This window comes from Bufo bufo, chromosome 5 (assembly GCF_905171765.1).
Source record: "Bufo bufo chromosome 5, aBufBuf1.1, whole genome shotgun sequence".
Classification (NCBI taxonomy): domain Eukaryota; kingdom Metazoa; phylum Chordata; class Amphibia; order Anura; family Bufonidae; genus Bufo; species Bufo bufo.
In genome coordinates this window covers 433807835-434096192 of record NC_053393.1, presented here as the reverse complement: position 1 = coordinate 434096192, position 288358 = coordinate 433807835, and the positions used below count along the sequence as shown (strand labels likewise).

The 288358-nt window shown below is 41.6% G+C and overlaps 1 protein-coding gene across 5 annotated transcripts; it reads right to left on the bottom strand.

Annotated features, from left to right (window-relative positions):
• Positions 1-56819: 56819 nt before the first annotated feature.
• NFATC1 (nuclear factor of activated T cells 1) lies at positions 56820-259010 on the bottom strand. 5 transcript variants are annotated; one of them, XM_040433494.1, is made up of 11 exons: positions 258632-259010; positions 232814-233891; positions 215585-215744; positions 201571-201773; positions 197126-197298; positions 195652-195792; positions 150495-150550; positions 149360-149492; positions 108348-108733; positions 108041-108236; positions 56820-57116 (listed from the first exon to the last, which is right to left on the bottom strand). In XM_040433494.1, the coding sequence occupies exons 1-11, from the start codon at positions 258759-258761 to the stop codon at positions 57067-57069; spliced, it is 2706 nt and encodes a 901-aa protein (XP_040289428.1). In that variant the 5' UTR covers positions 258762-259010; the 3' UTR covers positions 56820-57066. The 5 variants fall into 5 exon arrangements, with proteins under 5 accessions (XP_040289428.1, XP_040289427.1, XP_040289432.1 ...); XM_040433493.1 differs by having other exon boundaries at positions 108041-108733; XM_040433498.1 differs by lacking the exon at positions 108041-108236.
• Between the last annotated feature and the right edge of the window lie 29348 nt (positions 259011-288358).

The window sequence follows — 288358 nt, the reverse complement described above, 5'->3', positions numbered from 1 at the left end:
CAGCAGTACAATACAACATACAAAGTCAGTACCTCCTAAAAAAGAAAACAAATCTGCTGTGACTATAACTTATAAGCAAAGAAACTTTAAATCCAAAGTTCTATATATTTTCATCACATTCTGTGAGTTGATCTCATTCAGTTAAGATGTGTTAATCCTCCACTATGTTTTACTGATGGTTGTATATGTGGCTCAAACAATCTTTCGTTGCTCTATACCTAGAGAAAGAACATAATTTGATTCCATATTTGCATGATTCACCTAATTTCTTATCACTTTGTTTTAATGTGAGGTGGTTCTCCAGGGGTTAAATTTCTGGATAAATTTGGAAGAAACCAAAGTAAAGAAACATTCATCAGAGATGGTTACTATCAGCAGTGGGACGAAAACCATTGTCATTTGCCTGGGATGCTAACATTGCAAAAGTCAAGTCTGAATTAAGTTCCAAAAGGAAATTATGCTGTTAAGACAGTAGATGTGGAACCACTGTGCCAATCCAACAAGTTTGAATTCAGGGTAGACCTAATGGTGTTACTGCTGGCTGCTGGTATTAATCCTTTCACCCCTATACAGGGATCTTGATTTCATTGCAGAGACCTACCAGACTGCTACCTCCTGGAACAGTCCTAGTGTGGTTGGCAGCTGACCCACAGTGGTCAGAGACACTGGTGCACTGGAAACAAAACCTAGGTCAGGGCAGGCAGCACAGGGTGAGAATGGTAAATCAGGCACAGGTCAAGTCAAGCTGCTGAGAATCGGAATTAGTAAACAGGCAGAAGTTGGTACACAGGCAGACAACAAAACAATACACCTTTTCAGGGAACCAGCAAAGTTAAGAACCTTATTGCACAGGCACCTTTCCAATGTGGAAGGTGTCTAAAATATCCACAAGTTGCCAGCCAACTTGTGGATATGGCTAACAAACAGGCAGTGGGTCTGGCCTGCCCGGAAGATAGCAGCAGGCGGCGGGTCTGTGGAAGGAGTGCGGGACCACAGCGGCACGGAGCCATCACTGTAACAGATGGGCAGAGGGGTTGCCATAATAACTGACACATGAAGGCTAACAGAAGCAGATTTAAATGTAACCTGCTAAATTTTAATTGCTGATGGGACTGCATGAAATTCTGTAGAGGCCAGGCATGTTTTGTTGTTCACCATCCAGACACTGGTGGCACCTTCATTACACACCCCTGTCTCTGCCTGAATTGTATCCTGCCATTGACAGTCAGCCACCATTGCCTTTGTTCAAAGTAGTGTCGTGAACAAGTAACCTGGATTGCTATGGATAGCGATATGTGCAGGACATCACATCCTGCAGACACATGTGCTGCCTCTTATGGCAGAACTTCCAACTGCCATTTTTCAGTAGGATAATGTGAGCTCACTCACAGCAACGGTTTCCCAGGAATGTGTCCACCAGATTGCAGCACTTCCTTGGGCTGCCCAGTCATCAGATTTATCGCCAACTTAGCATTTATAAGACCAGTTGGAACGCCAGCTTCGGAAACCTATGAGCGCACTGGATCTACAGGCCCAGCTGCAATATCTGTGGTTAATTATGCTGCAGAACCTGTATACCTCCATACCCAACCATATCTCATCTTGTATCCAGACTACAGGTCTCCTAAAAGGGTACTAGAGCCTCCTTTCAATTGTATAGTTTTCCCCCAAAAAACGTATCCTTTTGATCTAATATTGTAATCACAAATATCATCACTACATTCACAAGTTTCTTTCGATACCATCAACTCATTCCTGGCGTGTGTTTTTTTTTTGTCAATGAATATACAGGGTGGGCCATTTATATGGATACACCTTAATAAAATGGGAATGGTTGGTGATATTAACTTCCTGTTTGTGGCACATTAGTATATGTGAGGGGGAAAACTTTTCAAGATGGGTGGTGACCATGGCGGCCATTTTGAAGTCGGCCATTTTTAATCCAACTTTTGTTTTTTCAATAGGAAGAGGGTCATGTGACACATCAAACTTATTGGGAATTTCACAAGAAAAAACAATGGTGTGCTTGGTTTTATTCTTTCATGAGTTATTTACAAGTTTCTGACCACTTATAAAATGTGTTCAATGTGCTGCTCATTGTGTTGGATTGTCAATGCAACCCTCTTCTCCCACTCTTCACACACTGATAGCAACACCGCAGGAGAAATGCTAGCACAGGCTTCCAGTATCCGTAGTTTCAGGTGCTGCACATCTCGTATCTTCACAGCATAGACAATTGCCTTCAGATGACCCCAAAGATAAAAGTCTAAGGGGGTCAGATCGGGAGACCTTGGGGGCCATTCAACTGGCCCACGACGACCAATCCACTTTCCAGGAAACTGTTCATCTAGGAATGCTCGGACCTGACACCCATAATGTGGTGGTGCACCATCTTGCTGGAAAAACTCAGGGAACGTGCCAGCTAGATGAACAGTTTCCTGGAAAGTGGATTGGTCATCGTGGGCCACACCATTTTTTTCTTGTGAAATTCTCAATAAGTTTGATGTGTCACATGACCCTCTTCCTATTGAAAAAACAAAAGTTGGATTCAAAATGTCCGCCATGGTCACCACCCATCTTGAAAAGTTTTCCCCCTCACATATACTAATATGCCACAAACAGGAAGTTAATATCACCAACCATTCCCATTTTATTAAGGTGTATCCATATAAATGACCCACCCTGTATATACGTCTTTTAAGAAACCTCTAAGAGACAGATGTTTTACAGGAGCTGGGCAGAGCAAATGTTAAAAATATCATTATAATTTAGAAAACCTGATATATCTCAGGTTAGGTTTATATTTTGCTGACGTTATGCAATTCTAAACCTTCCTCCTATAATCCAAATAAATGAATCTACCACACTATGCAATCTCAGTCATCACAATTTGTTTTTCCTATGAGATAATCCTAATTACTATGCAAATTATGAGCGTGTGTGTATAGACTATATGTGGTTCTTCAGCTCACTTTTCAACCCCTTTGCTTATTCCATATGCTGAAGTGATTTTGTGGAGTGCACTGTGAACACCTGTGACCGATTTGGAGGAGATCAACTTAATATCAGGATATCTTGAATATTCATTAAGAAAATATCATCATTCTTTGCTGTTTTGTGGTCTCCATAAACATGTTATACCATATATTCATGCAGTTATTGAAGGTGAGGAAGTTTGCTGCTTATGAAGTTATCAGATGTAAAATGTTTTTTTAGGCCCGTCTGCAAAACTACGTAGAATACATGAGCGTGGAAGTTAAATAATATGCATTTCACACTCTGGTCTTAAATCAAAGATGGTTAGAATGAAAGTTATGGAGATGCACACCTCTTGATAAGCGTGGCACATCTTGGTCTGACCTAGAGACAGAAATTGAAATCCATGCCTGCACCCTAACTGACTGAAACAGTTGTGATGTAGCAGCAGAGTATTAGACAGTAACACAGGTGTGATGTGCGCTTTGAGTCCTACAGGAGAAAAGAGCTTTACAAATGTTTTGTTGTTGTTGTTGTTGTTGTCACTGTCACGTGCCGGAGGCCCAAGGCAGACCTCCAGGACGTCATGCAAACAGGCAAGGACCCACAGAGAACTTTATTGCAAGTGTAATAAAAGCACATGACAGTAAGCAGGTTAGGCAATAGTGGTAGCTCTACCACAGAACCAAGTGCACCGGCAGACCAGAGGCAAAACCCAGAGAGCGGAGAGCCAGTGAGCCCCATTCTTCACAGAGCCCCTGGTCAGTGGCGTACACACAATCCATGGGGCCCCAGTGCAAAACTGATCCATGGGGCCCCCTCCCCGTCGCCGCCCCCCCAACCTCCCTCCACCCCCAAACCGCCTAAATTTGTACTTCCACCAGGTCTAGAGAGCGACAGGCTGAAGACTAATGCAAGAACAAGAAGGTATACCCCAATGTGCGCAGTCTGTTCATCCCTTTATAAGCAGATGTAGCAGAGCAGAGTGGCATCAACCATAACTACCGTATGTACTTTTACCCAGAACTGCAGGTGTCAGCATCAGGTACCAGCAATGCATTTCCCACGTAAAACCAGCTACATTATGTAGCAGAGCTGGTTTTGTCATGCATTTCTTTTGCCTTCATAAGGTAAAATTCATCATTGGCCTATCAATGGCTTTATAACTAAGGCTACTTTCACACCTGCGTTAGGTGCGGATCCGTCTGGTATCTGTACAGACGGATCCGCACATATAATGCAAACGCTTGTATCCGTTCAGAACGGATCCGTTTGCATTATTCTTTAAAAAAAAAGTCTTCGTCACAACAGATCCGTCTTGATTTACATTGAAAGTAACGGCTGGGCCAAACTGAACGGAGCCAAACTGATGCATTCTGAACGGATCCTTATCCATTCAGAATGCATTGGGGCTGAACTGATCCGTTTTGAACCGTTTATGAGATCCCTGAAACGGATCTCACAAACGGAATTCAAAACGCCAGTGTGAAAGTAGCCTTAAGCTATTTTCACACTGGCGTTTCTGGGTCTGCTTGTGAGATCCGTTTGAGGGATCTCACAAACGGTTCAAAACGGATCAGTTCAGCCCCAATGCATTCTGAATGGATAAGGATCCGTTCAGAATGCATCAGTTAGGCTCCGTTCCGCCTCCATTCCACTCTGGAGATGGACACCGAAACACTGCCTGCAGCGTTTTAGTGTCCGCCTGGTGATGCTTAGCCAAACTGATCCGTTCTGACTTACAATGTAAGTCAATGGGGATGGATCCATTTTCACTGACACAATATGGTGCAATTGAAAACGGATCAGTCCCCCATTGACTTTCAATGTAAGTCAGGACGGATCCGTTTTGACTTAGACTTTTTTTAAAAAGAATAATGCAAACTGATCCGTTCTGAACGGGTACAAGCGTTTGCATTATAGGTGCGGATCCGTCTGTGCAGATACGGATCCGCACCTAACGCAGGTGTGAAAGTAGCCTAACTCTGCTATATTTCTGTAGCCTGCAACCTCTGACTGCCCAGTTGGGCTGAAACTACTACACCCAACATGTTCTGGCAGTAATAGTAAATGGATATTGGTGCAATTCTGAGCTACTAGTCTATATAATACATATGTAGGCTACACCCAGTAAGGCACTGGACAGAGATAGACTGACATCCTGGGTGAGCAGCAAGGTGCTACACCCAGCAAGACACAAGACAGACTGACCTCAAACCCCACAGGTCACAGGTAGATATAGCTGCAATAATGAGGGCACATGATAAGCCAGGAACGGACCAGGGGAAGTTAACCCCATCAGAACCAAACAGGGAGGGGAGCCTGCATGAACAGGAAGTGAACACACAGGCTGCAGTACTGGACATTGCCCCTGGCAACCAGCATACACAGAGTCCACCGCAGCCAGTACGCCAGAGCACAAACAACCCTTGACACAACAGAAATGCATACATACTAAGGCCATGTTCACACACAAGGCCGCAGCCAGCACGCATCGCAGAACCAGCATGCATGGGGATACCCACAGCCAGTACACAAAGCCATGCAGCCGGCCTGCACGGCACCAGAGACATGACCCACAGAGATGCAGACACGGGAATCCACAAACACAGGCCACAGTTCACACACTACACCGCAGCCAGCATGCAGTCCCAAGCAACCAGCATATACAGGTGTAAGCCTGCAGCCAGTACGCGAGGGACCTGCAGCCAGCTTGCACGGCAACAGTGATAAGAACTGCACAGGGAAGCAGACACAGGGAGAGCAAACATTCACAGGCAGCAGTTTCACAAAACAACGCAGCCAGAATGCAGCCCCAAGCAACCAGCACACACAGGACACAGCCTGCAGCCAGTACGCGAGAGGGCATGCAGCTCGTTTACACGGCCAAAACTGTCACAGTGAACTGCACCGTGACAGTCACAGCTGCTTTCCTGACTTGTGATGAAGTCATCAATTATTTCAGAAATTTTCTCTCATAGTCTATAGTTACCATTTTAATAACAATTTTCTTCCACTGCCGTACATGTGCAGAAATGACATTGTGTATAAACACATACCATGTTGAGAGTGTTATGGTGTGTTAACACATTGAGGATGAGCAGTAGGCAAAGCCATAATAGATTTTTAGGATGAGCCATGTCCATAAATCCATGACCAGCAAAATCTCTCTTTTACTGGCAGACACAGCCACCAGAACACTCACCCTCCCTGTCACTCTATGCTATGCTCATCTGCAGGCTGTCCTTGCCTGATTCCTGCTGCTCGCACCCTGGGGCCATTGGCTCTCCCTTGCTTTTAGAGGACCAGTGCATGCATGGGTTAATCTGTCCCCATCTAATTGCAGCATTCCCTGGAGTATATAGGGCACCTTCCCTATTGCAAGATGTCTGAGCTATAAGTTCCTTGTCAAGTCCTGCAACCTCTTACTGTTTACCTGTTGACCCTGTGCCTGATCTCTGTATTGTCCTGCGATGCCTGCCCTGAGCTATTGTCTGAATACTCTACTACACAAACTCTGCCTGTCCTGACCTTGACTTGTCCACTGACTACACTCTTAACTATCCCATAGATCAGCTATTATTGAACGGAGAGTATACCAAGATGTAGCAGCCTGGTGGTTCTCCTGCAGCAGGATTCAGATTCCTGTAGAGGGTTGAAAGAGTGAAGACCAGGGAGGTCACTTAGATAACACTTTTAGGAGTAGCCTTAAAGGGGTTATCCCATGATTAATGTAAAAAATTTAAATTAGACATCATATAGTACAACACAATCTCTTTCTAACAAAGCTAGAATCAGCCCTATACCTCACATGGACCCAGAGATCTCCCCATTCAATGCTCTACTAGATTTATATCAAGCTGGCAGCTCAAGGCGAGTGTCTTTTCTGCTGCAGCTAAGGGGACGTGGCCATGCTTTCCCTATCACAACTCAGGAGGCAGCTGAAGGATGAATCTGAGTGTTTGAGGCCATCTCAGTGAGCAGGACAAAGAAATAAGAACAAAAAACAAACAGCAGGTGGCACTATACAGACAACCCCTTTAAAGGGGTTGTCCAGGTTCAGAGCTGAACCCGGACATATCCCCATTTTCACCCAGGCAGCCCACCTGCTCCGATGCTCTCCTTTGCCCTGTGCTGAATCGTGCAGGGCAAAGGCATTTTCTGGAGTTCCGGTGATGAACCGGGCCCTCCATAGGGCTGCCAGGCAGAGGCTTCCGCCCAGCAGTGAGCCCGGTGACGTCACCGGCACTGAAGGGCGGTATTTAGCGCTTCCCTAGCCTGTAAAATGGCAAGGGCAGCACTAAAGCCCGCCCATCAGAGCCGGTGACACCACCGAACACACTGTTGGACGGAAGCCTCTGCCCGGCAGTGTGTTATTGTAAATAAAAGAGCCCTTGTTCCAATGCTAACAATGCTAACATTATGGGGGGCTGCCTGGGTGAAATTATGGGTATGTCCGGGTTCAGCTCTGAACCTGGACAACCCCTTTAAGTCATATCCGCTCAGTGCATCGTGGGTCCATACTTGCTACATTACAGAATCCAATGAATCAGTGAAGTTGTTTAGTGTCTCTAAACATCTAGTTTTGGAAAATGCTGTCTCGTTTCATGTCTTCTGTTAGGACTTCCATATGTCATTGCTTTTCAAAAATGATCTCTTTAATCCACTAAAGCAATAATCTTGCATTGTTTATTTTTCCATAATTAAAATTCATTATGAAATGAAATTAAAACTACAAAGAATATCTTTTTATGTGTTGTAAGAGTTTATAGCAGTTAACCTCATTTGCCATCTTCCACGTGGTGATTTTGCTGTTTAAATGCAAAGTGTACCCTATGCAAAAATATCTATCCGTTTAATCAGATTTGGACAGTGATTCCATATTATTTTATCTATAGATTAGATGAAGACATTGCCCACTAACCTGTCAGACCGATATTTTAGTGAACTTTTCCACTAGAATTTCCATAAAATTTGACTTATAAGAACCATGTTTTATTTCCTCATCATATGACATGTTACATGTGACTTTCAGGCATGGCTACTTTTCTTTTACCTGCCTATAAAGAGGGATTTTAAAAACACGGTTTTAAACATGGGTTTTTAGTATTAATTATTTTATTTATTTTATATTATTTTACTCAGCGTGATCAACCCTACCACGCAATATACCTCATTTTATAGAGTTGATCATGCTGACGAAGGCTCTTTAAACAGTTTTTTTAAACCCTTGACAACATGTGCCATACATGTACGGTGGAAGTCGTCTCTTTAAAAATGGAGCCTGTTCCAAAGTGGATCGGGGGCCATAGCCATGCTAATATCTGTGATTGGAGACCTGAAGATTGCATACTCAATTCCCCTAGGGGAACTTAAAAAAATTGGGGGGTATATTTTGAACTGGCATATGGTATAAGATGGTATTTTTTGTACTGACACACATTGTAAGGAAGTATTTTTTGTACTGGCTCACATTATAAGGGGGTATTTTTTGTGCTTTATTTTTTGGGCTGGCGCACATTATAAGTGGGTATTTTTGTACTGACACATTAGGGGGCATTTTTCTACTGACAATCGGGAACATGATTACCAGTATGAGCACAATGGGGTCATTATTACCATTGCGGTCATTGTTAGCACTAAATGCACTCTGGCAGATAATTATTTCTATTGGGGGGACTTTGGGGAACACTATTACTGTGAGGGGCACTCTGGCACAGTATCAGCTGGGCACATTTATTTGGGGGGGTCATTATGTTTGCACTGTTGGTGTCAGGGACATTTTGCTGGGCGCATGTATTTTTTAGGGCACAGTGTGATAATAAATATTGAAGGGGGCACTATTTTTGAAGTACTAGCATTATCATGGGGACTGTTTCTGCAGTATAGTATTGGGAAGCACATTGGGCACAGGATGGGGTGTTCAGAAGGTGGGAAGGAGGATAGAAAAGTAGGAAACAAAAATGTCTGTTTGTCAAACTATGCAGAGACAAGAGATGGCTGAAATAATTCCTCATGGCGGTCTGGTCCGAATGGAGAAGATGAGGAAAGAGAACATCTATATCACATCATTATGTCAGTGTAATACAATAGATTTCAGAGCTCTAAGGGTTACACAGCATTATAAATCAGTATAATGCTGTGCGATCCTGTCAGAGGAGGGGAGGTAAAAACAGGAACTCTCATTGACACGCACTGCAAGTTTATCACATTCAGCTCGCTCGTGTGTTTCGGGCCTAACAGTAGGACTGGAGGGAAGAGATTAGCTTGAGAATTTGGCATGGGGAGTGGCGTTTCATTTTTTGCCTCAGGCAGCAAAAAGGCTAGGTGCACCCACCCCCCTTGCCACAGAACACCGAGGGAAGTGGAGTCCCAGATTAACTCTTGCACCAGGGCCCATGAGTCTTTAGCTACACCCCTGCTTGTAGGTGTGCCATTGTATGCCGTGTGTGCTATTTGTCATATTGTGCATACCAGCCGTGGATACTTGTGGTGTGAACAGGTCTGGTGTTTGTATCTCCTTTCTGTTCAGCAAGTGCTCTGTGTGCCTTTTAGAGGTTAATGTCTCTTTCTGTTCGTGTGCACCTGTATGACTAATGTGCTTGTTTCAATCTACTCTATTAGTTCCTGAGTTCCGTGGCAGTGTTGGATTTGTGCCTTTCTCATCCTCTGTACCATGTTTTGTCTTGATCCATTTGCAATCTGTCTGCGTCCTTGTCATAGTAATTGTCCTAGTCTCTATGAAGCTTCTGTCTGTCTGAGTGTCCTAGTTAATTTCGGCCATGTCTGCTATGTCTGAACAGTGTCCAGTTCCTGAAGTATGTCTTGCCAAGTCTGTTATGTCTGAACTATGTTCCAGCTCCTGTAGTCCATGTCTCCAAGTACATTAAGTCTGGTGTGTGTCTGGTTTCCTGATCTGCTCATCTGCCAGTGCTTTGTGTCATGTCTGTTGCCTGCGTTTGTGTTTGCCTTGGAATTGCCTGTGCTCTGGTTCTGTATCATGCCATGTCTGTGTTCCTGGTGCTTTGCACTAGTGGTCCTGTCCCGAGTAGGTCAGCTGCCAAGTACACCAGGATCATCCTAGGAGGTAGCGGTCTGGTCCCTAACCAGCAGGAAAATCCACATCCAGGGAGGATCCAGAATATAGCTCTTACGGTTTGGCCCAACGTCAAACTAGGCACAGTGGTTATGCAACCATTGTCTGTAGGCATGATTCATATCATATATATTCAAATCATTCCCTTTCCGGATATTAAATATAAACAAAGAAATAAAGATCATATGCACAATATCCAAAATGCACCAAATATATATACACTGCTCAAAAAAATAAAGGGAACACTTAAACAACACAATGTAACTCCAAGTCAATCACACTTCTGTGAAATCAAACTGTCCACTTAGGAAGCAACATTGAGTGACAATTTCACATGCTGTTGTGCAAATGGGATAGACAACAGGTGGAAATTATAGGCAATTAGCAAGACACCCCCAATAAAGGAGTGGTTCTGCAGGTGGTGACCACAGACAACTTCTCAGTTCCTATGCTTCCTGGCTGATGTTTTGGTCACTTTTGAATGCTGGCGGTGCTTTCACTCTAGTGGTAGCATGAGACGGAGTCTACAACCCACACAAGTGGCTCAGGTAGTGCAGCTTATCCAGGATGGCACATCAATGCGAGCTGTGGCAAGAAGGTTTGCTGTGTCTGTCAGCGTAGTGTCCAGAGCATGGAGGCGCTACCAGGAGACAGGCCATTACATCAGGAGACGTGGAGGAGGCCGTAGGAGGGCAACAACCCAGCAGCAGGACCGCTACCTCCGCCTTTGTGCAAGGAGGAACAGGAGGAGCACTGCCAGAGCCCTGCAAAATGACCTCCAGCAGGCCACAAATGTGCATGTGTCTGCTCAAACGGTCAGAAACAGACTCCATGAGGGTGATATGAGGGCCCGACGTCCACAGGTGGGTGTTGTGCTTACAGCCCAACACTGTGCAGGACGTTTGGCATTTGCCAGAGAACACCAAGATTGGCAAATTCGCCACTGGCGCCCTGTGCTCTTCACAGATGAAAGCAGGTTCACACTGAGCACATGTGACAGACGTGACAGAGTCTTGAGACGCCGTGGAGAACGTTCTGCTGCCTGCAACATCCTCCAGCATGACCGGTTTGGCATTGGGTCAGTAATGGTGTGGGGTGGCATTTCTTTGGAGGGCCGCACAGCCCTCCATGTGCTCGCCAGAGGTAGCCTGACTGCCATTAGGTACCGAGATGAGATCCTCAGACCCCTTGTGAGACCATATGCTGGTGCGGTTGGCCCTGGGTTCCTCCTAATGCAAGACAATGCTAGACCTCATGTGGCTGGAGTGTGTCAGCAGTTCCTGCAAGACGAAGGTATTGATGCTATGGACTGGCCCGCCCGTTCCCCAGACCTGAATCCAATTGAGCACATCTGGGACATCATGTCTCGTTCTATCCACCAACGTCACGTTGCACCACAGACTGTCCAGGAGTTGGCAGATGCTTTAGTCCAGGTCTGGGAGGAGATCTCTCAGGAGACCGTCCGCCACCTCATCAGGAGCATGCACAGGCGTTGTAGGGAGGTCATACAGGCACGTGGAGGCCACACACACTACTGAGCCTCATTTTGACTTGTTTTAAGGACATTACATCAAAGTTGGATCAGCCTGTAGTGTGTTTTTCCACTTTAATTTTGAGGGTGACTCCAAATCCAGACCTCCATGGGTTGAAAAATTTGATTTCCATTTTTTTATTTTTGTGTGATTTTGTTGTCAGCACATTCAACTATGTAAAGAACAAAGTATTTCAGAAGAATATTTAATTAATTCAGATCTAGGATGTGTTATTTTTGTGTTCCCTTTATTTTTTTGAGCAGTGTATATATACTACTCACAAAAAGTTATGGATATTTGGCTTTGGGTCAAATTTATGGAAAACATAAAAAGTACACGCCACAGTGATATTATATCATGAAAGTAGGGCATTTAAGTAGAAGCATGCAATGGTGATTTCCTCATCTCAAACAATTTAATTAAACAAAACCCAACAACAGTGGTGGGTATACCCCCACAAAAAATTTCTGTGTCTCAAAAACTTGTCATGTGACCTTGAGCATCAATTACAGTTGACAGCGATGTCTCATGCTGTTCACAAGTCGACTTATTGTCTGCTGAGGCATAGCATCCCACTGTTCTTGAAGGGCAGCCCTCAGGTCATTGAAGTTCTGGGGTCCAGAGTTACGAGCCTGTAAATGGCGACTCAGTTGATCCCATATGTTTTCAATGGAATTCAGTTCTGGAGAAAGAGCAGGCCACTCCATTTGAGGTACCCCAGTCTCCAGCAGCTGTTCCCTAATGATGCGACCTCGACGAGCTGGTGTATTGTCATCCATGAAGATAAAATTAGGCCTGTGTTATTCATGCAAAGGCACAATGACTGGACTAATGATGTTATTCAAGTATTATGGGCTTGTCACTGTACCATTCACCAAAGTGTAGGGCAGTTCTGCATTGACTAGACACACCTGCCCACACTGTAACAACACCACCACCAAAGGCTCGTCTGGTGACAACAGTGGCTAATGCATAGCACTCTCCTTGATGTCTCCAACATCGTTGGTGGCCAAAATTTTTGCTCAGCGTGAATCGACTTTCATCAGTGAACAGCACTGAGGCCCACTGGTCTCTCATTCCTTGGCCATGCCGCGATGACGCCTGTGCCTGGTGGTGTGGTCAGGTACCTTTGCAGGTCATCTAGCAGGTCATCTAGCTGATGTAAATGGTTTTGAATGGTTTGACATGACACTTGGGTGCCTCTCACCTCTCTTAAATGGAGTTTTGTGGCATTCATCATCCGTTTTCGCTGGGCATTGTTCAGAATGAAGTGGTCATTAGTGTGGGATGTGGCCAAAGGACGTCCACTTCTATGCCTTTCTGTGACTCTTCCAGTTCCTTTGTATCTCTGTTGCAACCTGCTGATGACACTCTGTGAATCTCTAAGCTCAGTGGCCACTTCCGTCTCAGAACATCCTGCTTGAAGCCTCACAATGGCGAGGTACTTTTGATCAATTGTTAGGTGTCGTCTTGGTCTCATGATGTCAAAAAGTGAATAGCATGATGAGGAGGACTGTTTAACTCCTTAGGGACCGGGCTCATTTTCACCTTAAGGACCAGGCCATTTTTTGCAAATCTGACCAGTGTCACTATATGTGGTGATAACTTTAAAATGCTTTGACTTATCCAGGCCATTCTGAGATAGTTTTTTCGTCACATATTGTACTTCATGATACTGGTAAAATGAAGTAAAAAAATAATCATTTTTATTTATAAAAAAAATACCAAATTTACAAAAAAAATTGAAGAATTTGCAAATTTTTAAGTTTCAATTTCTCAACTTCTATAATACATAGTAATACCTACAAAAATAGTTATTACTTTACATTCCCCATATGTCTACTTCATGTTTGGATCATTTTTGGAATGACATTTTATTTTTTGGGGATGTTACAAGGCTTAGAAGTTTAGAAGCAAATCTTGAAATTTTTCAGACATTTTCAAAAACCCACTTTTTAAGGACCAGTTCAGGTCTGAAGTCATTTTGTGAGGCTTACATAAAAGAAACCACCCAAAAATGACCCCATTCTATAAACTACACCCCTCAAGGTATTCAAAACCGATTTTACAAACTTTGTTAACCCTTTAGGTGTTCCACAAGAATTAATGGAAAATAGAGATACAATTTAAAAATGTCAGTTTTTTGGCAGATTTTCCATTTTAATTATTTTTTTCCAGTTACAAAGCAAGGGTTAACAGCCAAACAAAACTCAATATTTATGGCCCTGGTTCTGTAGTTTACAGAAACACCCCATATGGGTCGTAAACTGCAGTACGGGCACACGGCAGGGCACAGAAGCAAAGGTAGGCCATACGGTTTTTGGAAGGCAGATTTTGCTGAACTGGTTTTTTGACACCATGTCCCATTTCAAGCCCCCCTGGTGCACCCCTAGAGTAGAAACTCCCAAAAAAGTGACCCCATTTTAGAAACTACACCAATCAAGGTATTCAAAACAGATTTTTACAAACTTTGTTAACCCTTTAGGTGTTCTACAAGAATTTATGGAAAATAGAGATAACATTTAAAAATTTAACTTTTTGGGCAGATTTTCCATTTTAATAATTTTTTTCCAGTTACAAAGCAAGGGTTAACAGCCAAACAAAACTCAATATTTATGGCTCTGATTCTGTAGTTTACAGAAACACCCCATATATGGGCGTAAACTGCTGTACGGGCACATGGCAGGGCACAGAAGGAGAGGAATGCCATACGTTTTTTGGATGGCAGATTTTGCTGGATTGGTTTTTTGACACCATGTCCCATTTGAAGCCCCCCTGATGCACCCCTAGAGTAGAAACTCCCAAAAAGTGACCCCATTTTAGAAACTATGGGATAGGGTGGCAGTATTGTTGGTACTAGTTTAGGGTACATATGATTTCTGGTTGCTCTATATTACACTTTTTGTGAGGCAAGGTAACAAGAAATAGCTGTTTTGGCACCGTTTTTATTTTTTGTTATTTACAACATTCATCTGACAGGTTAGATCATGTGGTATTTTTATAGAGCAGACGTGGCGATACCTAATATGTATACTATTTTTTTTTATCTATGTAAGTTTTACACAATGATTTCATTTTTGAAACAAAAAAATCATGTTTTAGTGTCTCCATAGTCTGAGAGCCATAGTTTTTTCAGTTTTTGGGTGATTATCTTGGGTATGATATGATTTTTGCGGGATGAGATGATGGTTTAATTGACACTATTTTGGGGTGCATATGACTTTTTGATCGCTTGCTGTTACACTTTTTGTGATGTAAGGTGACAAAAAATGGCTTTTTTTACACCGTTTTTATAAAAAATAAATTACGGTGTTCATCTGAGGGGTTAGGTAATGTAATATTTTTATAGAGCAGGTTATTATGGACGCGGTGATACCTAATATGTATACTTTTTTTTATTTATGTAGGTTTTACACAATAATATAATTTTTTAACAAAAAGAAAATAATGTTTTAGTGTCTCTATATTCTGAGAGCCATAGTTTTTTCATTATTTGGGCTATTATCTTAGGTAGGGTCTCATTTTGTGCGGGATGAGATGACGGTTTAATTGGCACTATTTTTGGGTGCATATGACTTTTTGTGATGTAAGGTGACAAAAAATTGCTTTTTTTTTACACCATTTTTATTTTTTTACAGTATTCACCTGAGGGGTTAGGTCATGTGATATTATTATAGAGCAGGTTATTACGGACGCGTCGATACCTAATATGTATACTTTTTTTTATTTATGTAAGTTTTACACAATGATTTCATTTTTGAAACCAAAAAATCATGTTTTAGTGTCTCCATAGTCTGAGAGCCATAGTTTTTTCAGTTTTTGGCCGATTATCTTGGGTAGAGTATAATTTTTGCGGGATGAGATGACGGTTTGATTGGCACTATTTTGGGGTGCATATGACTTTTTGATCACTTGCTATTACACTTTTTGTGATGTAAGGTGACAAAAAATGGCTTTTTTTACACTGTTTTTATTTTTATTTTTTTACGGTGTTCACCTGAGGGGTTAGGTCATGTGATATTTTTATATAGCAGGTTATTACAGATGCGGCGATGCCTAATATGTATACTTTTTTAAATTTACTTAAGTTTTACACAATAACAGCTTTTTTAAAACAAAAAAATGATGTTTTAGTGTCTCCATATTCTGAGCCATAGTTTTTTTTTTGGGGGAGATTGTATTGATGAGGTGACGGTTAGATTGGTACTATTTTGGTGGGCATACACCTTTTTGATCGCTTGCTGTTGTACTTTTAGTGATGTTTATAGAGCCGGTTGATACGGACGCGGCAATACCTAATATGTCAACTTTTTTTTTTCCCAATTTTTTCCCAATTTTTATTTTACTTTATTTGGGGGAAATGAGGTTTTTTTTTTTATTTTACTTGAAACTTTTAATTTTTGGGGGGGGAAAACTTAATTTTTTCAACTTTTTTTGTCACTTTATTTTTTTACCCACTTTGGGACTTCAACTTTTGGGGGTCTAATCCCCTTTACAATGCATTCCAATACTTTTGTGTGTATTACTCATACAGCTTCCTGCCTGTGAGATCCAGGGGGCTGGATCTCACAGGCTCATCACCGGAAGGCAGCCCCGATGACTAAGGAAGGCATCCCGCTGCCTTCCATGCCATCGGGTCCCCATTACAGTCGCACGGGGACCCGATGGCACCTCCGATCACTGCCGCAACCACCCTTAAACGCCGCAAACTGCAGGTCTGAATGGACCCCCCCGCGCTTTGTCCCAGGGTGCCTGCTCAATGATTTGAGCAGGCACCTTGTTCCGATCACCGCCAGCCGTGCGGCGGTGATCGGAACTACACATGATGTACCGGTACGTCATGTGTCCTTAAGTACCAGAACATCATGACGTACCGATACGTCATATGTCCCCAACAGGTTAAATACCAATTGTAATTGAACCAGGAAATTTATTGGGCGATTCATGGATCAAACACCTGTTGTCAATTTTGCCATTAAGCTCCTTGTTAGAGAACAGCACGTTGTGCAAAAAGTACTGAGACATTGAGCAGTTGGACATGTGCATTCAAACGTTTAGAGAAGGACACATTAAGTACATCTGTAAAGGTTAGAGTGCATTTTAGGTTCATTCCAAAATTTCACCCACAAGCCAAATATCCCTAACTTTTTGTGAGTATATATATATATACATATATATATATATATATATACACACTCACCTAAAGAATTATTAGGAACACCATACTAATACGGTGTTGGACCCCCTTTTGCCTTCAGAACTGCTTTAATTCTACGTGGCATTGATTCAACAAGGTGCTGATAGCATTCTTTAGAAATGTTGGCCCATATTGATAGGATAGCATCTTGCAGTTGATGGAGATTTGAGGGATGCACATCCAGGGCACGAAGCTCCCGTTCCACCACATCCCAAAGATGCTCTATTGGGTTGAGATATGGTGACTGTGGGGGCCATTTTAGTACAGTGAACTCATTGTCATGTTCAAGAAACCAATTTGAAATGATTCGAGCTTTGTGACATGGTGCATTATCCTGCTGGAAGTAGCCATCAGAGGATGGGTACATGGTGGTCATGAAGGGATGGACATGGTCAGAAAAAATGCTCAGGTAGCCCGTGGCATTTAAACGATGCCCAATTGGCACTAAGGGGCCTAAAGTGTGCCCAGAAACCATCCCCCACACCATTACACCACCACCACCAGCCTGCACAGTGGTAACAAGGCATGATGGATACATGTTCTCATTCTGTTTACGCCAAATTCGGACTCTACCATTTGAATGTCTCAACAGAAATCGAGACTCATCAGACCAGGCAACATTTTTTCGGTCTTCAACAGTCCAATTTTGGTGAGCTCGTGCAAATTGTAGCCCTATTTTTCCAATTTGTAGTGGAGATGAGTGGTACCCGGTGGGGTCTTCTGCTGTTGTAGCCCATCCGCCTCAAGGTTGTGCGTGGTGTCGCTTCACAAATGCTTTGCTGCATACCTCGGTTGTAATGAGTGGTATTTCAGTCAACGTTGCTCTTCTATCAGCTTGAATCAGTCGGCCCATTCTCCTCTGACCTCTAGCATCAACAAGGCATTTTCGCCCACAGGACTGCCGCATACTGGATGTTTTTTCCTTTTCACACCATTCTTTGTAAACCCTAGAAATGGTTGTGTGTGAAAATCCCAGTAACTGAGCAGATTGTGAAATACTCAGACTGGCCCGTCTGGCACCAACAACCATGCCACGCTCAAAATTGCTTAAATCACCTTTCTTTCCCATTCTGACATTCAGTTTGGGGTTCAGGAGATTGTCTTGACCAGGAGCACACTCCTAAATGCATTGAAGCAACTGCCATGTGATTGGTTGACTAGATAATTGCATTAATGAGAAATAGAACAGGTGTTCCTAATAATTCTTTAGGTGAGTGTATATATATATATACTACAGTATATTGCAAATATAATATAAATGATATTCAATATAAATTAAATATATAGAAAATATATAAATTATATTAATTATAACTTATCCCATACAGTGAAAGATATAATGTAAAATAAAATCTAAATAGGCAATTTGCTGTTTTTTCATCACTTCTCCTGCCACGAAAAATATAAAATAAATAAAAATAGATTAAAAAAAGTCATAATACTCCAAAATGTAAATAAAAACTGCATATTGCACCACTAAAAATAAGCCCTCTGACAGCTCTGTGGATAGAAATGTAAAAAAATAAAATGTCCAAAGTTTTTATTTTACTTCAGTATTAGAAGACAAGAAAAACTATATAAACTAGGTCATTTTACTAACCCAGAGAATGAAGGGAACGGGTGAGTTTTACTGCTTATGGAATGCTGTAAAAATGAAACTCATAAAACTATGGCGCAATTGCGTATTTTTCTGATTCCACCCATATGGAATTTCTTTCCTGCTTCCCCCTTCATTGTATGCAATATTATAAAGTAAAACTTGTCCTTCCAAAAACAATACCTCATATGACTATGTTATCTAAAAAATAAAAATGGCTCCAGGAAGACAAGGAGTGAAAAACGGGAAAGCAAAAAGCGGAAAATAGCCATATCCTCAAAAGGGTTAATAAGATAGATCTATTTTCAAAAAACAATATTTACTTTCTAGTACTTATTTAGCATCACATTTAGGGCCAATGCACATGACCGTAGCCTGTTTTGTGGTCCGCAAATTGCAGATCCACAAAACATGGATACTGTATGTTCTGCATTTTGCAGAACGGAATGTCCAGGCTCTAATAGAACAGTCCTATCCTTGTCTGTAATGCGAACAAGAATCGGACATGTGATATATTTTTGCGGATGCCACGGAAAGGACATTCGGATGCAGACAGCACATGATGTGCTGTCTGCATCTTTTGCAGCCCCATCAAGCTGCATGGGTCTGCATCCGACCTGCTAAAAATGCAGATCAAATGCGTACAAAAAATACATTAGAAACATTCCTGTACTATTGTTTTCAATGAGTTCTCCTAAGTTCGAGAAACCGGAGATATCTTGTGTACTAAGCACCACTTGGACATTTTAGAAGAAAGGACTAAGGTCCCCAGTGACTTTGGTTGCTGCTAGTCTCAGTCACCAGGAACAAATGAATCAGTGTTGACAGAAGAAACATATAAATGAAGTTAAATGTATAGTAAGAGAACTCCAAAATCTCCCTGCATGACTCAGTATCTATTGCCTAAACCTTGCCAGCGTATGAATAATACTCTTTTCTGTAAGGAATAAATGTGATTCTCATCATAATGACCAACTGTAAAACCATGATCAAAGTAAATATACAGTCAGGTCCATAAATATTGGGACATCAACACAATTCTAACCGTTTTGGCTCTATACACCACCGCAATGGATTTGAAATGAAACGGACAAGATGTGCTTTAACTGCAGACTGTCAGCTTTAATTTGAGGGTATTTACATCCAAATCATGTGAATGGTGTAGGAATTACAACAGTTTGCATATGTGCCTCCCACTTGTTAAGGGACCAAAAGTATTGGGACAGAATAATAATGATAAATCAAACTTTAACTTTTTAATACTTGGTTGCAAATCCTTTGCAGTCAATTACAGCCTGAAGTCTGGAACGCATAGACATCACCAGACGCTGGGTTTCATCCCTGGTGATTCTCTGCCAGGCCTCTGCTGCAACTGTCTTCAGTTCCTGCTTGATCAAGAACACTCTCCAGGAGGTAGGTGTATGTGTGTCAAAGTCAACAATCAAGAGAAGACTTCACCAGAGTGAATACAGAGTGTTCACCACAAGATGTAAACCATTGGTGAGCCTCAAAAACAGAAGGGCCAGATTAGAGTTTGCCAAACGACATCTAAAAAAGCCTTCACAGTTCTGGAACAACATCCTATGGACAGATGAGACCAAGATCAACTTGTACCAGAGTGATGGGAAGAGAAGAGTATGGAGAAGGAAAGGAACTGCTCATGATCCTAAGCATACCACCTCATCAGTGAAGCATGGTGGTGGTAGTGTCATGGCGTGGGCATGTTTGGCTGCCAATGAAACTGGTTCTCTTGTATTTATTGATGATGTGACTGCTGACAAAAGCAGCAGGATGAATTCTGAAGTGTTTCGGGCAATATTATCTGCTCATATTCAGCCAAATGATTCAGAACTCATTGGACGGCGCTTCACAGTGCAGATGGACAATGAGCCAAAGCATACTGCAAAAGCAACCAAAGAGTTCTTTAAGGAAAAGAAGTGGAATGTTATGCAATGGCCATGCATTTCACTTGCTGAAGACAAAACTAAAGGAAAAATGCCCCAAGAACAAGCAGGAACTGAAGACAGTTGCAGTAGAGGCCTGGCAGAGCATCACCAGGGATGAAACCCAGCGTCTGGTGAGGTCTATGCGTTCCAGACTTCAGGCTGTAATTGACTGCAAAGGATTTGCAACCAAGTATTAAAAAGTGAAAGTTTGATTTATCATTATTATTCTGTCCCAATACTTTTGGTCCCTTAACAAGTGGGAGGCACATATGCAAACTTTTGTAATTCCTACACCGTTCACCTGATTTGGATGTAAATACCCTCAAATTAAAGCTGACAGTCTGCAGTTAAAGCACATCTTGGTCGTTTAATTTCAAATCCATTGTGGTGGTGTATAGAGCCAAAAAATTTAGAATTGTGTCGATTTGTCCCAATATTTATGGACCTGACTGTATATTTAAATATACGGCAATATAATACATATAGAAAATGTAATAAATAACAAAAGTTCCCCAATATATACCAGCATTATGATTAATTTACATGACAATAGTTCACAGCAAGTAAAGTGAACTTGAAATAACAATATATTGATAAAAGAAGCGGCATTATTGTGAAACAATGAACACAATGTCATAATTTGTAACATGAAGGTAAAAAGGGTAATTTACTGTACAGGAGCATTAAAGAGGTTGTGCCAAGTTTACACGTTATTCACTATCCACAGTCTGACCCCCACCAATCACGAGAATGGGAGTCCTTTCACCCCGATCTGATGGAGCAGCAGGTCAGACATGTGCCCTGCAGCTACATTCATTCTCCATGGGACCACCAGAAATAGCTGAGCTCTGTACTTAGCTATCTCTGGCAGTCCCATAGCGAAAGAATGGAGCAGAAGGCCACATGCTCTTCCCGCCGCTCCATCAGATCAGTGGACCGAGAGCCCCATTCTTAGGATCAGTGGGGGTTCCAGTGGTCACATCCCCCGTGATCATTTAATTATCCCCTATCCTGTGTATAAGGGATAACTTCTAAAGTTAGCACAACCCCTTTATATAAATCACTATAGTGAATGGGTGACCCAAGTTGTAGGTGAGTCCACTGACGAAGGCGGGGCAACACAAGTAGGCAGGGCAAACACAAGCCACAAGTAGTCCAGAACAACAGAAGCAGGCGGGGTCAGCAATATCATAGTGCAGCGCAACATACTGCTCCAGCAAAAGCAAACACCACAGTTGAATATAGGAGGGCACCTGCAGCTGCTGTCAAAGTGCATAATTAATACTGAGTGCATCTGATCGTTATGTACCTGGTCAGTGGCCATGAAGAGGGCTCAGGAGGCCCCCTGGGCATCGGTCTACTTGAAAATTTCCCTGTTGGGTATGTGGCTAGTCTGTCATCGTTGGTGAAAGTGTCCAAGGTGCTCTGTACAATACCCTTACATCACAGCCAGTGAAAACTACTGCTGCATGTTATTGGACTGTACAGCAGAAGTAGGCCAACATCTGACATCACTCAGTGCTATGCAGCTATTGGCTGATTCTTCACCTCACAGACTTCTTGCTTTGCCTGTATGCATTTTGCACATAATACCTGTAATACTAAGAGCTATCTGCTCCATTTTAGCTGCTTCCTCCTGCTTTTGGAAACTTGTATTTCAGGAACCAGACTGAAAAAATGAACAGTCTTACGTGACCCTAGTACATTCATTTTGATAACTATGAAAATTTGCCCAAAGTTTTATTGTAATGGAAACAGTTTGGCTAATTTGTGTACATTAATTTTTAACTGCAATAAGCCTTTGTTTATAGCTCCTCATCTCCAGTTTTTAAATTGTTAGCCTTATTAAATCAAATGCCTAAGGATTAAATTAAAAATGTACAAAATTAAGATGTCAGTAAGATTTTAAAATGAGCCCAAACCACTACAGAAATGTTTTATCTTTACCCAGCTTTTTTATGTAGCTTTTGAAACCAAATCCAGGAGCGGATCATAATGGCAGGACATGTACAGTATAAAGGGATTTTGTCTACTCTTTTTGAATTCTAGTCTTGGCCTCAAAAACGGCAAAAAAAAACTGAATGTGGAAATTATGCGTTAGTAGGTATTTGGAATGATTTAGGTTGACCTGAAAATGATTTTTATAATAAGGAATTGATATTGGATGCGTTTAACAGTATTTTCACTTGTGCAGTAGAAGTAGAGGGAAGTAGAATCTTTCCTATTAAATTTTCCTCACTTTACCATCCAGCAACAAAACGGCACATATAAAAGCACTCTAAAGCCTCAGAACAGTCTTCAGCCTCACAAATGGTCTATATACCAATAGATCCTAATAGATTTAAGGACATGACAACTCCTTGTATGATGCCAGCGCAAGGCTGCATGCAGACAGCAGGCAGACAGCATGGCAGGCAGAATCACGCATTATCTTTTCTAAAAAGAGGCAGACTGGGAAACAAGAGGTCATAAATAGGTGGAAATTATTTTCTGCTGGAATTTCTCTTTCATTTTGGCTGGAGATAATTAAAAATCTGGGACAATATCTACAATATCTGAAAAAAAGCTAATGTACTCACCCCTTACTCTAGTACCATTCTCTGGGTAGTTACTTTGGTATTAATACCGGTATTTGCTTTCAAACAGCAGCAGTGATGCACCAGGATACTGGCAAGTGACCGCTGCAGCCAATCACTTGCTGTAGACTGCTAAGCGATGAGGCACCAAATCCCAGCATGTCACTACGCACATCATGGTAGTCGATGATGTGCCTACTGCAGTCAATCACTGTCCTCACCTGTAGACCACTGAGGACAGTGATTGACTGCAGTAGTCAGAAAAACAGTGGCTGGAGTACCAGAACAGGACTCTGTGAGGGCCATATCATTATTTCCAGGACTCCTTGTTCTTCTTTACGCTGAAGATAGTTCTTAATGAAATTTGTTGTATCTTTGTCCTGCTGCAGAATAAATTTAAATTTAAACTATTAACACTTCTATTTTTGAAAGCATTTACTTTTCCACAGCTGCATAAAACATTTGCACAGTAATGTATTTTAACTCCTAAACGCAAAATTATATAAGATGTGTTGCTGGACACTGGCACTTTATGGTTAGGGGCGTACATGTATAGTGAGGGCATAGCGTGGGCTCTGGAGCTGAGCCTGTACCACCACAGCTGGAGCCAGCTGTAATATACAGCCAAGCTCCCACTGCAATGGCCAAGATTGATGCTAACTCTGATCCCGGCTGTTTTACCCCTTAGATACTGTGGTGAATATCAACTGCAGCATCTAACTAATTTACAAATAGAGGAGATCCCTATGTACCGCACTAGGCCCCCCCACAATGTGAATCTCATGGATTGTCATGTACGGAAACCTATTAGGCCCTGCTAGAGACAGGGTAAACTAGTGAATTATCACTGTAATACTGACAGGTAAAAAACATTACAATGTAGACATATTGTGGTGTATTTTACAAGCAATTGGAAGATTGGAAGTTTAAGCTTTCTATGGGTCTTAAAAAGAAATAAAAAATAACTCCCTTTTCTCTTTATAAGTCCTTTTTTTATAGGGAAAAAATGAAAAAATAAAATATACTACACATAATTAGTATCAGTGCATACCTATAACATGTTCATTCTACCTATCCCAAACAATGAACACCATATTTAGAAAAAATCATATTGCAAAACAAAAAAAACAGAAAGTCCTATTTATCCCAAAATAGTACTAATAATGACTATAGTCCTCAACGGAAAGATAAAAAGGTTATGCACAGTGGGTGTGAAACAACTGTGTTAAGCAACAAATTTGTCTTTAATTTTGCATTATCCTGGCAGTCCCCTGGTATTCACCCTTTAACCCATATATAGGAATCTGGACTTCACTGCAGGGCAGCTACCAGGCTGCTACCTCTTGTAGCAGCTGAACCATGGGGGCCAGAGACACCGGTGCAGGGCACTGAGGAGTCAGGTGTAATCATGGTTAGGGACAGGTCTGAGGTCTGGGCAGATAACAGAGGGTCAAAAAAGGTAAACGGCAGAGGTCAGTACATTGTCAGACAATACACAGCACACCTAGCAGGAATTTAGATAGCTAAAACACCTATTGCTCAAGAACCCTCCCATAAGAGAAGGTGCTTTAAGTACCAAGGTTAGCCTGGCCATTGGCTGGTAAAGATAGATTTGAGCACTAGCTTGCCTTTTAGGAGCATGGGGGAGCATGCAACCATGCTCTACGAGCAGGGAGGGAGAGACCTAGTCAACAAGAAGGCCACAGTCTAAGGGATAAAGCAGAGTGGACCCAGCAGTTGGCCCAGCCAGAGGGTGGCACCGGGAGGTGGCTATGGCCCTCTGGGGAAGTTTAATAGCGCAGTGGCTACTCGCAGCCGCCACTATTGTAACATGCACAGTGAATCCCACAAAAAATAAAAGGGACAGAACTGTATTAGTCTAGCTATCTTGCCTCCCAAAAATGGATTAAAAAGGTTATAAAAAAGCCATAAATACCCCAAATTAGAACCTGTAAAAACAACAACTTGTCCCACAAAAAAGAGCCCTCGGACAGCTCCGGTCAACAAAATATTAACAAGTTAATGCTCTTAGAAAACCATTTCAGCAAAAATCAACTTTCCAAAAGCCAGCTGTGTGTAACAATTGTGTAGCACTTTACAGGGTGCTTTTTCCTCAGTTTAATCCTTGTCGGAAAAAAACTTTTAGTCAATATTACATATTATTGGAAATAATTTGAACATTTTATTTTCAAGGCCCAATTCCAAGAAATTGTATAAAACACATGAGAGTTAAAAATGTTTACTATAAACCTAGATGAATTTCTTCAGGGTTCTAGTTTCCAAAATGGGGTCTTTGGGGGTTGTTTCCTATGTTTTGGCACATCATGACCTTTGCAAACCTGAAATGGTGCCTGAAAAACATCCAAATTAGGAACACCCAAAAATGCCCAAGGTACTCTTTCATTTCAGAGGCCAGTACTTAACTCAAAAAGCACCCTGGGAACACATATGGAATATTTCTAAAAAGGTCTTAAATATTGAGTTTAGATTGTAAATTACCACCTATGCTAAAAAGGTTTTATTTTACCTCCATTTTGTGTTAATTCATGCAAGATACCTACAGAGTTAAAAAACGTATGTATGTTATTTTGGGGTGATTTCTAATATACAGGTCACTCAAAGATACTTCAGAACTGAATTGGTTTTAAACCCCAAAAAATTGAATTTTCTTGAAAATTTGAATACAGTGGGATGCGAAAGTTTGGGCAACCTTGTTAATCGTCATGATTTTCCTGTATAAATCGTTGGTTGTTACGATAAAAAATGACAGTTAAATATATCATATAGGAGACACACACAGTGATATTTGAGAAGTGAAATGAAGTTTATTGGATTTACAGAAAGTGTGCTATAATTGTTTAAACAAAATTAGGCAGGTGCATAAATTTGGGCACCACAAAAAAGAAATGAAATCAATATTTAGTAGATCCTCCTTTTGCAGAAATTACAGCCTCTAAACGCTTCCTGTAGGTTCCAATGAGAGTCTGGATTCTGGTTGAAGGTATTTTGGACCATTCCTCTTTACAAAACATCTTTAGTTCATTCAGGTTTGATGGCTTCCGAGCATGGACAGCTCTCTAAGTCACACCACAGATTTTTAATTGTATTCAGGTCTGGGGACTGAGATGGCCATTCCAGAACGTTGTACTTGTTCCTCTGCATAAATGCCTTAGTGGATTTTGAGCAGTGTTTAGGGTCGTAGCTTCAGCTTTGTCACTGATTCCTGGACATTGGTCGCCAGAATCTGCTGATACTGAGTGGAATCCATGCGTCCCTCAACTTTGACAAGATTCCCAGTCCCTGCACTGGCCACACAGCCCCACAGCATGATGGAACCACCACCATATTTTACTGTAGGTAGCAGGTGTTTTTCTTGGAATGCTGTGTTCTTTTTCCTCCATGCATAACTCCCCTTGATATGGCCAAATAACTAAATTTTAGTTTCATCAGTCCACAGCGCCTTATTCCAAAATGAAGCTGGCTTGTCCAAATGTGCTTTAGCCCACCTCAAGCGGCACTTTTTGTGCTGTGGGCGGAGAAAAGGCTTCCTCTGCATCACTCTCGCATACAGCATCTCCTTGTGTAAAGTGTGCCGAATGGTTGAACGATGCACAGTGACTCCATCTGCAGCAAGATGATGTTGTAGGTCTTTGGTGCTGGTCTGTGGGTTGTCTCTGACTGTTCTCACCATTCGTCGCTTCTGTCTATCCGAGATTTTTCTTGGTCTGCCACTTCGAGCCTTAACTTGAACTGAGCCTGTGGTCTTCCATTTCCTCAATATGTTCCTAACTGTGGAAACAGACAGCTGAAATCTCTGAGACAGCTTTCTGTATCCTTCCCCTAAACCATGATGGTGAACAATCTTTGTCTTCAGGTCATTTGAGAGTTGTTTTGAGACCCCCATGTTGCTACTCTTCAGAGAAAATTAAAAGAGGAGGGAAACTTACAATTGACCCCCTTTAAATACTCTTTCTCATAATTGGATTCACCTGTGTATGTAGGTCCGTGGTCACTGAGCTTACCAAGCCAATTTGAGTTCCAATAATTAGTTCTAAAGGTTTTGGAATCAATAAAATGACAACAGTGCCCAAATTTATGCACCTGCCTAATTTTGTTTAAACAATTATAGCACACTTTCTGTAAATCCAATAAACTTCATTTCACTTCTCAAATATCACTGTGTGTGTCTCCTATATGATATATTTAACTGACATTTTTTATCGTAACAACCAACGATTTTTACAGGAAAATCATGACGATTAACAAGGTTGCCCAAACTTTTGCATCCCACTGTACTTGCTACTAAATATATAAACCTTCTACTGTCCCCAAAAATGAATATGTTCCAAAAAGTGATTTTACCATGAAGTGGACATAAAATAAATATTAATTATTAACTATTTTGTGAGGCATGAATACTTGTCTTTAAAGCAGCAAAATTCAATTTTCTAGTTCTATAGTAAATTTTAGATTTTAGATATATCAGCCCAAATTTACCACTAACATAAATTAAAAGTGTCATGAAAAAAAATCGCAGAATTACTTGGATAAGTAAAAGAATTCCAAAGATATCACCACATAAAATGGCACAAACTACATTTGAAAAATGGGGATCAGTCCTTAAGGCTGGGTTCACACGAGCGTGTCCGGATTAGTTCCGGATGCGTCCCGGTGTGTTGCGGCAAACCCGCGCGAGTAGGAATGCAATTGCAGTCAGTTTTGACTGCGATTGCGTTCCGATGTTCAGTTTTTATCGCGCGTGTGCAATGTGTTTTGCAAGCGCGTGATAAAAAACCGACTGTGGTACCCAGACCCGAACTTCTTCACTGAAGTTCAGGTTTGGGTTCGGTGTTGTGTAGATGTTATTATTTTCCCTTATAACATGGTTATAAGGGAAAATAATAGCATTCTGAAAACAGAATGCTTAGTAGGTGATCAATTGAGGGTTAAAAAAAATAAAAAAAATTAACTCACCTTCTCCTCTTGTTCGCGTAGTTCTCCCCGTCTTTAGTTCTTTAAAAGATGAACTATGGGCTAAAGGACCTTTGGTGACGTCAGATCACATGCTCCAATCACATGGTCCATCACGACGGGTGATGTACCATGTGATTGGAGCATGTGATCTGACGTCACCAAAGGTCCTTTAGCCCATAGTTCATCTTTTAAAGAACTAAAGACCGGGAGAACTACGCGAACAAGAGGAGAAGGTGAGTTAATTTTTTTATTTTTTTTTTAACCCTCAATTGATCACCTACTATGCATTCTGTATTCAGAATGCTATTATTTTCCCTTATAACCATGTTATAAGGGAAAATAATACAGTTTATAGACTATCACCTAGCAACCATGCGTGAAAATCGCACCGCATCCGCTCTTGCTTGCGAATGCTTGCAATTTTCACGCAACCCCATTCACTTCTATGGGGCCTGCGTTGCGTGAAAAACGCAGAATATAGAGCATGCTGCGATTTTCACGCAACGCATAAGTGATGCGTGAAAATCATCGCTCATCTGAACAGCCCCATTGAAATGAATGGGTCCAGATTCAGTGCGGGTGCAATGCGTTCACCTACCGCATTGCACCCGCGCGGAAATCTCGCCCGTGTGAACGCAGCCTAAGGCAAAAACTGTTTTGGTCCTTAGGCCCCTTTCACACGAGCGAGCTTTCGACGCGGGTGCAATGCGTGACGTGAATGCATAGCACCCGCACTGAATACTGACCCATTCATTTCAATGGGTCTGTGTACATGAGTGTTTTTTTTTTCACGCATCAGTTCCGCGTTGCGTGAAAAACGCTGCATGTTCTATATTCTGCGTTTTTCACGCAGCCCTGGCCCCATAGAAATGAATGGGGCTTCAGTGAAAAACGCATTGCATCCGGAAGCAAGTGCGGATGCAATGCATTTTTTACTGATGGTTGCTAAGGCCCCTTTCACACGAGCGAGTATTCCGCGCGGATGCGATGCGGGAGGTGAACGCATTGCACCCGCACTGAATACTGACCCATTCATTTCTATGGGGCTGTGCACACGAGCGGTGATTTTCACGCATCACTTTTGCGTTGCGTGAAAATCGCAGCATGCTCCTCTTTGTGCGTTTTTCACGTAACGCAGGCCCCATAGAAATGAATGGGGTTGCGTGAAAATCGCAAGCATCCGCAAGCAAGTGCGGATGCGGTGCGATTTTCACGCACGGTTGCTAGGAGACGATCGGGATGGAGACCCGAACCTTATTATTTTCCCTTTTAACATGGTTATAAGGGAAAATAATAGCATTCTGAATACAGAATGCATAGTAAAACAGGGCTGGAGGGGTTAAAAAAAAAAAAAAAAGTAATTTAACTCACCTTTATCCACTTGCTCGCGTAGCCGGCATCTCCGTCTGACTCTTTTACTGTCTAGGACCTGTGGAGAGCATTAACTATAGTTTAAGGACCTGGGATGACGTCACTCCGGTCATCACATGGTACGTCACATGATCTTTTACCATGGTGATTCACCATGGTAAAAGATCATGTGACGTACCATGTGATGACCAGAGTGACGTCACCCCAGGTCCTTAAACTATAGTTAATGCTCTCCACAGGTCCTAGACAGTAAAAGAGTCAGACGGAGATGCCGGCTACGCGAGCAAGTGGATAAAGGTGAGTTAAATGACTTTTTATTTTTTTTTAACCCCTCCAGCCCTGTTTTACTATGCATTCTGTATTCAGAATGCTATTATTTTCCCTTATAACCATGTTATAAGGGAAAATAATACTATTTACAGAACACCGATCCCAAGCCCGAACTTCTGTGAAGAAGTTCGGGTTTGGGTACCAAACACGCGCGATTTTTCTCACGCGAGTGCAAAACGCATTACAAGGTTTTGCACTCGCGCGGAAAAATCGCGGGTGTTCCCGCAACGCACCCGGACATTTTTCCGCAACGCCCGTGTGAAAGAGGCCTAAGAAATGTTGTTTGTAAACCTTCAGTTTTTTATCACGCGCGTTAAAAACGCATCAAAACGCATTGCACCCGTTCGGAAAAAACTGAACAACTGAACGCTATCGCAGACAAAACTGACTAAACTTGCTTGCAAAATGGTGCGAGTTTCACTGAACGCACCCTGAACGCATCCGGAGCCAATCCATCACACATTATGTCAAAAGAAGGTCCATGTACTGCCAAATAAGGCTGAGTTCACACGGGCGAGATTTCCGTGCGGGTACAATGAGGGAGGTGAACACGTTGCACCCACACTGAATCAGGACACATTCATTTCTATGGGGCTGTGCACATGAGCGGTGATTTTCACACATCACATGTGCGTTGCGTGAAAATCGCAGCATGCTCCTCTTTGTGCGTTTTCCACGCAACGCAAGCCCCATAGAAGTGAATGGGGCTGCGTGAAAATCGCAAGCATCCACAAGCAAGTGCGGATGTGGTGCGATTTTCACGCACGGTTGCTAGGAGACGATCGGGATGGGGACCCGATCTTTATTATTTTCCCTTATAACATGGTTATAAGGGAAAATAAAAGCATTCTTAATACAGAATGCATAGTACAAACGGCTGGAGGGGTTAAAAAAATAAATAAATAATATAACTCATCTTAATCCACTTGCTCGCGCAGCCCGGCTTCTTATCTGTCTTCTTCTTTGCTGTGCACAGGAAAAGGACCTGTGGTGACATCACTGCGGTCATCACACGGTCCATCACATGATCCATCACCATGGTGATGGATCATGTGATGGACCATGTGATGAGCGCAATGACGTCATCAAAGGTCCTATTCCTCAAAGAAGAAGACAGAAGAGATGCCGGCTGCGCGAGCAAGTGGATTAAGGTGAGTTAAATTATTATTATTTTTTTTTAACCCCTCCAGCCCTATTGTACTATGCATTCTGTATTAAGAATGCTATTATTTTCCCTTATAACCATGGTATAAGGGAAAATAATAAAATCTACAATCTGTGAAGAAGTCCAGGTTTGGGTTTGGGTACCAAACATGCCGATTTTTCTCACACGCGTGTAAAACGCATTACAATGTTTTGCACTCGTGCGGAAAAATCGTGCATTTTCCCACAACACACCTTAAGGCCTTTTTCAGACGGGCATCCCGGATTTGTTCTGGTGGCGTAGCGTGTGCATCGCGGGAAACCCGCGCGAGTGTGCATGCAATTTCAGTCAGTTTTGACTGCGATTGCGTTGTTCAGTTTTTATCACATGGGTGCAATGCGTTGTGCACCCGCGTGATAAAAAACTGAATGTGGTACCCAGACCCGAACCCAGACTGAAGTTCGGGTTTGGGTTAGGTGTTCTGTAGATTTTATTATTTCCCCTTATAACATGGTTATAAGGGAAAATAATAGCATTCTGAATATAGAATGCTTAGTAAAATGTCAATTGAGGGGCTAAAAAAAAAAAAACAACTAACTCACCTTATCCACTTGATCTCGCAGCCAGCATCGTCCTCTTTCTTCTTCTTTCAGGACCTGCAAAAGGACCTTTGATGACGTAGTTCCTTCTATCTTCATTCAGCAGGACCTGCAAGCTGAGCGCGATTATGTCATCAAAGGTCCTTTTGCAAGTCCTGAAAGAAGAAGAAAGAAGATGATGTCGGCTTTGCAATTTTTTTTTTTTTTTAACCCCTCAATCGACATTTTAGTAAGCATTCTGTATTAATAATGCTATTATTTTCCCTTATAACCATGTTATAAGGGAAAATAATACAGTGAATTTACTTTAATGGGGTCCAGGGTTGCTCATCCCTATCATCTCCTAGCAACCCTGCATGAAAATCGCACCACATACGCACTTGCTTGCAGATGCGATTTTCACGCAGCCCCATTCATTTCTATGGGTCCTGTGTTGCGTGAAAAAAGCTGAATATAGAACATGCTGCGATTTTCACACAACGCACAAGTGATGCGTGAAAATCACCGCTCATCTGCACAGCCCTATTGAAGTGAATGGGTCCGGATTCAGTGTGGGTGCAATGCGTTCACCTCACGCATTGCACCCGCGCGGAAAACTCGCTCGTGTGAAAGGGACCTAACTGTTTAAGTTCCTCATTAGTATCTCATAAGTTAAATAATAAAATCTGTCAGAGAAACAATTAATCAACCGTTTCAAAACAAAGTAAAGTCCACTCCAAAGAAAGTAACAGCAAAGTTCAGCAAATGATTGTAAACTTCACGGAAGGAAAGATCTAAAGAACATACGATTTGATAATTGGACATTTTCTCTTGATATTACGATACCAGGAACTGTTTATTCAGTCGGAATGTATTCAGCCCCTAGTGACAGCTGACAATTTCATGTTCCTATACTATTATAATGCTTTTCTAGTACTCACATGTACCTGCTATGGTCCCCTTGGTCGTGTTAAGAAGCCAATAGACATCTTAAATGTTCTTAAATGGGTTATGCCATGGAAAGTATTCTTAAGCAATATATAGAAAAATAATTTATCTAGATCTCTCTCTCTCTCTCTAGACAGTGGAAAAGGAAATTGTGGGGGGAATACATACCATATCTTCTAAGCAGGGGAGGAAGTACTAATTGCTCTCTATCCTGGGAGGTGAAGGTACTTGATGTGCTGCTGCTCCCCCAAAGAAGAAAGTCCCCCAGATGTGAGTTAAAAAAGAGTTTTACGTTTTCAGGATAACCTCCTTAAGTCTTAAATTTTAAAAAGAATTGCCATCCACATTTATGAACCTCATGGAATCTATCCAGAATGAGACATTTCTGTTTCCAGTTATCTGCAGATACTCAAACACTGAGTTCATTCTCTGTGACTGGTCAGTATGATTACCTTTGAGTGATCTTTTTTGATGATTATATTATTAGGTATGTATTATGACGCATACCTTTAGATAAGTCATAGATGGACAAGACTCTTACTGAAAATGCTGAGTGATAAGACATCAGCCCACCCTCAAAACATCGGAACTTTCTCCAGCATGACAATCATCTTTCAGAAGAAGGTATTTCTTTGTTGTACAGCAAAAGGAAAGGATTGCTTACACCGCACATAAGATTTTCCAAAATAAAGAGCTCTCTGATGGTCTGTGTACTTTGGACAATTGTTTCAGCAAAAGAGTAGCCTGAATTACTTATTGGGTAGCTGTGTGGTAGTTCACTGTGACACTATTCTTTCATCTTTCTTCTTGATTTCCTCTTTCAGTTGTCTTCTTTTTTTATTAATAGAGGACATACTTGCCCCCATTCCCTCAAGTAAAGAAAGTGAGTTGTGGAAGACTAAATTAAAATTTTCGAAAATCTGTGGATTCAAGATTTACATGTTTTAATTTTTGCTTCACAGGCTTTTTTTGCCTTCCTCTGGACCAACTTGCAGGATCACAGGCCGAACTGGATGGACAAATGTCTTTTTTTCGGCCTTATGTACTATGTTACTATGTTACTATGTTACCAATATTGTGGGTATACACTCACCTAAAGAATTATTAGGAACACCTCATTAATGCAATTATCTAGTCAACCAATCACATGGCAGTTGCTTCAATGCATTTAGGGGGGTGCTCCTGGTCAACACAATCTCCTGAACTTCAAACTGAATGTCAGAATGGGAAAGAAAGGCGATTTAAGCAATTTTGAGCGTGGCATGGTTGTTGGTGCCAGACGGGCCGCTCTGAGTATTTCACAATCTGCTCAGTTACTGGGATTTTCACGCACAACCATTTCTAGGGTTTACAAAGAATGGTGTGAAAAGGGAAAAACATCCAGTATGCGGCAGTCCTGTGGGCAAAAATGCCATGTGGATGCTAGAGGTCAGAGGAGAATGGGCCGACTGAATCAAGCTGATAGAAGAGCAACGTTGACTGAAATAACCACTCGTTACAACCGAGGTATGCAGCAAAGCATTTGTGAAGCCACAACACGCACAACCTTGAGGCGGATGGGCTACAACAGCAGAAGACCCCACCAGGTACCACTCATCTCCACTACAAATGGGAAAAAGAGGCTACAATTTGCACGAGCTCACCAAAATTGGACTGTTGAAGACTGGAAAAATGTGGCCTGGTCTGATGAGTCTCGATTTCTGTTGAGACATTCAAATGGTAGAGTCCGAATTTGGCGTAAACAGAATGAGAACATGTATCCATCCTCTGATGGCTACTTCCAGCAGGATAATGCACCATGTCACAAAGCTCGAATCATTTCAAATTGGTTTCTTAAACATGACAATGAGTTCACTGTACTAAAATGGCCCCCACAGTCACCAGATCTCAACCCAATAGAGCATCTTTGGGATGTGGGGGAACGGGAGCTTCGTGCCCTGGATGTGCATCCCTCAAATCTCCATCAACTGCAAGATGCTATCCTATCAATATGGGCCAACATTTCTAAAGAATGCTATCAGCACCTTGTTGAATCAATGCCACGTAGAATTAAGGCAGTTCTGAAGGCAAAAGGGGGTCCAACACCGTATTAGTATGGTGTTCCTAATAATTCTTTAGGTGAGTGTATGAGCCTCCCAATTTTGCCGGTACAGTTGGAATATCGTATGCATACGAGAGTGTTTCTCGATGAAGGATTGGACATGTTGAATTTTTACATGTTCGATCCTTAATGCCCACAGGAAATGAAGCCTGGCAGCAGCTTCTTCCCTTCTCCTCATTGAAAATACATACAGGCTCAGCTGAGCAGAATGTGAATGGTGTGTGTGTGTATAGAGTCTAGAGGATAAACTGTCTGCTCAACAAATTTATGGCCATGTTTAGTGAGAATTCAATAAAAGACTTTACTATTTGAATTTTAGTGTTATTATTCTCTACTGCATTTCCCACCGTAGGGTTGTGTAACGTGATTTTTATTCCCCTTGCTCTTCTGTGTCAGCTGCTGATTCTTTGTCTGCTCCTTGTACCTTTGCTGTTGCAAGGCAACAAATATATTCTGGTGATCTGGGAATCTATTTGCATAATGGGGGGTTAATAAGGGTTCTCTGTCTCACCCAGGACACACTACTGAACAGTGTAATATGATCTGTGCTGCAAATCACAATCCCAAAGGATATGCACAAATGCTTTAATCACCTTTGCTTAAAAGCCCATGTTGACTGTGTTATGACTGAAAAGGTCTCCATCAAGCTGTCCTGCTACAGCAGTCTGGGTGTTCATTGTCTGACCTAGGGGAATCCTATTTATTTATACTTTTTTATAATCTAGAACAAAGCTTCTCAACCTTATTCTACTGGAGCTTTCCCAGCTAGAACACAATGGACCTTTCTATTGGTTGAAGTCCTCTTACAAATGTTCAAGAAGCTAATTCTATCTTAAATTTTGTCTCATGAAATAGAACATAAATTTTACTGCACCATGTTGTAATGTCCCATTTACTGTATATCCGAGTTACCAACACAGATATAGTAGTTAAAGTGGCTGTCTCACCTCAGACATTGGGGCACATTGCTAGGATATGTCCCCAGTGTCTGATAGGTGCGGGTCTCCGCTCTGGTACCAGCACATATCTTTAGGACGAAACCAGCAAAGTAAAGGAGGGTGCACTGCGCATGCTTGGCTGCACTTCATTACTTCCTATGGGATAGCCGAAAATAGCCAAATGCTGGCTCGTCTGCTTCGGACAGCCCCATATAAGTGAATGGATCGGTGGCCAAGCTTGCACAGTTCCCTTCCAAATTAATTTCAATGGGACTGCCAAAAATATCTGAGCACACCAGAATCAATTGAGGGTGGCCGTGGGGAACTGAGATATCTTTCAAATTTATTTTCTGATTCAGTATTTTTTTTAAAAAGAATGTTTATATTCACCAACAGCAAGCAGGGATCCTTATCCAGGGATCATGATGCATCTTTTCTTTTAGTGTAAGGTCTGGACTGCAAAAGCCATGTTGATGAGATGGATGTACAGTAGTATGTGGTTTAACATTGTCTTGCTGAAATGACTTCCCTGAAAGAGATGTAGCCTGGATGGGATCATATGTTGTTCTAAAATCTTTATATACTGTTCAGCATTAAACTTTTCCAGATGTATAAGCTGCCCACGCCATAGGCACTAATGCAACCCCATACAATCAGAGATGCAGACTTTTGAACTATGCACTGATAACAAGCTGGATGGTCTGTCTCCTCTTGAATCCACAGAATATGGTGTCTGTTGTTTCCAAAACGAATTTCAAATGTTGATTAATCTGACCATAGAAGAGCTTTTCATTTTGCCTCAGTTAATTTTAAACGAGTTTTGGCTCCCCAGAAGACAGTGGTGTTTCAGGATCGTGCTGACATTTCGCTTCTTGTTTGCATGATACAGCTTTAAGTTGCGTTTTTGGATTTCTGGAAGTGTTCCTGAACCCATGCACTGCACCGCTTAATGGCTAATAGGCCCTTATTTTGTTCCACTTTTACACTACACAAGGCTTTTCAACAAATAAGTGCAACGCTGAATGGTGAATATATTGTTATTTTGCCACTAATACATGGCAAACAGGGCTTTAGAATATGTAACTGCACTGCTGAACGGCAATTAGGTCATAATTCTTTTCCACTTTTCAACTACACAAAAGGCTTTTTAACATATAAGTGCAACGATGAACGGCGAATATATTTTTATTTTGCCACTAATACACAGCAAACAGAGCTTTAGAATATATAACTGCACCGCTGAATGGCAATTAGGCCCGAATTTTTTTCCACTTTTGCACAACACAAAAGGCTTTTCGACATATAAATGCAACGCTGAACGGCGAATATATTTATCTTTTGCCTCTAATACACGGCAAAAAGGGCTTTACAATAAATAACTGCATCGCTGAAAGGCGAATATTTTCTTTTTGGTGCCACTAATAAACTGCAAAAATGGGCTTTACAACATATAACTGCACTGCACAAGGGCAAATAAGATGTACTGTAGAAATATTTCCTTGGAATAAACCCTGTTAATGGCTGTATCAAACAGCACTTGCACTCCAATAACAAGTTTGCTGGAATGACAGAGCTGTATAATGGCAATTTGGATCCCCAATCAGTGCAGCAAGGTGTAATAGGATTGTTCCTATTACCCAGTCTGTAATGCCCCTTACTGAACCCTATTCTACATAAATGCTGTGGAATGATTCCTCCCTATCCTTTCCCTGCACTTATTAATCGTTTTTTCACCACAATCAAGTCTTTCCTATCACTGTCCCTAGCGCCTGCAGACGTCTCTTCCTGCACTAAGTACGCTGGTAAATGGCAGAATCTAAGATGGCTGATGCTATTCATAGGGCTGTGACATCATAGGGCTGTCTGGCTGCTGATTGGCTGCATGCATGGTATTATGGGTGATCCCGCCTTCCCAGAGTTCCTTTCTCCATGTCCTCACACGTGCAGCAGCCATTTTAGAAAAAATGCGATTCGTTACCACTAAGTGTGAGGAAATTCGGCTTCGATTCGCTCATCTCAAATTATTTTGCCCTAGCTTATACACATCTTATCCACTATCTCCCCACCTGGGTACTCCTTTAACTTTTTCAAAATCGTCTCTGCTGATATATTTAAACTATGAGAGCACTATGAAAGCCATATACAAACACACAAATGTATAGCCAGTATTGAGCCATTGTTTTCACATTAATGCTAATTTTTGTCTCCATTTTCCGAAGACCATTGATAGCCACTTCTTGTTTTGTCTGATGACTCACCCATAGTACTGCAGGGCTGTAATGTTTTGATATTTGGAGGCAATGACATCATGTCTTAGTGGAGTCTTGCTCTAGGATCAGGATGTGTCCAGTATCTGGCAGGAAATATTCCACAGTTTCTTTTATAAATGACCACATTAGTGATAAAATAAGAACAAATAGAAAGACAAATGCCAGTAAAGCATTCTGAATTGTCATAAGAGACTGAAGAATTGTCCTCTGAAGAATATTGAAGTTACAGTCTTGTTGGTAGGAAGGGATGATAAAGAGTGTTTCCTCCTAAAATGATACAGTTGTGCTCATAGGTTTACCCCAGGCAGAAATGGAAAAAATGTGCACCTTTTTCTCACAAAATATGTCATGTATTTTTAATACCATTGACAAAAAATAAAAACAGCGTACCAAGAAGGAGTTATAGGAATCGAATAAAACTTTATATGTGTGAATATAATAATGATATATAGGTGATAACAATATTAGAGGCTAGAGCAAAAGTAAACGTTTATTGGGAGAACTTGTACAATTGAAAGGAGAGGCATTGAGGCATGCAGATTCCATATGGTATCCTGCACCACATTTGTCCACAGATAGGCCTGTATATTCTGCACACTTATAGGTTGCTGAAGCTGGATTCCCTGTTGGTCCCATAAATGCTTGATCGGCAATAAATCTGGTGGCCAGGCTGGCCAAGAAAGTGTTAAATTCTGGTGGAGACATTCCTGAGAAACTTATGCTGTGTGTAGGCAAGCATTGCGCTGCTGAAAAATGCCAGTTGGAAGCCCTGCCATGACAACACATATGGCTGCAGGATGTCCTGCACATATTGCTGAGTGGTTAATGTCCCTTGCATCACTACTAGGGGTGACCAAATGTAGTATTCAATGTCTCTATAGATCATCACAACAGCAAAGGCAGGATTGAAGCTCTCATCATGCGGCCTCCATACTGAAACTCGACCTTCGTCAGATCCCAAACAGAAGCCAAATTTGTCTCTTAAGACGATATGTTTCTAGTCTGTAGCAGTCCAGGTTTCTTGTTCACAATAGCTCTGCAAAAGAAGGCAATGGTGACTTTTATTCTGCTAAGTGCTTGAAAGAAGTTCGGGCAGAGACAGGGGTGTGTAAAGAAGGTACCACCTGTGAGTGGATGGTGGACAATTAATATTTGGGAGCTGCTTATGCTTGTCAGTAGCTCTAACAATTCTCTCTACTGGTGGTCTATCTGGGCCTGTTTGCAGCGTGTACATGCCCTCAAGTAACCACTGCACTTAACACCTCCCAACAGCTAGATCAGAACGGCATAGATGGCAGGCAATTTCTCGAAACAAACATCCTGCTTCTCTCAGTCTAATGACATGTCCCCTCTAAAAGTCTGGCAACTGGGCAAATTGTCTGCGAATGCGTTATAGAGGCATGTACAGTACAGACCAAAAGTTTGGACACACCTTCTCATTCAAAGAGTTTTCTTTATTTTCATGACTATGAAAATTGTAGATTCACACTGAAGGCATCAAAACTATGAATTAACACATGTGGAATTATATACATAACAAACAAGTGTGAAACAACTGAAAATATGTCATATTCTAGGTTCTTCAAAGGAGCCACCTTTTGCTTTGATTACTGCTTTGCACACTCTTGGCATTCTCTTGATGAGCTTCAAGAGGTAGTCCCCTGAAATGGTTTTCACTTCACAGGTGTGCCCTGTCAGGTTTAATAAGTGGGATTTCTTGCCTTATAAATGGGGTTGGGACCATCAGTTGCGTTGAGGAGAAGTCAGGTGGATACACAGCTGATAGTCCTACTGAATAGACTGTTATAATTTGTATTATGGCAAGAAAAAAGCAGCTAAGTAAAGAAAAACGAGTGGCCATCATTACTTTAAGAAATGAAGGTCAGTCAGTCAGCTGAAAAATTGGGAAAACTTTGAAAGTAAGGGCTATTTGACCATGAAGGAGAGTGATGGGGTGCTGCGCCAGATGACCTGGCCTCCACAGTCACCGGACCTGAACCCAATCGAGATGGTTTGGGGTGAGCTGGACCACAGCGTGAAGGCAAAAGGGCCAACAAGTGCTAATCATCTCTGGGAACTCCTTCAAGACTGTTGGAAGACCATTTCAGGTGACTACCTCTTGAAGCTCATCAAGAGAATGCCAAGAGTGTGCAAAGCAGTAATCAAAGCAAAGGTGGCTACTTTGAAGAACCTAGAATATGACATATTTTCAGTTGTTTCACACTTGTTTGTTATGTATATAATTCCACATGTGTTAATTCATAGTTTTGATGCCTTCATAGTCATGAAAATAAAGAAAACTCTTTGAATGAGAAAGTGTGTCCAAACTTTTGGTCTGTACTGTATATCAGTCAGTGATCTCTCTCTAGAAGCAGCCTCTAAGAGCTTTTTTATAGGACAATGGGGGAGGCACTTTTAAAAACCTCATCTGGCAAGACCCATGTCTAAATAGACCACACCTGTAATCACTTACATATCTACCTGAGACATAACTGCATGCCAAGTTTTACAGCAATTCAACATTTCTATCTGGGTGCATTATTTTGTTTTGTCAATGAGTCCATTTTAAACTACAGAATATCACAAACACTAAACAAACCAAAGCAATAAAGGAAATAATAAAATGTTCATACATTCTTAATTCTTTAAGGTGTTAGCTAGTCTATACAAACTTTTACAAATGTGCTTGAAACCGTACTATAACTTACTAATAGGCTGTAAAAGGCTGTAATAAGAGCATGATCTGCTTTGCTGTCCCCTTCCTTGCAGCACCAGCCCCTTCAGCTGACAGCTGTATACATAATGATAATACCCCAACGTGGCTACTAATATTCACATACATAGAACTATCCATCAGCGGACTCCATTGAGTAATACTGCATGGCACTGCACACATGGCAGTTAGCAGTTACCAATATTGTGCACAGTGTTACTCAATAGAGGCCATTGATGGATGAATCTAGTCATGTACCCATCCATCAGTGCCCATTTGAGCCAACTGTCAACACAAGGAGCTAGCCTTGCACAGCAGAGTACAGCAATGCAGTTGCTCTTATTACAGCCTATTAGTAAGTTGATTATAGTGCTGTTTCCAGTACATTTGTACACAAAGTCGCTAACCTCTTCAATATCACGCATTGCTTCATTATGCATCAGTTTGCAGACTTTTGTGATAGTTGAGCACAAGACTATTTATTTTTGTGCATAACAAAGTACTACTTCCATTAACTATAGTAATGCCTGTGGCTTAACTAGTAATTTCTGCCTCCCATACACTAGGTCTTAGAATTTTATTACATTGGAGCTATATCTGATAGATAAGAAGAACAGAAAATCAAATGATGATGTGACTGTACCCTAGATAATTGAAATGTTCACCACAATTCAACATCAGAATACACTCCAGAACAGAGAATTAATGTAAGTTGACAGAGGAGGACATACATTTACCAGCAATATGTACATATTGTGGCTGAAAATGCTCATGTATTAAGAAGGTTCTTGGCTTAGAAAAAAAAACCTTTTAGAATCTGCAATTTCCTCAACTATTGACTGGAGAGGAGAGTTACTGTGAACTCATTAAACAGACAACCTATTATTTGAATAGACTGTGTAATGGTTAATTTCCCCTATGCAGGGAAAGAGAAAACTTACTGCCCAATTTACGAACAGATTACAGCTGTTTGCTCCCAGCAAGGAGCATCCTTTGATCAACTTATTGTCTAGGAAACCCCTTTTACAAGTAGGATGGTTCAAAGTGCCAAGCAATTTAAAAGGGGTTGTCTCGGATTAGAAATACATGGCTACTTTCTTCCAAAAACAGCACCACACCTGGTCATGGATTGTGTTTGAGTCAATGGGGTAGAGCTGCAATACCACACAAAACCGGTGGACAAGGGTAGTGCTGTTTTTGGAAGAAAGCAGACATGTTAAGTTATTTAGTTTATTTTTAAATTCTTCAATATTTGTAGACCTATGTGTACCCTTATCTATAAAGAGAGGTTTATTGATCCTAATTAAGGCAATGTTCTGTTTTCAGTGTGATTGTGGTGGTAAGAGCAGGGTTGTACCTGTACGAGAAATTACAATAGTTGGAAGACACATAATACGTTAAATTATAATTCTAGTATGAAAGAGAAAATGTGGCATGACGTATTAAATGTTGTGCTACTGGTCTAGAAATGCATAGCAGCCAACAAACGTGCGGGGAGGAGACTCGAGCATTGCGCTCTTGAGCACATGCGGTATTCGGCCGAATACTGCAATGTGACGAGCATCGAGATGCTTGAGCCGAACTGGTGTTCGGCCGAGCATGCTCGATCAACACTAGAGCTGAGCCCACAACATATATTACTTCTCTGGCTGAGGGAAGAGAAAAGGACAGAGGCAGGTTGAGGACAGGTAAGGGCACAGGGCCTGCTCCCAGGCCATGCCAACTAAGGGTTGTGTCTGACGAACCCACCAACTCTTCGCTGGGGGTGTCTGATGTCACTTGCGACGAAGTTGAAGATCGAGTCAACCATTCAAGAACCCCTGGGTTGCTGGTCAAGACGCGATCGCTAGCTGACACTGGGAGTTCAGGCTTCTCGAAGTGACCCCTGCTGCCATGCCCCCTTACTCTGCTGTGACCTGTGTCTGCGCCAGAAACATTTAGGCCTGTGCCCCTCCCCTGTGCAGGGTCTGTCACTTCTCTGTCTGACATACTGTTAGATCAATTAAGTAAATAGAAAGGAAATTAATACACGCCAAAAAGGTCTGTAATTTTGTCACTTCACCACACAACTGCTAATAAGCCCCTTTTTTCCCTCCACTAACACACGCCAAAAAGGGCTTTAGTTTTCTCACTTCACCACACAACAGCTAATAAGCCCCTTTTTTTTCCTACTAATACACGCCAAAAAAAGGCTTTAGAACATATAACTGCGGCCGTGAACAGAATATAAAGTTTTTTTTGCCACTAATACACGCCAAAAAGGGCTGTAATTTTCCCACTTCACCATACAACAGCTAATAAGCCCTTTTTCTTTTCCCCCACTAATGCACGCCAAAAAAGGCTTTAGAACATATAACTCCGTCTGTGAACAGGAAATAAAGTTTTTTTTGCCACTAATACACGACAAAAAGGGCTGTCATTTTCTCACTTCACCACACAACGGCTAATAAGCCCCTCCCCCCCACTTATACATGACAAATTAAGGCTTTAGAACATATAACTGCGGCCATGAACGGCAAATAATACTTTTTTTTTGGACACTAATACATGCCAAAAAAGGCTTTAATTTTCTCACTTCACTACACAGCGGCTAATAAGCCCTTTTTCTTTTCCCCCACTAATACACGCCAAAAAAAGGCTTTAGAACATATAACTGCGGCTGTAAACGTCAATTTTTTTTTTGCCACTAATACATGCCAAAAAAGGCTGTAATTTTCTCACTTCAACACACAGCGGCTAATGAGGCCCTCCCCCCCCCCCCCAAAAAAAAAAACATGACAAAAAAAGGCTTTATAACATATATATAACTGCACCACACAAGGGCTAATAAGACCCCAATAACAAGAAAGGTTTGCCGGACTTATAGAGGTATCATCTATTGCAAACCTGAAAGCAGCAGTAAGATGGTAATTTGGATCCCCAGTCAGTGCAGCAAGGTGTAATAGGATTGTTCCTATTACCCAGGCTGCAACCTGCCCTACTCCTACTGATCCCTGTTCTGCTTCAATACTGTGGAATAATTCCTCCCTATCCTTTCCCTGAACTTCTAATGCTCTTTCCCTGAACTTCTATTAAGCAAAATATATGTTTTCAAGTCTTTCCTAGCACTGTCCCTAGCGCCTGCTGACGTCTCTCCCTGCACTAAGACACACAAATGGAAAATGGCTGAATCCAAGATGGCTGAGGCTATTTATAGGGCTGTGACATCACAGGGGCTGGCTGGATGCTGATTGGCTGCATGCATGGCATTGTGGGTGATCCCTCATTCCCAGAGTTCCTTGCTCCATGTCCTAACAGGTGCAGCAGGCATTTTAGGAAAAAATGTGATTCGTTACCACAAAGCGTGAGGAAATTCGTATTCGGTGCGAATCAAATAATTCCTGAAATTCGGATCAAATTCCAATTCATCAGCTTCGATTCGCTCATCTCTAGTGCTGATAAATGTCGCTCAGCACACACAATAAAATACATGAAAAGTACAACTGTTTGTGTGTTACTAGTTTAGATTGTGTTTGCCTATAATTGTGACTTAGATACCAATTAGACCATATTTCATTAGTAATCAATACAGAAATCCAGGTAATTCCAGAGTTTGCTTGCTTTTTCTGGCAACCGTGCATATCTTTTCTTCTGTATGGAGACTGATATATGAACTCCAGTATGTGTCTTAAAGACATCATGCTGGTGTAATCTCTCTCTAGCTTGTGGCCAAAGAAAGGACATAGAAGATTACTAGCTTTCTATGCAGGTAAAGTGAGTGGCAGAAGTATCAGTCTGAATAACAACAGTTGTCTTTCACTTACTAAGAAGCAATGTCCCCTTCAGCAGAAGTCCACTTCTGCATGAGTACTGGTTGGCTGAATGAGATGCTTTAAATGCAGTTCAAGGGAGGCACTGCCTCTCATTGAAGAGTCTCAGCAGTTTATGCTCATTTATTTTCAGGCAATGCATTATGGGAAAAAAAACTATGTACATTAGCTCAACCACTGACCCATCTGTAGACAGCACGATTTCAGGGTTCTTGCTCCTCATCAGTGTAGAGTGGGGACTGGCTGGCTGAATGAGATACTTTATATTCAGCTAAAGGAGGGTACTGGAGGGTACTTAATTTTGCTAGAAGGAGAAACTCATGAATCGCTATAACAAATACAGTGGATACAAACCAGCTTTGTAGCATAATCCTACAAATTCTAATCCATTTTGTAATATGCATATGAAACATAGAAATAAATACAAAATATGAGATTACATTGATTATATATGTAGTGGCTCATATGGGATTTGTACAAGTGGTTATCCCAGCCTAGACTGTCAAAGACTCATTAGTCCAATTTCCTTTCAACCCACCCCCACTGCTTCAGCTAGGCCAAACATGCATGTATTCTCAGTAGGGAGATGGTAAGAATTATACTGCCAAATTGCCAAATACCCCTGGCGGCTATTCTCTATTAAGGAAAAAGGATTGGGCATGTTAAAATCCAACTACCCACAATTGTTCTTTCCCCTGACATCTGCCAGAGCTAGACTTAAATATCAGGCGGCAAAACTTTCAACAATAATTATACATCCACTTTGATACCCGCCTCATAAAATATAAGAAATCTATTTAATAATGCATGTAGTTTGTATTGTGAAATCTAGTGGCATAACAAGTACAATACTCCATGATTTTACTGACTGATAGACTGGTACAAAGGTACAGAGGACCATGATTGGGCTTGCAGATTATGAGGGAAGTGTCAAGGAACGTGGTGAGTAGGGATGAGCGGACCCGTGGATGTTCGGGACCCGAACTTGACTCGAACTCGAACCCAAAGCCCATTGAAGTCAATGGGGACCCGAACTTTGGTGCACTAAAACGGCTGTAAAATAGTCATAGTAAGGGCTAAAGGGGTGCAAAAGAAAGCAAAATGGGGGGTAAGAGCAGGACAATTGCCCTGCAAACAAACGTGGATAGGGAAATGACTCAAAATAACATAGAATATAATATTATTATTTTTTTATAATCTTAAACTAGGAGGCGGAGGTCAAAGTGGAGTAGGAGGTTGAGGAGGCAGTAGACGTAGTGATGTAGGTGGAAGAGGCGGTGGAGGAGGAGGAGATTTTGTTTTCCCTTTATTTATTTATAGATTTGGGAAGGCCACAAAACATTGGGAAATGGAAAAGAGAACGCAAAGAGAAAGTGCGCTGGAGTATAACAATGGCTGGGTGAGGCCAGTAAACTTGTCTATTCAGCCCAAGGTACAGACAAGTCCTGTGGGATCCATGCCTGGTTCATTTTAATCAATGTGAGCTTGTCCAGATTGGCTGTGGACAGGCGGCTGCGCTTGTCTGTGATCACCCCCCCTGCCGTGCTAAACACACGTTCGGACCATACACTGGCTGCAGGGCAGGCCAGCACCTCCAAGGCGTAAAGGGCAAGCTCAGGCCATGTGCCTAATTTGGAGACCCAGAAGTTGAATGGGGCAGACCCATCAGTCAGTACATGTAGGCGAGTGCACATGTACTGTTCCACCATGATGCTGAAATGCTGCCTCCTGCTTAGACGTTCCGTATCAGCTGGTGCTGCCGGTTGTTGTGGCATGCTGACAAAGCTTTTCCACATTTTGGCCATGCTAACCCTCCCTTCTGAGGTGTTGGCGGTGCCACAGCTGCGTTGGCGACTTCTTTCTCCTCCTCTGCCTTGTGCTTCCACTGAGCCCCCCCTGTCATGTGAGAATGCCATAAGCAGCACGTCTACCAGCGTGCGCTTGTACTCGCGCATCTTCCGATCATGCTCCAGTGACGGAATTAAGTACGGCACGTTGTCCTTGTAGCGGGGATCCACAGGGTGGCCACCCAGTAATCAGCACTGGTTAGAATGTGGGCAACTCGGCGGTCATTGCGCAGGCACTGCAGCATGTAGTCGCTCATGTGTGCCAGGCTGCCCAGAAGCAACGACAAGCTGTCCTCTGTGGGAGGTGTATCATCTGTGTCCTCCGTAATCCCCCCAGCCACGCTCCAGTGATGCCCATGAGCTGCTTTAAATGCCACCCTGCTGTGAACACGGTTCCTCCTCCTCATCCTCCAGAACTGTGTCCTGCTGGACAGTTGTGTATCCGGCCTCTGTTGGGGCAGGAAACCACCCTCCAAGCCACTTGTGAATGACTGGCCTGATAACTGTGGAAATGATCCCTCTTCCTCCTCCTCTTCCTCCTATGCCACATCCTCTTCCATCATTGCCCAAAGCGTTTTTTCAAGGAGACATAGAAGTGGGATAGTAACGCTGAGGAAGGCATCATCGGCATTGGCCATGTTGGTGGAGTACTCGAAACAGCGCAACACGGCACACACGTCCCTCATGGAGGCCCACTCATTGGTGGTGAAGTGGTGCTGTTCCGCAGTGCGACTGACCCGTGCGTGCTGCAGCTGAAACTCCAAAATCGCCTGCTGCTGCTCTCACAGTCTCTCCAGCATGTGCAAGGTGGAGTTCCACCTTCTGGGTACATCTCATGAGGTGGTGAACGGGAAGGCCGAAGTTACGCTGCAGCGCAGACAGGCGAGCAGCAGCAGGGTGAGAATGCTAAAAGCGCTCACGGACGGCCCGCAGTTTCTGCAGCAGCTCTGACATATCGGGGTAATTTTTCAGGAACCTCTTCACCACCAAATTCAGCACATGCGCCAGGCAAGGGATGTGCGTCAAACCGGCTAGGCCCAGAGCTGCTACGAGATTTTGCCCGTTATCGCACACCACCAGGCCGGGCTTGAGGCTCAGTGGCACCAACTACTCATCGGTCTGTTATTCCATGCCTGTCCACAGCTCCCTCGCGGTGTGGGGTTTTTCCCCCAAACAGATGAGTTTCAAAACAGCCTGCTGTCATTTCCCCCTGGCTGTGCTGGAGTTGGTGGCGCAGGTGTTACGCTGACTGGATGAGGAGGCGGTAGAGGAGAAAGCTGGAGGAGGAGGCAACAGGAGGCAACGAGAAATGTCCTGCAATCCTCGGTGGTGGAAGGACATGCGCCAAACTGCTATCCGCCTCAGGCCCAGCCGCCACTGCATTTACCCAGTGCTCAGTTAGGGAGATATAACATCCCTACCTGTGCTTACTGGTCCACGTATTGGTAGTTATGTGGACCTTGCCACAGATTGGCGTTGCGCAGTGCACACCTGATTTTGTCTGCCACTTGTTTGTGCAGGGCAGGGATGGCTCGCCTGGAAAATAAGTGGAGGCTGAGAACCACGTACTGTGGGACAGCCACCGCCATAAGCTTTTTAAAAGTCTCTGTCTCCAACAGATGGAATGACAGCATTTCAAAGGCAAGGCAATTTTGAAATGCTGGCATTCAGGACCAGGGATCACTGGTGGATAGGGGGGTACTTCCTCTTTCTCTCCAGTGTTTGGGGGATGGACAGCTGAACGCTTTCATGGGACAGTGTGGAGATGCTTAGTGATGGTGACGGTGGTGGAGATGGTGGCGCTGGTGCCACATTCTCTGTTTGCGGGGTGGCAGGTGCCACTGTCACTCCAGAGGGGGAGGAAGAGGCCGAGACTGCAGCAGAAGAGGGAGCAGGAGGAGCCTGAGATCTTTCGTGATTTTTGAGGTGTTTACTCCACTGCAGCTTGTGCTTTGCATTTAGATGCCCGGTCATGCAGGTGGTACTCAGGTTTAGAACATTTATGCCTCGCTTCAGGCTCCGATTGCACAGCGTGCAAACCACTTGTGTCGTCAGCACATTGTCTGAAGAACTGCCACGGCAGGGAACTCCTTGGAGCTGGCTTTGGTGTGCTCAGTCCCTGGGTGCGGTGGGCAGTAGCAGGCGTACTGGCTAGGGGACGGACACTTTGCTTTTGCACCCTGCTCCCTATTTTGCTGTGAGGCTGGCGCTGTGTGACCAACACCTCTTACTCCGAACTGCACACGTCACTCGCATGACCTTGATTCCATGTGGGGTCATCATCCTCCACATCATCTTCCACCCACACTTCACCCCTGTACTCCTTGCCAGTCTGCATACTGAAGAAAGCCGCAGCAGTTGGCACCTGTGTTTCATCATTAGCAGAGACATGTTGCGGTGGTCCTCCCATGTCCACATCCTGAAACATAAGTGGTTGGGGATCAGTGCACTCAATTTCTTCCACTTCTGGAGCAGGGCTAGGTGGATGGCCCTCGGAAACCCTGCCAGCAGAGTCATCAAAAAGCATAAGAGACTGCTGCATGAATGGGGCTCAGCTGCTTGGCTGATTTGCAAGGGGGTTAGATGAAAGACAGGTGCCCATGGGCTGCAGGTGCCAACTCTGCGCTTTCAGCAGGGGACCGGGAGGGAGACAATGTGAAGGAACTGGAGGCACTGTCAGCCACCCAATCTACTACCGCCTCTACTTGTTCTGGCCTCACCATTCGTATACCGGTATTCAGGCCTACAAAATAAGGCTACATGCACACGACCGTAAGTGTTTTGCGGTCCGCAAAAAAAAATGGATGACATCCGTATGCCATCCGTTTTTTTTTTTGTGGATCCATTTTAACAATGCCTAGAACGGGCAAGAATAGGACATGTTATATTTTTTTGCGAGGCTACGGAACGTACAAACCGATGCGGACAGCACACTGTGTGCTGTCCGCAATTTTTGCGGAGCCATTGAAATGAATAGGTCCACATCCTATCTGCAAAAAAAACGGAATGGACACGGAAACAAACAACATTCGTGTGCATGTAGCCTTACGCTGAACGTTCTGTTGCCTACGTGCACCTGAGGAAGGTGTTTTATTTGGGCGTGTAGCTGGCATAGATTGACCACGTCCACGTCCTCTCCCTGCAACAGGAGCTCCACCAACACCAGCAGCACCACGACCAGGGCCTCATCCATTATTTGACACTCTCCCCATTCTTTGAGGTTACCCACTGAACTAACAGACAGATTAACTATATAAATTTTCCTGTCACGTATGCAGTACAGGTGTACCTCACACAAAAAATGGGTATATGTCACCCACCGAACTAACAGACGAATTAACTACGGTATATTAATTTCCCTGTCACGGATGCAGTGCAGGTGTATCTCATACAAAAAATGGGTATATGTCACCCATTGAACTAACAGATAGATTAACTATATTAATTTCCCTGTCACGGATACAGTGCAGATGTACCTCACACCAAAATTGGGTATATGTCACCCACCTAACTAAGGCTAGTTTCACACTAGCGGCAGGGGACTCCGGCAGGCTGTTCCGGCGGGTGAACAGCCTGTCGGATCCGTCCTGCCGCTAGTTCACGTGTGCCCCTGGACTGCCGCTCCGTCACCATTGACTATAATGGTGGTGGGGGCGGAGTTCCGGCGGCGGCACGGCAGCGCAAGGCGAGAGGCAGCCGGACCGAAAGTACTGCAGACGAATTCACTATATTAATTTCCCTGTCATGTATGCAGTGCAGGTGTACCTCACACCAAAAATGGGTATATGTCACCCACCGAACTAACAGACAGATTAACTATCATATTTTTGTGTCAGGGGTACAAAGATGGTGTATTGCATCCACAAAAAAATTGCTATAGGTTACCTACAGAATTGGAGCCAATGGCAGGCAGGGACGGGGACGAGCCTCCCTAGCATCGTGGGTGATGCTAGGGAGGCTCGTCCACACCTGCCATTGGCTGCCCCCCCCCGACACTGGATGTTTTCATCCGCGCACGGGGGGAAGCTGCAGCAGCGTTGCAGGGACCAGGAGCGGAGCAGGGAGCCAGGTAAGTATATTCAATGTGAGGGGCCCAGCATATGGGGGAGATTTTTATACTCTCGGATAACCCCTTTAATGTTCCTTGTAAGCTATTCTGGAAAGATGGATTTCACGTCTGTCCATCCACCTATCTATCTGTATCATATACAATAATATAAATGATTTAGTAAAATGTAATCAGTAGGACAAAATCCCTATTTTATATTATTTTAAAAGGACTTAGTTGAAATAAAGAAAGATCCATCAGCCAAAATAAGCAAGCTTTTTGGAGAGCTAGAGGAACAGCCACATTATCAAAAAAAAGAAAGCTCCCTTTAGTTCTTCCTTTAGAATTCTGCTGCCTGCCATGTGTGTTTGGTATGTGTGTGGTCAGGCCTCACCCAGAATATTTGATTGAAACATAAGCAAGAACTGTGCAGTAGCCAGCAGGCTTTTTATCATTGAGCAGAGTCAGGGTTGAGAATTGATGGAATTGGTTTAAAAGTAGAAAACTTTCTTCTGAGAGAAGCTGTCGCCATAAAATGCAATGCAATCTGTGGGCACCATGTTATAGAGCAAGATGAGCTGAGCAGATCAATATATAGTTTTCTTCTAGTTCTGACTTCATTGTTTATCAGTGATTGATAGCATTCTCTTTGTTAGTGTGTATACAGAGATACCTGTCAGTCACTGATAGCTGTACACGGGGGAGATGTTATCAGTGATTGATAGCATTCTGTGTGTGTGTATACAGAGATAGCTGTCAGTCACTGATAGCTGTACACGGGGGGGGGGGGGGGGGGGTGTTATCAGTGATTGATAGCATTCTTTTTGTAAGTGTGTATACAGGTATAGCTGTCAGTCAGTGATAGTTGTACATGGGGGAGCTGTTATCAGTGACTGATGGAATTCTCTGTGTAAATGTCTATACAGAGATAGCGGTCAGCCACTGATATCTATACATGGGGTAGCTGTTGCCAGTGATTGATAGCATTCTTTGTGTAGGTGTGTACAGAGATAGCTGTCAGTCACTGATAGTTGTACATGGGGAGGTGTTACCAGTGATTGATAGTATTCTCTGTGTAAGTGTGTATACATAGATAGCTGTCAATCACTGATAGTTGTACACGGGGAGGTGTTATCAGTGATTGATAGCATTCTCTGCTTAAGTGTGTATACAGAGATAGCTGTCAGTCACTGATATCTGTAAATGGGGGAGGCGTTATCAGTGATTGATAACATTCTCTGTGTAAGTGTGCATACATAGATAGCTGTCAGCAACTGATAGCTTTAGACGGTGGGGGTGGGTGTTATCAGTAATTGATACCGCTAAGTGTAATATGTATACAGAGATAGCTGTCAGTCACTGATATCTGTACACAGTGGGTGGGGTTTTATTAGTGATTGATAGCATTCTCTGTGTAAGTGTGTATACATAAATAGCTGTGAGTCACTGATAGTTGTACATGGGGAAGTTGTTATTAGTGATTGATAGCACTCTGTGTGTAAGTGTGTATACAGAGATAGCTGTCAGTCACTGATAGCTGTACATGGGGAATATGTTATTAGTGATTGATAGTGTTCTCTGTGTAAGTGTGTATACAGAGATAGCTGTCAGTCACTGATAGTTGTAGTACACGGGGGAGGTGTTATCAGTGATAGCATTCTCTGTGTTTGTATACAGAGATAGCTGTCAGTCACTGATAACTGCACATGGCCTGATCTTACGTTCAGAAAGAGCAGATATATAAATGTATAAATTACAAGTTTTACTGAATCTTTTCCAACAAAACTACAGTATATATCAATCTTCTCAGCTTCTCCTGCTCTAGAACATGCTGCCTGCAGACTGCATTGCATTTCAAGGTGACAGGTTCTCTTTAACCAGAAATCAATCAGAATTAATTTGTTTGTGTCCCCCTTCCATATTACCACCATTTTGTCCTGCCAGAGAAGTCCAGAAGTAAGGCTTAATCTCAGCATAGAGATGGGAGTTGCAATGGGGAGACTTACACTATACTAAATTATACAGCAATTTTGTTACCCTTATATTCATGTACTATACTATGATCTCTAATTCTCTTTATCTGCATGGACTGGCCATGTGCTGTATATGCATTTGACAACAGTCTTTTGTAGCCTACATTTATTTGTGCCTGCATCTCTACTACTGTTTGAAATGTGTACAATTTCCATTAATGAGCTGAACGAATAATTGTACCATTATACAGGGTGGGCCATTTATATGGATACACCTTAATAAAATGGGAATGGTTGGTGATATTAACTTCCTGTTTGTGGCACATTAGTATATGTGAGGGGGGAAACTTTTCAAGATGGGTGGTGACCATGGCGGCCATTTTGAAGTCGGCCATTTTGAATCCAACTTTAGTTTTCTCAATAGGAAGAGGGTCATGTGACACATCAAACTTATTGGGAATTTCACAAGAAAAACAATGGTGTGCTTGGTTTTAATGTTATTTTTTCTTTCTTTCATGAGTTATTTTCAAGTTTCTGACCACTTATAAAATGTGTTCAATGTGCTGCCCATTGTGTTGGATTGTCAATGCAACCCTCTTCTCCCACTCTTCACACACTGATAGCAACACCGCAGGAGAAATGCAAGCACAGGCTTCCAGTATCCGTAGTTTCAGGTGCTGCACATCTCGTATCTTCACAGCATAGACAATTGCCTTCAGATGACCCCAAAGATAAAAGTCTAAGGGGGTCAGATCAGGAGATGTTGGGGGCCATTCAACTGGCCCACGATGACCAATCCACTTTCCAGGAAACTGTTCATCTAGGAATGCTCGGACCTGACACCCATAATGTGGTGGTGCACCATCTTGCTGGAAAAACTCAGAGAACGTGCCAGCTTCAGTGCATAAAGAGGGAAACACATCATCATGTAGCAATTTCGCATATCCAGTGGACTTGAGGTTTCCATTGATGAAGAATGACCCCACTATCTTTGTACCCCATATACCACACCATACCATAATTTTTTTTGTTCCAACAGTCTTGGAGGGATCTATCCAATGTGGGTTAGTGTCAGACCAATAGCGGTGGTTTTGTTTGTTAACTTCACCATTCACATAAAAGTTTGCCTCATCACTGAACAAAATCTTCTGCATAAACTGAGGGTCCTTTTCCAATTTTTGTTTTGCCCATTCTGCAAATTCAGTGCGCCGATCTGGGTCATCCTCGTTGAGATGCTGCAGTAGCTGGAGTTTGTAAGGGTGCCATTTGTGAGTAGCTAATATCCGCCAAAGGGATGTTCGACTAATGCCACTCTCCAGTGACATGCGGCGAGTGCTACGCTGTGGGCTCTTGCTGAATGAAGCTAGGACAGCCACTGATGTTTCTTCAGTAGAGACAGATTTCATGCGTCCACATTTTGGCAAATCCAACACTGAACCAGTTTCACGAAACTTAGCAAGCAGTTTGCTAACTGTAGCATGGGAGATGGGTGGTCTCGTAGGATGTCTTGCATTGAAATCTGCTGCAATGACCCGGTTACTGCGTTCACCAGACATCAACACAATTTCTATCCGCTCCTCACGTGTTAACCTCGGCGACATGTCAATGGCTGTAAACAAAGAGAAACTTGTAAATAACTCATGAAAGAATAAAGTTACGTTAAAACCAAGCACACCATTGTTTTTCTTGTGAAATTCCCAATAAGTTTGATGTGTCACATGACCCTCTTCCTATTGAAAAAACAAAAGTTGGATTCAAAATGGCCGACTTCAAAATAGCCGCCATGGTCACCACCCATCTTGAAAAGTTTCCCCCCTCACATATACTAATGTGCCACAAACAGGAAGTTAATATCACCAACCATTCCCATTTTATTAAGGTGTATCCATATAAATGGCCCACCCTGTATAACTAAGACGCATAGTCCTTGTTTACACAGTACACATCTCAAGCTGCATCGAAAATCAGATTAAACCATAGATTTCAAATTGGGCATGCTATAAAATGCTAGCTAGCTTGTACATTAATATCTAAATTTGCAATTGAATTAGACCCTGCATTATTCAGCAGAAAATACTACATAGGGATTTATGGGACATAGTCCTGCATCTAGCATCTGTTAGAACTTGTGTTGCCAATGCTCAAGAAATAAAATAAAAAACTCTCTAAAGAAAGGCTTACACGGTTTCAGTGATGCTGTTTTTTATGCAATTTCTTAACTCCAAGCTAGACAAGGGATCCTAAATGTAGAGAAGCCTGTTATTTATCAAAAAAAGACATATCAAAGTATGAGTTTAGTCTAAGTGATTAGTGAGAAACCGCAACAGTATGAGCTTGTAGTTATGCATGGGGAACACATGGTTGCCCAACTTTTACATGCAGTCTGCTCCGTGAATAGATTATGCAATTTGCCACTTATTTGCTGCCCAATGAAAATTCTTACTACCAAGTTTATTCTTTTTTCTATAAATGTTCAAAGAGAAAAATGACTTGATATTGAAAAATGATGCTCTATTTGTAGATTAGATGACTGCAATTTACAATTTGAAGTTCAAGATCTACAAATCTGTCTATGGTGCTCCTTGACCATATATGTCAGGGAAATCTAAACCTATATGACAAGGTGCCTGTAAACTTTAATAAACCAGTGTGTGTGGAAAGAGTATATGGAGGGAATTTATCATGAGGGTAATATGTGAAGTCAGTTTTGCTTGAGTCTGCGTCAACATTTTTGTTTTTACCTCAAATTTATCAAACGTAGCACATTGTTAAATTTAGTGCGTATTTAAATTGCACACTTTTGTCTAGACAGACAGACCTCTAGTTTTTCTGCACCACCGCTCAACTGGAGTGAATATGTGACTTTTTTTAAATAAATCTTGAGTGAGACACAATAACATAGCTAACCACACTCTCTTTCCCACCCACTTTTCAAGTAACCCCAAAATGTTGCAAAACCTTATTTTACGGGGCTTGACAAATTGCCCCCCATGTACTTTTTTAATGAGAGTCCATAACAGATGTATGCAATTGTATAGGTATGTCTCAGACATACAATTTGTGGACTGTTTCAAGTGACTGTACCAGTCATAACCACTGAGCGCAATGAGAGCTTAGCCTTACAGGTGGGATTTTAAAAATATCTATTTTTTATCATATTAATGGGTTGATTGATTACCTATAAAATTCTTCCTGCTTTGTACATGATACATGTGTGCAAAAGAAAGGACTAGAGAGGCCTGATGTGAATGCCGACCATCTCTGTATAGTTCTGTAGACTATATAAGCATATAGATGGGGTAAAGCACAGCAGAAAGGGAAAAAAACCAAGGCAATACTGGCTCCATAATATTGCTTTATTGATACTGTTCAGGGATAGCCAGCATACGTAGTCTCTGAGCACTGAACTGTCTACTTGGTCATCTATTATACATATATCATGCAAATCTTATAGTGCTATATAATGGGTAAACATCTTTTGATTACACATGAAAAGTTAAAACATAGTTATTACAATAATGAAAAGCCTGGTTTGTACAGAGATGCCATATTATCCATTCAATTGATCACAGTAATGTGCAAATATTAAATATGGCTTTTATAATTTCTTTCAAAAAGTAAGACATGATACACAGCATTATATTTATTCAAGCCAGATACCTTCAATCAGCTTGTAATTCAGGCATTTTTCCAGAAGAGGGCATTGATTACTAAGGCACAACATTAGTTACATTGTATTCTCAATTAGACCATGCTAGAGTTTGGTTACACGTCGTAAAAATGTATCACTAGTATTTAGCTGCTACTTGTACAATAGATAATAAACAGGATCATACTACATATCTTTACTATACTCCAAATTATATTAACACAAATGGACACAGTTCACATAGCACTGTATTGTCAGCCATTTTTGGTAACATTCCCGGTATACAGCTTTAGGCAATTTGTGGCTGTCCAGCTGTTTTTGAATTACAACTCCGAGCATGCGTTGCCACCTGGCATTCTGGGAAGTGTAGTTTAGCAACAGCTGCAGAGGCACATGTCAACCACTCCTACTGTAGAAGAATTACAGATATAAGGCTTTTGTGAAACCCAAACAAATATTTACAATCTTCTAGTCAACTATGTACAATTTACACTTAGTTTTGTTGCTTTTACTCTGCTGAAACTTCTTGTATTTTATCTAAAGTGCTTGCTTTCAGGATTGAGCAACATGATGCATACAATATACTGCACTTGGCGGTGATCATGATGATAACACCCAATACAATGCATGGTGTTATTATATGTCAGGCAACATCTTAGCTTAATGTAGCTGCCTTTGATAATTTGCTAGGCGAGAAAAGCGGAGCATTGCTTAATTTGTGTGTAACCCAATATGCCTTAAAATTGAGCTAGTTATGTCAATGGCAGGAACAGATGTTTTATACTACTAAGCATCATCTAGGGATTAAAACAAGTTTTAACATGCATGTATGTTTATTAGATTTTTATGTGCTTTTATCTTTTGTGTGCTCTGCTTCCAAATTAAGAACAAAACATTCTTTTATTTCAAATGAATTTCATGATACGGATTAAATAGAGTATAAAAAGTTTGATTGGTTGTTTTTGAGGTGCAGAGATTAAGGCGAGTTTGCTGGATCTTTTGTACATACATCCAATCTTTGCCTTTTTCTTCTTGACAATAAAGTCTGCATCCACCCAGATCAGCATGCTTGAACAATTGCATCAAAGTCCATTGCACCGAAAATACTTCTTTTGGTAGCAAACAGAAAGCTGTGATTCATTCTAATGCCACAAATTTAAACATTTAAGGCACTGCTGGCATCCAGTGGTGCCAAAAGAATCAGTCGTGGTTCCCTGCCTTCAGTTTTGTCAAGTATTTCAGTTAGATTCCATATAATACATAGAATGTTTTTTTCATTTTCATATTTTTTTTTCTTGAGATGATCATTCTGCTGAAGACTAAACACATCTGCCTTGGAGGACATAGAATCTCCATAATATGAAGAAAGGGCCTGGTGACGAGTCCAATCCAGTCTTCACTTTAGGGCAGATAGGGGACAGATGTCTTTCTGATAAGTCCAGGATTGTCAGAGCTATGTGTGAACATTGTTGCTGGACAAGTCATTCCTTATGATCTCATTTACTGCAAAAATAAAACAAGGAAAAAAGGTTAAATCTATCCGATACAATGACTGAATACGAAATGTACAGTTTTGTTGAATATACCTATGAATAATACCCAGATCTAGATATAGCTACAGGCGGAATAGGACCCTCACTAAACAAAGTCTAATGGGTAACTCATTAACTGTGCTGTAACCAAATACATCAGAATAACTACATTTACCCAAGGATACTATATTGTACATCTCTACAGCACCAATAAATCTACATAATGATCTGGATGTGACATCTGGACACAGCAATGCCTATGTAAACCTAAACCTAAACATAATAAAAATCTCTTATATATCATCATAGAAAATAACAGTAACACATAGTAATGTTATTATAAATCGGAGAAACAATATTTGGGCCGAAATACAATATTCTTGAGATAAAATGCTGTGCTATTAAACAGTAGACACAACGGGGGCCTTGGATTAAAGAGGGTCTTGTTCAGAAGAGAGAATAATAATTGTTAAAAGACATTAAAGTTGAGATTTTTAGACTTTTTTCTTAATTTTTTATTTTAAGCATGTCCTTTATGTTTACAGGCCAGAACACTGGTATGACAAATATAGAATAGATATGATATATTATAGGGTGGACATTTAGGAACTGGCATCACCAGTATGATTTTTTTTGTAGCCAGGTAATAAGAAGTAGATATCATAGATATAGACCATTGACCATTAATTGAAGCAACCCACAAGCATGCCAGGAGAAAGTCTGTAGGTGCAGTGACTATGGGGCATATGTCCAGTCCAGTGTGATGGCCATGGTAAACCATATCATTAATTAAGATCAGGAAGCTCCTATCTGGTGTCAATAGGACCTAGGGGCCTGTGATCTCAGTGATCCTCCATTACTATACACAGTAACACATCATGAATGTGAAACCATTTAACTGTGGAGACCAGGTTTTTCCAACTTGTACATTTTCATGTTTCAAACATCTACATAAAGCCATTTCCTTCATGTAGAGATCAATGTTTTTGTTTGCTGCGTTTTATGTATATGAGGTACGTTGATGTTTTTATATTTTTTAACATCATTTTAGCCACTTTCAATCATGACCCCCAGTATGTTTCCCTACTAGGAAACAGTAAAAGACTTCCAAACAATGTAGAAATGAGGCCTGGGATTTGAGCACAGCTGGGAGCAGCTTGACTTCCGAGTATAGACATCAGCTCTCAGCTGTTACGTCTCATCTCCTCTCTATTTTCCACTGTTCCACTTTAGCTATGTGTTATAATGTGGAGCATGACAATAAAGAACAAGCCATTTTTCTACAAAAACATAATCTTCAGATGGAGAGATAACACTCCGTTAGCTGGTGCTTTTTGTGTCGTTGTCATCTTGTCCTGTACACTGTCAGGCTATACAGTTCCCACACTCATCATTTCATGTCAATTTATCAGCCTGTGTTTTTTGGCAAATGGACAGGAAATGACTGAACCTGGCAAAGGCCATCAAAAGCAAGCTGTACAACATCCCTCCTGTTTCCATCCCTCCCCAGTCCACCCACTCAATACCACCTCTGCCACCACAAGCACCTGATTACCACAGAGATACTCTAAATGTCAGCAGATACAAGCACCCCGATCATTCTCCTTGGACACAAATAAATGTCTATCTTGACAAAGAATTAATAGGTTTCCTTTTACTTGAAACATATCCCAGCATAGTGCGTGTTAAAGGGCTTATCCTACAAATTCAAAACTGATTTTACTCCCATATCCGGAAGACTTGCTTGCCTTTCTGTGGGTGGGCTGCAGCACATCAAGTACCAGCATCCCCCAGAATGCAATGAAATTAGCTCTTGTTAACCCCTTCCTCCCCTGCTTATAACATAGTCCCTCACATATAGCCCCCATAATTTCCTTCTCCACTGTGTAGAGAGAAGGTAGCAGGGAATCTGCTGAGCATGGTAGCAGGATCAGATGAGCCAGAAGGATAAACAGAAGTAAAATGTATTGTTCATAAAATATTGACCACCGTTTTTATTGCATGTACGGTATATTGCAACAATACTTCATTTAAAATGCCTATTCATTCATAATACTTTTGTAGGATAACCCCTTTAAGCTGACTATACACACTACATCAGTGTCGACATTGGTCAGAGTGGGTGACCATCTAATGAATATGGGCGACGTTCCGACACTCCCTTGACGGCAGATGTTGGAGCGATAAGCATTGGCTGTTGGATTTCAACTGCTCAGTCCTTTTGCCCTTGGAGAGATAATTTGCTACCAGAGATGACGGGCAGCGACCTTCTCCCCTCTTTCTGTGCAGGACACATAAATGTTCTGCTGTGCATGCATCTGTATGGAGTGGTTTAGAGATAGCTGTTGGCAGAATAAACCTTTTGGTCAACAGCTATTGAATGTGCATTGCCAGCTTTAGGCTATGGCAGCATTAACTTCCATAGATGATGTGTGAGCATCCAATCGGGTTGGGTTCCAGAACTATGGAACCTTTTACACATATCTGTTCAGATATTCCTACAGGCTACGCTATATACTGAATATTTAAAAAAGGTGATCACGAATTCTTTCAGAGTCAAAACAATTGCAGTAATTATGCTCTTCTTCTTTTTTTCTACAACTGATATGTTGCCTATAAATCTATCATTTGTCTGTGAATCAAAGGTTGACTCTAATTAACGTTGCATCGTTCTATGTTTCTATTCCGTACATACATACTGACGCATCTGCTTGTTCTTTATGAAGTGTCAGCTCTCTAAAATAAACCTATGAACAAAGAAACATCTACTCAAATCAGAAAGAGGAAGAATTAACAGCCTGAGGAATCTCAGTATGGGTTTCCCCAACACAACCCACCAGAACACCTGAAAGCTGCCTCAAAGAGAATACCCTGGTGGGCGTCAGTGGAACAGCTAGCCATATGTTTGTGGCAAGTACAGCTGCATCAGACAAGATACACATTTTGTACTGTTCCCACAGCCTGCTCATCAACAGATATGGGCACATAACTGATGTTCAGCATTGGAGCTTCAGAACAGAAGAATCTATAAAAACATTTCAAATGCAATTGAAGGCATTTGCAACATGCTTGCAGTAAAAAAAAAAAAAAAGTCGTCTTTGAGACTCATGTAAGGCAGGTTTGTGAAGACTTTACTTTCCATGTCTTTCCATTTCTGCTGCAGATCTCTTCTTCATAATGCACTAAAAGGAAGTTATCATTGGCTGCCTTGTGACAGCTACAGTGGGGTTGCAGCACGGCCCCGGTCACTCTGTCCGCAAGCCTGAAAGCTCACATTACACTTGACTTTCCGTCCTCATCACTCTCACACAGTGCCATATTGAAGGGAATGTATCGTAAAGCATGAAAGTAAATGTAGCCAAAACACAGCATAGCGCCCCATTTTAATTCTAGGCTAGAAACTATCATTTACACATTGCAGTGCACATCCTTAGAGGTTTACAAGTGCATCACTGGAGGCACACTTTAATATTTTTGTGATTTTTATGAGCTTTTATTAATTGCGAGCTTTCAAAATTTGTAAATGATATACTTGTATAATATCCATTTCTCCGACAGCTTATATTGTGTTCTACCTACAGAGTTCTTTTCAGCCCACATTACCCTTACATATTTATTACACAATTTAAAACCCTGGCCCCTATGTTTCTCTGATGACATCAGGTTTTGGCATGTTCAGTATCTGACGGCTGTCTATTTTAGCAAGCCTGATACAAAGTCAGTGGTTTCATGATATAGACGTATAATCTAGCTGTATTTTCCTGCCCACAGCTCCTTAATTGAGTGCTATTACTAAGAAAGATTATATTTTAAGGTTTGTGCTGCCAATGAAATTCACTATGTAAGTGGTACAGTCAGAATATATTAAAGGGCTTTTTTTAACTTTAGCCCATTTATGCATAAATAATAAGAGGGTTTCCCATTACATGTTTTTTTAATACTGCCCTCCCCCCTTTCATTCCCACTGAACTGAGCACCACCGTATGTAAACATTTCCATGCCACTCATGTCCATACATGTCCCCCCCTATCTCACAGTCTGTACAATTTTGGGAATACCCATAAATTGTACAGCAAGTGTGTCCTACCCGGCTGTGTCCCAAACTGTCAGTATGACACCCTTTCAGTGCAAAGATAGTGAAAGAAAGAGGAGTTTCATGTATGGATCTGAGAGCAGCACCCACTGCAGTGTTACATACAGTGGCACTCAGGTCAATGGGCACCATACGAAGGGCATTTAAAAAAAAATACTGAATGGGAAAGATCTCTTATTCATCAATAAAATCAAGTTGTGCAATATTATAACAGCCAAAACATTAACATAATTAAGCTAAATTATCATCTGAGGGATATAGTCTCCCTTAAAGGGGTTGTCTGACTTCAATCTGATTTCAATACACCCTATTAAGAACGGTTGAGATATGGGAGGGAACTTTTGTTAAAGACCGTCTTCTGTTATCCAAACTAGAGAGCACCTATAAAGAACATATTTCTCTCTCTGAAGGGCCTTACACATACATATGTTATTTCAGGCATTTCAATGGCAACTTTGCACTGCCTTCATCCCTATGTGGTGGTGCTATAAAGGATATTAAACTCACAGGTAACAGTGTTGGAGGTCCCATAATTTGGGGACCTTTCTTATCTAGTTCTAAGCAGACGTCCCCTTTAACCAAGAAAGGAGAACAAAGGAAGCATTCCCGTAAGAAATAGTAGGGGATCTATTCTTATGTTCTCACTTCAGTTGAAGAATGGAGGAAAAAGTGGCTTTTTCAGACGCTAGCTATTCTATGACTATTTATAGAAGGTACCGTATATACTCGAGTATAAGCCGACCAGAATATAAGCCGAGGCCCCTAATTTTACCCCCCAAAAATGGGAAAAATTATTGACTCGAGTATAAGACTAGGGTGGGAAATGCAGCTATAATGCAGAGTGTATGTGTATATAATGCACACACTCTACATTATATACACACATCTGCAAGAGGGTGACTCAGATTGATGGGAGTCTGACTCTGACTCCCTGTATTTAATGCAGAGTGTGTGTGTATATAATGCACACACTCTGCATTAAATACAGGGAGCCATCCACAGATCTCCCCCCTAAACAGTGCCATCCACAGATCTCCCCCCTAAACAGTGCCATCCACAGATCCCCCCCCTAAACAGTGCCATCCACAGATCCCCCTACAGTGCCATCCACAGATCCCCCTCCCCGACGCTCACAGCAGTATATTTATAAACTAATCAGTAACTACCGGTACTTTAACTTTAATCATTGCTCATTGCTGAGCTCTTTACTCGGATTATTTGGATATCTTACTTTGTCTTAGCTCCGGTAATAGCAGGCAGTGCGGGGGGCGGCGCTCACTCACTGACGTCACGCGCCTGCTCCCACTAGGTGGTGCAGGCGCGTGACGTCAGTGAGTGAGCGCCGCCCCCCGCACTGCCTGCTATTACCGGAGCTAAGACAGACCTAGACTCGAGTATAAGACGAGGGGGCTTTTTGAGCACAAAAATATGTGCCAAAAAACTCGTCTTATACTCGAGTATATATGGTATGTAGTTGTACTTTTTTTTTTGCATATTCACAGTAATCTCTATGAAATGCTTGCATAAGTATGCATATAATAAGTACACAGACAACATTTTTATAATGGTTGCTACATGGACTAGTAAGTAAATACACTGTACTGCAGTGGTGGTGAACTGACCTGTATCTGCATCTAAATTACAAAGTGCCGTAACATTGTGTGCTTTGTTGTATAAGCACAGCATAAACCTGTTGTCTGGTTTAGAAAACCCAGTTGTGACTACCATATTAGATTCATAACCGTAACATATTAGTCTGGAGAGATGTTTCATTAAGCTTCTCTTGCAGACCCGTCACCTACATGGATCACACATCCCACTGATTCCAACTGGTGAATGTAGTAATTCTTAATCTGTTCCGCGGTTGTCCATCTGGGCCTATAGTGGGACAAACCTCTTTAAGTACACGGTGAGCTGATAATATTCACTATTCTATGGAAAATGAAACAAAAGGCCCTTCAATATGAACCTATAGATAATATATCATACATTTTTAACATTTGATGCTAGTATATATACGCTTGGTTCATATATGATGAATACAGCAAAAAAAGGCAATGATGTTACCTGGTAACCTATAGAATTTCAGTTTTCTTCTTTCTAGAGCTGGCTATAAAATGAAGGCTATGTCATACCTGGTTCAATGTACATTTTTTGATAACTCAGCCCTGTTAGTTGCAAAAGACATGTCAAAACAATTTTACCAGTTGAATTTTATTATTGTTGAACCGTTACTTTGTTTTTTTACAGGTAACCAGCATTCCCAATCAACAATATTTTTTGTACATTTTCATATGTATATTTTCCATTAGTAAAAACATGACCAGTTGAATGGCTGAGAACTTCAAGTAACCCGTGACATTCAACACATATTATACAGAATTGTAGGATGAAGTTGCTTTCTTGTTTCAAACTATCAAAAGAGATAGTAAAACAGGATGTGGCGAGCTGTTAGACCACACATAAATGTTCTCAGTTGAACATGTTTTTTTCTGCCCTCCCACGTCTTTCATTTCTTCAAGTCAGAAGATGGAAACTCAATGTTCAAGAACAGAAATCACAGCAACATTATGTGAAGCTTGGTCATACCCTGATTTCACTGACGGTGTTCGATTTCACTTTGAAAGTGGATATTAATAACAACAGATATACATGTGCACTTTTTATATTACTCATGAATGCTATTATTGCCACTGTCACTAACCAAAAATACTTTTATTGGGTTGTACAGTAAAAAGTGGTTTATTTTGAAAAGACTTTAGAGAGCATTGTCTTCTATAACTGGAAATGTGAACCTGAATTATTGTCATTGTAAATATACTGTGGTGGGAATTTATCAATGTAGGTGTATTTCAGGTTAGTTTTAGATTGGATTTGCCATGCACACCTTTTCCAAATTTATGAAAATTGGAAAACGGTAATAATAAATTTGGCATAAGCACAATGTCACACATGCTTCATAAATGGGTCACAAAAGTGATCTACTCTGAAAGGCGCAATTCTCAAAAAATCCCAAAGCCCTTACTTGCGAGGTTTTTAAAGCCAGAATTCGAGTGTACAGTGCTTGATAACTTCTCCTCTATGTGTTCTCTTGTGTTATCTTAGATTTATTGACCACTAATGGTTGCCACTGCACTGCCTATAAAGGGTGAGTTTACCCAGTGCAGTTTTTCATGTGTAAGGTAAAAAAAAGGGAATGGTCCAAAAAGAGGTTAACATTAGTAAAAATGTAAGTAAAAAACAAACAAAAAACTTACATGATATTTCTGGTGCCTTTAAGAATCACAGTCTACTGAAACTGCACTACTTGAACCTGGACTAAAGGTGACTATACAGCTATCCACCCCAACTCTTTCATATACATGCATACTTGGACTGGCCGAGTATGTATGTTTGCTGCCTAGTGAGAAGGGGATAAAACTGCAAAATACCCAAGGAAACAAAGCATCAAGAATGTAGAAATCCAGACATGGTGGGGACAGTTAGGTTGCCCCCTTACCCATTAGATTATTGGCACTGAAATTGCATCTGCAATCAGCAGTGTCAGTAGATGTAGGTGGATGAGCAGGCACTGGTGGATGAGCAGGAATATGGTGGTAAGGCCTCTCTGTTTCAGAAAGTATTTTTACTAAGAAGATTTATCAAGCAGTACTAAATATAAGCATTGGCCAGTAAATTAGAAAGACTATAACTGTGATTTTCAAATACACAGCGCCCTATTGCTGGGCATGTCTAGGGGTCCAAATAGTCAATTATGAATAAACAGAATGCACAGTCTATCAGGCAGTATACAAACTTTGGGCTATGAATGACTCTTGATTCTGACGCAATGCATACATAATATCTTTGGTCGGCAAGGCTGCTCTGTGGTCAGTTCTTTCACATAGTCCAGGTAGACCGTCCTGCACACAGAACACTGAAAGGAAGTGAGATATGATTCTAACGTGTTGATTTTCCATAAATAGAAAGTGTAGGTGAACATCTTGTTATGTCTTATTTTAGATTATACTGCCAACCACAATGATCTGGTAACATATTTTTGTAAACTATGGTTCACATACATCAAATTTTTTGTTCACTTTTGCTACTTCTACGACAGTTTGCATGTCTGTATAGAGAAAGGCATATTTATAATATCAACATACCATTCAGCCTATATTAATTATACAATAATATATCTGTAATATGTTTATTAAAATAAATCTGACAGTACTTGCACATGACAGAATATCAAATACAGGAGTGAGTATTAGGGCCCATTCAGACGGCTGTAGTGCTTTGCAGATGCGCAAAACACGGATGCCGGCCATGTTCGTTCCGCCATTTGTGAACCGCACATGGCCGCAACCATAATAGAAAATGCCTATTCTTGTCTGCGATTGCGGGCAAGAATAGGACATGTTCTATCTTTAGCTGCGGTATGGAATAACGGTGTGCTGTCCGCATCTTTTGAGGGCCCATAGATAGTTTTTTTTATGGATTAGATGCAGACCTAGTCACTTCTATGGGGCCCTTTTCTTCTGTTCTATGGCTCCGCTAAACCAATAAAACATGTCCTATACTTGTCTGTGAAAATCAGGACCTAGCCCTATTAAAGTCTACGGGTCAGCAAAAAGGTTTTTTGTGGACATGCTGAACTGTCCGCAAAAAAACTGATCCACATTTTTGCGGACAGCATACGGCAGTCTGAATGAGCCCTTACTGTGTTGATTTGCATTCTGGGAAGTGTAGTCCTTACACCAGTTCTTTACAATAACCTTAAAGGGATTCTGTCACCACATTTTACCCCCTACAGTAGAACATAGCTACTTGTAGGTCTCCCTGAGCTGTATTAAATGATGCCCTTATTAACTAATACTCTTGATTTATTTCTTTATAAAATCGATTTTAGTGATATGCTAATGACTTACATAAGGTGCACAAGGGGATGTCCTTTCCTAACTTGGTGCCCAGCCGCACCCCTCGGTCCGGTGCCCAGCGCCGCCCAGCGCCATGCTTGTGCATGCGCACTTCGCTCGACGATGACATTACCTGTAGTCCGCACGGGTGCAGACTACAGTGTGTAGTGCGCACGCGCCGGATTTCAAACAGGCTCAGGGATTACGTCAGCGTGCCAGCTCTAAAATATATTATATTAGAGGCGGCGCTGGACTCAGGAAGGCGGCGCTGGGCACCGGACCAAGGGGTGCGGCTGGGCACCAAGTTAGGAAAGGACATCCCCTTGGGCACCTTATGTAAGTCATTAGCATATCACTAAAATCGATTTTATAAAGAAATAAATCAAGACTATTAGTTAATAAGGGCATCATTTAATACAGCTCAGGGAGACCTACAAGTAGCTATGTTTTACTGTAGGGGGTAAAATGTGGTGACAGAATCCCTTTAATGGGATACTTCCATCAGAAAGGAGTATTTAAAAAAAAAAAACATTCATAGAATACACTTTTTATTTTTTAGAATGTATGGCTGTTTTTGTTTTTCATTTCGGGAGTACATACCAATGAAAATGAAATACAAATGATAAGGCCTCCTAAATAGATAGATAACCCATTGTCTGTTTACTGCTGCTGAGAGGTGAAGCTGTTATTTGCAAGGCAATCCTCACTATAATAGTAAGCGTAGAATTGACAGTATGACAGCTGTATTGTTCTGGTGATAGGCCAAGTTAAAGATGCCTACATTGATTCTTGTAATGTGTAATGCTCTTATTGAGTCACCCCCACACTTTGGCCCCAGTAATGGCCATAGTTGCTGTGCTAAAAGTCCACACAAAGAAGTGCCAGGAAAGGAAGGAGAATAAATGGTGTGACTTCAAAAATACTATTGAGAAAAGAACCCACCTGTTTTTATAAAAAATAATTACATAGAATAGTGGTGGGTTGTTAATATTTGCTAAAAAAAAATGTTTGATGGAAGTGTACTTTATGGTTGTCTGGGATAATGTTTTTCTACAGGGAGGAAAAGCTTTAATAAAAAATGAAAAAATAAATATCAGTTGAATCCCCACCAATCCAGCACTGCCACTCTGCTGGTCCCCGCCAGTTTCCTGTCATGAATATAGATAACTCTGAGACTAATTATTGGCTGCAGTAGTTACACGGCAGTAAACAGCAGTAAATTGGGAACACCAGAGCAGTGCTGCTGGAGCGGCAGGGGATTAAAGGGCATCTGTCAGCAGATTAGTACCTAGGGAACTGGCTGACCTGTTGTATGTGCACTTGGCAGCTGAAGGCATCTGTGTTGGTCCCATGTTCATATGTGCCCACATTGCTGAGAATGTGAATGATCCTGTAGGAGCAACAGGGGCATTGCTGTTACTCCTAGAGGCTCTGTTTTCTCTGTTACTGCCGCATCCTCTCCACTTTGACAAGACCTTGTGTGATAACACTGCCTGGTCCTGTAAATCAAAGTGCAGAGAAAGCAGAGCCTCTAGGAGTAACAGCAACGCCCCCATTGCTCCTAGAGGCTCATTTGCATATACACTCACCTAAAGAATTATTAGGAACACCTGTTCTATTTCTCATTAATGCAATTATCTAGTCAACCAATCACATGGCAGTTGCTTCAATGCATTTAGGGATGTGGTCCTGGTCAAGACAATCTCCTGAACTCCAAACTGAATGTCAGAATGGGAAAGAAAGGTGATTTAAGCAATTTTGAGCGTGGCATGGTTGTTGGTGCTAGACGGGCCGGTCTGAGTATTTCACAATCTGCTCAGTTACTGGGATTTTCACGCACAACCATTTCTAGGGTTTACAAAGAATGGTGTGAAAAGGGAAAAACATCCAGTATGCGGCAGTCCTGTGGGCAAAAATTCCTTGTGGATGCTAGAGGTCAGAGGAGAATGGGCCGATTGATTCAAGCTGATAGAAGAGCAACGTTGACTGAAATAACCACTCGTTACAACCGAGGTATGCAGCAAAGCATTTGTGAAGCCACAACACGCACAACCTTGAGGCGGATGGGCTACAACAGCAGAAGACCCCACCGGGTACCACTCATCTCCACTACAAATAGGAAAAAGAGGCTACAATTTGTACGAGCTCACCAAAATTGGACTGTTGAAGACTGGAAAAATGTTGCCTGGTCTGATGAGTCTCGATTTCTGTTGAGACATTCAAATGGTAGAGTCCGAATTTGGCGTAAACAGAATGAGAACATGTATCCATCCTCTGATGGCTACTTCCAGCAGGATAATGCACCATGTCTCAAAGCTCAAATCATTTCAAATTGGTTTCTTGAACATGACAATGAGTTCACTGTACTAAAGTGGCCCCCTAAGTCACCAGATCTCAACCTAATAGAGCATCTTTGGGATGTGGTGGAACAGGAGCTTAGTGCCCTGGATGTGCATCCCTCAAATCTCCATCAACTGCAAGATGCTATCCTATCAATATGGGCCAACATTTCTAAAGAATGCTATCAGCACCTTGTGGAATCAATGCCACGTAGAATTAAGGCAGTTCTGAAGGCAAAAGGGGGTTCAACACCGTATTAGTATTGTGTTCCTAATAATTCTTTAGGTGAGTGTATTAGAACATCATTTTTCTCAGTAACTGCTGCTCAGTTTTCGTGGTTCAAAAGGTTGATAAAAGGTGCAGTAAGTAATATTATATGACTGTATATATGGATCCCTCAACCACGTAACCAAATGTAAAGACACTTCTTGCTAAAATTAGAAAACATGACAGGTTAAGTGTTTGACAATAATCTTTTTACTAATATTATAGCACATAAAAGATCAGAAGATAAAAGTGATCCCCTGTTCTACAACCTAATCCTGGAGGGGGAGCACTGAAAGGCATGTAAACGGGAGTCCATAGGAAAAGTCATGAAGTAATGGAAAACGTATCGTAACACATTCTTGCAAGAGTTCTTTTTCTGTTTTGTTAGTTTTTTTTGTTACTTCAGGTGCATTGGATTTGTTTAAAGTTAAAGCATTTATCTGTCTAATCACAGCCGTAGGCCATGCTGTTTTTGGAATGGTAGAATGGATGGAGGTGGTGTTCGCTGACAACAAGTAGCAAGTTGTAATAAAACACGATCCTCCCCTAAGCATGTGGTTTTGGCAGCGATGACTAGCATTGTCAGATGTGACTGTCAAACAATGGGGCAGAAAATTTTTCCTACCTGTTTCCAACCAGACTTAAAGCAGGATCTATACGGTAACATGGAGGACTCAGGGTAGTACGTAGATGTCACTACAAGGGCGGTTAGGGAGGTTTGATTAGGGTAAATCCAGGGAGAAGATAAGTAAGATAACTGGGATAACCCGCTGAGCTATGGCTGCGGGCCTCGTAGTTTCCTGACACATGCCTAGCCTGTTTATGTTAGACATTCACTATTCGAGAGAAGACGAGCAGGGAAGATGTTCCACTTCTATTAATACCCAGCTGTTTGTTTTCGCCCCTGTGCTATAGCCTTCTGACAGGTTCCAGCTATCCGCATGTGTATTCTCAGAGGCCGTACTGCAGTATCAGCATGTGACTATTTCATTCTGCAGGAGACTCAACTTTGAAGAACAGAAGAGGATATTTTAGGAAAGAAATAAAGAAGGCATTTAGTTTCCCCTATGGAAAGATTAAAGTTTCGATATGATCTGTATTAGTATTTATTAATCGCTTGCTCTAACTGGAATATAGCTTTACTATATAATTTCTTAAAGGGGGTCTGTCACTACTGGTGAGCGTTTTTAACCCTTTGCACCGCAGTGTGGTCCTATTTTGATTTACAAATATATCTTTATATATACTAATGAGGAATAAAAGTCCAAGTACTTATCCCTAAAGGAATCCAGCCATTCCCATCAGGACACAGCCCGATCCCCCTCCTCTTCTGTCCACCTCCTAGCCTAGCCTAACCTCCTCCATGTCATCATGATGCCGCTTCAAATCTTGTGCAGGTGCACATCTCCTCTATGTGTGCATCTGCACTGTCTGTGAACTTCTGTAGCATAGTTAGGAGACATTTCTCAAGCATATAGCCTAGGCCAGTGATGGCTAACCTTGGCACTCCAGCTGTGGTAAAACTACAACTCCCAAGATGCCCCCCTTGCTTGGCTGCTCTCAGAACTCTATAGAAATAAATGGAGCATGCTGGGAGTCGTAGTTTCACCACAGCTGGAGTGCCAAGGTTAGCCATCACTGGCCTAGGCTGTGTAGTGAGGTCACAGCTATAGGTGACTTCACTACACAGCCAGCAAATGGGTCTATACCCAACATTTTTTTATTAACTATACTGCAATTTGGGCACCACAGTAAAAGTTCATCGACAATTTAGAGTTCTTACCCTATATATGATTAAGAAGCCATTAACACATTTTCAACCATTTCGAATAAACTGCTACATGATTTTCTTGTTTTAAGCCTATGTAAAAATTTTGGTGTAGAACATGGTACAGACCCCCTCCGCTACACATATCACAGGTTGCAAATGTAGACCACACTGTGATGCAAATGATATAGAATAAGTGTACCGCTGTGTCTCTATATAACACAGGAAAAGGGTTAATTGCATAGTAGCAGTCGGTGACTAGTCACTACCATATACAGTTCAGTATCATACATATTTTAAAGAGGAACTGCCACCTCTCCAGAGTGGACTTCCGGTGGCATGGTGGACTAGCGGAACAGCCTGCCGGAAAAGGCTACCGCAAGTGTGAAAGTAGCCTTGGTAACTACTTGCATTCCCCATGTAATAACAATTCTGGAGCCTCTATTCTTATGACTCTATGTTGTGCCATTCCTTTATTATTTCCACTAGTAGTTATGAATGAACTGCCGGCAGCTTTTAGTAAAGGTACAGATGGCTGTTAACAGTTGGGGGTGTGTCCCTGGACAGTCGGACACTAGCAACACTGATTAGACAGTCAGACACACCCGATACTGGTAACACCCCAGCAGTACAATTACTGCAGACTGCCGGCAATTTATTTATAAACTTCTAGCAGGAATAATACAGGAACGGCACAACATAAAATCATAAGAATAGATGCTCCAGAATTAGTATTACATAGGGAATGCAAGTAGATACCAAGGCTACTTTCACACTTGCGGTAGCCTTTTCCGGCAGGCTGTTCCGGCGGAAATGTTCTACTGCTAGTCCACCGTGCCACCGGAAGTCCATTCTGACCCCATTCACCATAATGGGGGCGGGTCGGAGGTCCGGCCACAGCATGGCAAACAAGCAGAGAGCCGCAGCATGCTGTAGTTTTTTTTCCGTCCACCTCCCGGCATGTATGCAGTGCTGCGGCCGGACCTCCGGCCTACTCCCGGCGGCGCGGTGGACTAGCAGTAGCACGGATCCGGCAGGCTGTTCCCCCGCCGGAACAGCCTGCCGGAAAAAGGCTACCGCAAATGTGAAAGTAGCCTATAACAGACATTTCAGGAAGGTGACAGATCCTCTTTAAATCCTGCGAGCTAAGGTCTGCTGTGCCATGTACTCTGAATATTGTATTCATTTCACTTCATATTAATATCTTTAGGATTCAGACAGAAGAAACAGCATCAACAGACAAGGCAGCGAATGTCAGGCCCAGCATACCACTACCTCACTTCTTCACAGTAACAAGCTATGAAAGGCCACAAACTAAACTAACGGTAGTGAGATGGATCGCTGGCAGCAGCTGGGAGACATCTGTAGAAAAACCATGAGAACAAGCTTCTAGTGAGCACAGCAAGCATCCTGTCTACAGAAGGTGGCAGAATACTAGCCATTCACAATACAATGCCATGACAAGACTGATCCTAAAAAATTCTGCGGAAAGCTGGGTTTACACACAAATTTCTGACCAATTTCATTTAAATTTGTCTAGTTCGATTGGTCTGTGTTGCCGTTTCCATCCATTTCAAGTAGGTGTATGCTTTATAGTTACAGTTTATATAATAGTAATAGACTAATATACCAGCTAAATATAATATACAACAGGTGACTTATACACCATTCACTAAAAGTGATACACTAATGTGCTAAATATACCAATACACACTAGTACAATGATGGACCCTTAGGATTAAAGCTGTTTTTAAGCTAATGATTATTGATGATAGTCTATAAAGAGGACAGTCACTCCATAGCTCATCTAACATAAAGCCAAATCCAAATGTGCAGCTAGTCACTCATGTGAACACAATGTAAGTTGCAGTTGAACTGTATTATAGATTACATTTATATTGTACAATGGTCCCTCAAGTTACAATATTGATTGGTTCCAGGAAGACCATTGTATGTTGAAACCATTGAGCAATCAGTTCCAAAATCCCAAAATGTCCTCCAAGATAAGAGAAAATGAAGATTTATGAAAGATAAGCAGATAACCAAGTCAGATGAAACGAGTCCTTACATATAACAGTCAGGAACCGCTGCAAACCAGCAACTAATCCAACTATTTTACCAGAGAAGTGGCCTGGATTTGTTGGATCTGAGTCTGAGACATTGTATGTTGAGTCTAGTTTCAACTTAGGCTACTTTCACACTCGCGTTTTGTGCAGATCCGTTCAGATAATACGACCATTTGCATCTGTTCTGAACGGATCCGTTTGTATTATCTTTAACATAGCCAAGACGGATCCGTCTTGAACACCATTGAAAGTCAATGGAAGACGGATCCGTTCTCTATTGTGCCAGATTGTGTCAGAGAAAACTGATCCGTCCTGGCACACAATTTAAGTCAATGGGGACGGATCAGTTTTCTCTGACACAATCTGGCACAATAGAGAACGGATCCGTCTTCCATTGACTTTCATCTTGGCTCAGTTTCATCAGACGGACACCAAAATGCTGCAAGCAGCGTTCTGGTATCCGTCTCCAAAGCGAAATGGAGACGGAACTGATGCAAACGGATGCATTCTTAGAGGATCCTTTTCCATTCAGAATGCAAACTGATCCGTTTTGGACCGCTTGTGAGAGCCCTGAACGGATCTCACAAACGGAAAGCCAAAACGCCAGTGTGAAAGTAGACTTACGATGGGTCAGAAAAGACCACTGTATGTTGAAAATATTGTATCCTGAAGCCATTGTATCTTGAGGGATCACTGTATTATACAATGATTAATATAGATACTAAAGGATGCTTGAAATTCTCCTTTCCTTATATTTATTTTTTAAAACATTTCCATTGAAGTGGAAGACTTTTTTCTTAGCATAGAAAAATAGATCATCGTTGAGAAGCACTGGACATTTAAATCATATGTGCACTGCTATAAGCCATAAGGAAAGTGCCTGCTATTATTATTTTACTTAGGAAGTAATCCACATACTGTAGATTAACCTAAATGAGCAGTCTTTGGGGGCCCTTTCATTTAAAGAGTCTTGTAAATAAATCTAATGAGAACTACTGCTTCTTATCTCATTCTAGATGTACCGGAGCAATAAAAAAATGGTTGCAAAGGTATTCACAGCCTTTAAAGGGGTTCTCACCTGGAACACTGGTGGCATATCGTTAGAATACACCACCAATGTCAAATAGGTGCATATATCTAGAACAAAGCTCCTAAAGAGAACAAGAGCACACTGCTCATGCACGGCCGCCCTCCATTCATTTCTATGGGAGTGCCGATTTTCGGTATGGTGAAAACAGGTCAAGTGAGGCGAAATTGAAAAAAGAAAAGGCATGTGGAAGATGTACATGAGGTAAGCAAAGACATGAGCATATCTGTTACAAACCACAGTAATCCCAGAAAACCACTTTGTGGCCACATTCACAGAGTCAGTATTTGGTCAGTATTTTACATCAGTAACCAGTAGTGGAACCTAAAAAGAATAATGGAAATATTTGTACCTCTTCTGTGTTTTGGATCCACTTCTGGTTTTGGCTTAAAGTACTGATGCTAAATACTCACTAGTATACCGACCAAGAAAAAATGGCCTTAGGAGGTGAGGTTTTCAGTCAATAAGGGAAAGCAACTGCAGAGAATAAATTCTCAGAGCTAATTTCCTAGAGCTGTCATGTTTTTCATATAATTTAGGCCTAAGACACATTTGCATATTAAGAATCCATATTTATTCCATCTAGAATATGTCATGGACATGGAGTCATCAATATTCTGGCTATACTGTCTCCACTGGTGTTGAGCAAACCGAGCTTCGGATCACAGACAGGTCTCCGTACACCATTAAAACGAAGAGTTAAAACAAATCGACTTCAGATCTACAATCTACAAGTTCGATTTGCTCAACACTAGTCTCCATGCAAACCAATGATGCTTAGAAAAGAACGACATGAAGAACACAGAGAATTCAGAATGATATATGTAAATGCAATATGGATGAAAACATTATAACAACTCAGAGATGAAATACCAAAATGTTGATACAATATTTATATAAAAACCGCCAAATACAGACGAAACAATCTGGATTTCATGTCATTATTTAGCTCCATATTTAAACATATAAATGTAAATGAGGCATTATTCTGTTAAAGGGTTTTTCCAACACCTCTAGATAGGTCATCAGTATCTGATCGGTGGGAGTCCGACACCCAGGACTCCTGAGGATCAGCTGTTTGAGAGGGCACCGGCGATCCTATGATCGCTGCGGCTTTCTCGCAGCATAACCTAGGCCAGGGGTGTAGCTATAGGGGGTACAGAGGTAGCAGTCGCTACCGGGCCCAGGAGCCTGAGGGGGCCCAAAGACCCTTGTGCCACATAAGAAGACACCGGTATTATAGAAAGTGCATGCTGGTCAAGTTACACCTCTGGCTCGAGGGAAGGGGTTGGGTCAAGAATTTGGCATGGGGGGGGGGGGGTTTGCTGTTTAAATTTTTGCCTCCCTGGCCACAAAGCACCAAGCTGAAATCTTGCACCAGGGCCCATGAGCCTTTAGCTACGCCCCTGTCTGTCAAATGGCCTAGGTCCCACTCAGCCGCATTGAAGTGAATGGGGCTGAGCTGCAATACCAAGTGCAGCTACTATAAAATGTATGGTGCTGTGCTTGGTAAGCTACAAGAAGGCCGCAGTGCTCCCAAGAGCTCCGGTATCTTCACAAACAGCTGATTGTCGGGAGTCCCAGGTATCTGATCCCCACCGATGAGATATTGATGACCTATACAGAGGATAGCTCATCAGTTACAAAGAGTCGGAGAACCCTTTTAGGGAAGTAATGACAGTCAGGACACATTACCTCTCTCCTCAAAAAGTAAGCCAACTACCTTATAGGTATCCATCTACAGACAACTGTTTCGGGGTTGTTGTGCCTTTTCAGTACAGAGCAGGGTACTGGCTGGTTTTTTGGTGATAATCTTTTTATTAGAAGTTTTTCAAAGTAAAGCATGACATACATCCTTAGAATGTACTGTGAGATAATCTATAATCGAGTATTATAACAATTAGCACAGTCACATCACTGTATGGTAATATTTCTTGATCAGTATGAGTTGTCTTACAGATTATGTGAGTTATCTCAACATGCAAAAAAGGGATACTGGCTGGTTTTTGAGGTGTCTTTGACGTAGTTCTGGGGAGGGTAGGTGCTGGTTCTCAACATAAGTAAAAAAAAAAACACCAATGCTATGTGTAGAACCTGTATGGGTCACTAGGGGTTTCTGCACCTTCACACTCACCCCTACTAAGTATGTTGCCTAATGTTGCCCCTGTACACCACCATATGCTTCTAGCACAGTATACCTGTATAAAATGGCATTCCGTGAATACGGAATCTATAAGAAAAAACCTCTGTATGCTTAGGTGAAATCTAAGGCATGTGTAGGTAAAGTAGGATTTCATAGCAATCTATGGGCACTGTAACTCGGAGGTACGTAGCTGTATTGGTTGTATGCATGAGTTCTTACCTAAACTACTGCCCTGTGAATGAAGGAGATTGCAGAGTTCTAGAGTCATAATATTATTAGATCCAAAGCTAGCTCATCATTTGCAATGTTGCATCTATAAGAAGATAAATTAATAAAATGACCAGCAGACAAGATAGAGTCCCCTGTAAGTTCTAATATTTCAAGTGAACTAGTACTCTAGTTCAGAAATAGTTAAATTCATCAGTGCTTACTGAATGCATATAAGTAATGGGGAGACACTATTTCCTCCCAGCTGACTTAAGCTCTACATCTGCCACATCATTTAATACAACCAAACCTTTTTTCAGTCAGCGGCCAAAAGGAAATAACTTCTCTGCACTGGGAGTCTGAGATTCCTAGGGAACTATCTCAGCTCCTTAAAATATTTGAAGCCCTGCATCTATTCTTACTTTTATTACAATGTCAACAAAAGATTAATTTGTTTGAATCTTTGGGTTTTTAAACCAGGGTAATATACAGTAGTATACAGCTTTCTGGCCAGAGCTACTGTTGAAAGGAGGGGGGTGGGGGGAAGGAAGATATTGCCTACGAAAGCACTTCTGAGTCCGACATTGTTAAAGTGCGAAGCCAAGAGCAGCAAACATCGCGGCTTCCCCATCGTAGCTGGCTGCAGTATGGGGTGCTGGTTACTGACATCTGTCATTGTGGAATACTCTCACTTTCTCTGACAAATATCATCTGGGGACTATAATGAAAATGAAAACATATTTAAATGTCATTTTTTCCACTTAAATGTTTGCAGATGTAGAATGTTGTAAATGTGAATAATGGGTGATGAAGTAAAAATTAATTGTGCGCATTATTTTATTTGTAAATACATAAATTAGCTTTGAAGATGCATGCAGTAAATCTGTATCATTACTGCATCAAGGAGCATACAAACTTTGGGAAATGGCACAGAAAGGGAGCTGAAAGCTCAGGCCACGTAGAAGTGTCACAGAAAGTGAGCTGAAAGCTCAGGCCATGTAGAAGTGTCACAGAAAGTGAGCTGAAAGCTCAGGCCATGTACAAGTGTCACAGAAAGTGAGCTGAAAGCTCAGGCCATATACAAGTGTCACAGAAAGTGAGCTGAAAACCCAGACAAGTGTCACAGAAAGTGAGGTGAAAGCTCAGACCACGTACAAGTGTCACAGAAAGTGAGGTGAAAGCTCAGGCCATGTAGAAGTGTCAAAGAAAGTGAGCTGAAAACCCAGGCCACGTAGAAATGTCACAGAAAGTGAGCTGAAAACCCAGGCCACGTAGAAATGTCACAGAAAGTGAGCTGAAAGCTCAGGCCACGTAGAAGTGCTTTCTGCATATGTTTTTTTTAGCCATATGAAAACACCTTCTACTGCTTGGTATGCCAATGCGGCTACAGTTTTTTTTTGGGGAAGTTAATTTGCAACCTTTCTCTTATACCAGATACTAATGTAAGCCAGTCATTTTTAGGCTATGACAAACTGGGCATGGACAAGGCTTGTGTTAACTTAGGGGGTCCTGAGAATTGGAACACTAGGAAAAAATGAAAGATAGGGTAAGCGGACACAGTACAGAGGCAAAATACAAGTTCTTAACTCAAACTTCAGTGTTTAATCACACTTGCGGCAGTTGCATAAAACAACACGTCACTTTGCAGTCTTAGGTGTTAATTCACACACAAATAGAAAGTTAAATTTGCACACAACAACATGTCACTTTGCAGTCTTTGGTGTTAATTCACACACAATGGAAAGTTCATATTGCACAAGTCACCTTGTTGGCAGTTCTGCCTCCAGTAGTCCACAGTAGGCTTTAGGGGGCCTGTTCCCCCTGCACATGGGTCTCAGCCGTCCAGTCCGACACAAAACCTCAGATCCCAACACAGAGACTCGGCTGCTGAGCCCAGCTGCCTATTTAAGGACAGCCAGGTGCTGCCAAAACCGGGACCGGCACTTAAACTCCTGTCTGGTATTTGACCTCACCTGGCTGGAAACCAGCCCAGCCGCACATGTTGGAAGGGAAATACCTGCCTTCCTAGACAAAACCCATCGCTGTGTCACAGTGGACATCAGAAATTTACAAGAATATACACAGGTGCTGTGCCTCCGACTGTTCACTAGTCTACAGGTGGGCTTTTTGTAATCCGCTCCACTGATGACATGTCATCTAGACACATCATAGCTATATTGTCACATGTTGAGATGGCACATTATTAGGGAACAATTGGCATGGAAGAGGCTGGCCACTGAATAAAAAATGGGGCCTAAAATGTTATGTTATCACAGAGGTCCAGTAGCCCAAAAGGAGACTCCACTGGAAAATCTCTTTGCAATTATGCAATCCTTCCTCTCTCTAACTAGCTGATTTTCAACTCCACATACATAAAAAATAAAAAAAATAAACCAACCAAGTGAATATTGTCTGTAGATAGACTATTTAAAAAAAATCCCATTGCAAACACTTATTTAGAAGTGATCTAGGTCTCCAGGAATTAGAGACGCTGGAGCACAGAACTACTGTTAGAAAAGAGTGTGAACAGGAGTGCCCTGGATTCCACAATTTATTATACAAAGGGGTTTTCTCAGCTGGTTAAAAGGCTGAGCAAGCACAAGTCTCCCCACTGCACACGTGTCAGTTCCACCTCTATAGTGCAAGTGAAGTGGAACTTTTCATGGAGCCAAGTGCTTCAAGATTTACAGAGAAGTATCATATAACTCCAGAATACCCTACAAAAAGTGATGGCTTAATGCTCCGTCCTGACATCAACAATCCAGACAGGGATGTCTACTCTCGCTTTTTTTTTTTTCTTTTGCAACTGGCTTTGATTGGAGCCAGAACCTTTGTAAATCAAGAGGAATTTCTATCCCCTTTTTTTTTATCCTCTCGTTGCTTTCCGGTGCCTACTTCCTGCCATATCTGAAAAAACAGCAGCTGCATGGGTCTGATAGAGAAGTCCTCGGGTAATAACTTTCACAAAAGAGAAGGAAAGCTACAAATGGGTATGGGAAAGGAGAGTAGAGCAGTTAAAAGGGGAGCTGATAGCGTGGGCACAACATCAGATTTTCTAATAGCAAAGATAGGACGGTCCCCTGATGTCTACAAACAAAGAAAAGACCACAGTGATGCAGACATGGGAACGATAGCTTCAAGTGCACACAAGGATAACAAGAAAAAGAGTAACTGTGGACATGTCCTATTGTGTTTCATATCAAGCAGAGATTACAGAAAATCCCATGCTACAAGATAAAGCAGACATATTTTCAGACATGCTATGCACAAGCATTTCTATTATGGCCCAGGGCTATTATGTTAAAAAACTTAACCCGCGCATTGTCAAAGCTTCTTGGGCACTATGCAGCATTCACATTTTACACAAAACTACTGTGCATATTCCTCCAAAAGTTCAATTTTTATCTATTTTGCGATCAATGTGGACCTTCTAAAAGTAAAACAAATACCAAAGGCAAAACATTGATTGCTTTAGGCCGGAACCACACATGAAGTTTTGTAGCAGTGTTTGATGCAATTTTATGAGCCAAAGCCTATCATGGATCCAAAAAGAAAGAAACATATGTTGGATATAGCTTTTATATTTGTCCTTTATATGAGAGAAGAACTTATTATTTATGTTACTAATAGAATCACGTGTGATATACCTTTATTAAATGCTTTGCAGTTTTCCTGCAATCTTTGGGCTCTGTTGTCACAGAACCTTATATAAGGCTGTCCTCAGAATTGTCCACTATTTCCCCTTCTCCGTATTCAGGGCATTGTGAATGAACGGGGAGGCTTATGAGTTCACACAGAGGATTTTCCTTGATGGAAGAATATGCCACGGATTTGCAATTTGAATGCGGTGGATCCATCTGCAGCTTTAGCCCCATTCAATGTGGCTAATACATGAGCAGACGCCCGCCACAGTTTCCAGCTGTGTTCATGCGGAAACCGCACCAACAATGGTTATTTCATTTCTTGTCACGGTCGGGAAAACCCTACAAAAATAATACTTGGCCGCATGAAGGTTGGTACAGGCGCCTATTGAAAACAAAGGGAGGCGGTTTTCGTGTGAATGCTTTACAGTTTTTTAGCCGGGAATCCGTGCTGGAATCCATGGACAAAGTCCGTGGTATGAACTCACTCTAACAAGTAACTTTGATGCCACGCTAGCGAAATACGTGCCAGAAGTTCAGGTGCCTGCTGTGCTTTGCAATTCACACACCACTGTCTACTGGTGTACAGATTCCCCTGGGGCCACATTGAGCGCTGTACAGGCTGGAGCATACAATGCTGCTCCTGCCTGTACCAATGGTGCTCTCCTAAAACCTGGTATAAATGAGGGACCAAGCCAATTCCTGATCCTGCCGGAAGCAGGGTTGCAGGCATGGTGGGGCCATAAACAGGTGAGTTTATTTTTTTTTTTAATGGGGCAGAGTTTAGGACCACTGGTGTTGGCTACTAGGCCAGACAACCCCATCAAAAATCATATAGGACAGTGCCAGCAACTATAATGCCTAACTCACCCTAGGCAAACTCGTAGGTTGCCTTGCCATTTTGGACTTTCATTATGTCATATTAAACATGATCATATTGGTAAAATATCAATGTCATTTACAGTAGTTATATGAGGAAAGCAACACATTAAGAAAATTCTTTTAACATCAGAAGCAGTCCCATATATGGAACCTAAGGTTTAAAATATGTATTTTAGATGTGTAAAATAAATGATTTAAAGGGCATCTGTCATCAGATTTGTACCTATGAAACTGGCTGACCTTTTGCACATTCACTTGGCAGCTGAAGACATCTGTGTTGGTCCCATGTTCATATGTGCCTGCATTGCTTAGAAAAATGATGTTTTAATATATGCAAATGAGCCTCTAAGAGCAATGGGGGTGTTGCCATCCTCTGCAACTGCCACACCCTCTGCACTTTGATTGACAGGACCAGGCAGGGTAGACATTTTCCCTGCCTGGCCCATCGATCAAAGTGAAGAGGGTGTGGCAGTTGCAGAGAGAGCAAAGACTCTAGGTGTAATGGCAACGCCCCCATTGCTCCTAGAGGCTCTTTTGCATACATCAAAACTTCATTTTTCTCACCAATGCAGACACATATGTACATGGGACCAACAGCCTTCAGCTGCCAAGTGCACATGCAACAGGTCAGCTAGTTTCATAGGTACAAATCTGCTGACAGATGTCCTTTAAAGAGAAGAGAAGTCCTCACTGTGTAAAAATACAATGGGGGAAATTCAGTAAACTGTCTAAAGGAAAAAAAAACTGTCTTTGCAATAACAACACAAGTTTCATTTTTCAAGGGCAGAATACAAAATGAAAGCTGTGCTGTGATTGGTTGCAATAGGCAACAAAGCCCATTTTTATTTTAGATAGTTCTCTCTTTCTAATCTCTCTAATTCTCTATTTGGTCTATGGAAAAACAAAATGTACAAGCCTCACGCTGTATTGTTCGCAGTAATGGGATTTTTTCTAAATAAAAGAAATGAGAACTTCGCATTTGTACAACCAGCTTTCCAACCAAAAAGCCATTAAACACAAGTAAAGTTCATTGCAGCAAAGTGTTTACAGCAAGTTATTGGCTTGCAAATGTGTGAGCCACCTGTACTTGTCAATTAAGTCTTACAGACCAATCTCTTCCGAGAGCCCCCAGAGAGATGTTCAGGGGAAGGGGCACAGGTTAAACAGGGAGAGGCAAGCATGATATCCTGGCGGTCTGAATAGTTTTATAGCTCTCTGCCTTGCAGGGGTAAACATTTAAAACCATTAAAGATCTGACTCTAATGAATTATTCTAGCTCTTTATGTATTATTTTCGTTCTATCCATCAAATCTAAAGCTTCATCTGAAGTGTTAGCAACTCAGCACGTTTTATCACAGCATGTATTCTTTCAATCATCATTAGAAACTTGGTGGGCCCTTGCTGTGGGCATGAAGCCAGCTGAGTAAAACTTTCCATGAGGAAATCTCTTTTATTTCATCCAAGAGTAGTTATTTGGGATGAAGAGGAAATAGTAGGTTTGGCATCTAGACTGCAGAAGAGACAACAGTTTGGAACTTTATAAACTACCTGCAACATGCACGCTGTTGGAATGACATACCAACTACTGGAAACTGGAGTGCACTCATGGGCTTTCAGAAGACATAATTGTGCCAACCTCAGGCTGAACCTACCAACTGTGCTATCTAAAGGGAACAAACAAAAGGATACCTGCTGCACAAAAGATACTTGTACCGATTTTAATGCCTCACTGTCAATATTTCTCATTTACAAAAGAGCTGTCTTGTGTAGCAACATGTTGTGAAGTTGAAAGTGACGGCACTTACAAATCTAGCATGTTTTTTAAAAAAACTATCTACAGCTTAAAACATTCTTAACACTGATATTATTTCCTACAAAGAGCCCTGATGGTCTAAAACAAAAAGCAACTTAACCAAATTAAGCCTATATGTCAATCGTGCAAGAGACATAGAAATATACTGTCACCGCCAGCTCTCATGAGACGGTCTGGCAGGCGTTCTTCTGTACCTCTTGCATGATTTTCTTTGTTTTGGTTTCACTTTGTCATCTCCTTTCCTTCTCCCAGCTGTCACCTATTTACACTAATTGCCTCTCTTTATATTCCCTCCCATACTGCCTCACTTTGCGGTTTATACTACTTCCTGGATTGAAGTTGTTCACTGCTGGAGACTTCTGTTACTGCTTGTTCAGATAATTCATGTATTGTGTTTCGTTGCTGGCTTGATTCTAGATGACCCTGACTCCCTCCGTATTAACTGCAGGGAGCCGGTGGTCGTGTCCCCTCACTATTATAGGGTTTTCAGGTGTCACACAGCCCAGGTACGAGGGCATGCAATCGTCTACCTCTGAGACCCCTGTATGTGCTTAGCAGTCAGGGTGAGCTCTTAGGGTTTTATAGGGGTCACCTTTATGCTCCTTAGTTTGGGATCAAGCTAGTCGGATGTTTATCCATAACTTCCAGCTATCTGCAACATCATCCGTGACATATACTCTTAGGAAAAAGGCTACAAACATTAGCAAATTGTATAAACACAATTTCCAAATGTGACCTTGATCTTTGGAAATTATTCTTTACAGTAAGAGCAGTGAAACCCTACCTTTTTCACCCCACTGCTGACGTGGCAATAGTACTCATAAATGAAAATGATCTCAGAGATAAGGTGTAGATTCTGGGGTCATAAAACTCTGGTTACCATGCTAAAATTAAGGAAAAAGTGTGGAAAATACTGTCCAAATTCCCCACCAGTCATCCATAGTTTAGTACAGTGGTGGCGAACCTATGGCACGGGTGCCAGAGGCAGCACTCAGAGCCCTCTCTGCAGGCACCCTCACCCTGGAAAAAGTCTATGGTGCACCAATGTGCCTTAGACTTCTCCTGTCATTCATCAGCGCAGGGCGCACTATGAACAGCACAGGCAGAGCATTGAATAGGCAGGCTATTATAGCTAAATGATAAAGTGCATGGAAGATATACTATATTGGTATTCAGGTTATATTGCCGTGTTGGCACTTTGCGATAAATAAGTGGGTTTTGGGTTGCAGTTTGGGCACTCAGTCTCTAAAAGGTTCACTGGTCTAGTATAATGACTAAGCCACTGTAATGTTGCATTCGTACTAGTGATGACTTAGATTAAATGCAGACACTCATTTTAACATCAACTGCATAGTCTGGTAGGAGTTTCACCACTCTCAATCAGATCACCGTCACATTGCGTATGCAGACAAGTATGTATACCATTACATTCCAGTGAGTAATAATTTCATACTCATCTTCTTGGGTATAATCACCTTCTGGATTTTTTATTATCTGTTATTTCTTCCAACATATTCAAAATAAGTGGGATATAAATGAGTAGAGGGTGGAGACTCCTGAAACACTGTGTGGTGTAGGAGGAAGCCAGGACAATGCAATACTCCCACATGTTGAGCATGAAATCATTGCTCACTGGAATGTTATGGAATAGTATACATACTTGTCTGTATATAAGATGTGGCATTCATAGTGATGTCTTGTTAGGTGGCTGCAACATTCAATGACTACTGCTAAAGTCTCCATAAAGCAGAGATTTTTTTTGTTATATTGTTTTAAATCATCACCCTGCACCACGTTATGGTTACTGAGTTTGATTCCAATATAGTTTTATAAATGTTCTACTTTTTTAAATAAGATTATAAACTTTAAGGCTATGTACACTTTCACACCTAAACCCAACCCTTGCCCCAATACATCTACAATGAAAAAAGAAGAACTTTGCAAAGAGTTTTCCTAATAACAATTTCCTAATATTTTATGTCTACTTATGCATCTCCACGGTAACAGATAGTCTTATCCTGCATTCAAAACCCCTTCCATTTGTTCTCTACTTCTTCCTAAAATACATTTGGTATATTAACAAGAAGGTGGCAGATAGGATGGATATGACTGCAGGATAAGCCTTCATGGGGTATGTGACCTTTTACCATGAGTACACATAGGTCTGTGTAGCAGGTGTAGACAAAAATGGTAAAAATTTGAGGGCTATCTGCAAAGTTGCTTTATTTGTTTTCATTTTAGATGCACTAAAGCAATAAAAATATTGGGCAGTGAAAGTACGTATAGCCTTTAAAAAAATCTGATGAGCAAAACCAGAGATAATAACCAGTTTAGGGTACTTTCACACTAGCGTTTTTGTTTTCCGGTATTGAGTTCCATCACAGGGGCTCAATACTGGGGAAAAAACGATCAGTTTTATCCTAATGCATTCTGAATAGAGAGCAATCCGTTTAGTATGTATCAGGTTGCATCAGTTCAGTCCCTCTTACGTTTTTTGGCAGGAGAAAATACCGCAGCATGCTGCAGTTTTCTCTCCGGCCAAAAAACCTGAACACTTGCCGTAATGCCGGATCCGACCCCAAGTGTTCTGGCAAAACGGATACATTTTTTCTGTCTGCGCATGCGCAGACCTTTAAAAATGAAAAAAAAAAAAAAAATACCTGATACGTTTTTCCGGATGACAACCGGAAAGATGGATCCGGTATTGCAATTCATTTGTGAGACGGATCCGGATTCGTCTCACAAATTCATCCGTTTGCGTTCGGATTGCCGGATCCGCCAGGCAGTCCCGGCGACGGAACTGCATGCCGGAATCCTCTGTCGCAAGTGTGTACCCTAAATAGCCGCTATCAAATAAATGCCATCTGTATTAAAATAAAAGTGCCATTTTGCCTATAGCAACTGCCCAGTTTATATTTTTAGACTAAACTGGAAAAATGAAACATAAAATCTGGTTTGTTGCTATGGACAATAAGGTTTTGTTTGTTTTCTGAGACAGTTTTCATGCAAAAGACCTTAAGGAGGTTTTCTAGCTTTGTGCACTATTTTAAATTACAAGCCCAGCCTGCTGTACCAAACAGTGCAACAATGCACATGACTCCATCCATCCAAAAGTTTACAGACAGGACCCGAAGACCTGAGTACCCGCAGAAGGGACCCAGAAAACTGCAAAGGAGCAGCGAGAGCAGGTGAGTATGTATTTTTTTTTTCAACAGGTACAGCAGACTGTGCTTGAAATTTCAGAAAGTTTCATGCAGTGCATGTCTTACAATAATTTTGTATTTAATTTTAATATACAAACATCACCTGAATATACAAACATATGGAGACCAAATTTCTCCTATTAGAATTTGGTGCTTTTTGGTTTCAGAAGTGGAAGGGGCATTATTTTCAAGCCTTTCATGTCCTGACAGAGCAGGGCTGTATTTCAAGTTTTGTGGGGCCTCATGGTTCATTTTACATCCGTTGAGACATTTTATGTAATTATTGAAGTGACAGCTGCCAATTTTGTTAGCCTACATAGAGTCACCTAATGCAGACAAAATTACTTTTCAGAAATCAAGAGGGAAATATATTAACAATTGGGTGTATGGCTGAAAAATCTATGAAACCTCATATTTTTCAGGGCAGGATTTGGCAGGAAGTGCAGCCGTTCCAGCTTTCACTTTAAATTTTCTACAACTCCATATGATTGGGAACACAAACCAAGCCGAGCTGACATTTTGTCCTTTCTTCAAATTAACGTCTGAATGTCATCTTTCACTTACTCACTAGTGACTTCATCTTTAATGTTGATGAGTCTTCTTTTATATTTCCATATTCATTTATAACAGTTGTTGAAAGCTCAGATCATATGCACTCAATCTACCGGCTCTGTAAACACGTGTTTTAGCCTGGTCAACCTCAACATACAACACATTCTCATGATTGAAAAATCCCATAAGGATAAGAAATATGAGCTACTGTTTACATGCAGTCACTGTTTAATTTCATTCAGGTCAGTGCTGCTTGTAATAGTCAACGCATTAGGGAGCACTGTAGACCAGTGCGTTCCTCAATATGTACAACGTCACAATATTGTAGAACAATATTATATTGTTTCACAAATAATGAATACAAAATCCAAAGCCATGCTTAAAACGCAACCTCTATAATCAGCTTTTGACTATTCATAAAAACAAAAAATGAAATGCATTCAACATCAGCAATGTACAATTAAGAATTAGCTTAAAATATGATTCATAGGTCAGGGTTATTTTTTTGCATTAGCAGACTACAGTATTGTAGCCTGAAAGGCCACACCTAGCCTATCAAGGGAAAAGTCCTATAAATACACAGGGGAATTTCTGCGTCCAGTGTCCAGCTAACACCTTCTTAATGATGAGCTAATAATGGCTTGGTCTAACTGTTGGAACCCCTTGGGATAAGCTGATATGTCAAGGACAGCAGCCACTTACTGTTCATTTGATGCTGCAAAAAAAATGAAGTGCACGTTGATGTTAATGGGTGTCCATGTTCTTTGCCGCAGGTCTTTACTCCAGCTAATTGTGAAGTATGATGTCTACTAACTGGGAACCATCTCATTAACTCTATAGTTACTAAAACAACCTCAGAAAATAGGGTTGTTCAGTGACTGTAATGATACTTTTTATGCAGGAAACAACAGACAGACAAAAACAAATTCAATTTTGACTAATGTTAAAGTGGTTATCTCATGAAGACAACCCCCTTTAAAGTAAAGACAGTCCAATGATGCCCACTGCAGTGAAAATGTTGTATTATGCCAACTATTTATATAAATGGCTGACCATGTGATACGTGGACAGGGTGGGTCCTACAGAGAAAGAAGTAATATAAAGGGGCCATCTATCACATCTGTAAAGCACAATTTCCCCATGGATTGTACAGAAAATTGTGGGGGTTGAGCTTGGATATGGTATGTAAGGAAATACTGCATAAGGCCTCTTTCACACCACTGTACGGCTATTTCAGTGTTTTGCGGTCCGTTTTTCACGGATCCGATGTTCCATTTTTTTGTTTCCGTTGTGTTTCCGTTCCATTTTTCCGTTTGGCATATACAGTATACAGTAATTACATAGAAAAAATTGGGCTGGGCATAACATTTTCAATAGATGGTTCCGCAAAAAACGGAACGGATACGGAAGACATACGGATGCATTTCCGTATGTGTTCCGTTTTTTTTTGCAGACCCATTGACTTGAATAGAGCCACGGAACGTGATTTGCGGGCAATAATAGGACATGTTCTATCTTTCAACGGAACAGAAAAAACAGAAATACGGAAACGGAATGCATACGGAGTACATTCCGTTTTTTGGGCGGAACCATTGAAATGAATGGTTACGTATACGGACCGTATACGGAACGCAAAAAACGGCCCGCAAAACGGGAAAAAAAAACGGTAGTGTGAAAGAGGCCTTAGAGAACTTGTGCTATAATAGAGATTCAACCCACCCAGGCCATGATATGTTTGATCTATTACTATCTGGTAGGAGATACAGGCCCCTAAATCGCAGACAAATAGGCTGAGGAATAACTTCTTTTGTAGGACTGTTATATCAGCCAATAATAATAATAATAATAATAATTGAATAACTGAAATTAATTGGATTCATTTATATGTTGTGTATTCTGTTGGAGTGGGGGATATAGGGGATGGTTTGAAGTATGGGATTTATGTTTAGGTTTATATGATATAGATTTTTTTTTAGATCCATTTGGATGGGTTATGATTAGTGGGATATCACATATGCACTTTTGGAATTATGGGATAGAAGTATGGTTCTGTATCTATATATGAAATAGTATACATGGCTGTTTGCGCAACTCCGTGAGCTACAAAAAAAAAATTGTTGTAAGAAATGACAATGACAATAAAGTCTTATCTATCTTATCTGTCATACTCAGATCAAAGGAAGTTAAAGGTGACCATACACATTAGGCTACTTTCACACTGGCGTTTCTGGGTCCGCTTGTGAGATCCGTTTCAGGGCTCTCACAAGCGGCCCAAAACAGATCAGTTCAGCCCCAATGCATTCTGAATGGATAAGGATCTGTTCAGAATGCATCAATTTGGCTGCGTTTGGTCTCCGTTGTGTTTTTTAGACAGTCGCTAAAACGCAGCTTGCAGCGTTTTGGTGTCCGCCTGACGATGCGGAGGCAAACATCCTGACACATTATGTAAGTCAATGGGGACGGATCCGTTTTTCACTGACCCAATATGGTGCAATTGAAAACGGATCCGTCCCCCATTGACTTTCAATGTAAGTCAAGACGGATCCGTTTTGACTTAGACTTTTTTTTGAATGAATAATGCATACAAGCATTTGCATTATTGGTGCAGATCCGTCTGTGCAGATACAAGACGAATTCGCACAAAACGCGAGTGTGAAAGTAGCTTTAGTCTAAAGTTGATCAAAACAGACGATTTCAACCAAAATAAACATTTATCCAGGGAAATTTAACAAAAAACAATAATTTTAGCAAACCAATGATAGACTATTATCATTTGCAAAGAAGTTGGCCGTGTTCAATATTTTCATCTGATAGTCGGACGAAAGATCTTTCATCTATCGCATGGTTACATTTACCATGTACCGTATGAGCAGTTTGAACAACTGTAAGGGCAATACAGACTAAACTGTGCATGGCCACGTCTGCGAAACGAATGTTCTCCAGTAGAGTTGTACAGTAGAGCGGACACCTGGATGTTTGGGTTCAACAGGTTCGGCCGAACTTCACAAAAAAGTTCGAGTTCGGGACCCGAACTTGACCCCGAACCCCATTGAAGTCAATGGGGACCCAAACTTTTGAGCACTAAAATGGCTGTAAAAATGTCATGGAAAGGGCTAGAGGGCTGCAAATGGCATCAAAATGTGGTTAAGAGCATGGCAAGTGCTCTGCAAACAAAAGTGGATAGGGAAATGACTTTAAATAACATAAAATACGTAAAAATAAAAAATAATAATCGTGATCTAGGAGGACGAGGTCCATATGGAGTAGGAGGTTGAGGGGGCGGTGGATGTGGCGGTGTAGGTGGAAGCGGCGGTGGAGGAGGAGGAGGAGGTAGCTTACACAATTTTTTAGTTTTAATTTTTTTATTTTTTTTTAAAATTTGGGTACACCCCAAAACATTGGGAAATATAACCTGTGATAACCCCCTCCAGTCGTGCTAAACACACGTTCAGACAATATACTGGCTGCAAAGCAGGCCAGCACCTCCAAGGTGTAAATGGCAAGCTCAGGCCATGTGCCCAATTTGGAGACCCAGAAGTTGCAGGGGGCAGACCCATCAGTCAGTTCGTTTAGGCGTGTGCAAACATACTGCCCCACCATGTCGCCCGTCCCCGTGATGTTCACGATCCAATTGGATATCTGCTCTATCAACTTTCAATGTTCTTTTCTGCGCCTACCATGGTAACATAGTACATAAGGCCGAAAAAAAGACATTTGTCCATCCAGTTCGGCCTGTTATCCTACAAGTTGATCCAGAGGAAGGCAAAAAAACCCTGTGAGGTAGAAGCCAATTTTCCCCACTTTAGGGGAGTAAAAAATTCCTTCCCGACTCCAATCAGGCAATCAGACTAACTCCCTGGATCAACGACCCCTCTCTAGTAGCTATAGCCTGTAATATTATCCAGGCCCCTGGAAATACATCCAGGCCCCTCTTGAATTCCTTTATTGTACTCACCATCACCACCTCCTCAGGCAGAGAGTTCCATAGTCTCACTGCTCTTACCGCAAAGAATCCTTTTCTATGTTTGTGTACAACCTTCTTTCCTCCAGACGCAGAGGATGTCCCCTCATCACAGTCACAGTCCTGGGGATAAATAGATGATGGGATAGATCTCTGTACTGACCCCTGATATATTTATACATATTAATTAGATCTCCCCTCAGTCGTATTTTTTCTAAAGTGAATAACCCTAATTTTGATAATCTTTCAGGGTACTGTATAACAATACATGACTCTTAAGATGCCCTGTTATTGGAATGATTATAGGGAATGTCACTGTGGTATTTTGGATTTGGAAACGTTAGCCAGGAAAGGCCCTGCTGCCGCTTTGTTGACTCTAGATAACTTCTTCCTGATCGCACGTCCCTGTGACATCCACCATCCATTTGGATATCTTCTCTATTAACTTTCGATGTTCTTTTCTGAGCCTACCATGTTGATCACGGTTATCGGCGAATCAGGGTTCCACGCCGGAGAGGGAGCGTGAGAAAGGGAGACCACATCCAAGGGAGGTTACTTGTTTCAAATTAAATATGATAGAGTGGAAATATGGGACAAAGTATTAAAGCGCAAATGTGGGACAACTTGTTAAAGTTTAAGCATTGAATGAAAGGAGGTGGCGCACATCAATTAATGAAGAATTTCTTAAATTGTATTCCCTGTCAACTATGCAGAGCAGGGGTTTCTATCCAGCAAAATTTCAAAAATGTTCACCTGACAATGAAACAGACGATTTTTTAAAATTTATGTTCCTGTCACCTATGCAGAGGTGCCCCAGTGACATCCACCATCCATTTGGATATCTTCACTATCAACTTTCGATGTTCTTTTCTAATTCTACCATGTTGATCACGGTTATCGGCGAATCAGGGTTCCACGCCGGAGAGGGAGCTTGAGAAAGAGAGACCACCACAGGGAGATACAAGTATAAATTTTTTTGGGATCAAGCGGAAATATGGGAAAAGTTATTGAGGCGCAAATGTGGGACAAATTACTGAAGCGCAAATGTGGGACAAATTATTAAAGCGCAAATGTGGGAAAAATTATTGAAGCACAAATGTGGGAGAAATTAGTAAAGCGCAATTGTGGGACAAATTATTGAAGTGCAAATGTGGTACAACTTGTTAAAGTTTAAGCATTGAATGAAAGGAGGTGGCGCACATCAATTAAAGAAGAATTTCAGAAATTTTATTCCCTGTCACCTATGCAGAGCAGGGGTTTATTCACGTCCAAAATTGTAAAATGTCAACCCAATAATGTAACAGAAAAATTACAGAAATTTATTAACCTGTCTACTTGGTAGAGCAGGGGTCTATGACAGAAAAAAATTGTTTATTGTCCCCCGAAAATGTAAAAGAAAAATTATTGAAATTTATTAAGCTGTCAACTAGGTAAAGGAGGGGTATATTACACCCAAAAATTAGTGAATTTCACCCGAAAATGTAACTGACAAATATTATTTTATTTTTTTGCCTGTCTACTAGGTACTGCAGTGGTACATCGCACCCAAAAATTGCTGAATTTCACCCGAAAATGTAACTAACAAGCATTATTAGTTTTTTTACCTGTCTACTAGGTATAGCAGTGGTACATCACACCCAATAATTGGTGAATCTCACCCGAAAATGTAACAGACAAAGTAGTGAAATGACATAAAATAAAAGTACAAATAAATAAAAAAAATTGATTTATGAGGTGGAGTTCCATATGGAGTTAGGAGTTTAAGGAGGCGGTGGACGGTGGAAGCAGCGGTGGAGGAGGACGAGGTAGCCAACACTGTTTTTTGGTTTTAATTAATTAATTTATTTTTAATTAGGGTACATTCCAAAAGAGTGTGAAATATCCAAAATACAAGAATGAGCAATTGCGCTGCAGTATAACAATGGCTGGTTAAGGCCGGTATACATGTCTATTCTGCACAAGGTACGGACAAGTCCTGTGGGATCCATGCCTGGTTCATTTTAATGAACGTGAGCTTGTCCACATTAGCTGTGGACAGGCGGCTGCGCTTGTCTGTGATGACGCCCCCTGCCATGCTAAACACACGTTCAGATAATACACTGGCTGCAGGGCAGGCCAGCGCCTCCAAGGTGTAAATGGCAAGCTCAGGCTATGTGCCCAATTTGGAGACCCAGAAGTTGAAGGGGGCAGACCCGTCATTCAGTACGTGTAGGCGTCTGCACACATACTGCTCCACCATGTTGGTTAAATGCTGCCTCATGCTAAGACGTTCCATATCAGCTGGTGGTGCTGGTTGTTGTGGCGTGCTGACAAAGCTTTTCCACATTTCGGCCATGCGAACCCTGTCTTCTGAGGTGCTGGCGGTGCCCCAGCTGCGTTGGCGACCTCTTCCTCGTCCTCTGCCTTCGCCTTGTGCTGCCACCGGCAGCGCGTCTACCAGCGTGCGCTTGTACTCACGCTTCTTACGATCACGCTCCAGTGAGGGAATTAAGGATGGTACGTTGTCCTTGTAACGGGGATCCAGCAGCGTGGCCACCCAGTAATCAGCACAAGTTAGAATGTGGGCAACTCGGCGGTCGTTGCGGAGACACTGCAGCATGTAATCGCTCATGTGTGCCAGGCTGCCCAGAGGCAACGAAAAGCTGTCCTCTGTAGGAGGTGTATGGTCTGCGTCCTCTGTATCCCCCCAGCCACGCACCAGTGATGGCCATGAGCTGGTCTGGGTGCCACCCTGCTGTGAACATGGTTCCTCCTCCTCCATCTCCTCCTCCTCCACCTCGTCATCATCCAGAACTGTCCCCTGGCTGGACAATTGTGTACCTGGCGTTTGTGGGTGCAGGAACCCACCCTCGTAGCCACTTGTAAATGACTGGCCGTAAACCCTAAGAAATGATCCCTATTCCTCCTCCTGTGCCACATCCTCTTCCATCATCGCCAGCAGCGTTTTTTCAAGGAGGCATAGAAGTGGTATAGTTACGCTGAGAACTGCGTTATCTATCGGCACTGGCCATGTTGGTGGAGTACTCGAAACAGCGCAACAAGGAACACAGGTCTCGCATGGAGGCCCAGTCATTGGTGGTGAAGTGGTGCTGTTCGGCAAAGCGACTCACCCATGCGTACTGCAGCTGAAACTCCTCTATTGCCTGCTGCTGCTCACACAATCTGGCCAGCATGTGCAAGGCGGTGAGCGGGAAGGCAGAAGTTATGCTGCAGCGCTGACAGGAGAGCAGCAGCAGGGTGAGAACGCCGAAAGCGCACACAGACGGCCCGCACTTTATGCAGCTGCTCTGACATATAGGTGTAATTTTTAAGGAATCTCTGCACCACCAAATTCAGCACATGCACCAGGCAAGGGATGTGTGTCAAACCGGCTAGTCCCAGAGCTGCTACGAGATTTCGCCCATTATCGCACACCACCAGACCGGGCTTGAGGCTGACTGGCACCAACCACTCATCGGTCTGTTGTTCAAGGCCCGTCCACAGCTCCTGCGCGGTGTGGGGTTTGTCCCCCAAACAGATAAGTTTTAAAACTGTCTGCTGTCGTTTACCCCTGGCTGTGCTGAAGTTGGTGGTGAAGGTGTTACGCTGACCGGATGAGGAGCCGGTAGAGGATGAGAAAGCGGATTAGGAGGAGGAAGCAACAGGAGGCAAACTGAAGCGCCCTGCAATCCTCGGTGGTGGAAGGACATCCGCCAAACTGCTATCCGCCTCAGGCCCAGTCGCCACTGCATTTACCCAGTGTGTTGGTATGGAGATATAACGTCCCTGACCGTCCTTACTGGTCCACGTATCCGTAGTCAGGTGCACCTTGCCACAGATGGCGTTGAGCAGTGCACACCTGATTTTGTCCCCCACTTGGTTGTGCAGGGAAGGGATGGCTCGCCTGGAAAAGAAGTGGCGGCTGGGCACGACGTACTGTGGGACAGCCACCAACATAATGCCTTTAAAACTATCCGTCTCCATCAGATGGAATGACAGCATTTCAAAAGCCAGTAATTTAGAAATGCTGGCATTCAGGGCTAGGGATCGCGGGTGGGTAGGGGGGTACTTCCTCTTCCTCTCCAGTGTTTGGGAGATGGAGAGCTGAACACTTCAGTGGGACATTGTGGAGATGCTTGGTGACCCAGGTGGTGGTGATGCTGGCAGATCCTCTGTTTGCGGGCTGGCAGGTGGCACTGTCTCTCCAGAGGTGGATAAAGAGGCCGAGACTGCAGCAGAAGAGGAAGCAGGAGGAGCCAGAGACCTTTCTTGGTTTTTGATGTGTCTACTCCACTGCAGCTCGTGCTTAGAACTTAAATGCCTGGTCATGCAGGTTGTGCTCAGGTTGAGAACGTTTATGCCTCGCTTCAGGCTCTGATTGCACAGCGTGCAAACCACTCGTGTCTTGTCGTCAGCACAGTGTCTGAAGAACTGCCACGCCAGGGAACTCCTTGGAGCTGGCTTTGGTGTGCTCGGTCCCTTTCTGCGGTGGGCAGTAGCAGGCGTACTGTCTAGGGGACGGCCGCTCCGCTTTTGCACCCTGCTCCCTCTTCTGCTGTGCTGATGGCTCTGTGCGACCACAGCCTCTTCTTCCGAACTACATAGGTCACTCGCATCACCTTGATTCCATGTGGGGTCGAGGACCTCATCGTCCTCCACATCATCTTCCACCCAGTCTTCTCCCCTGCCCTCATTGTCGGTCTGCACACTTTCGAAAGCCCCAGCACCTGTGTTTCGTCATCATCCGAGATGTGCTGCGATGGTCCTCCCATGTACTCATCTTGAAACATAAGTGGTTGGGCATCGGTGCACTCAATCTCTTCCACTTCTGGGGCAGGGATAGGTGGATGACCCTGGGAAACCCTGCTTACAGAGTCATCAAAAAGCATAAGAGACTGCTGCATGACTTCGGGCTCAGACTGCTTGGCTGATTTGCAATGGGGTGAGGTGAAAGACTGATGGACATCGGCTGCAGGTGCCAACTCTGATCTTTCAGCAGGAGACTGGGTGGGAGACAATGTGAAGGAACTGGAGGCACTGTCAGCAACCCAATCTACTATCGCCTGTACTTGTTCAGGCCTCACCATTCGTAGAGCCACATTAGGCCCAACCAAATACCGCTGCAGGTTCTGTCGCCTACTCGCACCTGAGGAGGGGGTTTCACTTGTGCATGTAGCTGGCACAGATCGACCACGTCCTCTCCCTGCAACAGGAGCTCCAACAGCAGCACCACGACCTGGGCTACATCCCTTATTTGACGGTCTCCTCATATTTCTCAAATTTAGGATCTTGCCCTAAATGGGTGTTTAATTAATATAACGACAGTATATAAAGGTTGGATCTCACACGTACAGATGCAGACTAGTCCGCAATTAAAGTTTTTTGCCCAAAATGGGTGTTTGCTTAATAACTGAATAGAACCACAGTATATAAAGGGTGTATCTCACACATCCTTATACAGACTAGGCCGCAATTTAAGTTTTTGGCCAAAAATTGTTGTTTTTCAAATTATTGAATAGGACCACAGTATCTAAAGGGTGTATCTCACACGCCCTGATACACACTAGGCTTCAATTGAAGATTTGTGCCCAAAATGGGTGTTTTTCAAATAACTGAATAGAACCACAGTATCTAAAGGGTGTATCTCACACGCCCTGATACAGACTAGGCCGCAATTAAAGATTATTGCCCAAAATGGCTGTATTTTAAATAACTAAATAGAACCACAGTATGTAAAGGGTGTATCTCACAATGACATATGCGGCAAAGGCTGCAAAATAAACTTTTTTAACCCAAAACGGGTGTTTGTTTAATAACTGAATATGACAGCAGTATATAACCCTTGAATTTCACACGTGCTGATGCTGCAAGGGCAGAAAAATTGTATCTCACACCCCCTGATCCAGACTAGGTCGCAATTAAATTTGTTTGCCCAAAATGGCTGTATTTCAAATAGGGCTGCAGCTAACGATTATTTGAATAATCGATTAGTTGTCGATAATTTCATCGATAAATCGGGGAAAAACACCAAAATGACAAAAAAAAAAGGGGTTTATATGATTTTACTTGAAAAATTATGTTCAAAGGCCATATTAAAACAAATTGTGGATGGCACTGTTATGGAGGTTCTGTGGATGGCACTGTTATGGGGGATCTGTGGATGGCACTGTTATGGGGGGATCTGTGGATGACACTGTTATGGAGGGGATCTGTGGATAGCACTGTTATGGGGGGGATCTGTGGATGGCACTGTGGGGATCTGTGGATGGCACTGTTATGGGAGGGGATCTGTGGATGGCTTTGTTATGGGAGGGGGATCTTTGGATGGCACTGTTATGGGGGGGATCTGTGGATGGCACTGTTATGGGAGGGGGATCTGTGGATGGCACTGTTATGGGGAGGGGGATCTGTGGATGGCACTGTTATGGGGAGGGGGATCTGTGGATGGCACTTTTGTGGGGAGGGGGACCTGTGGATGACCATGCTATGGGAGGATCTATGGATGACACTATATAGCATCTCAGTGTCATCCACAGATCACCCTTCCCATAACAGTGCACAGATCCCCCTTCCCATAACAGTGCCATCCACAGATCCCCCTCCCCATAACAGTGCACAGATCCCCCTTCCCATAACAGTGCCATCCACAGATCCCCCTCCCCATAACAGTGCACAGATCTCCCTTCCCAAAACAGTGCCATCCACAGATCCCCCTCCCCATAACAGCCCTGGCCCCGCCGCTCACAGCAGTATTCCTTAACCGGCAGTAAATTTTTCTTTAAATCACTGCATCTTTATCACCTTACAATGAAGCTCCAGTAACAGGCAGAGCGGGCGGCGGCGGCGTAACGTCACTCACGTGACTGCTCCGCCCACTTTATGAATGAAGCAGGCAGAGCATGCGCGTCACCTGAGTGAGTTACGTTACGCCGCCGCCCTCTCTGCCTGTTACTGGAGCTTCATTGCAAGGTAATAAAGATGCAGTGAAAGATAGCACCTAACCGCCTGCATAGCAACGAATCGGCCGATTATTCGATAACGGGATTAGTTGACAACGAATCCAGTTATTAAATATTATCGATAACGTTGATTAATAGTTGCAGCCCTAATTTCAAATAACTGAATAGAACCACAGTATAAAAAGGGTGTATCTCACAATGACATATGCAGCAAAGTCTGCAAAATAAACTTTTTTAACCTAAAACGGGTGTTTGTTTAATAACTGAATATGACAGCAGTATATAACCCTTGAATTTCACACGTGCTGATGCTGCAAGGGCTGTAAAATAGTGTATTTTGGCAAAAAAGTGTGTTTTTAACCCCTTAAAGACACATGACGTACCGGTACGGCATGTTTCCCGAGTCCTTAAGGACACATGACGTACCGGTACGTCATGTGTTGTTCCGATCACCACCGCCCAGCGGGCGGTGATCGGAACAAGGTGCCTGCTCAAATCATTGAGCAGGCACCTCGGCTAAATGCGCCCCGTGTTGGCGATCGCAGCAAACCGCAGGTCAATTCAGACCTGCGGTTTGCTTTGCTTTCTGCAGTTTCTGATCCCCGCAGTCCCTGACCGTGGGATCAGAAACTTTAATATGCCGAAATTAAAGATTTTCCACCCCCCCTGCACCCCTGAATGATTTTATGCCGGCGGGTGGTGCAGGGAGGGGTTTCAGGCGGTGCGGGAGGCGGGCGGTGCGGCAGGTGGGATCGCGATCCCCTGCCCGCCTCCTCTTGAATATTCATTGGCGTCCAGTGGTTATACCAGAGTGTCAGCACATTGCTGACACTCTGGTATAAACGGCTGACATCTGTGCTGTGATGTCAGCCGTTTAACCCTTTCCATACCGCGGTCCGTACGGACCGCTGTATGGAAAAGGTTAACAGTCAGGGAGCTCTCTCCCTCTCCCATCGTGGGGCTGCTGTGCCTTTGCAGCCCCCAGACAGGATGGGGTCACAGAGGGAGGGAGCTCCCCTCCTTCCCCTTCCCCGTCTGCTCAGTTGTGGGAGACGGGGAAGGTTCCCATGGCAACAGGACGCCTTCTCAGGCATCCTGCTGTCCATGGTGCTGAGCAGATCTGTGCTATAGGCATAGATCTGTTCAGACAAAGTGTAAGTAAAATACAGTACAATACACTATATAGTGTACTGTACTGTATTATATAGACATCAGACCCACTGGATCTTCAAGAACCAAGTGGGTCTGGGTCAAAAAAATGTAAAAAAACAGTGAAAAAAGTAAAGATAAAAAAAAAACATTTATCACTGAATAAAAAATAAATAAAATAAATACACTACACATATTAGGTATCGCCGCGTCCGTAACGACCTGATCTATAAAACTGTCATGTTACTTTCCCCGCACGGTGAACGCCATAAAATTAAAAAAATAAAAACTATGAGGAAAGTGAAATTTTGCCCACCTTACTTCCCAAAAAATGTTATAAAAGTGATCAAAAAAGTCGCATGTATGCCAAAATAGTACCAATCAAACCTTCATCTCATCCCGTAAAAATCATACCCTACCCAAGATAATCGCCCAAAAACTGAAAAAAATATGGCTCTTAGACTATGGAAACACTAAAACATGATTTGTTTTTGTTCAAAAATGAAATCATTGTGTAAAACTTACATAAATAAAAAAAATGTATACATATTAGGTATCGCCGCAACCGGCTCTATAAAAATATCACATGACCTAACCCCTCAGGTGACCACCGTAAAAAAAAAAAAAACGGTGTAAAAAAAGCAATTTTTTGTCATCTTACGTCACAAAAAGTGTAATAGCAAGCGATCAAAAAGTCATATGCACCCCAAAATAGTGCCAATCAAACCATCATCTCATCCCACAAAAAATGAGACCCTACCTAAGATAATCGCCCGAAAACTGAAAAAACTATGGCTCTCAGACTATGGAGACACTAAAACATGATTTTTTTTGTTTCAAAAATGAAATCATTGTGTACAACTTACATAAATAAAAAAATTGTATACATATTAGGTATCGCTGCGTCTGTGACAACCTGCTCTATAAAAATACCACATGATCTAACCTGTCAGATGAATGTTGTAAATAACAACAACAAAAACGGTGCCAAAAAAGTTATTTCTTGTTACCTTGACTCACAAAAAGTGTAATATAGAGCAACCAAAAATCATATGTACCCTAAACTAGTACCAACAAAACTGCCACCCTATCCCGTAGTTTCTAAAATGGGGTCACTTTTTTGGGGTTTCTACTCTAGGGGTGCATAAGGGGGGCTTCAAATGGGACATGGTGTAAAAAAAAACAGTCCAGCAAAATCTGCCTTTCAAATACCGTATGGCATTCCTTTCCTTCTGCGCCCTGCCGTATGCCTGTAAAGCAGTTTACGACCACATATGGAGTGTTTCTGTAAACTACAGAATCAGGGCCATAAATAATGAGTTTTGTTTGGCTGTTAACCCTTGCTTTGTAACTGGAAAAAAAATATTAAAATGGAAAATCTGCCCAAAATTTTGAAATTGTATCTCTATTTTCCATTAAATTTTGTGCAACACCTAAAGGGTTAACAAAGTTTGTAAAATGAGTTTTGAATACCTTGAGGGGTGTAGTTTCTAAGATGGGGTCACTTTAATGGAGTTTCTACTCTAGGCGTGCATCAGGGGGGCTTCAAATGGGACATGGTGTAAATAAACCAGTCCAGCAAAATCTGCCTTCCAAAAATCATACGGCGCACATTTCCCTCTACGCCCTACTGTGTGCCAGTACAGTAGTTTACGGCCACATATGTGGTGTTTTTGTAAACTACAAAAATATAGCAATATAGGCAATAAATATAGCATTTTTTTGGGCTGTTAACCCTTGCTTTGTTACTGGAATTTTTTTTATTAAAATGGAAAATTTCCAAAAAATCTAAATTCTGAAATTTTATCACCATTTGCCATTAACTCTTGTGGAACACCTAAAGGGTTAACAACGTTTGTAAAATCAGTTTTGAATACCTTGAGGGGTGTAGTTTCTAGAATGGGGTCATTCTTGGGTGGTTTCTATTATGTAAGCCTCACAAAGTGACTTCAGACCTGAACTGGTCCCTAAAAAGTGGCTTTTTGAAAATTTCAGAAAAATTTCAAGATTTGCCTGTAAACTTCTAAGCCTTGTAACATCCCCCAAAAATAAAATATCATTCCCAAATTGATCCAAATATGAAGTAGACATATGGGGAATGTAAAGTAATAACTATTTTTGTAGGTATTACTATGTATTATAGAAGTAGAGAAATTGAAACTTTGAAATTTGCAATTTTTAAAAAAAAATTGGTAAATTTGGTATTTTTCTTTTTAAAAAAATTAATTTTTTGGACTTCATTTTACCAGTGTCATGAAGTACAATATGTGATGAAAAAACAATCACAGAATGGCCTGGATAAGTCAAAGTGTTTTAAAGTTATCACCACTTAAAGTGACACTGGTCAGATTTGCAAAAAATGGCCTGGTCCTTAAGGTGAAATAAGGCTGTGTCCTTAAGGGGTTAAAAACCCAGAAAATTATGGCTGTATTTCTAGCTTAAAGGATAACTGTCATATTTTTTATTTTTTTGCTAAAGTGTAGGGCAACTGATAGGTAACAATTTTGCAATAGACTTTATTTAGCCAAAACGTTTATTTTTGGTAGAAAACTGGGGCTGAAAAGGCCCTTAGCAGCACTCTTCAAATGTGCGTTGCTAAGGGCCATCCGTCTCCTATTAGCAGAGGGGAGACGGGCTGTGCAGACGCTATGCTTCAGCCTCCTGTGCTTCCCTGGGAGACAGAAGGCTGGGCACAGGAGTCTTAGGAGTTAAAATTACATTTATATTCCCCCTTTCTATGCAATCTAATGCTCCGTTACATTCACTGACCTGCGATCCCTGTGATAATAATTCATGAAGCAGCAGCCGGCTCACTGCGCACAGTGCTTCTACTTCCGGCGGCTGCTTCATTAATTATTATCACAGGGATCGCAGGGATGTCACAAAAGCTCAGATGCAGTGCTGGTGCACTGAGCTTGCATAAAATGGCCGCCGCCGCCCACCTAACTAACAGATGGATAAAAAAAAAAAATTCTGTCACTGGGCTCAGGGCAGGGTAAAAAGATTGTGCCCTGCACCCACACAACTCAATGTATGTAGATCTCTGAGTTAGATTTGAGTTCTGATCACAGATTCTGTCCTATTCTCTCCCTGAAATCACCAGCAGCATCCTCTCCCTACACTAATAACAGCAACGTGACTCCAGCTTATACACTGCGTGCAGAATTATTAGGCAAATGAGTTTTTTGACCACATCATCCTCTTTATGCATGTTGTCTTACTCCAAGCTGTATAGGCTCGAAAGCCTACTACCAATTTATCATATTAGGTGATGTGCATCTCTGTAATGAGAAGGGGTGTGGTCTAATGACATCAACACCCTATATTAGGTGTGCATAATTATTAGGCAACTTCCTTTCCTTTGGCAAAATGGGTCAAAAGAAGGACTTGACAGGCTCAGAAAAGTCAAAAATAGTGAGATATCTTGCAGAGGGATGCAGCACTCTTAAAATTGCAAAGCTTCTGAAGCGTGATCATCGAACAATCAAGCGTTTCATTCAAAATAGTCAACAGGGTCGCAAGAAGCGTGTGGAAAAACCAAGGCGCAAAATAACTGCCCATGAACTGAGAAAAGTCAAGCGTGCAGCTGCCAAGATGCCACTTGCCACCAGTTTGGCCATATTTCAGAGCTGCAACATCACTGGAGTGCCCAAAAGCACAAGGTGTGCAATACTCAGAGACATGGCCAAGGTAAGAAAGGCTGAAAGACGACCACCACTGAACAAGACACACAAGCTGAAACGTCAAGACTGGGCCAAGAAATATCTCAAGACTGATTTTTCTAAGGTTTTATGGACTGATGAAATGAGAGTGAGTCTTGATGGGCCAGATGGATGGGCCCGTGGCTGGATTGGTAAAGGGCAGAGAGCTCCAGTCTGACTCAGACGCCAGCAAGGTGGAGGTGGAGTACTGGTTTGGGCTGGTATCATCAAAGATGAGCTTGTGGGGCCTTTTCGGGTTGAGGATGGAGTCAAGCTCAACTCCCAGTCCTACTGCCAGTTTCTGGAAGACACCTTCTTCAAGCAGTGGTACAGGAAGAAGTCTGCATCCTTCAAGAAAAACATGATTTTCATGCAGGACAATGCTCCATCACACGCGTCCAAGTACTCCACAGCGTGGCTGGCAAGAAAGGGTATAAAAGAAGAAAATCTAATGACATGGCCTCCTTGTTCACCTGATCTGAACCCCATTGAGAACCTGTGGTCCATCATCAAATGTGAGATTTACAAGGAGGGAAAACAGTACACCTCTCTGAACAGTGTCTGGGAGGCTGTGGTTGCTGCTGCACGCAATGTTGATGGTGAACAGATCAAAACACTGACAGAATCCATGGATGGCAGGCTTTTGAGTGTCCTTGCAAAGAAAGGTGGCTATATTGGTCACTGATTTGTTTTTGTTTTGTTTTTGAATGTCAGAAATGTATATTTGTGAATGTTGAGATGTTATATTGGTTTCACTGGTAAAAATAAATAATTGAAATGGGTATATATTTGTTTTTTGTTAAGTTGCCTAATAATTATGCACAGTAATAGTCACCTGCACACACAGATATCCCCCTAAAATGGCTAAAACTAAAAACAAACTAAAAACTACTTCCAAAAATATTCAGCTTTGATATTAATGAGTTTTTTGGGTTCATTGAGAACATGGTTGTTGTTCAATAATAAAATTAATCCTCAAAAATACAACTTGCCTAATAATTATGCACTCCCTGTATAGAGGCTGGGTCACATGCTGCACTGGCCAATCACAGCCATGCTATTAGTAGGCATGGCTGTGATGGCTTCTAAGGTCAGACAGTTAAACGCTTGTTGATTGGCTGCTCTGCAGCCTTACAAAAATCGCCAAGAAAGCACCGAACACCGAATCCGAAAAACTTTTACTGAAATGTTCGGGGTCCAAAAATCCTAAAGTTCGGTACGAACCCGAACTTTACAGTTCGAGTTCGCTCAACCCTATTCCCCAGATGTATATCAACTGCTGTTCAACCATCAACCAACTTCTGTCTTATATTTATGGCCATTAGTGTTGGGCGAATCGACCTTTGCATCCAAGATCCGAAGTACAGCATTCAAATGTATGGGCTCTGGCGAGGGAAATTAGTTATCACCGAAGTCTCACAGGACTTTGGTGAATAACTTCGCTATTTTCAACCGATGTACCAGCTGGTACCAAAGATGGCCGGATTCCTGTTTTAAAATGGTTTTAAAGTTTAAAAATAGAATACCGAAGTTATTCACCGAAATCTCGTGAGACTTCAGTGAAAACTAATTTCAACTCGCCGGAGCCCATACATTTTAATGCTGTACAGAGATGGGTCTCTGTACAGCAATAAGTTGAGGTTCTGAGCAAATTTACTTCGGATTTTGGATCCAGAGGTCGATTCGCTCATCCTTAATGGCCACTTTAAAGGGAACCTGTCATGTGAATATTTGATTATAATCTAACTAATTATATACAATCATTAACTACTAAAAAGTGCCTTAGATGTATTCACTTACTGGTGTGACAGATGGTTACCTCATAATATACACACAAAGATGCCACATGCCGCATGCTAATGAGCTGATTTGAGTCCAGCATGATGTCATTGAGTCCAGCGTTTATTTAATTAACAGCTATAGCCACTCCCCTGCCCACCTGCTGCTGATTCATATGGAAAAAAAATTGTCAATCAGCAGCAGGTAGGCGGGGAGAGTCAGGAGCTCATGAATATTCAGGACTCATCATTATGAGCTGGAGCTTTTCAATTTTGCTAAGAGAATCAGTCACTTATTTATGTTGCCCTTAGTTAGGACACCATAAAACTGGTGACAGGTTCCCTTTAAGTCTACAATGTTCAGTTGGTTCCACACATTGGATTTAGTTGTCCATGTTTATACAGAAATTATATGGATGAGGCAAGTTAGTTACGGGTTATTTTTTCCCCCTTTCTAACAATATACTCTCTTGGCAGGGTCTAAAATCTATTTTTGACTCCTGGACTTCTTGGATCTACATAGCTACTACTTCTCAGCAAGGATTGCTAGTGAAAATAAAAAGTGGGTTTCATTACACCACCAAATACTAAAACCTTTAGAGAGCTAAAGGTTGTCTACGGTAGCCTTATAGGTACTTTCAGGTGTCACTATACTATCTATATTAAATCACACAGTCAGGATGGGTTTCCACGAAGAGGCCACGATGGGGCTGCAGCAGCCATGATTTTAAAGGTAAAATTGGTTGGAGTGGTTGGACGGCATGTTGCACACAACTGCTACATAGAAGCCCACTCTTATATTAAGACATATAAGCTCTCGTACATAATCACTGACCTGTTTTATATTTTGTAAAATTCATTAGAAAGAGTTACAGAATAATATCCCAAACTGGAGTAAAAAAATTTGAACAAGTCTGACATTTTTATTGAGCTTTGCAGCTGTGGTAATAAGGAAATTTCTTTTCGTCTGCATAGTAAAAAGCTCCCCTTGTTATTCAAGCCCTAAGCAACCCCCTGTTTTTATACCTGCATCCAGCAAAATCCTGCAGTTAACTATGTCTAACATTCCCAGGAAAGACACAATGAACCCTATTTTGTTATGTTGTTTTTTTTCCTAAAAGACAATCAGATTCAGATGTTCCTTGGCAACAATTATTCAAAGCAGACAAGTCAATTGTAAATTATAATCCTATTCAAAATAAAGAGCTCATGTATCACAGTAACACGAGGGGTTGGGCTCTTTGGCATATGCCGTGGTGAGTGCTAAATCACAGCTCGGTGAGGTCACATAATCACATTTTAGATTAACCTTTCAAAATGTCCCAATAAATCTTTCAGAAGCACAGTCTGACAACATGGTCAAAAGAGATCTTACACTTTTTTCTACATGTTATAAAGTTGAAAACTGTTTCATGAAAAAACGGTTTCTCTGCATTTAAGTTATTTCTACATCTATATCATAGATTAATACTAAGGGGGTTGTACAGGGAACACATTTTTCGAGAAAAAAGGGCCAGAATGGGTTAAAAAAAACTCATTATTCGTCTAACTGATCTTTTGCTGGTCTCAAATTACTGAAAATGCCCATTCAACCAATCATTGCCTGAGATAATCATCACAGGGACAGTGATTGGCTGAGCGGCATATCCAAGAATTTCCTGTTTGTTGAGCTATGACCAGGAAGAGGAAAGCATTGGGAAGTGGCGCAGCAATGGAAGGGCAGTAGTGGGGTTGATGAAGTGAGTAATGATTATTTTAAATTTTTAGCCCCTTTTCCAAAAATGATGTTCTCCTAGATGATACCTTTAGGTAATTCTTATATGTAAATTGATTGATATCAACTTTAAAATGTAACCCTTTGAAGGTTATGGTTATATAACAATATATAACTAAATCTATTTATCACAATTATTTAGACAATTCTATTTGTCCCTATTATTTGTTTGGTGGGTTAACAAATTTGGGAAAGTTGGGAATGTATCAGGCAAACCAGGCAAACACACAAAATAGTGAATTTGAATCGTCTGAAGGGTATGAGTTATAGTAAAATATACAAGAATCTTTCTAAACAAAACTCATCAACTTATTAAACAGTTTGAAGAGGGAATATGCAGAAGTGTTCAATCACTCCAAAGCCAATTACTTAAATTAACAATTGTTATGTTTCACCAGAGGTCTAGAATCAACCAGGAACTACCTCCTCTTCCTTCTGATCCATGAGCAAATTTGACAATTCATGCCAGTCGATTCAAGTATTAAGCACCCACATCAAAATAAATTGTAAAGTCTAAAGGTGGCCATACACATTAGATATAAGTTGGTTGATGGTTGAACACCAGTTGAACAAACAATCATCTGGTGACCCTTCATTTTGCAGACACGGCTGTACACATTTTAGTCCATATTAGCTGTTAAAGTTGATCAAACTGGCCATACATGTTCAATAAAACTTGGCGATGAATGAAAGATCTTTCTGGGAACATTATTTTAAAGTAAGATCTCATGTCTATGAATGATCTTTCTTTGAATGAAAGATCATTTGTTCAACAAATTTTTAAATACAGCTGACTTATTTTTAGGCAATACTGGCCTGTCAGTAAAACGATCGTTTGTTGTTAAATTTCGTTTTGGTTGATCGATTTTGTTGAAATTATTTATTTTGATCAATTTTAATGTGTACGGCCACTTTAAGCTTTGTCCTCTTGTGTGATATCTTTATCGATTCATTCCAGTTTCAGATTTTTGTTGATTTAACAGCCACTACATTTCCAAAGGTAGTGTTATTTATTATGAAGACTAACATGCACACATATGGATTTTGTGTGCTGCCATATGTTGCCTCTATGAAGCACCATATTCTCCCCTGGAGAGGAAAAACATTTGTGTGCCTTGGTGTGCATAACAGTAGGCCCATAAAAGTACAGCACATAGAGAAATCTTATTCAAAAATATTGGGATCAGATACCAAATATAGCTATGTACTTAAAAGGAGACAGACATTTTTTAATTGCAAGACCCCCCCCCATTGAGTAGCTGTTATCACAGAGGGGAGCTGCGGCTGGCCACACTTAGATTTATTTATTATGTATACTTAGGCCTCAAGTAGGGACTGTGTGTGCTGCAATACTGTATGGTCGCTCTGTTCATCACAGTGTTCTCCTTACATGATGCCATGATTTTTTGTTTTATCGCAGATTAATTAAAAAAAAAATCTGTATGACTTCAGAGGCAAAAAAATGCATGATATGGACCTGCCGATGGTCCATCTGGGTGATGTGTTACGGATCCGTACAACAGCTGTGTACATAAGACATACCATTAAAGCGTTTTTCCACGCTCCACATATAGATGACCTATCCTCGGGATACTAGCACAGTTAAAGGGGTTTTCCAGGATTTAATATTCAAGTATATAGGAACGAGCCGTCCCATTGAAGTGAATGGGACCGCTTGTAGTTACACCTGCTCACCGCTGCACTGTTGACGGTGAGCAAGCAAACAAACAATGGAAGGCTGCGTTCAGACAGAGAGCAGCCTTTTCTTCAACCAGCTCATAGACGGGTTGCCGGTTGTCGGTCCCCTGCTGATCTGATATTGATGAGCTATCCAGATAGGTCTTCAATATTAAAATAATGGAAAACCCCTTTAATTTCAAATAGTAATGGTTGTGCTGGGCTTCAGTAGCTCAGCTCCCATTTACTTAAAGTGAAGCACTGCAGTTACCAGGCACGGCCACTACATGGTGTATAGGGCTGTGTATTTGCGGTGCCTGGTTCTGGTGTCAGATCCTGTGTAAACAGCTGATCTGATCAACAGAGGAATCAGAAGTCGGACCACTGCTGATCTCATATTGATGACCTATCCTAAGGATAGTTCATGAATAAGTTAGTATTTCTAATTACAACCTTACTTAATTAGACATTTAATTTCCAATAATTTCATAAAAGCAATTAATGAAATCAAAGCTATTCTTAAACAGCTATAACACTGTTAGGAATACAGTCCTTTTAGATTAATGTGACATTTTCTGCTACTGGAGTGTTTGCACAAGAGAGCTGAACTATTCATAGCTAGACATTTTATTGTACTTCTACTCAGACTTTATCAAATCACCTGCATGAGCTAAGAGCATATGGTTGCAATTACTTTTGTGTAGCAATTGATGGTTAAGCTACCTCTGTGGTTACAAATGGCATTTAATGCTTAAAATACACAGTATGAGAAATGCTACATTAGGAACATTTTCAATTCCCTTTTCTTATTTTTATTAATTCTAAATAGACATATTTCTGCACCATTTCTTGGTGCTGTTAATTTATGAGTGCTCCTGAAAGCATCTGGTTAAGAAAGAACTTACTGATACAGCAATATAGTGGAATTGAATGCCTCAACAGCTGCAGAACACTTACCATCATCCAAGTACAACTGATCCAATTCCTCAGGCTCACACTTGATGGTTACTGGAATAGGGGCCAAATTATGATTACTGTCCTCATGCAACTCTGGCAGTGACAGAGGTTGAGTGGTTGGAGATTCATTTCTCTGAACCTTCTGTTGTTGGTGCTGCTGTTGGCCCATTACTGATGAGTGAGTTGGACTGCAGGGCTGCAAATAGGATGGCTCTTGGGTAATAGATGGAACTGGAGAAGAGGGACTGTTGGGATAGACTGTTTGTTGAAAACCAAAGGGACAGCTACTGCTCTGATGGAGACTCACCTGCGGCTGCAGCATGATGTGGGATGACTGTTCGGGTGAACTTGGGTGCACAACTATAGACCGTGGCACTTCCTGTATGATGGGGACACCTCCAGTGGGCTGCTGAAGTCCTAGCTGAGAGTGACCAGGATTCGAGATGCATTTGTTATATGAAGAAGATGATGAAAGGTCATGGAGTTTGGGGCTTGAGTTTGGAGACGATGACATCACAGTGTTTCTCTGCTGACAGGACGTGAAGCCAGACACAAGGCACGAACCAGGATCAGAGGGCATCAAAATCTGCTGGCTGTAGTATGGCTTGGAGAGTTGCGTTAATCCTTGGTTCATTGGGCCACAGGTTTGAGCTGACTCATAGTCATCAGTGGGCTCTGTTTTTATAATTGGAACTGTTAGGAGAGGAGAAAAAAATTAAATAAACATGAGTTGCATTTTGGTAAGATCGAGTTGGCTTGTGGCTAGGATACCCCTTGCAAAACAAACAACGTCTTGAATAAAACTCTGTGTGTCTTTTGCCTCGTTCTCCCACCCAATAAAAAAAAAATATGAGTCATCAGCATAAGAAAGTCACAGCTGGTTCTAATATTCAAAAGAGCTATTTTCTTTGGAATCTCCTCCAGCACTAATGTGCTATAAAAATCTATTTGCAAATAGCCATGTTGCTGAAGAAGCTTTGGACCCAAGGGCTCCATGGATTTGAATTAATCAAAGCAAAAAATTTCACTTGGATGTATTATTGCTTTTTGTGCTGCTACTGATGGATCATTTGATAAATGCCTGTGTGTTTGGTAAAACTGCTGTCAGACTAAACAGATTCAAATGAATCAAGGATAAAATATATACAAGTAAATGCAGTTGTGGCTTATGATGTCACCTGTAACTGAGATGATTATGCGAGTGTCCAGCAATGTTAAACCTGTTTAGATTAACTGTTTTCAGACTACTGAAGACTATAATGTTATAATGTTTATGTCGTACAATTACTGGATTATATTGCTGATTAGAAGGCAGTCTTGTCAGTCAAGTTCATGTGAGCGCTAGCATCTGGTATAATGTAAATTACCATTCATACGTGTTATAGTTAACCCATCCCCCCAGTAACAAATTCACTGGACCATTACTTTTCTGCTGATGGTGATCATTGGCTGATTTCTCTGTACTCCAACCTGTGCATAGTTCCCAAAAAGATTATGAAAATTAGGGTTAATTAGTTTAGAAACAAGACAGATAAGGGGAGATCTAAGAACTATGTATACGTATATCAAAGGTCAATACAGAGATCCCTCCCATGATATATTTATACTAAGGACTCTTACAGTAAAAGGAGCGCATCCTCTATGTCTACAGAAATTAAAGTTTCTACACCAATATAGAAATATAGCAATGCTCATCTTGATTCTTAAAGAGAATCTTTCATGGGTCCAGACATTATCAAATAAGTAGGAGGAGGTTGTGTAGGGCATAGTGCAGGGATGGAAGATCACTTACTAGCTTATCTGTGCGGCGCTCCGTTCCCCCATTGTGCCCCCCTTTTACTTTTCCTGCCTCGTATGTAAATAAATATCATCGGTACAAGGAGGAGAAGACTGCCCTGTTTCTCAGAGGGCGTCTCCTTCTCCCTGGCTGTAGCGCGGTCCAATTGCAGTGGAGAGCATCACAACCAGGGAGAAGGTGAGCTTTTTTTCTCCCTGGCTGTGATGCTCTCCACTGAGATTGGACAGCTTTACAGCCAGGGAGAAGAAGACGGCCATTGAGAAACAGGACAGTCTCCTCCTCCCTGTACCGATGATATTCATTTCCATACCAGGTGGGAAAAGTAAAAGGGGGGCACAATGGGGGAACGGAGCGCCGCACAGATAAGCTAGTAAGTGATCTAAGCTGCCTGCACTATGCCCTAAACAACCCCCTACTTATATTATAATGTCTGGACCCATGAAAGGTCCTCTTTAATGAGCTAACTATAGCAAGAAACATTTAAAGGGGTTGACCAATCTCACACATTGCTAGCATATCGCTAGGATATGCCACCAATGTCAGATGTCTGGGACCTGCACCTGTCTATAGAACGGGGCCCCCAAAGTGAAGCAGAGTGTACAGCACATGCGTGTATGTCCCAAAAAAGGCCATTTCTGGAACTCCCATAGAAGTGAATGTAGAGTGCATGAGGAATGTTCTGTCACACTGAATGCAGTTTGGCACACAAATCATCAAGACCCGTTGGCAGATCCCTTTCCAATTGCTGACTAATGTCGTCCAAGATGTGCTTGATGGTGGACAAGTTCTGAGACACTGCAGGCCATGGTAGCATGTTTAGGTCACGCAGTTTGCTTACAGTAGCACCAGCAACATGCTGCATGGCATTGTTCTGTTAAAAACCGCCTCCTGGGACACTTTGGAGAAATGGCCGTATCAATGACCAAATCAACATACCGATAAGCTGTTAGTGCACCTGAACTAAAAAGGGGTCCAGCTACCATACATTATGCCACCCCAAACCAAGATCCTGGAAATAGGATTGGTGTGATGTTTCCTTGTATAGGAATCTTCATGGAGTTAACCATGTGGTCTCCAGAATATACATCTCTCATTGCATCTGAGACAAAAGTGGAACTCATCGCTGTAAAGAATAGACCTCCATTCCAGCCTGTATTTCCATCTTGATGTGCACCATGATAGCTTTTGGGAACAGTGTTGTGAGGTCAATGGAACACCTGTAGATGGATGTCTGCCTCGTAGCCCAATGCCTTGCAAACACCTTATAACAGTTTGTGTAGACAGTGTTTGCCACTCTAGGCTTGGAATGTGACGTCTGATTTCACTTGCAGTACAGAATGGATCATTACACGTCATTCTTCTAATTAGACTATCCGTCCATGCAGAGGTTCGCCTCTGTGCACCTCTTGCTGTCAGTCCAATTCATCGTTGTTCTCCCAACCACCAGGACACACAACACTGAACAGTGCTGACGTCTTGGCCTAGGTGCACAGCGATCTGCCGGAGTAATAAAACAAGGTCTCTCAGTTCAAGGGTTCCCTGTCCCTCTCAGTTTGTAACATGTGGTGATAACTGGCACATTGAGGAACAGGAGGCATTGCACAACCCCCCCCCCCCCCCCACATGACTTGATCCAATTTTTGAGGCTTCATGTGGCTAAAAAACTTTGCTTTTATTCTGGCTTTTATGCTCCTCCCACATAGCACAGAAAGGAGCTAGGTGCTTTAAAATGTGATCATCTGCAGATCTCAGCAACACCTACTACTTCCTCAATTGTCATAACCTTACAGTTTGTCCGTCTTGATGTTGCAATTTTAATGTTGCGGAGTCTACAATTATATTGTATATATATATATATATATATATATATATATATGATCTGGCTGTACACCCAGGGCAAGGTGAATGCCACATTTCAATATTTCACAAACAGTACATAAAGGATACTAGTTAAAATAAGCAAACTCATAAAATCTAGCTAGTGAACAAACAATGAAGTCTCACACTGAATGCAATTCCTTTAATTTCACTCCCTACAATTAAGAAAATTAGTCACAAACAAAATAAATCACACCCTGGTATATTAAAACCTAAAAGGCTGTACGCCTTATTTGTGTGCAGTAAAACAAAAATAATGAGAAACTGGCAGTATAATTTCCAATAAATTGCAATGATTTTTTAATTGTAGAGCACATATTTTCCTTGTCTTTGGCAGAATATCCAAGAAAGGTAAGCAGTACCAGGACTAGAGTGGAATCTACAAGCCATCTTGGACACAGTACAGTAAGTCTCACTTATTTCACAGCCTGTTTGCCTTTGACTCCCCTGGCATAAGACACAAATAAAAATGTGCCTGCCATAGTCATTATTATTTCAATAGGTTCTTCATATTACTGCCATGTTCTGTTGGGATAGTCCACTGTTAGTCAGTTCACAATAATTTCTTTCTGGAACATGCTACGATTTTCTTACGGAATCAGACAGAAAAAATCTCTGTCTCTGGATGAAATCACAACAATATGCATATCATGAAGCCTTAGGGCTCATTCAGGCGAGTGATACTCAAGTGTAGAATAGACAGCACCCGGACTGAACATGGACCTATTTTAGTCAATGAGCCTACTCACGTAGAATTTTCTGCACAATCAGTCCATGTACAGCATGCACCATATAGGTCCAATTTTACTGCAAGACTTGCAGAATCTAGGGAATAAGTGCACAAGGAAAATGGACGGACGCCATCTTTGTGTGACATCTAACTGGCCACTGCATGGACAAGTCGCAGCTCATTTGTCTGAATGAGCTCTTAGGGTATGGCCACACAGCCATTTTTCTGCATGCACTTTTGAAGGCTAAAATCAGGAGTGGATCATAAAAAGAGAGAAAGTATGAAGGACAGATTTGAATTCCCTGGTTTTGGCTTCCAAAAAACTGCATGCAGAAACCTGACAATGTATCCAAACCCTTAAGGTATGTCCACACATGGCAGATTTGTTGCAAGTACTTTTGACCTAAGCATTTCTGAAAACAATCTACTATCTGTGAACATAGACTTAGACATTCCTTCCCTTTAGATTCCACCCCTGGATTGGTTAAAAAAAAGTAATACATGCAAAAAGTCACCAAGACTGTCACAAACGTGTACAAAGAGGCATGTAATGTAGTGGTTATGATGAGGTTTGCCATGAGAACTTAGGCTACTTTCTCACTCGCGTTTTGTGCGGATCCGTCATGGACGGATCAGTTCAGATAATACATCCGCATGCATCCCTCGTGAACAGATCAGTTTGTATTATCTGTAACACAATCAAGACGGATCCGTCTTAAACTCCATTGAAAGTCAATGGAGAACGGATCCGTTTTCTATTGTGCCAGATTGTGTCAGTGAAAACGGAAAACATTTGGCTCAGTTTCATCAGACGGACACCAAAACGCTGCAAGCAGCATTTTGGTGTCCGTCTCCAAAATGGAATGGAGATGGAACGGAGGCAAACTGATGCATTCTGAGCGGATCCTTATCCATTCAGAATGCATTAGAATGCAAACTGATCCGTTTTGGACCGCTTGTGAGAGTCCTGAACGGATCTCACAAACGGAAAGCCGAAACGCGAGTGTGAAAGTAGCCTTAGCCTCACTTGAAAAATCACCCTTATCAGTTCCTACTACTGAAGATCAGATGTTGTTCACCACACGTCTGCAACTTCCTTTCAAACTATTACCATAGCAGCTATCTCTTCAGCTGATATCTCATAGGTTAAAATAGTAAATCATAAAGCAACACAACTGTGGACATTTATAAAACAGTATAAAAAAGATTGTGAGGGCTAGTTCTTAGTGTGGAGATGTCAGTAGTTGTTACACTTATGGGTTCAGTGTTTCCACAACTCTGTAATTACGAGCCTTAAATATATGTTACAGGAAGGTCAGACTAATGTGAAATGTCAGAGTTGTGAGGCAGTGTTGACTGAGTCTGTACTCAACTTTCCTTGTTAAAGAAAGACATTTCTCCTGTGACCCTCCTATGTCACACATTAACATGTCTGTGTTGTTAGTCAATCACTTTCATGGAAATGTAGACCTTTCTTTGTACTTTAGAAAGTAGAACACAGACATAGGTAAGGTTTCAGCGTTCAGGTTTTTTGGTACAGTTTCTGAAGCCAAAGCCAAACATGGATCATAGATAGAGATCATATTTTAAAAAAGTTGTCTCTCTTTTTTTTTTTATTCCACTTCTGGCTTTGGCTTCAAAAGCTGCATCAAAACAATCAAGACTGAGTCTCCACTTAGCAGCTGCATGTCCGAGAACCATGTAGCAAAAAACAGCATCTTCTAGGCAAGTACAGGTGAATCACATAAATAACCAGGGTATTGACCTGTACTTGCCGAGAGACCATAGCACTGTGTGGAAAACCAGCCGTATGGTTACAACTTATTGTAATCAGCTGGCTTTCAATAACCAAATTAACTTGGGTTCTGTCAACAATACAGAATGGCCCTCATCTTGCTACTGTGTCCCTGACTCGCTGATTTACAAGTGAGTAAATGCAAAGAATATCTGTAATATAGGTAGACTTGGACACTGAACAGTAGTTAGATATTTGGGACTGAATGGATTAGTAGAGACATTGGTTGAACTAGAGAAGGCAGGAGAATTAGGGTAACCATTGAGTTCCATATCAAAGCTGGATTACTTTTCCACCACATTCAAAAGCTCAGGATGGAACATGATTCTGTTCCACGTGTCTTATACTTCTGTTTTTCATTTCCACTGCACTAACATAATCTGACTACAAGGAACGGCTTCTATCCTGCCCTATTAAAGGAAATGTGTCACCTCTAGTTTGTTCTGCCAGTTAAAACCAGATAGAGACACATATCCTTTTTTCTAATCTGTTTTTATTTTCTGATTGTAGATTTTTAATTCTAGTTTCTGTACATTTTTTTTTAATCCATCATCCATCAACATTTTACTTAGCATTCTGTATTGAGAATGCTATTATTTCCAGTTATAACAATGTTATAAGGGAAAATAATAATGATTGGGTCCCCATCCCGATTGTCACCTAGCAACCATGCGTGAAAATCGCACCGCATCCGCACTTGCTTGCGGATGCTTGTGATTTTTACGCAGCCCCATTCACTTCTATGCTGCGATTTTCACGCAACGCACAAGTGATGCATAAAAATCACCGCTCATGTGCACAGCCCCATAGAAATGAATAGGTCCGGATTCAGTGCGGGTGCAATGCGTTCACCTCACGCATTGCACCCGTGCGGAAATCTCGCCCATGTGAAAGAGGCAGCTCAGGTAAGATAACTGCCCCCATAATCATGTACAGAATGCCAAGAGTGTGCAAAGCAGTAATCAAAGCAAAAGGTGGCTACTTTGAAGAACCTAGAATATGACATATTTTCAGTTGTTTCACACTTGTTTGTTATGTATATAATTCCACATGTGTTAATTCATAGTTTTGATGCCTTCATAGTCATGAAAATAAAGGAAACTCTTTGAATGAGAAGGTGTGTCCAAACTTTTGGTCTGTACTGTATATATAGGTGACATCTGTCATTGTTATCCTACTTGTGATGATGAGGATATGTCTGCTGAAAAGTGATCTGAACAGAACAAGAAGTGGTACCTGTTACTAGACTTTGTGGTCTGTGCGAAAACTGCAGGATTGAAAAAGTGACATGGAAAATTTAAAACATCAAAAAATTATTAAAAAAATCTTTAAAGTCTTAAGTGAAGAGTCTTTGATAATTCTGTTAGGTCATACCATATTTGGCTTCCAGGATCTCAGATCTATTATTGACTTGTTGACTAGCATGTTGGATCAATGGTTATCACTGGTATCTTGCAGCGCTGGCTTCATACCTCACTAAGGGAAAAATCTGAATGGAGTTTCTATAGTCTCCCCGTGTTTGTGTTGGTTTCTTCCGGGCTCTCCAGTTTCCTCCCACACCTCAAAAATGTACAAATAGGTAAATTGGCTTCCTATGATAATGACCCTAGTGCAGGGATCAGCAACCTTCAGCACTCCAGGTGCTGTGAAACTACAATTCCCAGCAAGCACACTTACTTGGCTATTCTTGTAACTCTGATAGAAGCAAAAGGAGAATTCTAGGAGTTGTAGTTTCAGAACAGCTGAAGTGCCTGAGGTTGCTGATCCATGCCCTAGTCAGTGCTGTGTGTTGGGGTCGAGCACCTACTGTATATGGCAGCCAATGACTTCCCAGGAGTCGCCCCAACTACACAACCACCCCCATGTATTACAAATGTTTCTTATTGTCATTAAAGACTTCAATGGGACCTTTATGGCTAACTACACAGTTAAAGGGGTTTCCCCAGGATTTAATATTCATTTACTAGTAAGTTAGAAAGGTATATTACTAGATCTACTACTATATCACCCAATACATAAAAGTTGTCCATAAGATAAAAAAAATGTGCCCCTGTCTCTTGATACTGCAGTTGTGATCGGGGCTATATGTGACAGAACCTAACTCATAAAAGATGTCAACGGTCTAAGTTGTGCCATAACCGTTACCGTCGGGAGTATACCTGAAAGAGGGCATACCCTGTGGAAGAGTAAAGAAAAAAGGGCGGGCTGGGAGGGGAACACTGCTGCTGCTGTCCGTGCACTGATGACAGGGGGTGAGCAGCTGATAAAGGGCAGGGCGCCCCTCCCACAAATGCAGGCCAATACTCGGCCTTGCTACTTATAACCATCACATGCAGCGATCTCCTCCTCAGTATGGGAAGGAGCGATCCCTAATGCCATTGTGCCAGCAGATTGTGATTACACAGCACGATCTGCCACTGACAAACGAGGACTTTTAAACCTGCTTAAAGATTCTGATTACAGTTCATCGGAGGCTGTATTACACTGCCAGATCATCGCTAATGAGTGTTCATACGAACGCTTGTTAGCGATGATCTGCACGATTATATTAAGGTGTAATAGGGCCTTAATAATCGGCTCCCATTCTTGGTCGGCACAGATCACTTTACTTAGGCTACTTTTACACCGGCATTTTGGCTTTCCGTTTGTGAGATCCCATCAGGGCTCTCACAAGCGGTCCAAAACTGATCAGTTTTGCCCTAATGCATTCTGAATGAAAAAGGATTCGCTCAGAATGCATCAGTTTGCCTCCAATCCATCTCCATTCCGCTGACGAAACTGAGCCAAACGGATCCGTTCTCACACACAATGTAAGTCAATAGAAAATAGAAAATAGATCCGTCCTCCATTGACTTTCAGTGGTGTTCAAGACGGATCCGTCTTGGCTATGTTAAAGATAATACAAACGGATCGGTTCTGAACGTATGCAGACATTTTTATTATCTGAACGGATCCGTCTGTGCAGATCCATGACGGATCCGCACCAAACGCGAGTGTGAAAGTAGCCACTCGTTTGTCTGTCATTCTAATCTTGCCTTTAAAGGGGTATTCTCATCTTCCCTTTTCATACTTACCTTCCTTGAGCGCAAAGTTCACTTCCTGGATTCTTCTCCCGGCCGGGCCGCGCTTGCGCAGAAGACTGAAGATTTTCTCCCGGCCGGGCCGCGCAATGTCCTGAACGCGCACGCCGCCGCGCATGCGCCATGGTGACTTATTCCTGGCCTGTATAGTACAGAGCCGGCGTGCGCGTTCGTGGCTCTGTACTATACTGGCCAGGAAGAAGTCATCATGGCGCATGCGCAGCGGCGTGCGCGTTCAGGACATTGCGCGGCCCGGCCGGGAGAGAATCTTCAGTCTTCTGCGCAAGCGCGGCCTGGCGGGATTCCACAGGAGAGGTGGCCGTAACCAGGGGAGACCAAAGACAACATCAGGTAACAGGGGACTTATTTTCTAAAAAAGGGTGGGAATTGGGTAATAACGTGTATTTAGAAAAATTATCACTGTCAAATCATTAACAGATTTAACAGTGATCACTAAGATGAGAATACCCCTTTAATGTAATCACCTCTGTGTATAGATAAGACAGGATCCACCATTCACAGTGGGTATTTGTCAAAGCTTATCTCTTCTTTCCTTGTACAATGACCTCTGTACAGGTCACAAACCATGCCTAGAAAACTCTCCCGTAGAAGTCAATGAGGTCCCCTCCTGACCTTTATGTCTATGGCCCATGAGGCTGCTGTAAAGCAATTTTTTTAATGCTTTCTGAATGCTGGTAAGAACAACTCAGGCAAGATGGCCGCCCACATAATCATGTTGAGCAAATAGAGTAAAAAAGATCTACAATCAGAAAATAAAAACAGATTACAAAAAAAGGATATGTGTTACTATCTGGTTTGACTGGCAGAAACAAAATTTGGTGACACATTTCCTTTAAGGTCACATATACTGTACAATGGCTTAATAGATAAAAGAAGTCTCCCTCATTGTATCCTTCTCAAGTTTTTCTTTCAAATTTCTTTGTACATGTCTTTGTGTTAAAAAAAAAATCTCACCTGACAACATGTTTAGCTCTCAACTACACTCGTGAGTATAATAAACTATTCTAAAGAGACTAATCATTATGATAATACATAATAAAATACATTCAGCATAGCAAGTGTAAATGCAATGACAAATACCTAGGGTTATATATCTTGCAAGTACAGCATACTGTAGATACACATTTTACACATTGTTTTATTATTTACATACAATTAGTTTTATTTAGTATCCAATGAAGAGGTATTAAATATTCAACTATATGCCATGAATGTTAAGTGAAAACTACAGATTAAGCCTAAAACGGAAGCTGATCCGTGACCAGTAATTAACTATGAAATGTAAGCAAGAGCACTTTTGTAACTGTACAATACGGTTTATGTATTCACAAATTAGCAAAACTCCATTATAAACCATCCCAGCCTAACCACATCCACCCACAGTAACATGGTTAGCTATGTAGTCAATCAGTCTAATTTGAAGAATGCCATCGGGCAAAATGTTATTCATTTATTAGTGTAAAGGAAGAAGTGTATATATGTTATATAGCAGGATACATTTCGCTTAATATAGTAGCCATACTTGACCAACTTAGCCAAAAGCATCTATTTCCATATACCGAGTCATGAGATGTTACCATCATTCGCTTTGTTCTGGTCATACTATACAGCACAGTGGTTACATAATTTGGTCATCTCTTGGTTAATTTCCTTGCTTCTTCTTGTTGATATACTGCATTTATCTGGCATGTATCTGTTCTGAGCAAATAACCGTCTTTATTGTACAGCTGACCTACAACAGACTTTTACCTTTTTGTACCTAGGGCATTTTTCCCTAAAACCCGTATTTAACTATAGACATACATGCTGTTTGGATTCTGGCTTGTCATAGGGAACTAATGTCACTGCTCTAAACTAATGGTAATGATATATGAAACATAAAATATTGTAAATAGTAGATAATGGTAAGAGACAAAAAAGGCTGCTGCAAAAGAGTAGTGTGTAACCCCCCAATATAGCAATTACAGATATGATATAAAGGGGCCTACTATCTATAGCAGGGGTGAAAATACCATATGTGCAAGAAGCAGGGCCACTGATACTTTAAAAGAATAATATGGCTATCTGTTGTCTTGAAAGGATCTATGTTATTGATTTCCATCCATGGCTCACCATTGCTAGTGCATAGGCAGACCATTGAGGGATTTTCTGAAGAGCCATGAAGGAGATGCTCTATGACTAGCACCCCGCTATTCTGGCAATTAGACAGGACCAATTTGCTCAAAATTTATGATTATATGTAATTGAATTTAATATTTGAGAATACTAACATGTTACACAGTGTTTATTTTTTTTATTTATTAATATTTATTGGGCAGTCATCCCATGAATAAGACAGTGAACAAGGGAATATAGCACAAAAGTCTCAAAATATTGTACAGTGCAGTAGCCACAAAGGACATTCCCTGTAAATGTAAATGCTCAGGACCAGCATAAGGCAACATAATGGGACAGTCACATAGCCTACATAGAAATGGTATTCTGGGCCTGAAGCCATAGGTAAAAAGCCATCTGTACATAGCCATCTGTACAAAGCGATCTGGTGCCCCCTTGCCGCATATGTCAACTTATACAAAGGTAAAACCGCATTTATCAGATGAGCCCACTGGGATAGGGTAGGAGAATTGGGGTTTTCAAGTTAAGGAGAACAGTTTTCCTCCCATAAAACATTAAGGAGACGATATAGGCATCTAACAAATCGGGTAGGAATCAGCTCTATCACTAGGCCCAATAAACAAACTATGGGGGAACAAACTCCTGAGAGACCCAGTTTCGATTCAATAAACGAACAGAGATGTCTCCAAAACTGATGCACAACAGGACAAGACCATATCATGTGAAATAAGATTTCCCTCAGTTCCCCACACCTGGTGCATGAAGGGTCCGGTAATCTACGAATATAAAACAGCCGCACAGGAGTCATATAGATTCTGTGCAACCATTTAATCTGAATAAGCTGATCACGAGCGGTTACCACCGTAGACTTCCACATATAGCTCAATTCTTTCAGATGGGAGACCTCCAGCTCATGGATTTCCTCATGACAATGTTCAAACGACTGCTGCAGCAGCGAGTCTTGGTTCTCAAGAATTTCCCTGTAAAAGGACGAAATCGGTTTGTATGGCTGAACCCTTCTTGCAATGGATTCAAGTGGACGACATTCCAGTTTAATAGGACCTTTACCAAAATGGGCTGCACAAGCATGTCCCAGTTGAAAGTATCGATATATACTCATGCAGGGCAAATAAAACTCTTGCGTAAGACTATCAAAGGTGCGGTAAACACCGTCCTGATATAATTGGGTAAGATATCTCACTCCCTTCTTTGGCCAAAATTCTAAATCCGGTAAATGAAATAATTCCCGAAGCTGCCTATTATGCCACAAAGGAATGAAGGGAGACCCATGTCTCCCCTTATGCCCCCACCACATGTCAATCCACAAACGCATTTGATTTCGCCGCCACGGCTGCCATACTTGACGTTTAACACCTGGATAATTAGATTCTGCCCAGGTCCACTAAGATGCATAAACCAGCTGCGTGGCTACACAATAAATATACATGTCAGGTAGCGCCAGTCCACCCTGCGAGTACGCCTTCAGAGATTTCCTTGCCAACCTAGGTGCTTGACATCTCCACAAAAAGGGTGACAGTAGTCTATCAAGTGATGCAAAATGAGATTTGGGAAGTGTCATTGGGGCCGCCCTATATATATATATATATATACAGTAATTTGGGTAATAACACCATTTTAAAGATTTACACAGTTCACCAGTGACAGGGAAAGATTTTCCCAAGACATAATTTTACGAGTGATAAACATCATAGGAACAACATTTAACTAGTAGAACATGTTGGGATCAAGATGTACCTGAATACCCAAGTAAACAAACCGATCAACTACTAACAGACGCGAGAGGGGAGAAACTCCAACTGGGTCCACATCATCAACAAGGCAAAGAATAGGCTTAGTCCAATTTACTTGCAACCTGGAAGTTGTGAGTAAATTGGACTAAGTCTGAGAGAAGGGTCCATAATAACAGCAAAAAGCATAGGTGACAAAGGCCAGCACTGCCTGGTACCTCTATAGAGGAGGAGGGGGTCAGACAAATAACCATTGACTCTCACTTTGGCCACCGGGGCCTGATATAGAAGTCATAACCAGCATAGATAAACGGAGTGAAAGTTCATACAGGTCAACTCCCATCTCCCACATAAATTCCCATTCTACCGAATCAAAAGCCTTCTCGTTGTCTAGGAAGACTATCACACAAGGAATCCACATTATCATGAGGGATATGCAAGTTTGTGTAAAGTATCCTAAGATATATGTCAGTAGTTTTACCAGGCATAAAACCCGACTAATCAGGGTCAATGACTAAAAGTATTACCTACCCGAGCCGCTGGGCTAATACCTTTGCTAAAATGTTGGCATGAATATTCAGACGGGTGATTGGCCTATATGAGCTACACTGGTCAGGGGGTTTGTCTGGCTTGTGGATCATAACTATCGAGGCCTCCATGAAAGATGGGGGTCAACTATTTTAGTCAAAGGCATACTCAAACAATTTGAGCAGTTGCGCACAGTGGGAGTCAATATGCAACTTATACCACTCCAGCGGGAAGGTGTCAGGGCCAAGGGACTTCCCAGCAGCCATATGTGTTATTGCCGATTTGATCTCCTCCGCAGTTAGTGGAGAGACTAGGGCACTACCGTCAATCTGTGACAAAGATGGGAGAGAAATAGTGCTTAGAAAAGTCTGTGTATCACCACTTGTACAACTCACCTTAGAAGAATACAAGTTATCATAGTACAGGGTGAACTGCTTATACATTGCAGTGGGTTCACTAACTCGAATCCCACCATCAGTGACAATACTCGAGACTACAGTCTGTGGAGATTTGGTATCAGGAAAATAAGTCAGAGCTCTCCCCTTCTTATGTCCCTCTTTTTGGGTTAAGAGTTTCTTCTGCATGTATTCTGTCAAATGAAGGGTTAAAAATCTCTGTGCCTCCAACAACTTATAGTGTGTATCCTCACAAGGGTCCTGTGCATAGGCCTCTTCTCTAACAACCAAATTCTCCTCTAACCTAGAGCGGGTGACTTGAAGTTCCTTACATTTTGTTGCTATTGCATGGATCGGTGAGAGGTTTAGAGGACCCCAAATTGCAAGCCCAATAATTGGTTGAACACTGCACTAGTCACGGTCAAAACCTCCAGCCACTTAGAATTAAGTCTCCATTGTCTAATCGGGGCAGAGAGTTAATGGGAGATAACCACAAGCAAAGGAGCATGGTCATAGATACCTCTAGGGAGATATTCCACTCCCTAGAGATGGATGGAAGCATATCCTGACTTACAAAGTTAAGAGAGCCAACCGATGTAGAGTGACAGGAGAACTGGCGACCCCCAGGGTGTAAATGTCTCCACCCCTCCACTAGATTATGTGCGTCCGCCCAATTACAGAGCGCCCTATTGTGCATTACCTGGAAACGTAGCCTTTCTGCAACAGGGTCTAAGACAACATTATAATACCCCAGGAGGATCGCAGGGACAGCCAGTAGCGTTGCAACCTTACCTATAATATAATCTAAAAGACATCGATGGAAAGGGGGAGGGACGTAGAGGCCAACCATTACATTGTCTGCACTTCTGACAGCGGCAAAAATAATAACATATCTACCAAAAATATCCAATTGAGCAGAGTGCAACTGGAAAGGGAGTGATTTGCCTATGAGAACTGAGACACCCTGGCATAATTAGAAAAGATCGCAATATAGGAAAAACTCACCTAGGGACATTTCAGAGCTAAAAAAATGTTGTCCCCTGAAATGAGTCTCCTGTAAGATATCAATATCAGGGTTGTACCCTTTCAGATAATTAAAAACAAGGGAGCGTTTCACTTTGTCATTAAGCCCCCAGACATTCCAAGAGATAATTTTATAATTAGCCATCCCAGAAATTGTAAAGATTCAATGAACAGGAGAGGACTGTGGAGTGCCCCTACTATTCACACACTCATACACGCCAGAGGAAACAATAAAAATACAGATAAGAATACAATTCCCAAATCCTATCTAGGAAATATCCCAACCCTGCCCATAACCCCCAACCTGCCTGAAGCTAGCATTCCGAACAGTAATGCTAACCCTCAAATTAAACACAACATTGCATGTATTGCCACCAAGTCCTTGAAGGAGATATGCAGGTCACGGAAGCTGGTGCAGACATCCATTTCTGTATTAACTCCTCACGGAAAAGATGGAGATCTGCAAGCTTGATTGAAAAGAAATAGACCTGTAGGTAGACAAATAGAATCAAAAGCCACATATTAGACCACATCCTATAACTACAGGCCAGAGATATAGTCCCACAAATGGTGATGTAGTCCTGAACGCCACAAAGATAATCAGCCACGACCTGATATGTCAGGCGCCGAGAAGGGCTCATCCTCTCCTGCCCAGCCAGTCAGAAACTTCATCCAGTGTAGAGAATAACTTAGTAAGATCTCCAACTTGAATCCTAAGACGAGAGGAATACAATATGGCGTACGTGATACCTTTCTCCCGAAGCCTGGTCCACTCCACTGTAAATTGCTGCCTCTGCCTCTGGACTTCAGACATGAAGTCAGGGTAAAAAGAAATCCTAGCATTATCAAACTTAATCTCCTTCAGTTGGTGAGCTATAGAAAGTATATCATCTCTGTCCCAGTAGTTCAAGACTTTCAGGTTAAACAGGCAGGCAGGGGCACCTGGTTGCAAAGGTTTAGTGGGGATCCTGTGAGCCTGTTCAACTACAAAACTGGAGGAGAGAGTGATTGGGGCCAGAGCTTGCTTAATGAGCTGTTCCACAAACTCCACTGGGTTGGGGCCTTGAGATCTCTTAGAGTGGCCCAGAATACGTGTTATTTCATCTATTGCAGTTCTCCACATCCTCCGCCCTCGCATGATAAGCCTTCACCTGCTGCTGAAGAGCATGAAGGTGATTTCCCCCCATATGAGCAGTGTCCTCAACCCCACTTAAACGCCTCTCCATCTATGAGGTTCTTGACCTTATCTTATTAATATCATGGCACAGGCAAGTAACATCCAACTGTAAATGATCAATTTTGGCAGTAAGCACAGCCTGACAAGAAGTAATGGCAGCAACAATTTTATTCATGTCCACTGCAGCCTGATCGGGAGGGCTACACTTTCCAGCCTCCTCAGTTTGCATCATAGCGTCCACTACTGCTTTAGGGCCAAGGGATGTAGCAGTGGTACCGGTTTTGTGGCCCATATAGGAGACTATGTCTCTAAAAAAAAAAGGGCTGGCCCCCTACAGATATCCCTTCAGTAGATGCAAGCAACAAACAAGGGGTTACACTCACCCCACCACCCAGGCACAGGGAAATAGGTGGATGCAGAAGGCAAACAAGCAGCAACAGTCACCGCCACAAGAAGGCAGAGGAAGATGGCGGACCACACGCAGACTCAGCCCCAGCAGGAGGGAAGCAGATATCTTGGACAGGAGTCTTGGAGAACCAGACGCTGCTGAGGATAGTAGCACCGCTGCCAGTATCACCACTGCAGAGAAGGAGCCTCCCAGGGTGAGTATCACTCTTGGTAACAGGCCGATCAGTGCTTCAAGCAGTCAGGCCCTGTGACAGACAGCAGCATTCTAGAATGCAGCATACAGCGAGGCCCAGTGGGTAGGAGCGCACAGAGCTGAAGGTAACAAAGCAGGGCCCTCATGGACATTGATCTGGAAAGGCAGGCGGCAGAAAGATAGCAGATGGCCAGGCTATAAAGAGGATGCTGCCGAAGCTCCAGAGATGAGCACCCCCACGCCATGACAGTTAGGCCACGATCCCTTACATAGTGTTATACAATTAGTAAAATAAGTTGTTCTCCCATTCATACAGACCTCTTAACAATGGATTGAGAGCTTCATAACAATGACGGTTGATTACTATATCTAGACAGGGACAGGGACAGTGAGCAACTGTTGAACAAACAAACATTCGGTGAACGTTCATTTCACAGACAGAGCCATACACGCATTTGTCTAAATTGGCCATTACATTTGTTCAAACTGCCTATACATGTTCAATGAAATTGGGCGATGGCTGAAAGATCTTTCTGGGAACATTCTTTGAAGCAAAGATCTTTTGCTCACAATCTTTGAACGAGATCTTTCGTCTGACTTTCGGATGAAAATATTAGACGACTTCTTTTCAACTTTAGACTAATGTGTATGACCACTTTTAATGTAACTTGTATAATGGAAAAGTCCAAGCTGAAATAGACATGTGATTCTATATGTATATGACCCTTTTGCATCTTTATTCTAGGCGGATCACTTACACAACATGAAATTATATAGATTATCCAACTAAACCACATCTACATCCTGCTATAAGATTTCAGATTTTTATTTAATTACAATTCAAAATGGAGTCATCATCATATTAGGTGCCTCAATTTCTGTCAGTTTTGATTAATACTATGTTCTCAGAGGAGACCACATATTGATTTAAATGGAAGTCTACTCTAAGATCCCCAGTTCTGTGGAAGTAAATTATCTGTAGAATGTTTGGATAACTAGCTTTAAAAACAAGTTAGCACACAAAAGAAAAATGAAAGAGGGAGAGATTTATTAAGCTTTAACACCAATCTTCTAGGGTAGAAAGGTCACACATTTTGGTGCAAGTCCCATTCCTTGGTCATAGCGGCCAAAATACACCACCATTTTTAAAAGTAATGTGCTTAATAATTGTGAAGCATTTTATACCAGCCCAGGACAATTTAAGACCAGTGTACACAATGACAGTTTTTTGGTAAATTTTTCTTATGAATTTGAAAAAGGGACGGCAGGGGATTGAACAGTTTAGTATTGCTTCATTTAGGTTAGCCACTTTTTTCTTTTTTTTTTAAACCATGGGCAACACATTAAAGCAACATAGAAAATTTATGAAATGGGTCAAATGATTTCATCTTTCAACTAGTTTTTATATATCTCTACACTGACCTAGTCACTGTATCATTAAGAAAAACTACGATATGACATTTTAGAGGTAGTTAAGAAGTTTTAGAAACTATGATCTTAGCAGACAGAAAACCTATATTATCAGTCTAAGAAATAAAATATATCAGAGTTGCTTAGTGCTCTCTCATTTATAAAAAGCATTATATGGTATAAAGTTTAGTAACAGCAAACTTCAGCTGGGCCAGCCAACAAATGAGGGTGTGGGCCTCAAATGTCAAAGCATAAAGAACCTATTCAGACTGCTTCCCCCACTCAGAAGGCCAGGCTCAATAATTTGGATAATGTAAAAGTTACTGAAGAAATAAAACACATGTGAAAGTTACTTCAGTTCAGAAACAGAGCCAAACAAATGGTTGCAGGTGTTGCCTCTTTATTGAGACTGGCTTAAAACATTAATAGGTTTTTAAGAAGTATTTCATCAGGTGTATACCTGTATACCTTTATTGCTGTTTGTATAACACATTAAGCATCATCATGGGATTAAAAGTGAGACTACTTTGAAGGTTATTTGAAGAAATTGTGGCCAAATAAAGCTTATATGATAAATAGGTGCAAAAACTTTCAGGTGGCTGGTGGTTTGTGTGAAACGTTAATAGAAAGAAATTAAAAAATGTCAGCCGACTTCAAGGTCTCAGGGCAAATAATGAATGTAGTACTTTATAACTTATAAATTGGTGTCTTTGAAAAAAAAATATAGAACAGAATGAATGTAAGTGTACATGTTATATATTCATTAAAGCATTTAAGCTATTTTTTTTAAAAAATAATAAGCATTCAGGATTCTTGTCAGATGTATCCCAAAGATCTTGTATAAGGCACCCATAAATCTGGGTCCATAATATATATTGGATTAACACCAAGGCATACAGAAGTTTTCCCTGATTAAAGGAACATGAAGAGACACACAGTGTGCCTATGGGGTCATATTATGAACCTGTGGTGCAGTCTGTGGATCGGTAACATTCACTTAAGTACATTGAGTCCACCAGTGAAAATGATTCTGAAGGTCCAAAAGAGGAAAGTACAAAAGATGACAATCATTTCATTAAAAGAATGTTGGAAATGCAAATAAAGCGGCAATGATCTGTAAATTTTCTGCTACACCTCAGATCTAATGCATCTATGGCACAAACAGGTGTAATTTTTTTATTTTTCAGTGAGCAAAAAGGAAGAGTCAGTTTTCTTTTGGCAATACAGTACTTCCAATCAAAGTATGTTATCCATAAAGAAAGCCCAATTTTTGAACCAGGTGCTCACACTTACAATAGGAGAGATTCTGCTATTAGAGCTAAGTAGCAACTTGGCAATATTTTCTGCAAAGAAGGTGGAGTTAGAAAATAGTCTCAATGGTGCATATAATAGTAAACTACTCACAAAAGGTTAGGGATCTTTGGCTTGTGGGTAAAATTTCAGGATGAACCTAAAATGCACTCTAACCTTTAAAGGTATTCATGGTTGTGACAAAACCTGGGTAAGTTTTATTTAATTACTTTATTTACAAATGCCTATGCAGGCGTAGAACCTATCTTGCCCCAGGTGTAAATTAATACAAGCGCTGCCGATTTACCCCTGAGGAAGCCAGAAATCTGGCAAAACATGTCGGGGGGCAGTCTTAGTTTTTAACTCAGAACTCCACTCCACTGCAATTTAGCCAATAATAGTCCGGATGGCCTACTTCTCAATGTTAGGTTCACCTAGCACTTAGGGACGGTATCAAAACCGTGCTTCATCTGCTTGCAGTGACTGCTGCCATTGGGACAGTTGCCAGCACTTAAACACATGTGATAATTCAATGTGTCATTTTCATAGTGGGTTCACGCACCACGGCTCCCACAGCTATCTGGTTGGATTGACAACCCTGTCCAGCTGGTAGCAGCACTGTAAGCAGTGTGGGGGTTTCTCCCCTGCCTGTAAAGTGACTAGGGTGAGAGATAGTGCACATGCTCTCCCCCCTAATTCACTGAATACTATTCCATTTGCAAGTGGAGTGGTGACTGGATTTTTAACCTCTTTTGTTATTTTGGTTCGGCAATTAAAATTAAAATAATAAATAAGTGTATCACGGTCACATTTAGATTTTAACCGAAGTGATAATAAAAGTGAAGTATTAATTTACACCTGGGGCAAGATAGGTTCTATGCCTGCATAGGCATTTGTAAATAAACTAACCTTTAAAGGTGAACTTAAGGTTATCTTCTCTAAACTTTTGAATGCACACGTCCAACTGTTCAATGTTTTAGTACTTTTTGCACAACTTACTGTTCTCTAACAAGGAGCTTAACTGCAAAATTCACAACAGGTGTTTGATCCATGAATCGCCCAATAAATTTCCTGCTTCAATTAAAATTGGTATTTAAACAGTCCTCCTCATCATGCTGTTCACATTTTCACATTATGAGACCAAGGCGACATCTAACAATTGATCAACAGTATGCTCTCAGACGGAAGTGGCCACTGAGCTTAGAGTGTCAGAGAGTGTCATCCGCAGGTTGCAACAGAGATACAGAGAGACTGTAAGAGTCACAGAAAGGCATAGAAGTGGACGTCCTTTGGACACATCCCACTGATAATCGCTTCACTGTGATAAATGCCCTGCGGAAGCGGATGATGAATGCTACACAGCTCCAGGCACATTTAAGGGAGGTGAGAGGCACCTAAGTGTCATGTCAGAGCATTCAAAACCATTTACATCAGCATGGTCTGTGTGCTAGATGACCTGCAAGGGTACCTGACCTGACCACAGGCGTTATCGTCTTGAATGGGCCAGGGAGCATCTACGCTGGATTAGGGACCAGTGGCACTCAGTGAAGTTGACTGATGAAAGTCAATTCACACTGAGCAGAAATGATGGCCGCCATCAATATTAGAGAGCTCAAGGAGATCGCTATGCATCAGCCACTGTTTGCCTTTGGTGATGGTGGTGTTACAGTGTGGGCAGGTGTGTCTAGTCAATACAGAACTGCCCTACACTTTGTGAATGGTACAGTGACAAGCCCATACTACTTGAATAACATAATTAATCCAGTTATTCTGCCTCTGCATTAACAACACAGGCCTAATTTCATCTTCATGGACGGCAATGCACCAGCTCCTCGAGGTCGCATCATTAAGGAACAGCTTCTGGAGACTGAAATACCTTAAATGGAGTGGACTGCACTTTCTCCAGACCTCAATCCCTTGAAAACTTATGGGATCAGCTGAGTCGCCGTGTAGAGGCTCATAACTCTGTACCCCAGAACTTCAATGACCTGAGGGCCACACTTCAAGAAGAATGGAATGCCATGCCTCAGCAGACAATAAGTTGACTTGAGAAACATCATGAGACGTCATTGTCAAGCTGTAATTGATGCTCAAGGCCACATGACAAGTTATTAAGACATTGATATTTTTGTGGGGGTATACCCAATACTGTTGTTGGCTTTTGTTTCCAAAAATTGTTGGAGATGAGGGAATCACCATTGCATGCTTCTACTTAAATGCCGTACTTTCATTATATAATATCACTGTAGAGTGAATTTTTTAAGTTTTCCATAAATTTCACCCGAAAACCAAATATCCCTAACTTTTTGTGAGTAGTGTATATTTTTGTAAGCAGTGAAATATCTCCAAAGGACCATTTCTTTGGAAAGATCATCCATGGTCTAGAGCAGATTTTCTCTAATGGACTTCCGATTCTCTTTAATCCTATGTACATTGGCCCTATTCTTAGAGAAGACCACTTCAGAATTGGCTGAAACATAGCCTGTTTTCCTTGATTGTAGGCTATGAAGTAGTCAATTTTTTCATTCAATAGACTAAATGCTGAGAGATAATCTGTTGCAAAACCTCTAGTTTTCAACTGGTAGCAGATTCTAATGTGAATATCAATATAAATTACAATTATAAAATTTACCAAGGGGTTATTTATTTATTTACATGTATATGGTCCTATGTCTTTTTGTAATGCTAAAAAGTACTATTAGCCAACTGATCATTTAACAATCTAAAGGTCGCTTTTGATGACATGTATATAGCTACCATATTTCAGCACAGATGTGGATTTTTCTTGCAACGCTTTCAGTGCTTGAAGTATACCACAGCTTGGTAGTTTCAATTTTCTACACTAACAAGTTCAGAAGAAAGCTTGCTGACTAATTGCAACATGCACTGAAAAATCTGCAATATGTGTCACTTGTCATTTCAAATGAATGTTGGCCTACTGCTTTGCATATGTACCCTTTCTAGCTACGGCCGCAAGTATGTCAAATGTAGATGTGCTCTTGGTGACTATCTACAATTAGTCAATTCTGGAATTTCAAAGTGATACACATGTGGAATACACCTCTTGTACTTGAAAAAGTCAAGAAGTACTGGAAGGAATTCAGTACTGTAAATCTTCATTTTGGTTAATGATCTAGAACCCATTTCAGCAAACTATAACAACCCTGCTTCTAGAAAAGGAAGCTATTTCTTATTTTGTACATATCTATAGCGTCTACTAGTGGAGTCCAAGCAAAAACATACCTTGGCATATAGGCCCTTGTGGCACTGAAAGGTGGATAAACAAAGGAAAGAGAAGAGATATGTGTGTCTACAATGATGACCTTTATTTAAAATGGCAAGATAAGTACTTGCATGTTTTAAAAGAAGGAGGAACTATTAGGCAGCTATTGGCATTTCTATACGAAAAAGCTGCTTTGCTCTTTGAAGTCACAAAGCCTTGCAGTGAAATCTTGCACACGTGTGGCGTCAGACAGCAGGGGAGCATTAAATCAAAACCAAGCATGAAGAGTGAGGCAGGGTTTACTTACTGAGGAGATCCTCAGTACTTCTCATGCTCAGTACTGCCCACTGGGCACTTGTCAGCACATTTGCCTATGGGATGATAATTCATTTTCTCTGTGACTGAACCACTGTCAATGGACCTAAAGGTATTTTTATAGAACTATGTAGATTAGTTTTATCATGTGGGACACTGGTCCCCCTGGGACCCACACCTACCTCCAGTACAGGCACCCGAAGGAGAGTGCACCACACATGCATGGCCTGCTCTCCATTCAATTCTATCAGAGTTAGAAATAAATGAAGGGCAGCCGCACATGTACAGCGTGCACTCATTCACTTGGGGGGCTCCGTCCTAGCAATATGCCACCAATGACTAACGTGGGATAACCCCTTTAAGAGTACTACTCAGCATTTGAATTACTTTTTAGAGGCAGAATGAAGCTCACAGACTCCCTCTCTAATCATTTGAGCCAAAGTATAAATGTTATGCAGTAGGCCAGTGGTGGCCAACCTTACAGACACAAAGAGAAAAAAAATATATATGACTACCAGGAGCCACAAGCTATAAATTTACACACGAGTCACTGTATTTTTCGCCCTTTTTTGCTTATTTTTCATTAGCAGAGAAGATCATATTTTTTTTTTCATCAGACCCCCAATGCTCATCTGACCTCCAAATCAGACCCCCAAAATAAGACCCCCAATGCTCAGATCAGACAACACAAATCATACTCTAAGTGTCAAACCCCCCCGTGCTCAGATCAGACCTCCCCTGTGCTCAGCTCAGACTCCCCGTGCTCAGATCAGACCCCCCATGCTAAGATCAGACCTTCAATGCTCAGATCAGACCCCCGATGCTAAGATCAGACTCTCAATGCTCAGATAAGATCCCCCCATGCTCAGATCAGACCCACCATGCTGAGATCAGGACCCCCCCCCCCATGCTCAGATCCCCCATGCTCACATCAGAACCTCCTATGCTTAGATCAGACCTCCATACTCAGTACTAAAATTTAAAGAAATTGCCTACCTCTCCTGATCGGGCATGGGGCTCCTGATCAGGCACCTGCTACACTGCAGGTCTGACACAGTCTCCACTGTGACCTGATGCGCACAGTGTCAGGTCATAGTGCGCGTCATCACCTACTACGTTCTGACACTGTGCGCATCAGGACGTAGTGGCGAGCGAGCTGGAGCTGCAGAGTAGTAAAGGAGATCTGAGCGTGTGGTGTCAAATATCCATTCACCATAAATAATGTATATAAAAAAAAAATGAACCAATTTGGACCTTTAGATTAAAAAATATTGTTCAAAGATGGAACATTATTATACAACATTATTACAGGATATTAAGCATGTAAAAATTCTAAGGTTTATTCACTTTTCAGGATTTCCTACACACAGATCCCCTATTCTATTTGTATATGGTCACCCATACTGTTATTATAACTTTAAATACTTATAGACGATAAACTCCCAAATAGTAGTACTTCTGGTAGTTATCTAAATTTCTGGTATATGTTACCAGCAATATTTTAATACTGGAATGGGGAGATTATTTTTTTTCTCTTATTAAAGCTCAAAAGAATACTAATGAAACTACTATTATTATACTATTATCTGTCTGTTGTGGTGACTGAATATAAGTAAATGTCTTGTCCAGCTCGGACATATGAGTGAACCTGACAATGAGTGTAGGTAAGAAGGTAAGAACAGAACGTTGTGTGTCCACTGACTTGCCATTCACAGTGAAAGGGTGCTTGTTGTTAATCTGTTACTGAACTCTCCAAAAGATAAATTTAGATCTCAGGAAGGAAGTCGAGTGGGCGAAGTGATGACAAAGATCTGTATTTGGTAATGCTCACCAATTTCAGACAAATTCAATTCACTTTTTAGATACAAATATTCAATAAATAATACAGCAAAGACTACATATTTGCAGTGGTATAAAAACCAGCGTAGGTGGCATATGAGACCAACAATGCTTCTTCTAGCACAGAAAGACAGAAAACTGTGCTTAGCTAAAAAAAAAAAAGGTTTACCACCTATAAAGACATGTTTCTTCATATAAAATATCTTTGCATGTAGTATGAATCATCTAGAGAACTACACTGCATGCATTTTCTCATCCTTTTCCCTTCCTCTTCTCTTATAGGGTATGGCATGTATTAAATAAAATAAAAAAGTATGTATTATTTTCTACCATGTTATATTATATATTTATGAACATATCTTTAGGCCACCTGGCAGGGAAATAAATATATCAAGAAATAGAGAGCTACATTATCCACATATCCCACTGTGCTATCTATACCCCTACATGGTACAAGGAAAGTAACGATTTCAAGCAGCATAAATTATTATAGCATTAAGAGCAGTGATCCCCCCTATTACTAAAGGGGCAACCGTGCTACAGAACATTACAACAGGTTACATGGTGCAAACTACAACAACTTACTGTGTAATTGCTCTTCGAGTCATAATGCACAATATCTATCCTATACTAAAGTCTTCCTCTTTGGTGTTAAACAACGTGCTAACTGGGATTTCTTTTGGTTAAAAACGCTGTTTATGATCAGCTAGTAACAAATGAAGGTACTTGCTAATACAATGTCTGCATTACATTTCTCTTTGGCAAGTGCTATATAAAAAACACAGGTCCAGTATGTTCTACTGTGCGAATGGTCATCCATCTAACTTAATGTCTACCAATCACAAGACAAAATGCACTTGTGGGTCTAAGCTATAGAAGTGCCACTCCTGTGCATGCGCTGTGTCTGGCAGTTCAGGCCCACTCGTGTCCTACGGCAGGCAGGGCAATGGGAGAGGCTGCTGATCCAGCCAGTATTCTTTCAAACTGTCCAGAGTTGCAATTTTCTATAGAGTCCATAAATAAAGGACTTATTTCCAGTGTCTGTGAAAGAAATACAGCAGATGTGTCTGTGATTTCTTTGAGGCTGGTGGTCCTTGAGTAGGTCACTGTGATTGTAATTATCATCATTTTACAGCTCACACTAAATGCTTCTGATGAGGTCATATCCGTATATGAGACCTATAGACAGATATTCTTTATCTTTATAAATTTATTATGGTTTTCCAATTTATCGATAAAGAATGTTGACTTATTGCAGCACGTACAAAAACCGAAAGGCCAGAGACAGGGAGGTCATGTATATGAAAGATCATCGGCATGCACAGGTGCTGATAGGACTTCGGAGATAGACTAGGCCAGTGGTGGTGAACCTTTTACAGAACGAGTGCCCAAACTGCAACCCAAAACCCACTTATTTATCACAAAGTGTCAACACGGCAATATAACCTGAATACTACAGTCCAGTATAGTATATCTTCCATGCACTTTATTATTTAGCTAACATAGCCTGCCTACATTCAATGTGCTGCCTGTGCTTTTCATAGTGCGCCCTGCGCTGATGAATGGCAGGAAAAGTCTAAGATTCACCAACACTAGACTAGGAGTTAGGCCTCTTTCAGACGGGCGTTGCGGGAAAATGTGCGGGTGCGTTGCGGGAACACCCGCGATTTTTCCGCGCGAGTGCAAAACATTGTAATGCGTTTTGCACTCGCGTGAGAAAAATCACGCATGTTTGGTACCCGAACCCTTCACAGAAGTTCGGGCTTGGGTTAGGTGTTGTGTAGATGTTATTATTTTCCCTTATAACATGGTTATAAGGGAAAATAATAGCATTCTGAATACAGAATGCTTAGTAGGTGATCAATTGAGGGTTAAAAAAATAAATAAAAATTAACTCACCTTCTCCTCTTGTTCGCGTAGTTCCCGGTCTCTTCTTTACTTCTTTAATGATGAGCTGTGGGCTAAAGGACCTTTGGTGACTTCAGATCACATGCTCCAATTACATGGTCCATCACCGTGGTGATGGACCATGTGATTGGAGCATGTGATCTGACGTCACCACAGGTCCTAGCCTGTAGTTCATCATTAAAGAAGTAAAGAAGAGACCGGGAACTACGCGAACAAGAGGAGAAGGTGAGTTAATTTTTTTTATTTTTTTTTAACCCTCCAGCGCTATTGTACTATGCATTCTGTATTCAGAATGCTATTATTTTCCCTTATAACCATGTTATAAGGGAAAATAATACAGTGAATAGACTGTCACCTAGCAACCATGCGTGAAAATCGCACCACATCCGCACTTGCTTGCGTATGCTTGCGATTTTCACGCAACCCCATTCACTTCTGAAAAACGCAGAATATAGAGCATGCTGCGATTTTCACGCAACGCACAAGTGATGCGTGAAAATCACCGCTCATGTGAACAGCCCCATAAAAATTAATGGGCCCGGATTCAGTGCGGGTGCAATGCGTTCACCTCACGCATCGCATCCGCGCGGAATACTCGCCCGTGTGAAAGGGGCCTTAGGGTACAAATACTCAGTGCGGTGGTGTCGCATGTGTGACGTGGCCATGCTGCGTACTAGTTTGACACAGCCGAAATGACCGCAGCGGGCTTTAATTAAACTAATTATGACCACACTGGTCAGTGGGTCTACATTGTTAATGGTGCAAACAGTGCGGTCATCATTGATTTAATTACATCATGTTGCGCCCCTTTCAGCTACTACTGTGACATGACTGCGCTGTGCGGTTGTACCAGATTCTCTTTAAGAACATTCATCAATGGCTAACTGTTGTCATTTTCATAAAGCTTATCATTTTAACTAACGCTAGAAATATGTTTGTACATGTATATATGTGAATGTAATAAAAAAAAGAAATATCAGTGTGATCAGTATGTATACTTGGGCCAAAGAAAGTGCTGAAGGGGCTACAGAAATAAAGAATGAACAAGGCTAACATTGCATCTCTAAGGGTCCATTCACACGTCTGCAACAGTTTTGCGGTCCGCAAATTGCGGACCGCACATGGCCGGCACTATAATAGAAATGCCTCTTCTTGTCCGTGGCTGCAGACAAAAATGGGACATGTTCTTTTTTTTCCGGGGCCGCGGAACGGAAGTGCGGATGCAGACAGCACACTGTGTGCTGTCCATATCTTTTGCGGCCCCATTGAAAATTGAGGAACGGATGCGGACTCATTTTGCGGACGTGTGAATGGTCCATTCTAAGGAGAGGTGGAAAACTCCAGATAGGTATCAAGGAAGCACTGTGCTCAGCCAATGTATTCTGCCCCTGTTTTCTAGCGATCAGTTGAGATCCCAGCACCTGGACCCTAATGATCAAAAGTTCTGGCATGCCTTTAGAAGCTTTTTTAAAGGACAGCTATACTTTAAGTTACACAAAGTTAGATATTATTTTTTACTTTATTGATAAATACACACATTATTATGGCCAAAAGTAGAAACCAGACATTACATTCATATTTGCTTAATTTCTCAAAAATAGTCATTAATATGTAGTTCACTATACTGCTATAGACACCTCATTTTTCTGGAAATAGCTTCTTTCTACTAGATGCTGGAAGATGTGTCCAATATTAAGGTTGGGGATTGATGTGAATCATAGTTGGTGGTGCATGTCATCCTAAAGGTGTTTAATGAGATTGAGGTTAGGGCTCAGTGAACACCATTTAGAGAGTAATTTTATGGACTTAACTTTGTACGCTGGACAAATATCATGCTGAGTCAGGAAAGGGTCTACCAACTATAGACAGAAAGTTGGAACAGCAACCATTTACCATGACTGAAACAGCCCAAACTATAAGCAACAACCTCAGACTAGTATCCCCCCCTTATTATCAAATTTGTGGTTGGTACTGGGCATTCAGCAGCAAGCCCTCTACGGGCACCTGCCATACCCAGATTCATATGACAGGATAAATATATGGGATTTATTAATCCAAATAACATGTTTCCATTGCTTTAGACTCCATGGATAGTGTGCTTTACACCACTCCAACTGAGGCTGGGCACTGGAGATGGTAATCACAGACTTCTGTTCACATGAATGAGCATTGAAACTGTGCTGATATTGTTCCAAGAGACAATTTTTAACTTGGTAGTGAGAAGCTGTTGGCCCTAGGCATTTACTTTCTACAATTCTGGCGCTCGATTCAACATTTTTCATTGAATTACCAGCCTATATGTGAATATTCCATGTCTTTTAAAAAAAATCAGGTGGATGGTTTTCTGGATATCATTTTTTCAAGTCACTCCATGTAGCCTACTTCCTGTCCTGGCACTTCCTATTTTGCTTGGACATTCTGCACAGCAGAAAGCAAGCAACTTTGCTTAACTTTCTCAATCAGACCATTCACTCCAACCAGAACGGTAAGGGGGGCGAGTGACTCAATTAAAGGGGTTGTCCCACTAAAAATATTTTACAGTTTTCAAACCAGCACCTGGATCTGAATTCTTTTGTAATTGAAAGTAATTAAACATTTTATATAGCCACTGAGTTAATCAGTAAAATGTATCTGTATAGCGCCACCTGCTGTTTGTTATTTTTCTTATTTATTTGACCTGCTCATTGAGAATGCTGCACATGCTCAGTTTAATCCTTCAACTGCTTCTGGAGCTGTGATAGGGCTAGCATGGACAGACCCAGGGCTAGCAAAAAAAACCACTATCCTTGAGCTGTCAGCTTGATATAAATCTAACAGAGCAATGAATGGGGAGATCTCTGGATCCATGTGAGGTACAGTACTGGTTCTAGCTTCGTTAGAAAGAGATTGTCATATACTATTTGATGTCTGATTTTCATTTTTTTACATTTAAGATAACCGCTTTAAGATCCCTTTGCACGGGGCGACAATCTAGCAGATTGTTGAGAAGGAAGCCTTCCTTCCCGACAATCTGCTGATCACTAGCGGAGGAGACCTGTACATTTACATGCACTTAGCTCCTCCATAGTATGGGGAGGAGCGATCGCTAATGCCATCACTTTTCCCCCATACTGTCTTGTTGTTTCCCCGCAGGTGATTGTGTTCACAGCACGATCTGCCACTGGGAAATGATGATCTTTTGTGCTGCACAAAAGATCCAATTACCCGATGAACCAGCACTTCGCTCGTTCATCGGGTAATCAGCGGTGCATTTACACCGCAAAATCATCGCTAACAAGCGCTACTAGTAACACTATGAATAGTTTTCTATGAATAAGTCTGGGTTTAAAAAAAATATATACCTTTCTGACAAAAGTGCCCATTTAAAGACCCTGGTAGATTTATCACAGCAAAACTTTCTTAAACCATATTTTCTATGACCGTGCAAAGTTGAATGACATGTAGCTTGTTTTTTGTTTTATTGGCTATAGTTTGTCCGTAGAACCTGAATGCTTTATGCTTGAATTTATACAACTACTAGTAAGGTGTAAGGTGTTGCTGATATTGACAAAACAACTAATTAGAAGGACTGTTCAAATACTTTTGGCCTTTTAGCTATATCTATATACATGTATAACACACAATGAAATTTTGACTGCAGCTCCCATCTGTTCCTATAAGTAAAGATAACTTGCCAAAGTACACACAAGTAGAATTTAAAGTCTGCCTCTTCATTGCCATGGCTATAAAAATGTAATAAATTGTGCTATTGTAATATATGGCGTAAATCTATTGATCATAGCTGTGCAATAACTGACCAATAAATCTACTTCTACTTCTCCTTAATCATTAAAAGTACAAACTGGCACCCCCCGGTCACTTAAGGTGACCTCACCTGAAATTAGACGCTCTAATTTTAGCTGTCGTGAAAAATGTCTTTAACGCAGCCTTTTCAGTTGAGCCACATGTCTAGAGCAGCAGTGCTCAAATAATAAGACTTAGTAGTTTACTATAATTTAGCACCCATTATTTAAAGCCTAAGATTTCTTACATATACATCTCACTAAGTAAGCACATGGTAACTATTTGCTGGGGTGATTTGAAGCTTTTCATAGCTGGTGAGATCACACGTAAGTTTTCTCTAGAATCTTGGGAGTTAACTGTAGTCCCAAGGTGAGGCAGATACATGCTAAATGGTAAAGACTAAGCCCCTGGAATAGTAGCTGGAGGTTACTTCATGACTGATATGTAATATATCATATACAAATATGGACATATATACAGTATTAGGGCTCATGCACACAAACATATTTTCTTTCCGTGTCCGTTACGTTGTTTTTTTTTGTGGACCGTATGCGGAACCATTCACTTCAATGATTCCGCAAAAAAAAAAAATGGACGTTACCTCGTGTGCATTCCATTTCCGTATGTCCGTATTTCCATTTCGAAAAAAAATAGAACATATCCTATTATTGTCCGCATTATGGACAAGGATAGTACTGTTCTATTAGGGGCCAGCTGTTCCGCAAAATACGGAATGCACACGGATGTCGTGTGCATGAGCCATTACACCTTGTTTTTAACCCCTTAAAGGGAATGTCATCAGAAAGTTACCTATTGTTTAAATCACATTTTTATGCTTAACATATTTTTAAAGAATTTTTTAATTATGTTATTTTTAATTTTTCATGTCAACATCTATATTTAAACAAAAAACATAAAATCCTGCGGTTTTCGCACCTGGCCAATAATCCTAATAATAGGCACCGCTTCTTGGTCTAGACAGATCACTTTACTGCAGTTATCTTCTTATCTGTCATTCTAATCCTGCCTGTAATGATAAGGCAATATCACCTCTGTGTATAGATAAGTCAGGATCCACCATTAACAATAGCTAATTGTCAGATCTTATCTATTTTTTTCTTGTACAATGACCTCTGCACGGGTCACAGATCATGCCTAGAAAACTCGCCTATAGAAGTCAATGAGATCCCCTCCTGTCCATTGTGTCTATGGTCCATGGGGCTGCTGTAAAGCAATTTTCATAATGCTGTGTAAATGCTGTTAAAAACAGCCCAGGAAAGATGGCTGCCCCCATAATAATGTTCAGGAAATAGAATTATAAAATCTGCAATCAGAAAATAAAAACTGGCCATCACTGCCCGGGACCATGGGAGAGCACATAGGCTAGTGCTTTTTCCTATATTGTGCAAGCACGACCACCACTGATGGATTGCAGGGTGGTCTGTAACCATGGAAACGAGCAGTGTATAATGCGATGGAAAAATTAATCCAGCCAGCAAAGGAAGCAATATGGGTAATAACAATACATTAGTAATTACCTTGTCTACTTGATAAATGCCACTTACTGAAGTGAGTCCAGTGGGCAGCATTACTCAGACACAGACTGACCTGTGACATGTGTGTAGGTCAGAAGAAGCTAGCAGTCTTGGTCCCATCCCCATCTGTGGCTATATTTCTGAGACAATTCAACTTTAAAACTATGCAAATGAACCTCTAGGAGCAACAGGGGAGTTGCTGTTACTCTTAGAGGCTCAGTTCTCCCTGCTGCTGCCGCACCCCCTGCATTTGATTGACAGGGCCAGGCAGTTTAACCACTTCCCGACCGCCCATTGACTATAAATGTCCTGGGCGGTCGGGTTTATCTCTGAATGGATGTTCTGGAATGTCCTTTCAGAGATGTCAGCTGCACGCTAATTGTGCAGCTGCCGAGCAGAGCGCCCGCTGTCAGTGACAGCAGGACACCCCAGAGAGAAGGCAGGGACTGTTCCTGGGTATCCCTGCGTTCATGTGACCGCCAGGGTCCGGGGCGTGCAGGAGCTGACGGGTCTTCCATAGACCACGATCAGCCCTGCACTGAGGCCGTACAGCACAGTATAAGGCCTCTTTCACACGACAGTATGTCTTTTTCAGTGTTTTGCGGTCCGTTTTAAACTGATCCGTTGTTCCGTTTTTTGTTTCCATTGTGTTTCCATTTCCGTTCCGTTTGTCCGTTCCGTTTTTCCGTATGGCAAATACAGTATACAGTAATTTCATAGAAAAAATTGGGCTGGGCATAACATTTTCAATAGATGGATCCGCAAAAATGGAACGGATACGGAAGACATACGGATGCACTTCCGTATGCATTCCGTTTTTTTGCGGACCCATAGACTTTAATGGAGCCACGGAACGTGATTTGCGGCCAAATATAGGACATGTTCTATGTTAAAACGGAACGGAAAAACGGAAATACGGAAACGGAATGCATACGGAGTACATTCAGTTTTTTTTGCGGAACCATTGAAATCAATGGTTCCGTATACGGACCGCAAAAAACGGACAGCAAAACGGAAGAAAAAAACGGCCGTGTGAAAGAGGCCTAATGCTGTACAGCCTCTCTGGTGGGTGTATTTCCCCTGTAACTGGAGCTAGTATGTCAGCCCCAGTTACAGGAGAAATCAACAGTAAAAAAAAAAAAAAAGGAAGTATGACCTTATGGGAGACACAAAGTGTAAAATAAATAAAAAATAAAGTGTTTTTAAAAGAAAAAAAAAGGTTCACAGAAAAAAAATATATAAAATTCCCCCCAAATCCGTTATTAAAAAAATGTAAAAAATAGAAGAAAAAAAAATAGACATACCGTATTTGGAATCACCGCGTCCGCAACGACCGGCTCTAAAAAATATCATATGATCTACCCCATCAGAAGAACGTCGTAAAAAAATAAATAAATAAACTATTGCGCTAAAAAACAGATTTTTTTGGGTGAGCTCACCTCCGAAAAAACATAATGTTAATCAATCAAAAAGTTGTACCCCAAAATGGTAGCAATAAAAACGTCACCACTTCAAGCAAAAAACAAGCTCTCACTATAGCCAGAAAAATAAAAATAAATATGGCTCTAAGAAAATGGCAACAAAAACATAATATTTTTTTCTAAAAATGTTTTTATTTTGTAAAAACAAACAAAAAGAAAACAAAAAAACCCCACATATTTGGTATTGTTGCATACGTAATGACTGGATCTAAAAAATATCCCATGATCTACCCCATCAAGTGAACGGTGTAATAAAAAATAGAAAAATGACACCAGCTTTTTTGTGTGACAAAAAATTAGATAAAAAGCAACCAGAAAGCCAAATGTACCTCAAAATTGTGGCAATAAAAACTACAGCTTGTCTCGCACAAAATAAGCTCTCACGCAGCTCATTCAACAAAGAATAAAAAAAGCTATCACTCTTAAAAACCATGACAGAAAATTCCATGTTCCATGCTCCTTCCCTTCTGAGCCCTGGCGTATCCCCAAAAAACAGTTTACAACCACAATTGGGGTGTTACTGTATTCAGGAAAAAGTGGGTAGCAAATTTTGGGGGGATATTCTCCTGTTATCTGTTGTGAAAAAGAAAGTTTGGGCCTGAAGCACCATTTTCTTGTAAAAAAAAAAAAATTTGAATTATTCATTTTTACACCCAAGTATTAAAAATTTTATTAAACACCTGTTGAGTGAAGTGCTCACTACACCCCTTAAAAATTCCTTGGGTGCTGTAGTTTACAAAATGTGGTCACTTTTTGGGGGTTTTCACTGTGGAGTTACCTCAGGGTCTCTTCAAAAGCAACATGGTGCCCAAAGACCATTCCGGCAAAATCTGCCCTCCAAAGATCATATGGCGCCTTCTGTGCCCTGAAGTGTGCCTAAAGAGCGGTATACGACCACATACGGGGTGTTTCTGCAAACTGCAGAATCAAGGTAATAAATATTAAGGTTTGTTTTGTTGTTAACCCTTGATGTATTCCAGGAAAAAAATTATTAAAATGGAAAGTCTGCAAAAAAAGTGACATTTGGAAATTTCACCTCTATTTTGCTTTACTTCTTGTGGAATACATAAAGGGTTAACAACATTTCTAAAACCAGTTTTGAATAGTTTGAGGGGCGACGTTTCTAAAATGGGGTCATTTATGGGTTGGTTTTATTATGTAAGCCCCACAAAGTGACTTCAGAACTGAACTGGTCCTTAAAAAGTTGATTTTGGAAAATTTCTTTAATTGCTTCTAAAATTCTAAATCTTCTAACGTCCTAAAAAATAAAATTACATTACTAAAATGATGTCAACATAAAGTGGACATATGGGGAATGTTAATTAATGAATATTTTATGAGACACCACTATCTGTCTTAAAAGCAGAGAGATTGAAATTTAGAAAACAGTGAATTTTTTTACATTTTTGTCAACTTTTGGATTTTTTTTATAAATAAAGGTAAAACATATTGACTCTAATTTACTATTAACATGAAGTACAATGTGTCATGAGAAAACAATCTCTGAACGGCTTGGATAAGTAAAAGCGTTCCAGAGTTATTACCACATAAAGTGACACATGCCAGATTTGCAAAATTAGGCCTGGTCAGGAAGGGGGTAAATGGCCTGGTCTGGAAGTGGTTAAACATCATCGTGCCTGGCCCTAACTTCTCCTAGTCTCATGCCTTTGCCATGCACTTTAGTACCTAGCGCAGGCTCAGTACAGAGGAGATGTGCCATTGAGCCTCTCTCCTGTACTGCACGCGGTACTGAAGCGTATGACGCAAAGTTGCAAATCTAGGAGACATCAGGGTCAGGCTTGATGATGTTTACACTGCATGGCCCTGTCAAAGTTACATAGTTACATAGTTAATACGGTTGAAAAAAGACATAAGTCCATCAAGTTCAAGCAAGGGATAGGTGGGGACGCAAATACCAGAAGGAATTGAGACTCAGATTTCTACACGTTTTCATAAGCATTAATGTTGTTTACTTTTAAGAATTCATCTAAACTCTTTTTAAAACTGTCCACTGTTCCTGCTGTGACCACGTCAGGAACATGTCAGCAGCAGTGAGAACGGAGCCCTTAGGAGTAACAGCAACTCCCCTGTTGCTCTTAGAGGTTCATTTTCATATATTAAAAGTTCAGTTTGCTCAGAAATAAAGCCTTAGATGAGGATGGGACCAAGACGGCTAGCTTCTGCTGACCTGCACACGTCACAGGTCAGTCTGTTTCCCTACAATGATTATGGTGACAGACGCCCTTTAAGGTTATTGATCACTGATAAGACCCGCCTTGTGTGTCTCAGCACCACTGGTACCTACTAATATAATGCTTGCATTTTTTGGTGCGTGCTGGTCCTTAGTACCTTGTGTTACCTTTATATTTCTTGGTGCCAAGTAGATTATGTACTGTTGCACTTCATTTACTGCCACCATTTTGCATTCTATAGCATATTCCGAGTCTTTTCTCTTTGGGCTTCTGATTTATTGGGGCAGATTTACTATTGCTCTCTAAGATTTAGAGAATGTAAACTTGGACTACAAAGTCAAAAGTGGTGCCAAATTTATCAAAGTGACTGATGTTGGATGATAAGTCTTCCACACCTTTAGGCTGAGTTCACATCAGCGTTCAGCCTTTCCTATAACGGAGCAGGAGAACGGAAAGGGCGGATTCGGCCCATAACTGAGCCAAACGGAGCCTACGGACCCCATAGACTATAATGGGGTCCATTAGGTTTCCGCTCAGAAGATGATTTTGGAGCGGAGACAAAAGTCCTGCACGCACTTTTATCTCCACTCAAAAATCATCTTCTGAGCGGAAACCTGACGGACCCCATTATAGTCTATGGGGTCCTTAGGCTCCGTTCGGCTCCGTTATGTGCCAAATCCTTCCTTTCCGTTCTCCTGCTCCTATAACGGAGCAGGAGAACAGAAAGGCTGAACACTGATGTGAACTCAGCCTAAGTCTAACTGGACACCTTCTATTAGTTTGCTTTCTATACAACAGAATCGTGCACCAAAATTGTGACGCATTTTTTGGCACACACTGTTGCATCCTTAGCTACTCCCCCTTGATGAAGGAGTGAAATAAAAGTGTCTATATAACTTTATAAATGTGATGCAAAGCATGTACATCAGTGGTGGTGCAAATTATACCAAATTCTGGTGCATTTTGATTAGTAAACCTTCCTTTCGTGTCCATGCTACTCGTTCTTTTACGATCAGCAATGTTTCTTTCATGTACATGCTGCCTCCATCCCATTGTATATTTGCCTTAACATAGCATATTCTCGCAGTAACTATTATACTTTCTACATAACAGATCCATAGTTATATTTATAAAACAGTTCAAGAACACATACCACAGTCCACCACAACTACACATTTTTTTTTACAACTATTTAGATTTTTCTCTGTACTTTGTACCGCATTACCCTATATGCGGGGCATTTCCTTTCAAATTTGAAACTTCAATCCGTTTTTGGATAAACCAGACACAACATAATCTGTGGTGACATAAATTATGTTAAAGAAATAAGATAACATTGAATATTTATTATTTTGTTCTGAATGAGAAAATAATTGCTTCTCATATGGTAGCTTGCAATTGTTTGCCAGAAAGAAATTGAATGTTGTACCCGATCTTAATAAACAAGGGCTGTTCACTTTCTTCTGTAGTAAGCAGTACAAAATCGAATGCTGACTTCAAGCCAGCATCTTGGAAAATTATTTAAAAATGTAAAAATATTTCCAAGAAAGTAGGCAAGAATAAACATCAACATGGCAAGTGTTTAACTACAGTTTGAAATTGGTCTGTAGAAGAATGGGAGTACAGGAGAAATGTAATAGCTTTTTTCTCCTGCATTTCCTTCATATAGAAAAATTGTTAACAATGATATAATGACAGATGGGGATCAGACTAAGACCATTTATATATAAATAGAGAAATGTAGAGAAGACGCAGGAAACATGTCTCTTGCACCTCTCCTTGCTTGGATCATATACAAAATATCCTCTTAAAACTACATGGCTTCTACATTAGTGATCACATTGATAAGGCACTGTAGTTTCCGAGAATGGATTATTTCAACACCTTGAGACATTAAAACCTAGTTATCATCTTTAAACCCATTTCTATCTTGTGATGAAAGAGCATCTGTCATCATATCAACCCTAGCAAACCTTACTGCCTGGTAGGGTTGATAAAGCAGAGTGAAATGTCCCCTCTCTTGCAGCAATCTGATATGTAGTATTTGAGAAATTCATACTGCAATAGGTTTAGTTTCATATTGTGCTTGGAGTACTGAGGGGTGGACCTAGCCCCTCGAACCCTTTGCCACTCCTTCTCCCCCACTGACTGACAGAGCTAGGCATACTCACTGTCTTTGAAACCTCGCGCATATGCTAAGGGTACAATCTGTGCATGCGCTGGAGATTTCACTTAACTGTCCCCACTCTGAGATCTCAACTATGCATACGATGTGCAATTGAAATCTTGCCAAGATTATATGTTCCCAGCAGAGACCGCATAGGATAATATCCTGGAAATTCATATGAACTAATGGAAAACTATCCCATCAAATAGAGGTTCAATTACACTGTGCAGCAATAGAATACCTGCAAAAAGGGGATATCTGTCTGAGAATATATAGTCTACAGACCCACGGTTTTAGTATGGTTTTATTATTGTTTGATATGGTATAATGAGTTGATATTGATATTTTTATTTTATTGTATTTATTCCCAAAATAAAGGGTTTTATATTGTAAATTTTTGAAAAAGGTCCATGTATTTCTAGTTACAGAGTGCCCCTCGGTTTACTATTTTATTATTTAATTCTCAGAAATAGACAGTTGATAAACCCCTGTAAACAGACCCTTACCTCGGAGGTATTCCGTCCACAAAGTTTCCTATCTGCAGATATTTTCCCCTTCCCTTCTTGATATGCTTCTTTGCTCTCACTATTCTACCTCTTACTTCAATGAAGCTGACTTCAAGACTTGGGATACAGTCAATATATCTACATCTATTGCCCTACCTTTCACCATTTTTACTAATCTGTTTAATTATTAGACCCGTGTGAACTAACATTGGTCTTTGTCAGGTTTATAAGCCTGTTATTCCCTCAAATACTACCCTATGAGAATTAAAAATGTGTCTTCTAAAGAAAATAGTGAGACCAAATAATTGTTATTGATAAGGTCTCATGCACACGAATGTGTCTGCATCTGCAAAATATGGATACGGTACATTTGCCATCTGCATTTTCTTTTCGGACCCATTGACTCCAATGGGTCCATGATTCGCATTTTGTGGACATATTCTATCTTTTTGTGAAACAGACATACTGATGCAGAAGGCACAATGATGATCTGTGTGCTTTCTGCATTCATATGTCTGTTCCACAAAGAGATAGAACATGTCCTAAACTTGTCCTCAAAATGGAGACCACGGAGCCAATGAAGGCAATGGGTCCACAAGACATGTGTATGCAACATGGATGGTATCTGTATATTGGGGATCCACAATTTGCAGACTGGAAAATACATACAGTCGTGTGTATGAGGTCTAATGCAAAGTAAGTGAATGATCAAATGAAACACAACAGCGAGTGGAGGATAGTGTAAAAAAAATAGTCATAGCAAAGAAGCAGAGAACCTGGTTACAGGTGGTATATGATAAAAAAGTATAGGTACGTAAAACAATCAACCTGAACTGTTTCACCAAGAAGGACCAGACCACTCTGCAGTTCTGTATATTCCTACATACAGCAGTGCTATAGAAGACTGCTCATGAATATGGCCACATGCACATTACAAATGTATGTATTACATATATCATAATGTCTATAGCTTTTTACGATATGATGCAGTCAAAAAAGCCAATTATGGACAATACCCAACCCAAGGGCCACCCTTTGTCCATTCCTGATATACAGCACTATTCAGTAATATGTAGTATGCATACAGATGGGATAAATTGTTCATGACATGAAGCAATGATTGCATATGCATTGCAGGAAAGAATGTTACATTGAAGATATGCCCACACTGCCATCTGCTCTTTTCTGTACTATAGCGAGAATAATTCACTAGGGAGGGTTTCTTATAAGGAACACGTAACGAAAGACCACATTGTGCAAAGTTCCTTCCTCGCTTTATACCTGAGACTTTTTACTGTACATAATCCACTTAATGCCAACTGTTTATAAAATCAACCTGTTTATTTTAATAAAACAAATGAAATTTACAATTTGATCTTCAATGTACAAACATAATTCACAAATTATAATTCAATTCACAAAACTGATGTTTTTCATATATTTTTTACAACCTGTCACCAGGCAATTGAAACGGCATTGAAAGGCCAATCACTAAAAGGAATATACTTAATTTTAACCCGGATAAGTCATATTATATTATATACCTTGCTTCAGTTTTTATAGAAAATGTAAGGCGCTGTATATACTAAACAGCACAAATATTTAAATGCCCGGAATGAAGTTAACTATTAGTAAATTGATGGAATCGACCAATATTTATGGTGCAACCCCAATGTGCATAAATATTGGTTCGGACCACAAAATGGCAGCCACCTCAGTGAAGGTGATTATCAATTTTTTTTTACTGCCAATTTACTCTTTAAATAATGAATTTCTCATATAAGACATGCAACAATATATGTATGAGCAGCCAACAATGCGTTGTGATTGTTTACAAAGAAAAACAAGTAATATTTTACACATAAATCAAAAATATCTTGCAATGTAATTTTTTTTTAATTTCAAAAAAGTACAAGGGGTGATTGTTTCACAAAAAAATATATTATAAAAAAAAAAGAATTTGTATATAAAATTGATTCCCATGTGTGCTCATGACATATCGTAGATTGTACTACCTCAATCATTAAGAAAACCATGCACCAATGTCGTCAACACACTTAAGGTAGCATGGCTTAGATCCATGTTCCACTAAGGACTCAACGTAAAAATAAATATCAAGATTCTAGCTGAAGATTGCTAGACCTCTGCCCTGCAAAGGTTCGTCAAAAAAGAGTCTTTGTTTCTTCTCCTGCCACTCCCAGATCAACAACAGCTGTTTTGTATCTAATTTTGCATAGGCTACTGCCAAAACAGCGGGTGAGACATTTCTTCTTATTCCCACCCTTTTCTATCCAGCTCACCCAGCTGCACAGAAAATGCAATCCTTCAAGGCATAAAGTAGATTAAATGAAAACTAAAATCTTAAAAAAAGGCATTCCCAAAATAATACATTTCTTTGTTTGGTTGTGCTCACAAACATCAGCACTGTATAAATTGCATGCAAAAAATAATGTTGTGCCCTGAATAGTTTCCTGTAGTGGACCTGAGATTTGAGCCCTCGAGGTTTAGCTACCTTCACTGAATGTGTGTTTTTGCCACCAAATAGGATGTTTGCAAATGGGGAGGTCAGGTAGTATGCTTTGCAGATTAGCCAGAACAAAACAAGCAGTTCTTTCTAGCAAGATTGCGTCTTTCCCTCATCCGCCAGGAGTTGTTAAAAAAAAATGCAGAGCTGTGACTTTCTTAAACACAGTTTTACAACAGACTTTTCAGCACTTTAACAAAATTGCAAGCACCCAGCTTCAGATAAATAAGAAACACTTTCATGAGTCATTATGTTACCATTGGCTGGCAGATAGGTGAATTGCTGGTACTGGCTTCGTTTCCTCTTCCCATTGCAGACGTAAAAATTGACTTGAACTGGGCTGGATATTCTTTGATTGCGAAATGGTGGGATTTCCACAACTAGTGAGTTCTGTAATGGAAAAGTAGATTCTAATTATTAATGCTTAATAATTCATCATGCATGTTTCCATGTCTAAGGGTATATTTACACACGGCAGATTTGTTTCTATGAATGAAAATCAGTTCCATGAATCTGAATGGGGCTGTTTTGGCAGTAACTACATTGAAGACCCATTTCTACAACAAAGTTATCCCCTACCCCCTAAATATTAGGTCAGTGGGGGTGTCACGAGTATGGGGGCCTCATGCCCCCTGCAGCTCCCCTGAAATGACCAGAGCGGCCGGTCACACATGCACAGAGCTCAGCTATCTCCGAAACTCCCATAGTTTGAATGGAGTTGAAGCGCACATGTGCGACTGGTCGCTCCAGTCATTTCAGGGGAGCTGTAGGGGGTACGGGGCCCCTATTCTCGTGATCGGTGGGGGTCCAAGCGGTAGGACCACCACCGATCTAATAGTTATCCCCTATCCTGTAGATAGGGGATAACTTTAACCAACCGGAATACCCCTTTAAGGCCCCTATACCCAAGATCGGTAAGTTCGGCCAACAGTCTAACGTGTATGGGGAGCTCCCAACTCTCCCCCGACAGATGAAGCAGAGGGAGTGAAAGAAGGAGTGAAGTGAATATTTTAACAGATCCTTTTGTTCTCCCAGTAAATAAGCCACCATCAGAAGTGTCTGTCAGCCACATTAACGCTCGGTTGAACTGAAAGTGTATGTGCATGGGGGAGTCAGGAGGAAGTCGAAAGAGATAGCTGTCAGAGAATGATTATTGAATATGCATGGCCAGCTTTATACTTGTGTCGAATTCAAGTCCCTCAATGAAAAACAGTTCTGTTCAGATGATTGGCAGGAGATCGGAACACCAGAAGTATATGTATGGGGCTATCATTCTCCTTGGTATACCAGGAGGAATACTTTCATTCATTGTCATTTCTCGTTTAAAATGAAAGATGGAACTGTGAAATGAAAATCTTCATATATGATTGTCTTAAAAATAATTATACTTACAGACTTGAACATTTCCTTGTCTGTTTTGGCTTCCATCTCCCATACATGATGACCATCTAAAAAAGAAAAATATTTAATGTTACCCAACTACACCTTAAATCTTAGGTACAAATATTTACACTTCACTTTATATATTGAGTATACAGTGCTTTATATTTTATTGTTAATGTTGCTAATTTGAGTGTATACTACTGTATGTACTAGTATGCAAAATGTCCCTAATAATTATGCATCACATAAGGCTAGGGCTACACGATGACTTGTAGTTGCACAATATAAGATCGCAATGTGTTTTGTATCTAATCTATGAGCTGGTAAATTGTTAAATCTTTTCTATGATGTGGATTGCACAAAGTAGTAGAACTTACTCAACCCACTGACAACATTTCTGAAATCATTAATGGTCTCTTGATAAAGTATTCCTGACCTAAAAGATAATTTATCATCTAAAATGACCCTTAAGATTAGTGTTACATTGTATTTCTCATGTACTGTAATTGCACTCGAACTAGGGCTGAATAAGAAATATAAACCAAGTTCGATTTGCCAAAATATTCTGATGCAATTTTTTTGTTTGAGGAGTTGAAGACATCAACATACTGCATACCTTATTGGTGAACTTTTTCCAGGTTTTGGAAATGTCCTTTGGCAAAAACTAAAATATGAAGTCATTTAAAAAAAAAAAGGGATCTCTGTTATGTCATCCTTTCCATTACCATATTCTGCTGGTTCGGGTGGAATGTATTTCCTTCTTTAGTCTTTCATTAACACTTTGTTTCAGCAGAAGAGCAAATTTTTTTTTTTTACCATCTGATATATTTTGAATGTGCACTCTGTGAATAATACAACCCCAGGCTGACTGGAAGTTCTGGTGACTTATGCAAGGTGGAAACCATTTGATATTGTTCAGGGAATACCTTTCCCCACCTCCAGACCACTAAAGAAACAATATTACATTTTTCACTTCAGCTCCCTGTATGTCCATTATTCAAAGTAAGAAAAGTCACAGCCAAAACTGCAAAGCAGTCCTTTGTTAAGGACTGCCAGTGTAACAGCTTGAATACACAAACTCATTGACAGCTAATTATTTAAAGGAAGCTTGATGCTGAACGTGTCTCAGTGAGAGAAATCATTAGTGACCATGGATTCATACGATTACATGAAATGAAAAATATCAATTATTCCTGATTGTGATTATTATAATGTTATTATTATTACTGCCAATGATTGTATTACTGATTTGTTTCTGGCTGCATCATTATGAAAATCGTAAACGGCCTCCCAAAGTAGTATTTTTTATCTTAATGTTTATTTCATTTCTTTGCTTTCATCCATCTCCTAGGTTTATCAATAGTTTGGACTGAAATGGTTAAACAGTCTTGCATTTTCATGGATTACAAACATGCCTTTCATTTGTGGCAAGGATATTTTGGTCAGATTCTAAATTGGATTCTTTAGAAGTAAAACAACTACTTTTGCTCCATTTATGGTTCAGATTATTGAAAAACCCCAGCAGCTAATCAAAGAGATTGTCTTAGCACAGCAACCTATGTCCACATGTCCTAAGACAATGATGGCGAACCTTTTACAGACTGAGTGCCCAAACTGTAACCCAAAACCCACATATTTATCACAAAGTGCCAATACGGCAATTTAACCTGAATACTACAGTCCAGTATAGTATATCTTCCATGTACTTTATCATTTAGCTATAATAGCCTGCCTACATTCAGTGCACTGTCTGTGCTGTTCATAGCACGCCCTGCGCTGGTAAATGGCAGGAAAAGTCTAAGGCATATTGGTACGCCATAGCCTTTTTCCAGGGTGTGGGTGCCCACAGAGAGGGTTCTGGGTGCTGCCTCTGGCACCCATGCCATAGGTTCAACACCACTGTCACAGAACAGATCCCAGGTCTGTGTGCCAGAATGGCTCTGGCAGACGCTGTTCCCAATAATTTAAATGGACAGCATGTCATGCAACAATTCCATAGAGGGAGAAGTGTGTAGCTGGACACAACCTCCCTTGGTGATAACAGCTGATTATTGGGTGGTAGAGAAGCCAGAGCCATGGATGATTGACACCATTGTTTTTTGGGGTTTTTTTAAGTTTTTTTTTTTTTTTGGGTGAGGCAAACCCTTTAATTTTCTCCATGCCCCAGCTGAGTTAAAATGCAGATAGTTGTCTTTTTTTCATGGAAAATTTTCCAGTTTAGGCTTATATCCAATGTTCCAAGGCCTGTTTAAGGGGCCAGATACTGCCTTCTATGGTAGCCATCAAATAGATGACAGTAATGAGCCAGCTTCTGTCCTCCTAGAGAAGAGCTTTTTTTTTTTTTCAGTTGGGCACGTTATTGTTAACACTTTCATCTATATTGAAATAACTATGTATTGGGGCACAAAATGTTAGCTGTTTGTAACAAGGAGTCAAGCTAACAAAAAAAAATAAAAAACGGGTCAGATTTTAATAGGAGATGCGGTATTGTGCCAAACATACATTAAGATTAAACGTTTTCCCAAGAGTCCTATCCATAACTAACTATTATGATGCACAGATCCAAAAGATGTATAGTAAACAAAATGTATGGCTAAAACCTGCCATCTGATATGTCCAAAAATACATGAAAAGTCTTTCAAAAGTATGAAAAAAATCATATAAACATATTAGGCAGAACTAGTTTAGTACAAAGGATAACCCCAAGGATATTTTACAGTTGAGTTATAGAAAAAATATCCTGGCATGTATCTGATTGAAAGAGAACAATTAGAATAATATAATCTTTCTTTAACCAAAGCAAAAGGTTAGTTGCATGGTGACACCCTAAGGAAGCCCATAAATAAAGGATAATATAAATTGATAGCCTGAGCTAAAAGTTTCTCTCTAATAAGTCTAAACTTAGTCATTTAGTTTAGATCTGGTAAACAAACAGTCATCATCTCCGGCCCATAAATGTCAAAATAAAAAAAATGACTACAAATGAGAAAAATAATTGACACTTTTTATAATTACTGATTTCATTTTTGCAATTGCCTGGTGAATGATACCTGTTAAAACAGTAGTTGGGCATACTGGCGATCAGATGTCAGAGCACTGCTTTTGAATATGTATGTCAGCATACAGGCTAGGCAATGCAAATATTAGTTATTTTGAACTTGACCGCACAGCCTTTGCATGCTTAAAAAAAAGTGTATCTCAAGAGCTCTTAGTGAAAGCCCTTTTTGTTCTGCATCCAGTCTCACGCCCCATACATACAGACATTTCAACTACAGAGCAATCTGATTTATTACAAATGTCTGAAATAATCATATTTTGTGTACAGAAGTCTCTTTGTGCAAGAAATCTGTTTGAAACAGGAATCAGGTATTTGTGTTAGCTTAGAAACATTAGGGTCGTTTGCATTCTCAGGCAAATCGATTTGCAGTTCTCAGCTGAAAGAGGCTTGCCTTCTGGTGATGAAGTGCGGACTTTTCATTTTTCTTATTTTACACTCCTACGTTACTTAAATCTCAAAGCTATTAAAAAATTGAATAGATTTTGCAGTGGTTGGGGGGAAAAAAGTGTACGTGGTGCCAGTATCCAAATCTTCCTAGCAGTAGTTTATATTAGGTCTGCCAGAACTAAGCAGAACTAAACTTTAAGGGCTTCTGGGGATCACTGCTCAAATTTATATACCAGATGTTTTTTTTGTTTTTTTTTTAAGCATTGGCAAAATGGGTTTTATTTCTTCTGTCTAGGATCCATGAGACTTACTACTGAAATGAGATCTAAACAAAGTTTACCCCTTTTTATTGAAGACTTATAAACTATACTGACATATTGAGGGTCATTAAAGGGGTTGTCTCACTTCAGCATATAGCTTTTATTATTCAGATAACGTTAATACAAGCCACTTACTAATGTATTGTGATTAGCCATATTGCTTCCTTTGCTGGGTGGATTCATTTTTCTATCACATTACACACTGCTCGTTTTCATGGTTATGACCACCCTGTAATCCGCCGGAGGTGGCCATGCTTGCACACTATAGGAAAAAGCACCAGCCTATGTGAGCTCCTACGGTCCTGGTCACCAGAGAGGGTGGTGCTTTTTCCTACAGTGTGCAAGCACGGGCACCGCTGATGGATTGCAGAGTGGTCATACCATGGAAACAAGCAGTGTATAATGTGATGGAAAAATGAATCCAAACAGCAAAGGAGGCAATACGGGCAATCACAATACATTAGTAAGTGCCTTGTATTAACCTTCTCTATGTGATAAATGTCACTTGCTGAAGTGAGACGACCCCTCGAAGGATTAAACCAAGCAATGGAAACTGGGCATCTCATGTAGTTCCATTGTCCTTTTATTTGCATTTTGGCCACTTTTTATGGTTATTCCCAGAGAGAAAAATATGTCTTTCATCGGCTACAATTACACACCAAATCAAGTGAATGTGACGTCAGTACACAAACTTTTGTATTATTCTTTATTTGTGCCATTTATATAGAGCTAGAGAATGCATTCATTCACATCAGCCCCTAAGGATCTTGCAATCTAAATTTCCTATATTCAACACAGAGAATGAATGCTATTCATAAAGTCAAACTGTCCTTTTAGTAGTGTCTGTGGCTGTGTCCCATTCACTACTAATAGCTGGTAAAGAATAAAGGGGAGCACCACACCCCCTTGATTAGCTAATTGTCAGAGTGCCAAGAGTCAGACTCCTCCCAGTCTAATATTGATGGCCTATCCGAAGGTTAGACCACTAATTCTGAAGCGTTGGATAACTCCCTTCAAATTGGCAATCTCTTAATGAAACATCCTAGTAGCTCAACATTTGCATATCATTTGTATTTTCTTCTTATATTTATATGGAGTTTCTGTCACAGTCCCATGAATATACTGATATAGCAGGTGGATTTCATAACTATTGTCCCCTTATAAAATTTAAAATAAATTGCAGTGGTAAATAACCTACTTCATCTATCTTCTCTTGCCTTCCCACAGCTACACAGTATACTTTCATACAATGCTAAGTCAACACAGCTATAGGCAAAGCCAAGGCGAAGTGCGAGTTGAGGTGTGTTCTTGGACTCCCTCAAACATGTCCACAGGTTGGTTATTGTCCTGATCTCAGTTTTTGTTATATTTATTTGGATTTTTTAATTTATTTTTCCTTATGTTTCTCTTGGTCCTACAACGACTTAGGGGTGGTTATTTCTTTCAGTGGGCATGTTACTTCATCCCCTCTGTAGCATTAGGTTTGCTAAGTAGATATGATATCATTATTTCCTGATATTATTTTGATTGGTACAGGCTTACCTACCTTTGTGTTATGTACATGTATTTCCATCTTATGTGGGTGCTTTGGGATCCATACTCAGTACGGTGTTTGTGGACATTGTTCCATATCTAGATGTTTTTTCCCCATTTTACATTATTTATGTCTACAGATTTATTTATATATGCTGCAATAAAGAATATAATACTTTTTGTATACAAAGTTTTGAGTCCTGCTTATTTTTTCCCCTGTTACAGGGTTTTTGTATAGGTTGTTATAGCTATATATATATATATATATATATATATATATATATATATACCTGGTGTACAAGAATATACATAGTTTCACACTATTAAAATCATTTAAACTGAAGTAGGAATTATTTCAAATACTATTGTTGAATGTGTTTAGGCTTAAGCCATCTAAATTACTCTTAATATGTTTGGATCTTGTGCAAATCATTTTTCTTGGCTTATCCCCAAAACACCACTATTTTTTAGTGCTTATAAGAAAGGCTTATTGGTACAAAAATGAATTTATATCTCATAATCCAGAGCTATACAAAAATAAAACCTGCACTCTGTTTAGTCTTTTGTCAGTATTCTGAAAAGCCCACAAGAAATAGTTTTCATTTCTGCAAGGAATCCTTCTGAGAATATCCAGACCCTTACAGTTATAAAAAGAGTAGTCTACTCATTAAGAAGTAGTGACATATTATTTAAGAAAAACATAAGGAGCAGGAGCTGCTATGATACAGACGTAGATGAAGAAGAAAAAAAACGTAGACAATTCCTCATATTACGTCTAGAAAAACCAACAGGGAAATCTCAACGCCTATGAACTGGGAGCAAGTCCAGGAGGGAAACCTTAGACCACTACGTCAGCCCCTTACTGTAAACATGTTTTGCAGAATTGCACACAAATGCTGAAAAAAGGGTACTAGAGCAATTTGCGGGGGCCCGCTTATGAAAATGACTTTACTGAACAATAAATGCATTTAGTTTTGTTGCCCATGTATATTTTGAAGCCCACGATCTCAGTAGGATAACCTCTTTCACTAGGATATGCCCGAGGACACATATGCCACAGAAGTTTCCATTGTATGTCTGCCACATCTGCTCTAATGGGGAGGAGCTTTGCTACAGCTACGCTCAGACATTTGGATTCAGCTCATGAACTATTACTCAAAACGACATTAGCTGTGCAGGAAAAATAACATTCAAACTTTTAATGAAACTTTGTTAAATTTATTAGTGCTATTCAGAAAATCCCATTTAATTATTATGAAACAGTTACTTCGTTTTCAGTTGCCTAATTTATCTTGTTCACTTTGGTAGGCAGAACTCACACAGCATTGTAATCACTACTGGATGGCAGTGCCCTTTTTCTTCACCGTCATCTCTGAGGCTGGCAATACACATGAGATATCCGAACGCTTGTTCTGTCGACAGCTATCTCACCCCCCTCTCCATACACATGCCCACCTGGTCTGAACAAAGAAAGGGGAGAATGCTGTTGCCAAAAAATTCTGTAGGTGGCGTATCTCCCGGAGAACAAATAGATCAGCCATGTTGAAATCCAACAACCTAATCCTTATCTTTCCAGACATCAGCTATCGGAGGGAAGGTCAGGAGGCCCTCATATATATTATTTGGTCATCAGGTCGGTTCTGCGGATAAACATCTAATGTGCTTAGCCTGATTAGGCATTTCATATTTCTACAACGGAACAAAAAAATTATCCTGTTCCTTTAAAAAAATATTCTGAATTATTTTGGAATGCATATACTATTTTACTATATCTATGAGACTGGTATAAAACACCCTCATGATGGCAGATCATTTTACCCAAAAACACATTAGGGCTGTTTCACACGAGCGAGTCCATTGCGGGAATCACGCTCCGTGTGTGAGTGTGATCCTCCGCTCTGGACTTGCAGGAGCGCACAGCATTATCATGATTTATAATGCTATGCGTCTCTGCTTGACCTTATTTCTACAGAATCCTACTGACAGCTTTATGTCACTATGATTCTGTGGAAAAAAAGGCCATGCAGAGACACATAGCATTATAAATCATGATAATGCCGTGCGCTCCTGCAAGTCCAGAGCGGAGGATCACACTCACACACGGAGCGCGATTCCCGCAATGGACTCGCTCGTGTGAAACAGCCCTTGGTCCATTTATGATTAAAGAGTTTGTCAAATGAACACTAAACCTATAAATTCATGATACCAGTAAACAGGAGAAACTTGCCCATACTGTTTGTAATAATTAGTAGAAATCCTGCAGAGAACACAGGGGTTAATTTCCAGCTGATCTGTTCCATTTTCAGCTGGGCAGCAACTGACGCTTAGCCAACAGGGTGGGCTTACTAATCTTAGTAGGTAGTTGCTTTTCATCAGCAATATTTATTTTATGCACTTACATAGCTCTGACATATTCCGCAGCACTTTTCATCACTCGCCGTCCTCGGTCGAGATCACAATCTAAGTTCCCTATCAGTATGTCTTTGGAGTGTGTGAGTAAAGCGGAGTACCCGGAGGAAACCCATGCAAACACAGAGTTGTCCTTGATCAGATTGGTATCCAGGACCCCGGTGCTTCAAGGCCACCAGTGCTAACCACAAAGCTACCGTGTTCACACGATATTGGTGAAATCATAAAAAAAAGAATATATATATATTTATATAAGCAATATAGCCATAGCAGCTGCTATAGGACCCAGAGGCTGAAGAGGCTAACTTGGGTGCAGGACAGTTATCCCTTTTTGTGGTTGATAGCTTTGCACTATGTAGCCATCCTATGTGGGTTCCCCTTTGTGCAGAAGTTCTGCTATATGGCACTACTGTCCATCCCTTGATAGTTTCTTAACTAAAATTAGTTATGCAGCTGTTAGAATTACTACCGGTTATGAAAAGGGTCAGGCGCTATAATTCTGTTATAAGGCCCACTAAAATCCAGTTATGATCCTGGTGACAAAGATTCCAGTTACAGAGGAAATCTAGTTGACAGCACTACACTGCTATCAATAGGTCGCTTACAGTAAGGAGATTCTGGACTGCCTGTAGAAAAGAGGCAGAGGGAACACTTTTTATAAGGCCTACGTAGCTCGCTCCGGGGAGAAATGGCCAGCTATAACTAAAGACTATAGACACCAAAGAAGAAAATGGCAGATTTACTGCTGTCCAGAAAGACCTTGCTACCCGTACATTTTGTCTTAAGCAGGAGATACCCTTTAACAATATCTTGACATGAGTAAAGCCACTATTTAGAACCTGCGATTGAAAGTGATATAACAACATGTAAAACCTTTTGCATAGCCAACCTGCTTAGAAGCCGTTATAGGACACGTCTGCAAACGAAAATATATTTTCTATTTCTAGCACAGCTCAAAAAGATTATTAAATATGTTCCATGATACAAAAAATGGCTGCTACCCTACCCTACCCCGTCAATCCAAAATAAATCAGCGACTGGCACAAATCCAAGTATGAAAAGTGTATACATTTTTTTCCAAATGCAAATAATTAAAATAGGGACATAACACAGCTGGAATGGTCATATGTCAAGCGTTAACTAAGTCAGACCTTTTCTACAGAATATAAGTAGCTATAATCCTGCTCATTTGCATTTGACAGTATGGATCTGCATCATGTGATGCTAAGGGGATCATTCCAATGAACACTGTTTAGACTGCACAAACCTTATGTTTCAGCTTACTTCATGGCATGCCATCAATACCAGTGATGCTCATAATCATTCTGCACCTAAATAGTAAATTACTGTCTGCCTCTGTCCCACAGAAAATTACACAGGAACCTTTTCTTAAATGACAATTTAGTTCTAGCTGAAACATTATACCTTTTTAGAACAGGCACATTTTCTATTTAGTTTTTTTTTGTTGGAAAAGCTGCAATTTTATCAAGAAAATAGTTCTGCTATACCTATGAACTGGGAGGCTCAATTCACACCACATTTTTCCATACAGTTGGCCGCATGCACCTGGAACCAAAAACAAAGCTAGCTAGCTGTATTCTGTACAGGATCCATAGACTTCCAGAAGAGAGATGGACAGATGTGTACCAAAGTGGACCCTTTTGACAAGGTAAGGGCCCAGGCACACAACGGTATGTATTTTGCGGTCTGTAACAATGCCTGTCCTCCTCCGCAAAATGGACAAGAATATGACATATTCTATTTTTTTTCGGAATGGACTTGCGGATATATGGAAACGGAATGCACACGGAGTCATTTCTGGTTTTTGCGTCCCCATTGAAGTGAATGGTCCCGCATATGGGCTTCAAGAAAAACAGAATGGACACGGAAATAAAATACGGCTGTGAGTCTTAAATCTGTATCTAGTTTTGTACTACATTGAGAAGTGTATTAAACTATAACTATTAGATTGGTGGGGGTCCTACCATTGGAAACCCCACCGATCATGAGAACGGGTAACCCCGAAATGAACAGAGTGGCACGTTGAGCAAGCAAACTGCTACTCCATTTCCCAAAATAGCAGAGTGCTGTATTGGACTGTCTCCTGTAGAGACAAATGGAGTGGCAGTGCGCGTGCAGACTATATAATTGACTACTGGACCCACAGGGTTATTATGCATGTGAATGCAGGTTCCAGTGACAGTCCTGAGTGAATCCCATATAAGGCTCCTTGCACACGAACGTTTATTTTTTCCGTTTACGTTCCGTTTTTGCGGATTCTGTTCGCGGCTCGTATGCGGAACCATTAATTTCAATGGTTCGGCAAGACAAACGGAATGTACTCAGTATGCATTCCGTTTTGGTATTTCCGTATATCCGTTCCGCTGAAATATAGAACTTGTCCTATTATTGGCCGCAAATAACGATCTGTGGCTCCATTCAAATCAATGGGTCCGCAAGAAATACGGAATGCATATGGAACACATCCGTAGGTCATCAGCTTTTTGCGGATCCATGCCCACTTTGCCCATGTGTATAGTGTTAAAACACATTACTATAGATTACATTAATGATTAAACATTTCATGTTTCTGCTTGCGATCCGAAACAACGGATCGCATACGGAAACCATACAGAGATTTTTTGCGAAACTACGGAACGGAAACACAACGGAAACAAAAAATGGAACAACGGATCAGTTAAAAACGGACGCAAAATACAGAAAAAGCCATAGGGCCGTGCGCAAGAGGCCTAAATGAAAGTTTTAAAGCATAAACATTTTTTTACATCGTTTTATATAAATGATATACTATACAGTATAAGTCTGGGAGAAAACGGACTGGGAGAAAACGTCTGTATGTGAGTAAGTAACTGGCTCAATGATAGAAAACAGAGGGTGGTTATTAACGGTACACACTCAGATTGGGTCACTGTCCCTAGTGGGGTACCTCAGGGGTCAGTATTGGGCCCTATTCTCTTCAATATATTTATTAATGATCTTGTAGAAGGCTTGCACAGTAAAATATAAATTTTTGCAGATGACACTAAACTGTGTAAAGTAATTAACACTGAAGAGGACAGTATACTACTACAGAGGGATCTGGATAGATTGGAGGCTTGGGCAGATAAGTGGCAGATGAGGTTTAACACTGACAAATGTAAAGTTATGCACATGGGAAGGAATAATGCAAGTCACCCGTACATACTAAATGGTAAAACACTGGGAAACACTGACATGGAAAAGGATCTAGGAATTTTAATAAACAGCAAACTAAGCTGTAGAAACCAGTGTCAGGCAGCTGCTGCCAAGGCCAATAAGATAATGGGTTTCATCAATAGGGGCATAGATGCCCGTGATAAGAACATAGTCCTACCACTTTACAAATCACTAGTCAGACCACACATGGAGTACTGTGTACAGTTCTGGGCTCCTGTAAACAAGGCAGACATAGCAGAGCTGGAGAGGGTTCAGAGGAGGGCAACTAAAGTAATAACTGGAATGGGGCAACTACAGTACCCTGAAAGATTATCAAAATTAGGGTTGTTCACTTTAGAAAAAAGACGACTGAGAGGAGATCTAATTACTATGTATAAATATATCAGGGGTCAGTACAGAGATCTCTCCCATCATCTATTTATCCCCAGGACTGTGACTGTGATGAGGGGACATCCTCTGCGTCTGGAGGAAAGAAGGTTTGTACACAAACATAGAAAAGGATTCTTTACGGTAAGAGCAGTGAGACTATGGAACTCTCTGCCTGAGGAGGTGGTGATGGTGAGTACAATAAAGGAATTCAAGAGGGGCCTGGATGTATTTCTGGAGTGTAATAATATTACAGGCTATGGCTACTAGAGAGGGGTCGTTAATCCAGGGAGTTATTCTGATTGCCCGATTGGAGTCGGGAAGGAATTTTTCCCCCCTTAAGTGGGGAAAATTGGCTTGTACCTCACAGTTTTTTTTTTTGCCTTCCTCTGGATCAACTTGCAGGATAACAGGCCGAACTGGATGGACAAATGTCTTTTTTCGGCTTTATATACTATGTTACTATGTATATGTGTACAACAGGTGTTATTTTTAGCAGTTCCACAAAGGAAATGCTACAATGGCGGCATATTTTAGTTATGAGTCTCTCAGATATTCAGCAGCAAAGCATACAGCCAAGGGCCAGGAAAGCTCTGAAGGAGGAGCATTAATAGTCACTTATGTTATCACCTTCTCTTCTGCTGCTACACAACATTTTGCATTTGCTCCAGGAACAATAAAGGATCCAAATATAGTACACAATCATAAATGTAAAAACAAATGCCTGCTACTTTTAGACTGACTAATTTAGTCTACTGCCTCCTCGTTGCCTGCAGTGAGGTATTCTAGATACTATCTCGCAGGCTGATAATGATGATAACAGGTTACTATTAAAAGAGAAAACACCTTTAAACAACTGTTGATTGCAATTCAAAGCAAGAATGAAAAGAGAATATATGTAAAAATAAGATAGTGAGATAGTACTTGATATTCTATCATTCAGTTTATAATACAGAAACAAAGGCATGGCCTATATAAAAATGGAAAATGAATCAGGATGTAATTGGAACATATAGTCAGCTTGTTAAGTGGGCTTTTCTATTGGGCTTTTAATTTCTTTTACTACTGTGTATATTAACTTATGGTATAAAAAATTGACACAGCTAATCTTGATGTCTTTCCATAAGGCCTAATTCACACTGCACAGTATTAACCTCCTGACAGTCACATTAAAATTGGAAAACCCTCCCAAAAAGTCAATTTTTTTTAATTGTAGATGGGCTTATGCTGTCATTTTGATCTTGTATGAAAGCCTAGCTGCTACCATCAGTAGCTAAAGCCCCCAACCTCTTCACTTCTGCCCGAGCCCAGCTTGGGCAGAACAGTTACCGGTAAGTACTTTTCCCACTATCTAATGTGTATGAGACTTCCTCACTTTCACCCGATGATTGATGTTAAGGGATATAAGGGCTGGGCATGCTAGATTTCAACTGCCCGATTCTTCTGTTGTCTCTCACAGCGGGTTTTTCCTTCTCCTCACTCACTACACATACATGCTTGGACAGTCATATGTGTAAATATTTAATGCATTACATTTACAAATGTGGACAGATCTGCAATCATTGCATTAACAGCACAGAATAGAGAATTACAGTTTATAGGAAGCAGCTACAGTGAAACAAAGTCATAGGGACTCTAAGAAATGCTGCTAAGTGTTTTACTAGCTCACCCCAGTGCTGGTGACTGCTCAGTATTGCTGTATAATTTCCTCCATACAGCTGTTGCTTCTGTGTGTATGTGAGAGAGGCAGGAGCAGGATCTCCTCTTCTCTATGTGTGAAGTGTATGGGAGACATAGTAACAGGTGGGCTCTCTTCAGCTGACTTCCGGGACAACGGGCAATTAGAATTAGAGCTTGCAGTAGGGCAAACTGGTGAAAGATGTAGGTCATCTAATCGTCAGATACAGTGTTATTCCTCAAGCACATACGAGAGTTTATTCGGAAAAGTCGTCTGGAACAACAAGCACGCTTTAAACCATTTATGAACTGCACTTGCAATCTAAAATAACAAATGACACGTTGAAGTGATCTTGTCACACACAAAAATCAGTGCAGTCAACATTTCATAGATTTTTTTTTTCTGTGATTCAGCATACAATGAACTAAAAAGTAAATGTACTTTTTTAAAAACTTCTATTTTAAAACAAATATAGATAAACCAATATGAAAATGTCAAGGAACAAGTGTACAATATTAAATAATATGCTGTCCATGGGCAATTATATTTTTAAATATACACAGATCTACATTTTCAGACCGCATATGCAGATCAAATGTGGACCCATTAATTTCAATGTGCCCACAAAAGATGCAGACAGCACACCGTGTGCTGTCCGCATCTTTGTGTCCATTAGGTGGACCATTTTGCGGACAAAAATAGGCATTTCTAACATAGAGTGGAACATGCTGATCCGTAAAGTACACATGACCGCAAAACGGATATGGTTGTGTGAATGCCCCCTTAGGGTTTGACTTCCAGCAATGCTACCCATAAGCTGACAGAAGGTGCAGCAACACACCATATCTAACACAGCTCCACAAACTGTGTAGTGGCTGCCAGATTCATTGCAAGCTCAGCCCCATTCAATTGGGACTGAATGTGCAGTATCTTGGTGTATTTTATTATTTTGTAATAAACAGGTAAACCTGTTTTATATAGTGTCTTGCCACTTTCATACAGTTAGTATATGGTCAGTATTTGCAAGTCAAAGCCAGGGGTGGTTATCAATATACAAATATAAAAAGAAAAAAAAAAAATCTCAAAAGGCAGCAGAAAGCTAGGATCTCATTAAAGAGGACCTTTCACCTGGATATCTAGAATCTAATTATTATACTACCTTATAGTACTTCTAGAACTTGAGCTCCTTCTCCCTGGCTAAGAGCGGGGCGCTCCGATTGGATGCGTTCGCAGCCAGGGAGAAGATAACTGCACCCAGGAGAACAAGTCCACGCCTAGTATAACCAAGTCGTCTTATTAGCATATAAGGGGCCAAAAGATACAGGGACCACAGCGGACGAACGGGGGGGTTCTTTAGAAAAAAATAAAATTGCCAAGACATCACTGGGGGACGCACTATAAGGTAGTATAATAATTCGATTATAGATATTCAGGTGAAAGGTCCTCTTTAAGTGTAGTTATCAGACCAGTATGAGCGGTGACTTGCTCCCCTTTAGAGGTGTCAAGCTCTGACAGGCGAGCTTAAGGAAAACCCACTGGCAGGTAGCAGCCAGGAACGAGGTACCCAAGCACAATCACAGAATAGTCAGGCAAAATCCAAGGTAAAGACGGAATGCACAGGGTCAGAAGCAGAGGGTGGTCAAAGTTGGTACACGGAAAGTCAGCAGGGAACAGCGAACAAAATGCCTAGGAAGCTTTGTATGTCTCACCATAAGGTGGAATAACTCAGCACTGAGCCAGGATCTAATCAGTTCTTTATAGCCAGAGGGTGTGCGTGTGGACCTTGAACCTCCCCCAGCAAGGCCACAGCTATTATTTAAATATGTGCAGTAGCTGCTAGGGGGCCCATGGTTCTGTCAGGCCGAAGGGAGGCCCGTATCTCACGCTGCACCCTCCGACCCCGGGGGAAGATGACGTCCCCGGCTTCCTGACAAGAGAACATGACACATCAACTTACCCCCTTTCTGGATTGCTCATCACTCTCACGGTTTGTAGGTCTTCTCATCCAAGTTGAAGATGGTCGTCCAGTTGATAGAACCTTAGTGGCCCATAAACAGTCCTAAAAATGTTCTATAGTTCAAAGGGTATATTTATTGGATATAACAGTAGGATAAAAGTGTTATACCCAATAAATATACCCTTTGAACTGTAGTACATTTGGAGGACTATTTATGAGCTATTAAGGTTCTATCTATTGGATCACCATCATCAACTTGGATGAAAATACTAACATACCTGGAGGGTGATGACTGATACAGAAAGGGAATAAGTTGATGTCATTTACTACCCTCTAAAGGGGAGTATGTGACCCCTTATAGTGTTCCAATAACTACACTTTATGGGATCCTAGCTTTCTGCTGCCTTTGAGTGCTGGTTTTCGCTCTCTTTTACATTTATATATTGATATCCACCCTAACCAAGCACTTTTTGGAACTGGACCTTCACCAATAATCTCCAATTTGGATGTTCCCTGAACATATATATTTTATTGAATTGTTTAAAGGCTAACCTGGCCCCTAGATTTAATGGTTGATGTCCATTGACATAGGAAATGCTCCTTACACCAGTTGAGTCTGCTAATTAATTTGTTTGAATTCTAACCATATTGATCTGGGAGCGCTGTCTCAAAAGATTTTTAATCCTTGATTCTCCTCAAAGCCAGAAGTGGGTTCAAAACACAGAAGAGGCACAAGTATTTCTATACTTTTTCTATGTAGGTTTCACTTCTGGATTTGGCTTACAAATACTGAAGCAAAATACTGAACAAATACTGACTGTGTGAAAGTGGCCTATATGAAAGTGTTTGCTTAAAGAGGTTGTCTGGTTTAGTCTACCACTTTCAGATTGTGGGTCCCTTTGATACACACTGATTACTGGTAAATTTTGATGCTGAGGACACCTTACTTCAGTCGATCTGAAATAGTTTTTAACAGAGATGAGCAAATTTCTGAAAATTCAATTCTGGTTCAATTTGGCCAAATCAACTGTCTGATGTATACTCTCCCATCCTCTCTTTCAGTCTCTCCCTATATTTCTCTCCCTCTCCCGCTCTGTTTCTCTTCTCTCTCTCCATGATTCTCTCAAAATGTATCATACAAAATTTGATAGAATCCGAATTCAAAGAAAAATGCTGGTCAAATTTTTCAAATTTTAGAGTCAATTTGCTCACCTGTAGTTATTACAAATTTTCTCAAGAGTGTCTGTCACAACGGATTTGGTGTGATTACCGATCAGATAAGGTTACATTTATTAAACACTATATATAGACATCATGTTGAGCAGTGGACTATAAAACTAGCACATAATTCAAGGAAAAGTGTCCCAACTAAACTCTTTTCTTGCTGTGTATATGTTCTAATAATGATGATGAATCAATAATTATAATATTAACACAAGTAAAAGATCAATTTATGATAGGACTTCCAAATTACTTCTCTTTAGTAAGGTTACAACTAAGCACAAAGCAGAATTTTTCTCCAATAATCCCTTAAATATACTTACATTTTCTACAATGATGAGTCCATGGGTGTCTAAAATAAAGTGACGATGGAGATCAGCGAATCCAGGGGTGACATTTAAGTGACACAGCAGTAGTGGAGCAAAGGCACCAAGCTGAGTGGATTCCTCCAGTCCTCCACATATAGACATGCATAATCACATGCCCATCAAAGAGTAAATCTGCCAGGCTTAAACATTATCTTTGCATTTGTATGGATGACCTCAAATGACTTCGATAATAACTGGTGAAAGTGATCAAGTGCAGATTATACACAAAGCAATGAAATCTCTTTCTGACAATACATAGTATACATACAAGTGTTCTTCATATAAGTGCCCCTCTCTCCTGAAAATTCCTCATCCTGCCCTTTGCTTTCAGGTGGATTTTGCTTTCCAAGTGTCAGATACATTTACATTTATTTTATAGGGCTTGATTTGTCCTCAACAAAACAAATACAAAGGGTTGTTCAAGAGTCTGGCTAGTCTTATACTGATCATTCTCAGCTAATTTTCTGTGAAGCTGATTCAAGCTGTTAGAACAACTGTCTCCAAAGAGACGAGTGAAGTAAGTCTCTCATGCTTCACAAAGCAATGGCTTTGTGAGCAAGATAAGCCTAATGTTTAGTTAGGGTCAAGCCACTCAACATCAGCAAAAGGGAATTCAACTCTGAGTGTGCTTGAGAAAAGAAAACAATCAATGCAGAACAAGGACGCACACAGTATCAGTACTCTCTAAAGCTGGATTGAGGATCATGACTTGTTCTGTCTCTTAATGGCTTCGATCACACAGCATTTCAATTCAAGTGCTTGGCAGCAGCCTGTTTTGCTGTTAATCCAGTTAAAATAAAGTGAAATTGTGCAAATTAAATAAAATTGAAGATTATTCCAATGTATTTAAATGTATGGTATGAATGTCTATAGCTGCATAACATGTTGAGACTGTACCAAGATAAGACTTTATTTAGTGAACATTATAGGATTCAAAGTACCGTACCCAACCCAAGCAAAATGCCTGTCTTCATGGTGCCCGTCGTAAAGGCACTCCAATTACAGGAAACTGTCCAAGCTGCAACTTTTAAATAAGAACATTTTTGACACAAAAAATAATACTTTTTTTCAATTGGGTTAGTTATTCTAAATCAGAATGAGAATGGAAGGTGTGCGCCTACATTTTCCATCAAAGCTTTACTTCAAACAATTGCAATTTCAGCTAAAAGGTGAAAGGGTACAAGGGTGTCACAGTGCACCCTGTTCCTTGTCATTCCTTTTGGAAAGAATGACAACATCTACGAGGTCCATCAGTTCTTGTCACCACTCAGCTCAGATTGCAGCCAGTGCTGGAGGAAAGCAACAACAAGATCCCAGTAAGAGCAACTTGGGTAATGGGAGAGTTTCATGTTCATGTGGTATTACTATAGACGTGCAATAAAATAGGCTTTTAATCCTCTATTCTTCTGCAAATGATTCAGTATGTTATCAAGGTTCTGTATCTAGTCCTTTTAGAATCACAAATGGAACCTAACAAGGGTGCTCTCTATGACCGACTATTTTCAACTATCTTGCCATGCTCTCAGATCCATAGAGCAAATCCCCAGCATTAAGGAAATATTAAGGATACTTTATGAGGATGATATAAATCTGTACCAAATTAGCCCCTCCCTCCATGCCAAAAAAACAGGTAATAAATACTCAAAAGCTTCTCAGAATAAATTAAAGGAAGCTAAATGTCAACTTCTTCCCTACAAATATTTCCCAAGAGTTGAAAAACTCCTTATTACATTGTGCATAAAAGAGTTAGATGCTACACTCACCATTAGTCTTTTACTGTATGGGGAGACAACCTAAGGCCTCTTTCACACTTGCGTTGTCCGGATCCGGAGTGTACTCCACTTGCCGGAATTACACTCCGGATCCGGAAAAAACGCAAGTGTACTGAAAGCATTTGAAGACGGAACCGTCTTCCAAATGCTTTCAGTGTTACTATGGCACCCAGGACGCTATTAAAGTCCTGGTTGCCATAGTAGGAGCGGGGAGCGGTATACTTACAGTCCGTGCGGCTCCCGGGGCGCTCCAGAATGACGTCAGAGCGCCCCATGCGCATGGATGACGTGTCCAATGCGATCACGTGATCCATGCGCTTGGGGCGCCCTGACGTCACTCTGGAGCGCCCCGGGAGCCGCACGGACGGTAAGTATGCTGCTCCCCCGCTCCCCGCTACACTTTACCATGGCTGCCGGGACTTTAGCGTCCCGGCAGCCATGGTAACCATTCAGAAAAAGCTAAATGTCGGCTCCGGCAATGCGCCGAAACGACGTTTAGCTTAAGGCCGGATCAGGATCAATGCCTTTCAATGGGCATTAATTCCGGATCCGGCCTTGCGGCAAGTGTTCCGGATTTTTGGCCGGAGCAAAAAGCGCAGCTTGCTGCGGTATTTTCTCCGGCCAAAAAACATTCCGTTCCGGAACTGAAGACATCCTGATGCATCCTGAACGGATTTCTCTCCATTCAGAATGCATTAGGATAATCCTGATCAGGATTCTTCCGGCATAGAGCCCCGACGATGGAACTCTATGCCGGAAGAAAAGAACGCAAGTGTAAAAGAGCCCTAATAAGATTATGTGGCATATGAAAGAATCAGTGATACACTGTCCTTAAAGAGTCACCCAGTTTGAGAATTTATTTATTTCATGCATTTATATAGCTCCACTATATTCCGCAACGCTTTACAGACATTAGCATCACTCTGTCCCCAATGGGGCTCACAGTATATGTTCTAGATCAGTATGTCTTTGGAGTGTGGGAGGAAACCCGCGCAAACACGGGGAGAACATACAAACTTGCAGATGTTGTCTTTGGTCAGATTCAAACCTAGGACCCCACTGCTAACCACTGAGCCACTCTGCTGCCCAGTGTAAATAGCAGATTTTTAAATCACTTCATTTGAAAAAGTATGCCTGCATCCACCTCAAAAAAGCTCTGAAGTCATGACCACTAGGGGTCTCACTTCCAACTAAGTTGCAGCCTGTTGTCAGACAAGATCAGTGATGAGCGGCAGGGGCAATATTCGAATTCGCGATATTTTGCGAATTTTCGTCATATATTCGCAAATTTGTGATCTCCAGTCATTATTTTCTTGATTGCAAAAATCTGAAAATTTGAGATAAAAATTCCTGATACGAAAATTCGCAATCAACACTACTCCTAAAGTCAAAGATTTTGCAGCCTTCTCCTTGGCCCACAAGCAAGAAGCAGTGAGGGATCATGGACACTGATGAAAAAAAATCTAGAATATTCGCGATTACGAAGATATAGCACTATATTCTAGATATTTGTGAATTCTCAAAGTGTCAATATTCGCGATAAAAATTTGTGATTAAAATATTTGCGATTAATACTAGACAAGAATCGTTCCTGGTAGCAGAGACTCAGAATAGAGACAGTGGGGACGTGTCAGAGTTAGCTGAGACCCTGAGCCTGATAAAACAACTGCTTCTACACAGGTGTTACTGAAAGTTATTACCCATCAGCATTTTTCATATCTATTGTTCTACTCTATTATGGAGGATCCGTCACATTATGGACATCAACGACAACCCCCTTTCTATATTAGAATCCATCAAATTTCCATCATGATGTCTATCATTTTACTGGAAAAAATAGCGCAGCATGCTATGCTATATTGCCCACCATTTTGTATGGAATCTGCGCCAGGGGCTCCTAACGCAGAGGTGAACTTTAGTAACACTTCCTAGAGGAAAAGTCATGTTATACAGTTAGGTCCATATATATTTGGACACTGACGCAAATTTTGCTTCTTTTTACCTGTTTACTAAAACATATTCAAGCTATAGTTATATAATGGACATGGACACAAAGTCCAGACGTTTAGCTTTCATTTGAGTGTATCCACATTAAAATTGGATGAAGGGTTTAGGAGCTCCTTTATATGTGGCACCCTGTTTTTAAAGTGGCTAAAAGTAATTGGACAATTGACTCAAAGGCTGTTCATGGCCAGGTGTGGGCAATTCCTTCGTTATTTCATTCTCAATTAAGCACATAAAAGGCCTGGAGTTGATTTGAGGTGTGGTGCTTGCATTTTGAAGATTTTGCTGAGAAGTAAACATGCGGTCAAAGGAGCTCTCCATGCAGGTGAAACAAGCCATCTGCGAAAACAGAAAAAAATCATCCGAGAAATTGCTACACAATTAGGAGTGGCAAAATCTACAGTTTGGTATATCCTGAGAAAGAAAGCACTGGTGACCTCAACAATGCAAAAAGACCTGGATGCCCACGTAGGACAACAGTGGTGGATAATCGCAGAATAATTACCATGGTGAAGAGAAACCCCTTCACAACAGCCAACCGAGTGAACAACATGCTCCAGGATATAGGCGTATCAATATCCAAATCCACCATAAAGAGAAGACTGCATGAATCAGAGGAGGATAGAGAGAGACTGGAAGAGCCGATCACGCTGGAGGAGTTAGAGGCAGCTCTTGGGGGGATGGCGAACGGTAAGGCGCCGTGGGCAGACGGCATACCAGTGGAGGTGTATAAAAAGTTGCAGGGGGTACTTCTTCCTGAATTACTTAAGGTTCTTGAACATTCTCTGGAGACGGGTTCGCTACCACATTCTATGCAGGAGGCTATCATAGTAGTTATTCCTAAGCCTGGGAAGGATCCCAAAGTTCCTGATTCCTATAGACCAATTTCGCTATTAACAGCAGATGTGAAGCTCCTGGCAAAGGTGTTGGCGAACAGGCTGTCCAGGGTAATCCTAACTATAGTGCACCCGGATCAAACGGGCTTTATGCCTGGGAAATCGACTGCTATAAATATCCGTAGAGTATATGCTAGTCTGAATATTCCAGCTGATATTACTTGCGTTAGACGCCGCCAAGGCGTTCGACAGTGTTGAATGGAACTACCTATGGGAAACCTTGAGAGTCATGGGCTTTGGTGCTCGATTTATTCAGTGGGTGAAAGTGTTGTATTCAAGTCCAAAGGCACGGATCAGAGCTAATGGGGGGCTGTCAGATAGCTTTTCTTTGTCCAGAGGCACCAGACAGGGGTGCCCATTGTCACCCTTGTTGTTTGCTTTAGCAATTGAACCACTTGCAGCCCTTATCCGCCTGTCACCTCATATTGTGGGGTTTAGATATGGTGAGACGCAAAATAAAGTGGCAATGTATGCTGATGACACTATGTTATTTTTGGGTGACACTGGGGGCTCTTTGGATGCGGCCATGGCTTTAATAGATAGATTTGGTGGCTTCTCTGGGCTTCGGATAAATTGGCAGAAGTCTGCCTTGATGCCGGTAGACGGACAGGCACTCTCTGGTGTGCAGGCAGATAGTTTGATACCCTGGGTGGGCAAGTTTAAATATTTGGGGCTATATATAACACCTAGACTGCTGGATTTTGAAGAACTTAATTTAACTCCTTTGCTAAATACTTTTAGGCTGAAGGCAAGGACATGGGGTAGACTCTTTTTGTCGGTGGTGGGCAGAGTGAATCTCTTAAAAATGGTAATGATGCCTCAGTTACTATACATATTGAATAATGCCCCTGTATGGATCCCAGTTGAGAGATTTAGGAAAATACATTCGATATTCAGAGATCTTATCTGGAAATATGGTCAAGCTAGGATTAAGCTGGAGACGCTGCAATATCCCAAGTCTGAAGGTGGCTTGGCTGTTCCTAACGCCTGGATTTATTTCTTAGCCTCTCAGTGTCAGCATTTTAAGGGTTGGATGGAATTTCAGCTACCAGATGTGACGGGGAAGATACTGCAACACTGGTTGGGTAGTAGAGACCTTATGGGTATTCTGGAGGGTGCAGGGATGCATGGGGGGAGAGAGAAAGTAACGCTTATAGAGCTTATGAAAAAAGTGTGGACAAAGGTGAAATTGATCAGGGGTGTTGGTGGGGTAGGTGAGCTTTCCCCAATATGGAACAATAACTTGATGCCAGAGTTCATTTCTCTATCAGGAGTCCGAAATTGGGAATCCCATGGAGTAATGAGGATAGGTCAATTGATCGAGACTAATGTATTTAAATCATTTCAAGGCCTACAGCAGGAATTCAACATTCCTAAAGTGTGGTTCTATCAATATTTGCAACTGAGACACGCCTATGATGTCACGATGAGGAAGGGTTGCATTATTGCCAAAATGGACGTGGTCCATAAACTGGTTCTTCCAGCTGGAGGAAAGAGAGGTCTGATATCACAGGTGTATACTCTGCTTTTAGACATCTTACAAGGATGAGAAAATGGGAAAAGGATTTGGGGGACATCCCTAAGGAACAGTGGGAAGATATATTGGAGGCAGTCCCGAGAGTGTCTGTAAGTGAACAGGGCAAGTTGTCACAACTGTTTATCATCCACAGAGTCTACAAAACTCCAGTATTTTTACGGAAAATTGGGGTTAGAACTGATGACAATTGTCCAAAATGTATGGTGGAAGGTGCAGATCTGTTTCATATGCTTTGGTCTTGTCCAGTGCTAAGTAGTTTTTGGGATGAGGTGTTGACTTTGATTAATCGTAACCTGGAGTTGAGGGTGCAGAAGGACCCAAAGATATGTGTGTTGGGATATGTGAAGGAGATTGGTGGGGGAGAGGCGGTCAAGGTGGCAGTTGGGAGACTATTGTATGTGGCCAGGAAGTTGATTGCTTTTAGGTGGATCCAGGGGAGTCCGCCAACAGTGGAGGAATTTGTGAGAAAGGTGCATGATATGTTGACTTTAGAGAGGGGAGTGTTTGTTAGGAGAGGATGTCCTCAGAAGTTTGAAAAGTTGTGGAATGAATGGTTGTCTCACACTCATGTCGTAATATAAAAAGGTTTTGAAAATTCATGCTCTGATCTGGGGGGGGGGGGGGTTGGTAGTTGGGGGAGGGGGGGGGGGAATTGTTGGGTTTTAACAGGCAAATAATCTTGTAACTGTTTTTTCTTTTTATTGGTATATACATTATGTACAATAACTGTGGGAGATGTATCAATTATCTGGATATGTGATAATGTCTTGTACAATTCTTTGTATATGAGACGTGGAGGGGGGAAAATAACAGAAAAATTGTAGACACAAACTGTCTTGTAATATGCCAATTTTATTTGAATAATAAAAACGATTTGATTGAAAAAAAAAAGAGAAGACTGCATGAAAGTAAATACAGAGGGTTCACTGCCCGGTGCAAGCCACTCATAAGCCTCAAGAATAAGAAGGCTGGACTTTACTAAAAAACATCTTAAAAAACCAGCACACTTCTGGAAGAACATTCTTTGGACGGATGAAACCAAGATCAACCTCTCTACCAGAATGATGGAAAGAAAAAAGTATGGCGAAGGCATGGTACAGCTCATGATCCAAAGCATACCACATCATCTGTAAAACATGGCAGAGGCAGTGTGATGGCTTGGGCATGCATGGCTGCCAGTGGCACTGGGTCCCCAGTGTTTATTGATGATGTGACGCAGGACAGAAGCAGCTGGATGAATTCTGGGGTTTTCAGAGACATATTGTGTGCTCAAATCCAGCCAAACTGATTGGTCGGCGTTTCATAATACAGATGGACAATGACCCAAAACATAAAACCAAAGCAACCCAGGAGTTTATTAAAGCAAAGAAGTGGAATATTCTTGAATGGCCAAGTCAGTCACTTGATCTGAACCCAATAGAGCATACATTTCACTGGTCAAAGACTAAACTTCAGACAGAAAGGCCTGGCAGAGCATTAAAAAGGAGGAAACACAGCGTCTGGTGATTTCCATGAGTTCAAGACGTCAGACAGTCATTGCCAACAAAGGGTTTTTCAACCAAGTATTAGAAATTAACATTTTATTTACAATTATTTATTTTGTCCAATTACTTTTGAGCCCCTGAAATGAAGGGATTGAGTTTAAAAAATGCTTTAGTTCCTCATATTTTTATGCAATCGTTTTGTTCAACCCACTGAATTAAAGCTGAAAGTCTGAACTTCAACTGCATCTGAATTGTTTTGTTCAAAATCCATTGTGCTAATGTACAGAACAGAAATTAGAAAAATGTCGCCTCTGTCCAAATATATATGGACCTAACTGTATATGTGCCAAGCACCACCATAGGATTCTTATATGGGTAATAAAGATATAAGTATACAGGTCTGTCTAAAACAAATAGTCAGTTTTGGCAGTGAGAACATATAAACATTCATGTAAAATATTTTTATCCATAAAGCAACATTCGAAAGGATGTCCAATCCAAACTACTATGTTTTCAAATGTATATTTGATTCATTTTTGGCTAAATCCGTGACCTTCCGTGCTAGGCTTAACAAAGTGGTGTTATATAAATTGATCTATTTACTTTGGAATGAAGGGAAAGCTTGCAATATATGATATGGAGGCTGACACTGCACAGCTTCAATGAATTAATGGTGGTGTTTGTGTATATTTTCTTACATGAATTACATTTTGATTACAAGTGGTAATATGACACGCTCCTGGCCAGTGGCCTCTTCACTGTGACTGCTACTGGCAAAGGGAAGAGTGTGGAAAGACCTCTAAGAATGCAGTATCTCTTACCAAATGGAGCTTGGCCAGAATTCAGCTAGCGTCACACTTCGTCAAAACAGCACTTGAAATCGTAAGCCTCCAATTGCATCTGTGTCCAGGTTTAAATAATGGCTGCTGTAAAGCAGATTGCACTAGTCTACGAAATGTACAGGGAGTGTAATGGCAAATAGTCAGGGGATCACTATGACACAGGTAAGCACAGGATACTAAATTCTACCATGGCGCGTATACTGTTGCATGGGGATGTCTTGTGAGAGGATTATGACAATGCATACTGTGCAAATCTACTATCATGAAGAACATATTTTGGAACCAAGTATGGTGCCTTTAGAATTAAGGGGAGAATTTATCATTGGCGCTGGTTTTGGTGTCAGTTTACGTCTGTCTTTGCTTTGTGAGGTTGCTCCAAATTTATGAAATGGTGCACATTAGTAATATATTTGACGCAAGTGCAATGTGGTGTACGCCTATGTCTGTAAAAGTACATTGGGTGTTGCCCGACGTGGAGATGCAACTTTTAGACTTTATAAAATGTCGCACATGATAAATGAGACATAAAAGTGTTAGAATCTGAAATCCTGACCTACTTTTTACTACTCTTTTGAAAGTGGCGAGGCTCATCAAATGTCTGTATACAGTGCTCATTTATTTCCAGCAGGTAAGGGCTCTTTTACACAAGCCAAGGATCAGGGTCATTATCTACAATGAATGTTCATACTTCCCCTTAATTGGTCCAAGTAAAGGAGCTGCCAAGTAAACAATCGTTTGTTAGGTGATCACGTTTTTTATGTGGCATCATAAATCTTTGATTAACCCATAGGATACCAGCGCCATATATGTACGGCGCTGGAAACTGGATTAGAAATCCTAGAGCCGTACAGCTATGGCGCGCTGATTGGGCGGGTGCAGGAGCTGCACCCGTCCGATCAGCAGCAGGGGTCTGGCAGTCACTGATAGCCAGACCCCTGCTGTATGCGCCAGCATCGGTGAAAACACAAATGCCGGCACATTTACCCTTGCACTGCCGCGGTCAGTGCTGACAGTGGCACATGCGGTATCCTGATGGGTCTGCATGTTTATCGGATCTCCGCGCTGCTGTGACGGGGACCCGATGGCTTGGATGGCAGCCCGATGCCTTCCTTAGGCATCGTGGCTGCCTTCCGTGACAGCCTGTGAGATCCAGCCCCCTGGATCCCACAGGCAGGAAGGCTGTAATTGTATTACACTGGTAATACACTTATAGCCAATGCATTACAATACAGAAGTATTGTAATGCATTGTAAAGATAATCAGACCCCCAAAAGTTGAAGTCCCAGAGTGGTACAAAAAAGCTAAGTGAAAAAAGATGTAGAAAAATAAAGTTCAAAATATAAGAAAAAGGGGGATTTCAGCTCACCCACCGTCCTCCTTCGCCGTGCACGGATCCTGGACCAGGAATCAATCAAAACAATAGAAAAAAATCCAGCAGCAGGCTCAGGATAAAATCCAATTTCTTTATTTCTTTATTATAAAATTCATAGGCTGACCAGACAGGCAAGGTCTACGCGTTTCGACTGTACGTCTTAATCATGATTAATGAAAAGTTTCAAGTAAAAAACAAAAAAAGCGTCCTTTTCCCAAAATAAAGTTAATAATTTTTTTTAAATAGGGAAAAAGAAAAAAGTAGACATATTTGGTATCACCGCGTCTGTATCGACCGGCTGTATAAAAACCCTAAAAAATAATAACAGTGCCAAAACAGCCATTTTCTGGTCACCTTATCTCACAAAAAGTGTAACATCAAGCGATCAAAAAGGCATATTTAGCCCAAAATGGTACCAATCAAACCGTCATCAAAGCCTGCAAAAAATTTGAACCTGCCTAAGACAATCGGCCAAAAAAATAAAACAATATGGCTCTCAGAAAATGGTAACACAAAAACAAGATTTTATTCTGTTCAAAAATGCTTTCACTGTGTAAAACTTAAAAATAAAAACGATAGACACATTGGGTATCCCTGCATCCGTAATAACCTGCTCTATAAAAATATCACATGAGATGTCATCTCAGGTGAATGCTGTAAAAAAAAATTTTTTCAAAACTATGCCAAAACAGCAATTTTTTTGTCACCTGGCCTAAAAAATACAAAAAATAAGGCTCTCAGACATTGGCAACACAAAAACAAGACTTTATTCTGTTCAAAAATGCTTTCACTGTATAGAACCAGGGCTGTGGAGTCGGTAGATAAATGTTCCGACTCCTCAGTTTTATGTACTTCCGACTCCGACTCCCCGACTCCGACTCCTCTGTATTAATATGCAAATGTATTTTATACATTCCTTGAGGGAAAGAAACGCAACCTACCACAGGACTACTGGCTGGGAAGCTGCTTTCTCCTTTGTGTGCTGATCTTCTGCTGAAGATAGGGCAGTGGGAGGATCCAGGAAGGGGCATTTATTCTAAAACATGATTTTCCTAGGAGAATCCCATAGTCATGTTTAAAGTTTAAGCTAACAATCAGAGTTTACAAGTTTTTATAGCCTTAGCTAAATGACAGCAGTTTTTCCAATGGTTTACAGCTTCAGTCTTGAGCTATTGGCCCTCCATTCCCTTCACTTATACAAGTGTCTCACTCTGTAGTCCTGCAAAAAACATATTTTTTTAATCCCTTATCAGTGAGAGGCTAGGTTACACATGGACGCTGCGTTCCCTGTAAAAGCAGAACACAACACTATGGAAAGTATAAGTATTGCAGCTCCTAATTGTGCGTTGCGTGCCATATAGTGAAGCACATGAAAAGCATGCTTCTTCACGGTCACTTAACGTGTTCGTTTTGCGGTTACGTGAGGCACTGCATGCATTGGTCTTTATTCTTACAGTAGAGAAGTCATTAATTATAACTTTTTGTGAATTGGGACATTTAAACTTGCTTTTTTTTTTTATTCCAATCTAAATTTAGTAGGAGTAGGAGTCAGAGTCGGAGTCGGTGCATTGTTTGCCGACTCCGACTCCAGGTACCCAAAATTTCCCCCGACTCCTCGACTCCGACTCCACAGCCCTGTATAGAACTATAGAGATATTAAGTTTCGCCACATCCGTAACAACCTGCTCTATAAAAAGCTGTAAATGATTGTTTAAAAAAACTATAATTTTGTCACCTTGCCTCACAAAAAGTGTAACACCAAGTGATTAAAAAGTCTTATGTACCCCAAAATGGTACCAATCAAACCGTCATCTCATACCGCAAAAAAATGAGCCTCCACATAAGACAATCACTTAAAAAAATAAAAACCAATGGCACCCGTAAACCAATCCATCAAAATCTGCGCTGCAAAATGGGTAACAAATTATGGGATGCTTTTTCTCCGGTTACCCCTTGTGAAAATGAAAAATTTGGGGCTAAAGCAAAATTTTTCTGGAAGAAATGGAACTTCATTTTCACAGCCAAATGTTTCTAAATTCCGTAAAACGCTTAGGGGGGGTCAAAGTGGTCAGTACATCCCTTAATATATTCTTTAAGGGGTGTAGTTTCCAAAATGGGGTCACTTTTTGAGGGTTATCACTGGAGGAGTGCATCAGGGTCTCTACAAATACAAAATGGTGCCTAAGAACCATTGTAGCAAAATCTGCCTCCAAAAACCATATGGCTCTCCTTTCCTTCTGACCAATGCCACTTGCCCATAGAGCAGTTTACCGCCACATATGGGGTATTTCTGTAAACTGCAGAATCGGAGTAATATATATTGAGGTTTATTTTGCTGTTAACCCTTGCTGTGTTGCAAGAAAAAAATTATTAACATAAAAAATCTACCAAAAAAGTGAAATTTTGAAATTTCACTTCCATTTTCCTTTAATTCTTGTGGAACACCTCAAGGGTGAACAAAGTTTGTAACATCAGTTTTAAATAATTTGAGGGGTGTAGTTTCTAAAATGGGGTCATTTATGGAAGGTTTCCATTACGTAAGCCCCTCAAAATCACTTTATAAATGAATTGGTGCTCAAAAAAATGGTTTTTGAAATTTTGTTGAAAATTTGAAAAATTGCTTCTAAATTCTAAACCTTCTAACGTCCTAAAAAAAAAAATGACATTTAGAAAATGATGCCAACATAAAGTGGACATATGGGGAATGTTAAGTACGGTAATAAATATTTTATATTTTATAAGATATCACTTTCTGTTTTAAAAGCAGAGAAAAATAAATTTAGAAAATTGAGAATTTTTGGTAAATTTGGGATTTTTTCATAAATAAAGGTGAAATATATTGACTCAAACTTTAAGCTACTTTACACTTGCGGCAGAGTGATCCGGCACGCAGTTCCGTCAATCTGCATGCAAACAGACAGCATTTGTAGATGGATCCGGATCAGTCTTACAAATGCATTGCAAGAACGGATTCGTCTCTCCGGATGTCATCCAGAGAAACGGATGCGTTATATATTTTTTTCACATTTTTACGGAAGGACGGATCCGCCATTGTGGTATTTTTAATGCCGGATCCGGCACTAATACATTTCAACGTAAATTAATGCCAGATCCGGCATTCCGGCAACTGACCTGGAATTTTGGACGGAGATAATACCGCAGCATGCATCCTGATGCCTCCTGAATGGATTTCTCTCCATACAGAATGCATGGGGATAAAACTGATCAGTTATTTTTCGGTATTGAGCCCTATGACGGATCTCAGTGCCGGAAAAGAAAAACGCTAGTGTGAAAGTACCTTAAGACTGTCATGAAGTACAATGTGTCACAAGAAAACAATCTCAGAATGCCTTGGATAAGTAAAAGCGTTCCAAAGTTATTACCACATAAAGTGACACATGTCAGATTTGCAAAAATCGGCCTGGGATTTAAGGTGAAAAGTGGCTTGGTAGTGAAGGGGTTAAGGGAGAACATCACTCTGCATATACAGGGATGCGCTGTCAACAAACAACAAAACTGTGTGGGGATGAACAATCGTAATAATGATCATTCATCCCTATACAGAAGGAATGATTCCTGCATGTAAATGCAACTAAATAGGCAAGCAATGGTCCTGAATTCCCATCACTGCCCTCTCTACCGGCTTGTGTAGAAGGGTCCTACCACAGCATTATGGAAGAGAAAGGAGTCTCTTAAATGGCTGCTCTTGCAAAATACATAAGTAAAAATAATGTACTGATAAATGGAGCCATGCATTCTAAATATATACAGAAATGTAGTATGCTGCGTGTACTGGTTGTCATATTTATATTTTAGAGCCCACACAGATCCTATCATGTCCCTTATTGTTTTCAGCATATTCTGCAGATTTTTCAAGATAAAGCTCAGTGTCTATTAGTTTAATGATTAGTAGACAAAAATGGACCTGTGTATCACAGCAAACTGAAATCTCAAGGTCACAAAGTCCCTAATTCTCTAACATATTGCATCCTTCCTAGTTCTGTATTTGTAGATATAACTGCCCACTGCTAACATGAAATGCACTGTATTTATATTCACGGCACCAGCTTCTGAGCAGTTGCCAAATTTTAAAGACCAGACTTCCTCCGTACATGTACGGTAGAGGTCCGTACATCTATCTGCAGGACTGGTGATAAATGTATGACTGCTTTAGGTGTCACTGCTGGGACACCACTGATCACAAAAACGGGCATCTCGAGTCCTTAAATGGAAAGGTGGCCATGCCTGCACACTACAGCACCATTCAGTACCTATGGGACTGGCAGAAATAGATCTATTTAGAAAGTTCTCCTATTTTGCTCAGAATATCCCCATCTGCAGTACTACTCACAGTTTAGGGGCAGGTCTAAACAACAGGTACGATTCAATTGATTTTATTTTTAATGTTTACACTAATGAATATTTGCTTATTTTGAATTATTGCTCTTTTGGGTGCAAATATATTTATTTACAGATTTCAGCTGATAAGAAATGTTATTAATGTAGTGAAAGTGTGCTTTTTTTAAATCATTGAAATATAGAACATTAGAGAATAAATCACTTACATATAACTCCACACCAATTGCACTTTAAGACCAAATGTGCAATACTGTATATGTATTTAAAGGAACTCTTCCATCAAAACTTGTTTAACATTAACTTATATGTGACTATTTTATCTATTTCTTTATTTTAAAGCAGGTGGATGATTTTCTGGATATCATTTTTGAAGTCATTCCATATATTCTACTTTTCTGAAGGTTTGGACTTTTAGCACGGCAAGCAGTCTCACCTAACTTACTCAGTCAGACCATCACTGTGACCAGAGACCGTTCCCATATAATGACTCAATTAGAGCATCACACATTATACTTCTGTGGACATTTTTCTATACCTACCATTATAATGAGGATTACATTGCACAGTGAAATCTTCCCCTCACTGCAGTAGTAAACTGACAACGAATTGCCTATCTCTGTAGGAGGCTTTATCATTTGTGCTGACTGCTACAGAAGGACAATATTTTTATTTACGTCCTTACTGAAATGAAAAAAGAAAAAACGGCTAAAAAATTCTAAAAAAATGTGTTTTCCCTGAATACTCAGTTTTAAAAAAATATTCCTTTCTGAAGGAAGTGTCCCAAAATGTATACCAGGCAAATAGCTAAACAGACAGAAACGGAAAGCACATGAGAGGAAGAGTTCTTTCTAAAGAAGAAGGAAGCTGATGATGGAAAATAAAATGATGAAAGCACATTGAACAGTGAAAAGACTCAGATCGTTTCCATGTAATGGGCAGGACTTACTGCTGCTATTGAGTTTAAGTTCTTCTATATGCACTGGAAAAAAATTGCTTTTGATAACTTTTGATGTTATTTACTCTTCCTATTAAGTCCTGGGCTATATACTTTTCTAAAGATTTGTTTTATTTGTGGTGGAAAATAACCTCAAAAGGACTAAGACACAGTGTTCATTAACTATAACTGCGTAAATACATATTCACATAACCAGTGTATATTTTTACACTTTTCATGTGAGAAAGCTAAAAAAAAGCTAAATAGCACTATTCATACACTAAAAAAATGAGCTCTAGAGGGTTTTGCCACTACATCAGGCATATATAAGTAAGTTACCCCAGACCATTAGACTTGTTCTGATTATCCCCAATGATAGGGAAACCCATGTCACATAACCTTATATCTGCTACAACCATGGCAGTCACAGAACCTGGCCTGGTCACAGATATCTCCACTCTGCTATAAGGTGAACTCACCACCCTTGTCATTTCAATCTACACTCTACATCTGTATTTCTGTAATTGTAGATATGGACTTGATCCTTACCAACTTCAATGTAAGAAAATATATAATAAAAGACAAGCATGTGAAAAACACAAGGGGTCACAAATCAGTGCAAAATGTGCAATTTTTTTTTTTTTAAAGAGGAACCTTTTAATAAATTTGGCACGTCTCCCAGCAGTCCATGCACCAGAGACTCAAATTTTCAGTTTTCCCTGCTATGCCACACCCCTTGTCTGGACACTTTTGGTAAGTTGTGAGAAAAGTGAAAATTCACAAATTATACCACATGTATGGAATGTGGTATAATTTAAGCCTTGTTATGCCATAACCATTAGATGGATGTGCCTCAAGATCAGCCTAAACCATTAGATGGATGTGCCTCAAGATCAGCCTAAACCATTAGATGGATGTGCCTCAAGATCAGCCTAAACCATTAGATGGATGTCCCTCAAGATCAGCCTAAACCATTAGATGGATGTGCCTCAAGATCAGCCTAAACCATTAGATTGATGTGCCTCAAGATCGGCCTAAACCATTAGGTGGATGGGCCTCAAGATCGGCCTAAACCATTAGATGGATATGCCTCAAGATCGGCCTTAACCATTAGATGGATGTGCCTCAAGATCAGCCTAAACCATTAGATGGATGTGCCTCAAGATCAGCCTAAACCATTAGATGGATGTGCCTCAAGATCAGCCTAAACCATTAGATGGATGTGCCTCAAGATCAGCCTAAACCATTAGATGGATGTGCCTCAAGATCAGCCTAAACCATTAGATGGATGTGCCTCAAGATCGGCCTAAACCATTAGGTGGATGGGCCTCAAGATCGGCCTAAACCATTAGATGGATGTGCCTCAAGATCGGCCTAAACCATTAGATGGATGTGCCTCAAGATCGGCCTAAACCATTAGATGGATGTGCCTGAAGATCGGCCTAAACCAAAAGGTGGATGTGCATCAAGGTCAGTTTTTTTCATGCAGTGACCACTTGTTTCTCTTTAAGGCCTCCTGCACATGACCCTATCTATTTTGCAGGCCTTAAATCAGGGATCTGCAAAATATGGATGCAGTCAGTGTGTATCCCGCAATTTTCATGGGACCCACTTTAAAAAAAGCCTACTCTTGTCCACAAAAAACAACGACATCTGTGTGCTGTTTTGAATGAGCTTGCGTGCGATCTCCAAAAAATGTGGATCGGACATGTGTGCATGATGCATAAGGCCCCTTTCAGACAAGCGAGTTTTCTGCACGGGTGCAATGCGTGATGCGGATGCATTGCACCCGCACTGAATCCGGACCCATTCATTTCAATGAGTCTGTGTATATGAGCGTTGTTTTTCACACATCAGAAAATTGCAGCATGTTCTATATCCTGCGTTTTTCACGCAGCCCTGGCCCCATAGAAGTGGATGGGACTGCGTGAAAAACGCATCGCATCCGCAAGCAAGTGCGGATGCGATGCGTTTTTGACTGATGGTTGCTAAGAGATGTTGTTTGTAAACCTTCAGTTTTTTATCACGCGCGTGAAAAATGCATCAATGCACATTGCACCCCCACGGAAAAAACTGAACAACTGAACGCAATCGCTGACAAAACTGACTGAACTTGCTTGCAAAATGGTGCGAGTTTTCCTAAACGCATCCGGACCTAATCCCTATCGTTCGTGTGAAAGAGGCCTAAGGGTGGGTTCACACATAGGTTTTTGCTTTTGTTTATCTGCACTTTAGTGACTTTTTTTCACCTGCATTTTTGGTGCATTTGTTGCGGTAAAAACACCATTACCAGATGTTACGTAAAATACAACATTTTTATGTAAAATATGAAATAAGGCCATAATCTAGTGACATTTTTGTTATTTAGATGGTATTAATTGTTTTTCTGTTTTTTTTTTCACAAATGCAACATGCTGTGGCTCTTTGGTATTTTCAGGTGTTTTAACATCTCCTTCTCTATAGGGAGAAAACGCCATGAAAAAAACAGCAGTTGGTCAAACACACTGTTTACAAAAAACACACAAAAAAACCTCCATAGAACCTCCACAGAAAAAAAATCTGTAACCCTAAAAAATGCACGCATTTATTCAGGCACTTCTACAGCCCAAAAAACACTAGTAAAATAAAGTACTAGTAAATACAACCTGTACACGATACTTGCGTGGCATCTCACATTGCCTCAGTAACTTGCCTAATGTGTAGAAAAGTATCTCCAGACAATTTAGGTATTGTAACCAGATTTCCTAGAACTACACATATTTGTTTGAAAAAAAACAACAACTTCCTAATTGCTGTAAAATGCATCTCACCACAAATGTGCTTCATGTGTGTCAGGTGTGATCAACAGCTAAGGCCGAGAGCGGTCCGTGGTATGCCGGGCTGGATTCCTTTTCAGAGTAGGAGCGCACGGCGTCATTGGTTGCTATGACGCCGTGCGCTTCATGCCGCCGCTGCACTACAGTAATACACTCGTATAGTGTATTACTGTACAACATAATGGAACAGAACGGAATGCTCCAAAATGCATTCCGTTCCGTTTGGTTGCGTTCTCATACTGGAGAGCAAACCGCAGTAAGCTGTGGTCTTTCCAACATGGGATGCAGAGCAAGACGTCATGACCCACAATGCAAGTCAATGGGGACGGATCCGATTTCTCTCATACAATCTGACACAATAGAAAACGGATCCATCCCCCATTGACTTTCATGACGGATCCGTCTTGGCTATGTTAAAGATAATACAACCGGATCTGTTCATAAAGGATGCAGATGGTTGTACTATCTGTAACGGAAGAGATTTTGCTAAACGCTACTGTGAAAGTATAATTATATAGCCATTACATTACAAGATAGGGTGGCTTCACAGATTTTCTTGCAGAAACTTTGAGACTAAAAATCAGTTCTGTTCATCTGAATGGGGTTGTTTTAGGGGGAAGCACATGGATTTCTGAAAATCTCATCCCAAAGATTGGAACTGATTGTCAGTAGCAGAGAGAGAGAGAGGCTCTAATTAAACGAATGAAGACCGCACTGTTCAGTGGGTCTGTACTGTTAACAACAAAGACCAAATGAACAGACCCCCTTTCAACAGTGCGATATTCGAATGCAGAGCGGCCATGTTGCAACTGTGACATGACCTTGTTGTGCAGTTGTACCGTTATGGGTATTCTCACCATAGACATTTCTGGCATACCACAGGATAGTTGTGGCTCCCATCTCTGACGTGGCAGTTTTTTTGGCTGTTTCCATAACCATATTGGTGAATGGAAAGAGCAGCCACCTCTACATTCATCCGTATGCCATTTGTTTTTGTTTTTTTGCGGATCCATTGTAACAATCCCTAAAACGGACAAGAATAGGACATGTTCTATTTTTTTTCCGGGACTACGGAACGGACATACTGATGCGGAAAGCACATGCATTTTTTGCGGACCCATTGAAATGAATGGGTCCGCATCCTATCTGCAAAAAAAAAACGGAACGGTCACGGAAACAAACCACGTTCGTGTGCATGTAGCCTTATGCACATACTTACCTTATAAACTGATTGCAATGGGTCTAGTACCTGCACATTTCTCCTGCAATTGCCGCTACAGGAAAAGCATGGTGTCGCATGATGCCGTCTACAATACATGATCTTGCTGAGTCTTTGAAAGTGAGCATTGTTGCTTGCAGTAGTTCTCTGTTCTGGCTTAGGCCACTTTCGCATTGCAGTATTTTGGTCAGTATTGTGTGAAAGTGGCTTAGGACTCTGCACACGACCGTGGTTTTTGTCCACTTCCAATCTGCATTTTTTGCGGGTCAGATGCAGACCCAATGATGTCAATGGGGTCACAAAAGATGCAGACAGGACAGTATGTCTGCCCTGCGGCACCAGCAAAAAAATAGAACATGTCCTATTCTTGTCTGTTTCACGGACAAATTTATGACTGTTCTATAGAGGGCTGAACATTCCATTCCGCAAATGCAGCTATGGTCAGGTGCATGAGCCCTACTAAAGGGGCTCCAGATGAAAGAATCCCCATTATGATGTCAATATACGCTAATAAGGCATATGGACATAGGTCAGGGGTGCACAACCTGTGGCCCTTGATACCATTCTGTGCAAAACCCCAACCATCTGGTAACAGGTATGTCTATGTCTTCTGGCTGCTCACATGTATCTTTCATGTATTCCGCCATTAGATGGGAGTCCTAGAAGTGTAACTAGACATTAATGATCAGAAAAAACTTTTTTGGTGCAGCTCCAAATGATCAAGGTATAAATCTTTATTCAAGCGGTTTTAAAATAATCCATACAGGTACACTTGTGTTACGCGTTTCAGACCATAATCAATAAAGGTCCTTCCTCATGACATTAATGATATACACTGTGTGTTCAATATGCCATAAATACAATATTTCAGTTGTTAATACCCCTTTACATATATTTTTTCAGCTCTCATCATTGGTTCAGTCTGATAATGTGGCCCCCAACCAGTCTTTTTTTTCTATAACCTGGTGAAAAACGTAATAAAAAAAATAAAAAACCAATACAGCATTTCTTGCTGAAAAAATGCAAGCCCCAAAAAGAAGGCAGAAGGTTTATGGAAATTAGGAAATGCAGGCCATTCAAGCTTTTTTATTTTTATTTTGTTACTGGCATTTGTTTTTTGTGTCTCTGACATTTTTCTAAAAATGCTTCATATTGAAGCAAAAATGTTTTTTCCAGACACTTTTACATCCCCTTCTCTATAGGGAAAACACCTGAAAAAAGACATTCAAACTTATTAACACAAAAATGCCACTAAAAAAGGCTTTAAAAAGGCATGCAGTATATAAAAAAATGGTAGTGGACTTCATAGAATTTTTTTAATGGTAAAAAAAAGTCCAGAACAAATCTGTGTGGGAAAAAAGACTAAACCAGCAATAGGCTGTTTTTAGACATAGGTTTTTTATAGCGTTCTTTTGCATCTCATTGGTGTTTTTGCATTTATTGCTGCATTTTTTGCTGTAAAAATGGCAGCTTCACATATTAGCTGAAGGTCTATGGGAAATAGGAAATGCAGGACACACAAATATTTTTTTTGCTACTGGTGTTTTTGTTCATTAGGTGGCGTATTTTGTCTTTTTGCCTTCTTTTCAAAAACGCAGCATACTGTAGCTGTGGCGTTTTTTTTAGGTTCTTTACATTTCTTTCTCTATTGGGGGAAAAAGGCTGGCAAGAAAATTAGTTATTTAAAAAAAAACTCCAACATAAAAAAAAAGTGCCCAAAAAAACATATTAGCATATTCTGGCATTTTTTACTGGTAAAATAATGCCAGTGCCAAATTCATCTGTGTAAGGACACAAAAAAAAGCTTTGTTTTTCCGGGGGATGAATACAGAATCCACTCTGTTTTTGGCACTATATATGTGCATATTAAGTACATGTCAACTGGAAACACACAATTGCTCCATGCAGTCATAACACAGCTGACAAAGAAGCAGAGGGTTAATTTGAAAAGGCAGCACTCATGCTCTCAAGTTCAAGCACTGACATGATTGTTCATTTGGGATTCCCTTGGAGTGAGTCATTGTTAGAACAGAGACTCCCTATTGAAGGAGCAGGATAATGCGCTGCCTCTAGAGGGTATAACAGCTGAGATTTTGTCTTGCAAGAGGTATGGATTAATGTCAGACCTGAAGCTAAAACCAGTCTAAAGTGCAATAGTGCACAATCACCTCCAATAACTTTCTCTTCCACTGTAGATTTTTCCTGGCATGTTTGACTGAATGTTTGTTGTGAATAGAAAAGGCTATGAATTGGATCTTCGTGTAAAATCCACTGGTGCAAAGATATGTAGCATTTTCTCTATCTTAGGCCTCATGCACACGACCGTTGTACTGGTCCGCATCCAAGCCGCAGTTTTTGTGGCTCGGGTGCGGACCCATTCACTTCAATGGGGCCGCGAAAGATGCGGACAGCACTCTGTGTGCTGTCCGCATCCGTTGCTCCGTTCTGTGGCCCCGCAAAAAAAATATAACATGTCCTATTCTTGTCCGTCTTGCCGCACAAGAATAGGCATTTCTACAATGGGCCGCCTGTTCCATTCCGCAAATTGCAGAAGGCACACGGGCGGCTTCCGTGTTTTGCAGATCCGCAAAAAACGTAACGGTCGTGTGCATGAGCCTTTACCTGCCATTCATTAATAATAACCGTAACCTGCCAAATTAGCATAATATTAAGAATTAAAGGAAAACTGCATAGTGTAGATTTTTTTTTTGTTGTTTTTCTTTACTGTACCTTGTTCTGCTTTCTCTTTTAATATTGCTTTATTTTACATTAAGACAGAATTCAGAAATGTAAAGTTGCAAATGCATTGTGGGAGCTGAGAAGTCACTCGGATGGATGTGTATATAAGCAATCTGCATACTGATTCCAAGAAGGAACCGGGAGAATTAGACATTCAGTTTGGGTATGAATGTCAAAGACATGTTAGGCTGGAATCACACGCAGCCATTTTGTGCCAGAGTACAGAACCAGCGCTGCAGAGAATGCCACTGAAGAAACTAGCGAGTATATCATTTTTTAATGACATGGTAAGGGTTGTTGACTCTAGTGTGTGAGTGCTCTTGAGATAGGAATACAGATTGTGAGCCCCATTCTAGTTCTGATGTGAATGATGGAAATCTCTATGGAGCACTCTATATAGGCAAAAAGAAATAAACGTATCAAAGATATTTGTAATGCAGCAAAACACAAACTCGTATCCACTGGCATTACATGGGGCGACGACAGTAGAACTGCGAAAGCGCTGTGAGGCAACGCAATCAAGCTGTTTTGCTTAAATTTTTTGGGTACTGATTGAACAACTATAAGCAACCACTTTAAATGGGTATTTACATTGTGCTAATTGTTTTCATTAGCGGGGGACAGGGTTCTGTGCAGTCCCATGAAGCAGCCGTCAAATGTACAGGTCCGGGTGGCTTGCTAGTGCTAAAGGCTGTATTACACCAACAGATTATCTGACAGATTTTTGGTCAGATGGACGTTTACACACACAGATCTTTTGTTATACACACCAACTATTGGTCTGATTGGGCAGAAATTGGTCAGATAATCTCTTCACGTAACACAGCTTCTTACAGTTTCTTAATGGCCAAACAGCATGGTCATTAACAATCAACAAAGAGTTAACACTCCTTTCATTAGCAAGCTGCGTGGACCCGTGGCTTCTGCCCACCTAATGCCCACAGCTGACAGCGCCCTTACGTATCACAAGTCCACAGTTTGTTTTGCCCAAACTACTGTAGATCATTGTAGATTGTGTCAATCGTAAACCAATAAAGGGCAAAAAAAAAAGGAATTTGCATATATTTACATATTTATTTATATTTTTCTAACTTTACTTGTAACATTTTAACAGTTATTAAGACACTTTCAAATAAAGTTAAAGATATTAAGTCATGATTGATGAAAATGAAAATCAGACATCACATAGGACATGACAATAGAACCAGCCCTGTATCACACATGGACCCAGAGATCTCCACATTTGCTCCAGTTGATTCTCTTCAGGCTTGCAGTTCAGTGGGTGCGTTCCTTCTGCTGCCGTTATCTCCCTGTAACTGTACAGCTGGTGGCAGATGAAGGATGGAACTGGGCATGTGCGACCACCTCAGTGAATGCGCACATTACTATACGTATTAAACACCAGGGGTCGCCACTGTAATGAAGTGAAGAGAATACCTCGCAACTGGAGCATTTTGGAACACAAGGTAAATTATAAAAGTAACTCATTTTCCATGCTGAATAATATAAAATAACAATTAATGGTGGCACAACACCTTTAATGTTCTACAAAAGTACAGATTCATTTGAGTTTAGTTTTTTGTAAATCCAAAATAAGATACCCTATCATAAAGGCACAGTGCAATCCGAGATTTGTTGGTCAAGAGAAATACTCCGCTAGAAACTAGTCAAATCCCTATGCTGTTATACCCTAGCAATCCATAGAAAAAGTGAGAAAAATGACTCAAATGAGATAATGCAACATTTACGCAATACAAAAAAGGCAATGAAAATGAATTGTCCTGCAGGAATAAAACGTATAATGTCCCACATCTTTTTTAATATGGCAGCGTGTCTGTGCTCTGTAAACAGTTCCAAACCTCAAGAGTGTCTGTGTTGCAATCCTCTAGGTCCCACTCGTCATGAATACTTGCCACTGTACTATATATGAAACCTTTGTGACTGAACTGGTTAATAAAAGAAGGTAGTGACCACTTTTACTGCCTCCTTTTGGTTAATTACTCACCCACTGCTAGGCTTTTAAGTGTGCTGCTACAGATTATAATTACCCATTAAAATGTTGATTTTCTTTTTGTTATACAACGGCAAAATAGCAAGCGACAACCCTTTGATTCTGCCTACTATGATTATTTTATTTTCTATAGAAGCACTCATTATTTTGCTTCATTTTACTAAGGTGTTTAGAATAATGACTAACCTCCTCTAATTCTATTAGCTGAAGCCCACTAGGAATGTTATTAACTTTTATGTTAATTTTAATTTTCAGAGAACAAATCTCCTTAGTCTTCAGAAGAAAAGCGGAACCCCCAGCAGCTATATGCAGGGTGTCAGGTACCTGCTTCTGTTGTTTTTACTCTTGAAGGTAACAAGAAAACACCCTGCTGTTGGAGATACTGCAGATGGCTAATTAACTAAAATTACTATTATTATATTTTTTTATTTCAATTGCATTTAAGTGGCTGCGCGCAAAATACAATTAAAACAAGACTTACTGTAGAATGATGCATCGCCATTGGATACTCGAACATTTTTTTGTCTAACATTAATTGGCATTACAACTCAAGTCCAGGATATTTAAAAGGCCATTGTTTTAAAAGACCAGACCTAGAGCTCAACTAAGGAAGTCCTCACCTCGGCTCCTTTATTTTGGCTTTAATGCCTGTTGAGTGGGCTGAATGGAAGGCTGTTCCAGAATAGGCTTACTTAATTATAACACAATATAATTATTCACAATATATGTTTTCACAAACCACTTAATAGCATCACACCGCTCAAAACAATTTGAAAAGTTCAGACTGAGAAGAATTTATGTAAATTATGTACAATAAAACATGTCTATTAAACAGCTATTTGAAACAAGTGTTAGGACCAAAATATACAAAAGACGCTGGAGCAAAGTAAGTGCTAACAATGTCACGAAATATTCACAAACATGTTATCTTAGCATTGCCTTATTTAATATGAAAAAAATACAAACAATGTAGAAAGATTTCAACACTTTCCATTTGGCAATATACTATCTAAACCAAGCCGACAATGAAAACAAGCAGAGCACAACTGCTGATCAATGTATATACTATGTCTGCTGAGGTGATGAAATACTCAGTGCAACAATGTAACCGGATTAATAGCAAACAATAGGGAGATGCATATATATGAAACAGAGATATATACAGTGAGGGACAGAAGTATTTGAACACCCTGCGATTTTGCAAGTTCTCCCACTTAGAAATAATGGAGGGGTCTGAAATTTACATCGTAGGTGCATTCCCACTCTGAGAGACCGAATAAATAAATAAAAAAATTGGAAATCACATTGTATGATTTTTAAAGAATGTATTTGTCTTGCACCGCTGAACATAAGTATTTGAACACCTGAGAAACAGCAAGAATTCTGTCTCTCAAAGACCTGTTACTGTGCCTTTAAAAAGTCCACCTCTACTCCACTCATTAATCTAACTTAGTAGCACTTGTCTGAGGTGTTTAAAGACACCTGTCCACCCCACAGTCAGTCAGACGCCAACTACTACCATGGGCAAGACCAAAGAGCTGTCAAAAGACACCAGAGACAAAATTGTGGACCTCCACAAGGCTGGAAAGGGCTACGGGGCAATTGCCAAGCAGCTCGGTGAAAATAGATTAACTGTTGGAGCAATTGTTAGAAAATGGAAGAGGCTAAAGGCGACTGTCAGTCTCCCTCGGACTGGGGCTCCATGCAAGATCTCACCTGGTGGGATATCACTGATGATAAGAAATGCGAGGAATCAGCCCAGAATTACAAGGGAGGAGCTGGTCAATGACATGAAGAGAGCTGGGACCACAGTTTCAAAAGTCACTGTCGGTAGAACACTACGCTGTCATGGTTTCAAATCATGCATTGTACGGAAGGTTCCCCTGCTCAAGTCATCACATGTCCAGGCCCGTCTGCAATTTGCCAATGACCATCTGAATGATCCAGAGGAGGCATGGGAGAAAGTCATGTGGTCAGATGAGACCAAAGTAGAACTTTTTGGTCTAAACTTCACTCGTCGTGTTTGGAGGAAAAAGAAGGATGAGTTGCATCCCAAGAACACCATCCCTACTGTGAAGCATGGGGGTGGTAACATCATGCTTTGGGGGTGCTTTTCTATGAAGGGGACAGGACGACTGCACTGTATTAAGGAGAGGATGAATGGGGCCCTTTATTATGAGATTTTGAGCAACAACCTCCTTCCCTCAGTCAGAGCATTGAAGATGGGTCGTGGCTGGGTCTTCCAACATGACAACGACCCGAAGCACACAGCCATGATAACCAAGAAGTGGCTCCGTAAGAAGCATATCAAGGTTCTGGAGTGGCCTAGCCAGTCCCCAGACCTAAATCCAATAGAATATCTTTGGAGGGAGCTGAAACTCTGTGTTGCTCAGCGACAGCCCCAAAACCTGACAGATCTAGAGGAGATCTGTGTGGAGGACTGGGCCAAAATCCCTGTTGCAGTGTGTGCAAACCTGGTCAAGAACTACAGGAAATGTTTGACCTCTGTAATTGCAAACAAAGGCTTCTTTACCAAATATTAACACTGATTTTCTCAGGTGTTCAAATACTTATGTTCAGCAGTGCAAGACAAATAAATTCTTTAAAAATCATACAATGATTTTTTTTTATTCTGTTTCTCAGAGTGGGAAGGCACCTACAATGTGAATTTCAGACCCCTTCATGATTTCTAAGTGGGAGAACTTGCAAAATCGCAGGGTGTTCAAATACTTCTGTTCCTCACTGTAGATAGATAAGATAGAAAATTCCATGGCCACAATTAGTATATGGAAAAGTATAAACAGCTATCCAAATGTACTGTAGTTAACTATAAGAACTGTAGCATAGTTAGAGATCCAAAGTAAAGGCCGACCACAGACAAAGCATCCTGTTGGCAGTGCCACCATTAACCTTAACCTAATGCATATGGGACTGTTCAAACCAGAAAGGGCTTATCCATCCTTTTAAAACTGATGTCCTATCTTAAAGAGGTGGTGCAGTGATGTAATATTGATGACCTATCCTCAGGATACATTATTAATATCAAACCGGCTGCGGTCCTACTCCCGGCACCCCCGCCCATCAGCTGTTTGACTTGGTGGCTATGCTTATGCGAGAGCCACTTCCACTTCCATTACCTGTGCGTTGTCTCCTGTAGAGGCACTGTAATGTAATTACAACTGGGAGATCGCATGCAGGTGATTTTGAAACAGAAGCAGTGCTCAAACGAGTGTCGCTACCTCTTCAAACAGCTGATCAGCGGGGATGCAGAGAGTTGGACCCCAACCTGTCTGGAATTGATGACCTATCCTGAGGGCAGGTCATCACTATTAAACCACTGCACAACCCCTTTAATCAATATTAGATCATTAGGCTCCAGCTTCTGGTAATTCTACTGATCAGGTGCAGTAAAGCTGCAACACACAAAAGAACAGCATTCTGCGCATGAACAGTGTCTGGACTGATATAAACAGAAGAGGCTGCAGCGGTTGCCTTAGCATCGCAGTTCCTTCAGCTAATCAGTAAAGATGCCAAGAGGCAAAACCCCCTGATCTAATGTTGATCGCCCACCCTAAGGATAGATCATCCATATTAAATGGCTGGATAACCCCTTTAACAAAGTCTCTGGTTGTCTATGAGTGCATGGTAGAAACTGTGGTACAATGTTCCAAGCTATCAACTTGGACTGAGTTTCAAATTGGTATTTGTGCAGCAGTGACCATTAATAACAGCAGCAGAAGAAAAAGAAAGGGATAGCTTGAATCACATGATGCCATGGGCGGACTGGCCATGGACCCTACAAGGAAGTCTCCTGGTGTGCAGATGCTCAGAAGGCCACCCAAGCCCTCCTTTCGGCTGCCATCCAGGTACATATGTAATGTTCCCAGTCATAATTAATGTAGGCAGCATTTTGTGCTGCACTGTGGTGTTTGGTTCTGCTGAGGCAGTATTTTATGCTGCATTTTGTTCTGCACTACGGTATTGCTGGCCCAGCCTACTTCTGTTGTCCCGTCTTCTGTCAGTTTGGAGCCACCTACAACATGGGGCCACTTTTAGTTTTTTTTCCAGGACTATTTTAAGTTCCTAGTCCGCCCCTGCATAATGCAAGCAGCTTTGTAACCTTATGCTAAAAGGGGTTATCCAAAGTCAAAAAAATGCCCCCAATGCCTGGGCCCCTCAAATAGATTATACTTACCCCACTCCCCAGTAACCGCGTCACTCCTGATCCCCGCACGGCCTCTGCTTCATCTGCCCTTCACACAGATCAAAACATCCAGCGACAGGGACGAGCCTCCCTAGCATCACCCGCCAGGGAGGAGGTAGGTATTATCTATATGAGGGGCCCGGGTATTGGTGGGGCATGTTTTAGACTTTGGATAACCCCTTTAGGCTGAAGGCCATGCTTTAGCCTTTGAAAGCAGATGCTACCACGCTGTTATTACAGTCATTCTGGATAGACCTACTCCAAAGTCTCTCATTCTCGTCACTGTAATCATCACTATTTGACATAGAGCGGGTTGGGAAATGAATGGATGCACTCTATCATATGTCTACTGTGTGTACACAGGTGGTAAATACAAGAATGCACTTAAACAGTAAAATATTGATGTGTACAAAATCACAAGCGAGCAATATTTGTTCAGTCTGCAGAACATAGTATTGACAAACCTGGTGCTTTCTCAACAAATATGACTTTGGAATCTTGATGGAAGTTGTGCCCAGTCACAATCATTTTCTTCCCACCACTCACTGGGAAGCTGTCAATACTCTGCTTTTCAACCAAAGGCAATTCTTGAGCAGAACGCTGGGCTACAAAGAAAACAAAATATAACACAGTTGTCACTCAGCAAGTTTTCAAATGTCCTGAGTAAATATAGTGATATACTCATTATAGATTACACGCAAGTGCTCAAGCAGTGGTGACACAATGCAACAGATATGCTATCAGACCAGGGTGTCTAACACATGTTACTAAGTTGCTGGATTTTGTCGCTTGATGACTTCTGATGGCCTGCTAGCTATCTTGTCTTCTATGTGTACTCACTAGTACAAGGTAAATGCATTACAGATAGTAAAGGCCCTATTACACGGGCAGATAGAGCATACGATTGTCGGGAGGGAAGCATTCCCTCCCATCAATTGCCTGCATGCTGGAGGAGGAGACCGCTGCTATTGCATGCAGCGATCTCCTCCTCAGTATAGGGATGAGTTATCGCTAATGTATCGATTGTCTCTATACTGTCTCATTCTTTGCTGGCAGCAAAGCGCCTATTACACAGCGTGATCTGCCGCCGACAAAAACATGTAAAAAGATCCCGATTACCCAATGAACGAGTATTTGCTAGTTCATTGGGGAACTGGCAGCAGTATTACACTGCCAGATGATCGCTAACAAGCGTTCATATGAACAATTATTAGCAATCATCTTAACAATAATCTGCCCGTCTAAAAGGGCCTTTACTCCTGGGCTGTCCCTTATAATTTACTCTTATTTACTCTTGGGGTGTCCTTAGACTGAGCTATTATAATGTATGTTGTGGTATATGTGGCATAACAACCATGAGATACATAAACGTACCGTATATATGGCTTTTACAGCAACATCATCTTAAAGGACATCTGTCAGCAGGTTTGTACCTATGAAACTGGCTGACCGTGAGCTTGGCAGCTGAAGGCATCTGTGTTGGTCTCTTGTTCCTATGTGCCCACATTGCTGAGAAAAATTCAGTTTTAATATATGCAAATGAGCCTCTAGGAGAAACGGGGGTGTGGACGTTACACTTAGAGGCTCAGCTCTCTCTGCAACTGCTGCTCCCTCTGCACTTTGATTGACAGGGCCAGACAGTGATGACATATTCGGCTGTCAATCAAAGTGCAGAAGGTATGGCAGTTTCAGAGAGAGCAGAGCCTCTAGGTGTAACAGCAACGCCACTGTTGCTCCTAGTGGCTAATTTGCATATATTAAAACATAATTTTTCTCAGCAATGCGGGCACACATGAACATGGGACCAACACAGATGCCTTCACGTGTAACAGGTCAGCCAGTGTCCTAGGGATGAATCTGCTGACCCTATGCCCTGTAAGCTATCTTTGTCTCCATTAGTGGTTATGCATGAGACCCTATTTGTGTAAATTGACTTACAACACTCAATTGGATTGGATGCCGCTTGAAGAGTCAGAGTCCTCCCGTTGGCTTGTGGAATGTGTACACGGAACACCAGTCGCACCCTGGTGTTCTTTCTTCCAATGTCAGTCTCCCCCTTCCGCAACTCAATGTCAGAATTGCGCAGCTTTAATATACCTGCGCAATCAATGCTGTTAAAAGAAAAGAGCAATTACACATGACATTCCCAATACAATTAGTGTAAAATGTAACGTACACAGTTCCAGAACTAAGATGTCAGATGTCTGACAAAGCATATTGGGAATGACATCCTATCAACAACTGGTGCCATGGGCTTTCCTGCCAGACCTACAGCCATGTCCCTGCCACAATGTGGTAAATGGGAAGAGAGGATAACATAGAGGCGGCCGGATATATCCGTGTTACATGAAACCTCATTTATCAAATCATTTGAGGGTTTCACTAAAACAAGATTGAGCCGGACGTGCCATGGGGGGATTTGATGCTATCAATGCTGAAAGGCACCTGTCAAAAATCTTTCAATACATACTTAAATATCATTAACAGGAAAACACTAAATCATTTATTTTTACAAGTCAGCCTCGACCTATTTAAAACCAGTTCTCTTCACCATTTCATGCCTACGTGGAAAATAAAACGCAGCTTTCCTGAGTCCCTTATTTCTGAACTCCAAAGTGGACTGAAATACAGAAATCTTCAAAGTCTGAGGCAATGTGGATCTGTCACCCCCATTGCATTCCCCTTAATATGGCAATTCTGGGGCATCTTTTTCTTAGAAGATTACATTGTGCCACTCGCATTATTCCTCCTAGAAACCTATGAATAAATGGCACTGGATGTTTCCCTACACGGTCTGACACCACCAGTACTAGATGGAAAGTGTCTTCTTGTGGAAACCGAGATACATAAACTTCGCACACATGTTTTTCAGGCTTGGAAAAATGTGCCATTTTTATACAGATATTTTTTTACATTTTATTAGGCCTTTTGTCCTATAGATGAGCCTATGTAAAAATGCCTCAAAAAAAATGCATGGAAAATGCTGCATTTTGGAGGAAAAAAACATGGACCCAAAAAGCACAATTCAGCAAAACTGAGCAAAAACACGACAAAAAGAGCTCTGTGGGTGTTTCCAAATACCCTATTGAATTTCAGCTCAAATCCGGATGTGTTTTAAAATGAAAGAATGGCCAAAAAAAGGTTTGTGCTAAATATATTCTAACAGAAGAATGGCAGAATGCAGAGTTCTAGGATGCTTCAGAATTGTTATTTCATTGGAAATACATGTACTCATGTAAGGCCTCCTGCACGCGAACGTGTGCGCCTCGTGGCAGTGCAGCACGAACACCGACCGCGGGGCAGTCGCACTTTAATGGGTCCGCGATCCGCCCGTTCCGCAAAAAGATAGGACATGCTCTATCTTTTTGCGGAACGGAAGTACTGGACGAAACCCCACGGAAGCACTCCGTAGTGCTTCAGTAGGGTTCAGTTCCGTGCTTCCGTTCCGCACCATTCCGCATCTCTGTATTTGCGGACCCATTGAAGTGAACAGGTCTGCATCCGTGATGCGGAATGCCCACGGAACGGCTCCTGTGTATTGCGGACACGTAAATGCGGTCCGCAATACAGCAACGGGCAGCACACGTCCGTATGCAGGAGGCCTAAGTCCTCATTCACACATCCCTGACCGTAATGACATCAGTGGCAAGATGGTCAGTGGTTCATCTATGAAGATGTCCGTGAGGCACCCATGCGGTCCATGTGTCCATTTTTTTGCCCTCTGTGTGTCATCCATATTCCATGGACACGGTTCAGCTGAAAATTTATTTCAAGAGCATCTTATAGCAATAATCCGTGAAACACGGATGCCATCTGTGTTGTGTCCCTGTTTTTTCACTGACCCATAGACTATAATGGACATGATGGATCCTTAAACATGGACAAAAATAGGGCATGCTTCCATGGTGTAACCCTGGACCACGGTAAATCATGGATGTGTGAATACGCACATTAAAATCAATGGGTACGTGTGCCGATCTTGGAGAACACGGACAGCACACAGCCATTATTCACTGACATCTGAATAAGGCCTAAGTCGGGAGAACTAAGAGTCTCTTAAAATTTTTGAAAACATCACTAATGCTCTGACGTGGCTTAAATGTGGGTTAAAATTTCCTCCATTTTTATACAGGTTTATATAGGTCATGAGTTATGTAAGCCCAGGTTTGAATATCTCGATATATCCCCTGTGATTGTCTCTGTTCAGATTAGACATGCCCCTGTATACCCTGTCAGTGAGCCCCTCCACGTTATAATATCACAATATGTCCCTTCCCAGTATCTCCCATCAGCTTCTTCTAGATTTAGATTCAATTAAATAATATCATTTTTTAACAGTATTTAATGACTGAGGTTGACAATGGCAAAATCTGCTTGAGGAAGAATCGCCCACCTATCATGTAATCTACAGAGCAAACTGCATGAAATGAGAATGTGTCATTAATTAGAGAAGCTGTTGGCACGCTTACATCTCGGGTGATGTCAATGAATCATATCAATGTGTTAAACTGTTAAACAGTCCATGTTATAGAAGGAAGGAAGGAACAACGTGTTATATAGACTCACACAATTACAATAGACAGTTCAAGTTAATCACAATTTGTGAATTGCAATAATATTCTTGGCATTGATGTATACAAAATAATTTATTGGATGGGAGACCGTTTAGAATTAAATGTGAATAGTTAGCTTTATTATAGCCATTCTTTTGTGTCCTTTAGTCCTATGTTATACTGCTGCTGCGGATCTTGCTGCAAAATCTGCATGTGTTAGGCTTTGTTCACATCTCCGTTCAGCCTTTCCGTTCTCCTGCTCCGTTTAGGAAAGGATGGATTCAGCATATAACTGAGCCGAACGGAACCTAAGGACCCCATAGACTATAATGGGGTCCGTTAGGTTTCCGCTCAGAGGAAGATTTTGGGGTGGAGACAAAAGTAGTGCATGCAGGTCTATGGGGTCCTTATGTACCATTCAGCTCAGTTATGCGCCGAGTCCGTCCTTTCCGTTCTCCTGCTCCTAAACGGAGCAGGAGAACGGAAAGGCTGAACGGAGATGTGAACGAAGCCTAACACATGCAGATTTTGCGGCAGTCTGAGCCCCACCGGGGATTTCACTCTATTCATTACAAAGTGTGAAATGTGGGCTCCAAATCCACTCTTTTTCCCGACAAAAATGAGCATAATGCAGATTAAAAAATCTGCAGCATACTCTTACTTCTGAACAGATTTTTGATACTACATGTGGATAGGATATTAGATCGTCAACCACTTAGCATTTTGACCATGCTAAACTGCTGACAGCACTACATAGGGGCTGCGGTGAGCAGTAAAAATCTTACTTTTGAGGAGCTTTTGTTATCAGGAGTAGTGTGAATATGAAATTTTATTTGGCAGCTTCTGCTCCTTCACTGTGAAGTGCTCACAGCATTGAGCTGCTTGACAGTCCCTCCTCTCTGTTGTGAGTGACAGCTGTGAATCAGCTCAATGCAGAGAGCAGAGCACACTATACAGGGAAGCTCTGTCTCCCGGGCAGTCAGAAGAGCAGTGCTTGGCAGACTAAAAGTTTATATTCACAATACTCCTGATAATAAAAGCTTTGCAAAAGGTATGTTTTTACTGTTCTCCCAAGCCCTTACCTAGAGCTGCCAGCAGTTTACCATTGTCAAAACTGCTGACAGTCTTTTAAGGAAGCATGTTTGCTTTATTCTTTAATAGGAACTACTAAAATGTGAGTGAAGAGGCACCTCTGACTTAACCATTTCCTACTGAAATGCATTTTAGTAGATTGCATTGAAGTTCATGATATATAAGTCAGATATGTGATTACCAGGTTGAACAGGGTATGTGTACACGTAAGCAACGGAGCCTCACTGGAGCGTGCTATACCTGTCTTTCTAAAGCACCGAGTGCTACCATTTGAACTGCTGTCATGGTATGACTACTTGGAGACTCACTTTTTTGCAGTTGAAACCAAGACACCTGCAAAACCTAAAGCAATAACGTGAGCAGTCTAATCACATGAAAAAGCAGGGTATGGTACTTCAAAATACAAGATGCAATAAGTCCTATGCTATAAACTGTACACTATGGCTGAAGTGGATATTTACAGCTATGAAACTGAGATGCGACTTATAAAAAGCAGCAGGCACATGGTCTGAAACACTATAACCAAAAGTAATCAGTTGTTAGAAAAGTTTTGTAAGGTTTATGAAGGTGGTAAAATTGGGAGAGGTACTTCAAAAAGCACAGTGAAAGAGCTGAGAGGGAAAAGCTGGGCAAATTCTGGACTTTACATAACAAAGCATTGCCATATTGGCTTCTCCAACAAATACTGTAGTCACAGGTACAAGAACAGGCCTGGCAAGCAGGTGGTTCAAGACTTACATGGCTTTCATACTGTTCTCAGGCAACAGTGGGATTTCCAAGACTTTGGTGTTGGAGATGATGGTTTCATGGCTTGTGGTGGATACAGTCTTGCCGGTGATGCGGTGGACTTGATAGAAGGCATGAGGTCGCAGCAGGCGATCATCTGCCGTGCCGATGAACAGCTGGATGGTAAGTGGCTCGCTTTCTAAATACCCGTGTAGCTGGCAAGAGAACAAAAGGGTTTAGGCATGAAAAATATAAAAAAGAATCAAGACAGGTGCTGAGTGTTAGGCCAACGGTTTGCCCAGCAATATTGTTGTAATAAAAAAGGTGTAAGTCAGAAAAATGTCTCATTATTTCAGTGACCTGAGGCAGTGGAGTTAGATGTAATCTTTATATGAACCGCTGCATGCACTTAGAACAGTCGTAGACACACTCTTCATCTCTCCAGGGTGGGGAGAGCTCACATTTCAGGTGATGGAAGCAGACACGGAGTAAACAGATCTGACTTTTTACAATCTATAAGCTATATTCAATATGATTTTTTTTTTACCAATAGTGAAGACTTCCAATACCAAGCAGAAAAAAAGAATAAAATGCCTTTGATATTCCATAAAAACAACCAATTTCCTTTATTAAAAATTGTACAAATAAAAGGAAGATAAAATATATCCCAAAATATCATTATTCTTGGATCACTTAACAGTATAATGGAGATTACCGGTATATTATCTGACAGCTTATGTGATTTGGCTACTGACTTGTACTAAGTCTAAAAGTGTTTGTGCCCCAACTGAACAAGATATATCCAGGGGTTCCTCAGGTCCCTAAAAGTGTTTATGCACATTTCACACACAATAAGGATGGCAGCACACTGATAGTTCAGGCTAAGTCAATAGTGATGATAAAGTCATATTGATGTCACAGGCCAGTTGACTACATAAGTGTTGTGAAGATGTCATATGTGTAATGACGTCACAAAGGCTAGCTCTATGACAATATCTGCTGTGTCCCATTTAAGTCTAAGACCAAGTGATGACATCAGTCATGTTGTAACAGACAACATCAGATCACATGTGTTGTAATGGTGGCTTGATGACATCACAGAGTTCTATAAAATCCACTGTCGTGAAGCACCTTTTTTTTGTTCTAGACATTGGGTGGCAACAGGATTAACCATTCCCCCTAATCTTGTTAATGCAAATTACCTCCATCAATCTCCATACACAAGGGCACAGCTGGTGATGATTTGGTTAAATAATACAGACATCTTTACAGCACTGATTTTTTTATAATTTTTTATTTGCTTCCTAAATGCAAAATTAGGCAACTTTCTAAATGATCTTCATGAAAACTTCCTACCATTTTGCTTCTTGAGAGCACAAGATGCTGCTGAACCTGACACAAAACCATCAGAGCACTGCTTCTGACGGCTCTCTCTGCTCTCCTTTTCCCTTCTTCTTTAGACCTCATGCACGCGACCATTGTGTGTTTTGCGGTCCGCAAACCACGGATGGTGTCCGTGTGCGTTCCGCAATTTGCGGAACGGCACGGACAGCCTTTAATATAACTGCCTATTCTTGTCCGCAAAGCGCGGACAAGAATAGGACGTTATATTTTTCTGGCGGACTACGGAACGGAGCAACAGACGCTGACAGCACACGCAGTGCTGTCCGCAGCTTTTGCGGCCCCATCAAAGTGAAGGCCTGGGGCAATAGAGATATCAACATGGAGGGAAAGGAGGTTTTAAAAATCAGCTCATCCAATATGTCACAAAACACTCCAGAAACCCTCTCAAGGATTCAGCTTAGTATCCTTTATAATGGAAGCACATACTGTATTACTCCAGACCAGCTCTGCTATCCTGAATGCAACTCTGTAGAGGTCACTGGCAGCAGAGAAAAGCCTTATCTGTACAGAATGCTTTTAGCACGCCCCTATCCATAAACAAGCGCACTTCTACGCCCTGCTATTAATGTGTTACATGTGTTATACTGTCCAGTGAGTGATAGTAGTCATAGCCAGAATGAGGGTCATATCTTCATACCTCACTCCTCTCTAACTATCTTATCTTAGCCTGTTAAAGGGGTTATCACATCAGTAATGAAAATCAGACATTGTACAGTACATGACAATCTATTTCTAACAAACCTAGAACCAGCCTTGAACCTCACATGGATCCAGAGATCTTCCCATTCATTGCTCCAAATGCTTTCCTTGCAGCTCAGGGTTGTGTCCTTTCTGCAGAAGCCCATGGGTCGTAGCCTGTCTGCTGCAGCTCAGGGGTATGTCCTTTGTGCTACAGCTCTCTACTTGTAACGGTCACAACTAGTGCTGGTGGCAGTTGAAGGATCGAACAGAGCATGTGCGTCCACCTCAATGTTACTGAGGTGGACAGAGAAATCAGGAAAAGAACAGCAGGTGGTACAAACACTTTTAGTCCGGTGTTTAATCAACAGAAAGAAATCAAGTTTTTAATTGTTCAACATGACATGGAAGGCCCCAGAAAGTAGACATGTCCTACAGCTTTCCTGTTTAATTATCATACCTCATCTGCATCTATTGATGTCATTTCTTAAGACATTACTCTAGGTTCACACTGTAAACCAAACCATTGAGTGGCATTATTAAAAGAGAGGAGAAACTGCAGTGTGCTGACATGTTGTAGGCATCTTAGTTATTTTTACATATAATAGAAGGCAATTTATTAAGTATATTTCAGTCTGAAGCCTGGTGTGGAAAACGGGACAATAACTGGGCGGATTTGCAAACCCAACCGTAATATCAGCAAAGGATGTTGTTTTGTCCTCCTAAGAGATTAATTTGTGTCTCCCTAAAGGAAAATCCTTTTCTACCATAGCAGGGCGTTTTCCACCCAGACGAGGATGTGCAGGTGAACAGGTATTGTTGTCACTACAGATTACACTTCTGAATAAAATTGTATTAAGGTATAAAAGCAGCCGCCTTCCGCACGCATCAAGGGATAACAACCTGCCAATATATGGGGGCTGTCTTACCCTAATTTTCTTCCATGAATTTTTACAGAGAAAAATACAAATTAAAATTAGTTGTTTTCACGCTGAAGCCAATTTGAATGGGAGAGGTAGTTGTCCATTGCAAAGGCACGCTCCATTATTGTCTATGGGAAATAAAAAACCCACCAAATGCATTCCCTCAACCCTCTCTGGATCTGCTATACAATATAATGGAGATAGAGTCAAGTGCTTTATGGAGTTCTATTGTCCGGGCAACTATTGATGGCCTATCTTCAACATAGGTCATCAGTATCATATCGGCGGGGGTCCGACACCATAGACCGCAGAAGCTGACAGGAAGAGAGACGGTACCTGCACGCGCCGTCTCCTCATACAGCTGATCGACGGGGGTGTCGGGTGTCGGACCACCGCCAATCTGATATTGATGACCTATCCTGAGGGTAGGTCATCAATAGTAAAAGCCTGGACAACCCCTTTAATTATGCCCAGAAATTTTAATCAAACGGTATTGTAGCTGAATTGAGCCTGAAGGGCTCCATGGCATGCCCTTCTGGATCACCGGACCCTATTCCAGATATGGTGATAAGTGATATTTATTCAGCCGGACATAATGATGCACAATGTACAGTTTTGGCAACGTTTCGGGCTAAATGAAAGCCCTTTATCAGGCCCAAATCAGGCCACAAATGAAACGCCGGAACCAGCGTTTCATGTGTGACCTGATTTGGGCCTGATGAAGGGCTTTCATTTAGCCCGAAACGTTGCCAAAACTATACATTGTGCATCATTATGTCCGGCTGAATAAATATCACTTATCATCACATCAATCAAACGGAGTGCTGTCTAATTATATAAATACTACGAAGGTGGTCCTTGAGGTGGAGCAAGGAACATAACCGTGACGCGCACCCCCAAATAAGCCAGGCTATTGTTGAGTGCTGTGACTACTTGGAATTATACTATTCCAGATATGAGACACAATCTCACATCGTACTGCAGCTTTTGCTATGTAGCTTGGCCCTTATTCCTACTAGAAGTATCCTGTAAGGCTCCTCTCTCTCCCTCGTGAATTGCAATCATACTCTTCTAATGAGCATGCCTTTTCTTTCTGTCCCGTGAACAATGGACGGCTTGCTTGAAAACAGAGTGATTAAAAGGCATTTTGTGATTGCCGTGCCCACAAAGGATCTATTTGTCTCATTTGCCTTGTGGAAGGTTCAAATGGCCCAGATGCGCCCCGCGTCGCATGTTTCATAGTTAAGAGGCATGAAGGAATGCAACAACGTGACATGACACATGTATGATATTATATGCCGTCTTCCTCGAGAACTTCTCTCCGGAATGCTGATAGATATGTTGTTTTTCTTAGGTTCCACCAGATAACAGCTTGAATGATGATATTGCTCTAGCGGCAAGTAGCAGATCTAGCTGCCAGATTATTAATGATATCATTCATGCTTCCAAACAAGTAGCAAAACAGGGAGGCAAGCCAAAGAACGCACAAGAGTGAGCGCGCACTATTTAACTGAATCACTGAGCAGAATTAGACTTAATGATTTTTGCCAGTCTGTTACTAGGCAGGATGGGAATAGCATACAGTCGGGCGCTGATCATTAGACAGCTCCTGTGTCATCGGTTTGCTGGACTCCTATTGTACCTATAGCGGCTGCATGACGAATCCTTGACGCGAAACTAGTCGAGAATGACAAATATACAGTGATGTGTGTGCTCCTACAACTAGCCCTTAGCTTTCACAATGCCAGAGAAAAATCTTAAAAGGAATGTGTCATCAGAAAATGACCTACTGTTTAAATCATGTTTTTATGTTTAACATATCTTTAACATAAGTTTTGATGATGTTTTTAATTTTCCATGTATTCCATATGTTTAAACAAAATACATGAACTCCTGAAGTTTTGCACACTTCTTGGTCTGTACAGATGACTTTACTGCAGCTATCTGCTTATCTATACACAGAGATGGTATCATTACAGGCAGGGGTTGTCCCACAAAAAATATTCTAAATTTTTCAACCCAGCACCTGGATCTGAATACTTTTGTAATTGCAAGTAATTAACAATTTTGTATAGCCGCTGAGTTAGGCCTCCTGCACAAGAACGTGTGCGCCCCGTGGCCGTGCCGCAATGCACGAACACCGACCGTGGGGCAGCCGCAGAGGATCACGGACTCAGTCACTTTAATGGGTCCCCATTCCGCAAAAACATAGGACATGTTCTATCTTTTTGTGGAATGGAAGTACGGGATAAAACCCAGCGGAAGCACTCCGTAGTGCTTCCGTGGGTTTCCGTTCCATGCTTCCGTTCCGCACCATTCCGCATCTCCAGATTTGCGGACCCATTGAAGTGAACGGGTCTGCATCCCTCATGCGGAATGCCCACAGAACGGCGCCCGTGTATTGCGGATCCGCAAATGAAGTCCGCAATACGGCCACGGGGCGCACACGTTCGTGTGCAGGAGGCCTTATTCACTGAAATATATTTATATAGCGCCATCTGCTGTTTGTGCTTTTTCAAAATTCTTTGTCCAGCTCACCGAGATGGAAGCACATGCTCAGCTCTATTCTTCAATTGCCACCAGCTGCAGTAGAAATGATACGCCCCCTGAGAAAGGACACGCTCTCTGAACTGCTAGCTTAAAACAAATCTAGCAGGGAAATTGGAGCAATGAATGGGGAGATCTCTGGATCCATGTGAGGTATAAGGCTGGTTCTAAGTTTGTTAGAAAGAGATTGTCGTGTACTATAGGATATCCAATCTTCATTTTTTATGTTATTCATGGGATAACCCCTTTAAGGCTACTTTCACACTTGCGTTCGGAGCGGATCCGTCTGGTATCTGCACAGACGGATCCGCTCCTATAATGCAAACGATGGTATCCGTTCAGAACGGATCCATCTGCATTATATTTCAGAAAAAAATCTAAGTCTAATTGTTAGTCAGACGGATCCGTCCAGACTTTGCATTGAAAGTCAATGGGGGACGGATCAGTTTGAAATTGCACCATATTGTGTCAACTTCAAACGGATCCGTCCCCATTGACTTACATTGTAAGTCTGGACGGATCCGTTTGGCTCCACACGGCCAGGCGGACACGAAAACGCTGCAAGCAGCGTTCGGGTGTCCGCCTGCTGAGCGGAACGGAGGCGAAACTGAGCCAGACTGAGGCATTCTGAGAGGATCCTTATCCACAGAATGCATTAGGGCTGTTCGGATCAGTTCGGGGCCGCTTGTGAGAGCCTTCAAACGGAACTCACAAGCGTAACCCGGAACGCAAGTGTGAAAGTAGCCTAAAGAGAACCTGTCACCACTCCTGCCATGTCTGCTTTAATAAATATTTGGATTCCATATGAAATGACAATTCTGGAGCAGGTATTCTCATGACTCTATGTAGTGCCATTCCTCTGTTATTCCTTCTAGAAGTAAACTGGTATCACCAGTTGTGAATGTGTTCCCTGCATAGTCTGCCATCTTTTCAGAACTACTTTTCTGCCTCATCTAAAAGAAGTGCTCACAACTTCTCAATAAGAAAGTGACCCGGCAATGGTATTTATGGGAGAAAAGTACTGCTGAACAATCCAAAAGCATCTGGTTGATGTCCAGGCTGTGATAATGTTCCCTGTATATACAAACGCAGAAATAAAATGTAACATTTCACACTATAAACACGAGTTCTTCACAAGCTCTGCCTCTAATGCCACCAGATGTAAGGCAGCTATACTATAAGTCAATGTTCAGCTCTTTAACCAAGCCTTGAGAAATGACTTGGATATTAAATAAGCCAGCACCTCATCTGCAGACAGCTGTTTCGGGGTGATTCCCCCTCATCAGTGCAGAGCAGAGAGTACTGGCTTGACTGGGTGAGAGGCCTGTCAGGGTGAGGGGGGTACTATCTCTCCTTAGGGAGAGAGCACCTTAATCAGCGTGAGGAGACTTATAGGCCATACATGCTCCTCTGGAATTCTGGGAGGAAAGGGACGCAAGAATTCCAGAGGAGCATGTATGGCCTATAAGTCTCCTCACGCTGATTAAGGTGCTCTCTCCCTAAGGAGAGATAGTACCCCCCTAACACTATGAACACTGCACCAACAGCTGGCTTTAGTGTCATGGTGTCAGGATGCATTGATCTTGCCTTGGGATCTGTACAAGTTGACATCTTGAATAGGACAAGAAGAAATCATCAATTCTGTCATATGCAATACAAGTATTTGCCCACGAAGTAGGGCTATAATCCAAAGCACAGAACTAATCGATAAGTGAACAGCTAAGGAGACTGGCCTAGCGCAAATCTTGATGGGAACCCAATGGAAATGTTCGGTGCGACCTAAAACAAGCAATTATACATGAAAACTCATCTATGTGTCGGAATTGAAGATGCAGCATACAATTCGTCAAGAGCTCAGCTACTGACATTTATCATTAAGGGGTTTTCTCGAAATTATTTAACTGATCCTCTGAATAGGTCATCAGTGTCCAATCGGTGGGAGTCTGACACCTGGGACTAGTGTTGAGCGAATTGAAGTATCCGAACTGGACTTCGATCGGAATTTCAGGAAAAATTTGATTTGCCGCGAAGACAAATTTCCCTGAAATGGCAGTAAAAAAAAATATGTAAATCATACCTCATCCATTTGAGCGTGAAAAGGTCGCTGCAGCCATCTTGCTTGAAGATCCTACGCTGCACCTAGGCCACATGACCGACGACGTTACATGGCCAAGACTAAGCTGAGAGAAGACTGTAGCGCTACTGCGAGCGCTGGAGCCTTCTCAAACATCTTATCGGCGGGGGTCCCGGGAATCTCGGAAAATCCCTTTAGGGAACTAGCCATCCATCAAAATATTAAAACGGAAAATAAAATACTAGACTACAGCAAGCCAAAATGTCCTTTGCATTGTGTCCCATATGGGGAGACTTTATGAGAAGGAACATGTTAAAAGATTTTCTTTTAATTATATTAGAATAATTAATAATGCCTTTAATGCAAACAGATTGTACTGATACTTATTGGGAGCAAGCAGCCCTTCATGCCAAGATACTACATCAAGAATGGAGGCCAGATGTTTTATTGCAGCCAGACATATAAAAATGTATCACTTGCCTCATGTTGTATACCCAGCATTTGGCAGGTAAGCTAAAAGTAATGGTGCGTCTGGTTGCTGGCCGAGCCAAGCTATACAGTAACATGGCTTCTTCATGTCTGGATAATCCGGAGAGGTCAGCTGCAAGTGTTTTCTTGTATGGTTTTCATATGGATCCCTTTCACTTGTAACAAAAATAAATGAACTAAGTGATAAAACGGCGTGTCCTTTGTGCTGAGGACATCTGTTCTTTGTTCATTTTGGTTTATTATAAGGATTTTTTTTACATGCTCACACAAAAATAGTTCACACCTCTTCAAAATATATGATGTGCAAGGGTGGCTGTCTGCAAGACAGAGGTTACACAATGACTGCATGCAGAGCTGATTGAAAACAGAGGTGGCACCCAGTCCTCTTTATCAAGCAAACGTCGAGATGGCTGTATACCTTGTAATGCAACAGATCGGTATAGGAACCACTAAAGAGTAAAAAAAAATGTTTTATTATACTAAGACCATAGTCTTGTAGGACTATAAAGAACTTAGCGGGTGGGTGGCCATTAAGTGTGGTTTTAAAAACAATGGTCACTGAAATGGTCAAAACCATCCATTTCTGCTGACTTTTAACTTATGTGTATGTCAAGCTTTGGAGACCTATACTGTTGCCTTTAACCTTAAAGGGAACCTGTCGTCAACTTTATGCTGACCTTACTGAGGGCAGTATAAAGTAGTGACAGAAATGCTGATGTCAGCGGTGTTCAGCTAAAAGTAAGTGGTTGCCGAGAACCGGCATCATAATCATTGTAGCCCAGGCCTTGAAAAGAGTCAGATCTACCTGAGAAGAGTCCTGGTTATACATAATCTCCTGCTCTCTCACCCATCTGCTGATGATTGTCAGTTCTCTCCTAGAGAGAAAGGGAGAAAACTAGGTAGAAGACGGTCAGTCATCAGCAGGAGAGCGGGAATTCATGAATAACCAGGACTCTTCTCAGGTGGCCGTGACTCTTTTCCAGGTCCAGTCTGCAATGATTGTGATGCTGGTTCTCGGCAACCACTTACTTTTAACTTATAAATGACAGACCGCTGAAATCAACTCACCTGTCTCTACTTTATACTGCCGTTAGTATGGGCAGCATAAAGGTGATGACAGGGTCCCTTTAAAGGGGCTCTCCAGGATATTTATAAAAACAGTTCTTTCTAATGCCCTGTGGAAGGCGTTAGGTTAATACTTACCAGTCCCATCCTCACTGACTCACGCAGGCTTCTTTTGCTGTTCAGCTGCACTTACTACTAAGGAAAATATGTGCACACATCCGGTCTGGGACTGGGAGGAAGAGCCCACAGCCTACTTGAGCGAAGCACATCGGCGGAAAAAGGGACGGGTAAGTATTAACCTAACCTAGCCGCAAAGTAAACATTGCAAAATGTATAACGTAAAAAGACAATAATAATATTGCTGTTTTTTTCTACTCCTCCCCAGAAAGAGTTAATAAAAGTTCATCAGTGGCTATGTGTACCGCCAACTTGTCTCCCACAAAACAAGCCCTCATACGGCTACATCGATGACAAAAATAAAGAAAAGTTGTAGCTCTTGGAATGCAATGAACAACAAAAAAGGAAATAAATTGCTCGGTTACTAAGGCCCAAGATGTATACGGGGGAAGGGGTTAAGGTTCTCTATAGCTAATGTCAGAAGACTTTGGCATTGACTAAGAATCTGCCATCCAAATTATTTGGACCAATCAGCATAAAGAAATATATCCTGCCCTATATCACACATATATAATCATACATTCATACAATTTACATTGTGAGTCATCATTGCGATCTGCGATTGCTTAGTTATGAGTATACCGCCATACGCCTGCCATAGATTGTGAGGTATCCTTTCTCTTGTCTATAGTCATACTGAAAAGCACACGTTTCAATGCAGTTGGGGCAGCAGGATCCTGACATATCCCTGCCTAATGTATGCCAAAGTAAAGTTTATGGGCTTCAGGGTATACCCCGGGAGACTTCCCTGCTGTATATGCCGTCAGGGTACCAAAGACATGGTGAGAGCTTCGTCTCCATATACTAAGCCTCCTGGCATGTAACCTCATAACCACAGTGATCATCAGACTCAGAAACAGGCAACCCTCTGAGACTCATTTCCACACAGAACGGTAAAGATGATGGAGAGATGATGATTCAACGTTGGGGAACATTTATCAAGACTGGCGTTTGTAATGGCGATGATTAGTTTGCAATGGCGTAAGATGTGCCAAAATGATTAAGATGCACACACACCTCGTAATAAATACATACAGGTACATGAGCCTCAACCTGAATTCTATGCCAGCTAGGAGTGACAATACGTGTGTCTGGACACTTCGGATCTGCCCCTCACACACATGCCCATGACAAGGAGGGGGGAAAAGCCGCAATTTTGTGTACAAGCCGCTTCTTTTTGACACCACAATTCATAGACATAGGACTCGATAACGCTAAGAACATATTAACCCCCGGTTGGCTTGACTTGCTAAAAAGGTAAGGTTTTAGCACGAGAAAAGCGCCATCAACTGCACATAATAAGCTGCAACATTTGCAAAACTAAATGCAATATTGGAGCGTCGGGAAATGATGTCTCCTATGTTTTATTTAATGGGGTTTTAACACAAATCACTTTTTATGAAATTGAAAAGAACAGATAAAAAATGATAAACCTGCCCTGCCAGGCTCTTTGTACAAATAGCCTTAAAAAACTAATTCTACGGAGAGTAAAAAAGGCTTATACAACGTCACAGCCACATCATGTACAGGACGTCATAAGAAAGGGTGGGTTCACATGACGTTTTATGGCCTCCCTTTGACGGATATGTTACAAAACAAACAAAAAAAGGATACAAAAACCACGTTCTTGTATCCTGCACAATCCGGTAAAAAAAAACGATACGTTTTTTTTTTTACTATGGTAAATTGGTGAACGGATGCCACTGTAAGGCATCAGCCTGAGGCACCTGTTTAACGTATACGTTTTTTGGGGGGAAAAACGTGATGTGAACCCACCCAAACAATTAGCTCTGCCATGCTCTCCGACACTAATGACACCATGAAGCAGAGGCACGTCGGAATGACAAAAACTGAGGAGCTCTACCACCTGGATGGATATAGAAATAAAGGCGAGGCTGAAAAACAGAAAGACAACTGGCCGGAGCCCAACAATCAAACTTACTGCTTCCAGCTGATGAAATCATTGACTTGTATGTAATCTTTTTCACGCTGAATATGTGTGAATGTATTATTTGGCAAGTGCTGGCCATGTGCGCATTGCAATAACCCGTGTGGAGCTGCTGGTAAAAAGTGCCAGGCGCTTATGATTGAGCTATAAAATGTCTGCTTTGTGGTACGCCTGCCTGGCTTCATTACCTTTAATAATTGCATCCTGGCTCGCAGATGTGTGTTAATGTCTTTTTTTGCGCCTCACATACATTTTGGAAACACATGGACAATAGACACAGGCTTTTTGAGTTAACGTGCGCAGGCCTGAATGCCAAGGAAACATGGGTGGGGTACAGAGCCAGCAATTTGTGCATTACCCGGACATAAATTGTAGGTAATGGATAATGAAAACATGGAGGAGCTGACACTAATTTGGAAGGTTTCCTTTCAGTCTAGCGCTCCAACTCTACCGCCACTTCCTCCTGATTCACAGCTACAAAAATATTCTCCTCGTTTCAGATGCGTTGCAATTAAACTTTCTCCTTGACCCTGAGCTATAATTATGGTGTAACACAGAGCACTACTTGTGGAAGGCTCATTTTCCTGTCTCAGTCGATTTCTAGACTGTAGAAGACGCTATGCATGCAACTAATACAATTGATGTAGGCAAGCTGATATTCATTACGAATAATATCCTATAAAATGATAAAAGTATTGTAAAAGTACATACTATAAACTTTAATACATTTTTTTCATAGGCACCTTAAAGAGGTTGCCTCACTTCAGCAAATGGCATTTATCATGTAGAGAAAGTTAATACAAGGCACTTACTAATGTGCTGTGATTGTCCATGTTGCTTCCTTTGCTGGCTGGATTCATTCTTCCGTCACATTATACACGGCTCATATCCAGGGATAAAGGCCACCGCTGCAGCCAGATAGAAAGTGGCCGGGACAGGAGCTGCTGCGAATGCGTACCTATGGGTGCTCCCATGGTCCCTGCCACTGCTGGATTTTAGGGTGGTTGTAACCCCTGGATATGAGCAGTGCATAATGAGATGGAAAAATGAATCAAGCCAGCAAAAGAGGCAATATGGACAATCACAATACATTAGTAAGTGCCTTGTATTAACGTTCTCTACATGATAAATGCAGTTTGCTGAAGTGAGACGACCCCTTTAACCTAACACGCTGCAAGAGCTGCTCGTCATTTTCTGCAGCGCATTCCTTGAATTCCATGCTGGCCAGAAAAGCAATGCCTTCTAAGTAATAGGCGTTTGATTTCTTGCGATTGTCTTTCTTATGTATACTAATCAAATAAGGCCTTTACATCTAGTTCTCCTTTTGTACTTAATACATAAGAAGGAAGAGTGTCTAATTCACATGCTGTCAGCACAATGTGGTGTAGAGGTCTTGGCAAGTGTTCTTCTGTGTAATTTTGGCTTCTCTACATATCAGAAATGAATATATTACATTTATGCTAAACACGTTCCCAGCCTTTAATTTGTCTCATCTTTGTTTGGACAGAAACATATTTTGATAGATACACTTTTTAACAGATTCTGACTCAAAACATTTCCTGTTCTTCACGCTCAAAACCTCAAAGAATGTGCGAGATGCAATTTGTGCATCCAGCCCACGCAGGAGAAGGATTTATTTTTTAGATGCATAGTATATGATACACTCATCTTGTTTTTATTATAAAGAAAGATGTAGAATTAATGATAATGATGGGATGATGGGAGTTGTAAGCTTGCTGTCATTACACAATATTATTAGTCAATAACAACATAATCTGATCTGTACTGCAGGAATACAACGGAAACGAAATACCTAAAGGAAACCTGTTACCACCATAATGCCCCCCCCCCCCCCCCCAACTGTACACAGTACTTCACAGCTGTAGTCATCATGTCTTTAGTGCACTTGGCTTCAGAGGATCACTACCAGGAGTCGGTGGCTGTGCAGTGAGTCAGTCGGCACCTGCGCAGTCAGCCTTTGAAGCCAAGTACACCACACAGGCATTGAAAAAGAAAAAGAACAGTGCAAGCGCACTGAGGTGTCAATTAGGGGGAAAGAGCCAGGGTGGGGGGGTGGCTGTTTGAAATGGGGCATCAAGACCACACTGCCCCTTGACTTCAAGAAGACCATTTGCATACCCCACGTGGGATAAATAAAGTTGGGAGGTACTACAGCTGTGAGGTACTGCGAGTGGTTGGGGAGGCATTACGGTGGTGACAGGTTCCCTTTAATCATGTTCCCTGTTTTTAAATGACAAAAAATAAAATGGGGGAATGTATCTAAAGGGTAATATTTAAAGTCAGTTTAACTCGAGTCTGAGTTGGCGTACTTTGCACACATTTATCAAACAATACTTGTTGTTTGTCAAATTTTGGGTATCTTCAAATTTATCACGAATATAGAAATGCTACTCCAGTAACTCTGTGTGCTAAACCTTGAGCAATCAAAGGTTTATGTCACTTGCAACCCTCACCTTCTCATGCCTCAACAGCAAGAAGAAAAATAGTGATCCACCGGGTGTTGATTAAGAATCATTTTTATACAAAAGTTCCCAGTAGTGGAGAAGCTCTTCTAAGGCCCTGACCCCTAAGCTATTGTACAATGTATTTCTGATACCTCTGAGAAATACTGTTTTCTCATCCTCCACACATTATTGTGGATTGTAATGAAAATTTGTGATTACACGCCAGGATAAACAATACCTCCTATCACATGGTTACCTGCACAATGGGGTGTCCACCAGTAGATGCCTTCACCGCCCCACGGCTTCCTTCCGTCTCATAGTGAGCTCTGTGATGAGATTTGGGCTGCACTTCAATGCGAAGTTCATAAGGTCCAGATTGCGACGGCAGATGCCAATCAAGGGCAGGCAGAGAGGGGCTGCAATGGAAAAGGACGGCTGTTTAACGGCTATTAAATATTAACACAAAGTGTATTATCCCACACCACAGGAATTTGGCACTATTACTTTAGAGACCATGATTACCAGTCTATCCTTCACTATCTTACATTTAAAATTTCATCAATAGGTCTAATGCCACGACATGAGTAATTTAGAAGGCCAAAACCTCTTTCCCCTTTATTAAGATGAATGGCCACTGATGTTGCACTTTCTACTAGACTCCTTAAGTCAGTGGAAATTGTGCGCACATTGTTTCCCTTTCCATGAATCTAACCGCTTTTAATTGTCTTCAGAGTAAGAGTATCAATAAATAAGCAGGCAGATGATGGAGAAATACTCTGTTAACAGGAAGGATTTATCTATCTGGCCATAGGAGGCCATGGTTGTACTCTATGTAGTGCCAACCTATTATAAAGCCCTTTACCAAAACACATTGGTAGACATTAAAGTCAAAAGAAAAAAGGATCTACAAAGAGAAAAAAAGAAACGGGGTTCAAAAACTACTATACTGGAGTAGACAAATCACAAGTAAAGTACCCCAGGCCCGGATTTTGTGTCAATCAACAAGAAAATACTCCATAGATATTATATATTAGGGCTGAAACATTGGGTGAATAAAGCGGGTCCACCACCCTTTTCACAAGCTTTGGAGTACTGTCTCTCTATTGGAACTATTGTATATATAATAACAGAATATAAAAATTAACAGTAAAAATACATCACAATATTAGACTGTATCAGGAGGAAATGAGGTCAGAGTCCATTTTTTAAACAAAACATAAAGATCACTCCATTGCGTAGTCTTTGACCCTAGTGATGTATCACATGTATTTAAAATGATGCTACAAACAAGTATGTTGATGGACTTTCACTGTGGAAGGAAGTTTAGCTAAAAAGCGAGATTAACAAAACAGTTCACATTTCTATCAGGTATTGGCTGCCAGCAGGCCAGAGCAAAAGTTACTGAGGTCAGGTGGAAACATTCTGAATGGGGGCAGGAAACACATTGTGACCAAAACAGTGGAAACCTGTGCAATCAAAATTTCTGTAGAGCCCCACTGCATCTCATCACTGCAAGAATTTTCCTAGAAAACAAATATGTAAAAGATCTGAAGCATCCAGTCTGTCGAGCAAGATTTAATCTTTAGCTGAGCTAATGTTAAAGTAGGAAAAAAAAAGCTTTAAATGGACAGTTCTATGTGTATTGTAGGTCTAGTTAGCCCACTGATATTGACTTAGCTTATAATACATCTGGATAAGGAAGTGACTAAATATATCTACATACTTTTATATAATAGAGGAGTGTGGGCTTGAGCTCCTCGAGTAGCACATTATAGAAAGCTACATATGGACAGTAATAAATGACTGGCTGAATACACCGGCCACCGTATTGCTAAGTATTCTATTTTCAGGACCCAGTACCTGAGGTGAACAACGTTTTGGGGTCCTAGGTTGAAATATGACCAATGGCAGCACCTGCATGGAGTTCATATTTGTGTGAGTTTCCACTGGGTACTCTGCTTTTAACCGCCACCTCCAAAAAACATACTAACATACAGTATATTTAGGCTTTGGATAGCTACTGATGTGGTTGATGACAATTTCTGTACAACACAGAGGTACATCTTATTGCTTTATAAATGAATAAAACAAAAACTATCTTTCTAGTTCAAGAATTTACTAACTTCTCGGACAAGACCTTAAAGTACTAGTCCAATAAAGTAGTCCAATAATATAATAGTACAATAAAGTACTAATTAAATAAAGTAAGAATTCCAAAAAAGTATTAAGTATAGATTCAGATTTATTAAGACCGGCGATTAAGACATCAGTCTTATTTGTGCCTGCGCTGCTGGAGGAAGAGGCAAAGTTATGTGGATGCGCAGACTGTTGCCGCTTTCCTCCAGAAGGATATGCAACAATCTAAAATAAGCTACCTTGCTGGCGTAGATTTAAGTCTTTTAGTACGCCAAAAACTGGCGTACAAAATATTGAATGAGATGGGTCTGCCGGTCCGCCCTCTTCCCCGTCCCCTTTTTTAGACCTGTTGGGAAAGTGGAGTGAGTGGAAAAGTTGCAGATTGTGACAAAATCTGCAATTGATATACGCCACAAAAGTGGTGTATTATCAGTACATAAATGGGCCCCAAAGTATTAGTATTAGGTCTAACACTTCTGTCTTGAGATGCTACTCCCCTTTTATCCACCACTTCTTTACAGGAGTAAGACTGCAACATTTTTTGCGATTTTTTTTTTAAATGTATTAGTTGATAAATCTGGCTTAAATCAGCACGACTAGCTATCCACCACAAACTTTTCAAAACTCGAATGGGAGTTGAAAAACAATTTTCTGGAATAGGTCCAAGGAAGTCACAAAGTCCTATTTTGCAACTTTTCAAAACCAGAATTCTGGAGAACAAAGCTTGATAAATTCCCCTAATGTTTTTACAATCCTGAAGAGTGTAAGGACCCATGCACATCAGTACACTGATGAGGGTCAATCACCCTGAAACAGCTGTCTGCAGATGAGGTGCTGGCTTATTTAATATCCAAGTCATGTCTCAAGGCTTATTTTAAGAGCTGACCGTTGACTTATAGGATAGCTGCCTTACATCTGGTGGCATTAGAGGCAGAGCTTGTTAGGAGATCATTTGCATCCCTTCCCTCCCAGAATTCCAGAGGAGCATGTATGGCTTATAAGTCTCCTCACACTGATTAAGGCGCTCTCTCCCTAAGGAGAGTAGTTCCCCCCTGACATCAGTCAATTAGGAATGGTGAAGGCACGTACTTTGTGAAAGGCTTTCCAGATCTAACAGGACAGGATACAAAACTGTCACCCGGACCAAATATACAGCCTGCTCATTGTGAAAGAGCCACTACAGTTACTTTTGTATGGATGAACTGTACTTGACCTCTGAAAACCTAGCGGTTAAATAAATGACAGTAACTTGTGTGAAAAATGACAAGACCAAGTGAAGGTCTCATGTACTGAAGATCTGAGCAGGGAGCAAGGCAATGTGATAGGTAACTGTAATAAGTGGAAGTTTCCTGCCTGTATAAGTATGTTTATAAGACTTACATGTCATTAAAGTGGCTCTGTCACCCGGATCAACCCTATACAACCAGGCATATAGCCTGGTAGGGTTGCTGATCTATCTTTTATCTGTAGATAGTAGGGGGGCGTCAGTATGGAGCCCCAGAGGCGTCGCTGGAGCGGTGCTCAAACCACATAAGCCGCTTCCTTCCAATAGCTCGTTAGCATATTTATACAAGTTATAATTTCTCCATAGCACTACTACCTACAGATAAAAGAAAGGTATCGTTTCAATCAGCATCAGCAACCCTACCAGGCTATATGCCTGGTTTTATAGGGTTGATCCACGTGACAGAGCTGCTTTAACTTTCCTGCATTTTTGCGTTGCATACATTCAAGTGGTACTGACTCGAGCACCCATGGATTTTTGTATGGAAAGGTAGCATTGCTGCCTTACCAACCAATCAACGTCTATGCTTCATTTTTCTAGGGAAGTTTCGAAAATAAAAACTGAACTCTTATTGGCTGCTATTTCCAAAAACAACTATTTACTGTCCACTGTTAGCTAGCCTTCTAGGTTCTAAATGTTCCCCTGGCACTGCCTTGTTCACCTGGCATGGGTGCGTTATGAACGAAGCATTATTTTTAACATGCTCAGTGCCATGTTCACCTTGGAAATAAAGATTGCCAAGTGTCCGGCAGCTGCTTATCCACATCTTCTTACAGCAATAAACATGAACACTTACCTGATTTGCCCATGGTTGGGGGGAAATCTGTAAGCTCGTTATTTCGAGCTTTTCAGAAAAACCTGACAATGTCTCAGATTGCGTTTTTCCATATATGCAATACACGTTATATCTTGTTTAGGGGCTGCAGAGTATGGAGGTAGGTCCATGGCATGTTGTATTCATGGGGGGAATGCTCCTCCACCTCTGTCAGCCATGACTGATGGCCGCCATGTATACATGGAGATACACAGAAACCAATCACTGCTGCCTGGGGCAAGAGGAGGCAAGGGGTGGGGGCTCTCAGAAATACAGTCAACTTAGGCTACTTTCCACACTCACGTCAGATCCATTCAGATAATACAATCGTCTGCATCCGTTCAGAACGGATCCATTTGTATTATCTTTAACCACCTGCCATCTGGGCCATTTGCCCCCTTCCTGACCAGGCCAAATTTTGCAAAACTGACATATCTTACTTTATGTGGTAATAACTTTGGAACGCCTTTATTTATCCAAGTCATTCAGAGATTGTTTTCTCGTGACACATTGTACTTCATGATAGTCATAAATTTGAGTCAAAATATTTCACCTTTATTTATGAAAAACAAACAAATTTACCCAAAAATTTGAAAAATTCGCAATTTTCTAAATTTCAATTTCTCTGCTTTTAAAACAGAAAGTGATACCTCATAAAATATTTATTATTTAACATTCCCCATATGTCTACTTTATGTTGGCATCATTTTGGAAATGCCATTTTATTTTTTTAGGACGTTAGAAGGCTTAGAAGTTTAGAAGCAATTCTTCAAATTTTTAAGAAAATTGCCAAAACCCACTTTTTAAGGACCAGTTCAGGTCTGAAGTCACTTTGTGGGGCCTACATAGTGGATACCCCCATAAATGACCCCATTGTGGAAACTACACCCCTCAAGGTATTCAAAACCGATTTTACAAACTTTATTAACCCTTTAGGCGTTCCACAAGAATTAAAGGAAAATGGAGATCAAATTTTTAAATTTCACTTTTTTGGCAGATTTTCCATTTTAATAAAAAAATTTCTTTAACACATCGATGGTTAACAGCCAAACAAAACTCAATATTTATTACCCAGATTCTGCGGTTTACAGAAACACCCCACATGTGGTCATAAACTGCTGTATGGGCACACGGCAGGGCGCAGAAGAAAAGGAACTTCACATGGTTTTTAGATGCCATGTCCCATTTGAAGCCCCCTGATGCACCCTTACAGTAGAAACTCCCAAGAAGTGACCCCATTTTGGAAACTAGGGGATAAGGTGCCAGTTTTATTAGTACTATTTTTGGGTACATATGATTTTTTGATCATTCATTATAACACTTTATGGGGCAAGGTGACCAAAAAATTGGTTGTTTTAGCACAGTTTCTATTTATTTATTTTTACAGCGTTCACCTGAGGGGTTCAGTCAAGTGACATTTTTATAGAGCAGATTGTTACGGACGTGGCGATACCTAATATGTATACTTTTTCTCATTTATTAAAGTTTTACACAATAATAGCATTTTTGAAACAATTATTTTTTTTAATGTGTCCATGTTCTGAGAGCTATAGTTTTTTTTATTTTTTGAGAGATTTTCTTATGTAGGGGCTCATTTTTTGCGGGATGGGGGGACGGTTTTATTGGTACTATTTTGTAGGACATACGCGTTTTTGATCACTTAGTGTTGCACCTTTTGTGATGCAAGGTGACAAAAATTGCTTGTTTTGACACAGTTTTTTTTTTTTTTTTTACGGTGTTCACCCGAGGGGTTAGGTCATGTGATATTTTTATAGAGCTGTTTTTTAAGGACGCGGTAATACCAAATATGTCTATTTTATTTTATTTTTTCTATTTTTAATTTTTTTTTTTATTCCTTACTTGGGAACTTTTTTTTTTTTTACATGTGAAACTTTTTTTATTTTATTTTTTCAACCCTTTATTTTTTTTTATTTTATTTTACACTTTTCGTCCCCCATAAGGTCATACAAGACCTCTGGGGGACATTTGCTTCACTTTTTCTTTTTTTTTTTCACTGTTGATTTCTCCTGTAACTGGGGCTGACATAGTAGCCCCAGTTACAGGACAAATGCACCCCTAGAGAGGCTGTACAGCAGCAATCCAGCGCTGTACAGCCTCACAGCAGGGCTGATCGAGGTCTCTGAGAGACCTCACACAGCTCCTGCACACTCCGGTCACGGCGGTCACATGACCGCCGGGCCGGAACAGGAAGCGCACGGCGCTTCCTTCTCTGCAGACACAGCGCTCGGTGAGCGCTGTGTCTGCAGCGATCCGGAAGGCAGGGACACCTGGGCACTGTCCCTGCCTTGTCTTAGGGTTGCCCTGCTGTCACTGACAGCGGGCAACCCGATCAGAAGCTGCACGATTAGCGTGCAGCTGCACTTTCTGAAAATACGTTCTGGAACGTCCGTTCAGAAATAGACGTCCACCCATAGGACGTTTATGGGCGGACATAAAGCGGTTAACATAGCCAAGACAGATCCGTCTTGAACACCATTGAAAGTCAATGGGGGACGGATCCGTTTTCTATTGTGCCATATGGTGTCATAGAAAACTGTCTGACGAAACTGACCCAAACGGCACACAATGTAAGTCAATGGGGACGGATCCATTTGGCTCAGTTTCGTCAGACAGATACCAAAACGTTGCAAGCAGCATTTTGGTGTCCGTCTCCAAAGCGGAATGGAGAAGGAACGGAGGCAAACTGATGCATTCTGAGCGGATCCTTTTCCATTCAGAATGCATTAGGGCAAAACTGATCCGTTTTGGACCGCTTGTGAGAGCCCTGATGGGATCTCACAGACGGAAAGCCAAAACGCCAGTGTGAAAGTAGCCCAACAGTACACCAGACATGACCACATACTGTGCGGTCCTTAAGCTGTGATGGAGCCAGTTCATTTTGCTCTTCTGAACCAAGAGTACTTAAAGAGGACCTTTCACTGATTTTTACACTATGAACTAACTATACAGACATGTAAAGCGGCGCCCGGGGATCTCACTGCACTTACTATTATCCCCGGGCGCCGCTCCGTTCTCCCGCTATGTCCTCCGGTATCTCCGCTCACTAAGTTATAGTAGGCAGAGATTCCAGTCCCTAAGTTATGGTAGGCGGAGTCTGCCCTTGTTCTGCTCTAGCGCTGGCCAATCGCAGCGCAGAGCTCACAGCCTGGGAGGTTATTTTCTCCCAGGCTGTGAGCTCTGCAATGCGATTGGCCAGCGATACAGAAGAACAAGGGCAGACTCCGCCTACCATAACTTAGTGACTGGAATCTCTGCCTACCATAACTTAGTGAGCGGAGATACCGGAGGGCATAGCGGGAGAACGGAGCGGCGCCCAGGGATAATAGTAAGTGCAGTGAGATCCCCGGGCGCCGCTCTCCATGTCTGTATACTTAGTTCATAGTGTAATAATCGGTGAAAGGTCCTCTTTAAGTCGTTGTTATCTCACCTATAAATGTGTGAATCAATTAACAGTATTTTGTGGAAAACAAATCTTACATGATTCACAGGAGAAACTGTGAGGGCTGAAGTTTATGATACAAGGTATATCGAGCTCATATTGAGTCACTGTTAACTCTTCTTTTTTTCATGAAGGAAATTCCCTTAACATGGTTATAATTTTTTCTTATTAAAGTTGTTTAGTCATGAAATAAAGTCACTTCATAATATAAACCTAAAATTTCTACAGCAGTTTCCAGTTGTCTGAATGCGCCCAGAAATCTATGGTTTCCATACGTCTCTTAGAGGGGTTGTTCGTCTTAAAGGTTCCTTTCTGTGGATAAAAACATACTTACCTGCTCCCTGCCGGTCCACAGCCACCACTTGCTTGCTCCAGTCTCCACGTGTCAACATCCTGTTTGACGCAGGTCAAGTGGCTATGCAGCTAATGACTGGCCACAGTGGTGACATGCAAAAAACGCTTTAGACAGCTCAGTCGGCAGAAAAATAAAAAAAATGATTGGCATCAGAATCTGGCGACACAAACCAATTTTTTTAAATGCCATTTTAAAAGTGGTAAATCATAATTTTAAAAAAACATACGATTTGGTATTAGCAGAATAAAGCTAAAATAAAAGGCTCTCAGAAAATGGTGCCAAATGTTTTTTTCTTTCATTTTGAAGTGTTTTTATTTTGTAAAAGTAGTAAAACTTAAAAAAAGTATAAAGATTTGGTAACGCCAAAATCACACTGACCAACAAAATAAAGTTAAGATGTCATTTTTACCAAACAAAGAATGGCGTGAAAATGAAACCCAGAAAACAGAGGAACTGCTTTCCCAAAAAGTTTTTCAATACATTATGTGAGTACCACACAAGGGCCCCATGCCTTCCATGTCACAGCTGCCAATGCCTCTGGTAGGTTGTATTGGCCGGCCTGTCAGAATAACTATGCACTGTAATACAGGAGTATTACAGAGCACAGTACAAGCGATCAAAATATCACATGTTCAAATCCCCTAAGAGGACTATATATATATATATATATATATATATATATATATAAAACAAAAAATATCAAATATTAAATTAAAATACCGTATTAAAAATTCAAAAACTCTCTCTCTACACAATATATATAGTAAAAATATCCTGTTACATAATCCACATGGTGAACTCCATAAAGAAAAAAAAAAATCACTAAAAGATTGAATAAAAATTATCAAAAGGTCTTATGTATCCCAAATAGAATCAATAAAAACTATAGCGAGCCATGCAAAAACCGCTTTAGACAGCTCAGTCGGCAGAAAAATAAAAAAAAATGATTGGCATCAGAATCTGGCGACACAAACCAATTTTTTTAAATACCATTTTAAAAGTGGTAAATCATAATAAAAAAAAACATACGATTTGGTATTAGCAGAACAAAGCTAAAATGTCGTCGTTACCATGCAGTAAAAATTCCATAAAACTAAATTTAAAAAAAGCTGAATTTTTGGCCAAACTAGGCTGCACCCTTTTTTTTATTTAACTTCTATAAAAGGAAGCTTATATATGTCAGTTTAATTTTTTGCTTAACTTCTATAAAATGAAGTTTCTATATGTCAGCTGATATTAAGCAACCGATAAGATATTTGCAATTTCTTTTTTTTGAACATGTGCGCTGGTATCTGATCTGACATACGATGCAGAACTTTACTGTGTGAACTGGACATTTAAGGCTACATTCACACATCAGTATTTTTCTATATCCCGATTTTCAGTCAGTTTTTTGCGGATCCGTTGTTCCTGAAAATGTTTCCGTATGTCATCCGTTTTTTGCGGATCCGCAAAAAACGGAAACATGTATAAATTTTAATAAGCAAATAAAGTTGTTTGGATTTCTTTGAAAAAAAAAAAAATTTAAATGTAATTTCCAGGAACGGAATCCGCATAAAACGGATGACATACGTAATGACATCCGAATGTCTTCCGTTTTTTGCGGATCCATTGACTTTGTATTGTACCAGGATCCGAATTTTGCGGAAAAGAATAGGACATGTTTTATATTTAAACGGACATGCGGAACGGAACAACGGAAACGGACAGCACACATTGTGCTGTCCGATTTTTTCCAGGACCAATTGAAAATGAATGGGTCCAGATCTGGTCCAGATCTGTTCCGCAAAAAACGGAACAGATCAGGAAAGAAAAAACGGATGTGTGAATGGACCCTAACTCTGTGTATTGATTAATTGTAAGAAGATGCCTGGGTGCTGGGCGTTGTTGATCCCCTTCCTGAAGACAGCATAATTTAGCACATACAGTGCTGCCCATAATTATTCATACCCCAGGCAAATTTTGACTTAAAGTTACACATTTCTCAGCTTTTATTTACATTTGAGCAAAAAGTGTCCAGTCCAAAATTATTCATACCCTTCACAAACTGTCACAGTCTGTGGGAAAATCAAAAGTTCTATACCATTCCAAATAGTCCAAGCTGTTCTAAAGCATCCTAATTACCCTGATTAATTGGGAACAGCTGTTTTAATCAACTCAACAGGTGAAAAACAGCAGCTCTCTTCAGTTGGTTTGTGGACAGTCATGGCTAAGACAAAGGAGCTCAGTGAGGACCTGTGGCTGCGCATTGTGGCTGCTCACAAGTCAGGAAAGGGCTAGAAGGCCATTTCTAAATGTTTTCAAGTTCCAGTGGCTACAGTGCAAAGTATTATAAAAAAATACAAGATGTTCCGCACTGTGGAAAATCTCAGAGGACGTGGTCGGAAGCCAAAAGTGACACCTGTGCTGGCCAGGAGGATAGTTAGAGAGGTGAAAAAGAATCCAAGGATCACCACCAAGGCCATCCTGGTGAATCTGGGCTCTGCTGGTGGCAATGTCTCAAGGCAGACAATCCAACGGACACTGCACACTGCTGGGTTCCACGGATGCAGACCAAGGAGGACGCCACTTCTCCAGATAAGGCACAGAAAAGCTTGCTTGGCCTTTGCAAAAGCTCATCTGGACAAAGAAGAAGACTTCTGGTCTTCTGTGTTATGGTCAGATGAAACAAAAATGTAATTGTTTGGTCACAATGATGTTTCCTTCATTTGGCGTAAAAAAGGAGAAGCCTTCAACCCAAAGAACACCATCCCCACTGTCAAACATGGTGGTGGGAACCTAATGCTTTGGGGGTGTTTATCAGCCAATGGACCAGGGAACCTAATCACAGTAAACGGCACCATGAAAAAAAAGCAATACATGAGGATTCTCAACGACAACATCAGGCAGTCTGCAGAGAAACTTGGCCTTGGGCACCAGTGGACATTTCAGCATGACAATGACCCAAAACACACAGCAAATGTGGTGAAGAAATGGTTAGCAGACAACAACATTAATGTTTTGGAGTGGCCCAGCCAGAGTCCAGACTTGAATCCAATTGAGAATCTGTGGAGGGAGCTAAATATCAGGGTGATGGCAAGAAGACCCTCCAACCTGAAAGATATGGAGCTCATTGCTAAAGATGAATGGGTAAAAATACCTGTGGAGACATGCAAAAAGCTGGTCTGCAATTATAGGAAGTGTTTGATTGCTGTAATAGCCAATAAAGGCTTTTCTATTGATTATTGAGAAGGGTATGAATAATTTTGGAATAGCAACGAGAACGCTGCCCCCTTGACTTCAAGCTGACTCTGAGGATAGCGAAAACACCGATTAAAACAGCGTTTTAATAAATTATACAACAACCAGTGGAGGAATGAAAAGCATGATTAGGAACATACGGGGGGCTACTGTAAGGTAATGATGTTGGTTTAAAATGTGTTTTGGAGGTGACAGGTTCCCTTTAATACAATAAACAGTCTAAGTAAAAAATACTGAACAATTCCATAAGAGGAATTACAGAAGAAATCCTGAAATGGACAAAATCTGTGTTAAGAATTGTCATTACGTTGGCTTGATAAGGCCTGTAACATATTGTTCTTCGATTTATTTTTTAGTTTAGTTTTAGTTTTAGTTTTTAGTTTTGAGAGTGCATACGCCAAACTTTCCACACTTCGTCCTATAGCCAAGTAAGTTGCTTGTGCTTTAATAAGCGATCCCACCCTCTGGGCCCCTGTGGCGGACCACTGAAGACCTCTTTTTCACCATTGACTTTGACAGGGAAAATTTTCAAATTGCTCCCACTCACACACTTTTGAAACTACACTCCCCAAACTCGGACCAAATATTGTTGGTGTCAAACCGAATAAAAAGGTGAATTTTTTGGGGGGAACACCCAAAAGTGGGCGGAACTAGCAACGGCCAATTAAAATTTAGCTATTTTTTATAGGCTACAGCTCCCACACTTTTAGGAGTACAATTACCAAACTTTGCACACTTGTTCGGCAGGTTGCTTGTGCTTTGCTAAGCAATCTCACCCTTCGTGCCCGTGGAGCGGGCCCCCGAAGACCCCACTTTTTTGCCATAGACTTTCATTGGAAAATTTTAAACTTTTGCCACTCGTACAGCTTTAAAGTTAAACTCACCAAACTTGGGTCACTTAGTCATGGGGTCAACCTGAAAATTTCTGTCACATTTCAGGGACTCAAAAAATTGGGCGGAGCCACAAACAACCAATCAGATTTTCCCTATTGACTTCAATGAGAAAATTAAAAAAGCTGACATTCTCACAGTATTTAAGCCAGAATACCCAAACTTGGCACTGTAGGGCACTGGGGTTAAAATTTATAAAAATTGGGCGAAGTCTACAACGGCCAATCAAATTTCAGCCATTTGTTTGAAGGGGAAAATTTTAAACTGCCGCTGCTCTTAGACTGTTAATGGCAGGGTCCTCAAACGTGGGCACTGGAGGACTGGGATTAAAATACAGAAAAGTGGAGGGGGCAAAAACAACCAATTAGATTTGTTTGATTAATTTAAATGGGAAAAATTTAAAATGCTGCCATTCTCACATTATTGATGTCATGGACCTCAAATATCACAAATGTGGTCATTGGGTGTTTCCATTTCAAGGTTAGAAAAAGTGGGCGGAGCCAGCAACAACCAATCAAATTTCACTCATTGATTTTCAATAGAAAAAAATTAAACTGCTGCCATTTTTACACGTTAAATGCCATAATTCCCAAACCTTAAAGTGTTAGTCACTGGGTGACTGTGGTTCACAATTAGGAAAAAATGGCGGGGCAACAACAGCCAATCAGATTTCAGCCATTGACTTTAATGAAAAAAAGATAAGATGCTGCTATTATCACAGTTTAAATGCCAAGTGTCCCAAACTTAGCACAATTACTCACTGGGTGGCTGCGGTCAAAAGTTGGGTGGAGCCTAAAACAGCCAATCAGATTTCACTTATTGACTTCAATGCAAAACTTTCAAATACTGCCATCCTCACAGTTTTAAAGCCAGAAGCCCCAAACTTGGCACAGGCCATGACTGGGTGACTGGGGTTAAAATTTGAAAAACTGGGAGGAGCTTAAAACAGCCAATCAAATATTACCTATTGCTATTCAATGGGAATATTTCAATTGCTGCCATTCTCACACTGTTAATGGGTCTTCAAACTTGGTACATTCAGTCAATGGGGGACTGGAATTCAAATTTAAAAAGTGGGTTGAGCTAAACACAGCCAATCAGATTTTTTTAATTGATTTAAATGGGAAAAACTAAAAATGCTGCCATTCTCACATTATCGATGTCAAGGACCTCAAATATCACAGATGTGGTCACTGGGTGTTTCCATTTCAAGCTAAGAAAAAGTAGGTGGAGCCACCAACAACCAATCAAATTTCTCTCATTGATTTTCAATAGAGTGCTACTCCTCCCACAGTTTTAGGAGTACAATTTTGAAATTTTGCACAATTCTTCGGCCCATAGCCATGGCGGTTACTTGTGCTTTGTTAAGCAATCCCACTCTCCATGCCCCTGGGGCTCTAGCGTTTTCAAGCCAACATCCTGTGGTTTCTTCAGAAGTCAGTTTTGTCTGGACTGCATCCAGGTTACATCCAAATGCAATGCATTTTTCACTGAAGCCCCATTCACTTCTATGGGGCCAGGGCTGCATGAAAAACGCAGAATATAGAACATGCTGCGTTTTTCACGCAACGCAGAACTGATGCGTGAAAAAAAAACGCTCATGTAAACAGACACATTGAAATAAATGGGTCAGGATTCAGTGCGGGTGCTATGCGTTCACGTCACGCATTGCACCCGTGCAGAAAACTCGCTCGTGTGAAAGGGGCCTTAGTGGGGTTTTGTGGGACTTTAAACGGATGGATTATTGATCAATGATTATCTAAGCACATTGCTATATGGAAAACACCTTTAAGAGGACCTATCGCTTTGCTTGACATGTCTGATTTGGTAAATAACTATTTCCCATGAAATAACAATCCTGGAGCATCTTGTCATATAATTTTGTGTTGTGCCATTGCACTGTTAATCCTCATAGAAATGTATGAATAAACGGACAACGGGGATTACCATTCCTATAGTCAAATTTGTATGTACCTACGAACCCAGCACTGATTTCAAAATGTGACAGAGGAACTACGAAAAGTTGCCCAGGCTATTTTTATAAGAAAAATAATTATTAAGACAGACATGTCAGGAGGGATGACGGGTCCTCTCTAAATAAGGGGACACAAACTTACAAATCACTACAAATGCTTCAATGGACAGATTGCAAAAATCTCAATGTAAATCTTTCAAAGGGCTGAAAAACTTTACTTTTTTACATATACTAGGAAACTGTATGTGTACATATGAAAAAACACATGATGGGAACATGAGGAGAAGCTATTTCTCACATATACGCACATGTAAAGTCTTACGATTCTTGTTTGCATGAGTCACATAGGCCCAGATGTGGAAGCAGAAAGATCAATTTGAGCAGTGTAAATATTTAACACATTCGGCTTCTGAAAAAGCACAGAATAGGCGACCATATAACAAACTTCCACTTCATGGTCGCTATAATTTCATTGTTTAACCCCCTCCTTGCCTTGGGAGCCTGCCAGACAATATATTTTCAAGCTACAAAGGCATAAAGTTGATGCATTTTCTACCCTTTGATTGAGATTTATGTATTTCGGGGAGTGAAATGGAAATATGCAGACAATATCCTCATAGGGAACAAGGTAAGTTTGGAAGCCAACAAACCTTCAATTCTAATTGTGGCTTCTTTAAAATGGGATAATAACCTGTCTAAAATGTGATACATCGTTTTTTAGAGACGTGGAATGTGTATGCCTTAATTCTGACTTAAGAATGCAATGTCTTTATCTGTTTCATATGTTCCTCATACATCAAGTGTTTCATGATCTGCAGCTCCTGCCTTCATTAAATGGGGACTTTTAACGCTGTCTACATTGGCAGACTTAACATCTGTGACTACGGAAAATTACTTTATTCTGACTATACTTCGCGGACTCGTATTTTTATACTCATCTGTCCCGCAGTCAAATATCAAAGATTTCAACTAATAAATTGTACAAAATATATTTTATATTGTATATTTAATAGAGGCAACCATATATGTGCTGTAACCTCTACGGGAAAATCGTAATATATAAAATCAGACACATATAAATAAATGTTAGGGACAGGTGAATCTAGCCTCTGAAACCTGATACTAAAGGTGCTATTACATGTGCGGCTTGAGCCGTGGGTTCCAACTTACCACCGATTGCCGGGCAGTACCTGGACTGCATCCATGTTTGAAGTCCAAGTATCCGCAGCTCAAAAAACAGTGCAGAGTAATAGTGTCTGACCTGAAGGAACGTATGTCTGTGCCATCAATTGCTGTCTTTCCGTAGGCTGAAGTTATCAAGAGGCGCAGGCCTCTCCATAACTTCAACGCATCCAGCGCCAGTTCTAAATGTAAGACAGCTTCCAAGCTGTCTTACAATTAGACCATTTTCTAAGCCTAAAGCAGGCTTAGAAAACGATGAATGAGACCCACAATTTTAGACCTGGCATGAGCGGGGAAAAGTCGCAAAAAGCGGTGCAACTAACCATTGCGCTGCCATCTGCACCTGAAATACGACTAATTTAGGCATATTTCAGATTAGTAAATGACCCCTTATATTTTCTGCACAACAGGTAGCTCTTATCAAGTTAGGATGGGTTCACATCACGTTTACAAAAACGCAGCGCATCATGTTCTTGTATCCTGCACAGTCCGGTTAAAAAAAGTATAGTTTATTTACAATGGCAAAAAAAGTATATGCATGGTGAATGGATGCCACGGTATGGCATCAGTCTGAGGCATCCGTTTAAGGTATACGTTAAAAGGATGGGAAAAACGTGATGTGAACCCAGCCTTAACTGTAGGTTAATTACCTGTCCCTACACAAATGTCAATTGGCAGGTGCACACAACTAACCTCCTCCTACAGAGACAAACATGTAAAAATGACAAATGCAAACAAATCCATCACAAACCTAACTAGAATACAAAATAGGCATTTATCATTGACATTTGTCTGTTCTGAGCTCTATCATCAAGGGTGTCCTGTAAATATCTGTAAGGCTTTAAAGTAATTAATGACTGTAGTTTTCCCCTATATATGCAGGTCAGGTACTGATGCTATACACATCTGTATAAAACAGACGATTCCAACCGAAATGATTGTTCGTCACATGAAATTCAATGACGAATTACAGTATAACTTTAGCTGACCACCGACAGACCATTATCATCCAAAAAGAAGTCGGCTATGTTTGAAATTGTCAATAGTTCATGCCTGTTTCTTTAAAAGAACATTCCCAAAAAGATCTTTCCTCCATCGCCTGGTTTCATTGAACACGCATGGCCAGTTTAAACAACTGCAACAGCTAATATGGACTAAAATGCGTATGGCCGTGTCTGCAAAATGACTGTTCATCAGATGATTGTTTGGTCAACCTTCAATCAACTTCTTTCTAATATTAGTGTACGAACACCTCTTTCTATTTCAGCAAATTTTTTGACCCATCAGTCAAAGTTTAAAGGCGTTATCTCATGAAGACAATCCATCTGTAAATAATAGCTGGCCCACCAATCAGCTACTCCAACTTTTCTTAAACTGCCTTTTTAATGCTGGCCATACACATGCAGTAGCAATATAGAGCGTGAAGGCAGAAGGGGGGAATGTGAGCTAGTAGGCTTGTAGAAAGAGTGACTGTGACCAAACTGCACCTTCACTTGCAGACTAGAATGATAACTAGTGAATTAGGAATAAAGAGAAAATATTTCAATGGAAAAGTTTTACATTGGTACTTTACATGAATATCTAAGAGCACTGTAAACTTTTTACTGGAAGCACACTTTAAGGCTCCATTCACACGTCCGTGGTGTGTTGCGGACCCGCAACACACCCGCCCGGCACCCCTATAGAAATGCCTATTCTTGTCCGCAGCTGCGGACAAGAATAGGACATGTTCTATCTTTTGCGGAGCTGCGGACCTGAAGATCGGGGCCTCTCTCCGCAAATGCGGATGCGCACAGCACACTGTGTGCTGTTTGCATCCATTCCGTCCCCATAGAAAATGAATGGGTCCGCATCAATTTTGCGGAATGGATGCGGACCCATTTGCGGACGTGTGAATGGACCCTAAATACACGCGCTTCATAGTTTGTAAAATGTGTACAATATGTATCTCGCCCTACAGTTTCATTGGAGGAACAACAACTGACGCAGAAACATATTCATTACCCATAATATGACGCATCTTTGTAGTTAACAAATTGTTCAAAAATCTACAGTTGGACCATTTCATTTTACACTGAAACAAATACAACAGTTTAATGTGCACTTTTACAAATTAATATTAAAAACCTCTTATTTTGATGTCTTACCTCATATAGGATGTTGGGGAAATGTTCTTTGGTTTGGCCCAGTGATAAGGATGCTGTGGTACTGACAAATATTGATCACAAGACATCGTTTTCCTGATGTGATAGAAGTCTTCTGATGGCAAATCAGTGGCTAGCGACAGAGTGTCATGGTCATCACAAATGGGCTCTCTTTTTAGAGCCATGGTTGGGGTGTGATCTAGTGCTGTTTTCCTGGATTTAATTGGAATGCCATCATTCATATCTATGGGGTCAGTGGTAAGAGCATTAATAGCTGCCACAATAGCCGAATTTGTATACTGGTGAGTGTTCCCTAGCCAGGTCTCCTCGGTGATGCTAACTCTGGGGGAATTGTGAGGAGATGGAGTAGGGGAGTGGTGTGGCGAGTAAGAGGTCTGCCTTCCATTAATGTTATACTTTCTTTTGAATGGAGATGTAGGGCGTGAGTTTGGAGCAGTGAGCCAATTTTCCTCTGGAATACTTGTCCTGGGAGATGTAGATGGGGAATGCCTTGGTGAATTTACCAAATTACAGGCCACCATATTTCTGTGATAGCTTTCATCTGGCTCAGTGGTTTTGGGGGACACACAAGGTGACTGCCATGGAGAGGTCTGAGGGGAAGTATATGGATAAGAATAATTTGATTCAAAAGAGGAAGCTTCTGAGTTGCAGCTTCTGGAAGACAAACTGCTTGCTGGACTCAAGCAAGAAGGGTCTCGATAGGTGTCAACATTTGGTAAGTTCAACGTAGCAGTAGAAAGTGTTCGTTTAGGTATGGATTCTTCCACATCACCTTCATGAAAAAACTGGTTATTGCCACTATGAATCCCCAGACAAGAAGTGATTTCAATTCTAGGACTTTCTAATGGTGCTCCATTAGGTCTTACATTCGGAGATAAGTAGTATCCAGAGGCTTCATTCTCAGGATTCCCTCCATATCCAGATAAATTACTTGCTGATGGAATAATGGAAATGATTGGGTTTGATGACTGAACACCATGGCATGAAGTTGATAATGAAGAGTTCATCACACCCAGTGATAGGCTGGCACTTAAATTGGAAGATGCATAGTTATAGTTTTCTGGAAAAAAAATTATGAAAGATGTCAAGATTAGAAAAATAATGACATGCATGTGCTTTATCTAAAAACTAAGCTACAAATAGTATGTCTCAGAAGATGGTAAAATGGAACAACATAAAATGAATACAAATTCTCAAAAAGGCTGATTACAAATTAATGTAATAGTAAATATGCAATAAACTGCTGCCGTCTGGAACTTGTTTCTGGCAGAGAACCAGCTGATAATTGTAAAATGAAAAAAAAAAAAAATTGTTTCTATATTTAATAGAGAGAAACTTGAGGAGATTTGAGAGTTAGGAAAAGTTTTAATTTATATCTCTATTGTTAGCGAAGCCTATGGACAGGTTATCTACACAGAGCCAGATTTATGTACCACATTGGGTTTATGTACCACAACCAAATAAGCAGATTATTAGCTATGTTATTTTACTGTATGTAATTTAAGATAACATGCGACTTCTTTCTGAATCTTAATTAATTGCAAGCAGTAGGAGGCCTTTTTCACACTTGCGTCACTGGTTCCGGAATGCTGTTCCGTAACTACCGTGTGCAGCCGTGCCATAACCATAACCAGTAACGCCAGTGTGAAGCAGGCCTAACAAAGATGCATGGGGACCAACTGCATAACTTGAAATGGATCCCTACTCTGCCATGCTAATCAACATCAATAATCTTGGAAGACATAAGTGTTGTCATTTTTATTGTTTTATTCTGTCCCATGTGTGCACATTAAATGTCTCTCCGCCTCCATACTCCTTAGTAACCTGAGCTACTCCTCACCTAAAAAGTTCCTAAATCAGGGAGGGTCCCCCACACATTGCTAGGCTCCATAGCAGCTGTTATGCCTGCCAAACTCATAGTTGGGGTGCTCTCATACATGGCAGATTTTGTTGTAGAAATTTCAGCTCCATTTATGTGAATGTGTATCCATGTTCTTGCTGCCACAAACAGCCTCGGTCAGATGAATGGAATTGATTTTCTGCATCAAACACGTGTAAGCTCGGGGGGAACTATTTCTCTTTATGGAGATGGCCTTATAAGCATAATAAGTCTTATAGGCCAGGTAAAGCTCCTCTGGGAAAAATGATTAAACCGCTTTCCAAAATGAAAATAAAGTTGAGCCTCTGATAGCACTAGATGTAAGGTAGCCTTCCTCTGGATCAACTTGCAGGATAACAGATCAAACTGGATGGACAGATGTCTTTTTTCGGCCTTATAAACTATGTTACTATGTAATACTCAACGTTATAAACAGGCCTTGAAGCATAACTTGAATAATGGCTCAACCGGTACCTCATCTGCAGACAGCTGTTTCGAGGTGAATGCCCCTTATCAGTGCAGAGCAGAGAAAACTGACTTAACTGGGTGAGAGGCCTTCGTCAGGATTCGGGTGATACTATTTTGCTTTCTTCTGCACTGATGTGGGGCAGTCACCTTGAAACAGCTGTCTGCGGATGCGGTACTGGCTTAGCTATTATCCAATTTATGCCTCAGGGCCTGTATAAAAGGTAAAGCTTTCACTTAAAGGGGTTCTGCACTTTCATTTAACTGATGATCTATCCTCTGGACAGATCATCAGCTTCTGATCGGCGGGGGTCCGACACCCGGGACCCCCGCCGATCAGCTGTTTGAGAAGGCAGCGGCGCTCCAGCAGCGCCGCGGCCTTCTCACTGTTTACCGCCGGGCCGCCGGCCCACTGACGTCACGACTAGTATCAACTAGCGTGGGCGGGGCTAATCTCTGTTCACTTGAATGGAGCTTAGAAGCGCCCACGCTAGTTGATACTAGTCGTGACGTCAGTGGGCCGGCGGCCCGGCGGTAAACAGTGAGAAGGCCGCGGCGCTGCTGGAGTGCCGCTGCCTTCTGAAACAGCTGATCGGCGGGGGTCCCGGGTGTCGGACCCCCGCCTATCAGAAGCTAATGATCTATCCAGAGGATAGGTCCTCAGTTAAATGAAAGTGCAGAACCCCTTTAAAGGATACCCTACATTTGGTGGCATCAGAGGCTCAGCTTTTCTTTTCTTCTTGGAAAGAGAGCTAATTTGCATGACACATATTTCTGAATGCAACTTGTGCTGTATTCTGAGTCATTATAAATCAAGCAAGTCAAGAAGCAAGCTAATAAAGCAAGATGGAACAGCACCTGATCATCTCTACCAGCAATATTCAGGTCTTGTGTCCCTTCTAGCAAGTTAATATGAGCAACATATACAGTAGCTCTTAAGACATTGATGACTGCACCTTAAGCCTACGCGCAACTGGTTTATGAGTGATATTAAAAAGACATGAAAGTACATTTAATTAGTTTTAGTGCACAAATGTTATTACAATTTTAAGAATAATAAGATGGGAGCACATGCTAACAGACATGAGAAAAGTGTGCTGTACCATGAAGCTTCGCAGAGTTGGTATTTTAATAAGCATCTACTTCACAGTAGAGAATGAGCTAAACACATTCACACATTTCATATGGTGAAATATTCAAACCTTCCATATGTTATAATATTGCATTTTCAGCAATACTCCAATATATGCCAAATTCCCTTTGACTGGTCTCCTACACACTCTCAACAAAATACTAGTCAATTCTTGTCAATGGCAGGGTTTCATCGAACATCCTGATTTGAAGCCTGCTCTCCTCTATTAGATATCTACTCACTTATACACGGAGGAAGCTGGCTAACAGGTTCGTACAATGATCCCTCGAGATACAATGGCCTCAGGATACAATATTTTCAACTTGCAATGTTTTTTCCTGGCACATCGTATGTTGACTCCGCATACAATGCCTGAGACACAGATCCACCCATTCAATATGATCATTTCTCTGTAATGGGTATAAAGTAAATCCTCTTTACCGTACAGTGTGGTCTATCTCCTGTACTGCCATCTGTCTGTGCCAGCTGCTCGTTTTGATGTGATAGTGGTTCCATTTGATTTTTTGGGTACACTGTGTACTATACAGGACCCTGAAGCTCCTTCCCTCATCATAGTCAGTGATTTACAACTTCCGGCATCTATTTCTGACTGTTATATGTACGGACTTCCTGTCTAAGTTATCTGCTTATTTTTCTTAAATCTTCCTCATCATAGGATGACATTTTGGGTCTTTGGAACAAATTATACATTTTCCGTATCGACTCAAGTTACAGTGATTTTCGCTTACAATGGTCATCCTGGAACCAAGATTGTAACTTGACGGACCACTGTATTAGAATATTGCTGTAAATTATGACATTTCAGCAAGCTTGACCAGGCCCAGGCCCACGTCCATTGTAAATGCAATTTTTGGAATGTATAACTGAAAATTCATTAATGGGGAACTAATGTTTTACATCAATTTGCCACAACTGCATTTTACCACCACACGCACTACCACCGAGTATTCCTAGTAGCAATGTAGACATTACTTTACAACTTTAGATTGATGTAAGCACATACAGATTCTGTAACTGGGAGTGAATACAAGTGCTGCCCTGAGTGACATGTCTGCCTGCTGGGAGACTCAGCAGCATGTTGTATGTGTAGGACTACAAGTCCCAGCTGTACAATGACACTGCTGATACACACAGGATCTTCCCCTACCGGTTCTTGTGCAATTCTCTGCAGAACTCCTCTAATCTGTCAGCTCCTGTGCCCAGCATTTGTCTCCTCACTGCCTGCAGCTACTCAGTAAAGACTGAAGCCCTGAGTCTGTGGTGCTGGAGGGGTTAAAGTTTTTCCTGAAGAATCCAGTGACCTCTCTCTGGCTTGTGCACAAATCATCATCAGAGCAGGGAGAGAAGCTGACATCATAGGTCATGTGACCCTCAGTGAAATCGGAGAAAGGAGCAACTGCAGATAAAGTGAGTGCATTGAAAAACTCTTATATTTGCCTAGTTAGAAACATACAAAGGACAAAAAAAATAACTCGGACAACCCATTTAAGGCCGAGAATCCGCCAGATAATTGATAGCGAGCGTTCATAAGAATGCTCCTTAGCGATTATCTATCCGTTTCAAGGTGCCACTGATTACCTGAAGAACGAGTGAAACGCTCGTCGCTTGCCGGCAGCAGATCATCCCATCTAAACACGCTCTGCTGCCGGGGACGAGCAATGGCATTACTGATTGCTCCTCCCCACACTGTGGAGGAGATTGCTGAATGTATATGCAGCAGTCTCCTTCACTGACGAGCAGGCGCTTACCTGGAAGGAACGGTTCCTTCCTGACAATCACCTGCTAAGTTATCCCGCAGAACACAGGTTCTCTCCCTCTATCATATGCTACTCAGACAGGGAAGCAGAAATCTCCCGATGTCAATGAATTTTTACCCAACTAAATTGTACTTTGTCTAGATTTTATCTCCTTTGGTATGTGGGAGGTTTCATTAGAGAATTGAAATACGATGGCCTCCGGCAGGGGGACCAGGTGGTGGGGAAGTGAAAAAGTGCTGAATTTGCATACATCTGTATTGGTCCCCAAGTGGCACTATAAAAGTATCAATCCAACAGTATTCTACCAAGACGATTAGGAGCTCCCATGCACCCAGCAATTTCCCCATATATATGTGTGGGTGTGTGTGGGTGTGTTTTTTTTTTTGCTCCTTATCGACCCCAATGCTCTGACAAGGTTTTAGATTTAAGTATTACTTGAGTAGTTTTCTATTTTTATACAGCACAAGTGACGTGGTTAGAATGCTTTATCTTGTGCAGTTCACAACCATCTATTTAAATAACTTTATATGTGACATTTAAAGAGGACCTTTCACTAGAATAAAAAATGTAAACTAAGCATACAGACATGGAGAGCGGCGCCCAGGGATCTCCCTGCACTTACTATTATCCCTGGGCGCCGCTCCGTTCTCCCGGTATAGGCTCCGGTAACTTCATATGTTCGGTTCAACTGGGTGGGGCCTGCCGGCGTCTCCTTCTCCCAGGCTGTAGCGCTGGCCAATCGCAGCGCTCAGCTTATAGCCTGAGAGGTTTTTTTTTTCTCTCAGGCTATGAGCTGAGCGCTGCGATTGGCCAGCAGTCCAGCCTGGGAGAAGGAGACGCCGGCAGGCTCCACCCAGTTGAGCCGAACATATAAAGATACCGGAGCTTATACCGGGAGAACGGAGCGGCGCCCAGGGATAATAGTAAGTGCAGGGAGATCCCTGGGCGCCGCTCTCCATGTCTGTATGCTTAGTTTACATTTTTTATTCTAGTGAAAGGTCCTCTTTAAGGATCCATAAGATTACACATACTGCATGTACTCCGATGGCTGAGCTGTACCCCTCATCTCTGTATTTTGTGATACCACAAACACTTCCAAACAAACGGGCAACTTTGTAGCTCTGTGCGGCTTTTCTGTCCTGTCATCCGTGCATAACAAAGGGATGGAGGCTGCAATTTAGCTGCCCTGTAAATAGACTATAATTAGAGTTTCGGATCTGTGTAGATGCATTTGAAGTCTTGTACGCCAGGAGTTCCTTCCATTCAGTACATGCGGTACTCAGCGTGCCAGGGGTGTTAATGGCAGATGGCAGCATCCCACTGTGGAACAACTACTAAGCCACATGCCATTTGGTGAGTTAAATCAACATCCACTTATCAGCGACAGAATCAGAAAGATGATTCAACTGCTGATTTTCAGATGAAAGATAGAGGGTTTCATGATGGAGATGAGGTAATGAGAACCCGACTAACGTGGTTAACGATGATTACTGACATTTCCATTGACACCAGTTTACAGAAAATACAGAGTTCTGAGGATAACTGAGGCTTTGTTCGGGGGGTGGCCGGTGACCACACATAGTGGCATAACAGGACCCCTCGATGACCCAGTACTTGTCAAGCCGTCAGCAGCCCATTAACCCTATTGTCACTCAGGATGACTGATTGCTTGACAGGAGGCAAGTGAACTATACCATTACTATCATAGCTATCTGCCACTTCCTATTCTGTGCAGAGTGAGACGAGTTTGGTCATTTACATGAGAGAAAATGACTCTACAAAGGCCTGAAGTGTCTATTCATTTATCAGAGCAATTGCTACAAAAAATCATAAATGCCGTTTGCAGACAAGTTAAAAACTCATATTTAGGGCCTAAAACGTTTTGTAAGAAAGTTAGGGTGTCCAGAAACGAATAACCATATAGCACATATTAATCTATTGGCCTCATTGGTTCTAGCACCTAGTGACTTTCTATGCTGCCCCCGCTATCAACCCCCTGGCCCTGCTATGATCTGCAGAACTGATACAGTCTTTAACGAGATTCTCTAATAAATGTCTTGGGTTATTTTTACCATCCCAGTGCAATGCTGTTACTAGTACTGGTCCAAGTCTGTTACTCTACTCAAGTGTCCAGCAGGTTGGCTACAAATAAGATGAGAAATCATTTAAGGGGGGGGCTTCCAGGATTGACATATTGATAGCCTATCCTAAGGCTAGGTCATCAATATCTGACCAGCAGGGGTCCGACTCCCAGGACCCCCACCAATAAGCTGTATTAACAGTCTGAGCGCTTAGGCCTCTTCATATGATGCCCCGTTCATCAGTCACGTGGCCTAGGCGCAGGTTAGCAACATAGAAGTGAATGGGACTGAGCTGCAATACCAAGCACAACCACTATGAAGTGGACTGTGCTGTGCTTGGTGAGCTGCGAGGAGGCCGTGTGAGCACCGCGGCTTCCTCAAACAGATGATCAGTGGGGGTGTCAGGAGTTGGACCCCGGAGATCTCATACTGATGACCTATCCTGAGGATAGTTCATCCACATGTAAATCCCCGAGAACCCCTTTAAGTTCTGGAAGAGGTTCTTGATCAGATGTCAAACATCTCTATTTTATTAGGCACTGGAAATGTTACTTTGTCTCATTTTTTTGTGTTTTTTTTAATTTTATTTTCATGTGAAATAAAACACAGGTTCCGGATGTAAAGTATGAGTAAATGAGAAAATATGATTTATGATTAATTCTTTTTTGGCTATTCTCCTAGGATTATTTTTTAAAATAATAAAATCAAACAAGTGTTTCTACTATAATATTTGGTGTTGTAGAGATTTGGTTCTTGAACAGCAGTCTCAACTAGTCAATAGAAGTAGAATGGAAGCTGGACGGTAAGTCACAGGACATGGAACGCCATCCGCAAGATGGTGGCGCACCATGGGAAAATAAGTAATCATGTGTTTTAACAAGCACAGCCTTCCCTTGTTTGTGTGGACATCGCAGCGGTGAGCAGGTTTAATTTTAATGGGACGGCTGGTTCTTATACACCTGAATAGGAAGGAGCTGTCCCACAGAAGTGAATGGGACGGCTTGTAATTACACCTGCTAACCTCTGTGATGTCGACGGCAAGCAGGTAAACATTAAAGGGGAAGGCTGCGCTTGCACAGAGTATGGCCTTCCCTTTAACCAGCTGATCGGTGGGGGTGCTGGTTGTCGGATATTGGTGACCTATCCTGATGATAGGTCATCAATATTAAAATCCTGGAAAAACCCCTTTAAATTATAAACATTGGTAGCATATTGCTAGAATATGGCACCAATCTCTAATTGACGGAGGTCTAACCGATGTGAACCCCAATCCCTGAAATAAAGGAGCTCGGAAAGTGCCATACCACTCTGTCCTATATTATCTCAGAGGGCACCAGGCCGGCTTATTATAGTCAATGGCTGACTAGTCAGCCACCTAGATAGAGGTGAGCATCAATGGCGAGACACGGAGGTAAATCCTACCGCTCAGACATTGGTGCCATATCCCCGCTATATCTTGAGATAACCCCTTTAAGTGGAGCAGTAGACACTCAGAGACATTCATACAATAAATACGAAGCATCTAGGACAAGAGGGGAGGATGTAGGAAAGGTGTATCCCATATATGCACATCAGCTTTCTAGTTCACAACTATTTGCTGTAAAAACCCTGATATGCGAGGCCCTCTGTAGTGTATATACATGTCAGAGTGTGTGTATACTTATGTTCTCTGTATATGTGGTGAACAAGTCCAGTATGACAGGGTGCAGTCCTGGTTCCTGGCTTGTGTTGTAATGTCATATCTGAGGCAGCACAAATGTATTCCTAAAAGGGATAAAGCCCTTAGAGTAGGTAACGTAAAAAAGGATAGAAGCGGATACATTGCAGATGCAAAATGTACTTACACAACAGCTTACAGCACAAGATCTGTGATAAGAACAATCTGAGCAGGAAGCCGGCCGCAAACAGAATTGCCAAGAAACTGGCTAAAATCTCACGTCTTGTATAGTACAGTATGCCATTAGAGCACAGCAATAAATCACAACTATAACGCATAAACTGTAAATTAAAACTAACTGGGAAACAGCTCAACTATTAAAGGGGTTGGCCCACAAAAATATTCTACCTTATTCTCACCAGCACCTGGATCTGAATATTTTTGTAATTGCATGTAATTAAAAATGTAGTTTATCCGCTGAGTTATACATTAAACTGTATCTGCATAGCGCCACCTGCTGTTTATACTTTTCCTTATTTCCCTTGCTAAAGCGGTCGCACACGCCCAGTTCCATCCTTCAACTGCAGCAAGCGGCGACAGTTCCAACCAGAGAAGGACACGCCCCCTTCAGCGGCCAGTCTGAAATAAATCTAGCAGAGCAATTAGAGCCATGAATGGGGAGATCTCTGGATCCATGTGAGGTACAGGGCTGGTTCTAGCTTTTTTTAGAATGAGACTGAAGTTTACTATATGATGTCTGAATTTAGTTTTTTGCATTAATCGTGGGATAACCCCTTTAACTGTGGTCACTGTATGCTATATATATATATATATATATATATATATATATATATATATATACCGTATTTGTTATAATTATATATAGTGTTTAGAAATTATACACATGATCATATACAGTATATATATTAAAAGGGATTTTTATACTGATGAGTATCTGATCGGTGGGGGTCCGACCCCCGGGACCCCCGCTGATCAGCTGTTTTGAGAAGGCAGCGGAGCTCCTGTGAGAAGCTCTCCAAGCAGAGCACCGTACATTGCATAGCGGCTATGCTTGGTATTGCAGTTCACTTGAATGGTACTCGGCTGCTCCTAGGCCACGTGATGTCACTGGCCTAGGAAAAGCAGAGAGAAGGCTGCAACACTCATAGAAGCGCCGCTGCCCTCTCAAACAGCTGATTGACGGGAGTCCCGGGTGTCGGACCCCCACCAATCAGATACTGATGACCTATCCTGTGTCTGGATCAACTTGCAGGATAACAGGCTGAACTGGATGGACAGATGTCTTTTTTCAGCCCATGTAATATTAAAATCTTGGAAAACCCCTTTAAACATTCTAATATTCATTTGTATACTGAGATAGCTCTGTACACAAGTTGGTACCTCCACATTGCCCAAATGTAGTGGCGCCGTTCAAGTATCATTAAAGGGGTAGTCTCACTTTAGTAACTGGCATTTACCATGTAGAGAAAGTTAATACAAGCCACTTACTAATGTATTGTGATTAGCCATATTGCTTCCTTTGCTGGCTGGATTTGTTTTCCTATCACATTATATACTGCTCGTTTCCATGGTTACAGAGCACCCTGTAATCCAGCAGTGGTGGTCGTGCTTGCACACTATAGGAAAAGGCACTAGCCTATGTGAACTCCCATGGTCCCGGCCACCAGAGAGGCTGACAATGTTTCCTATAGTGTGCAAGCATGACCACCACTGATGGATTGCAGAGTGGTCTGTAACCATGGAAACAAGCAGTGTATAATGTGATGGCCATCATGAATCTGGCCAGCAAAGGAAGCAATATGGATAATAACAATACATTAGTAAGGATTAACTTTCTCTACATGATAAATGCAACTTACTAAAGGGAGACAACCGCTTTAAATCCCTTAGAGCAGTGGTGGCGAACCTATGGCACGGGTGCCAGAGGCGGCACTCGGAGCCCTCTCTGTGGGCACCTGCACCCTGAAAAGTCTATGGTTTACGAATATGCCTTAGAATTTTACTGCCATTCATCAGCGTAGGGCGCACTATGAACGGCACAGGCAGTTCACTGAATGTAGGCAGGCTATTTTAGCTAATGATAAAGTACATGAAAGATATACTATATTGGACTGTAGTATTCAGATTAAATTGCGGTGTTGGCACTTTGTCATTAAATAAGTGGGTTTTCGGTTGCCGTTTGGGCACTCTATCTCTAAAAGGTTCACCATCACTGCCTTAGAGCCTGGAGGCATCTGCTACCTCTGTATCCATACAGTTACATCACTACTGTTCAAAAAAAGTTTTTTGTACCTAAAAAAAATGAGAAATATTTTTTTTATCAAAGAATAGAAGCTTTGGAGGAGATTTACTAAGCAAAATGCACCACAGTTCTGATTCAAACTGCACCAAAAACGTCAGTGAGGTCAAACATGCGCCAAATGTATTAATGGTACAAAATACTGTTGTAAGGAAGGCCAAGCAAAACGTGGCATAAAGAAGAAAAGAGTGTCTCACATGTCTAGCATGCGCCAAATTTATCACACAATCTACGTGGCTCAGTTTCTGGCTGTCTCATCTAGTTTTATGCTGTCTAAATATAGGACGGTATTAATACATGAAAACCCGCACGACCAGGCTCAGGCTAGTTTCACATGGCCATGATACACTTGCACTTTAGTTTACATATTACTGCTATAAGGCTACTTTCACACTAGCGTTTTTGCTGGATCCGGCAGGGTTCAGCCAAAACGCTTCCGTTACTGATAATACAACCATGAACTCCACTGAAAGTCAATGGGGGACGGATCCGTTTTCTATTGTGTCAGATTGCGTCCCCGTTGAGCATTGTGGCTCATGAGGGATCCGTTTTGCTCCGCATCCCATGACGGAAAGAAAACCGCAGCATGCTGCAAACCGCGGAAAAGAATAGGACAGGTTATATTTTTTTGTGGACCACGGAACGGAGCAATGGATGTGTCCGCATCTTTTGCGGCCCCATTGAAGTGAATGGGTCCACATCCGAGCCACCAAAACTGTGGCTCGGATGCGGACCCAAACAAAGGCCGTGTGCACTGACCACTGATAGGAGCTGCTCTGGAAATTAACTTTCAGCCTAGCAGTGTCCGTGGAATATGGACGCACGGACCAAACACATCTTCATGGATTAAACACGCACCGATTTTTTCACGGATGTCAAAACGGACACAGAAATGTGAACGAGGCCTAAGCTGACATGCTGCCGATTTCCGCAACGCAGGTGAATTTACGCTGCAGATTCTTAAAGCAGCGTGTGGGTGAGATGTCCTAAAATATTCTGCACGTTGCTGGCATTGTACAATACCGTGGATTTGCCACATGAAATTCCGTGATGACAGCGTATCCACCATACGTCAACATATTCTTACACTTCTCACAACTGACTGTATCCAGCATAGGCAATCCTCTGTGAGCCTAAGGCCTCTTGCACACGACGTATGCCCTCCGAGACCGTATGCCATCATAAGATCATAGGAGTGCGGGACAATAGCCCGACGTGCACTGCATCATTGTAATCTATGATGCTGTGTACTCCCGTGCGCACGATCAACGTCGCTCCGGGACAAATGACCCGATCAAAGAACGGATGTCTCGGAGGGCATACGGTCGTGTTCAAGAGCCCTGAGGCTAGTGTCACACCTGCGGAGGAGGCTGACCCGTTCTCTGACTATAATGGGGTCCGGCAGAGATATGGCCGCTACCCGGCAAATATGCAGGTTGCGCTGTGGTTCGCATCCGGTTTTGCATCTGGTGGCCGGATCACTCTGCCGCAGATGTGAAACCAGCCTATGGGTACAGCCACATGTTCAGATTTTTTATGCAGTTTTTTTTAAGCCAAAATCAGATATTCAACCCCTGTGTGTAGCTGATCCACAGGATAGGTGGTAAACGCTCCAGTTCTGACCACTGAGACCCCCACCAATTACAAGAATGGGGGTCCCCGAATCCCCTGTGTGAATGCAGTGGAGGTGACGTGCACGAGCCTTTACTTCTATGGGACTGATGAGTGCAGCGCCCGACTATCTCCACCAACCAATGAAACACGAAGGGGCAGAAATACTACGACTGCCGCTAATTTGGCATGCCACAAAAGTGCCCTAAAATGCCTAATATACGTGCCCCAAAGTTATATACCTTTCCATCCACATATGACAAAGAGCGGCGTAGCATGAACCGGACTAAAGCCTGTGAGATAATGGGGCTGCTGCCATGTGGTGCCATCTTACTCCCGTTACATGAGATTGGTGCACAGGTTACTACAGGATAAACTTGGCGTTTTGACACCACGTAAAGATGCAGCACGGACACATGTTTTTTTTTACAAATGACCCCCATTCACACTGACACGTAATGTTGCTTTTGAGGGCATGACCCCAGCATGGCCATGAACGCTGCAATGAGAAGAATGCTCATTCATTAAATGCCTTCTGGAAGGACGTCACATATGCCAACTGGAGCACTTGTATGACTCAAGCATATTGGCCCCGTGCTACGCCGGCCTTTACGGGGCCTGTGCCGTCGGAGGAGGCCTCCTCCGGCAGTCCGTGCTCCAGCTCGTATCTGGCGTAGATTTCAGTCATCATTTACACCCGTTTCTGACTAAATGGTGATGAATGTACTGGGCAGATGGAGCCGCCCAAACTCTGCCCTCGCTTTTTTGGAAACTGGTGAGAGCAGCATAAAAACACAAGCTGTGACTAGAGGTAGTGTTTCTAATGCCAAAAACGGCATAGGGGAATGATAAATGTCCCCCCAGAAAATATGGCGGACAGGCAGTACTGGTAACATATTACATACTTTACCTCAGATACTGGCAGGGGCGTGGGTAAGGCCGGGTTCCCATATACCAGGCCATCCGCAGTAGTTTCACTCCGGCATGGTGCAGAAACGCTTGAGGAAAACGGATGCCGTGGTTTTAGCATTTGACTCATAGGGGGGCATTTATCAAACTGGTGTAAAGTAGAACTGGCTTAGTTGCCCATAGCACAGATACCAGTGCCCTGTACCCAGTCTCCACAGATTCCAGTACCGTGTACCCAGTCTCCACAGTTGACAGTAAGTGTACCGTAACCCAGTCTCCACAGATACCAGTGCCCTGTACCCAGTTTTAATAGACTCCAGTGCCCTGTACCCAGTCTCCACAGATACCAGTGCCGTGTACCTAGTCTCCACAGATACCAGTGCCGTGTACCCAGTCTCCACAGATACCAGTGCCGTGTACCCAGTCTCCACAGATGTCAGTACAGTGTACCCAGTCTCCGCAGATGCCAGTACAGTGTACCCAGTCTCCACAGATGCCAGTGCCCTGTGCCCAGTCTCCACAGATGCCAGTGCCGTGTACCCAGTGTCCACAGATGTCAGTACTGTGTACCCAGTCTCCACAGGTGCCAGTGCCATGTACCCAGTCTCCACAGATACCAGTGCCCTGTACCCAGTCTCCACAGATGGCAGTCATATGCACCCAGTCTCCACAGATACCTGTGCCCTGTAACCAGTCTCCACAGATGCCAGTGCCTTGTACCCAGTCTTCACAGATGCCAGTCATATGCACCCAGTCTCCACAGATGCCAGTGCCCTGTACCCAGTCTCCACAGATGCCAGTGCCCTGTACCCAGTCTCCACAGACTTCAGTGCCCTGCACCCAGTCTCCACAGATGCCAGTGCCCTGCACCCAGTCTCCACAGATGCCAGTGCCCTGCACGCAGTCTCCACAGATGCCAGTGCCCTGCACCCAGTCTCCACAGATGCCAGTGCCCTGTACCCAGTCTCCACAGATGACAGTCATATGCACCCAGTCTTCACAGATGCCAGTCATATGCACCCAGTCTCCACAGATGCCAGTGCCCTGTACCCAGTCTCCACAGATGCCAGTGCCCTGTACCCAGTCTCCACAGATACCAGTGCCCTGTACCCAGTCTCCACAGATGCCAGTCATATGCACCCAGTCTCCACAGATGCCAGTCATATGCACCCAGTCTCCACAGATGCCAGTGCCCTGTACCCAGTCTCCACAGATGCCAGTGCCCTGTACCCAGTCTCCACAGATGCCAGTGCCCTGTACCCAGTCTCCACAGACTTCAGTGCCCTGCACCCAGTCTCCACAGATGCCAGTGCCCTGCACCCAGTCTCCACAGATGCCAGTGCCCTGTACCCAGTCTCCACAGATGCCAGTCATATGCACCCAGTCTCCACAGATGCCAGAGCCCTGTACCCAGTCTCCACAGATGCCAGTGCCCTGTACCCAGTCTCCACAGATGCCAGTGCCCTGTACCCAGTCTCCACAGATGCCAGTGCCCTGTACCCAGTCTCCACAGATGCCAGTGCCCTGCACCCAGTCTCCACAGGCACCAGTGTATTAGTCCCTGTCCCGGCGGCTCGCTCCCTGCGCTGTGTGTGAACGGTGGCCGCTCTCCCCCGGGGTTCGCTCCTGACAAGAGATAACGCAGCAGAAACAAAGCGGCAAGTTCTCCGCAAACTGCAGCTCTCGGCCGAACTGCAACTCCCAGCGTGTCACGGCGTGCGGCGCATGCTGGGAGTTGTAGTTTCCCAAACAGCTGGAGAGCCACAGGCTGCACGCCCAGCGGCTCGTCGTCCACCCACCTCTGGCCTCTGTCCCCGGGCTCCTGTCGTAGTCGTACTCGAACAGATAATCGAAGTCGAGCTCCGGGTCGTCCCCTGGGGCGCTCATGTCTGCCGGGCAGTGACAGGCGGTGGGTGCCGCGGACTGAGGCTGGCAGTCTCCGCAGGCTCCTCCTCAGCAGGGACCTGTTGCTGAAGCTGCCGGTCCCTCCTCCTCCCGTTACACTGTGTACAGTGCGGCTTCCTCAGCCCCTCCTGTGTGCGCGCCCCCCTCACCCGGCTGCCTGGCATACCAGGCTGTTCACATGGTGCTTCGCTATGCCCGTGCTTGGCATACCCTCAGTATCTATCCCTACTCCAGCCTGGGACTCCTCTCCCCCAGTCTATGAGGTGCCAAGGCCTCATGTCCTGGGACCACACAGGGTTAACTGATAATGCCCCAGTCACTGCAGTAGCCATACATGTAATATAAGGCGCTGCCCAAACTGGCGCTAAGGATGCCATAGAAATGAATGCAGATTCCATGACATAATCTGACCACAAGACAATCATTAGTGATTGGCATTTCCTGTACAACCATGTGAAATATAAATTATTATAATTTTTTGGACGCCGGTATGTGGAACCATTCACTTCAATGGGACCTCAAAAAACGTGGACAGCACCCCGTGTGCTGTCCGCATCAGTATGTCCGTTCCGTCGCGCCGCAAAAAAAATAGTGCATGTCCTATTTTTTTCTAGTTTGCCGACAAGGATAGGCATTATTGCAATGGATCCGCAAAAAAAAAGGATCCGCCAAAAAAAGTTTGCCATACGGAACGTCATCCATTTTTTTTGCGGACCGCAAAACACATACGTTCGTGTGCATGTAGACTTATTGTCCGTGTTATGGACAAGGATAGGACTGTTTTATTGGGGACCGCCTGTGGAATGCACGCAGCCGGTATCAGTGTTTTCTATGGAGGTTGTGTGCATGAGCCCTTGTGCTGTAAACTGGGGGCAAATACTCTAATCATTGCATCATTACAGAGGAAGGGGCGTCTCCCAGGAGGTAAAGGATTCCGTATTCATATTGTCTCAAATATGCTTTTGTGGATGTCCTTTTCCCCAATGGCCAAAAATACGGCAGCGCTCATTAGTGTGGGGCCAAGCTGTGGGTGCTTGACGCATGTGCAGTAAATGACATAGATGGGGGGGGGGGGTACAGTTCGCTTGTTCTGATATCAGGTTCATGTAAACCAACATATAATAAATGCAAATAAAGTGTAGAAAAACCCGGTTTAGCAGTGTCAGTGGAAAAATCGTCTTGTAGTCACATGTAGGACATGGTTTGTATGACTCACTGCATTCATATGGAAGCCTAGCATCACAGCTATGGCCTAGTCCACCTACATATACAGAAAAATGCATTAGTCTGGCATCAATGGGACCTGGTAGGTAGGCTGTCGGATATTCTAGAGAGGTAGGCTGTCAGATATTCTAGAGAGGTAGGCTGTCCGATATTCTAGAGAGGTAGGCTGTCCGATATTCTAGAGAGGTAGGCTGTCCGATATTCTAGAGAGGTAGGCTGTCTGATATTCTAGAGAGGTAGGCTGTCTGATATTCTAGAGAGGTAGGCTGTCTGATATTCTAGAGAGGTAGGCTGTCTGATATTCTAGAGAGGTAGGCTGTCTGATATTCTAGAGAGGTAGGCTGTCTGATATTCTAGAGAGGTAGGCTGTCCGATATTCTAGAGAGGTAGGCTGTCCGATATTCTAGAGAGGTAGGCTGTCTGATATTCTAGAGAGGTAGGCTGTCGGATATTCTAGAGAGGTAGGCTGCCGGATATTCTAGAGAGGTGGGCTGCCGGATATTCTAGAGAGGTGGGCTGCCGGATATTCTAGAGAGGTGGGCTGCCGGATATTCTAGAGAGGTGGGCTGTCTGATATTCTAGAGAGGTAGGCTGTCTGATATTCTAGAGAGGTAGGCTGTCTGATATTCTAGAGAGGTAGGCTGTCTGATATTCTAGAGAGGTAGGCTGTCTGATATTCTAGAGAGGTAGGCTGCCGGATATTCTAGAGAGGTAGGCTGTCTGATATTCTAGAGAGGTAGGCTGTCTGATATTCTAGAGAGGTAGGCTGTCTGATATTCTAGAGAGGTAGGCTGTCGGATATTCTAGAGAGGTAGGCTGCCGGATATTCTAGAGAGGTAGGCTGCCGGATATTCTAGAGAGGTGGGCTGCCGGATATTCTAGAGAGGTAGGCTGCCGGATATTCTAGAGAGGTAGGCTGCCGGATATTCTAGAGCGGTAGGCTGCCGGATATTCTAGAGAGGTAGGCTGCCGGATATTCTAGAGAGGTAGGCTGCCGGATATTCTAGAGAGGTAGGTTGTCTGATATTCTAGAGAGGTAGGCTGCCGGATATTCTAGAGCGGTAGGCTGCCGGATATTCTAGAGCGGTAGGCTGTCTGATATTCTAGAGAGGTAGGCTGTCTGATATTCTAGAGAGGTAGGCTGTCTGATATTCTAGAGAGGTAGGCTGTCTGATATTCTAGAGAGGTAGGCTGTCTGATATTCTAGAGAGGTAGGCTGCCGGATATTCTAGAGAGGTAGGCTGTCGGATATTGTAGAGAGGTAGACTGTCGGATATTCTAGATAGGTAGACTGTCGGATATTCTAGAGAGGTAGGCTGTCGGATATTGTAGAGAGGTAGACTGTCGGATATTCTAGAGAGGTAGGCTGTCTGATATTCTAGAGAGGTAGGCTGTCTGATTTTGTAGAGAGGTAGACTGTCGGATATTCTAGAGAGGTAGGCTGTCTGATATTCTAGAGAGGTAGGCTGTCTGATTTTGTAGAGAGGTAGGCTGTGTTCACATCTACTTTGTGGTTTCCGTCTATAACAGAACCAGAACTCAGTGCTGTATCAGTCACATGACGGACGCCAACTGACGTATAATGGGGTCCGTCAGGTTCTGCCAAGGTGTCCATCATTTTTCTGGCAAAAAACAGTGCTGCATATAACATTCATTTTTAGTCAAATGTAATACAACCCGGACAGAGGCTCCTGAGCCTCCAACGCACATGAGCACAGCATTCGGCTACTTTCACACAGGGAATGTTTTACGAGGGACAGACATCCAGACTGAACACGGACACATTAAAGGCAATGGGTTTATTCATGTTCAGGAAAAATCTCTGCATGTTCTGTCTTCATCCAATTTACACACAGGACAGTCAATGAAGAAAACCCTGAAAGTCTACGGATGGTATCTGTGTGCAGTCCGTTTTTTACTGAAGGTTAGGGCTCGGTCACACGATTGTATGGCTTTTTCTGTGTTTTGCGGGCCGTTTTTAACGGATCTATTTTTCCACTTTTTGTTTTATTGTGTTTCCGGTTCCGTTCCGTTTTTCCGTTCCGTAGAAAAAAATTGGGCTAGGCATAACATTTTCAATAGATGGTTCTGCAAAAACAAAACGGATATGGAAGACATACGGAGTACATTCTGTATGTGTTCCGCATCTGCATTTACGGAGCGCGCCGCCGATCTTACGGTCCGTGGCTCCGGAAAAAAATAGAACATGTCCTATTCTTGTCTGCACAAGAATAGGCATTTCTATGGGGGTGCCGGCCGGGTGTATTGCGGATCCGCAATACACTACGGACGTGTGAATGGACCCTAATAGGACATGTTCTATTTTTGAACGGAACGTAAATACGGAAACTGAATGCATACAGAGTTTTTTGCGGAACCATTGAAATAAATGGTTCCGTATACGGAACTCAAATAAACGTTCATGTGAACGGCTTACCAGAAGAAGCTGTGTGCTATCCTTAATGTTTTTCCTCACGTGTGTGAAAAACACATCAAAGACTGATGAAATCCGGCAGAAAAAAAATGCAAGAACGTATCAGATTTGCAGGAATCACTGAAGAAAACTGAGGGGAAAATGTCAGTTTTTCACGGACAGGACTTGGAAGAGTTGCATATGTTGCTCATGTGAAAGAGGCCTTAAAGGGGTTGGCCACTTTCTGGCTAGTACTGACAGATGATTATGTGGCACTTACTAATATGTTAAAATTCTGTGCCTTTCTCTATATTTTATAAGGTATGATCCCTTATTTCTGTGTCTTATGTGCGGTCCACAGAGAGGTTCTGTCCGTAAAATGGCTGCTGATGGAGGGTCATGTGACCAGACACCATTTTATGGACAGGATGTCACTGTGGACAGCACACAAAAAACAAGGGGCCATAACTTATGAAATATAGAAAATGGTGCAGCTATATTAGTAAGTGCCTTATGGACATCTTACAAACACCTTGTGAAGCTTTATTATTTTGACCTTTATTACTATATTCACAGATAGAACACAGTCCTGTTCAGGGGAATTATAGTAGAACGTGGTCATTTGAATAGGATTCACAGAAGCTCCACTATTCTAAAACATAACCTTTAACACTTTAATGTTAAAAGTCAATACACCCTTATAATCATAGATCATTAATATAACCACCCAACGTATAAATAAAATATTTTCATACAAAAACACACATTTACCACTTATTGCTTTTATGTTTTGTTATGTTTCACCCTCCCCCCTCAAGCCACTAACTACCTAACAGCTTTTTGTTTTCTGTCACCCAAAATCCCCAGCAAGGATTTGTGTTTAGTTGTAGCACCCACTAGTGATAGCATGCTGTGCACACAGGAATCACTACTGTCCAAGTGCACACAGCAAAGGGCAGCATTAGATCAGATTTCCCTTACAGATCCATGTGCACTGATATACCTATACTGTAGTGCATGGATGCTAAATGTAAATACAAAAATAAACACTAAGTAGTCTGTTCAAAAAAAAAGAAAAAAGGCAGCATTATAGAAACCCATAGCAATCTAGACATAGGTTTCTCTTAGATGAATGTGCATGACTGCAGAGACAACTGAGAGACTAAGCATGTCCAGTAACCCACTGCCTTATATAGTTAGCTGATGGGTGACTGCTCTGTATATGTATAGTGTTAGCTTATACACTGACAGCAGCACTGCCTCCTCCAGCCACAGTGTTTACCTTACTGATCCTGGAGGAAGAACATAATAAAAAGTAATGGATTACCCCTATTATTACCCCTATTGCTCCACAGTCTACAAACACACACACATAAACACCCCCCAACACAGCAGACTGCATACAGAATAATAATAATAATAATAATAATAAATATAATGTATTATTATTATTGTAATATATTGTAGAAAACAAAAAAAAAAAGATCAATGTAAGGCATGAGGCTTGAATGTAATTGCTCACATTCTGTAGTCGTGTGCAGCCCCTCACTCATCCAGCCTAATATACAGTGAGTGGGAAGAAAAAACTAATGTATAAAAAATAAATGAAAAAAATAATAATTATTTATTTCATGATTTATTAGTTATATACCGTTAATAATTCTGTTGCTCTCCCTAACAGGAGGCAAATATGAGACGATTCAATTATTACATTAATTATTATTTATTTATTTAGAAAAATGTATTTCTAGAGAACCCAGCAAACGACGGCCAGCAAATGTCAATACGACTGTGGGTCTGGTTACTTATTATTTCTGATAATCACTTCGCTATCAGCTAAGGTTTATTTTATATCCTGCATTGGTTATTACACAGTAAATATTGTACTTGTAGTTGGGTTATTTTAGAACATTTTCGCTGCTTGTACCCATTGACAGGAGTGAGTGCTCCCAGTAGAAGTTGCCCTGGGAATGATCGCATACATTCCAAAGATTAGCTGCAGCGGATTTGTAATACTCCGACTAATATCTGGCGGCAGACATCGGGACCGATAATGTGCAATGTAACCCCGGGGTGTTTTCACACGTTCTGCAGAAAACACCAGCCTGCACTCCTGTTCCCAGAAGCTGGCACACTGGTCACCCATAGTAGTGCCTCCTACACCAGATAAAGGGGGCTTTCATTCCCTGACTGCAGCCTATTAACGAGGCAGGAACTAGACTAATATTTGGCACATACATGATATAGTAATTTAATATACAGCTACACAGCGAAGTATTCATGACCAGGGCAGGACTGGCACATGGGGCACCCAGTGGTCTCTGAACCTGGAGGGCAGTGCAAATGAAATCATCAGGAGCGCCATGCAGACTCCTATTAGTAATGTACTAGGGGGACCCCCATATACTGGAAGTCACAGGGGCAGCAGCAACTGATCACCTCCTTCTCATCACAAGTCACAACCTCAAGTTATCTATCTATCTATATATTTATCTATCCCTAATCAATTTATCTATCTTCTATTTATCTATCGAATCACCTAATTATCATCTATCTATATCTATCTCATATCTATCTATCTCTAATATATCTATCTATCTATCTATTATCTATCTATCTCTAATATATCTATCTCTAATATATCTATCTATCTCATATCTATCCCTAATCAATTTATCTATATTCTATCGAATCATCTAATTATCATCTATCTATCTCATATCTATCTCTAATATATCTATCTATCTATCTATCGATCTCATATCTATCTATTTATTGCATATCAATCTATCATCTATTTATCTATCGAATCATCTATCTAATTATCATCTATCTATATCTATCTATCTATTTATCTATCTCATATCTATCTATCATTTATCTGTCATCTATCTAATATATTTCACTCGTATAATTACCTTACTTCTGTCATTCTGTAGGACTAATTACATCTAAAGACTCATCTATATATATATATATAGTCTATCTTTAGGTATAAAGACTGTTTTTTTACTAATATATATATATATATATATATATATATATATATATATATATATATATATCATCTTTTTACTTACATATTATATTATGTTTTTTATTACTCTGCCAATAGCTACCTGCTTGTGTTACTTGTGTCTGGCTTTAGGACTGATTACTGGGGGAGTCAGTGACAACTTCAGCTCCATTCACCCTGCAGTGTATTCTCACACACATCCTGTACACCAGCACTGAGGCTGTTATGTCCACAACTGACGTGTTTCTGTGTTTTTACATAGGACTGCATCTAAACATTCCGCTATCTTCCCTCAGGGCGCCGGATAATGTGTGATAAGTACCGCCACAGGCAGTGCAGTAGTAAGTGCTCCTGACACGTGTACACTGCCAGGTCCTCAGCAGAGAAGATCCATGCTTGTCTGGAGGAATGTGTCCTCTCCAGTCTGTGGGATGTCAGGGATGGTTATAATTATGGGTGGTGTCTTAATCGCTGCTATTTGCTGCTAGACTATGATTACTGCCCATCAGACTACAGTAGGTTCAGTGTGGTGGGGGGAAATGGGCACATAACTGGAGACTGCTACAGACTGGCGAGGGATGACCGGGGGACACCAGGAGGGAAGCAGCCTCCTCCTCCTCCTCCTCCTCCTCCTCATCAGTCCTCACCCTGCAGCTAAACGGTACACTGCATGTGTCTGGTGCACACCTGTCCAGCCACCCACAACACAATGAGGAAACCGCCCAGCAGGCATGCTATACACAAGCAGGTGCATGAGATTACAAGGAACCGAGACCTTCTACCTGTCAGCTGTCCCTCACTACTGGTACTGAGACCTTCTACCTGTCAGCTGTCCCTCACTACGAGTACTGAGACCTTCTACCTGTCAGCTGTCCCTCACTACGAGTACTGAGACCTTCTACCTGTCAGCTGTCCCTCACTAGAGTACTGAGACCTTCTACCTGTCAGCTGTCTCTCACTACGAGTACTGAGACCTTCTACCTGTCAGCTGTCCCTCACTACGAGTACTGAGACCTTCTACCTGTCAGCTGTCCCTCACTACGAGTACTGTGACCTTCTACCTGTCCCTCACTACGAGTACTGAGACCTTCTACCTGCCCGGTGTCCCTCACTACAAGTACTGAGACCTTCTACCTGTCAGCTGTCCCTCACTACAAGAACTGAGACCTTCTACCTGTCAGCTGTCCCTCACTGCGAGTACTGAGACCTTCTACCTGTCAGCTGTCCCTCACTACGAGTACTGAGACCTTCTACCTGTCAGCTGTCCCTCACTACTGGTACTGAGACCTTCTACCTGTCCGGTGTCCCTCACTACAAGTACTGAGACCCTCTACCTGTCCGGTGTCCCTCACTACAAGTACTGAGACCTTCTACCTGTCAGCTGTCCCTCACTACGAGTACTGAGACCTTCTACCTGTCAGCTGTCCCTCACTACGAGTACTGAGACCTTCTACCTGTCAGCTGTCCCTCACTACAAGTACTGAGACCTTCTACCTGTCAGCTGTCCCTCACTACGAGTACTGAGACCTTCTACCTGTCCGGTGTCCCTCACTACGAGTACTGAGACCTTCTACCTGTCAGCTGTCCCTCACTACAAGTACTGAGACCTTCTACCTGTCAGCTGTCCCTCACTACGAGTACTGAGACCTTCTACCTGTCAGCTGTCCCTCACTACAAGTACTGAGACCTTCTACCTGTCAGCTGTCCCTCACTACGAGTACTGAGACCTTTTACCTGTCAGCTGTCCCTCACTACGAGTACTGAGACCTTCTACCTGTCCGGTGTCCCTCACTACGAGTACTGAGACCTTCTACCTGTCAGCTGTCCCTCACTACAAGTACTGAGACCTTCTACCTGTCAGCTGTCCCTCACTATGAGTACTGAGACCTTCTACCTGTCAGCTGTCCCTCACTACGAGTACTGAGACCTTCTACCTGTCAGCTGTCCCTCACTACGAGTACTGAGACCCTCTACCTGTCAGCTGTTCCTCACTACGAGTACTGAGACCTTCTACCTGTCAGCTGTCCCTCACTACTGGTACTGAGACCCTCTACCTGTCCGGTGTCCCTCACTACAAGTACTGAGACCCTCTACCTGTCCGGTGTCTCTCACTACAAGTACTGAGACCCTCTACCTGTCCGGTGTCCCTCACTACAAGTACTGAGACCCTCTACCTGTTCGGTGTCCCTCACTACAAGTACTGAGACCCTCTACCTGTCCGGTGTCTCTCACTACAAGTACTGAGACCCTCTACCTGTCCGGTGTCTCTCACTACGAGTACTGAGACCTTCTACCTGTCAAGTGTTCACTACTGGTCCTGAGACCTTGTACCTGTCAGGTGTCCTTCACTACTGGTACTGGTACCTTCTCTCATTACTGATTCCTTACACCTGAAGGTTTCCTCACTACTGGCACTGGTACTTATCTTTCAGGTGTCCCTCACTAATAATGCCTACCTGACCAATGTGCTAACATCTCATTCATCATTATTAATACTCTTGTGCCAACCATAGCGACATCTCACTGAGTAATACTCCAGCCCAGCAATTTCTCGACATGGTAACAAGTTAACAACCTTGTCCATAAAGTGGGCTGTATCTGGGAAACAGGAGTGCTCCTGACCTCTACACCACTAGGAGCAGCCAGTGACATGGGCAGAAGGCAGTGGTGACACTGTCAGTCATGTACATTTCACATTTGTATACACAGTCACAGGAGTCTTCAGAGTCCAGCTATCACCGATGGTCCACACACCTCCATCAGTGGTGGATACATGCTTCTAAACCTCCTACACAAAGTAGTGGTGGTACATCTCCAGTGTGTGCCATACACAGGACATACCCCATACCTGAAACATCTCCCCCAAAATCCAGTTCACTAATCATATACTGTATTCATGATGAATGCTAATGGCAGTACTATAATACCATGTACACATCCACACACCAATAAAGGACACATACAGCAGTTCTGCCACACAGGGATAATACCGAGTCACTGAGGAGTCAATGTAAATGTATACTGCTCCCATCCTATAGTAGGAATTACTGAAAGGTGGTATATATATAAAAGTAATAGTATCATACCAACACTGACAAGCAGGCTACCAGCTGAATACATACTCCTACCATCCCTACACCTACAAGCCACTCACCCATAGCAATGGTAAACGTATACCTACCTACACTTCTACCTACCTACACTTCTATCCATCAGTGCTACATACAGTTGCCAACCACTCACCCATTGCAAAGGCAAATGCATACCTACCTATACCTGTACCTACCAGTGCAACAGACATACAGGGTACACTTCTACCCACCTACAGTTATCCAGCTCTGGTATCCCCACATCCCTGCCACCCCCGGGCACCCTGTGGGCAGTGCCCCTCACACTGGGTCACACTGTACCTTCCTCCGCCGACTTCATGATGAATGGGAAGAAGGGCTGGAACTCCACAGTGTCTCTGGCGCGGGCTGGCAGCAGCGGACCGAGGGGAAGACTGCAAGGAGCGGCAGCTGCTACACTGGTGCGTGGCATCCACTTGGTGGTCGGAGCAAGGCTGTGCTGCTGGCGGTGCCCTGGTATCCTCCAGCTGAAGGGTAGGAGCAGAGTGCGGGGCAGTGCGGAGTCCTGCAGACAGGTGACAGCTCTGGCATTGGCACGTGTATCAGTGTGGGTGAGGGAGGGAGTGAGTGCCCGGGGTTGGTGTTAGGTAAAGTCTCCAAGTCTCTCTCTGACGCAGAGCTGAGTGTGTCTGCTGGCTTTTTAAAGCTGGAGAACACCCCCTACACACAGCACCTTCCTCTGTCCCTCCTTCCTCTGCCGCCCCTCCCCCAGAAGGCACTGCTGACGTCCCAGTCTGGACTCTGATGGCCGGGCAGAGGGGATCTACTTCCCCGTCTCCTGCTCATTGATGAGATGACTACAAGGGGCTTTCCTGACCCCCTAATAAGACACTTAGCTAAACTTGGTGACCTGGACTGAAAAGAGAACACTTGCTGACAAAACCTAAAGTATTTGCAGGGAAAGATCAGAAATGACTTGGGGTCCTACTGATGATCTGACAGATTATTGGGGGGGCGAGCGGATGTATAAACGCTGGTTCCTGATAATTGGCGTGTGTGAGTGGTGCCGCAATCACCGCATGAACGAAGGTCACCGTGTCCTTTACATCATTGGTGTACCCTGCTGCCCAGAAACATTGCATTTCTATGGGGACGAGTGATTGCGATAGTGATCCCCATACGGCGGAGGTGATTGCTGCGTGTAAGGGCCGCTCTCATCTCCACTTATTGGGAATGTCTGCTTCCTTCCCGGTCACCAGTCCCTGTAAAAGGACTCTAATTCACTGATATCATTATCATCATCGTATATCAACGGTTCAGTGAGATATGATGGTGGGGTTTCCCCGTACCTGTCCTAGTAACCCTAAGAAAGTCCTACGTGGTGGACCTATTTACCGGTTCACCCCGACGCGTTTCCCCTGAGATGGTTTCATCAGGGGGTATGTACGGGTAAACAACGGTCCAAAAACCATAGATACATTAAATGATATACCAAGATACAAAAGTATTCCCATTAGGCGTATTAGGACAAGGGAAGAGGATACTGGTAGGAGATGCTACCTATATGGAGGATTCACTTGTCAGTCCTGACCCCCAGGAGGTGCCAAAGATGCAGCAACCATAGATGAGGTAAACTTGAAGGGGTTGGCCACCTTTTGGGGAGTTTCTGGCAAACTCCCCCTCCTGGGCAGACCTGGAAAGGGAAGCATACTTACCTGTTGCCCACTGCTGGGTCCAGGCTCCTTCACTCTCCAGTCTCAGCTGTCTCACCCCAGTCCCCCGCTGTCATTATTTGTTTTGACTCCGCTGCAGCCAGTCGTTGACAGGAACGGTGACCTGTCCTCCTTGTGTCACATGACCAATTGACATGACACTAGGAGAGCAGGTCACCGCTGTGGTGTCAAGGCAAATGATGACAGTGGGGGACCCAGACAAGAGAGCCGAGGATGGGGAGCAAATGAGCCGGGACACAGCGGCGGGGGACACGTAAGTATGCTTTCCTTTGCAGGTTTTACCAGCAGGGAATATTTGCCCAAACCCCCAAAAAGGCAACCAACCCCTTTAAGGCCCCCATACACATTGTATTGCAGTCGGCCAAACAACCATTTGGCCAACCGCTATCTCTCCCGACTCCCCCATACACATACACGTTCTGTTAGGACGATGCCAGACACTTCTGAAGGCAGCTTATCTCCTAGCAGAAAAGGATCGGGCGAAAATATTCACTTTGCCCGAGTCATTTCTCCCCCGACATCATCTGTTGGGGAGAGTCTAGAGCTTCCTATGTACATTAGACTGTCTGCCGACAATGTGCATGGGAGCCTTTAGACGGGCGGTCTAGACCTGGTTTATTACAGGGGCTCAGACTGGATGATAAATCTTGTGCAGGGACAGGCACATTTGTCGACCTCTATAGCAGCTATTGGTTGACTTACTTTGAGATAGAATTTAATGCCAGGATTGTGGCACAGTTTTGGCACAGAAAATCACATCTTAGACCGTGCACCTGTCTCATGAAGCCCTACCCCTTCTAGCTAAGCCCCATCCCTTTCCAGCAAGTAGTTGAACCCCTAGCTGGCCCAATTTGTGCTAATTTCCTCCACTTTTTAGACAGATTCTAGGCACATACACATCAGTAAATCTTGGCCATTATACTTTTATTTGCAGCCAGTCATATCATGTTCTAATCCAAATGTTATCTGGATGCATATTAAAGGGGGTCACCAGGCATTTTAGGTAATCAGTACTTTGCTTTGTCCTGTGGTGGAAAGATAGTTTAGTTAGTACTTACCCGTCCCTCACGCTCTTCCACTCAGGTCCTGACCGGATGTGTGCCCTTCTCTTCCTGTTCAGCTGCGTAAGGGGACGTCTACATGATGCAGTTTTGGAAGCCAAAACCGAGAGTGAATTCAAAAAAGAGGAGAAGTATCTGTCCTACACAGGGCCGTCTTTAATATTGATTGGACCCTGGGCAAGAATTTACTTGGGCCCCCTGGATCCCGCCTTCACACACCCTAGCATGCAAACACGCCCTCCACCACAACACACAGTGAATGGGTCCGCATCCGAGCCGCCGCGGACCCAAACAATGGCCGTGTGCATGAGGCCCAAGCACATGCAGTCTCAGGAGTGGTCCACACCACACCCCTGCCTTGCAGCCTCACAGGAGTACAGGACCAGTATCTGCACACGTATGTATGGCATAATTGGGATGCACATCACACATGACATGACACAGGTCTTTACCAGGCTGCAGGCCAGCAGACACATTATTATTGCCGCATGTGTCACATGCCACTACTGACTGTAAAGCGAGCCTGCCGTGCACTCCAGCGACTTACAGATCGAGGCAGTGGCGTTGCTATGGCTGGTGTCACCCTTTGCTCAGGGGGCCCTCATGGTGTGGTGTGGAGTGGTCATTTTTACTAAGGAATATAGTTTAACCGTTTATGTCCAAAAGAGAAAAAAAGAAGTCACTAAGTCAGCTCCAATCAGATATCTGCACATAGACCAAGACTCTTGGTCTATGTGCAGATATCTGATTGGAGCTGACTTCTGATTTTTATCTTTTGCACATAAATGGTTAAACTATATTCCTTAGTGAAAATGACCAGTCCACACCACACCATGAGGGCCCCCCTGCCCTGAGCAAAGATTAGTAAATGTGGCCGGGTGGCCCCAGGCCACAGTTCAGCAGCAGACAGAGAGAACCCAACCCCTTATGTCTCCTGGGGCCGTCTCTATAATAATCCCCCACTAATTTATGAATGGGGTAAGGGTTAATTAATAATTCGGTGACCTGACCGACTGACCGGTCTAAATTTCTAATATAAATAAAGTCAATATGCATGCAGCTCTAGCCTCTACCTACCTCCTCCTCCTGGCGCGGCAGTGGCAGGTCTGCCTGTGTAAGGTGAGTGAGTCACTGGTGGTCACGTGAGTCCGTGACTCACCACCTAATCCCTTTAGCTCCGGAGGCGGAGACTTAGTCCCTGCTGCTGGCTGCTCCGCCGCGGCGCCACTCACCACACCCCCCCCTTTACCAACCACGTGACGGCACCGACGACGTACTTGCTTGTAAGTTATTCTGAAGAAGACTGCATAGTGAATCGGGAAACGGAGCTCCCTTGGGCCCCCAGGAGCAACTGGGCCCGGGGCAGCTGCCCCTTTTGCCCTGCGGCAAAGACGACCCTGGTCCTACATACTTTATTTCCTTTTATCCTCCACTCCTGATTTTGGCTTCCAAAACTGCATCAAGAAACCTGACCGTGTGGACGTACCCTTATGCAGCTGAACAGTAATAGAAGGGCACACATCCAGTTGGGAAGAGCCCGTAGCTCATGTGAGTCCCGCAGGGACGGCGGCATCGGCGGAGTGAGGGACGGGTAAGTACTAACTAAATGATCTTTCTACCATAGGACAATATAAAGGACTGATTTACTAAAATGCCTGAAGAACCCCATTAAATACAGACTACACACCACTCACAAGAAGTTCTTTATAAAAGGTAAGGACAAGATTTGGAATGTAAGCATTAGAAGAAGTGTTTATTTTCTTTCTAAATAAGCTTCAGTCATTAACAGTCTCATTAGATAACACTTCCCTCCATGTAAATGGATCATAACCTCCACTGTAGCACATTTCCAAATTTCTGATTCCTGCAGCATCTAAACTGGTGCTTTCATATTAAAGGGGTAATTCCATCTGGGACCTTAATGGCATATCACTAGGATGTCTGGGACCCATTCCAATCTCTAGAAAGGGGCCCCCGAACTGAAGTAGAGCACACAGCGCATGCGCAGATTGCTCTCCATTCACTGCTGTGGGGCTTCCGAAAATAGCCGAACTCGCAACTGTCTGACATTGATGGCGTATCCTAGCGATATGCCATTCATCTCCCAAATAGGAATACCCCTTTAAATTCCATGGCGGCGTAGACTACTGGTGCAATATTTCTTCTCTACAGAGTTGGCAGCGGGTAGCTGTGTGATGTTCTCATGGGGTAATCCTCCCGACACAATTGATACTATCAAGTGTACCACTAGCGAGCCACACTTAATGGAAAAAATATATTTTAATATATAAATAAACCCTGCATGCTAAAGTCATTATGTAAGTCATAGGCTTCCCCTGCTGTGGAAATTTGGAAAAGAAGAGCAATTGGCAGGCGACGGAAAGGAAAATCCCATTCTGCTAAATGACTTACAGATTTAGTGGATTCTGTTTCAGACGCTGAGGATTGTTATTATTGTGCGCACACTGTAAATAGCTGACTTGTGACTCCTGCCATATTAATCAGTGTCATTCTCACAATGGGAAGCGCTGGAGAACCAGGCTGTCTAAAAGATGGACAGGTTAACTGGAGTGTTGTGGAGATCTCCTCTTCAGTCCGTGTGTGTCCAGCATGAAAGGGTTATTGAGGTTTGATAGCCGCACTAGTAGTACCTGAAATCCCAGACACACCGAGGTGTCTGCCTCTGGTTATGCACTTTATGAACTTGTCAGGAAGCTCTGCTTCACAGTTTTTTTTCCACTTTGCTAAGTTTTTGTATGGAATCATATCCCACAGTTTCAACATACTGTTTCCTGCCACTGTAGTTCAAGATCCAGTGGGAGTAGTAGTAGTAGGCATCTAGTGGTTTTATGTAGGCACATTTGTGTTCCTCACCTAAACCATTAGGGTACGTCTACATGGCGATTCTGGCCGTGACATTTGTCGCGCGGCCAAAGATTGCAGTGTAGCGGGGCTGCCGTAGGAATGAAAGGATTGCAATGCGACTCAGATGTTTGCTGCGACCGCCATATGCGAATCTCAAAAAATCCAACACTGCTGGATTTTTTGCTATTCGTGTGTTGTGCCCTTATTCCTCAAATGACCCTCTCTGCTTCACTCGTATTCCATTTTTGTGTTGCATATGTACATGTATGACACTAAACATGTAATCCAGTCAGTGACCCCTCATGTATGAAAGACTAAAGCTGGCCATACACGTTATACTTTTGTCAGCTGGACCCTCCCAGACCGGCGGGTCGGGCTGATAAGTGTATGATGTCGGGGGAGACAAGGATCGGGCGAAATGATCTTGTTGTTCTCCCGAGAGATAGAACTGTCCGAACTGAAAAGGGTTAATGTGTGATGAATTACACCTCTTAGGCCTAGTTCACACGATCGTTTTTTTTGCGAGTGTACGGGCCGTTTTTTTGTGTTCCGTATACGGTCCGTATACGGAACCATTCATTTCAATGGTTCCTCATTAAAAACGGAATGTGTTCCGTAAGCATTCCGTTTCCGTATTTCCAATTTTCCGTTCCGTTGACAGATAGAACATGTCCTATTAGGCCTAGTTCGCACGAACGTATGGCTTTTATATTTTTTTGCGGTCCGTTTTTCACGGATCCGTTGTTCCGCGGTCCGTTTTTCAGTATGGCATATACAGTATACAGTAATTACATAGAAAAAAATTGGGCTGGGCATAACATTTTCAATAGATGGTTCCGCAAAAACGGAACGGATACGGAAGACATACGGATGCATTTCCGTATGTGTTCCTTTTTTTTGCGGACCCATTGACTTGAATGGAGCGACGGAACGTGATTTGCGGACAATAATAGGACATGTTCTATCTTTCAACGGAACGGAAAAACGGAAATACGGAAACGGAATGCTTACGGAACACATTCCGTTTTTAATGCGGAACCATTGAAATGAATGGTTCCGTATACAGACTGTATACGGAACACACAAAAAACGGCCCGTACACTCACAAAAAAAACTCTGTGGCTCCATTCAAGTCAATGGGTCCGCAAAAAAAACGGAACACATACGGAAATGCATCCGTATGTCTTCCGTATCTGTTCCGTTTTTGTGGAACCATCTATTGAAAATGTTATGCCCAGCCCAATTTTTTCTATGTAATTACTGTATACTGTATATGCCATACTGAAAAAATGAACGGAAAAACAGAACGGAAACGGAAACACAACAGAACTCAAAAACGGAACAACGGATCCGTGAAAAACGGACCGCGAAAAACAATAAAAGCCATACGTTTGTGTGAACTAGGCCTTAGTGAATTTGGTGCTTTTGGAACTGCCTGAGCGGCCAAAAATGAAACCTAATCCTGCTATGAGAGAACATAGATCTGTACCAAAAATGCACCATTTTCTGGGTTTATACTTAAAGAGAACCTTTCACCACACCTGACATGTCAGTTTTAGTAGCTACTTGCATTCCACATGAATAACCCCATAGAATATCGATGTTCTTAAAACAATCATATGATGGCCGTTAAAAAAAACGCACAGCCATTTTTCACTGTCGTTTGAATGTAGCCTTACTAGCGGTTTGCAATGACGTTTCCAAATGAGTGGGTGTCCCTGCACAGTCTGACGTTACCCATTCAGTGATGCCAGTGTCAGACTTTAGGAATAGAAGATTCTGCTGAGGAGACTCACGGTGCTGTTAAGTGGGCAGTACATACAGCTACTGTTGTAAGAGGGTTGCATGGCCTGTGTTGGCAGTTTATAGCTTTATTATATACAGTTCTGCAATGTAAATGCCTACATTATGTGGTGTGGAAGCTGACACAGTTATGTTTGGGCATTGTATAGCATTCTTATGTTCACATTTTATGTGAATTGTATTCTGTATTTTATGTGTTTTTTTTAAATATTGTAATTGTATTTTGTGAGTGTGGCTAATATTATCAAAACAGTGTCAAAATGTTACTGTGGTATGTCAGGCTGTAAATGAATATCTAGGCTTTTTATGGGGCTGAAATCATTGACTTACTGGTGTGCTCCCTCTAGGTAAAAAGTGCATGTGACAAAATTACAGGTTGAATGACATCATAGTGGGCAATGTAAGTGGCAATGCTCCTCTATGAGACCCTAATATAAGTGGTGGCATCACAGGTGGGAACATGGCATCACAAGGGGTGAAGTCTAGAAACTGGTATTTGGAGCTGCCAGACACAGCCATAGTGGTGAGTAGTGGTGTGTCTCGCTCTATGACACTGCAGCTTGATGTCACAGTGGCTGATGTCACTGCCCATGTGATTTTGCCTGACATGTCCAAGGCTCCTAAAGGGATGGTAATGTCACAGTTGATGATCATACAGGTGGGTACATGAAAGGTGGTATTTATGCCATCTACACCAGCGCACAGGAGCCCTCACCTTTGCATCTTCTCTAAGGCTCCACCTATGCTGCCGTTGGTGAGATATCACAGAGGCTGATGTGTTTCCTTGTTGAAGTCACTGGTGAGCCGTTCGGTGATGGTAACATCGCAGGTGGGGAGTGGTGAACAGTATAAGCACAAGGGGTGCTGGTACTATAAATTGTCAGGACCTGCCGCTGCCAGACACTTGACAGTGACACCAATCTACAAAGGCAGTCTGTAAGGGCGTCAAACCGTACAGAAAGAATTTTTTTTAACCCTGAGGGGTATTTGCGACTCTAGAATGGTGGAAGGAATCAGATGGACTCAGTGTTAGCTTAAACAAGGTGAACTTTATTTGACTCACGTGGGGCAACAAGCTTAATGGGGTTCTCTGGGATTTACATATCGATGACCTATCCTCAGGATAGTTCATGAATGTGAGATCGGCGGGTCTGAGGAAGCCATGGTGCTCACCAGGCCTCTGGTGAGCACTGTGGTTACCAAGCACAGTATGGTCCATTTGATGGCAAAAGTGCTTGGTATCACAGGTGAACCCCATTTATTTGAATGGGGCAAAGCTGCATCTTGGCCATGTGACTGATGAACTTGACGTCACATAGCCTAAAAAGAGGCCTAAGCACTCACGGAGCACTGAGGGCTGTTCATACAGGGGGTCGGGGGTCCCAGGAGTCAGACACCCACTGGTCTGATATTGATGACCTATCCTGAGGATAGCCCATCAATATATTAATCCTAGATAACCCCTTTAATGGTTACAACAGTCTTTTGACAGGCAACAGGCTTAGGCTACTTTAACACTCGCGTTTGGTGCGGATCCGTCATGCATCTGCACAGACGGATCCATTCAGATAATACAACTGTCACGGAAGGTGTACAGCAAACTAGAAGACACAAAAGGAAGATCCGACTGACTGGATCCAAAACTAAGGAACCAAAGGGATAGCCCTGCAACAGACCTGGCTCTCTCCCTAACTGCTCAGCCTATGCAAAAATCTCAATGGTAGATGATCGCATATCCTCGTACCTCGACTGTATAACACCTGAATACCCTATAATAGTGAGGGGACACGACCACCGGCTCCCTACACTTGATACGGAGGGAGTCAGGGTCACCTGGGATCCAGAAAACAGGGAAATACAAATGAATGAACAAAACTTATCTGTAGAAGACTCAGTAGTAGCATCCAGAATGCATACACTCCAGGAAGTTGTATAAACTGCAAAGTGATGAAGTATGGGAAGGGATTTAAAGGGATGCAATCAGTGCAACTACATGACAGCTGAGAGAGGCTAACGAGATGAGAAAATGAAAGCAAAATAATAGGAACCTCAAGGAGGAGGTTCTGAAGGACGTCTGTCAGAGCTTCTCAGATGTCTGGTGGTGACAACAACCGTCTATATCTGTTCAGAAAGGATCTGGTTGTATTATCTTTAACATAGCCAAGACTGATCCGTCTTGAACACCATTGAAAGTCAATGAAGGACGGATCCTTTTATTATTGTACCAGATTGTGTCATAGAAAACGGATCCGTCCCCATTGTCTTACATTGTTTGCCAGGACAGATTCATTTGGCTCAGTTTCGTCAGAGGGACACCAAAACGCTGCAAGCAGCGTTTTGGTGTCCACCTCCAAAGCGGAATGGAGACAGAACGGAGACAAACTGAGGCATTCTGAGCGGATCCTTTTCTATTCAGAATGCATTAGGGCAAAACTGATCCGTTTTGGACCGCTTCTGACAGTCCTGAACGGATCTCATAAACGGAAACCAAAACGCCAGTGTGAAAGTAGCCTTACTGGTTATAGTCTCTCAAAGATGGCACAGGCTTAGTTAGAGGCAATAGGTTAATTAGGTACATTGTTTCTTTAAGTGGCAACACGCAAATATAACACAATAGGGATCATTTATTAAGGGACTTCCGACTATTTTGAAAAAAAAACTGTATTTTAGTTGCATGAGCGGTTTCACGGCGTGTTCGGCAGTTGCACGGAGCAGGGGCATGCTGGACTCTGGCCCCGGACAATTTACTAACATTTACTCCTGGAAAATACTTTTTTGCCAGGCATATGGACTGCCATAGATGCACCTCGTCATAAATTAGACTAATCTTACGACAGCGCAAGGGGAATATTAAGACCGACATAAAAAGCCAATATTAGTAAATGTGCCCCAGTACCTTTAAGAGGGAACAACTCACTCTCCTTCTGGCTTGAGTTGCACCTACAGTGCTGCCCATAATTATTTATACCCCTGGCAAATTTTGACTTAAAGGGAACCTGTCATGTGGATATTTGATTATAATCTAACTAATTATATACAATCATTAACTACTAAAAAGGGCCTTAGATGTATTCACTTACTGGTGTGACAGATGGTTACCTCATAATATTCACACAAAGATACCACATGCCGCATGCTAATGAGCTGATTTGAGTCCAGCGTGATGTCATTGAGTCCAGCGTTTATTTAATTAACAGCTATAGCCACTCCCCTGCCCACCTGCTGCTGATTCATATGGAAAATAACTGACAATCAGCAGCGGGTGGGCGGGGAGAGTCAGGAGCTCATGAATATTCAGGACTCATCATTATCAGCTGGAGATTTTCAATACAAGATGTTTGAAGATTGACTGGGTCAATTAAAGAAAGTGACCCAGCATTTTGCTAAGAGAATCAGTCACTTATTTATGTTGCCCTTAGTTAGGACACCATAAAACTGGTGACAGGTTCCCTTTAAAGTTACTTTTATTCAACCAGCAAGTAATTTTTTGACGGGAAATGACATAGGTGTCTCCCAAAAGATAATAAGACGATGTACAAGAGGCATTATTGTGGAAAAAAACATTTCTCAGCTTTTATTTACATTTGAGCAAAAAGTGTCCAGTCCAAAATTATTCATATTCCTATAATTGCAGACCAGCTTTTTGCATGTCTCCACAGGTATTTTTGCCCATTCATCTTTAGCAATGAGCTCCAAATCTTTCAGGTTGGAGGGTCTTCTTGTCATCACCCTGATCTTTAGCTTCCTCCACAGATTCTCAATTGGATTAAAGTCTGGACTCTGGCTGGGCCACTCCAAAACGTTAATGTTGTTGTCTGCTAACCATTTCTTCACCACTTTTGCTGTGTGTTTTGGGTCATTGTCATGCTGAAATGTCCACTGGTGCCCAAGGCCAAGTTTCTCTGCAGACTGCCTGATGTTGTCGTTGAGAATCCTCATGTATTGCTCTTTTTTCATGGTGCCTTTTACTGTGATTAGGTTCCTTGGTCCATTGGCTGAAAACACCCCCAAAGCATTTGGTTCCCACCACCATGTTTGACAGTGGGGATGGGGTTCTTTGGGTTGAAGGCTTCTCCTTTTTTACGCCAAATGAAGGAAACATCATTGTGACCAAACAATTACATTTTTGTTTCATCTGACCATAACACAGAAGACCAGAAGTCTTCTTCTTTGTCCAGATGAGCTTTTGCAAAGGCCAAGCGAGCTTTTGTGTGCCTTATCTAGAGAAGTGGCGTCCTCCTTGGTCTGCATTGTGCAGTGTCCGTTGGATTGTCCTCCTTGAGACATTACCACCAGCAGAGCCCAGATTCACCAGAATGGCCTTGGTGGTGATCCTTGGATTCTTTTTCACCTCTCTAACTATCCTCCTGGCCAGCACAGGTGTCACTTTTGGCTTCCGACCACGTCCTCTGAGATTTTCCACAGTGCGGAACATCTTGTATTTTTTGCTCAAATGTAAAAAAAAGCTGAGAATTTTTTTTCCACAATAATGCCTCTTGTACATCGTCTTATTATCTTTTGGGAGATACCTATGTCATTTCCCGTCAAAAAATTACTTGCTGGTTGAATAAAAGTAACTTTAAGTCAAAATTTGCCAGGGGTATGAATAATTATGGGCAGCACTGTACTGGGTGTCAACACAATGGATATGGTCACCTCAGAGAGGACACAATTAAGATAGCTGTATCTGTAATAATCACCACAGCTTTCTCTTCACATGGCGCAGTACTGCACATATCATCACAGTCTCTAACAGGTGCTGTCAGGTTGCAGTATTTATCCTTACAACCACTGTGCACACTATCCTCAGTTGTGGTATGCCCAGTTTATGACATAAAGTATTGTACACAGACTCTTACACTTGCTCACAGGCTGCAGGCTGGCTGGTCTTGCTCACAGGACACGTTTTCTGCTTCCAGGATACATTGACTAGGTAGCTTCTTTCTACCCTTAGGCTCTGTCTGATCTAAACTCTTATGTGATATTAATCTTCACATGCCCTTGCTAGTCCCTAATGTGTTGTACCTCTACTTATAGTACCATTCACCCCCACTATCTAGTTAGCTACGTGCAGGATCAATGCTGGCCAATAGATGGCATCATAACATCATTGTGGCTTCCAACACACTTTCAATGCAATACATCCAGTGCAATACATGCAAAATGACTACAGTGTGCTTTACGCATCCATATGTCTGTTTGGCAAAAGATAGAAAATGTCCTATACTTGTCCGCAAAATGCGGACCGCAGACCCATTGAAGTCAAAAGGTCCACAAAACATTTGTACGCCACATAGACTGCTTTTGTATTTTTCAGATACATGGTTTGTGGACCACAAAATGCTTACAGTTGTGCACAAGAGGCCTAAGACTCACACAGCACATATGTAACACAGCACATTTCCAACATGACATATCAACATCATTACAAGTTAAATTGCATACTTAAAGGCTATGTACACCTTCATGGGCTTTTTTTTTTTTTTATACTTGCATTTTACTCAATTTGGGCTAAAAAAAAAAAAAATTCAATTGGTCTTTATTAAAAAATATTGAGCCATTCTCTCACAAGGGGCTAGCTGTTTGTCTAGCTGTGTGAATGGTACTTTCACTTTCACTTCGTGCTGTCATCTAATAAACTTTATGTCTAAATTACTGAAAGGTTATAAACACTTATTTAAGCCACAATCTTATCAGTAAGATAAGAATTGAGCAATAATGATATAGGAGATCACAGAAAAGGAGCCCGTCAGGTGAGCTGTCTGACTGAACAGAGAAAAAATTCTGATCCTGCTACTAGATAAACTCAAGGATGCACAAAGACAGTGGTTCAAAATGTTTAATAGAGACCAATCAAAAAAATTATTTTTAGCGCAAAATGAGTACAATGCAATAATAATTTTAAAAAATTGCCCCAAAGGTGTACATAGCCTTTAAGTGTGGGGAGATATAGAGCATCATGTAAATAGCAAGCATTTGAAGGTACAGCAACAGTCATTTAACAATCAAAAAGTTCAATTAGGTGAAGTGACCATTAGAACAGGGTCAATGATATCCCATAGCAACCGTGCGTTATCCAAAAGATACGTATTTTCTTGTAAGAGGGTGTGCTCTTCATTTCAACCCTTTTACAAGCCCATGTTGGAGATGTGATTCTTTCTTTTTAAAGGCTCTACATGGGAGGACAACAGGGGCTAATTTCTCTTCCATGGATACATCAGGGTTTTTTTTTGTCAGGGACATGGGTTAGTGGTTCCTCGGTAGAGTACTAGTGTATGTAATGATGTCACATGGTTCATGACATCATAGGGGTGAAAATCCGCCAAACGTGCTGGAAGCAAAGTCGTTATATTAACCTACCAATGTGTTAATATCTCCCTGTACACTTTGGGTGAGATTTATCATAGACCCGCATTTTATGCCAATCTATGATATCCCCTGCACTAACGGCAGATGCACCCTAATTTATGGCCTATATAAAGCATATCCTTTGGCAGTCTGTGCAACTAAACAGAAATGTCTGAGAAACTTCTAAGCTGCCGCAGATTATAAACACGGCTATTGTGTCTTTTACACCAGAAGAGTGGTGTGGGGGAATTATATGTATTACTGTTTTCATCTAATTATTTTCTCTATCTTTGGTTCTTGTCCTTCTAACATATGCAATAACCAAACACCATTTAGTCATTTTTTATGTTGTGTCCTTGTCAGTTGCCTGTGCTGCACAGGATATCTGCAAGCATCACAGGTGAGGGAGAGGAAAATAGCAATAACATCTTTATTTTTAGGTGACAAACTGTTTCGTAAATGGAGTCATGCCATGACTAAAAAACATGCATTTCTGAGTGTCAATAACTTAATTGTATCAATAACGCAGTCGCCAACCGGTCGCTGGAGCAGTATAGTGGAATTTGGCTCTGCTTGGGTGCTACTATGTGTCACTATACCCCTCCTACTTGTGTTGACCCTGCCTTCTGTCAATTTTGACCTGCCTACAACATGAGGCCACTTTTAATTTTTTTTCCAGAGCCACTTTAAGTTCTCAGTCTGCCTCTGCTTATGCAACGTGCGCCCCCCCCCCCCCCCCCCCCCCCCCCAGGGCCCTCTATATCGTGTCCCAGGTTTAGGAAATGCCGGGTGGTGTAGTGCGGCCTAAATGTCTCTTCATGTGCGTCACGGTGCTCCTACCTGGACACTGCTGGACCCCAGGATTTTGGCTCCAAAGTAATAAAAAGGGGGAATAATTGAGGGATTTAAAAGAATAACTTGAGTCCAGACCTTAAGATGAAGTTCAATGGGTGTTTTACTTGAATAAACATCTCTCCCAAACAGTTTTCAGGCTTTGTCTTGGTTCCAGCAGGCTTCAGCATAAACTGGCAGGCAAACTCAACTCTGCTTTATCTCTTTCTCTCTGCTGTACGGACTGGCTAGCTTAGTAACTTTGATTCTTTCTTTATGCTGCACTTCACTATTTAGTCTGACTTAGTTTTGGCTGAGAAATTATTCTCCTGGCTCCTGAGGCTTCCAAGTTTCTGCCTCCATGGCCAGCAGAGCTTAGGGTGCTCTGGCTGGCGTAGGCACTTTAGGCAGTGACTTGTCCCTGCACTCCCTTCCCCTGTCTAGGGAAGACTACTCACTAACTAATTAGAACTAACTGGAAACTTCTGCCCCACACTTCCGGCAGGAAGCAGGACTCGTCCACTTCTGACCAGAGGGGGGAAGGAGAGTGGAATGGTAAGTTCCATTCTCTCTAAGTGTAACTCTGTCATATTTGCTGCCGCCTGCTGGTGAACCAGGAACATTACTTGTAATAAAAAGTTACATAACAAGATTATCAATGCACAATATGGAGAGGACCTGGAACAAAATACATAGGATGACATTGTGTTAGCCCATTAAAGACAGTAGCAGGGTGCAGGAGTGGTAACACTTATAGGTATAGTTTTTACTTCTGGGGTTCCCACCTATCAGGGTAATTGGTCCCCTGTGCTCCCTGTTCTTCAGAGACAAAGAGACAAGATGGCCACTTATGCTTTTTAGCTTATGGGTTTTACAAACAGCCGAGTATTTCACAACTCCTATAAGCTACAATGGAAAGAACCACCTCTATGAAGTGACACACAGTACCTAGCAGGATAATTCTCAACATCTGAATTCCTGTTTGTGGGACATTAATAATCCTCAACCCCATTCATCTATGAATACCTACAAATCTCCCAGAAGTGCCCACATATTTGCAAAACCAGCACCTACTTTGAGGCCCATTTTGCAAGACAATACAATGAAAAACAGGATGAAAGTATGCAGACATTTATGTTATATCCTGTGTATTTGTCAGAACTGTCTCAAATGGGAATAACTCTTTAACCCTTTAATCACCAGGCCTGAAAAGGCCTCCATGACCAGACACTACCAAAATAATTTTTGCAGCAGTTTTTACGTGACACCTAGGTCTTTTTAGTAATATGTTGTCTTAGGTACCCTAGGTCACACTAGCGTTTCTGTTTTCCGGTATTGAGTTCCGTCACAGGAGCTCAATACCGGAAAAAACTGATCAGGTTATCCTTCTGAATGAAGATCAGTTCAGTCCCTCTTATGTTTTATGGACGGAGAAAATACCGCAGCATGCTGCAGTTTTCTCTCCGGCCAAAAATGCTGATCACTTGCCGCAATGCTGGCATTAATTTACATTGAAGTGTATTAGTGCCGGATCATTAAAGGGAGTCTGTCACCACATTTGAGCATATTAGACTGATCAAATAGCGTTATATGTGCCACCCAGAACTTAAAAACGGTACCTTTGTTGTATCTAATGGAGTTTTCTTTCAGCCAAAAATGAACTTTTAAGATTCTGTAAATGCGCCCTCTCAAGTGCCCAGGGCGGCGTCTCAATCGTCCGAGCCCCAGGCAGCACCTCCTCAACGGCTCATAACCCCGCCCTCCGTGTGCCTCTGCCCGCCCGTTTACTCTCCTCCTCTCTCCTTTTCCACTGCGCTACGAATTTGACCGCGCAGCCGCAGTGGAAAAGGAGAGTGGAGGAGAGTAAACGGGCGGGCAGAGGCACACGGAGGGCGGGGTTATGAGCCGTTGAGGACGTACTGCCTGGGGCTCGGACGATTGAGACGCCGCCCTGGGCACTTGAGAGGGCGCATTTACAGAATCTTAAAAGTTAATTTTTGGCTGAAAGAAAACTCCATTAGATACAACAAAGGTACCGTTTTTAAGTTCTGGGTGGCACATATAACGCTATTTGATCAGTCTAATATGCTCAAATGTGGTGACAGACTCCCTTTAAGTGTTCCGGCAAAACGGATCCGGCTTTCCTGCGCAGACCTTTAAAAATGCAAAAAAAATGAATACCGGATCCATTTTTCCGGATGACACCGGAGAGATGGATCCGGTATTTCAATGCATTTGTCAGACAGATCCGCATCCAGATCCGTCTGACAAATGCCATCAGTTTGCGTCCGGATTGCCGGATCGGGAACTGCCTGCCGGAATCCTCTGCCGGAAGTGTGAAAGTACCCTTAGAGGTTTTTTTTGTTTTATTTGGGAAAAACTGCAATTTTTTAAGTCATTTTATTTTTTCAAAATATAGCTCCTTATTTTTTAAATGTGCAAAAACTGACATCAAAATAAATTGCTAAAATGGTTTCTTTATTTTATGTAGGTCATTTTGATATATAATATGTGTAGTTTCATGTGTATGGGGTGAATATGGCAACGGTTTTGTTTGGCATGGGCATTTTTCATTTTTTTCTTTGTATTTTATTATATATTTTAGTTAATTTTTAAATATATTTTTGGCACATACTGTGTCCTCTAATAGGTCATTAACCCTTTCAAGACCTTGGGATTTAAAATTTTTGCTTTTAAGATGCACAGTTTATTACAGATGCACAGCACTCACATGAACGCACTACGTTCTAGCATACAACAGGCAAACCCCTAGCACAATGGCCTCCATGGTAACACAGCAAACTGGTACTTTTAGCGTAGCAAGCCTCACCTTTTTAAATAAGGGCATCTGTCAGCAGATTTGTACCTATGAAAGTGACTGACATGCATGTCCACTTGGCAGCTGAAAGCATCTCTCTCGGTCCCATGTTCATATGTGCCAGCATCGGCGAGAAAAATTATGTTTTAATATATTTAAGTGAACCTATAGGAGCAACAGGAGTATTGCCGTTACTTCTAGAGGCTCTGCTCTCTCTGCAATTGCATACATACAACAGGTCAACCAGTTTCATAGTTACAAATCTTCTAACAGATGCCCTTTAATTTACAAAAAGATACAGTACTAAAAGGTTATATAAAGGGCACACAGACAAGCAAACACTACAAAAATAAATGGAATAAAATAGTGAATGGCATACCAGTTAGATTGGTGAGGGATCCATGCTGAAAGGACAGATTAAAGTTGACCAGATCTACAACTTTGTGAATATCTAGGATCTGACCATGTGTGGTTTATAGTATTCAATTTTTAAAGGGTCTAGCACCTTCACCTTCCTCTTAGTCATGTGACGGAAAGCTGGCAAATTACATGCAAAAAGTGGAAGGTAGTATGGCATAATTTGAGCCAAAACTTCTTGTAGGTATCACAGAGAAGGATAATAAGCATGTCGGGTTTTATAGAATATTCTTATAGACCTAACCATGCCAAACACAAATATGAAATAATAATCCTTTCAACCAATATGTAAGGCTTGTTTTACATTTGCGTTTGCCGATCTGGTAGGCTGTTTCGGCTGGGAGCAACTGAAATGGCGTCCGGCCCCATTAACTATACAGCCACCATCCGGCAAATATGCCAAGAATAGTCCGGACAAATGCCATTGCACGCATCGTTTTTTTGCCAGCCAATTCCCGGCATTCTATTCTGGAACAGCCTTCCGGAACAGGCTGCCAGCTGTGTGAAACAAGCCTAATTTGGTAGGTTTCCTAAGGCCAAGGCCCAAGTTTCCTGATCATAAGAACATAAGTTATTTATTACAAAGCATGAACTATGACCAGGCTTCTTTTGAAGAGTATCTTCTGGTAGACAGCACTATTGGTTAGCATTGGGTGGGCTGGAGATGTACCGTCTATTGTATAAAATAATCCATTAGCATATCTATGTTACTTGGAAAGCTGTACAGTTTGGCCTTTTGTCTGCTAACAACTTTAATCACCTCTAGTCTACGACATCCTGTGTCTAATAAGTAATAATCGGTACAGTGGATGCATGTATGAATATGAGAAACTCTAGTTTATTTTTCTTCTGCTGGGGTAAATTCACTCCTTCATCCCAAGGGTAGCCATTTACTCTTTTAGAGTTTAGTAAAAGCGCAGCTCCAAATCCAAGAGAAAAGGCATCAACCTCCAAGAAAATTTGTTTGTTGATGTCTGGATGTTGTAGCACTAAAGTAGAGGAGAAATGAGTCTTGAAAAGAGCAAAGGCCTCTAAGCCAAAACCTTGCAAATTATGGGAATTTGACCCTTTACAGGTGAGAGCTGTTAGAGGAACTACTATCTGCTGGGAATAGTTTATGATGAATTGCTAGTAGTAATTGTCAAAGCCAAGGCATTTCTGAAGAGATTTGAGGTCCACAGATTGTGACTAATTGAGTATTATAGAGGCCTTGTCAGGATCCATCTGTAGCCCTCCAGAAGATATGGCATAATCTAAAAGTGGCAAATCCTGGCATTCAAACAGACATTTCTCCAACCTAGTGTAAAGATAATTCTCCTGAAGGTTGTGTAAAACATAAGGAACATGAAGGCAGCATGGCTCCAAGTCTTGGGAGCAAATCAGGATATCATCCACATACATAATTACTTTCTGGTTCAGTGCATCATCTTCATTTACAAAGTGCTGGAACACTGCAGATGTATTGTATAGACTGAAGGGCATGAACAGATACTCATAGTGACCGTCCTGACTGTTGAATACAGTTTACCATTCATCCCCTTAATGTTAATTACAAACCGGATTCCAAAAAAGTTGGGACACTAAACAAATTGTGAATAAAAACTGAATGCAATGATGTGGAGATGGCAAATGTCAATATTTTATTTGTAATAGAACGTAGATGACAGATCAAACGTTTAATCCGAGTAAATGTATCATTTTAAACGAAAAATACGTTGATTCCAATTTTCACGGTGACAACAAATCCCAAAAAAGTTGGGACAAGTAGCAATAAGAGGCTGGAAAAAGTAAATTTGAGCATAACGAAGAGCTGGAAGACCAATTAACACTAATTAGGTCAATTGGCAACATGATTGTGTATAAAAAGAGCTTCTCAGAGTGGCAGTGTCTCTCAGAAGCCAAGATGGGTAGAGGATCACCAATTTCCACAATGTTGCGCAGAAAGATAGTGGAGCAATATCAGAAAGGTGCTACCCAGCGAAAAATTGCAGACTTTGCATCTATCATCATCAACTGTGCATAACATCATCCGAAGATTCAGAGAATCTGGAACAATGTCTGTGCGTAAGGGTCAAGGCCGTAAAACCATACTGGATGCCCGTGATCTCCGGGCCCTTAAACGACACTGCACCACAAACAGGAATGCTACTGTAAAGGAAATCACAGAATGGGCTCAGGAATACTTCCAGAAACCATTGTCAGTGAACACAATCCACCGTGCCATCCGCCGTTGCCAGCTAAAACTCTACAGTGCAAAGAAGAAGCCATTTCTAAGCAAGATCCACAAGCTCAGGCGTTTTCACTGGGCCAGGTATCATTTAAAATGGAGTGTGGCAAAATGGAAGACTGTTCTGTGGTCAGACGAGTCACGATTCGAAGTTCTTTTTGGAAATCTGGGACGCCATGTCATCCGGACCAAAGAGGACAAGGACAACCCAAGTTGTTATCAACGCTCAGTTCAGAAGCCTGCATCTCTGATCGTATGGGGTTGCATGAGTGCGTGTGGCATGGGCAGCTTGCATGTCTGGAAAGGCACCATCAATGAAAAATATATTCAGGTTCTAGAACAACATATGCTCCCATCCAGACGTCATCTCTTTCAGGGAAGACCCTGCATTTTTCAACAAGATAATGCCAGACCACATTCTGCATCAATCACAACATCATGGCTACGTAGGAGAAGGATCCGGGTACTGAAATGGCCAGTCTGCAGTCCAGATCTTTCACCTATAGAGAACATTTGGCGCATCATAAAGAGGAAGGTGCAACAAAGAAGGCCCAAGACGATTGAACAGTTAGAGGCCTGTATTAGACAAGAATGGGAGAGCATTCCTATTTCTAAACTTGAGAAACTGGTCTCCTCGGTCCCCAGACGTCTGTTGAGTGTTGTAAGAAGAAGGGGAGATGCCACACAGTGGTGAAAATTGCCTTGTCCCAACTTTTTGGGGATTTGTTGACACCATGAAATTCTGATTCAACATATTTTTCCCTTAAAATGGTACATTTTCTCAGTTTAAACTTTTGTTCCGTGATTTATGTTCTATTCTGAATAAAATATTAGAAGTTGGCACCTCCACATCATTGCATTCAGTTTTTATTCACGATTTGTATAGTGTCCCAACTTTTTTGGAATCCGGTTTGTAGATTGTAGGCCCCAAAAAGTTCTAATTTATCAAAGAAATGGGCTCTTCTAATACGATCAAAGAGTTCTGAGATAAGGGGCTGATCCTTGACCGTGCTTTTGTTTAGGCCTTGGTAATTGATACAGATGTTAGAGATCCATCCCTTTTATTTTATTTTTGTAGAAGAACCCTGCTCCAGCAAGGGAATTAGATTTATGGATGAAGCCCTTTGTCAGGAACTCTTTGGTATAGGCTAAGATGGCCTCACTCTAGGTATACCCTGCCTCTTGGCAGTTCTGTACCCAGAACGAGAGGGATAGTACAGTTGAATGGATAGTGAGGAGTCGGTGTCTTATTTTTTGTTTACAAAAAACATCTATTAAATCCTGATATGGTGGCGGAATACAGGAATGTATTGATTCAAAATTCAGTGACACAGTGGCAGGTCAAGAAATGTTCTTATTACGGTGCTGCTGGAAACAAAATGGTCCCCAATGGGTAATTTGGTCATTGGTAAATGCTGTTTTAGCCTGTTCTAATCTGATGAGCATTGGAGAATTCTAATAAGGGAAATAGCCAAAAAAAAGAATGTCCTCAATATGAAGAAGTCTCACTTGGAGTAACACCTTCTCAGTGCAGTAACAAAGAAGGCCATGTGAAATTATAAAACCATTTGCAGAAGTAATGGGTTTTGCAAGGTTCGAAATGGAAGGTTCAGCCTACTGGCCAGAGAAGAATCAGTAAAATTCTCTGCAGCTTCTTCTCTGGAAAAAAAAAAGAAATGGGTATTACAAATTTAACTCGAGAAGAGGATAGCGTTAGACCCAAGGTAATCCCTAAATTTTTACCTATGGTCTGGGACATCCCTTACGGGAGTGAACATCCATTCCACAATATAGGCACAGGCTTTAGTCTGGGACATCCCTTACGGGAGTGAACATCCATTCCACAATATAGGCACAGGCTTTCAGACAGATGACGAGTCCTCTCACCAAGTTGGATGGGTTCCATGATTCTCTCCCTGAGTGCAGACTTGGAAGGGGTACTAATCTGTAGAAACCAGTGATATTGATCCATCTCTTTTAATTTTTCCTTAGGCCTCATGCACATGACTGAATTTACCATTCATTTCAATGGCGCTGTAAAGGAGGCGGACAGCACACCTTGTACTGTCCACATCCGTATGTCTGTTCTACAGTGCCATGGAAAAAAAATAGAACATGTCCTATTCTTGTACGTTTGGCACACAAAGATAGGCATTTCTAACATAGGGAGGGATGTGGGGAAGGGAAAGATGCACAAGGATGTGTGCATGATGCCTTAAATCATGAATCTGCCCTGGTAGGTAGAGAGATCAATTTGTTTAAGAGAGTAGTCAAATCTCTTTCGGCTAAGTCATCCTTAATATGGCTGAATAGCCCTGCATATAAAGTTGCTAGAAGAGCTTCATCATTTCAAGAAAGTTTGGATGGAAGGGTATGGAAATGGATGGCATAGATTCCTGCCTCACCAAAGTAGAGAATCAGCCACAGAATAAACACTCCTATGCTCCTCAAACACCTTGTGGAAGGCTGCATGGCCTCTCTTGAGAGCAAACAAAAAAATATATTCCACTCTATTTAGAGTGGAACTGCTGGTGACCAAGTTCGAAATGTATAGTACATTGATTATTAAAGCCCCAGCTGGCCTTAGGGTCCCTTTAAAACTAGCAGGGGTTGGCAAATAAGGTGATAATACCCAAGGAGTAGAGCCAGGCAGAGGAATGGACTGTGACATATGTTGCAGGACTGGAAATGACCTAATTGGAGCAGGTTCCCAAGTGTCAAGAGATTACATACTGCCTGGACTACCTCTCATTGACTTGCAGCCAGCTGGAAGACCAATCCAGCCAAATTATGAAGGTCAGTTGGCAAAGGTACAGATGTCACTGCACCCTTGAGATCCTTGACCTGAGTATTCTGTTATGTTTCACCTGATTTGGTCATTTGATAAAGCCCCTAGTCTTGGATGAACAGGTCTTGAGCATCACAGACAGGTGGCACGGGTGCAGCAGAGCAGAAGCACAGATGCAACAGAGATGGAGTGGTTCTACAGATGCTTAGTGGTGGACATACAGCAATGAAACAGATTTGAGGAACACCTGGTACAGCAGAACTGTAGTAGTCCTGAATGGATGCTGAGCTGTGGACATGCAGTAATGAAGCAGAATTAAAGCACACATGGTGTTGTAGAGTTGGATGTAGCATGGTTGATTTAGTGGAAGGACTAGTGTAGAAGAGTTGTATGCAGCAGAGATGATGTATTGTTAGGCTAATGTAGCAGAGTTGGATCATCAGGGTTGAGGGTGAGGCAAGGCCAATGTAGCAGGGTAAGATGTAGCAGAGCTGATGTGGCAGGGCAGACAGTGGAAGAAGCAGGAAGCTGAACTTCCTGAAAACTCAGGCATTGTCCTGCCACCAGATCCTGGTTTAAAAAGCTCAGCAGTGTCATGTAATCATAGCAGGCAGCAGAGATGACTGGCTGAGGAAACAGCGAACACGTCACTGGGATCAGCACATGCCCAGTGACGCTGTTGAAGCTGTTGCCCTCAATCGCCAGTACTGCGCCTGCGCAGGATTTTGGATGCAGGCGAGAGGAGGATCGGGGGTGTTTTCCGCAGAGCGCGGCGCTGGGGGGGGGGGGACCCTAGCCTTGCCTCTGGGAGGCGATTTAGGCGATCTTGGAGGAGTTCTTAGTTTTCAAATTTAGGCAGGCACGGCACTTCAGAGGGGCGTTCCTGGGCACCGCGGACAAAGAATAACGCCCCTCTGGGCTCCTTACAGCTTCATTTGAACATCATAAAAAGCGTTTTTTTGAAGAAATGACAAGACACAGAATAAAAAGAACAAGACATATGGAAATAAGGTACTTTATTACACATGGATTCATTAAAAAAATTTTTTGCTAATATGCTAGTGACAGATTCCCTTTAACTCCCAAAGTGTCTCTGCACTAATATAATGAATTAATGATCCATTCCTGATGAATATAACAGAGACATGATGTAGATTCATATTTGACAGATAACAGGTGATTTTACAGGGTGTGTTATAGGGAGGAGAGGCTGGCACACTCACATCACTCCTCACCTCTTCCTCTGCATGCTCCTTGACTGCTGCTCTTTCATCTCTCTGCCCTTACACTGCACACAGGTCACCGAGCCTAAGCCAAACACGGTCCTGTCCACTTCCTCAATACCTAGTGATGTTCTCCAGGCACAGATAGTGCCCGCCCCTTCCCTATACATGCCATGCTGCTGGTGTTGAAAGAAATGCGATTACAGTTAAAAGGAGTGCAGGGTGCAAAGTGGTGCCCCCTCCCTGACCCTGACAGTGCCAGCTATACATTCTGTCTCTTTATTTGTACGAACCACACAGGGTCCTCCATAACGGTGTCGCTTTGAATACATATTGGGGGCTTTGCATTTCAACATCAGGGGCTGCATGTTTCTCCTTGGCCAAACATAGTGCACCCCATTCTAGAATCTATGTGCAACCCCTAGCAATATGCACTTTACAGTAAAGTTCATAAGAGCAGTTTACAGGAGTATAAGCTATGAACATGGCTGTACATAGCTGTTATGAGATGGTAGTGCAACCATTTTTATTGCTCTTGAATGCCAAGTACAGGTGGAGTTTATTTTCTCCACCTCACAAGTCCTAGTATGGTCCTGAAGTTGATAATAGATCAAAAGGTGAATTCACAGATCCATACTGTGCCATGCATTTTTGTCGGAGTTTCTTAAGAGTGAAAAACATTAAAGATGCACATATCACCAACAAGAATTGTGCGGCCAAAAAAACAAAAATGCTAGAATTAGAAGGTATATGACTGCCCAGCACACTACAAGTAAGTGTAAATATTTTTTAAATTGTCTTAAAGGCTATGTACACTTTTGGAGGCAATTTTCTTTACATTATTGCATTGTACTCATTATGAGCTAAAAATCTTCATTTTTTTAAAATCTGTCTTTATTAAAAATTTGGAGCCCTTTTCTCTATACAGGGCTGAGATTCTCTAGTTGCAGAATCTGTAATTTCACTCTGTTAAGTCAGGCAGCTAAACTGACAGGCTCCTTATCTCTAATCTCTGACCTACTAAGCATTCATTATAGCTCAATTCTTATCTTGCTGATAAGAATGTGGCTTAAATAAGTGTTTATGAGCTATTAGTAATTTAGAAATAAGGGTTATTAGATGACAGCACATAGTGAAAGTAGGATTCGCACAGCTAGACAGTTAACCCTTTGGTGATGATTTTTAGCCCAAAATGAGTACAATGCAATCGTAAAATAAATAAATAAATCAAAGTTGTAGATTTTAAATATGTGTCTGAAGTAAATTTTGGTGCACAACTCAGGGGACAAAATAGCATTTTTAACCCCTTAGTGATATAATTAATGTTAGCCTTAAGAACCAGTAACATTTGTCCCCTTTGTGCTCCAGCAGACATACATTTTTTCTTCGAATTTAAATTTTTTATTTTGCAGGATTAGTTGTAGGTTTTGGGGTATATATAGTGTATTACCCCTTCAGGACACAGCCATTTTTCACCTTAATGACCAGGCCAAATTTTGGAAATCTGACATATGTCACTTTATGTGGTAATAACGTTGGAAAACTTTTACTTATCCAGACCATTCTGAGATTGTTTTCTCGTGACACATTGTAATTTATGATGGTCATAAATTTGAGTCAATTTATTTCACCTTTATTTATGATAAAATCCCAAGTTTACCAAAAATTTAGAAAAATTCGCAATTTTCTAAATTTCAATTCCTCTGCTTTTAAAACAGAAAGTGATACCTCATAAAATATTTATTACTTAACATTCCTCATATGTCTACATAATGTTGGTATCATTTTGTAAATGTCATTTTTTTTTTTTTTGTACGTTAGAAGGCTTAGAATTTTAGAAGCAATTCTTAAAAATTTTAAAGAAAATTTCCAAAACCCAACAGCCAAACAAAACTCAATATTTATTACCCTGATTCTGCGGTTTACAGAAATACCCCACATGTGGTCGTAAACTGATATAAGGGCACACAGCAGGGCGTAGAAGTAAAGGAGTGCCATATGGTTTTTGGAAGGCAGATTTTGCAGGACTGGTTTTTAGATGCCATGTCCCATTTCAAGCCCCCCTGATGCACCCTTACAGTAGAAACTCCCAAAAAGTGACCCCATTTTTTAAACTAGAGGATAAGGTGCCAGTTTTATTGGTACTATTTTGGGGTACATATGATTTTTTATTGATCCCTTATTATGTTTTTTGTGAGGCAAGGTAACAAAAATAATTGCACCGTTTTTATTTTTTATAAGATTCATCTGACAGGGTAGATCATGTGCTACTTTTATAGAGCAGGTTGTTACGGACACAATGATATCAAATATGTCTACTTTGTTTGTTTGTTTCAGTTTTACATAATAAAGCATTTAAAAAAAAAATATTCCCTTTTCTGAACGCCATATTTTTTTATTTTTCTGCCGATCGTCTTGTGCAGGGGCTTGTTTTTTGCAGGAAGAGTTGATGTTTTTATTGGTACCATTTTTGGGTACATATGATATTTTGATCATTCATTATTACACCTTATGGGGCAAGGTGACCAAGGTGTTTGTTTTAGCACAGTTTTTATTTATTTATTTTTACAGCGTTCACCTGAAGGGTTAGGTCATGAGACATTTTTATAGAGCAGATCGTTACAATACCTAATATGTATACTTTTTCTTATTTATTTAAGTTTTACACAATAATAGCAGTTTTGAAGCAATAAAATCATATTTTAGTGTCTCCATTGTATGAGAATCATAGTTTTCTTATTTTTGGACCAATTTTCTTAGGTAGGGTCTAATTTTTACGGGATAAGGTGATGGTTTTATTGGTACTATTTTGGGGGGCATACGCCTTTTTGATCGCTTGGTGTTGCAATTTTTGTGATGTGAGGTGCCAAAAAATGGCATTTTTTGGCACTGTTTTTTTTTATTATTATTTTACGGTGTTCACCTGAGGGGTTAGGTCATGTGATATATTTTTGTAGAGCAGGTTGTTACAGATGCGTAAATACCTAATATGTCTACTTTTTCCTATTTATTTAAGTTTTACACAATAATAGCATTTTAGAAAAAAATAAGTTTTTGTGTCTCCATTTTCTGAAGGCCATATTTTTTTCATTTTTTTGGGCGATTGTCTCATGTAGGGGCTCTTTTTTTTCAGAATGAGGTGACGGTTTGATTGGTACTCTTTTAGGGTACATATGACTTTTTTTTATCACTTTTAATACTTTTTTTTGGAAGTGAGGTGGGAAAAATTAAAATTCCATAATTCCATCATAGTTTTTTTTTAATGGTATTCACCGTGCGGGGAAAGTAACGTGATCCTTTTATAGATCAGGTCATTACGGACGCGATGATACCAAACATGTGTAGTGTATTTTTTATTTTTAATCAATTATAAATGTGTGGCTATAAAAAGAAATTAGATGTATTTTTTTTTACATTTTTTTAAAACTTTTTTTTCACTTTTTTTTACCCAGACCCACTTGGTTCTTAACGATCCTATAGTGTACTGCAGTGCATTGTCACTCACAGTAAGCCTGATCAAGCTGCTGCCTTTAGCAGGAGCCTGATCAGCTATACCATGGCAAGCCGGAAGCCTGTGAAGGCATCTGGTTGCCATGATAACTATCATGCCCTGCCACAACAGCGCAATGGCTGGATGTGTAAGGGAGGGAGCTCCCTCCCTCTCTTAACGCATCAAGCATCGGCCGCTGCCACAGCACAGCATCAGTCTTATGGGAGAGGGAGGGAGCTCCCTCCATCTCTTAACCCCTTCCCTACAGCGGTTCCTATGGACCGCAGCATGGAAGGGGTTAAATCAATTACATCGGTGCCAGCACCGATGTCGGTCGTTTCAACCAGAGTGTCAGCTGTATGGCTCTGTGGTGATCAGAAACTTTCAGCCGGCATTAGGATCGCGTGATTGGCTAGTCTGTGCAGACTAGCCAATCACAGCGATCGCCAGCCCGGGACCGCCCTCATTGGTCCCGGGCCAGTTAGCTGAGATCCCTGGCTGTGTGTAACAGCCGGGGTCTCTGCGCTGTCACCATGTTTGCGGACATGGTGACAGTTTAATGCCATGACGTGTATACTCGTCATGGAGTGCCAAGTAGCAGTGCTCCATGATGAGTATACACGTCAAAGAGCGCTAAGGGGTTAAACAACTTTTATTATTGTATTTTTAAAGGGAAAGAAAAACAGCAATTTTGTTGAATTTTTTTACGGCATTCACTGTGTGGTATAAATACCATAACTTTATTATGTGGGTCACTACAATAATGATAATACCAAATTTCTATGATTTTTTTATTATTTTTCCTTTGCTCCTGCAGGCTGTCAGCTCTCTAACTGCCCCCTTCCTCCTTCAGCCTCAGCTGTTCATATCTCTGGATAGCTAGCAGCTAGATATATGGAACAAGCCCAGGCCCAGGTCTCTACCTGCTACCAATCCAGAGATATGAGCAGCTAAAGCAATCCACCACTCAAAATGAGCCATTATAACTAATGAAAGGTATTTCGGAATATATTTATAATAAAGTAATATTTAAGTATTTTCATTTTCTTAATTCCTGGACAACCCCTTTAAAGGTACCTGCACATGGTGTGGATTACATGCAGTGTTTCCACATAGATATATTTGTGCGGAAAAACCTCAGAGTAATGCAGTACAAGAAAAGTGAATGAGATTTGACAAATCCCTTTTTTTCTTCCATATGGAAATTGAACTGCCATGTGGATTTTGAAATCTGAAGCATGGGAATTGTTTGTGCAATTCCGCATCCGCATCTTACGTACAGTGGTTTTCCCCAAAGACTTCACTGGGGTTGTTAACATAAAGCATTTTTTAAAGTGCTTTTGGTATGGATTTCAAGCCAACAAATCTGTACCATGTGCAGGTACCCTAAAAAGGTTTTTTTTCAGTTTGCACTAACACCCTTTAAAAGAATAATTTATGAAGGTGTATGTAATTTTTGTAATGTATTTCTTTTACCTTTACTGCTCCTATTTTCCATTTTGAACTGTGACTATAGGACCATGTCCATGTAAGCAACTATATGGGCATAGCTGTTAAAAACCATAATGATCCTGGAAAACACCTTTAATAGTGCTACAGAAAGTGATGCTGAGAGAAAGTACAGGCAAGCAGGGTCAGAGGGTACAGTTACTATATCTTAACAGTGACCTACATATATATATATATATATATATATATATATATTATAACTAGCTAATGTTAGGCATATCAAGCTCTCTCACCACATCCCTGGCCAATGATGTCACTGAGGTTTCCTCTGTGAAATTAAAGGGGAGACTGCATTAACCTCCTGTCAGTATTGTCTGTTTCTATTTTAGTGACAAGTTGTGCAGTTCAAACATTTTTCTGATATATACTGGTAGTGAGGGCACCTATTAGGAATTTCAATGAGACTCCACTGTGCCATTCTTTGAAGGACCAAGTGCCTTTTTACCTCTATAACAGCTCTGCTAGGAGAAAAGGACAGCTAACATTACAGTGCTCACAGGTGATTCTTCACACATTGAGACTTGACCTGGGGTACCACGATAAGAACTTCCTGGTCTGACTGTATGGTATATTTGCCTATGGACAGTTGAACTTACTGTGAACTTGACTGTAACCTGCCAGTGGGAGAAGACTTTTAAGCCATAAGCAGACGACCAATTAGAATGTAACTGCCAACATCTGTCTGTAGCTTCATCAAAGCCCATATAGCACAGTCAATCTGCAGTGAGCCCCTGAGAAGCCGGTTCAGAGGTAGTGACTCTGATGAAGTGTTGTGTCACGGTGTACTCCCTCAGGCCGGTGCTTCCTTGGGATCGGTGCGGTGGAAACTTGCTTTGAAGAATCGGGACGGAAGTAAAAGTATAACACTCTCTTTACTTAGTGCAAAATATAACTTACGGTACATCCAGCAGCAGTAAATACAAAGTGCAGTCCCTGTCACCAGATGATGAGGTATG

Bases quoted from the DNA above. Each gene is read 5' to 3' on its own strand.
- NFATC1 (XM_040433493.1), bottom strand. From the start codon at position 258,761: ATGCCACGCACCAGTGTAGCAGCTGCCGCTCCTTGCAGTCTTCCCCTC. The intron at 215,745-232,813 runs GTAAGACATCAA...TTTCCATTGCAG, and splicing joins TCCCCAACATCCTATATGAG to CCCCTCTCTGCCTGCCCTTG. The intron at 57,117-108,040 runs GTAAGTGTTCTG...TTATTTTTGCAG, and splicing joins TCAGTTGTACTTGGATGATG to TAAATGAGATCATAAGGAAT.